The sequence below is a fragment of the Eleutherodactylus coqui genome, chromosome 8 (assembly GCF_035609145.1).
Source record: "Eleutherodactylus coqui strain aEleCoq1 chromosome 8, aEleCoq1.hap1, whole genome shotgun sequence".
In the NCBI taxonomy this organism is placed as follows: domain Eukaryota; kingdom Metazoa; phylum Chordata; class Amphibia; order Anura; family Eleutherodactylidae; genus Eleutherodactylus; species Eleutherodactylus coqui.
Window position 1 is genome coordinate 111771384 of NC_089844.1, and position 237845 is coordinate 112009228.

Genomic DNA, 237845 nt, shown 5'->3' on the forward strand with positions numbered 1-237845 from the left:
TCCTTGCTGCTTAAAGTGTCTGAGATAAGCAGAGGACTATCACTGCTGAGCTCATATAAGTTTGCACATATTATACCTTTTTGGATATGGAACATAGGTAGAGTCCTGCCACATGTAAACTTTGCATATCAAGAGTTCAGCTTGTCTAGAACTGAAAGTTAGAGAAGTCTCTGGTAATTAGTAGGTGACACACTAGAAATTTTTCGTTTTTATTCCAACCATCCTCAGGATACGAAGAGCAATAGTGTAGCGATTTCCAGCTCGGAGTCTTACAAGGGGCCAAAAAATTAAAATGGTAATATTTTGCTTTTATTTGGCACATTTTCTTTCCTTTCCAAGAGTTTAGTTTTTTTTTTGTTTACTTCTGATTGTTTTAACATCCTGGTGAAATGTATTCAGATATAAAGATTCTGATCTCCCAAAAATCCTCTGCAAGTCGGCACATGGCTGCTAATTTGGAAATAAACAAAACAAGTGAAGATTGTTTTAACCCTATTTGTTACTTTGTATCTGTGGATTTTCCATTCATTTCACAAATGAGGCTACATTGTAAGACCAGAGAAAGCTATTGTCCTTCAGTTTCAAATGATTACTCTTGTAGCTGCCGTAATGCATGAAATGGAAATAAATTTTATTATGTCAGCAAAGATCTGGACTTGGTTCTTACTTCAGATTAACTAATCAAACACATGAGTTGGCAGGAAAATTTCTACACCTCCCCATCCACATGGAGTTATAAACTATCTTGTGGTGATTACGGGACATAAAGGGTAGTACAGATCTTGTCCCCCACAAGTCTTGTCACATCTTTTAGATCTTGCTGTATAAATCTCCACTGAATACAGTTTCTTCCCAGACTGCTTGGTGATTAACAGTGATGGGGACTTGTATATACAATATAGCTACAGACTTGGCAGAGTAGCTTGTCATGTTGGTAGTCGCTCCTCTAGTGTTCTCATCATGCACCTATAAATTCTCACTTAAAGCGCCACTCCAGTGACTGTTTCCCCCTTTCATTATGTATCTATCCCCCAGTATACATCCGCTAGTGTTACCTTGGTTCGTTATACCTTTTTATCTTAATCTCCTGGCCCCCTTTTTTTTCCACTTTCCTTCAGATGATCCTGTGATCTCAATTCTGACCAGCTAAGATCTGCTTTGGGTTATGCTGTCTGACACTAGTCAATTTCTTAAGTGTGATGCTGTTACATGGACCCTACAACAGAAACTGCCTAGAGGGCAACATGAGTTCTCCTAGAACAGTTTCTAATGATCAGAGTTATAACCGAGGAGACCACAGCTCATCCTCCTGATTGTATACTTATGTTCTGTAGCTTATTTAGGTGAATATAGAAGGTAGTGATTAAAATGTTCCCCCAGTAAGCAGAAATGGTAGAGCCTCTAGCTAATGCTGTGCTGATGCATCATGGCATGTATGTGAAAGTGAAATCAAAATCGCAGCGTCAAGATGGTGCCTGATAAGCCTCAGACAATGGACTGCACTGCATGGAAGTGGCAGCAATACACAGAGGAGGCCTCCAGAGTGTGACAGGCAATCGGGTGAAGGGAGGGTAGGCATTGTTAAAATTGACTTTCACTGCAGTGCCACTTTAAAGGGGTTGTACAAGTATGGACCATTTTTAAAAATGACTGCAAATATATTTAAACAATAAAATCATTACTCGCCTGTTCATTTCTTTCCTTGACAACCCAGTGTTGTGGTCCTTCCAGTCTTTTTGAATGGATATCGTTCAACTGCTTCAGCTGTCATGTGCCATTCTCCTGGCATAACCGCTCAGATGCGGGGAACCATGATGGCAAGGAACTGCATGTGACCACTGCGATGTATTAACACATGCAGCCATTAAAAAAAATTAAATCCACAATTGCTCAACTCCTTAAATGGGTTCTGTCATTACCTCATCCCCAGTCCCCCGGGTTACCTCCAGACGGCTGATTCTTCAGCTTCCTGTGACAGCATCTTTTCTCAGGTATTCTTCTTCGTGCCCGGCAATGTATGCTGTCACTAGTGTCGTAGCTTTCACAGCCTAGCAGGGAGTGCCGAGCTATTGCAGAGACTGCACATGTGTACTGTCTCTGCAATAGATTAGCATTCCTTCCTAGCCAGTGACGTAGCGTACATTGCCATGCAGGAAGAATGCAAGGAATGCATGCTTCATAAGAGGACGACACGGCTGGCTGGCGGGAGGGGAGGTGACCTGGGGGACTGGAGAAAATCGGCGAGGAGATGAGGTAAGTTAGTCTTACTGGGGAGGAATAGGAGAGTACATAGTCATGTTTTGTGTTTGTTTTTTTTACAAAATCCCTTAAGTATATGTTAACCCTGCCATGGCCTTTTAACAAGCATACCGCATTTAGCTGTGTGGGGGTATGCATTGCTTTACAATAAACATTTTTCCATTATATCATGCTGATTCTTGCATCTATTGCATTGCTAGATCTGTATTTGCAGGGAAAAACCAACCCAGCCACAAATGACATTTGTTGGAGTATATTAGGGTCATTACTGTTTGTTCAGTTATGAGTTTGAAATGTATATGTAACTAGTTACCAATAAGTGCCACTCACCTTAGGCCTTACTGTGTTTTTATTTTTTATTTAATCAGCTCTAATAGAAAGAGCAGTGCTCTGTGACTCAGCCTGTCTACAGGGTGTCTGAGACACCCCCCCCCCCCCCCCCGTCTCCTCATTGGTTCAAGCTGCGGCCCTTCCCCTGTGTAGTGTTGCTTCTTCTGATTGCGTGCTGTGTATAAACACACACCTACTGCATGATTACCAGGAAGTCCTTGCAGCGTAAGAAGGAATGAGTATCAATTACAGATTTACTAAACTGCTTGTAAAGATTGGCTAATGACCGCATAAATACATAACTAAGCCTTAATGGAGTGTTTCTTTAAGTGCTGTTTTACACAATATTATGCGTCTTTATGGCCACCCATACGCGCTGGAAAATCGCATGCATGAAAAATTGCTGTGACAAGTCCCAATCTTTAACCCTTTCCAATCCAATTTGTGTCCTGGTTTTCCTAGGGGGCTTACTCTTTTTCTGCTCTTATACAACGGCACTATCTGCTGGCTAAAGCCAGTACTGCATGAGGTGACAGGTTGGATAAGCTCTGACAGCAGAGAGGCTGGCAATATACAGTAAGATAACCCCAACGGCCGTCTTCCAACATTGGAGCTGTACAGCCTTAAATAATAATGTCTTCAGATGTCTCAGTGGATTGGAAAGGGTTAACCGCATATTATCTGCCATCCACAGCGGCGGTAGGAGTGTATCGGTAAAAAAATACCCTGCAGCGTGGAAATCCCTTGATCGGCAGAAATCCTCGGAATGACTGAATGCTGAAGTAGTCAGCTGTTGTCTTTTACGCAGCTGAACTTCTTTCCCCCGTCCCTTTCTTTTTTTTTTTTTTTGACCCCCAGATCCCATGGAGTCTATGGGAGCTTCCAGCGTTGATTAAATGAGATATATAAACATGGATGTGAAATAAGTAGGACAGATGTGTAATAGTTGAATGAACAGATATATATTCCACAGACACCTAGTAATTTTCCTATGCCTAATAGATGTAGAAGAACAGGATCTAGGTGTAGTTTTCTAGATTAGAGAAGGTGCCTAGCAATTTTCCTGTGCAAGATAGATGTTTTATCAACAGCCTATGGGAGTAGTTCACAGTGGAATGAACAGATATTGCACATAAATGGATGCCTAATAACTGTCCTGTGCAAGATGGACATGGAATGAACAGGATCGATTGTACTGGAATAAAACATCCCACTTGGGGCTTATTCCTACCTGCGTATATTGGCTGGGTTTTCACACCCAACTGATAGACGCTGCCCCTCTCTGCAGGCGGAGGAGGTGGGGTGGGTTGGGAGCAGTGCACTGAGCTCCCACCCCCCTCGCCACTATTTGCAGTGGGAGGGGGCGGGGTGGAACATGGCTCTGCCATCATTCCGGCCCTACCATTGCAAATAGTGGAGAGGGGGCGGCTCTCAACTGCTTCCCAGGGGTCCAGGACAGGTGATCATGTCGTCTTTTTTTTTTTCACTTTAGGCCAGGCCGAGCAGGTGGACAGGGTTTTATTGTAATGAGAAAACCCCTTTAACCCTTTCTAATCCACTGTGACGTCTGAAGACATTATGATTTAAGGCTGTACAGCTCCATTGTTGGAAGACATCCGTCGGGGTTCTCTTACTGTATATTGCCAGCCTCTCTGCTGTCGGAGCCTATCCAACGTGTCACCTCATGCAGTACTGGCTTTAGCCAGCATATAGCGCTGTTGTATAATGGCAGAAAAAGAGTAAGCCCCCTAGGAAAACCAGGGTACAAATTGGATTAGAAAGGGTTAAAAAACAGTGCATGGCACTTGCATACTGTGAGATGTGATATTTCCTATCAAAAACAATGGGAAATGCTCCCGGTCCTCTGAGGTGAGTGAAATGTGTCTGAGAGAGCAATTTCACAGAAGTGATGGGCATAGCTGTGAAAAACGCATGTTGGCAAGCCCAATATTCTGCTCAACCATGTGAATGTAACCTAAGGTCGGCTTCACACGGGTATAGTCACTAAGAAAAATATACATATATAGTGTGTGTTCGTTCCACAATTTGCTCTCTCAGCCCTTCTGAGAGCAGCTTCACCCCTCCCGTTGATAAGAAGGTGAGCTCCAACACCCCCAATGCATTTTTTATTTATAAAGGACCATTTACACTGAAAGATAATTGCTTATAAATCACTCAAACGACAGTTTAACAGTTTTAAGTGATCATCTTTGCATAACTCTAATTAGCTACTAAAGGGTTAATGCAGGTGCAGCGGGATACCGCCGCGATCGCTACGAGAACAATGCTCACAATTCACTTATTTTCAATCTTCTGAGTAATAATTGCTGTGTGCAGTCACACAGCAAGATGATCGCTCAAAGTTCACTCAAACGGCAGTTTGAGTGACAGTTTTAAGCGTTCACTTTGTATAAGCTGTTAAGTAGCTAATTAGCTACTTAGCTTATTAGTGTGTAAATGAAGGCTCCCGCTGTATACAGAAGACAAGCGGGACCGCTATCTTCTGCATACAGCTGTTGTCTTCTCGGAGCACTCAGCTGGTATACAGCTAAGCGCCCCGAGCAGGGTATACAGAAGAGAAGCGCAGCCGCTTGTCTTCTGTATACAGCTGTACTCTTCTCGGAGCGCTCAGCTGTTATACAGCTGAGCGCTCCGAGTGGGGTATGCAGAAGACAAGCATACAGCTGAATGGGGATGGGGAGATTATGATTTATTTATAGTTCTGACTGATTTGTATTCTTTGGGTAGGTATATTATCCCCTTAGTGACCGCCCTATAGTGTTTTTACGTCCTGCCGTTGCAGGACGTGTATGGAGGGAGATGGCGCTGCTATCTCCCTCCACACATTGCGGGTGTCAGCTGTTTTTCTTACAGCTGACACCTGTGGGCAACAGTCCGGATGATCTGGACTGTTAACCCTTAAAATACCCCGAATAATGTTCGGGGGTCCCATATGGCACCCCCGAGATGAGATCTGGGGAACCGTGCGGGTGTCATGGCAGCCGGGAGCCTTCTGAAAGTCCCCATGGCTGTCTTGGCAATTTGCCTATCAAGCAATCCCCGTGGGGTGGCTTGATAGGCTGCCTGTCAGAATGCAGTATGATTTAATGCTATGGCATTACGTCATAGTGCAGGAGCGATAAAAGCAACGCTAGTTGTGGTCCCCCCCTGGGGACCAAAAGAAAATTTTAAAGTAAACACAATAAAGTTTTACTAATTGTTAGAAAAAAAGTAATAAAAGTTAAAAAAAAACACCTTTTGCCATATTTACAATAAAAGAATTTTAACAATAAAGCAAAAATACTTATTTAGTATCGCCACGTCTGTAAAAGTCCGATCTATCAAAGTAAATCATTATTTACCCCGCACGGTGAACGTTGTCCAAATAAAAAAAAAAAATAAAGAATGCCAGAAATGCACTTTTTTGGTCACCCTGTTTCCAAGAAAAAAAATGTAATAAAAAGAGATCAAAAAGTCGTATATGTTCAAAAATGGTACCAACAGAAACGACAGGACGTCCCGAACAAAATGAGCCCTCCCACAACTAGATCGACGGGAAAAAAAAGGTATTGTGCGCAGAAAATGGAGACAAAATAATTTTAATAAATTGTTTTTAAAAATACAAATAGTACAGCAAAAAAAAAAAGCTACATAAGTTTGGTATCGTAGCAATCGTACCGACCCATAGAATAAAGTTATGTCATTTTTGTTGCAGTTTGTGTGCCGTAGAAACAAGACGCACTGAAAGATGGCGGAATGTTGGTTTTTTTTTCCCCATTTCTCTCCATTTGGAATTTTTAAAAATGTTTTTTAATACATTATATGGTACAATAAATAGCACCATTGAAAAATACAGCTCGTCCCGCAAAAAACAGGCCCTCATACAGCGACGGATGAATAAAGGAGTTACCATTTTTTAAGAGGGAGGAGGAAAAAATTAAAATGCAAAAAAAAGCAAAAACCCCACGTCACTAAGGGGTTAAACTTGTATAAATGTGTAGAAATTAAGGGGTTATTGTATTTAAATAAAAATGATCTGATTAGAAAAAAAAGAGACGGTGATGGAAAATACCCCTATTTACCGGTGTAAGGAACGCAGGTACAGTATGGGCGCATAGGTGTGTCTGGGGGCGGTACTACACACTGTATGCATCCACCAGGCAGCTAACAGTGCCATCTAAAGCCTCATGTACTGGCAGAGAGTGGGGCATGTGCTGCCCCTCATGTCCCCGCAGCTGCACCTTCCCGTCACCACGGCTCATTGTCTGACATGCGCCACCTATGGACATTGCGCGTCCCAGCTCTCACAGGCTGAACCTCCCACACATCACTCACTTCCGCTCCAGTCAGCTGTAGTCAGTCACGTGGCATTCTCTGCCCTCTGTAGGTCACGTGGCAGTCTCTTGCGTCAGTCACGTCACGTGGTATTCTCTCGCCTGCGTGTCGGTCATGTCACGTGGCAAGCTCTCCTTGACGTCACTTCCTCAGCGACGCTCTGTGTCGAGCCAGAAATAATAAAGTTTCGCTTGTTGACTGACCTGTGCGCATGCGCAGTGTTCTCTGTAATTCCACGTGTGGACTGCAACATGGCTGAGAACGTGCTGCATGAAGTGGACTGCGAGCAGGTGAGATTAATGATAGCACGGGGCGTAAATGAATGGAGGCGTGCTGCTCCGGTTTTAGCTGGTTTTCCACCTATTATTACGAGGATTACAGAGCTTGTATCACAATTGTAGGCTATGAGCATGGAGCCAAATACACCCTTACTGATGTGTAAAGGGCATAGAGCACCAGAAGTCTCCCTATGCACAGTGTCATGCTGACCTCCAGATGGGTCATCTGTATGAGCTCAATTGGCTGCATCCCGTGCCATGTTACCTCCACAACAGTTGTAGTAGCGGGAGCACCTGGTACTATAATTTGCTAAAGCCTATGACAGTGGTGGCGAACCTATGGCACGTGTGCCAGAGCTGGCACACAGAGCCCTTCCTGCTGGCATGTGCCGCCGTAGGCGGCTCGCACATTAGTGAATACCGTCAGGGGCCGCGGCTCCCCAGCCAGCCGCAGCGCTGCTAGTGGGGTTTGATCCTGACACCCGCTGTAACGTCAGTGTGCAGCCAGGATCATGCCGTGGGGGGGACGTCACTGCGGCCGCCGTGGGGGGGGACGTCACTGCGGCCGCCGTGGGGGGGGGACGTCACTGCGGCCGCCGTGGGGGGGGGGACGTCACTGCGGCCGCCGTGGGGGGGGGACGTCACTGCGGCCGCCGTGGGGGGGGGGAACGTCACTGCGGCCGCCGTGGGGGGGGGGACGTCACTGCGGCCGCCGTGGGGGGGGGGGACGTCACTGCGGCCGCCGTGGGGGGGGGGGACGTCACTGCGGCCGCCGTGGGGGGGGGGGGGACGTCACTGCGGCCGCCGTGGGGGGGGGGGACGTCACTGCGGCCGCCGTGGGGGGGGGACGTCACTGCGGCCGCCGTGGGGGGGGGGGACGTCACTGCGGCCGCCGTGGGGGGGGGGGGGGGACGCCACTGCGGCCGCCGTGGGGGGGGGGGACGTCACTGCGGCCGCCGTGGGGGGGGGACGTCACTGCGGCCGCCGTGGGGGGGGGGAACGTCACTGCGGCCGCCGTGGGGGGGGGGAACGTCACTGCGGCCGCCGTGGGGGGGGGGGACGTCACTGCGGCCGCCGTGGGGGGGGGGGACGTCACTGCGGCCGCCGTGGGGGGGGGGGGACGTCACTGCGGCCGCCGTGGGGGGGGGGGGACGTCACTGCGGCCGCCGTGGGGGGGGGGACGTCACTGCGGCCGCCGTGGGGGGGGGGGACGTCACTGCGGCCGCCGTGGGGGGGGGGGGGGGACGCCACTGCGGCCGCCGTGGGGGGGGGGGGACGTCACTGCGGCCGCCGTGGGGGGGGGGGACGTCACTGCGGCCGCCGTGGGGGGGGGGGGGGACGTCACTGCGGCCGCCGTGGGGGGGGGGGGACGTCACTGCGGCCGCCGTGGGGGGGGGGGACGTCACTGCGGCCGCCGTGGGGGGGGGGGGACGTCACTGCGGCCGCCGTGGGGGGGGGGGGACGTCACTGCGGCCGCCGTGGGGGGGGGGGGGACGTCACTGCGGCCGCCGTGGGGGGGGGGGGACGTCACTGCGGCCGCCGTGGGGGGGGGGGGCGTCACTGCGGCCGCCGTGGGGGGGGGGGCGTCACTGCGGCCGCCGTGGGGGGGGGGGGCGTCACTGCGGCCGCCGTGGGGGGGGGGGCGTCACTGCGGCCGCCGTGGGGGGGGGGGCGTCACTGCGGCCGCCGTGGGGGGGGGGGGCGTCACTGCGGCCGCCGTGGGGGGGGGGGGCGTCACTGCGGCCGCCGTGGGGGGGGGCGTCACTGCGGCCGCCGTGGGCCGCCGTCGGGGGGACATCACTGTTACTGCCGAGGTGTTGGAAATTTGCGTTAAATAAATGTGTTTTGGGTTGCAGTTTGGGCACTTGGTCTCTAAAAGGTTCACAATCGCTGGCCTGCGACCTTGAATTGATTGAAGCTGATCAGTAATACTAGGCGCTGCTGCGACTAACGTTACAGATCTGTGTACTACGGAGTGGCAGAAGCCGTATGGGATTCCTGAACGTCGTTCAAATGCCGTTGTCAGAATTGACAGCGGCATATAAAGGGTTAACCGTCCCGATCTGCCGCTAACACCTGCAATGTATGGAGGGAGATAGCAGCACTATCTCCCTCTATACACGTCCTGCGGTGGCAGAACGTAAAAACACTATAGAGCCATCACTAAGGGCGGGGCGAGTAGTACCTCATGACTTACACCGGACCTGTCAATCACGGTGGGCGGGGCGAGCAGGTCCGAAGTAATCATGAGGCGCTATCTGTAGACGGGTGTTGTGGAAGCTGAGCGCCTCTCGTGAAAGGAGCTGCAGGTTGACTATGTAAATGCAAAAAGAAGTACAGAACATTACCCGTAGGTGGCAGACTGCTGTAATCCGCATGTCCATCACTACTTGATCCTGCTCTCATTGAGGCCAGAATAAAATCCTTGACAGGTTCCCTTCAAATCTAGAATTCAGAATCAACATGGCCGACCTTTCAGACTCCCACTTTATTTTACGCGTTCTACAGTAACCCTAATAGAAGTTCTATTTCCTCACTGGTGGTTCTGTATTATTTCATACCAGGCTACTGCCGTGTTTCCCCATAAATAAGACACCGTCTTATATTAATTTTTTGCCCCAAAAGAGGCGCTCGGTCTTGTCTTCGAGGGGGGGGGGGGGGTTGGTCTTAATACTCACCTCACAGACGGCGTCCTGGTCCCTCTCGCTTTTCTCGGCACCACTTTGGCCTCCTAGCTTCGCTCTCGTACTTCTCCTGGCGAACTTCTCCACTGTCGGCGCTGTCATTTCCTCCCTCCGCTGCATTCCCCCGCTGTCACTGCCCCCGCCGCTCTGCCGTCTCCCATCCCTGCTCCGCCACAGTTGGTCACCCACTGTCAGTCTCCTCGCATAATGGTTACAATATGTGACAGCAGCAAGGAGAGTCGCAGTGCTGGAGCTGGAAGGAGTCAAGGGACAGCGGCGGAGGGGCAAGATACACCAGGCGGGAAGGGAGATAATGGGCACCCATTCTCCGGCCCAGCCAATCAAATTGTGGGTGGTGGTTGTGGGCGTGCAGCTTGTCTCCGCCATTCTTCTGGTGGAGACCAGATACAACAGTACCATACGTTGTTAGTTCCCAGTGGTGCCACCTGTATTATACTACTTGACATGGATCTCTGCTTAAAGCAAGTTTTAATTTTTCCTTCCTACTTTCAGGTTAAGAAGGCGATCAAGGCCCTATTAGCTCATCATAAAAGCAAGAACACCGCAAATTCCTTACTCTTAAATGAACACGACCGGATTTCATTGATGCTCACTGTATGGAAAATTCCAAGTCAGACAAAAACCATTAAAATGTAAGTTTATATTGTAGTTTCCATGCTGTTTTGTTGTATTTCTTCAGAGATAGTTGACAATGAGTTACTGGGACACATCTAGGTCAATATCCAGTATGAAGCCAATTCTTTTACCCAGACATTGGTATGCATTCGAAAAGTCTTCAGCCCCTTTCACCTTTTTTTTTACCTTTTGTTATGTTGTCTTCTTTAACCCCTTAAGGACATGGCCTATTTTGGGCTTAAGCATGCAACGATTTTTGGCGGATTTTCATCTCCATTTTCAAAAGCCATAACTTTTTTACTTTTCCGTTGACGTGGCCGTATGAGGGCTTGTTTTTGGCGTGGCGAACTGTAGTTTTATTGGTGCCATTTTTGGGTACATAGACTATATTATAAAACTTTTATAAATTCTTTTATGATAGCAGGGAGAGAAAACGCATCAATTCTGCCATAGACTTTTTTTTTTTTTTTTCTACAATCACGCAGCATAAATGACACAATATATTTTTCTCTGCGGGTCGGTACGATTATACCAAAATCCTTTTTTTTTTTTTTTTCTCCAGGTTTTTCTTTTTTTCATTATTTTTTCTTAATCGCTGCATTCAAAGTCCTATAACTATATTTTTCCATGGATGGAGCTCTGTGGGGGCTTGTTTTTTGTGACACGAGCTGTAGTTTTTATTGGTACCATTTTGAGGTACATACAGCGTTTTTGATGACTTTTTTAATGCGTTTTGTGGGAGGCAAAATGCTAAAAATTATCATTTTGCCTCAGTTTTTAGTTTGTTTTTTTTTAACGCTTTTTTGCTGTGTAGGATAAAAGGCATGTTCAACTTATTGTACGCGTCGTTACGGATACGACGACACCAAATATGTGGGATTTTAATTTTTTAAAAACAACAACTATACGAATATGAGAAAAAGGGGATTTTTTTACATTTTTCTTTTTTGTACATTAGTTTTCTTTTTTTTTTTTTTTTTTACATATTTCATGTTCCTGTGGGGGACTTTCACCATACCAGCTCTGATATGGCATTGCAGGAATTCTGTCCTGCAATGCCTTATCGCTTGTTACAGCGATCACAGGCACTGGCAATACAGGACTCCGGTATCTGGCGTCCTGTTGCCATGGTAACCTGTGGGGCTCTCCGTGATTATATCTGTGAACCCTTCTCATGCCGCAATCCACATAGATCATGGCAGGGAAAGGGTTAACTGCGGGGGTTGCTGTCCTAATGCACTACCACTGTTGCAGAGAAGGCCAACTTTCTGTGATAGCATGAGATCATAAGAGATCTCACGCTATCCTCAGGGCCTAACTGTACGCCCTGTTGCTCTAAGTACCTCCCTGCCAGGATGTACACTTACACCCTGTGACGGGAAGGGGTTAAATTACAAAAAAATCTGCTTTTTTCCCCCCATCATTCTGCACTCAATACCCTGTAATGATAAAATGAGAACAGAATATTAAAAATCTTTGTAAGTTTTTAAAAAAAATGAAAAATTTACCTTCTGCATTGACAGAAGTTTTCAAATGCTTTGGCATGGCACTTGAAATTTAGATCTGGGGACTTCCCATTTCTGTGGATCATCTTTGAAATGTTTGATTGGAGTCACCTCTGGTAAATTTACTTGATTGGACATAATTTTAAAAGACACCCCCCTGTCTATATAATGTCTGACAGCTCACAATGCATATTAGAGCCACAACCAAGCCATGAGGAGGAAAGAAGTGTCTGCAGGGCTCAGAGACAGGATTGTGTGGTGGTGCTGATCTGGAGATGGCTGCAAAAAATACTTCTGCTGCATTGAATGTACTCAAGAGCACATTGGCCTCCATGATTCTTAAATGGAAGACGTTTGGAACAACCAGAACTCTTGCTAGAGCTGGCTGACTCACCAAACTAAGTAATCGGGGGAGTAGGGCCTTGGCAAGAGAGGTGACCAAGAAACCAGTTTTGACTTGGGCTGAGCTCCAAAGATCCTGTGTGCAGATGGGAGAAACTTCCAGAAGGTCAACCATCACGGCAGCACTATGAGAAAGAAGATTGAACTTTTTGGCCTCATTTCTAAGTGTTTTGTCTGGAGGACACCAGGCGTCGCTCATCACCTACCCAATACAATCCCTACAGTAGAGTAGGGTGGTCGCAACATCATGCTGGGGGGTGTTTTTTAGTGACTGGGACAGGGAGACCGGTCAGGGTTGATAGAAAGCTGAATGGAGCAAATTAAGGGGTATTTAATAAAAACCTGATCCACAGCACAAGAGACCTTGGACTGGGCCGAGGGTTTACCTTCCAACAAGACGATGACCCTAAGCCCACAGCCAAGACAACACAGGAGGGGCTTGGGGACAGTGCCGTGAATGTTTTTGAGTGGCCCAGCCAGAGCCCTGACTTGAACCTAATTGAACATCTCTGGAGAGACCTGAAAACGTCTGTCCACAAATGGCTCCCCCATCCAACCTGACAGAGCTTGAAAGGATTTACAGAGAAGAATGGCAGAAGATCCTCAACCAGGTGTGCAAACCTTGTGGTATCATCATACCCGAGAAGACTGGAGACTAATCACTGCCAAAGGCGCTTCAACTAAGTATGGAGTACAGGGTGTGAAAACTTATGTCAATGTAAGATGGTAGTTTTTTATTTAAAAGAAAAAGTACAAAGATTTCTGACATTCTGTTTTCACTTCGTCATTATGGGGTATTGAGGGTAGAATGGTTGTGAATACTTTTTTAATTTAATTTTTTTAAAATTTGCACGAGTCCACAACATAAAATGTTATACGTAAATGAATGGTATATAACAGCAGCCAAAATGTGGCATTTTATCAACTGTAGACATTGGTGCTTCGCCTCCCAGTTAGCCATTTTATTGTGCACGGGTATGGACATGTATTGCTCTATTTATTGGCTGTCGCCATATTGTTCTGGTTTGTGTGTTGTGGCGCCCAAGAAGTTAAAAGGGTATTTTCCATCGTGACTGCAGCATACATAGAGATATTGTAGCGGGGATGGGAATACCTCTTTAAGTGCTCTTCACCTTAAACCTCTCTCTGCAAGTTAATGCGTGTGGGATCATTTTATAGGAATGCTATTTGGGCCACAATTGCGACTTAATTTCTAGTCTATATGATGTCACTGTTGCCCCTCCAAGACTAGCATGTTCATCAGTAGTACAAACAAGAACCTGTGTGCCGCCTGTAATGGTCGATAGATTTTGAGTTTTGCTAGCATCAAATTTGTGAAAATGTTCCGCCCTTGCATTTCCAATCCAGATGTTATTTCTTTTTCCATTTACTTTTCCCTACCTGCATTAAATGTGTAATATTTTCTTTGTTGCCTGCAGCCCTCTTCCTCATGGGATTCGTCCGGATACATGCGACGTTTGCCTCTTCACTAGAGATGAGCCAAACATGTCCGCTGAACAGACTGAAAAGTTTTACAGGAAATTGCTCAGTAAGCATGGTCTCAAACAGATAACTGAGGTAAATAAGATGTATGATGTAAATAAATTCCACAAAAATGGGAACTTGTCTCATTTTGTATTGTTAGTGTTTGTTTTGAATATTGCCAGCAGGTGGCGCAATTGAACAAAAAGAGTAACTGAATGTTAAAGGGATTGGGGAACACAACAGACGTTGGGTAAAGCTCTTGCCACTAGCAGGCGGACACTAAGCAAAGAACCTCTGCAGTTATGGCACACTTTACATTGCCTTATTACCCCTTTTCCAGAAGAGAAGTCGTTATATTACGACTGACTATATATTAGACATGCTTGCAGTTGCAGCCATCATACTATGAGTCTCGGTGTCTGCTACGACTTCACAGTGGAGCAGAATGGAACAGCCTAAAACCTTTTTCCCTTTGGGGAGAGTAATGTTATTACTGCTAGCCTTCAGCATATATTTGAATATGCAGGGTTACAAATATGAGGCTGTCTCCCTTCCCACCTGCAATAGGAGACATAATATTACTGGCAGACTCCGTATCAGGCGTGGTTACGCAGTGCTTGCAGACTTCAAAATCTTAGGACCTCATTCTGGACAAAACAACAACTTTTCTGCCAAAAATTTAGAAAAAGTACATTTGAAAAAGACTTGGGTATACTAATAGATCATAGACTGAACATGAGTCAATAATGTGATGCAGCAGCCAAAAAGGCAAACACAATTCTGGGATGTATTAAGAGAAGCATAGAGTCTAGATCACGTGAGGTCATTATCCCCCTCTACTCTTCTTAGTCAGACCTCATCTGGAATACTGTGTCCAGTTCTGGGCACTACACTTTAAAAAAAGACATAGACAAACTGGAGCAAGTTCAGAGAAGAGTTACCAAAATGGTGAGCGGTCTGCAAATCATGTCCTATGAGGAACGGTTAAAGGATCTGGGGATGTTTAGCTTGCAATAAAAGAAGGCTGAGAGGAGACTTAATAGCTGTCTACAAATATCTGAAGGGTTGTCACAGTGCAGAGGGATCAGCCGTATTCTCATTTGCACAAGGAAAGACCAGAAGCAATGGGATGAAACTGAAAGAGAGGAGGCAGATTAGATATTAGAAAAAGCCTTCTGACAGGGAGGGTGATCAATGAGTGGAACAGGTTGCCATGGGAGGTGGTGAGTTCTACTTCAATGGAAGTCTTCAAACAAAGGCTGGACAAATATCTGTCTGGGATGATTTAGTGAATCCGGCACTGAGCAGGGGTTTGGACCTGATGATCTTGAAGGTCCCTTCCAACTCTATCTTTCTATGAGATGTCAGGATACGAGTCTCAGCCATCTACATTCTCCTAGACTCTTTTCTGCTGACTCTTGCAAGTATCAGACCTTCTTATTACCCTCTTCCAGGGACAAAATTCTTCTATTTTGCTATGCACTGCATCCAATATAGTTCTTTTTACAAACAGCCTTACGAGCCCTTTGCACATGGCATATCTACAATGTGCAGGGTTATGTAGTGATTGCAACTATTAATTAGTCGCAGTACCCTTTGTTACTGCCGTGTGTTGTAACAAGATCCTATAGCCTTGCTGACTGCCACGCCGATCATACTGGCCATCCGTGGACCGTGGTCCTTTGTTCACTAGATTTACAGACTCTCCAGTCAGCCTAGGCCGGTACATCTTCTATATATGTGTCAATGTTTGTCTGTTTGTTCAAGCGTCATGCACAAACTGTACGACCGATTGACATCAGATTTTGCGCACCGTATAATCTCGACCCGGAGCAGGTTATAGGCTAAAAAAAAAATCAGAATTTTTGTTGTCCCAGCAACCTTATTTGCATTTTTTTGCCTTTCCTAGAGTTTTAATGCAGCAGCCCTAAAATTTGCTTTTACCAATGGATTCTACGTCCCTGATTTAGTATTCCTGGTTATTTCCAACAAGTAATTGAAACAAGTAACCAATTGCAGCTTAGCTTTCGTTTCTTATACTGCAGGGGTAAAATGAAAGCTGCGCTGTGATTGGTTGCTATGGGCAACAGCTTTTTATTTCGGACAGCTTTCATAAGAGTGCGGTGCTTGGCTCATTTTTGTGGCCCACTTTGTATATTCCAGGACTGCTAGTCATAAAATCGCTGAGCACCGCAGGGTATGTACTCTAGTTACTTTATAACCCTGCTGTTGAGGCGTTGGCCATGCTTCTTCCTTACACAGGCGGGTAGTTTTATGATACAGATTTGCCCCTCTGGGCAAGTTGTAAAAGGTTATGAAAGTCTGATCAGTGGGGGTTTCACCCCTGAGACCCCAGCAAATCCTGAGAATGAGGCCCCATGTCCTCCTCTACTGCTCTCTGGAACCTCCCGCAGTGAGGAGGTGCTTGAATGGAGCAACAGTCGCTTAATTCACTTTCAACTGAGACGGCCGAGTACAAGCGCTCAGCAATTTCCGGAAGTCCCATTCAAGCTGCTCCTCACGGAGGGGGATGCAGTGCGGAGGAGAGGGGGTACTGAACCTACGGATCAGACTTTTAGCATCTGTCCCATGGATAGGTGGTAAAAGTCTATCTTGGTAATACCCCTTTAAAGGAAACTTTGTCATGACCTTTGAGTCCCATATACTACATTATGGGGCTCAAAGGTCAGGGAATGCAATGTTCAGGAAGCGTTGTTCTATATTCATGGGGCACCCCGTTCTTGCGCTTTGTTCGCCAGTAGCATAACTCTTTTCAGTTGGCTCTGTGCGCTCTCTCTCCCATTCGTGTCTATGGTAGAGCGGCCTGAAAAGAGTTACGCTGCTGGCGCACATGGACTTTGGGGGAACACACCGCAGGACTTGTTCCATTTTAAAGTAGTTTTACCACCATCAACGTCTAATCAGTGGGAGTGCTACCACTAAGACAGATGGCGGAGTTGGTGTATAACCATAAGTAAAGTTTTCATGTAATGATCAGGCATATAAGAGCTGCTGATAGAGTGGAGCTGTGAAATGTAATCCTTTGATCCAATACATTTTCTCTTTAAATCCTACTGTTTGTTGATAGGTTATTCCACTGAAAAAGATGAAAAAGGAATACAAGCCCTTTGAAGCGAAGCGCCGTTTGCTGAGCAGTTTTGATTTGTTCCTTGCTGATGAAAGAATTCGCCGACTTCTTCCTTCCCTTATTGGAAAACACTTCTATAAAGCAAAGAGGTGAGATGAGAACTGTGTCTTCCACAGTTTAACAGTCATGGTTGTGTCATTGTCAGAGCAGATGTGTAGATTGGAGGGCTCTCCCAATTTGTACACCCCTTTCTCTGCTCTGTTTTCCCCATCCACGGGTGTCCATTTCTTTTACGCTAGTGGGTGTCCTCTACAGCCTTTGCGTCTAGCCCCTCTCCAGGGAAAGGGATCGCTTGCAGAATATTTCTCCTTGGTAATAGCGGCTTGTCAACAGGCCATCTGTTCAGTAAAAAGGGGGAAACCTCTAATATTTGTCCTGCGTTTCACATTGACTCTTCGCTTTTTTAGCACTTTGCTGGTTCATGCCATGAAAGACTTCTAGAAGCTACTTAATGATTGCTACAGACCGTTGCATAAAAAGCTTGCCGGGCTGCGGTGCAGCTTAAATCAGCTGCCTACTTAGGCGCATTTCATTTGCTAAAAAAAAAGTCGCCCAAAAGTAAGCTGATCAAAGTGTCATACTGGTGCGACCTCCTCCCTCCTTCCCCGTTGGTCCATTCTAATCTACAGGGAGATTTTGACCGGAAGTGTTCAATTGCCCTGCGGTGCCACTGGAGAATATCATGCGTTTACATGTTGCCCAATGTAATAAATGAAATGCCATTTCCTCCAGAGCCACGCTCTGCTCTGGTTAATTAAAGGGGTTTTGTCATTTTAAAAAAAAAATCAACACTTACCTATTCCTCCCCCGGCAGTTTTCATACTGCATCTTTTCCTCGCTGAGCTTCTCCAGTTCCCCGGGTCACCTTATTGCAAGCCAGGCGGATCCTTTTCTTGTTATGATGCTTCAGTTCTCAGCATTCCTCTTCCGCAGGTCAGTGTAGGTTACTTCACTAGTGACGCAACATTCACTGCCTAGGAAGGAGTGCCGATCTATTGCCGAGCCTGAGCATGGGCGCTGTCTCGCTACAAGAGTTCAAATACTATTGCAAAGAGACAGTGCGCATGCGCAGTCTCGGCAATAGGTCGGCACTCCCTGCTCGGCTATGAACGCCACGTCACAAGTGACGTAGCATACATTGCCCGGCAGAGAGGAGACTGCAGCTAATAGACGCTTCGTCACAGGACGACGAAGAATTGACCGGCTAGAAGTGAGGTGACCCAGGAACTACAGAAGACGGGAAGATGCTGTAAGAAGACGGACGGGGGAGGAATAGAAAAGTATAGAATTTTTCTTTTCTAATGACAGAACCCCTTTAATGGTTCGCATTCAGGAGCTTGTTGTAACTTATGTGATTTAGCGTGTTGTCTTGTGATTTCATTTTATGTCCTCATGCCGGTGTCATTTTCTGTTTTCCAAATGACCTATGAAAGATCGGTGTTACATTGCAATCTTTTGTGTGCCTACTATATGCAGAGAGCCATTGTCTGTCAAGCTAAAGGGCAAGAATCTCGCCGCTGTACTGAAGCGCAATATCCAGGGAACACTGCTTCATATCACCAACAAAGGATGTTGCTAGTGAGTGTTGGCAGTTAGTCTTTATTAGGTCACAGGTGAAGATTATGAGTTGTACATTGATTAATTTTTTTATTTTGCAGTGATATACGTGTGGGTCACACAGGCATGGAGGTGGGAGACACTGCTGAAAACGTACTTGCTGTTGCTCAAAACATAGCCGAAAAGTTGCCGCAGGTATGTGCGCTCAGCACTCGCACCGTGTATCACTTCAGTGTGGGGTCTGCGGCTTTTTTTTATTTTTTTATTGTAAAGACCCCTCCAAAACCTAGAGACAAGTTAATATGCATGCATATGAATTATATATCCTCACGTGTGCATGTTGTAGTGCACATGGTCATTCAACAGTTTACAAATGACCTTTCCATAATCTCATATCTTTGGAGCCTGGGGTTCTTTGTCATACAGGAACAACAGTTTTTAACCCTCTCTTTTGTCTCAGAAATGGAAAAACGTTAAGGTTCTTCACCTGAAGACCCAATCATCCGTGGCGCTGCCAATCTACACCTCCTCCTTTAACAATCTAAAAGAATTAATTTTGGTAAAGCAGGAAGTAAGTACATATTCAGAATCCTTTTCTAGTTCTCCTCATTCTAAGTTACCCATTGGATAGGAAATAAATTTATGATCGGTGGAGGTCTTACTGCTCCATTCGTGCTTGGAATGTTGATACCCCCTTTTTCAGGATTGTAGGGGTACTGGCAGTTCGGCTTCCACCTCTTATAGTGATCTCCTATTCTGTGGATGGTGGATGATTTTAGTACTATCCTATTAGGCTAACCATACGCTTCAGATGGTGTTTGTCCAAACGCACATTCAGCTGATGGATATTCTTCCCAACCATACATGCTTGGATTGGCAAGGTGTGTGTATATTCTCAATAGGGATAGGTGAATAAGTCGTTGCCAGACTGCATTTACGTTCCTGGTGAGTGGCCCCCTGACCAGATGTCATTATTTCTCACTGCAGAGTACATGTCCAGTACTTAGAGGGATTATCCCATTAAAAGTTTTTATCATCTATCCCCATGATAGGTGATAAATGATCGTTTTCAATCCTAGCAATAAGGAAATTGGTGCTCCCCCAGGCAGTTGGGTGATTGGAGCTGCGATGGTCATGTACGACCACCGCGCCTTTCACTTGTATACAGTGGACAAAGTAAAAAAAAAGAACCCTGCGCTTCTATGCACTTTGGATGGTGTGGATAGTATGAATCTACTCAGACGTGTGACTTACTTGGTTAGCCCTTGGTCAGATGAGCGGTTTTTTGCACGAGTGTGTGTGTGTACTCAAAACAGCGCTGTAAGGATATGCAATAAAACGTGTGACCGAAGCTCCGGGCCCATTGCTTTCAATGGGACCTCCGCTGCTGCTGGCAGCCCATTAAAAGCAGTCGGATGCCAGCAACCCCTGCAGTGATTTTTGGGGAAGGGCTTTAAATATAAGTCTTTCCCTGAAAATCATTCATAGGTGTAGCTAAATAAATAAATAAATAAATAAATTACTCAGCAGCACTTTCCGGGCTCCGGCGCATCTTGTCTCTGCCATCCCCGGCACTATTCTGAAGCACTTTCCCTGGGCGGGGATTTAAAAATCCCTGCTTAGGGAAAGTGCTGGGTCTAATTGGCTGAGACTAATCAGAGGCAGTGCTCAGCTGCCATTCAATGAACACTTAGCCAATCAGACCCAGCACTTTTCCCTGGGCAGGGATTTTTAAATCTCCACCCAGGGCAAGTGCTTCAGAACATTGTCGGGGATGCCAGAGACCAGATGCACCGGAGCTCGGACAGAGCTGCTAGGTGAGTAATTTTTTTTTTTTTTTTTTTTTTTCTACACCTAGTGATGATTTTCTGGGAAGGACTTATAGTTAAAGCCCTTGCCCCCGCAAATCACTGTTGGGGGTTGCCGGCATCCCATTTGTTTCCTTTCACTTTAATGGAACTCGGCGACATAGCTAAGCATATTCTCATTGGTTCGACTTCTAGTGATCAGTGGTTTATCACCAATTCTGTGGATAGGTGCTAAATTATTTTTGTGGTTTAACCCATTTAAAAGTACACTATATCAGCACTTTATAATTAGCATGGCTGCAACTATATGTAACTTTTTAAGTCACTGAAGGCTATACATTTTTTTTCCCATTTAAAGAATGTTACAACTAAGAAGACAAAATCTGCCAAAGAGGGCAAACCAGTAACGCCAGCCTCTGATGGAGCTGAGAATCAGCTTGCAGATACGAAGGATTCAGCCACTTCTCCCAAAAAGAAGCTACTTAAGGAACCGGTCACTTCTCCTAAGAAGAAGCTACTTAAGGAATCGGTCACTTCTCCTAAGAAGAAGCTACTTAAGAAGAAGCTACTTAAGGAATCAGTCACTTCTCCTAAGAAGAAGCTACTTAAGGAATCAGTCACTTCTCCTAAGAAGAAGCTACTTAAGGAATCAGTCACTTCTCCTAAGAAGAAGCTACTTAAGGAATCAGTCACTTCTCCTAAGAAGCTACTTAAGGAATCAGTCACTTCTCCCAAGAAGAAGCTACATAATGAATCAGTCACTCCTCCCAAAAAGAAGAAGCTACATAAAGAATCAGTCACTCCTCCCAAAAAGCAGAAGCTAGATAAGGCAGAGGAAGAAGAGGAAATCCCTCAGCTGGTTCCTATTCAGGAGCCTAGTACTGCAAAGAAGAGCAAGAAAAAGGCAAGTGTTCAGTTTTGCCAAGATGCACATATTTTGTTGTTCTGATGACTTATTTTTGGTTAAAACATTTTACTGGTTCCGGTTACTGTCTATTTCACCAACATTTTGTAAAAGTTTTAATTGGAACGGCTCTTCTCTGTTAGCAAAGAAAGAATTAAAAGAAAAAAAAAAATAGGAAATAATACAAAAAAGCAACTTGGTTTAAAATACATTTCTTGCACATGCATTGAAAAAGTACACAGGTTATTTAGTGGGAAATGGTCTATTAAAAGGGAGCAAAATGATAGAAATGACACAGTAATTTTATATGAACCCACAAACCTCACCAGAAAATACTTTCTTTTCACATAAAACAAGGTCTCATACAGCCACTTCTGTGACAAAAATATAGTTAGGTCCCCTGTCCACGACCGAAGTGGAAAATCGCTAGCGATATTCCGCCGCGGAGGAGAGCTGACAGGTCTCCTCCATGAGCCTATCTAACAGGTTCACCATGAAGAATCGCGGCAATCTCAGCATGCCACAATTTAAATCCCGCGAGCAGGGACAGGCAGCCTTAAGCTTGAAATGCAAAGAGGCCAGAATTAAAACATCAAGGCCTAAACAGGCATGGTCGTCAAGAGGCGGCTTTTTCTTTTCTGTAACTCTCAAACCCCTTTTGTGTTCTACTTCTGCTTTTCGCAGAAGATCTGATGACTTGATTAACGAATATGTTAGAAAACATTTTAATAAATATTGGTTATTTTGACCTAAAGTAACAGTCCTGTTGAAAATGCAGTGCCATCTGTAGGCAGCATGTCTTAGAGCAAAATGAGCAGAGCAGACTGATATATTTTTTGTGAGACAAGTTTCAGCAGAGGTAGTAATTCTCTGCACATTCTGGGCTTAGGCTAATTTCACACAGGCGAGTGAAACTCGGCCTGATATCACGCTCGCCAGTGTATGATTTCCCAGCAGTTGCAAAGCATTCTTGTGTCAAACGCCTCACATAACTTCAGGACAGTAGCGATCCTTTGGCACGGCTGAAAGCTGCATCTTGTGGCTAAGCTATTGGTCCGCAGACCTCGCCTCCAAATCATCTCACAGGCTTTCCCTTTACAAGAACTCGCCTCTTACAAAGTTGGCATTGTCGTAATCTTACTTGCTCGCGGTATGAAGTTATCATGCAGCTTGTGCTGCAGTATGTACGCCATAAAAACAAGACCCTCTCAAAAATGGGGTGTCCTCAAGGGGTTAAACATATAGCGCGACCTCATCTGCCCCATAGCCATATGTTGTCATTCCAGCAGTCACAAAGTACAGCAATAAAACTTCTCCTCCTGTTAGTGTCATTACTACAACTTCATTGATGAAATCCCATTTACACACCCGACTGATCTATTTCGCTGCATCAGTCTATCTTCCCATTTTATCTCAACCACGTGACCAAAAAATGCCAATGGGAGCAGCCCCATAGATTCATTGAGAAACGTTCATTCATAAAATTAAATATTAACACGTGGTAACACTACTTCACTCTTGTTGGACTGATCCACGTAACTCAGAAGGAACTAATGAGCTCTTTAAATATGTATAGTAATCTGCCCGGCTACTTCTCTAGAACACGCGGCCTTCGGATAGATTGCATTCTCAACGTGAAGTTTTGCTCTTTAGGTATATACTATTACTTGGAGGACTTTGAGGAGTCAGAGGGACACTTTACACTTATTTATAATTTTTATGCAATGTTTTATAGAAAAAAGATGTTCAGGAAGAAACCAAAGTGGAAGGAAAAAGCAAAAGTTCTGAGGAAGATGTGCAAGTGTCGCCCACTGAAAAACGTACACTTCTGAAGCGGAAGATGAACAAAAGTGAGAACGCGGTCAAGACACCAGTTAAACTAAAGAAAGAGCTGCCATCTGAAGGAGAAACCAAGGAGCCAGAAAAGCTGGAGACTCCACCCAGGCGCAGCATTCTTAAAAAGACGCCTAAGAAAAAAGATGTTCAGGAAGAACCCAACGTGGAAGGAAAAAGCAAAAGTTCTGAGGAAGATGTACATGTGTCGCCCACTGAAAAACGTACACTTCGGAAGCGGAAGGTGAATGAAAGTGAGAATGCGGTCAAGACACCGGTTAAGAACCAAAAAGATTTGCTATCTGAAGGAAAAACCAAGGAGCCTGAGAAGTTGGAGACTCCACCCAGGCCCAGCATTCTTAAAAAGACTCCTAAGAAAACACCAAGCACAGCTGCCGTGAAACTAACCAGATCTGCTAAAAAAGCTCCTCAAACACCAAAACTGAAGCAGAAAAAGAAAATGAGTGCCCCACCTACTGCATGAGTTTTAGATATGAGAAATGCCTGTATTATTGTACATTTCCAGATTTTTCTTGATGAGCCTTGTTTCTACCAGTATGTCTATTTTCCATCAGTCCTGTTTTTTTATCAAAATGAATATTGAAATGGAAATTGGCCCACACTTATTTCTTAGCACCACTGCACAACCTCTGTATTCGGCATGTGGTATTGGCTTACTGTACAAATGTTGGTCAAATGATAAACCCAATATCAGCCAGTTGTCTCTATGTAATGACCTCATTTTATGCGTTAGTATGTCTTTTTATAATATGGTTCTACATGGGCAGTCTAGATGGGCAGCCCGAATGCCACGCTAATCCTGGTACAACGCTTCCATTGATTTCATTTGGGCCTCCCCGCAGACCTGCGCCCGATGAGCACTGTCTGCTGTATTTTTCTGCTATTTTTTTTTTTACGCACCTCCTCACAATAGTGGGGTACATTTAAAAGTACTGTCAAATGCCGTACCACACGTTCAAAAACGCCGCTTTAAATCACAGTAGAACGTGATTTGTGAGAGTTGCCTTAAAGGGAATTGGTAATTCTATTACAGTTGAGAGAAATACCAATACTCCCTATTGTGTAAGACCGTATGTCATCAGTAGTTGGTCTGTAGTTGCTGTCATTGCTTTTATTTTCTACTATGCAAATACTGATTTGTGTTTGCCCAATAGAAAATTAATACCAAAACGGGGTCAAAAATCAACAAATACTTAAACAAAACAAAAAAAATACGGCCATGTGAACAGATACATTGATTTACATTGGCTCTCTATTATGGTCTAAAAAGCACCAACCAAATGCAAAGTTAGAATACGCTCCTCTGCCCCAATGTGACATGCAAATCTTCTCACAGGATGCCTGGAGGGAAAGGATCTTCTTTTCAAGTATACAAACAGGGCTGAGCTATAGAATCAGTGCAGCCATGTGGAAAGGACAGTGGGATCTTGGCTCTATTGAGAAGGGTTGCGTTGTTCTCCAGCTGAGCGACTGACAAGTCTGTGTCCCTTTTATTTATCCAGCTGGCTTTTACAACCAGTACAAAGAGGCAGCTGGTATATCTGCAGCTATCCAATGTATTAACGTGGGTTCAATGGGAAAGGCTCTCCAGTGGAAACTTAAAGGGGAAATCAAACATAACAGCACCCCACCGCAGGGTGATGGATCTACATCCATAAGCCTGGCGGCGTATATGATTTCTATGAACTTTGTTAATCATGTTAATGTAAAAAAAAATTGATTAAGGGAGAATATACTATAAGAATCCAGTATGCTCAGAAATGCCAATTTGCCAGATTAACCAAAATGCCAGACTATTAGAATTTACTTTTCAACAAGCAATGCGGTCTTCATCGTATCTCTGCTACATCGGGTTTATGCACACACGTGTGTCCAATTTTGGTCCAAGAAACATGGACTGATTTTTAAATCGTATGGATGTTTTGCATCTGTATTTGCTGCATGTGTAAGTTGTTTTTTTCCCCCAGTCGTCTCCATGACAGCACCAATTGAGATTGCCTCCTCCTGATAGGACAGGAACACGCTGAGAGGTTAAAAGCTCCCCCCCCCCCCCCCCCCTTCCCCACTTTCCTCACTGTCTTCCTGTCCTGCCAGGAGGCAGGATCTCTGAGAGGGGCTGGTGGAGAAGCCAGCCGGAAGCCTACTCACGGGCGGATCGGAGGGCAGTGGGTCAGCCTGTCCTCCCTTCCCAGCCAGACGACTCCCGGGACGCCACATAGGGTGGTAACCCCCAGGCCAGGTTCCTCCCGCAGCGGCCCATGGGGGGTACAAAGCGGGAGCCTCAGTCCCCCTCGTCCTCCCTGCAGAAGTTAGAGCGCGGTGCTCCAGGAAGCCCTTCGACGGCGGGGCGCCGCGCCACGTGTTCAGCGCGATGACGTCATCGCGTCTGCATCAGGCACGGAGGGGGCGGGGCTTAGCGCAGGAGCGTGAAAATGTAAAAAAAATAGGAACCTGAGAGAAGCCAGAACAAACCACTACAGGTCGCAGGGTGTCTGCAGCACCGGTATAGTAATGAGTGCTCCAGCCCCAGAGACAGCTGAAACCTCAGCCTCAGCGGCCGTAAGTAGCCAGTGCGGCAAAAAATACAAAATGCAAAATCCAATGTATTATATATGGAAAAATTGCATATTTACCCGCAGAAAAGCTTTATTTGTCGGGGTTGAAAAAAGACATCCCCCCCCCCCCCCCCCCCCCCCCCCCCAGAACAAAACTCAAATTGCGTGGAATGCGGGATAAAACTGCCAGCTACATACCAGAGGCCTCTATGCAAGGCATGCGTAGCTAGGCTAGTTAAAGAGGAATCGGGAGGACGTTAGGAAGCTGGTGAAAGAAGAGGTTAGATCAGCCCTAACGTCACAGCTGGCGCCGCCAGTGAAACGCCAGAAAAGGGCGTATGTTCCCGACGAGCCTTCCGACTCCGAGTTCTATCGGGTCGGAGCAAGAGGAACAGGCGGCCGAGGAGTCCTCAGATTAGGAGGACTACAAAAAATACTTACTCCATCAGGACGACTTAAAGGGGTTGTCCCGAGAAAGCAAGTGGGGGTAAGCACTTCTGTATGGCCATATTAATGCACTTTGTAATATACATCGTGCATTAAATATGAGCCATACAGAAGTTATTTACTTACCTGCTCCGTTGCTGGCGTCCCCGTCTCCATGGTGCCGTCTAATTTCAGCGTCTAATCTCCCGATTAGACGCGCTTGCGCAGAAGGGTCTTCTCCCTTCTCTTGGGTCTCGGCACGAGCTGCGTTCTGGCTCCGCCCCCTTCTACACGTCATCGCGTAGCTCCGCCCCGTCACGTGTGCCGATTCCAGCCAATCAGGAGGCTGGAATTGGCAATGGACCGCACAGAGCCCACGGTGCACCATGGGAGAAGACCCGCGGTGCATTGTGGGTGAAGATCCCGGCGGCCATCTTGGTAAGGTAAGTAAGAAGTCACCGCAGAGCGGGGATTCGGGTAAGTACTAAACTTTTTTTTTTTTTAACCCATCCCTTGTGTTTGTCTCGCGCCGAACGGGGGGCCTATTGAAAAAAAAAAAAGCCGTTTCGGCGCGGGACAACCCCTTTAATGGAATTGATTAAGTCAGTCAGGGCTACACTAAAAATGGAAGAGCCCAGAGAACCACGTACCCTACAAGATGAGATATTTGGGGGACTAGGGGAGAGGCAGGCGCAAGCATACCTTCCCTGTCCACAAGAATATCACCAAAATAATCCAGAAAGAGTGGAGGAAATCAGACGCAAGCTCCTTCTCCACTAGAGGGGTAAAAAGAAGGTACGCATTCGAGGAGGAAGTTTGCGCAAGCTGGGAGGAGGTACCGAAGGTAGACGTCCTAGTGGCCAAAGTAGCCAGGAAAACGTCCCTGCCCTTTGAGAACGCCGCACAGTTAAAAGATCCCATGGATCGCAAAGCTGAGGGCCTTCTAAAGAAATCAGGGGAGGCAGGGGCAAACATACTTAGGCCAGGGATCGCAGCCACTTGTGTGGCGCGAACCCTGGGGGTATGGCTAGAACAGCTACACCTAACCAATAAGACGCCGAGGGAACAGATCCTAAATTCCCTTCCGATCCTGCGTATGGCAACAAATTTCCTAGCGGACGCCGCGGCCGAAACTGTCAAACTCTCAGCGACAGCTACAGCCCGGTCTAACTCAGCCAGAAGAGTGTTATGGCTAAAATCGTGGTCAGGCGACCTAGCCTCAAAAAATAAGCTATGCGCCCTCCCATTCTACGGCCAGTTTTTGTTCGGACCGGACCTTGACAAGATTCTAGAGAAGGCGGCCGACAAAAAGAAGGGATTCCCGGAAGAAAAGCCACAGAGAGGGAAGACCTTCTTCCGGGCCCCAAGGCAACAGCCAGAGGCCTACCGAGGCAAGGGCAAGACAGGCCGCTGGAGTTACCCCAAGGGGGGCAGAGGAAGGAACATCCTCTTTAACCCCCACCAGGGGGAGCCAAAGCAGAGACCCTGACGCCATCCCCATAGGGGCAAGGCTGGGGGGCTTTGTGGATCAAGGGGCCGCGATTTCCGAAGGCCCATGGATCCCAAAGATCTTACAGCAGGGATACCGGATAGAGCTGGTGTCCCTCCCCAGAAAAAAATTCATTATCACGGGAGGCTCCAAACAACAGTTACACCTACTAAGGCAAAGCATTGGGGACCTGCAACAACTAAATGCAATATCCCCCGTACCGCAAAACGAGGAAACCCAGGGCCATTATTCCAGGCTCTTCCTAGTAAGGAAACCCTGCGGGAAACAACGGATGATAGTGAACCTGAAACTTCTGAACACCCGCATCAGATACAGAAAATTCAAGATGGAGTCCATCTCCTCAACGATAAAGTTGATTCCCAAAGGAGCTTACATGGCATCCATCGATTTAAAGGATGCTTATTTCCACGTACCGATCCACGAGGGGTCCCGGAAATACCTAAGGTTCGTAGTGGATATGGGCAAAGGAATAGAGCACCACCAATTTAGATGCCTGCCCTTCGGCATCTCCTCAGCACCCAGAATCTTCACCAAAATTATGGCAGACGTAGCCGCCTACCTGAGGAAGAAGTCGGTCCTAATAATACCCTACCTGGACGATATTTTAATAATAGCAGAGTCCAGAGAACTCCTAACTAAACACCTGAGGATAGTGCTAGAACTTCTCCAATCCTTAGGATGGATCATAAACTGGGAAAAATCCAGCCTAGATCCCGACAAACAGAAAACGTTTCTAGGTATAACGCTCAACTCAGAATCGCAATGCTCCTGCCTACCCGAGGAGAAAATACAAAAAATCCGACGGCTAGTCAAAACCTTTTTATGGAGACGATTATGCACAATTTGGGAAGCCATGTCTCTCCTGGGAAGCTTGACATCATGCATTCCAGGAGTGGCATGGGCCCAGGCTCACACCAGAGCCCTGCAAGCCTCAGTCCTATCCACGTGGGACAAAAGGCAGTCCTCTCTAGGGACAAGAATGTACATCCCAAGCATGGTGAAAACATCCCTGCGTTGGTGGACATCCCCAGAGAACCTGCGGAGAGGGGTGTATTGGCTACAAAACCCAGCCACTCGCATCACAACGGATTAAAGCGCCTGGGGATAGGGAGCGCATGTGGGGAACCAATTCTTTCAGGGCCCATGGCCTCAAAGGACAAAAGAACAGTCCTCAAATTACAGGGAACTACAGGCCGTATGGCAGGTCCTACAGCAGTTAGGGAACTCGCTACGGGACCAGCATATAAAGATACTGTCAGACAATATCACCGCGGTTGCCCATATACGACACCAAGGGGGCACAAGATCTCCCGCCCTGCAAAACATCGCACAGAAAATTTTCCACTGGGCAGAGGGCCGGATCCTCTCGATCACGGCAACCCATTTGAAAGGGACGCTAAACCAAAAAGCGGGCTTTCTCAGCAGGAGGCAAATAGACCCAGGAGAATGGTCTCTCTCCCTGAAAGCATTCAGAATCCTGATCAACCAGGGGGGGACCCCACAATTGCACCTGTTCGCAACCAGGGAAAATGCCAAAGTAAGCAATTTCTTCTCCCTCCGGCCAGGAGATCGTCCGACAGCAGTAGACGCCCTAGGCCAAGACTGGGGAGAGGGACTGGTGTACGCCTTTCCTCCTATACCATTGATCCCCAGAGTCTTACAACATTTCAGAACCCAGGTATGTACACTAATCCTGGTGACCCCCTTCTGGCCCAAAAGAAGCTGGTTCGGTCTCGTAGCAACATTGAGCGTCCAGGACCCAGTCATCTTCCCTACCTGGACAGATCTTCTATCGCAGTGGCCACTGAGCCATCCGAGCCTAGACAAGCGCCACTTAACAGCATGGCTCTTGAGGAATCCTCACTAAAAGAGAAGGGATTCTCAGAGAGAGTAGTAGAAACGTTAATGTCCAGCAGAAAAGAGACTACCCACCTTATCTACCAGAAAGTTTGGAGAAAGGTTTTCCTCATGGAGACAGGGAAGGGATCGCGGGGATTCTATCCCGGACATCCCTCTAATCTTAGAGTTCAATCTTAGAGGGCCTAGAGATGGGCCTCTCTCCAAGCACCCTGAAGGTCCAGGTCGCAGCCCTTAGCGCCATATGTGACACAAAGTTTGCAGACAACAGATGTGTCAACAGGTTCATAGCAGCAGCAACTAGATTGCGGCCTAGACCCATAAATCTTTTTCCAGACTGGAACCTTAATTGGGCCCTAAGGGCCATGACAGCGGTACCATTCGAGCCGATCGAAGCACTACCCATAAAAATGCTTACTATCAAGACCATTTTCTTAGTAGCCATCACCTCCGCAAGGCGGGTTAGCGAGCTGCAGGCCTTGTCCATTCGCCACCCGTTCCTGAAAACCTCGGACACCAAATTAGTATTTAAAACGGACCCTGCCTTCATGCCAAAAGTAGTATCACATTTTCATAGGTCCCAAGACATAATAATCCCCTCATTTTTTAGTAAACCTAAAAACGAGGAAGAAAAAACCCTAAGCTGCCTGGACGTTAGGAGAGCAGTCCTAGGCTACATAGATGTGACAAGCCACTGGAGGCGGGACGACAACCTGTTCATCCAGTTCAGTGGCCCAAATAAAGGGAACAAAGCGGCAAAAAACTCCATAGCCAGGTGGATCCGCCTGGCCATCATAGAGTCCTATAAGGCCCTCGGGAAGGAAATCCCTTTAGCTCTTAAAGCCCATTCTACAAGGGCAGTAGCATCCTCATGGGCCGAACATAGCTCAGCTTTAGTCGAGCAGATATGCAAAGCCGCAGTCTGGAAGAAACCCCACACGTTCGTTAAACACTATAGGGTAAAAGTGCAGCAGGACGAGGACATGGCCTTTGGCCGCAAAGTCCTCTCGGCAGCAATTCCACCCTAGGGAAACTTTAGTTGGTACGTCTCAATTGGTGCTGTCGTGGAGACGACTGGGGAAAAAATAGATACCTACCTGATGATCAGGTTTCCAGGAGTCTCCACGACAGCACGCGTACCTTCCCCCCCTAAATTGATAGAAAAGAAACTATGTAATATAATATAAAAAAACATATATATAATATTTTATTTAAAAAAAAAAAAAACCCCGGTTAAGGGAAAAAATTTAAGTTGAGCCCCTACCCCGGCAATTCGTTAGAATCCACTGAGGAAAGTGGGGAAGGGGGGGAGCTTTTAACCACTCAGTGTGTTCCTGTCCTATCAGGAGGAGGCAATCTCAATTGGTGCTGTCGTGGAGACTCCTGGAAACCTGATTATCAGGTAGATATAATCATTTTTTTTTTTTGTTGTTACTTACACACAAACAGGAGCGCAAATTCTTTTTTTTTTTTTTTTTTACCATTGCCTAACAATGATGTATAAAAAAATTGTACACATGGATGTCATCCGTGAGCAGTCTATTTTTTCTTTTTTTTGCGCACTCATTGATTTGAATAGGTGACTGACGTCCTAGAAATTAGGAAAGCATAGGACATACTATGATTCCCCTCCTCCCCCTGACAATTGCACCCCAGAATGTAAGCAGACCAGAAGTATACTATAAGGCAGGGTTCACACGGGGCGTATTCTCGTCGGAAATCTTGCAGTTTGGCCGCAGCAAAAACCGCGAGATTTCCAACGGGAGGACCGCCGCGGTTTAAGCCGCGGCGGCTTTGAAGCGGCCCGAGCGCTTGCTTTTCCGTTGCGGCCGGCTCTCCCATAGAGGAGAGTGCGGCCGTGACATAAATAAACACAAAAAAAAAGATAAACAGACATGCTGCTTCTTTTGAAACCGCGGCTGCGGCGGTCGCAGCCGCGGTTTCAGCCGGATTTACCGCAGCGGATTAGCCGTCCCGTGTGGACGAGGTTTCTGAGAAACCTCGTCCACATGGCTGGCTAATCCCGAGATTAGCGGCCGCGGGCGGATCTGCTGCAGCAAAACCGTGGCAAATCCGCCATGTGTGAACCCAGCCTTACACTTACAGCCTTACACTTACAGCCGGCACCCGGTGTTCAGGGGGCCCGTACAGCGTCCCACGATGAGATCGCGGGACGCTGTGCGGTTGCTAGGCAGCCGGGGACCTCCTGAAAGGCCCCAGGGCTGCCTATGCAGAGTGCCCAGCAAGCGCACGGCTTGATAGGCGCTCTGCATAGACAGCCCTTGGGCCTTTCAGGAGGTCCCCGGCTGCCTAGCAACCGCGATCTGACCAGACAGCCTTGATAGAAGCTTGTCCAGTCCTTGCACAGTATGATGTAATGCCATAGCATTACATCATACTGTGCAGGACAGATAGTTTGTATCTAGAAAATAGTATGGTACTCGTACTTGTTCCTGGTCCCAATTTTTGGCTGTCCAAGATGGCAACTACAATTTTCTAGCTAATAGACACTGTGCACTGCTCTCTTGATTGGCCACTACTGATCATGTTACCAGTGCTTGCCAGTTAGAGAGCAGGTACAGTGCAGTGGTAGTCTAACACTTCCAATGCACTGTAGGGATTAGTTAGTCTGCAATTCCATCAGCCACCGTGGCTGGCCGTAAATTGGCTGATTAGACAAATAGCAGAGAACAAGTGCAGATAATATATCCTCTGGTTATGAGACAGAACTTTGTCCTGAGACTGGAGGGTTGCTTTAAGTGTCGCATACAATTTTAAGGATGTAGTTTAAATTTGCTTTTCTGAAATTTCCATTTCTTGGTGTCCATAAGCAGCTTGAGAACAACTGGTTTGAGACCCCTAGGTAAAATCAAATATAGATATAAGCAGTAATTAAATCAATCAAGCAATGCCCTTTAAAAGCAAGGCAAGGGACTTGGAGTCCATGTATCATAATTAAGCATTATTAAATTATAACTAACACTTCTCTGATCATCCTACGGCAGCACAAATGGGATTTGTAAAGCAATAAAACTATAGGGGGGGCTAGCGGATGGCGGGTTAGGTAGCAGTTTCAGCGAGCTCCCGCGTCTATCTCCCTACCTGCAGCTTGAGAGGCACCATAAAGCAGCAGAATACGGTCCCCGGACGCCACATGGGCAAGAAGAAACAGCCGAGATCCCTGTCCTGCACGCCGGCCGGCAGAAGGAGCACGCTGGAGAGGTTCCTCGGCAGCGGAGGTGAAGCCGCCGCCGCATCCAAGATGGCGCCGGCTCCCACGAGGCTGCAGACACCGGAGCAGCAGAGGAGCGCGGAGCCGCGGCAGCCGCCCGGAGGGCAACCAGAAGTAATAAGCAGCAGGGACAGAGCGAGCAGAAGCCAATACAGCGAGAAGGGAGGCCTGCAGAGCCAAAACACCGCGGAGCAGGCACCACAGGAGGAGGACCTGGGACATGGAGGAACCGTGAGTAGCTCTGGCAACAGCCCCAGCTCCAAGCATGGCTCCCCTCAACTCACCCTGCAGCCTGTTATAGATGATGGAAGTGACAGCTCCTACCCAAAGTGTGGCTCCCCCCCCCCAATCCATTTTGCAGTCTCCCATAGCTGAGGGGGGTGATAGTCCCTATTCAAAACATGGCTCTCAACAATCTACCCTGCAGTCTCCCACAGCAGATGGAGGTGATAGTCCAGCCTGGCCCCACTCCCCTACAAACAGTGCAGCAAATAGCCCACCGCGTAAGAGACCTAACGGTTCCTCCGCAAGCATAAGCGAAGAGGCTTGGAAGAGCCGTATTATGGCCATACCAACAAAGAATGAACTTGATGAGTTCTTCAAGAGGTTTGAGACATCTAATAAAAAAGCGCTAGAAAATATCCACAATGACATACAGCACCTAGGACACAGAATAGTACAAGTGGAGGAAGTCCAAGAAGGAGCTGCAGCCATCCTAGAAACACATAGACAGGCCATTCAGGCGCAGGCCGACCAAATTTCCGGTATCATCACACATCTCGACGATCTAGAAAACAGAAACCGGCGCAACAATTTGCGAATAAGGGGCCTCCCAGAGGAGATAGAGGGACAGCACCTGGACTCCTGGGCGCAAGCCTTTTTTCAACAGCTACTAAACCGCAAAACAGGGGACACCATCGAGATAGGGGACACCATCGAGATAGATAGGATCCACAGGGCCCTTGGCCCAAAACCGGTAGACCCTAACCGACCGAGAGATGTAATTTGCAGGGTCCATTTCTTTAGAGACAAAGACGCAATACTGAGAAAAGCTAGAGAAAGAGGAGAGCTACAGCACGACGGTAGACCCATAATCCTACTACAGGACCTAGCACGCCATACACTGCGGATGAGAGGCGCCCTAAGACCCCTACTAGCAGCCTTGAAAAACAAAGGAATACCATATAGATGGGGGTTTCCGTTTTCCCTAACAGCCAGGAAAGATGGGAAATCCGCCGTGTTTCGGTCAATTGGAGACCTCCCTAATTTCTTAGGTACCTTCCAGTTACCTATGATAGCATTACCAGACTGGCCCACGGTTCCGACGGTGTTGGCTCCCACAGCACAGGAACAGTGGCAAAGTGTACATCCCAAGACAAGACGGGAGAAGCAAAGGATGACAGGCAGAGACACTTAAACCGCTGCAAGAGCTTTTAACATACCATATGCTAATGTATGGTCTACTATACATGCCCGTTATATTTACAGGACTATGTATCTGACCCACCCGGGAAACAGCACGGGAATTGCCAGACCACCAACTCTTCTCAAGTTTCTGGTGCTGTTGAGGGAGGAGACGAGTCAGACTAGAAACTTTCCCCGGCGTCCAGGGGAGTGGATGGGTTTGCCCCCACGAGAAAGACGCCACTTGAGACTCCAACATGGAGTACCAGACCAACCCATACGAAAACAGAGTTCAAGTTAATAACGTTGTATTTTTCTTTCAGTTAAAAGATGACCGGTGCCTCGAGAGCTTTGGACCAGGGCCCGACAATGGGCTGTAGCACCTTCGTAAAGGTCGCGTTTTGGGGGGAGGCGTGGGAGCTCGGCACCTGTCTTGGCCGGTACCTCCACGTCCCTCTCACAGGGCGACCAGTCACACGTAGTGTGAACCCTGACAGCAAACATGTCAGTAGTTCTCCCTGAAATTCTACGCAGTAGTTCAATACTGCGCAAGGTTCTTCTTGATGAACCTTCTTTCTTTCTTCTTCTCCCAACCCCGCTCTCCCCCTCTCTACCCAACCCACCCCCCTCCCCTCCTCATAACCTGGCTGACCTGCAACCACTAACGAATAGTATTTATCTAGATCTGTAGCGAATATGGCAGACATTACTTTTTGCACTTTTAATGCAAGAGGATTGAACGGGCCTGCCAAGAGGGGACAGATCATGGACCACTTCCACCGGAAGGGGATCATGATTGTTCTCTTCCAAGAGACGCATTTCCAAGATACCAAAATGCCAAAATGCAGATACCGCCACTATACTACGTGGTACCATAGCCCGCACCCGGATAAAAAAGCGGGTGGTACATCAATAGCAATTCATAAAAACCTGCCACATAGACTGATTACCTTGGAAACGGACAAAAATGGAAGGTATGTGTTCCTAAAGATCCAGGTAAACAATGATATAATAACACTTGCAAACATTTATTTTCCCAACCAGGATCAGAAAAGGTTCGGGGTCCGAGTGCTGGGGGACCTGGCAGTCTTCGCGAGCGGCTCCTCCATTATCCTCGGCGGAGATTTCAACCTAACCATGGACCCGGCAAAAGACTCCTCGGGGGGTAAGTCAGGGGTCCCCCCCTCAGCTAGACACAGACTCCGTTTAGAACTAGCAAATCTTAAATTAGTGGACTTGTGGAGAACACTACATCCTAGCGAGAGGGATTATAGTTTCCATTCCCCCGCCCATAACAGCTACCATAGACTAGACTACTTATTTGTTTCCCACGGGCTGCTGGATAGAAGGCCATCGGCGTCTATGGGCCCCTTTTTGTGGTCTGACCATGCTCCGGTTTGGGGGTCCCTCAGTTGGGGACAAGCTGATAGATCAAACCTTACATGGCGACTCAATGACAACTTGCTGGGGGATGGGGCCTGTCTGCAGGACATACAACAGACAATAGACACCTTTACAGATATCCACAAAAACGACCCCACACCTGCACCGACTAAGTGGGAGGCTTTAAAGTGTGTTCTCAGAGGGATTTTTATCTCTCACGGGACACGTTTAAAAAAGACAAGGAATGCAAAGCTAGAGGAACTATTGACACAGCTCAACAGTTTAGAAACATCTAATAAAAACTCGCCCACAGATAACAAAGCAGCAGAAATATCCGCGACCAGAATCAATATCTTACGCATTCTGGATCAGGCATCATTATGTCGCAGGGATAAATACAGGGGACTACACTACGAGCTAGGGAACAAATGCGGTAAAGGGTTAGCAAGGACCCTAAACCCCAGAGAATCACAAACATATGTATTCGAGGTCCACAAACCCGGGAAAGGGATAGTCCACAACAACACAGAAATTTTAGAAAGCTTTCAAACATACTATCAAGAACTCTACAATCTAGCAGGGGATATGGAGGACCCCAACAGAAACCCCGACACAGTAAAAAACACATACGTGTCCGAAAATTCCACCACCCGCATAACGAGCGAGGAAGCAGGGACTCTGGAAGAGGACTTCACTCTCCAGGAATTAAAAGAATCAATTGCCACACTAAAAATAGGAAAGAGCCCGGGACCTGACGGTCTCACCCCTCGCTTTTATAAGATCTGTATGGAGAGACTGGCCCCTCTGATGCTGGAAGCGTTTAATGCAGTATCCAGGACAACTCCCTTCCCGGCGCAGGCCCTACAGGCGATCATCACGGTCCTCCCTAAACCGGGCAAAGACCCGTCATGCTGTGGGAGTTATAGGCCAATATCTTTACTTAATATAGATACCAAACTATTTGCCAAATTAATAGCGAACCGATTAAAACCCCATATTCCCAACCTAATACATGCAGACCAGGTGGGCTTCGTGCCGGGAAGGGAAGCAGGGGATAATACGATTAGGACCTTGGCCCTGATCTCGAGAGCGGTAGAGTATGGTACACCATTATGTTTACTATCTATTGACGCAGAAAAAGCGTTCGATAGGGTTGACTGGGGGTTCTTGGAGATGACCCTAAAGCAAATAGGACTAGGCCCCAGATTTCTGGGGTGGATTAAAGCACTATACAGCAACCCGACAGCGAGAATAAGGGTGAACGGCAGACTCTCACAGCAAGTGCAGATCAGAAACGGCACGAGGCAGGGCTGTCCCCTGTCACCGTACCTATATATTTTGGTAATGGAGACCCTGGCGAATGCACTCAGGGCTAACCCCAGCATCAGAGGGGTACAAGTAGCAAAAAACGAACAAACAGTCGCGCTATATGCGGATGATTTATTAATATACCTCTCGAACCCAAGGGTAGCTCTGCCCTGCATCCTTGACGAATTCCGTAAATTTGGACAAGTGTCCAACTTTAAAGTGAATCTAAACAAATCGGAAATACTAAATATCAATATCCCAGACACCGAAGAGGGGGCACTGAAAGCTTCCTTCCCATTTAGATGGAAAAAAGAAGGAATCAAATACCTAGGCATAAATATTACCCCCAAAACGGAAGACCTGTTTCAAAAAAATTATCAGCCTCTGATAGATAAACTAGAAAAGGACCTGGATAGGTGGCGCAGCACGCCACTATCTTGGTTTGGTAGAATTAGCTCAATCAAGATGAACATCCTCCCCAGATTTTTGTATGTGCTGCAGACAGTGCCTATTCGCCTTCCGGGGACCTACATGAGCAGAATAAGGAAACTGGTGATGAGGTTCATATGGGGAGGCAGGAAACCCAGGCGCAGCTGGAAGGCCCTCACAGGACCAAAAAATAGAGGAGGTATGGGAATCCCAAATATGGCGCTCTATTATAGAGCTACCCTGACCCGGCGTATAATAGAATTGCTAAACAGCAAACCACAAAAACGCTGGGTAATAATGGAACAAGACTCGGCCCCATGCAGAGGTGCAGGCTTTGTGTGGATTCCTGGTAAAGGGAAACACAAGAAATTGGGATTATCACCATTCACAGAGGAGCTGATTTCAGTGTGGTTGGGGGTGGCCTCCGGGATGGGCCTGATCAAGAAACCAGGTCCCCTAACCCCACTAGTGGGCAATGTGGACATACCGACATTTCTCAGGGGTACACCCCTTACAGATATGTTGGCAGAGGACCGCCCCGGAGATATACCCAGAGTGGGGGATATGATCACAGAGGGGAACATAAAAACCTTGAGAGATATCCTAAGGGGCCGGGGGCCCCCAGCCGGAGCATGGTATCAGTACCTGCAATTATGCCATTATGTCAGATCACTGGGAGAGGTCCAGTTGTTGGGGTCAGCACCCACAGCGTTTGAAAAACAATTTATCCTCAACCCTAAAGCAAAAAGTAAAATCGCCAATCTTTATAGTCATATGATGGAGGCAGATACAGGAAGGTGTGGGATAGCACTAGAAAGAGAATGGACAAGGGAGTTGGGCCACTCACCCGCCGAGGAGGATTGGAGGAAAGCCTACATCCTAACGCATAAAATGAATATATCAAGCAAATACCAAGAGCTCAATTATAAGATCCTAACGAGATGGTATAAAACACCAGAGAGGCTGGCCAGAATCTTCCCCCAGTACTCGGACACCTGCTGGAGATGCCAAAAGGAGAGGGGCACATACACTCACATCTGGTGGTCGTGCACAATGATCGGTCCCCTCTGGCAAGAAATAGGAGCCCTGTACTCTTGGATTAGCAGGGAAACTACCCAGCTAACACCAGAAATGGCGTTATTATCAATGATACCGGGGTCGCTGGCGAGGACCAAGAGATCATTGTTAAGGTTCTTTTTATTGGCGACCCGACAAGTGATCCCACTGAAGTGGAGAGAGTCAGTGACTCCCTCCAGGCTGATGTGGATAGAAAAACTAGATGAGATCGGGTACATGGAGGAACTATGTGCCAGAGACGAAATGTGTCTCAACAAATACCTAACGATATGGAGTGCCTGGACCTCGCAACGAAAGACGGTGGAGATCTCCAACTGGGTCCAAAATGGAGTAATCCCCGCCCCCAGGACTAACATACTTCAAGTTAACTAGAGACAAACAGAATAGATTTGAACGGAAGAATTGACAGGTCAGTCAACCCCCCCCCCCCCTCTTTCTCCGACCATTCTTCCCCCCCCCCCCCCCCTCTATACTACTTTCTTTTCTATGTCTTTATTTTATCTTTTCTCTATTTGTTACGCGATTCTAGATTTTATTAGAATATTATTCGATAATTAGACTATTTACTTATATACCAAGTAGTTAACACTAAATGGCTTAAAGATTATTATTAGGTGTATTGTATTGATTGCAAGCAAGAGCCAGATAGATAGCAGTTAATAACAGTTTATTGTCAAAATACAAAATTGATTTGATGTTGTAATATGGCCAGAGTTACTGGCCCCTGATGCTATAATGCCATATTTCTGTTAAAATGAAAAATGAATAAACACATTTTGAACCATAAAAAAAAAAAAAAAAAGAAAAACTATAGGGGGGATAGCGGAAACTTTTTCGTATTCGGGAAAAGAGATCCTTTGCGGATGGAAATCTCCTAATAGTTTCCCTTGATAACAACATGCCAGAGAGAACCTCTTCCGCAGGACCAAGAATGGGAAAATGCTTATGGGAGGAAGAGGATGGAACACACATACTAATTTTCTTCTCTAGCTAAAAGAGTTTGTAACGAGTGGTACTGGGAGTAGAAGTTGGGCGCGCTCGTCCATCACCACAACATCCAACACTGGCCTTCCCATCCTCTCCGCTATCTGTGTAAATGCTTCTGAATTGAGGCTTCCTTTTCTAGGGTGCATGCTCTTGTGGCTGAGATAGTCTATATTGATATTTAAAGACTCTCCTGATCTGAATAGCTGAGATCCTCAATACACCTTTTTCTGCATCGGTATTCTTCATTCATTGGCTATCTGCCGGCTTTTTCTGCCCCCTTACTTTTTGATTGAAGAATAGCTGGGAAGTTGTGGGCCTGTGCCAGAGCATAATTGTGGAGATTAGGCCTCTTTCACACGGGCGATATTGCTGCGTTTTCTTGTGGCAATATCATGATTGTATGTCACACGACTTTGTTGCGCTCTTTTGCTTGAAATACAAGCCCTAGCCTGAAAATAAGCCCTAACAGCTGATGTCTGGTCCACCGCGCATCTCTTCTGCAGCTCCGGCAGACTGGCTTGTAGTTTCAGCTTGTAGTTTCACAACCAGCGCTTTCTGGAGGCGGGGATTTTGAACCCCCAAGCCATGAAGCGCCTGCTGAAAACTACAAGCCAGTCTGCTGGAGCTGAAGAGCAGTCCGGTTGAGCGGACAGCACGTGTTAGGTGATGTGAGCCTTTTTTTTTTTTAAATGCAGCTAGGAATTAGTTTAAGGCTTTTACAGTAGGACTTCAGCATGCCTGAAAACCAAACGGGAAGCCGTTCAGTGCTGAATGACTGCTGCTTACAGTGAATGGAGGTGAGGGGGGAAAGCACTCCCTGGCCGCGCTCTGAGAGATCCAGAGATACTCGCTCCTGTGTAACAGCACAGGGACGAGTGTCGGGCATTGTTTGCCCGGCACTTGTCCCGTGCATTTTTCTTCCACATCCTTTGGACCCAAAAGTAGTCCATATAAGCACCCTAGTCCCAGAAGGCTTCTGGATTTCAATGAGAGCCGTGCCTGCAGTTACAAGCGCTGGCCACTACATCGAGGTTGGCGCGAAGGCTTCCACTCTAACCTCTGTGTATGTGCAGTGCTGACAGCATGCGCCCGCTCAGCTGATTGGTCGGGGCCCTGAGCGATGGACTCTACACGATCAACTATTAATAAACTTTCCTTAGGATAGGTCATCAATAGTATTCTCCCTGGAAAACCCCTTCAAGGGTTCCTGCACTCGTGTTTTTCTTGCGTGCTTTTTTCACACGATTTTGCTGCGTTTTTTTTTAATGCAAAAGTCAATAGGACTTTCTAATGTTAAAAACGCATATTTTCATGTGATGCGATGCATTTTTAACGGAGAGTCCTATTGACTGTTGCAGTAAAAAACGCAGCAAAATCGCATTAAAAATACGCAAGCATGCAGAAGTCCAACGTCCTTACCTTGCTTTATGGGGTAATCTAATTGATTGATTAATCAATTATTTGCTTATTAACTTGTCTCCGTTTGGTCGTACATGGAGGACTTAACCCATTTGGGCTTGTACAGCTGTTGGAAGATCAGGAAATGATTAATTGTTTGTTATGCATTTTCTCTTCAGTACATTGTGAAGCGATGCACAAAGCCATGATGTATGAAAATACACATTTGTATAAAGGCCGGTACATTAAGGAAAGGTATTGAATTACTACAAGCCCTGGGCAGGTGGCAAGGAGCCCATTATCCTCCAGGACACTCCTACACGGCCGACTGCCGGTCCGGAAAATATACAAATATGTTCTACTCCTCTGCGAGCCATCCATTCCACTAGCGATCCGCTCCCTAGAGAAGAAAGGTTGCTAAGGAAAGCTGCAAGACGTGTTGGATGTGTATTACATATAAGGTAATGTAGAGCAACATGAAATATCTTCGGTGCATTAACAACCTGACTATTTTCATGCAGCGGGATCTCTGATTTTAGTTGCAGGTTTGCATAACCAACTTGTTTTGCATGTAAGGACCAAATGTTTTCACTTCTGTTTACCTGAAAATGTATTGCATGAACACAATGAAAGAAAACCGCAAACTTCTATTTATTACCTTTATATTTACAAAATATACACAAGTATCACTGGGAACAGAAGAACAGTGAGTAGGAGCAGGGGTGGAGCTAAAGGCTCATGGGTTCCCCAACTTCTCTTAACTGGAGACGTTCTTATTGAAGGCTGTACAGCTCCGATGTCAGAAGACATCTGGCAGGTTATTCTTACTGTATATTATTGGCTACTCTGTTGTCGGGGGCTTCTCCAGCATGTCCCATACCGCAGTACTGGCTCTAGCCAGCAGATGGCACCATTGTATAATGGCGGAAAGAGAACACCCCCTAGGAAACCCTGAATCCTCAGGGGGGCACCATATTCTCCCTTCTGGAATACACCATGTGATGGGGGATGCCATAATTATTTTCTTGTGGATTCTCACAGTATACACAGGGAAAAAAAACACCTTTGCCTCTGTCAAGTAAGGCTGCATTCAGACGAACGTATATCGGCTCGGTTTTCAGGCCGAGCCGATGTACGTTGTCCTCATGTGCAGGGGGGAGGCAATGAAGAGAGACGGGGTGGGGGCGGGGCTAATTTGTGGCCCTTAGCCCCGCCCCGTCCCACCTCCTCTCATTGAAAATAGTGCAGAGGGGCTGAGAGGGGGCGGGAGCCTCAGTTCCTGCTTCTGGCTCTTCCAGGCTCCCCCCCCCCCCCCCCTGCATACGAGGAGGACGTGTATCGGCTCGGCGTGAAAACCAAGCCGATATACGCTCTTGTGAACGAACCCTAAGAGACACATGGAGATACAGCAGAGGCTATAGACTTCTGTCGGAGACCTATTATGAATTGATTGGCTATGGATCTTTATATGGCCGCTCAACGTTGTCTAGCAGTGGCCCAGGGCATAGGGTTGGCGAGGGTAGGCGACTGCCTAGGGTGCCCCCGCTCCACGGGTTAGGCAGAGGCACAATTTTTGGCGGCAATTCTTATGGCACTAAACTTTCTAAACGAGGATAGCTTACATCAGTGATAAAGACTCTCCTTGCTACCGGAGGACCGGGGAATAATGAACATGGCTTACAGTATTACTACTCGCTCCCTGATCCGCTTCTGCTCCAGACACCAGTTCTGACGTTTAGCGTCTGGACATAGCTCAACATCAGGAGCAGCAGTGGCCATGGTGCCAAAAGTATACACATCTCCGTCCAGGACCAAATGTACTGAAGGCAGCATCTGAGGTTTGAATTCAGGATACTGGGTGGACTAGTCTGTAGCAATTATCAGGTCTAATTGTGGCTGTAGCAATTATAAGCTCCAATCGATGGTCCGTATTAATTACAGGGTGAGATCAGGGGTCAGTAGAAATGAAATGGTCTCATCTGGGGTCTACATTATAGGGGCTGTTCAGCCATGATTGTTTTAATTAAATGCTTAGAATCTTATAAAACTAAAAGAGGACATACTCTCCTTATCCTTCCCAGTTACCCACCAGTGTCTGTACTGTGTAGCAGTGACTTCAATGGTCACAAGTCACAGATATGGTCAGTGATCCCCTGCAGCGGTGACATGTCTGTGTCAGGACGTCATTGCTGAATAAGGAAGTACAAAGGCCAATGAGAAGCTTGGAATGAGAGTGGCAGGGGTTCGGTAAGGTGAGTATGTCTTGGGCCTCTTTCACAGGGGCTACAAAATCGTGAGATTTTGTAGTGATGCAACATCGCTACAAAACATCGCTCATGTGAAAGAACCCATTGGAAACCACAGGCTTCACATGCATGCATTTTGTAGGAATGTCACATCACTACAAAATCTTGCGATTTTGGAGCCCACGTGAAAGAGGCCTTATTATTTTGTAGTTTACAGCCACACTCCTGGCCACAGATGTCTCACCAGTAGAGATGAGCGAGCACCAAAATGCTCGAGTGCTCGTTACTCAAGTCGAACTTTCAGTGATGCTCGAGAGTTCGTTTCGAGTAACGAACCCCATTGAAGTCAATGGGCGACTCGAGCATTTTTGTATATGACTGGTGCTCCGCTAAGGTTTTCATTTGTGAAAATCTTAGCAAATCACCAAAGTCATGTAAAAAACACAGAAATGGATAGGGCAGGCGAGGAGCAACATGCAGGGCTGCATTTCGGGCTCCGAGGTCTCACTATTAAGCCACAATCGTGGCAAGAGTGAGACCCCCCCACACACACACTGTCAGCATAACGATCGTTCTCCTCTGCCACAGCTGTAACAGCTGTGGCAGAGAAGAACGATATTAGCCCATTGAATTCAATGGAGCCGGCAATACAGCCGGCTCCATTGACAGCAATGGGCTGCCGGCGAGCGCGGGATGAATTTTCGGGAAGGGCTTAAATATATAAGCCCTTACCTGAAAAAGAAAGATTTTAGTGTAAAAAAGAATAAAAATGCAGGCATTCTCTTCAATGGAGCCGCTGCTGCTGCCGGCGACTCCATTGAAGACAATGGTCCGCTGGCACACCTGAATTCTTTTCCAGGGAAGGGCTTTACATATAAGCCATTCCCTGGAAATGAATTAAAAGTGATTTAAAAAACAAAAAAAAATACTCACCTCCCTTCAGCTGCCGGGGCACAGCTGAGTCTTCTCCTGCTGTCCCCTGCACTGTGGTGCTGAACTGCTGTCATTCAGCTGAGAGCTGCGCTGAGCCAATCAGAGGCAGCATTCACTCACCCATTCATGAATTCATGAATGGGTGTGAGTGAGATCTGCCTCTGATTGGTCAGGCTGTGACCAATCAGAGGCAGCTCATTCAGTAGGTGGGGATTTTAAATCCCCGGCTGCTGAATACTACTCACAGCTGTTCAGAGCAGTTCAGGAGAACTGCCAGCTGGCCGCAGCTGAACTCCGTCTGCCGGGACCAGGTGAGTATATATATTTTTTTTATTTTTACACATTTCTGGATGAATTGCAGGAAAGGGCTTATATATTTAAGCCCTTCCCGAAAATTCATTGTGCGATCGCCGGCAGCCCATTGCTTTCAATGGAGCCGACTGTAGTGCCTGCTCCATTGAATTCAATGGGCTAACATTGTTCTGCCGGGACAAGGTGAGTATATTTTTTTTTTTACTTTTTACACATTTTAGGATGATTTTCAGGTAAGGGCTTATATTTTTAAGCCCTTCCCGAAAATTCATCCCGCGCTCGCCGGCAGCCCATTGCTTTCAATGGAGTCGGCTGTATTGCCGGCTCCATTGAATTCAATGGTCAGTGCTCGTTTAATCGAGACGAGCACCGCGTGGTGCTCGTCTCGAGTAACGAGCATCTCGAGCACCCTAATACTCGAACGAGCATCAAGCTCGGACGAGTACGCTCGCTCATCTCTACTCGCCAGCAAACGCTACAGTTTTTGGGAGAAATCAACATAGTGGTGTGGGTTGATTGAAGAAGTAAAGTGATCAACTACAGCATCTATGAGTCACTGGAATAAATACATTTTTGTTCTGCCTTTGACTGCATTTAGCAAAATGTGTTTAACTCTCTCTTAGTAGCAAATAAGGTATTTTTGAATTGATTTGACAATTTGTTTAATCTGCCTAGGACACCAAAATACCTTGTCCCAACCCTGAATAGTAGTTAGGGGCTACTGAAATAATACTTTATAGTGTATTTTAAGATTTTACCCAACACAACATAAGATTAACATAAATCCTGTCTCTGCTGCTTGCTCCGATTCTTCCTGCCTATTCTAATGCTATACTAGGCAGACAGTAATGGGACTAATACAGATGACACTACATAAATAATGTTGGCACTGACAGTGCTGCCTGCCTGTTTCTCCCTGCGTGGGAATCCTGTCACATTAAAGGGGTTGTCCAGTTGTAAATTATTGATGGCCTCTCTACAGAACAGGTCATCAAGAGTAGATCAGCAGAAGTTTGCCACAAAGGACCCCCACCATTCATCTATTTGCTGGGCTGATGTGCTCATTCACTGAGCTGTTTTCTGCAGGAAGCGGACATTCTCACTGCAGTGGCCTGGCTTAGTATTACAGTCAAAATTACCATTGAAGTGAATGGAGACACAGCCTGCAATACCAAACCTGGCCACTGCAGTGAGAACAGAGGTGTATTGTTAACTACATGCATGAGCACAATGGCCTTGCAAACAGCTGATCACTGCACCCCTAGCAGTAACCCCAGGAACCCAATACAGAAAATATGGCTGCTGTGCTCAGAAACTGAAGGATTCATACAGTAAACTTATTGATTATATAAAGAAGGTCATTGTATATCAACTTTTGAACTGACAAAATTAAGGTGATCTAGAGTTTTCCATGATAGATTAAATATTCATCATTCTGTCTACTATTTTCTCCCTATGGCAGCATGTCTTTGGTTACAAGTTCTGCTTTATCGGAACAGCCTGTGGCAGAGAACTCCGAGGTCTTGAGAGTCATACCACGAGGAACTTATATGGGGCCTGCTGTTGCGCAGAAGAGTAAATGGTTGTATTACCACAAGCCCATCACTCTGCTCATCATTGGGGCAATCGTTCTTCTCGTAGGAATCCTTTATACCATTTTCTACTTCACCGAATACGTGGATGTGCCGTATGCCTTAGGCCCAGTCCTACTTTCCATTGGATTAATATTCCTTGTAACTGGGTTGGTGTGGTTACCAATTATCGCTCAATCAGTCAGGCGTAAAGGACTATTGAGAACAACGACTGTATCGTATTAGTTTATATATAAGAAGTAAACATGCTCTGTGTCAGATGTTCTATCCGTGATTTACTCTCTGTAATTGGTGATTATTTTCAAGCTAATAAAATATGTTCATTCTTCATTCACATCTAACTTATTAAATAATAGAGTTGTATGAGGCGCTTTTTAGGATGGCGTTTTGGTTTACATTAATTACAGAATTCCCAATGAATGGCTACGATTGATTCATTGAGCACTGACTCTGATTGGTCAAGCTTCACAACGCTCAGCCAATCAGAGACAGCGCTTCCAGGCGGCTGGGATTTTTTTAATCCCCGTCCAGAAGAGATGAAAGTGGGACTTTGTAGCACCACTTACAACATTGTAACGCCACAAAATGAATTTAAAATCCCCGCCTGCTTAAAGGGCTGCCTCTGATTGGTTGAGCACTGTGACCAATCAGAGGAAGCACTCAGCCATTGAATGACAGCTGAGCGCTGCTTGTGATTGGTCCCTGCGCTCAGCCAATCAGAGGCGGCACTCAGCCATTCATTGAATTCAAAACTGAATGAGCACAGTCGCAAGGTGGTTTCTCGCCTGTGGATTACCAACCTCTCTCGGACTGGAAATGGGTGCAGAAAACATTCAGGAGACGTGCACTCTCTTTTAAATCTGGCGCCTGACAGTATTTATTGCACATCATACAGCAATCGTGTACAGCATACAAATATCCGCAATTTAGGGTTCCCAACCCCGAGGGTCCCGTCACTAACACTGCCCCGGGTGTCTGGAAGGCGTCCTCCTCTCTCAGACTGGCATGACGGAGGTCCACACAGGACCTCAAACTAGAAGCCTTTCAGCTCCACTGAGCTACAACTTCCCTTGAGTGTGTCAGAAACCAAGACATTTATGTAGCTTCCTGTCACACCCATAGGCGTTAACCTTTTCACTGCACTACCAGAAGTCCTGTCTGCAGCCCTCTACAGGCCTTTCTGTGTACTGCACTCCCACTAATATATATATATATATATATATATATATATGTACATACATACATATATACCCATCCATGCTCACAAAAATTACTCAGTTGAATTAGGAATAATAGTTGAGTGCAGGACACAGTGGAGTTTGGATGAGACAGTTTCCCCCACCCCCTCCTGCCCGCTTGGTACTGCGCACATTACATTGTACAGTCCTATACAGAGCTCCGGTGTGGGCGCTGACAGAAAGTGTAATAGGTGCTGCTCTCTGTTACACTGGTTAGTGGGTGGCACAGTATCATTCGCCCTCAACCCTCACCCCCGGTCGGAGAGTGCGGACTAAAGAGTCCTCTACAGTACAAACCAGGCCTACACACCATAAGGTCCACAGGCCACATGCAGCCCGACAAAGGACTTCTTGTTGCCCGCGGAACGTAACATGACTATGATGTCAAAAGGCTAGTCGCTAGCCTCTTGACATCATAGTCATGCCATGCTAGCCACTAGCTGCTGGTAGTGATAAAGCCTAAGGCTTGCTGCACACGACCAGGTTGGATTCCGGATGCGGGATCCCTCAGCAGAATCTGACCCTGTGCCTGGCTGGTGATGCCACATACCTGTCTTCTTTTCGTCTCATCTGTGCCTCATATAGTCTGGATGGCTCGCCGTCAGAAAACCACAGTACAGATTTTCCTGCGCCGTCGATGCAGAATCCGCTGCCTGTCCGCAATGTTAATTGCGGATGGGCCGCGGGTCTGACGGCTTCCAATGACTTCAATGGAAACCGTCTGTGCATAAACCACACCAAAATAGAGCATACTGCGATTTTTCCTGCATGAGCGGAAAATCGCAGGAAAAGGCTTTTTTATCCAAAGCATGCTATGGAAAGTATTTGCTACGGAATCCGGAGGTGAACACCCGCTCCAGATTCTGCAATGTAAATATGCCAGTGTGCAGCCGGCCTAAAGTTTACTGTTGACGGCTAACAGCACTAGCGGCTAGCATGACAGGACTGTACACGGTAACGGACCTTCAGTGAATGACAGACATGTGACCAGTCACGCTGCACAGCACACGCAGTCGGTCACACGACTGTCACTTAAGTCAGGGAATGGTCCTGTAGGCCCTCAGTGCAGCGGTGCAGCAGAAATCTTTCAACCTGTCCTACAGTATTGTGGACATTGAGGATAGCAGTCAAGCTGTGATGTTGAAGAAACCTTCTATGAATCCCCTAGACAGCTGGGGTCGCCAACAAAGCTGTCCTGGACCGTATCACCCCAGAGGAGCCCATGGAAGACAAGATCAAAAGACAGGGACTGACTTATTTTCGACACCTGATGAGGGCAAATTCGCTGGTAAAAGAGATGCTACTTGGAATGGTCAGCGGTAAAAGGAAACAGGAAAGACAAAGACACGTTGGCTGGACACCATCAAGAGGGACACGGGAATTGACATCAGGGAATTGAAAGCAGCCGTAGAGAATAGAGAAACATGGAGAGGATTAGCCTACAGAGTACCCAAGAGTTGGGCACAGCTGAATCGTATATATATATATATATATATATATATTCTCTAAGGTGAAAGCCCTCACCGACTGACTAACTGACTGGCCACCAATTCTCTAACTTCCTGGTGTCGTACAAACATGAAATTTGTCACAACCATTCTATAGGTCCTAAATAGGAAAAGTAAAGGGGTTATAGCTCGATTATTTAATGCTAAGTGCAAAAATAAGTGCACCCCTATGTTATGTAACTTCTCGCTGTCGTACAAATATGTAATTTGGCAGACCATTCCTTAGGTCCTAAAAAGGAAAAGTAAAGGTCACAACTTGATTATTCAATTCTATGGGTGAAAAACTGAAAATCCGCGATACATGAGATAGTTCTTTTCTTAGAAAGCATAAATCCTAGGGAGAGAATTTGTATACTGAGAAGAATCTAACAGTCCTCTATGTGTATATACTAAGTAGAATATACAGAAAAGTGAAAATACTCACCTGGTCCTCCGTGATGGTCCGCAGTAAACAGGACCTGCCACAGGCTTCTGTGCATGCGCCGATGTGGCGCACATGCGCAGAAAGCCAGGGAGCCCAGTATATTTAAAATCTACCAGCACCCGGCTGTCAAAGATAGCCGTGTGCAGGGAGATGTGACCGAGGACCGCTGTACGCTGTTCCCAGTCATATGATCAATGTTATCCACTGTTAATGGAAAGTTAAAAAAAGTAAAAATAAAAAATTTAAAAAGTTAAAGTTTCATCTTCCCTTACGGATCGTATCCGTGAGGGGAGATGAAATTACATAACTGAGGTCTCTGGATTTGTCCCACAATGGGATCCTTATCAGCGAACCTTACCCCGGCTTCGGCGTATGCGCTCATCAGCAAAATGGCGGATGCATGCACAAAAGTCGTGGATTGCCCAGGAAATGGCTCCCCTTTCCTGGATACCGAAGGTAGCCGAGAGCCTTGAGATGTCACGGGGGGCTGCAGTGAGTTGTTTCTGGTTACATGATTGCCGTTATCCAATGGATAATGGTGATCACGTAAAAGTAAAAAAAAATAAAGTTTCATCTCCCCTCATCGATGCGATCGGTGAGATGAGATGAAATTTTTTTACCGGAGGCCTCCGTATTTGAACCCCAAAGCGATTCTACTCCGTGGACCTTCCCAGTTTCTGCGCATGTGACCGCCGGCAAAATGCCACACACATTCGTAGGAGCCGGGGAGCCTGGGGAATTTTAAATCTACTTGCTCCCAGCGACTAACGGTCACTGAGAGCCTGGAGCAGTGACAGTGGCCTCGTTGAGCGGTCCCCGGTCATGTGATAAAAAGATAGCCATCAACAATTAGACCGGTCTCATACGACCGGATAGGAATTACGGATTCCGCATGCGTCTGATCCACGGTAATATGCAGATCAATCGCATTGGATTACACAATTCCGCTCACATTAGCGGGTTGGATTTATGTAATCCACTCGCAGAAAGGAGAACGCAGCAGGTTCTATTTTACCGTGGATATCCGCATCATAAAGCCCATTGTGTTCCATGGTCGCGGATATACCCCCAGACCATATGCAACTACATTGTGTACAGGCTGTGGGTACCCGCGTCATCGCTAAGCGACAGCGTGGGAGATACAAACAAAAAACTGTGTACTGCGCATGACCGCCTATGTGAGTACGCAGTCATACGCAGTACATTACGCGGCCATGGCCGGGCTCACAGCTGGGATCCACTAAGGGCCTCCGCAAGCAGATTCCACATACGGTCGTGTGAACCCGGCGTTATTCAAATCGCTACCTGTAATATGTAATTTACAAGAAGCACCACGAACACTCACCTTCCTGCAGTTCCAGGACCAGCTTGTTGAGTCCCTTCTGTGTGAGACCACCGCACCTCAGGGAGCTAATGAAGTCTCACAGAGCGCCACTTTTCACACCCCATCCCTGCCGCTGAGGTCAAGAAATACCCCCCCAAAAAGCATGGAGTAGGATACCCAGTTTAATTGCCACATGTGCCCATCCCAACCAGGCCCCTGTAATTACCCCTGTCTTCGGACATACTATACAGTTTACATTATTACTTTTATCTAAGATTAAAAGAATGCCGAAAAGGGGGGGGTTATGTTTAGGGAGTCAATTTTTATTCTGCATAAGTGAGCAATAGAGCCTGGAATTTATTCAGTTGTACCCTGAAATCCAATGGGTGCTCCTTCCATTATAGGCCTACCATGTGTCCTTTAAGTAGATTAGGGCCACAATGGGTATGTTTCTGAACACGGGACAAACAGGGAGATCCATTTTGGGGTGAAAGCCTTAATTCCTATGTATGCTATACAAAAAAAACCCTGTTTTTAAATTGATACAGTTGCCAAAAAATGAAAATCGCAATTTTTTCCTTCTGCTTTGCGTAGATTAATTCAAATACTGTGGGGTCAAAATATGCAGTACACCCCTAGATGAATTTGTTAAGGGGTCTAGTTTTCAAAATTGGGTCATTTGTGGGGGTTTGCTGTCGTTTTAGCTGCACAAGGGCTCTACAAGTGTGCAATGGGGCCTAAAACGCCTTCATGCAAAATTTCTGTTCTGAAAGCCACTGGCTGCTCCTTTCAGTTTGGGCCCCGTTGTACATCCAGACAGAAGATTAGGGCGACAATGGGTATGTTTCTGAACACAGGACAAACAGGGGTATCCATTTTGGGGTGTAAATCCTCATTTTCATGCGCACTATCGAAAAGAAAACTGCCTTTAAAATGACATATTTGATGACATTTTATTTTTTTCTCCTGCATTAATGCATTAATTCCTGAAATAAATACTCCTGACACCCCTCAGTGAATACATTAAGGGGTGTAGTTTTTAAAATGGGCTCATTTGTGGGGGTATCTATCATTCTGACACCTATGCGCCTTTGCAATCTTGGCTCGGTGTGGGAAAACAAAATGTTCCTCAAAATGTTGATAATCATTGTTAAATTTGTACGTCTCCCAAACGGTTAAAAAAAATTGAAAGTTTTTCAAATGTGCGTCCAGAAAAAAAGTAAACAGATGGAAATATATATCTTATCAAGCGTTTGTACAGTATGTTTGCACATATATGAGATATTGAAACTGAAAATGTGAATTTTGTTGTAATTTTTTCAAAATGTTCCCAATTTTGGCCCTTTTAATAAATATGCATAAATTCTATTTGTCTATTCTTACCACCTAAATGAAGTACATGTGGCGAAAAACAATGTCAGAATCACTGGGAGTTATTCTATGTCAAAGTAACACGTCAGATTTCCAAAACTTGGCTCCGTCACTAAGGGGGTAAGGGTAAAAAGTGAGGAGAGTGGAAGGGTGGCACATTCTGCAGAGGGACATCGGTACATGCAGTTTGGGGAGAATCTAACACTCCTCCATGTGTATATATATTTTATTCCTCGGTTCCTCTGAAGTAACCACGACTTCATAAAATCTTTCGTTCAAACAACAGGTAAAGACCTGTACGAAATTAACTTGGGTGAAGCCGGGCATATCAGCTAGTTGGAATATAAAGGCCTTAGCGTGTCATGTGGTCATCCAACCACAAGATGGCAGTATTTTGTTTAAAAACCAACACAAGACACATATAAAATGCAATATTCTTGTACATATCTGTATTTTGCAAGCCACTTTCCTGGAATGATCTCATTGCCGAACTAACAGCATTGTATTAATGGAATAACTTACTTGGGCAATGCAATTACACATACAGCTAATGTTCACAGAAGCATTTACTTCTGACCAAGGAGACAACAATAAGATAAGCATAATAAGCATACATATAAAAGTGCTATTTCCCTTAGATCAGAACTCCTCTCATGTTGGAGATAAACGTTCATAATACTGCCACATTTGACGGCGCAAGCGGTACACTCAACATGGCCGCCTGGCTTCGCCGAGTGTTGCGCCCCACTTCCTGTCCGACGTGACGCACTTCCTGTCTGGATTTCCTCGTTGCGTGCTGCTGGTAGAGCACGTTTCCTCGGCTTGGGGTGATCGCCGCGTGCTTGACTCGCCTGCAGGTAGGATTGCTGTCTCCCTCTATATTAGTGGCGCAGGGAGGGGTCAGTCACCTGTGTGCCGGGGTCTTAGAACGTGACCTTAAAGGGGCTCTCCGCCAGGGACGTCTATGTGTTGTGGAATGTTTGGTCACGGGGAAGCTTCCTGTTTGGTCCCGGACACACGTCTACAAGGGAGGTGCTGGAGCTGTGTGGTCCCTCTCTAGATGTCTATCGGGACACAGACACACACACTCAGTAGTGGGATGTTCCTACAGAGTCTGCGCAAATCTGTACCCCAATGTCATGTGACCCGTATAAATCGTCGTGCAGTATTTAAAAAATTTTTTTTTAAAATAAAATAACGAGTTCAGTGTTTTGTACAAGTAGTCGCTGATGTCCGGCTGATGATCGCTGTGCGCCGACCCTCCTAACGGTACGCTCACACCAGCGGGTTTGCAGGCTTTTATTTCAATCCTGAAAGATGAGACCGATTGTTAATTTTATCTATTTTATTTTTCTTGCTTTTCTGCGTGTTTCCCCCCCCCCCCCCCTTTTTTTTCACTTGCTTTGCATCTGATTTTTATACACAGAAAAATGATGGCCAAATGATATAATTAAAGGTTCTGCATGTTTTTTTTTTTTTTTTTAATGCTTTCAATAGATATGCTAAAAATAGATATTTGTTTACTCGCAGCTGTTCACTTGCATGGGCGACTAGTATCTAAAAATAGCACCCACCATTGGACCGGCTGCTACGAATCTTTTTGCTCAGACTGTTGGATTAAAAAATCGCACATGTGAAGGAAATGACTTAAAATGGTCTGTTTTATTTCTGGGCAGTTTCTGTCCGAAAATTGGACTGAAAAAAAAAAAAAAAATTCCTGTTCGCATGCCCCTCTGCCTCATGTGTATGCCCCCCGCAGCGTGTTACCGGTGTTTGTAATTGGTGGGTCTGCCTGCAGAGACCGCGTATCACACAGACGTGCGCGGTGTGACTTTTTTTATCCCACGCTCTTTTATAGCGGGGTTGTGTATGAAAGCTCCGCCTCTACACAATGTATTGCATATGGATGGATACCAATATGTAGGGCTCACAGTGCACAGAGGCATAGAGCGTGCTGCCATCTATTTCTCACGCGTATCTACATGTGCACAATCAACGAAAGCCCGACGACTCTCACGGACTCCATTCACCGTGCAACACACGCATAATACGCAGTAAAAAAAAAACGCCCATGGGCGTGAGCCGTGGCCTGGCGAAAGTTTGAGATTTCAATGCCAACTTGGTGCAACACAACACCAGGGTGTCACGGCCTCTGTCCAAATGAAGGCCTCATGTCCATGGCGCGCGCAAAATTCCACATGCCAATTTCCACAGCAGAGGACCCGTATGTCGGTGCACAAATTATTTTTAAATGCTTTGCTGGCGATCGCGAATGCATTTTTTTCTTTTTTTTTGCCCGTGTAGATGTACGTGGAAGATCGTCTGCACTGGGGGAAAAAAAATCACAAAAACCACCAGCCCAAAGTTCCTGCCTTCCCTCTCCCTGCTGGGTCTCCAAGCAACCAGAGAGGTATCTGCCTACAAATCCGCAGATCACTTGCTTCCATAGAGATCAATGGAGCACATCCGTGCGGAATCTGCGGTAAAACGGAGCACGCTGCGAGTTCTTTTCATCACGTGGCATCTGCAGATCAAACCTGCAGGTGTTAATTGAAGTGCGGACGCCCCGTGCTTCCCTGTGGGCGGCTTGAACGGCAAATCGCCCACGCTGGTGTCCCGCAATTCAAATCCGCTCGTGGAGGTTGAGCCGAAGTGGATGAGGACTGAGTTACCAGCTGAGTTTGGAGGAGTGGCTCTTCTAACAGGGTACCCCACTCCTCTATGATGTCCAGACGCCCCAATAGACCATACGGAGCTTCTTATATTACAAGGACCCCTGAAGATGAGCTGACTGTGGGGTCTTGATGCTGAGCCTCCCGCCATTCAGCTGTAAGGCTGTCTTTACGTAGGCTGTAAACGCTGTGACATTTCCACCATATTTACAGTGCAAGTTTTGTACATGAGACTTAGAAAAATCGGTGCCGCGTCCGTTTATGCTGCGGGCTTTGACAGCAGACTTCAGAATCTGTAATGCAAAGGGTGAAGTGTGCGGTTTTCCTTTGAGACACAGACGTGCATTGAGTTACAAATTTGGCTTTGCTACCATGTTCCCCGATAGAAGAACTACATGGGTGCATCTAGAGGGGACTGACTGCAGATTACCCCTCCACCAGTGGGATGTGTACCCTCGGTACTCCTCCTCAGGCCCGTTCACATCATGTTCAAGTCTGTCTCCAGATGGAAACCTGGATGGAGCCGTAGGCGTCCATCACTCGGATGACCTGTAAGCGGGGTTTTATTTGTTTCTGGCGTGTGGGAGAGAATTGCGTAGCCGACTTCTACTATACCTGGCGGGTGCGGCTGTGTGCAACAGCTGACGCTTTCCAGCATCGGGGTGTAGGCGGGCAGCTCCCAGGTCTGCCATCTATTAAAAATATAATTGGTATCACCGTGTCCGTAAAAGTCTGAACTATTAAAGTATCACATTGTTTATCCCAAACAGAGCGTGCCATAAAAAATACAATACCAGAAATGTAGATATTTGGTCATTCAACCTCCCCCTGCCCCCCCAAAAAATCAATACAAAGTGATCAAAAAGCTGTATGTACTTCCAATTTACAAAGTCCACACAGCCTTGTCAGAAAAATTAAAAAAAGTTATGGGCCTTGTTATGGTAGTGCAGCACAGTTTTTTGGTTTTTTTTTTCAACCCACTTTAAAAAACTTTCCAGTGGGCTGTTATATGGTATATTTTTACCTTTTTTTTTTTTTTTTTTACCTGCAGAATCCAAAGCAAGGCACCAACTGTGTGAAGCCACTGATCCACTTTTGGAACTTTGGCAGATAAAAAGTTAAATAATACTGTCAAAAAATGCAACTCTACCCACAAAAAAAACAAGTTATGACACGGCTATGTCAGTGGAAAAATAAAAAAGTTATGACTCTTGAAAAGCGAGGATGAAAAAATCAAGACCCTCGAAAGTGACTGGTCTTCTAAAGGGTTAAATGTATTGTTTTCTTCAAAACCCCAATGATGGAGAATTGCTGGTTTTGAACAATGGGTCCGAGTATCTGATGGCTCTCTCCATTAGTGTGGTCAGCGTACTCTGGGAGCACATGTTAATGCAGCGGTAGATAGACCGCTTAGCCGCAACGTTGAAGGGATTTTCCTGAGGATAGGCCATTGGTAGCTAATCACCAGGGACCCACCGCTCGGCATCCCCGACGATGAGCAGATCGCCTCACCTACATCTTCTATGATGCATGTTGGCTTCACTCCCATCAGCAGGAGGTGAAGCAGCCTGTTATACTTCCGCCTCGGACATCGGGGTCGGACAAGGAGGTGTAATAGCCATTTCAGCTCCCATTGTTTTCACCAGGTGTGAAGGCAGCTTGGGCACTTCCTTTGCCATCTCCTACGACACACGTCCTGCCGGCCGCACTGATAGCGGGCCACGTGAGCACTAGGGATCCCGAGCGGCGGGTTCCTGGCCATTAACTATAGATGACCTATCCTAAGGTCGTATCCTAAAAAGTGAATCTGTACTCCATGTTTTGTGCATGAGAACTTAGAGACTGCTTTGTACCAACAGACTGGTCATAGAAAAACTTTAAAATGCCCTTATTATACTCATGTTTTTTACCCCCAACAGGTTCTGTAATTCTTCATAAGAGACACCATGATGACTGAAAGTAATGAATTCCTGTGCTCCCCACCTAAGAAAACGGTCCGGTTTGGTGGAACAGTGACTGAAGTCCTGTCTAAGTACTCCCAGGTAAACCCATCGGCACCAGATTCATGATATTCTTGATATGACTTGTCCAGTGTGGGCTAGAATATTAATGGGGGGTTTCAACCCATCATGGATTCCAATATAGATATATCATATAAGTGTAGTCATTAGGGTCTGGCAGCTGAGACCCCCAACAGTCCTGAGAAAGAAGAAGCCCCATTGCCTGTTGTCAATGTAGAGCTGACCACATATGAAGTGGGAAGCAAGTAACTCCTTAGATCGCCTCATGTACTGAATGTGATCGGCACTGCAGATCTTTACAAGTACCCGTGTCATGTGTTGATATGTACTGTTTCCCACCAGGATGAGAGCGAGTTACATGGCTGCTGCACCCATGCATGCAAGCAAGAATACCGGGAGGTCTGTTAAAGGCTCTATCCCATCAGAATCACTTATCACCTGTCCATAAATGATTGACCGCTGGAGGTCTGACCCCTGGGAGACTCGGGGATCTTGAGAACAGCATAGTGAATGGAGTAGTGGTGTTTATGCATGACCACCAAATCATTCATTGTGTCTGGAGATGGCCACACTGCTGTAAAATAAAAATCTTATTATTTGCACTCTTATTACGCATCGCGTTCAGGTAATTTATTTATTACCCCCCAGCAAGCTGGGTACTCATTTTACCGACCTCGGAAGGCTGAGCCAACTTGCAACCTTCAGGTCATGAGCGAGAGCTTAGGACTGCATTTCTGCTGCCATAACAGTCCGCACCACACAAGGCTCATTTACCCAGGGGTGTGTGCACTGTTCTCAAGATCCCTGGGTTTCTAGTCGGCGGACCCCCAGCGATCAGTCATTTATCATTAAGATAGGTGATAAATGATTTTGGTGGGATAGCTCCTTTATCATAGTAACTTCCTTCTAGAAGGGGCAGGTGACCTTTAGCAGCACCTGTTGATCTGATCGGTTATGAGTTTTTACATTGCATGATTGTTGGCTGCTAAAGTGTCCCAACAGTCATCCCAGCAGATGTCGCTCCTGTGCTTTCACAGAGGATCGATGATCGCTCAGTGAATGGAGGTAGTGGGTAGAGATGTCTTCCGCTGTCCGCCTCCGTTCACAGATGAATGACTGCTCATTTACACAGGCTGGTTTGGTTTTTATGCCTGCCTAAACTGAACAATAAGCAAACGAATTGGCAGTATTTACACTGAATCCCACAATCCAGTGATACGCCGACTTCACACAACCGGATTTCTACTGTGGAATCCAGAGTCTGCGTCCGCACGGAGGATCTGCAGCAAATAGCATGCATTCCAAGGCATGTAAAATCGCTTTTTCCTTCACACTCACGGAAACGAATTGCGCATTCCACGAGCAGAGGAAAAATCGCAGCGTGATCTATTTTGCTGCAGAATCTCCGCGGACAGCCTTCATTGAAGTCCATGGAAGCCGTCTGATCCGCAGCCCATCCACATGACGCAACATTGCGGGAAAAACAAAAATTAAAAAAAATATATTTACATCTGTACTGTGCCTGACTGACGGCGAGCGTCCGCTGTCATTCAAAGTACAGAAAAGGCAGGTACGCGGGGTCGCCGGCCCGGGATTCTGCTGCGGGAACCTGTATGTGGAATCCAGCTCTGCCGTGTGCAGCCAGCCATAATATGGGCAATATTCATTCTGGGATCAGACCGAGCGTGCATTACCATGCCTGTCTTGACAGACGTATGCAGCCATGTATTTTGGTACCTTGTGATGAGACTGTGTTTAGTTATTTGTACTTTTTTTCCGACTTTAGGGCAACAGGACAGAATTTGAACTATTAAAGCACCAGCTGTCTGATCCAGAAATAAAGGTAGTGTTTACGGCAGATCTTGTGCTACATTATTAATGTGTATGCAGTAGTTCTGGCTAAATAGTAGTAATCCCATTGTAGCTCCCTAATAGTTTATATTGAGAAGATATGAGAACTGTGAAACTATATCCATTAACCTTTTAGTGACTGTCAATGTGCCTTTTTATGGTGGTCACTACTATCATAGTGATCGCAGGGTGCCAGCAGGCTGCCACAGTAGATGGAGGCCTAAGAACTGCCTCACCGTCTGCCGTGCACCGTAGCCAGTTATGTTGTTTACACTGCATATTGAAAGACGTAAAAGAAAACCAAAACAATTCAGAATTGCAGTTTTATTTTTGCTCAACATGCCTCCCCCAAAAGATTGTAAAAAGCAATAAAAAAAATCACTTCTACACCAATACTGTATCATAAAAAAACTAGAGATGAGCGAGCGTACTCGCTAAGGCAAACTACTGGAGCGAGTACTGCCTTATGCGAGTACCTGCCCACTCGCCTCTAAAGATTCGGGTGCCGGCGGGGGAGAGCGGTGAGCTGGGTGAGAGAGTGAGAGAGAGATTCCCCCCCCCCCATCCCCGTTTCTCCCCACTGGCACCCGAATCTTTAGAGACGAGCGGGCAGGTACTCGAATAAGGCACTACTCGCTCCAGTAGTTAGCCTTAGTGAGTACACTCGCTCATCTCTATAGAAAACAAGCTCGTCCTGTTTAAAGACAGACCTTCACACAGCTCTGTCGCTAAAAAGGTAAAAATGTTATGAGTTTTGGAATGCGGTGATAGCAAATCAAATTAAAGCCCCTATCCACGGCACGCGCCGATTCTCCAATTCAGTTTTTCCCATGAGCCCTTAGTGTTTTTATTGTGTTAAAGTAGTAAAACATTTAAACAACCAAGTATATAAATCAGGTGGTGGTATAATGGTATTGGACAGAGAATATCAGCTCCGTTATATCATGTCATATATGCTATACAAACATCTAAAAAGAAACAATGGCGGAAACGTCAGCTCCCCCCTCCAAAAAGAAAATAAATACATTTTATATGTATGTTTATTTTACAATACATTATGTGGGGTTCCCATAAATTCAGACCCTCAGAAGGCAATGTTGACAGAAAAAGTTATGATTCTTGGAATGCTACAATGAAAAAGAACGAAAAAATTACCTGGTCATTAGGGCTCAAAATAAGCCGGTCACTAAGGGGTTAAACATGAGGATCCTGCTGCACCTTCACTGTTGTGTCTTCCTCTTCTACTTAGATGTTAGGGGTTGATGGAAGATGGGAGAGGGCTTGTGAGATCCTGCAGACCCCTTCTGCAGAGGCTGTCAGCGCTGTCACTACTTCCTGTCCAGCCTATTAAGCGCATTAGATTAATTGGACGATGCATCTACGGAGGTGCTGATTATCTCTTGTATTTGGTCATTTGCAGGACGCACAGATTATAAACTGGCTGCGTGAATTCCGGGTTTCGGTTAATTACCTGACAAGTGAATATGAGCAGCTGGTGAACATTGTGCTGGTGAGTAAGTGCTGTGGTCAGTATGGTCTGTGGGCTGCCGCTGTGTACACTGAGGGCTCATTTACACTTTCATATGAAAGTAAGCATTAAATATGCACGCATAGTACTGAACGTAAAATCGGGATCAATACAGATTTGTAATACGCAAGTGTGAATGAGTTCTAAGGGCTCTTCCCCACTGGCGATTGCTTTTCCTGTGATGCGAGAGTGAGTGAAAACGCATGATTTTGAAACCAACTCACTCCAAATTGCAATTAAAAAAAGCTGCGATATCGCCTATTGTTTTTAATAGAGCTGGCGGCTCCGTTGTAATCAATGGGAGAAGATCGCGAAAGAGCTTTGAAATCCCCCTTAGCGAGGAGAAAGAAAGGGGAAGACCTATTGGGGATCTATTGCATATCTCCCCATATTTGGAAAGATAGGGGATGGGGCTAAAGGGCTTTCCCAGGGCTTCCCAAGAGGACGGGGGGGGGGGGGGGGGGGCTAGAGAGGGGGTGAGACTAGAGGGGTTCTTATAGTGGTTCTTCTCTAACCAAGAGAGGGGGTGGAGCTAGAGGGACCCACCCTCTGCCCCCCCCCCTGCTACAGCTCTCAGGGAAGCCCAGGGAAAGCCCTCTAGCCCCACCCCCTGTATCTCTCTAAATATGGGGAGATATGTAATAGTTCCCCTGTAGCTCCATTCCCCCTCTCTCCTCACTATGGGAGATTCCAAAGCTCTTTTGCAATATTCTCCCCTTGTTTTCAACCGGGCCAGCTCTGCTGTTGCTGGCCCCATTGAAAACAATGGGCGATATCGCAGATTTTTTTTAATCACAACTTGGAGTGAGTGAAAATATCGCAAATGAGAATGAAATCATTGAAAATCATTGGTTTCAAAATCATGCGTTTTTACTCACTCTCACATTGCAGGAAAATCTATCGCCAGTGTGGAAGAGCCCTGAGTCAGACTAATTCCCACGGTCACTTTTTTGTCTTGTACCATTACTTTTTCTGCTACCCCCGTTTCCCCTAAAATAAGACAGTGTCGTATATTAAGTTTTGCTAGCAAAGATGCGCTAGGTCTTATTTTCAGGGGATGCCTTATTTTTCCATGAAGAATTCACATTTATTGTTGAACAAAAATGTACATTTATTATATACTGTACAGTAGTTGTCATCATAAACCAACATACCCAGACAAACTATGAATCCTATCAAGAATTTCTTGTTCCTACCATTATTTCCATGTCCACAATGTCTGGAGACTGTAATGATCACACCCTAAAGAATCAAAGTGACACACTGGTTGCCTGATTCACACACAGGGCCACAAAAAATAAGGTCTGTAAAGTACCTGGCACCCACAGTCTGGAGACTGTAACGATCACCCACAGCAGTTCCTGGACCACTTGTACAGCAGGGACGATATTGCAGCTTCTGGCCACCAGGGGGAGCTCATCACAGCAGGACAGAGCTAGGTCTTACTTTCCGGGGGGTGGGGGGTCTTATATTTAGCACTTTCGCAAAACATCCATGTCTTATTTTCGGGGATGTCTTATTTTTTAGGGAACACGGTAGCCGTAAAATAGAATGCAGGCACAGCTCTTTAAACATTGACCATTGAGATTATTATTATTTTGTTTTAATATAGAATATGCAAGGGGTTCGATATACTTTTTCTGTATACAATAGGTCCTGAATCTGGAGTCCATCCTCCTCTTATTTATATATCCACATGATCAGGTGTTTTCACATATTGCTTGTTTTTCAGTGTTCTATTGAATATCATGTCAGCGTTGTTTTAGAAGTCAGTGGAGCCTAAAAAATATATATCCATATGTCATATCTGTATCACTTGCTGTGGATTTGCATTACAGCTACTGCAGATTCACATGCAGACTACCAAATGCGGATTTCATGTCAAGAACTGATATTCCTTTTTTTTTCTTTTTTTCTAAGATGTGGATTTCAAATCTGTGTGCAAAATGGGATATATAGTTGATTCGGATTTGATGTAACCTAAAGTTTCATGAGCTGTAGTGGTCCGATCATCTTTAAAGGGTTTTATCCCACGTATAACTCTTTTGCTGCAGGAAGCAGACAGCCCTGTTTATTGTGCAGTGGCCAGGGTTGGTAGTGCAGATTGAGTCGCATTCACTTCACTAGGACTCAGCCTGCAGTACCAACCTGGGCCACTGTGCAATCTACAGAGCTGTCTGCTGCCTGCAGCAAATCAGCTAGAATTGAGACAACCCCTTCAACATAGAGCCCCAAAGATAGAGAGCAAGGTACCAATACTGCAGCCGTGTCAACTGAAATTGAAAAAAAAAATTTAAAAAAAAATATATATATATTTTTTTTTTATTAGTGTATTTGGTCAATTTGCAGGGATTACAGTGCTTATAAGAAATCCACATGGCCACTGCATAAATGATTGTTTTTTTTTTTTGTATACTTTCCTTAGAAACTACCATGGCTGAAGAGAAGCAAAGAAGTTGTGGAAGAATATTTGGCGTTTTTGGGCAACCTAGTGTCAGCCCAAACTGTCTACTTGCGGCCTTGTCTGAATATGATTGTCAAAAACTTTGTACCAGGTAAAACATAGATTTGCGGTTTTCCTTAAAGGGCCTCTTGCATTTTTGTGGAGACTTCTGCATGTTGGCTATGGCTACTATGGAAATCAGAGTCTAGTCGATGAGTAGCTGTTAACTCCAAAGGACAGTCCGGGATTAGAAGGATGGATCATTTTCTGTCTGTGTGGTATCTGGTATTGCGGTTCATTAGAATGGGGATGAACTGCAATACCAGACAAAGCCCGTAATGAGTGTGAACTATTTCTGGACTATCCAAACCTTACAGCCGTTTTAGCTAGTGACACATGTTTGTTATGCGGTGGTAATATATGTGTTAAATTCTTTATAAGCATTTTCTAAGTAATAGAACACAGCACACAGGTACTAGACATATTGCAGGCTTTGCACATGACAGATCTGTAGCAGATTGCAATACAGGGTGTTTAGATGCGTTTTGAACAAATCTCATCCACATGCTGCAGAGTTTTTCTACATGGAAATTGACCTAAGGTGAAATTTTTTTAAATTGAGGATTTCATGGCAAATTTACAGTAAATTTTTCCTGTGTATTGACCTAGCCTAACAATGGTTTATATCATGTTGGTGCATGAGTTGATAATAGGAGATGGCTGTAATGCCCCTATTACAGAGGCTCGACAGGTCATCCCAGCGATGATCGTTCTTGTGCTTTTACACAGGAATGATCATCACTGAGTGAATGGAAGCGGAGCGAGTCTGAGAACAAGCCAGCCCGCCTGCCACCAATCACAGTAAGCAGGCCCTGCTATATAGGGCAATCATCTTTCAGTTTTTATGCATGCACTGAATGCTAAGAGAACGAAGGTATATGCCTTTAGACTGATCAACAAACGTTCAGATTCTTGCTGGATCACGGGAATCGGAACGATTTATCGGCCCGTGTAAAAGGGCCCGAACACGTAATAGTCCTATCTGTGCCTTGTGCTTATCTCTGAAATCAAGTCTCGATTTCTGGGTAAAGGGCCAACACTCGAGGGAATTGCGTTATACGAGAAATGAAGAGAAAAATAGAAAGAAAAGGAATTTGAAGAGAACAAAGAAGAAAAGAAAATAGGGGGGAAAAGGGGGAGGGGAAAATAATGTGGGAGGTCCAAGGAGGAGCAGTGAGGTTAACTAGGTGGAGCCATGGTCTTGCTTCATAATCTCTTTATATTCTGCGGAGTCCTGAAATTTGACCAAGTGGTACCAAGTTCTATTCAACTTTTCTTCCGTGTTCCGAACTGTCGCCATGAAGCCCTCCATCCAGACCACTACTTGTAATCTAGAAAACCGTTGTCTAATGGATGGTGTTACACAGCAGATATATTGGCACAGGCCATATTGATTAACCCTTCAAAACCAGAGAATTTTCTTTTTTTTTTTTTATCCCCGCTTTCTAAGAGCCATAACTCTTATTTTTCCATTGACATAGCTGTCTGTCTTGAGGGCTTGTTTTTTGCATGACAAGTTACATTTCTCAATAGTTCTATTTAATGTGCTGAAAAACATTTTAAAAAATTAAATAGGGTGAAATGAGGAGAAAAACATGCAATTGGGCCATTTTTGGCGGGGGTGTGGGAGTTAGTTCTTAGGGCCTTCATGGTGCAGAAAAAATGACATATGAACTTTGTTCTCTGGGTGAGTACACTTGTGGTGATACCAAATGTATGTAGCTTTTTTTTTTTTTGTTACAAAAAAAATTTACAGAAACACTTATTTAAAAAAAAAAATTGCTTTCCTTTGGTGTTACCCATAACTAGGATCGCCCTAGTGGGGCTTGTTACGAAATGGTAGTGCTTAAAAGAATTTAGAGGTTCTTTTTTTATCTATGGTCGCACTGACACCCTCCTATCAGGTGGGTCCTGTGTCCCCCAATGAACACGACGAGAAAGAGATTTTACGGTAAGTTCCTTACAAAATCCTTGTTTTCTCGTCCGTATCATTGGAGGACACAGCTTTGACCTTGAGACGTTCAAGAGCAGTACCCAAGGAGTGGGAAAATAGAAGAAGACGCATGTGTAAAGAAGGGTAATCAGCTCTTTAACTGCGACTAGCGTTAATGGGTGCCTAGTAGAGATGAGCGAACGTGTTCGGCTCCGCCCCTTTTCGCCCGAACACCGAACTTTGCGAGCAATTCCGTGCTCGGGCGAAAAAAGTTCGGGGGTCGCCGTGGCAGCGCGGGGGGGTGCGGCGGGGAGTGGGGGGGAGAGGGAGAGAGAGAGGGCTCCCCCCTGTTCCCCGCTGCTGCCGCCCGTGCCGCCGCGCCTCTCCCCGCCCCCCGAATCTTTACGCGCGGACACTGAGGTCCTCGGTAAAGCCGGTGTCCGGGTGCGCAAGTGTTCGTTAAGAACACGTTCGCTCATCTCTAGTGCCTAGGCATCCAGCATGCTCAGAGATAGAAGATCAAGGGGCTTGAGAAAACGGAACCATTCCCCCACTGGGATAAAAGGCTCCCGACGAGCTTCCAACGAGGCACCTGTTGACCAAGAAATATGTGCCGTAACACAGCTTAAACACGTGTGTCTGGCACGGTAACCCTGACCTGCCACAAAGCTGGCCAGTGCGAGGAACACTCCATAGGATCCCAAGGATTCACCTGTGTTTTCAGGAGCACCAGCAGAGAGCCAGGGCAACTGAAGAATGCCACTAGAGAGAGGTAAATTTGTGACTTGTGACTGGCTTGTACCATGGTACTAGACTTCATCAAAGATCAACGTGGGCCAAGATACCACATGCAGTGAGGTAACATGCAGCAGTATGATAATTACCTTCTTTTGGTGACCACTTCTGCCCGTTAGCGCCTCCCACTTAGAAGTGAGACGAGTAGACTGGGTGAGCTGGACATGACCATTAGAAAGGGGGGTGAAACTTAAAAGAGCAGGGGGGCCCCTCTAGCAGGATACCTAGTTGAACGTCACACTTTGCTGGAGTCCAGACTGTAAACACCTGGCTAGGCAGGTTGTCGTAATGACAGCACCGCTGTTGAAGGGCTAGTAGGAAGCATCCCAGGTGAATGCATGGGAGCTACCAGTACCAGAGGGAATGGGAGATAGACACATGGCCCAAAATACCATTAGTATCAGCCTTCTGAGACTGTAACAATGGTCACAGCCTCCACCTTCTGCATGAAGCCCCCGGACCCTGAAGAAGTCTAGGCCTAGGAAAAAAGGCGCCTGAGTTGTCAAGCCAGGGTAGCTCCCTACCAAGATGTCACTGCCACCGCATGACTCTAACCAGGCACCATAAACGTGGAATAAATGCCAAATTACTCCCAGACGTGAGTCCTGCTGGTTCCTTTGTGGAACCCTCCGGAGTTGGGAGGGCGAGTGCTAAGAATTGAAATCGGTATTAGAGTATACTGTTTCACGGTCTCCTGCAAGCAATCCTGCGGGAGGAAATGGCGCTGGAGGATCGCAGCATGCTACTAACTCCATCTAATTAAATGCTTTGTCTCCCCGACGGCTCTTACCTGCGTAGGAAGGCTATGTGGAGAAATGCTGTAGGAGCGAATTCGTAGACCGCTCTGACTACAGAGTACTCCTAACGGCAGCAGTCCTTCTGCCGCCAAAATTTACGGTCCGTGGCGGACTCCGCCTAATCGGGATCATTCATGCCTCACTGATGACTGACCCACGTCCGCATGGACACGGCTGACTGAGCTAGCAGCATAGTCCTCCTAGAAAGAAACAGATGTTGATCTGGTTCTGAGGACGCCTGGAGAAGGATCGGCATGTGGTTCAGCATGTCCGAGCTGCCTGCCACTATACTTGGATAAAACAAGACATCTGCCTCCTTACAGACCCTAAGCTAAAACTGATTAGCTGTGTACCTGCAGAAGGTATATAGCAAGCGGGAGGAGCCAACCTGTTAGTCTGCTTAGTGTTCGCCTCCAGTCAGCAGGTGCTATATAACCAAGGTCAAAGCTGTGTCCCCCAATGATGTAGGCAAGAAATGCATTTTGTTTTTTTTTTGTGTGTTTTTTTTTTTTTTTTTTTTGTAATTGTCTTGATTTTTATAGGAAAAATGGGAAGGTGTTTTTTGTTTTGTTTTTTGATAGTTTATTTTAAAAACTTTTTAAAAGTTTAGGTAAATTTTTTTTTTTCTCTGTACCCACAGGGGACTTGAACTTACGATCATTTTATTGCTTGTACCATATATACCGCAATACTTCAATATTACAGTCGATAGTGACTTTTAATTTTAGCATAGGTAGGACTTCATAGGAGTCTATGCATGGCAGCCCTGGAAGCCTTCACTAGACTCTAGATTACCATACTAACCCACCCCCATAATGTGCACCCTCCACCCCCCCTTCCAGCTGTTTAGATGCTCTTTATGACCGCATAAGGTAAATTTGCGTATTGCGGTTGTGAAGTGGTTAAGATGCTTATATAACTGAGTTAAAGGTGTAAGGCCTCGCTCACGCAGGTGCTTTTTATTTTTACAGCATTTAGAGGCCGTTTGAAATTCCCACTAAAAACACTCTAATGAGCCTCCGTTCATTTCAATGCGGCTTCTCGGGCATTCTTTTTAGAAAAGTGCTTCAAATGTGCAGGTTTAACAAATGCTGCATGTTCTATTTTCGTGCGCTCAACGTGCTTTTGACACAGCGCATCACCTGTTGCAATGATGGGGTGTATTAAAAATGCTGTCAAACGCTGTTCTAAAGCGCAGCTTTGTTTTTTATTTTTTTATTTTTTTTAACAAAGGTCTGTGTTAGAGTGGCCTAACTGCAGGGGAGTCTTCTAAGGGATAGTCCGTAAATTCAGAGGTAATGCGTCTGCTAACTTCCATCCACTAGGTAGCCAACATGGGACATTCCCAGAAGATGTGCAACAGTGTGCTCCGTATCTGATCCACACCTCAAGCGAAGGAGAGACTGAGGGTATGAATGTGTGGTCTAGAACGGGACCCTGTACCATGGGGAGAGGAGCTTGCATCATGCTCAGTATGGGAGAGCCGTGCACAAACGGGTGTCATGCTGTTCAGGTGTGAAGGTGATCTAGAAATCCTCTCATTTTGCAATCTATGGTGGGTGGGGGTCTTCCATAGGGAAGATAAGGATCTGTAAGAGAGTTTGGTTGGCTGATGACTTTTGAAATGCACCATCATTCAACCCCGCAGGAAACGCAGGATTAGGGTAAAGCATGAGGGATGTGAGATGTCGGTGCATGGGAACAATCGACTGGCAGCATAAAAGTGGGATTTTTTTTTTTTTGGGTGCGATGCAGCACAAAGGAAGGCTGTATAGGGAAATATGGGCTACAAAACATCGCAAATCGCAGCTGTATAGAGCATGCCGTGATTTTATTTTTTTTTTTTCTCGCGATGCAGCTGCCTACAAAACACTGCCAATATGAAGGAACCCATTGGACAACATGGGCTTCACATGCAATCTGTAGAACTCTCACATCGCGAGAAGATCATGCGATTTTTGTCGCCCGTGTAAAAGTGGCCTCAAGTTCCAGCAACCTGGGCCAGACTTCTCCACAGCCTTGACAAAGTTTTTTTTTTTTTCCATTAGCCCCAGTTTATGACGTGCTGGAAGCAAAACATTAGCGGGATTAACTGTGATGCTTGTGATAATCATTACTTTCCCCAGGAATTAAAACCTCTCGTTTTGTGGTTTGGAAAGACGTAGGTCTTGAACAAGATCATTCAGTTAGTTTTACCAGCTGGCGTAGTAGGAAGATATACGTGCCTAAAAGCTTTTAATTTTGAAAAATGGTAAAAATATTAAATACCCAATAAAAAAAACTGATGTGGTGGCCATCTTTGACCATCCTCTTGAGGTGGTACAGGATATGGATGACTGAGAGAAATGAGGCTTTAGTGTTGGTCAATGATAGAGGAGTCTCCCAGCGTGGTTGCAATGGCTGTAGGAATGGTACGATACAGGATTGGAAGTGCTGCTATGCCTAGAAATTGTAGCCCCTCGCAACGCAGTTGCCTGTCTTTCTTCAGAGCTTCCCATGTGAGCATCCATGTTGAGATGGTAGGGCTTTAATTGACTCCTGTACTTATGACACTGCCTGTTATATTGGCTGTGGGGAGTGTGCAGACCATTGGAATTATTAGAGAAGCCCAGGCAGGTATATGGAGACTTAGAGCGCAGTTCTGCTGGGAAACCACGGCTGATCATGGGTTCATTTTGTATCCGAGTAGCATAAGCTGCTATGTTAGGCTAATGACAGGTCGCCATATTGTCTGCTCCTGAAGGCGATTCCAGCACCTGGTTACGTAGACATCTGCTGTACATGGTTTTTATAGGGTTTGCCTGTGTGCGGCAGACATCCTCTGCCTTGTTGGCATCACTCAGAAGGCAAGAAAGTTGGGTTATTAGGCTAGGATCATCTGAGTACGCATGGGGCTCTAGAACCTTGCACCTTCAGACCTTTATATGAATGTCACAACCCATATATTATATTCTAATTAGGTAGGCATAATCGGAGCAGGTAGAATAGTATACTGAATTCTGCATAAACCATAGGTGCTGTCCCTTTTTAAGAAAAAGGATTACAACGAAAGCGTGTGGGTATGACCTCAACTTATTAACTTCGCTTAAAGGGGTTGTCTCGCGCCAAAACATTTTTGTTTTTTTTCCCCTTAGGCCCCCCGTTCGGCGCAGGACAACCCCAAAGGATGTGTTAAAAAATTTTTTTTATTACTTACCCGAATCCCCGCTCTGCGACGTCTTCCTTTTTCCTCCTTCTTCCTTCACCAAGATGGCCGCCGGGATCTTCACTCACGATGCACCGCGGGTCTTCTCCCATGGTGCACCGTGGGCTCTGTGCGGTCCATTGCCGATTCCAGCCTCCTGATTGGCTGGAATCGGTGCACGAGCGGCCCCATTCACCAGGAAGAAGACCGCACAGCGCAAGCGCGTCTAAAAAAAGCAAGAAGACATCAGAATTAGACGGATCCATGGCGACGGGGACGCTAGCAACGGAGCAGGTAAGTGAATAACTTCTGTATGGCTCATATTTAATGCACGATGTGCATTAATATGGCCATACAGAAGTGTATGACCCCACTTGCTGCCGCGAGACAACCCCTTTAAGTTTGCGTTGTAGAAGTAGAGTCCGGAAAAACATGAGTCGTGGGCCTTTTAACCCATTAAGGACCAAGCGCTGTAAATTTATGGCGCTTAGTCCTGGGCTTTAATCCCAGCCGATAGTAAAAATACGACGGGGGATTAAGCCCCTGTTTCTCCAACAATCAGAAGCAGGATGAATTGTTAGCTGTCAATGAGTGCTATGTACTAACAAGTGAAAGTGTTTCGTCCACTATTCAAGCTGGCTGTCACGTGACTGCCGGGATCCCCTGGCACAGCAGAGCTGCAGGGTCGTAGCAGATCCTGATCAGCTCTGCCAGTGACTATTGTCACTACAGGGGATGTTTTCCCTGTAGCTGGGGCTCCTACGGATGCCTCAGCTACAGTGGAAAAGTGTGTAACAAGAAAAAAAAAATGTGAATGTCCCCCAGAGGCCGAATATGACGTCATGGGGGACATAGATATAAAAAAAATTATTACATAAGTAAAACAATTATAAAATAAAAATATATATACATAAAAAAACAACCCCAAACCATCGCTGTATGTGTCCTGTAATCCAAAACCACAACTATTATATATCAAAACATCCAAAACAAAATGAACCAATTTCCATACTTTATTTTAGTGTAAATATACTGATTAAAAAAAAAACTATAAATGTTTAAATCACTTTTTTGTTTAACTTTCTACCCCCAATAAAACTAAAAAACAGGGGAAAAAATCAGTGAAAAATATTTTAAAAAAATAGCCCTATATGCCACGGAAAATTAGATTTGGGATTATTTGGTGGGAGTTCCTCTGTCTTTTTGTGAGAGAGGAATGTCCTTTTAACATGAACCTCTCCTGGGTTTCTGAGGACTGCTTATGCTAGGCTCTGGCATGGGGGCAAGAGACTAGGTCGCAGCTACTGCCTCTGCCAATGCAGGCGGAAGCTTCTTTTATACTTCGGCCATATGCAACTGATATTAACTACTCTTAGTATGACCGGTTTTATCCAAGCCTCTTCGTAAATGGCATTATTTATTCATTTCAGCTCGTGTGATTATAAGAGAAGGCGATGTATATATTTCAGACTCTGAAGATGAGGATGAAGAAGGTAAGTGCCATGGTACAGTGCTTAAAATATGGATCAGGGGGATGGGTTGTTATGGAGGAGTGAGTTTAGTTTACTTTCATTGTACCGTAAGTCCCCCAAGATTATTTCCCAACTTTTGTAATTGCAGCCAGGTATAGGCCGGTAACATTCGTAGAACAGAATGACCCCAGTAAGGATAACCATTGAAATATTTTTCCTTTCCTCCATAGATCTTGTCGCTAGATTTAATACCTGTCACAGGGCATTGCAAATGATAGTGCAATATGTTCCTTCGTGAGTATTTTCTTTTATACTAGCGGTCTGTAAACCTTCTCCCTTGTGTTGTAACTTTGCTCACTATTTATTTTAGAGTCTCTGACAAAAACACTTTTCCGTCTCTACTCCCCTCACCTGATTGCTAGTCACACTCTGTATGTCTCCACTTCCAAGTTGCAGCCACATCCATGCTGTGCAGCCCCCTGTCTGATGCTTATCACCCACTATGTTGATTGTGAAATTATTTGATTTCACTTCAATTCCACAATGCATCAGCACAGCATTAGCTGGAGGCTATAGCATTTCTGCTTGCTGGGAGGCAGTTTAATAATTACCTTCACCTAAATAATCAACAGACCATAACTACACAGTCAGGAGGTTGAGCTGATGATCAGTAACTTTGATAGGCGTGCCTGTGTCCCCCTGTAGGTTGTTTCTATGGTAGGTTCTATGTAACAACAGAACACAGACTGAGAACTGTTTCAGACAGCATAAAGTACATCTGAGTTGGTCAGAATTTAGATCACACGACCATCAGAGTTAACCCTTTCCAATTCACTGTCTGACGTCTGAAGACATTATGATTTAAGGCTGTACAGCTCCGATGTTGAAAGACGTCCGTCGGGGTTCTCTTACTGTATATTGCCAGCCTCTCTGCTGTCAAAGCCTATCCAACGTGTCACCTCATGCAGTACTGGCTTTAGCCAGCATATAGCGCCATTGTATAATGGCAGAAAAAGAGTAAGCCCCCTAGGAAAACCAGGACACAAATTGGATTGGAAAGGGTTAAGAGGCCAGGAGTTTTGGATAGGAAAGAATAACTAACAAAGATAATACTAGCCCACTTACATGTGCTGGGGGGAAAACTACATAATGAATAAAAATTCACCGGAGTGGCCCTTTAACATGTAACAAAACTTTGAAAGAACTTTTACGATGTGATAATAACCTGTTTTTGATCAGTGAGATCCCAAGTGCTAAAACCCACACCAATCCTCGAAAATAAAGGGGCAGAATCGCTCAGTCAAGAGCTGTGCCCCTTCACCTGTGATCGACGAGTGATGTACAGACTAAGACGTTTCTTTTGAGTGTGTGCACCATTCTGAGGACAGCCAAAAAGAGCGTATTGGGCACACTCTTGGATGAGCACTTTTACCCTTTTTGTTTTAGGAATTGGTGGAAGTTTTAGCACCCGGGCTGTTACCGATCAAAACTTCCCACAGGTCACAAGTTTTTTTTTTGTTTTTTTTTCTTCTTGAAAGTTTTTAGTTATACCTTTTTAAAGGAGTATGATTATTTCAGCACATAAGGTTCTATTACACGAGACGATTGTTGCGCAAGCGTCCGATAGTCGTCCCAGTAGTTGGGCATTTGCTTTCGCACAAGACTGATGATTGCTCAGTAAACGCAAGTGAAACGGGCCGAAGATAGTTTATGGCTGCTCCCTTCCATTGACTGTAAACAGGTAGTCTCAGTCATAGATAAATGGTTGCCTGTCGTCCTGAACTACTGCACAGTTTTATAATATACATAATTTTGAATATTTTTGTGATTTTTATTCCATGCAGAGCTCCACGTTTCCTAATGCCTATTCTTGTGGATAGATTTCCCTACATCAAAAAATCATCGAGATCCATGGTGAGATTTCCACACTAAATTCTTAACCATCTGGAAAAAAAATTTTCATTAGTTATTGGCTAGAATGAGTTGCTACACACAGTTGTCTGGTCTGATATTTCACCCCGGCCTCATAGTTACTGAGAACATTGGTGAATGTATGTCGGACATTTATAGATTTAGAGGGATTGTCCAAACTGTTGATGGACTGTCCATCAGTAGCAGTTCCAAAATACATTCTTATCACTGTTTTCAAGTGTGATTGTCCTCATATTAACCCCGTTCCGCCACAGGGTATAACTGTACGTCCTGGCAGGGAGGTACTTAGCGCAACAGGACTTAGAGTTACGCTCTGAGGATAGCACAAGATCAGAAGAGATCCTTCACTATCCAGCAGCGGGAGCTGGCGGTCACTGACAGCGGGGGTGCATCAGGACAGCGACCCCCGCTGTTAACACCTTCCCTGTCATGATCTATGTAGATCACGGCATGTAAAGGGTTCACAGAGGGAGCGCACTCCCTCTGTGACGTCATCGGACACTCGCAATATAATCGCGGAGAACCTGACTGGTTGCCATGGCAGCAGAACGCCAGCTACGGGTGTCCTGCTTTGCCGTTGCCTATGACAGAAGTCCTGCAATGGCTTATCATAGGTGCTATGGTGTTTAAAACAAAAAAAACAAAAAAAAAAACGTTTTGTGCTTTTCCCAATGTTAGCATAACATTTTTATTTTTTTATTAAAATCTCACATATTGGGCATCGTTGTATCAGTAACAACGTGTACAATAAGTTAAACACACTTTGTATTCTGCACGGCAAAAAGCCTTAAAAAAAGCAAAAAAAAAACAGGCAAAATGCTAATTTTCTTCATTTTGCCTCCAAAAAAACGCAATAAAAGTATTCAAAGAAGCCGTACGTGCCCCAAAACAGTACCAATTTAAACTAAGCTCATCTTGCAAAAATAAGCCCTCACAGCGCCTCGTCCATTGAAAAATAAAAGTGATAGGACTTTGAAAGCAACAATTTTGAAAAAGAAAATTCTAAAAAAAGTGTTTTATTGTGGAAAAACCTAAAAAAGATACAAGAATTTTAGTATCGTTGTAACCATACCGGCCCACAGAAAAAATTATTTCATTTATGCTGCATGATTAACGCTGGTTAAAAAAAACTAAAATCTATAGCAGAATTGATGCTTTTTCTTTCCCTGATATTGTAATAAAAGTTTTACAATATAGTCAATGCACCCAAAAAACTACAGTTCGCCACACAAAAAGCAAGCCCTTATACGGCCGTGTCGACGGGAAAATAAAAAAGTTATGGCTCTTAAAAAATGGAGATGAAAATCTGCTTATTGCCAGTAATCCAGATGGGCTGTCAGGTAAAGAAATATCTCTGCAGCTTTGAAAAAGAAGTTATAACATTATAGTGCAGAATGATGTCATCACCCTATGAAGCAGATCACTTTCACATTGAATCGCCAGAATGCCCCTTTAAGCTTGCAGGACCCATACCCTCCCATATGTCAAACAGCAGAATGCAGACTATGTATGGGGCAATCAGTCTCTTTCTGACGATGACCTGCTTTATTCCATTCATAGGTATATGTTAGGGAATTACTAGTTAGGCGATCACTTAAAATAGAAGCGTAGATCACCAGTGGTTAGATCCGTATCCATTTTTTAACCATATTAGAAACCTTTGCTATATTGCAAGTGTGATAGTGCCTGTCACATGTTAATGTGTTACCTATGTCTAATTCTCATCATTTTGGTATTTCTTCAAAGTAACATTTTCCTGTCTTTGTTTAGGAATGTTACATCCATAACCTTCTGCGGATCACGGTGTATTTTCCAATGCTCCGACTCGGTATTTTAGAACTTATCATTGAAAAGTTGCTGAAAGTTGATGTAAGTATATTTCCATGTTCAGTTTATTGATCGCAGCACTATTCTATATGCTGATATAGCCCAGAAGTGCAGAATAGTTTTCCATTCTCTGTGCTCATCATGGCAAAACTCATGAGTAATTAAGGAGACAATCTGGAGGCTGCTTGTCATTTAAAAGTATCTAAATTTTGGCTGAGTTTTAAAAACATTAATTATTTTTAGCTAACCTGCACAATTCCATTGAAGAAACCTGGTGGTCACAGTAGCTCTCTGACTGTAATACTAAGAGTCAAGAAAGTTAGATTTAGTACAAAAAAAGCACATTGAAAATGGCATCAATGGGAAAAAAATGTGTATATTAGCCATGGTGAACTTCCAGTGCAGTGAGTGAACGCTGTAGCAAAATACACATGCGAAGCATGGGGATTTCGCGGTGGATTTGAGGCAGAACACGTTCTCGTTCATTTGTATTGCATGTAATTTCAAGTTTTGTGTTTTTTTTTCTTCCTTTCTTTCAGGTGAGTGTATCCCGCCAAGACATTGAGGATGCGGAAGAAAATGCAATTTCTTCTCTTAAGAATATCAGTGCTCCAGAAGAAACCTTATTTAATATGGTAATGTAATCTGCAAAGCAAGAATCTGTTTAGAACTAAAGATCCTGCCAGTTTCTACAGAATTTGCTGATCATGTCTTGAGATGGTGTTGAGATCTACACCCTTCGTAACCTGCCAAAAAAAAAAGATCCAACACGTTTAGCAGTCGGTTTCATGCGCTTTTTTCTGTTGCAATCTTGGTATATATCATAGCACCAAAGAACAGGACCGCCACAAGGATGTTTGCTGTAATTTCCTTTTCATTGTATACTTAAAGATGTCCATTTTTTAGGATGAAGATGAAGACCCACAGCAGATGAGTACAAATACCACCAATGAACTAATGGCTCATCCTGAGGCTCAACGCCTGGATGCATGTCTCTTTCTTGTCTTATCATATATCAAAGACATCTGCTTCCAGCATGGTGAGTTATAATGTTATGTAACTGATGATGATCAACAGAATTAAACTGACCCAGTGTCTCCTTTTATTATATTCCTGAACACTTAACACAATTTGCACAAAAAATATCTCCATACTTTCTCCTCTAGTCTTCTCCTTTCCTTTCATCCAATTCTGCCTCATATTGCAATTAAAACTGATTAATATATAAAGAAATCCTCTCCCAGGAGGTCAGACGTTTCTCGTCCGTGGGCACAGCTACTGCCACTTGGAGGCGGACAGTAAGCAGAAAGTGTTAAGTCCTACGACTACCTATACCCCACCTGCAAACGCCAAGCTAACCAGTTTTTAGCTTGGTGTTTAATGGCATGGCGGTTGAAGCCGTGGTCTTGAGAGCCTATGGCTTTGTGGAAGCTGTCATTCAAACTATGAAGAAGACTAGGAAACTCTCCTCTTGCGCTTGGAAAATGTTTTACCTTGTGATGTGAACAATGCAACTTCCACAATATGCATTTTTCTTTATCCTACAGTAGGGTCTGGATTTGGGCTTGGGCCTTAGTTTCCTAAAGGGTCTGCTATCCGCACCATTCATACTTATCCAACGCCCACTGGCCTCAAAGTCATCCGTCTGTACCTTTCTACAGAGGGTTGCCCATGCCATTCCTCCATATTGTGCTCCTATCCTACCTTGGGACCTTAATCTGGTACTTGATGTGCTACAGTCTCATCGCTTTGAGACGTTGCGTGAAGTTCCATCTCTCCTTTTGGCCTGGAAGCTAACCACCTTGGTAACGGTCACCACCATCCGTCAGGTTTCTAAGATTGCATCTTTTTCAACTAAGCCTCCGTTCCCCATCTCTCATTGGGACAAGGTCCTGTCCCCTCCCTCCTAGCTGTTGGTATTCCACCTCAATAAGGACATCGTCTTGCCTTCATTTTGGTCCTCCACAGTTCACCCAAAAACTGAATCTAGTGTGAGCCTTATGGACCTGCCTCTTTTTTTTAGGAGCTCTGACTCTTTTCATGATCCCTGATGGCCCAAGGCGTGGCCATGTAGCTTCCAAGGTGGTCATCTCTCGCTAGATCTGATCAGCAGTGGAGAAGGCGTACTTTGCCAAGGACAGAGTGCCTCTCTTCTATGTTACCGCATATTCAACTCGGGACAGTGGGTGCCTTGTGAGTGGTACATAATGATGCTTCCGCTACTCAAGAGTGTAAGTCCGCTACATGGACCTTTTTCTACACATTTTAAAAGTTCTCCTGGGTGCATACTTTTGCATCCAAGGACGCCTACCTCCGTCAGTTTTCCAGATGCCCATAAACTGACCATCCTTCTATATGTTTCCTGCCGACAAGAGACTGCGCTGGAATGTTCCATGGTCTTCAGTTGTGTCCCCCAATGACTGGCACGAGAAAACAAGATTTTTGTACGTGACTGTAAAATCTTGCTCGTGATACAACACCCACCCAGTCTGATCTTAGGACTTTCACATATCTTCCTCTTTATTGGAGTGTTCTCTTGAGGCTTATTTCACACGGCGAGTGCTATATTGAGCTGTGAAACTTGGTCCAATACCGCGATCACTGAAGTGCAATGTCCCCACGGATGCGAGGTGTTTTTGTATTAAAAACTCCTCGGATCACTTTAGGGAAGTAGCTATCCTCCACCACGGATAAAAGCTGTGGCAGAGGATTACAGAATGCTGGTTTCAAATGTCTGTCCTTTATACCAATCACTTCAGGAGTTTTGAAAAACTTACATTTCAATGTTTGCCTCTGGTGCTATAGTGTCAGTAGCCACCGTTATGGAATGGACAGGTTCCTTTTAACCCCTGGATGACAGAAGATGCACAGTTATATTCTGTGCGTTTAGGATTTGTATGGAGGCAGATCGGCAGCTGACCCCACACCATACAATGCGGGTGCCGACATCTGACAGCAACAGCCGCGGTTAACTGTTTAAATGCTGCTGTCAGTTTTGACAGTGGCTTTTAATTTCCCCCGTCAAAGTTGAGAGTTCCTGAACACCCATTTTCAGCAATACATTTAGCTATGTAGCAGCAGTACAGTGACTAATGTAACGTGTAATAATAATTGTATCTTGCAGGGATGTTTGACCTTAATACAGCAAAGGATTTATACAAAGATCTGCTGGCCATATTTGACAAGCTGATTTTACCAACTCATGCTTGCTGTCACGTGCAGTATGTCATTTTTTACTTGTGCAGCTTCAAACTGGTACGTATTTTTATTTTTTATTTTCCCTAATACAAATTCTGCAAATGCTGTTCATATATTGTCCAGGTTGTGCTATAGGCCTAACCCCGAACTGTTATAGGGGGCTGTACAGGGGGCATTCAATTTTTGGGTATCTTATTGTAATCATGATAAAGTGAATTTCACTCATATTGTATATGTGATATTGAACGCAGGGCCTCGCAGAAGCGTTTTTGGAACATCTTTGGAAGAAACTGCAAAATCCCACCAACGCTCCCATTATCCGACAGACTGCTGCAGGTTATATGGGCAGTTTCCTGGCTCGAGCCAAGTTTATTCCTGTGGTGTAAGTATTCGTTTTATAACCCAGAAATAGATAAACCTATTTCAATGGGGTTGTCCAAAACCCCAAACCACTCTCTATTCTTATATTTGTGTTACAATTACATCAATGCTTAGCTGTCAGATCCACTGTACTTCTCTTAATGTTACTTAGGGCCCAATGACATCTGAGGTGGAGGCATTGCTCAGAGCCTCCAACGCTAAATCCTGGACGAAATAGTATAACATTGCTATTTCATTTGTTAAAATACTGGAAATCAGTGAGATTCGTTCAGCGGCGTTCAGGTCCCCATTTTCGTTCTTTTGACTCCGAGGACTGAGCCGAATGACAAAAATGCACTGAAACTACAGGGCGCACATGTAAATGTGGACTTACCCATATACCAAGCCATAAAGGGTCTTGGGCTGAGAATATTTTCTGCAGCTACATCACTAGCTATGGGCCACCCTTGCATTTGGATGAACTGTGCATGCGTCAATGTAGACTGGAGAGCATTGGTGCATGCGCAGTTCATCTGAATGCTGCTTGTACAGGCGAGTAAGCAGCAGCTATGCCATTAGCAGTGAGTCTACTTTGTAAACAGATGATCTGTGCATGCATCGATATTTTTTAGTTTACATCTATGCATGTGCAATTCATCTGGATGCAAGGACAGCCCACCGCTAGTGACATTGCTGTGTGCTGTGGATACTGAGCCATGAAAGACTTTAGGCCTCATGTCCACGGGGAAAATCAGATCCGCTGCAGATTCTCCATGTAGAATCTGTAGCGGGTCCCTCCTGCCCCGCGGACATGAGCGCTGAAAATAAGAATTTAAAAGCATTTACCCATCCGTAGCGGGCGGGGAAAGCCTTCTCTTCCTCACGGCCGGATCTTCTTTTCCGGCCGGCGGATGAATTCGTCACGCCGGCGGCACGTCGGCGACGTGCCGCGCGCATGCGCCGGGCACATCCGCCGAGCCGAAGCAAGAAAGATCCGGCCGTGAGGAAGAGAAGGCTTTCCCCGCCCCCTCCAGTTGAGTAATTCTTTTAAATTCCTATTTTAGGTCTCCCGCGGATCCGGACGGCTTCCATAGGCTTCAATAGAAGCCCGCAGGAGCCGTCCCCGCGGGAGACCCGCATGAAAATGGAGCATGGTCCGGATTTTTTCATGCTCCATTTTTTTTTAAATCCCTTTTATTGACCATCCGCGGGTATTTATCTACCCCGCCGGTGGTCAATGCATCCCTATGGGGTGCGGATCCGCGGGCAGAAGAAGAGTTAAAATCCGCTGCGGATTTTAATTCTTATTTTGCCCGTGGACATGAGCCCTTAGGGTTGTGGCTGTTATGTGAGTCGAAGTTCAGCGGAGTGGCTGACCTTGGTCGAAACTTGTGAAATGGAACATATTTATGATCGGAAGTATAATCCCCAAAAAATAGTCGTCCTAAGATAAATTGAGGAATGACGAGTGTCTGACAACATCTTAAACTGTAAGATCTGTATTAGGCTGGTCTCACATGACCAGATTTTAATTGCAGATTCCTCGACCGCCGTCCGCACAGACAATACGTGGGCATTGAAAGACACAGACTTTTGTCTGTTTGTTCAGACGTGCGGGTAGGAATTGCGGATTCCACAAGCGGAAGAAAACTCGCAGCATGCTCTATTTCAGTGCGGATTCCACACCTATGGGGTCCATTATTCTCTATGTATTCATGCGATCCGCATACTCATCGAGAGAGAGAGAATCTCACAACAGTCGTCTGAATGATGTTCACCTACTTTCGGATGTCATTCCCTTCTTGCGATCTTTCTTCCACGCAGATGATACGCTGTCCATCCGCGTCGAAAACCACACGCATACGTGACCATTCACAATTCGTTTCAGCGATCCCTTGCAGGTCTTTCTGCTGCAGATATCCGCAATAGAAATCTGACCTGTTCGTGTGCAGCTGTGCATTTTCCTCTACTTTATTTTTTTGGCTAACATTTGCCCTTTTTATTGCATTTCTGCCAAGTACAGTGATTTATTCTGTTACCTACATTTTAGTTGTGTGATTAAAAGACCGCCGCTGTTCTCTGTACGCAGCTATTCCAGGCTGGGTGGCAGGCTTATAGTAAAGTCTACAGAGATGTGCCATTATTGGCATAAAACAGTATACGACTCTAAAGGCCCTTGTACCAGAGCCAGCAATCGTTTAGGCGCCTGCACGAGCGCTGATGTCACCGCTAAGGTCGCCAGCGCTCGTGCAGAGCATTGAAATACAAAAGACTTAGCAGCCAATTGCTGACTTCTTGTCAGCTTCTCGCTCAGTGCCTCCCCCTGCTGTGGAGGAGAGCGCCGAGCGAGCCTTTACATAGAACAACAAGGTTTTTTAAATTGACTGAAAAGTCAGCTTAAACAACCGCAAACGACAAGTGAGCGAATTTTGCATTCACAGTGAACGATTATCGCTCAAATTCATTAGTTTGAACGAATTTCGAGCGATAATTGTTATGTGTAAATGGGCCTCAAAGACTTAGGGGTCATGCCCACAGTTAACCAGTTTCTACGTGTTTTACAGGACCATAAAGGCTTGTCTGGATCTCCTTGTGAACTGGCTCCATGGCTACATCGATAATCAGGATGCTGGGAGCAGGGCTTTCTGTGACATTACTTTCCACGGACCCTTCTATGCTGCTTGCCAGGCGGTTTTTTATACACTCATTTTCCGCCATAAACAGCTTTTAGATGGCAACTTGCGCAAAGGTTCGTGACCACTTATAATGTATGGACTTTACATGTAACAAGTTTCATACTATATGGGCTTCCGCAGACGTATTGTGCACGTAAAATATACGTGTGCAATACACAGAGAATAGGACTAATTGACCACAATACTGTGCACGTGAAAAGAAATCTGCTCTATCTCTCTGCATATTAGAAGTCTATGGGAGGTACGCAATATATAGCACAAGTCCATGAAAAATAGAACATATCTAGGCCTCATTAGGCTAAATCGCCTTTTAAAACGGAGGAGGGGTGTCGTGTGCAAAGAATACAGTTTTACGTGCCAATACGCGTGCAACTCAGTATCGTTCATTGCGCAATTGAGTTGCGCTGAGGCAAGCATATTTGTGCATACACTCGTCTAAAGAAGCCCTAAATGTATGTGTTAGCTTGGGCTGTATGGGAGAATCTGTTGCATTCACACATGGAGCTTTATTGAACCAAACAAAGAATTGGAAGAAGAGACATTAAAGTTTTTGTTGATACTTTTTTCCTTCCTTCTGGATCCCCTTCTCACTTTTCAACTGCATGTACTCAAATGAACGGCATTTTGCTGCAGTTCCTGTAGATTACTGGATTGGAAATGGCACCAGCTGCGCTTTACCTACCAATAACTCCTTTATTCTAAGCTTTGGTAGGGAGCCCAAGTGGTTGGATCTTCCCCCACAAACATTGATCGCTTAGTTTATCAATGTCTGGTGGGAAAACCTCCTTTATGGCCGCCTGCAGACAGCCAGGTCAAATCGCAGCGTGATGTGGCCCCGTGCCCCTGTAGAGGCCTGCAGCTCACCCGCTCCCGGCGTCTTCTGTCTCTGCTATGCACCGGCTGCCGACCAGCCGGTGCAGAGCGGAACCGGCCCGTCCTACTGACATTTGTGTGCGGTCCTCTGAGAGACCTGCAAACAGAACATGCCGCAATTTGTTTTCCCCCGTGTGTTTTCACGCAGACAAATCGCGGCTGTGTGCATAGGATTGCATTTTGCAATGCAATCCTATGCAGGTGGACACGGGCGGAAATTCTCCCGGAAATCCCGTTGCAGAATTTCCGCCCATGTGCAGTGGGCCTGAGGCATTCATTCTGCACTTTTTTTTTATGCCCAAGGTTTCTATGAGGAGGAATTGGGACGAAAACCTTGAATGTAATATATATTTAACAGATGCACTTCATGGCATCCATCACCTGTTGGTTGCCATTGTCGAAAAAACCTTTTTTTTTTTTTTTTTTCCGGCCCTTGCGCTGTTTCATGAGTCAAAAAGCATAAATCATCCAAATGTCGGCCAAATTAACCTCCGGGTAAATGGGGAAAGTTATCTATGTTTCAGTTTACTGTATGTGCTGGGAGCTTTCCGTATGCGTACAGTAAAAGTACTCTGCAAATGCAGTGTGAACGTAGTCTTAGATGGCCCAGCTGATTATCTTACAAAAATAGACCATTGTCTAGTATTGTAAACTTTGTCATTTAATAACTCCATTGCTAAGCTGCATGTATAATACCATATTGTTTGTGCTTTGCTAGGTCTGACCTACTTGCAAGGTCTAAATTTTGAAAGGGTTGTGATGTGTCAGCTTAATCCTCTGAAGATCTGTCTACCTTCAGTGGTTAACTTCTTTGCTGCAATAACCCGGTAAGTGCAGACATCGGAGTAGATATTTGCATTGTTTCTGCAAGGGTCTTTAAGAAGGTTTACAGGAGAATTGTTCTTTCTCGCTCGTGTCATTGGGGTACACAGCAAAGACCGTGGGATATAGCTTCTGCCACTAGGAGGCGACACTAAGTGCAAAAAAGTTAGCTCCGCCCTCTGGCTATATCCCTCCTGCCGACAGCAGGCTAATCAGTTTTTAGCTTAGTGTCTCGTAGGAGGACGGTCGTGCCCGTTAGGGCTGCTTTAAGGGCCAGGGTTAGACGGAGAGGCAGGACGCTCCCCATCAAACCCGAACGGAGAGGAGGATGAACAACCTCGGGTTTGTCCAGGTTGCTTCTTGCCCGGCCCGCCTCAGAAGAAAAGGTGGCACATCCGGATCATATATATCTGCATGTGGCCCGCCAGCGAGAGCCCCCCCATGTTTGGTGCAGAGGTCCGCATCCCCTTCCCACGGGCAGGCGATGTTATAGGGGTAGGCTGCTGGAACTGGGGAGCCGCTTTTTCTTCCAGCAAGGACGCAGGAGGTAAGTATGCGCTTGCAACATTCCCCCCCCCCCCCCCCTCTCCCTCCCCCCTTCCTGGCTCTCCCAGTATGTCGCTTTTTGCACGCGTACCTTGTGGGCTGCAGCGAGGCGCAGGGATTGGCGCAGGCGGACAGACTCCTTTTCATCGGGAGTAGTATACGCTATGCATGGCTGCGGCAGCGAAGGGCATTATTTGCTGGGGCATTCCTGCATTCGGCTCCCCTTGAGCTTGCAGGCGGGGTGGGGGTGGGCAGGTGAGTTCACCGTGGAGGTATGGGCTCACCTGATATTCAGGGCGCTGGTTCCAGGCACAAGCCGGCGGTGGGGGCGTGGCCTCGCGGGCATGGTACTTCAGGGCAACAGCTTTCAGTATGCCCTGGCCTTCTGGCTCCCTGCAGGGGCTCCCAGCAGGAGTTCCTGCGATGTGGGGGCTCAATGGAGAGGGCTGCACTGCAGCTCCGGGCGCGGCAACGGCGGAATTGGAGGGGGCGTGGCCTCGCCGTGTGGCCACACCCCCACGTGACGCGAGGGGCGTGGCTTAGCGGCAATACCTCTGTGGATGGGTGTGGCCACGCCCCCCGCCCTCAATGACTCCGTGCAGGGGGCGTGGACTCATCGGCAATGCACGCCGCCCCTGCCCCCTCCCCCCTTCCTCCCTCAGCACAGGTGAAGGGGGGATGACATCAGAGAAGCAGCCTATTGGGGACCGCCCTGCTGCTCCACTCCTTGCTGCCCTTTTCTGCTCAGCTTATACGCTGTACAGCTCAAGCTCCAGGAAAGAAAGCCCTTCAGCACCTGCAGTCTCCCAACCCAGCGGCTCCCCGGACCTCTTCGGACCTCGGCAAGGACTTGGGTAAGCTCTGCCTGGCGGCTAGCTGCCCTCTTTCACTGCGTATCCCTCCTGCCGGCGGTTGGCATAGCAGAGGATAGCTCGCACTGTTCTTTGCCCAGTGAAATCCCAGCACCATGTCCGACCCCAGAGCCCTGGAGGCTGGACCAGGGACAGCAAGAGTAACGCACTTTGCTTGCTCACGCTGTAACCTAAAGTTCGCATGCGGACAGGCTGAGCCCTTTTCTAGAGATTGTCCCCCTGCGAAACAGGCGGCTGTGCAGGGCACCCATCCCCCCCGCGGTTCAGCCCCCAGCTGTGGCGAGCCGGAGTGGGCCCGCTCCTTGTGACTGGCCGTGTCTGACCTCTCTCGGGCATCTGGCGCAATTTTGGAAAGATTAGCGCAGAACGCCTCCAGTCCGCGTGAGGAGCGCGGCCGTAGACGAAAACGGGTCAGGCCTTCGGACTCCCGGCGGCCCTCCCGGTCACCATCCTCCTCCTCACTTTTGCGCTCTTCTGGTACTAGGTCACGGCGCCTGTTGGCAGAAGTTGGTTCGGACGAGGAATGGTCTGAATCCTCCTCAGGCTCTGTCGTGGAGGAGGATCAGGTCCCAAAAATTTCGGCAATGGTGGAGAGCTTAGTGGTTGCGGTGCGTGACACTTTTCAGCTCACGGAACAGGAACCACAGGCATCTGGGATATCGTTTTCTTTCAGGCAGCCTAGACGCTCTCCAAAAACCTTTCCTCCTCATGAGGACTTTGAGAAGGTCCTATCTAAGGAGTGGAAGGCACCGAATAAGCGTCTTTCCAAGATGGGTTACTTGGACGGGAAGTGGTCGGTCCCACCGCTAGTGGATCCGCCCATTTCGCGCCTGGCTAAGCATACCGTGCTACCCACGGCAGAGTCCTCCTCCCTCAGCGATCCCAAGGATTGAGGAGTCGAGGCCTTCGCAAAGACCGTTTTTGAGGCGGCAGGGTCAGCTTTTAGGCCTGTGTTTGCCTCGTCCTGGGTCAGTAAGGCTGTTACTGACTGGGCAAAACGGTTACGGGAAGGAATCGTCGAAGGGGCGTCAACCGAGGATCTGGTGGGCATTACACGCCAGATTGAACAAGCAGGCATGTTTCTCTGTGAGGCCTCTATGGATACAGCCAGGCTGGCGGCCCGAGCCTCTGCGGCATCGGTGGCGACTCGCCGGTCCCTATGGTTAAAATCGTGGGATGCGGATGCTTCCTCCAAGGGGTCGTTAATCAGTATGCCCTTTGTAGGATCTCGTCTTTTCGGCGCCAAGCTAGACGAGCTCATCTCAGACACCTGGGTACAGGAGGTCGTGTCCGGGGGCTACGCGATGGAGTTCCACTCACAACCGCATGACCGCTTCTTTCGGTCCAGAACCCCCCCCCCCCCCCCCCCCCCAAAAAAAAAAAAAAAAAAAAAGACGGCTCCGTCCGTCCGATTCTGGACCTAAAGAAGCTGATGGTATTGTCTTTCGAGGCAATTCCTTCTGCCCTGTTCCACTCCCGCCCCTTGCAGTGGGCGATACTCTCAAGGTGGGACAGGTTAGCGCGATCCCTCGAGGGGAAGATAAGGTTTCCACCAGGAGTTCAGCTGTCACTCCAGTGGTGGTTGGACTCGCCACGCATCCAGCAGGGCAGGTCGTTCCTGCCCCTGCAGTGGTAGGTGCTGGCTACAGTCGCCAGCATGACGGGCTGGGGGTGCACCAATTCCTTTCTTTCCTCGGATGCTCAGGAGGATCAGGAAGGAAGGGCTACCAATGATTCTCATAGCCCAGAGTGGCCGCGAAGAACGCGGAACTCTGAGCTCATGGACATGTTAGCAGACGCGCCCTGGCGATTACCCCTACGAGAGGATCTACTCTCTCAGGGGAGCCATTAGCGAAACTACTGTGGCGCTTGCTGTCCTGGAAGGTCGCTTTCCTGGTGGCGGTTACCTCCCTTCGTAGGGTTTCGGAGATTGCGGTGCTGTCGGCAAAACCACCTTTTACGTTTTTTTCACCAGAATAAGGTGGTGTTGCGACCAGTGCTGTCTTTTTCCTAAATTTTATCAAATACATACGTTCGCGTCAGCCGACGCTTCGCTGGGTCGAAAGGTTTTACAGACGGCTGTAAACTGACCGCATGCGTTTTGATTTATTTGTACCCACCCTCGGGGAAGGCTGTGGGACGTCCCACGGTCTTTGCTGTGTACCCCAATGACACGAGCGAGAAAAGAGGATTTTTTACTCACCGTAAAATCTCTTTCTCGTCTCGTCATTGGGGGACACAGCACCCACCCCTCTTTCTGTATATGACACGGTGGTGGTCCTGGTCGGACTCCGGATTCTGTAAGTCGCACATAGTGCTGCGTGTTTTTCATTACAGTGAAATTTTTTGTTAACGTGTCATATGACTAACTATTGTTGTCTCTCTGTTCCTGCATGGCTATTCCAACTGCTGGCATGACAAACTAATTAGCCTGCTGTCGGCAGGAGGGATATAGCCAGAGGGCGGAGCTAACTTTTTTGCACTTAGTGTCGCCTCCTAGTGGCAGAAGCTATATCCCACGGTCTTTGCTGTGTCCCCCAATGACGAGACGAGAAAGAGATTTTACGGTGAGTAAAAAATCCTCTTTTCTGCTTATCCTGTTAAGAAATATTCCATACAGTTGACAACTAGAGATGAGCGAGCGCGCTCGGTTAAGGCAGTTACTCGAGCGAGCATCGCTCTCCTCGAGTAACTGCATACTCATTCGGGGGGTAAGGGGGGGAGCGAGGGGTAGCGGGGTGGGGAGAGAGACTTCTCTCACCCCCCCCCCCCTGAATCTGCTCGGACCAGTATGCAGTTACTAGAGAAGAGTGATGCTCGCTCGAGTAACTGCCTTAACCGAGCGCGCTCGCTTATGTCTACTGACAACGCATACGTATAGGGTCTAGGCAGTCTATAGACAAGATTCGGGCAGTTGGATGTTTTTAGGTCTAGGTTTCTGGGAAGGGTTTGAGTTTTGTTTGGCTCCAGAAGCAGCACAAGAGATAATGACGGTCTGCCACCTCTATATTTTTGTATATTAAAAGGCTATTCTGGTAAAATGACATTGACCCTTGTCTGATCAGTGGGGCTCTGACCACTGGGACCCCCATCAATCCCAAGAACAGGGATCACCTGTACCCCTGAAAGAATGGCATTGTGGCTGCGCATGTGTATAACCACTCCATTTAATTTGGAATGTCAGAAATAGCTGGTCACTTGAACTAGGCTATCTATGGTTCTCTTATTGAAAGCAATGGAGTAGCGGCACGCATATTCAGCCATCGCTCTATTCATTCGGGGGTGTATGGGACCCCCATTCTTTGGATCGATGGGAGTTTCAGTAATTGATCTTGAGGATAGAGGGTTATTTATTTTTACCGGAATACCCCTTTAACATCTGCCTGACCTTTTTGATTATTGTGTTAACAGAACTTTGTTCTAATGTCTCTTCTGTGTTCTGCAGGAAATATCAGTTGGTGTTTTGTTACACCATCATTGAGCGCAACAACCGACAGATGATTCCCATCATTAGAAGCAGCAATGGAGGGGACACTGCCCAGCCCTGCTCGAATCCACTAGACAGCTTCTTTCCCTTTGACTCCTGTGTTTTAAAGAGGTTTGTTTTGCATATCTGGTTATAGTAGCTTCATATTAGAGCATCATAGTACATAAAAGGGGTTTCTGTAAAGGAAATACACTTTCAGTGTTTTCTATAAAACAAAATAATATTGATATAACCCAAATACTTACATGATGATTTACTGTATGGGTAAATTTGTATGACTAGGTTACAAATGTTCTATATGTGAGTCTTTTCAAAAACACAATCCACTTGTTCCTCGACTACAGGGTTCTCCTAGAACTTTTCCTTTTGCATAAAGGACCAGTTCTTGCTTTATGTATGTACATGTGATGCTGACATCACAAAAAGCTACAGTTGCAAACACTTTCATCTCTGCTCTGTTACTATGCATATTGTGTACCTATTGGTACATATTGTGTACCTATCTTAACGATTTTGGATCTATAGAACATCGAAAGTGTCAAATTCTTGTGTAGTAACTGTATTTTAAATACTACTTTTAATTAAAGGGTTTTTTTTTTGTTTTTGTTTTTTTTTTCTTTTTTCCCTTGGCAAAAATACTATTGGTTATGTATCCTCAGGATAGGTCATCAATACTTGATCAGCTGGGGTCTGTCGCTCAGGATCTTGGCCGATCAGCAGAGCGGGTGCCCGCTGTCAGCACACTATACACTGGGGTCAGATTGGAAGTTGCTGCTGCTGCAACAGTTGTGTAGTGGCCAGTGCATGTAATTACAGCTCCAATTGATTTCAGTGACAGCTGTGACTGCAGTGAAAGCACCAGACACTACACTGGTCGGTGCAGCACATTCTGCTCTGACCCTCGTATGTAGCAGTGCTGACAGCAGGCACCCACTCAACTGACTGGCTGGGATCCCGAGCAATGGACCCTCGCCAATAAACTATTGATGACCTATACTGAGGAAACGTCATCAATAGTATTTTTGCCTGGAAAAAATAAAAGAATTTTGCCAAGATTGAAAGCTGTCCCTGTGGATAACTATCTGAATAGTGGGGATCTGACAGCTGGGACGCCACCATTCATGAGAACAGGGGGCCCAAAGGCCCTCAAATGAATGGAGTCGGCAATCAAGCAAGCACACTGTCATCCATTTCTTTTTTATGGGGCTGCTAGAACACTTGTCGATTGGCATTCTCATGCCCCCTGTATCATTCTCATGATCAGTGGGTGGGGCGTCCCAGCTATCGGACCCCCACCGATCAGTTATCACCTATCATGTGGGTAGGGTATAACTTTCAATTTTGGCACAACCCCTTTAAAAGGGTTGTCAAGAGTTAAAACCTTTTTATGTGAAAAGGAATCCCCCATGCTTATGTTTCCTTGTCAGCCTGTGACATCCCATATACCTGCTGCTGCAGCCAATTAGGGCTGAGCGATCATCATTATGCTAAGTTTGAAAGTCTGAGCTTTTTATTATGCTTTTCACACAGGGGACCCCTTTTCACATAAAACCTGTAACTCAGACAACTTTAAGAATTGGAGTTGAGAAATGCTGCTATGCAGTATATAAGGCCACCGTGACGGCTATCCACAGATCAGGGCATATTCTCTCACAATGTCATTTCATTTTAGTGTGGAATATTGGTTAATATTGGAGACCACTGTTGAACCCACTTCTCGACCCCCTTCGTGCACAAACATTGGTAACCATTATTAATGGGTTTATAAAACTGCTCACATTGATGTCTTGTTTTTTTACTGCATTTACCATTACCTGTTCTTCCTTTTTGTTTCCAGGTGTAAGACCCTCATAGATCCAATTTATCAGCCTTGGGAAGAGGCGAATGTTGAGGAATTGAAAGGACCCCATAAGCCAGTTAAGGTATATGATTCAACAAGTGATGCCAGTAGTAGTTACTTTTATGTGCTAATAATTTAGAAGTAGAACGTGGGTGTGTACATATATATTATACCAAAATCTGCAACGCTTTCAAGGTATTATAGTTTATGTGCCCGCTGACTGCAGTTTCTGTATTACCTTGGAAGTGCTACAGATTTTCTTAAATTATTTACTTGAACTTGAGAGTGGGGTTTTTATTCGCTGGTTCATCGATATTTAAATATATCTTACCAAAAGTCTTTGGGTACCCTTATCAGTAGAATGGGTGTGGAGGACGCCTGGAGAATGCCATTTGCCTGTGTGTGTTGTGCCGACAGTTAAGCACAATGGAGGCTCCGTTGGGGGTCTCTGTATGTTTTACAGGGCATGGTCTTGGTCCGTTGGTTGTAGTGGCAAGAACCATGAGCATGGAGGTGTATCTTGACATCGTAGACAATAATGTGCTGCCAACAATGTGGTAATACTCTGTGAATGGTCAGCAATGCTTCCAACAAGACAACGTGTCTTGTCACAAATCCAATGCTATTTTACGTTGGTATGAGGATATGGATGTTCCTTGATTAGACTGGCTGCACAGAGCCCCAGCCTAATGAACCTCTTTGGAATGAACTGAAACGTCGGGTCAGTAAATATGAACAGCATTTATCATCTTTGAGTGAACTCTCCAGATATTTGCAGGAGGAATGGAGGGAAATATCAGCTAAAGTGTATCAGATGTTGGTAGAAAGTATGTCACGGAGAATATCCCATGTCATTAGAGCCAAAGGAGCCCCACTGAGTATCAATATATGGAAATAAATATACTTTTGATTTTTGCTTAGGTGTCCGTTACTTTTGGTAAGATAGTGTAGTTGTGGTAAAGAATCATTCAGTGACTATAAATTGCAGATAATTGACATATAATCATGTTTTATACCAGCCTGGTGCCACTCCAGATGATGAAGATGATTTTCTCAAAGGCGACACACCTCAGAATGACAGCATGGTTGCCGAGATGACACCGGGTTCCCTCGAACTGTACCAGAGGAGCCCAGCAAGCAGTGTGGGGTCACCACCTCACAAGTTCCTTCAGCGACCATTCTGAACTCAACAAGTACTGGAGTTCAGAAGCACTCCATACCTCAAGGCATATCGCTCCTGTAATGGTGTCAGAAGGAGTCCTAAGCTGTGCCATACCCAGGAAAGGCTGGCACAGGTGTTTTTTGAGCAGCCATAGTTGTAAGCCCTTATGGTTCTGCAAGTTAAAAGTGTCTGTGAGTCTTAAAAGGCTTTTCCAAACCTGGTGGTCTAATTGCAAAGTGGATATGAATATGATGGTTTGAAATCTAACCCACCTGATAGCTGTCAGCCATCCAGGTGGCATTATGTGAAGGTCCTACAGGCTACAGAGAGATGAAATCATCTAATTCTACACTTAGCTCAGTGGTGCAATAATAACGTGTATGATGATGTCATTATTATCTACAGGGTGGCCGGTATGTGTAAGCATGCTAGCAAGGTTTTCTGACTATTCCAATATACGCATCTTGTGTCAAAGCTAGATAACCAACTGTTAGGGATTCTAGATTGTACCCGCCAAACCCCGGCTGGCAAGACTGTAATTGTGCGTAGCTGCTTATACCCATAGAGCAGTGGATAATGGATATAGACATCATAATTTCTGTGCAGTTTAACTCCCACAGAAGCTAGCTACACTTGCCAGCCGTAATTAAAATCCATCTGACGTTGTAAACAGCTGTGTCATCTGATGGATCCATGATCTTGTGCCCACGGCTGCATGGGACAGGAGACATTGTCATCGGCGCAGGGTTAAACCTGTCGTTAATTGGTGGTGCACCTATTAGAGGACATCTACTAACGTTTAATCATGCTTCTGCTGGAAATGCACTTAAACATGGTGTACGTTGCAGAAGACTATATTAATGATGTCCTTTCTCTTATCAACATGAGTGGAGATCATCATGTGTTGGTACAATTTATTGATGTTCACTTCCCCATGTTCAGAATGAACTAATGATATGTATGTGTTTGACCCCAGCCTCTGTGAATGGTCCTGGGTCTAGTGGTTTTATGATTTTTATTTTTTTTTTTAAAGTGTGCTCTTAATTGTCGTGTTGCTCAAGTGTCTGATTTCCGACAGTTTGTGTATCATCAAAACGAGAAATTATGTTTAGTGCATGCTTTTGGTTATTTAAAATAAAGCACTTTATGAGTATGGATTTGCACATATGTTGTAATAAAAGTATCTGATAAGCTTTTTCTTACTACTGTGTGTTTTGTTTCATTGGTATAGATCTTTTATTTCTGCAAGTGAGCACATTTTTTAAAGGGGTATTCTGGGCTTTTACAACTGATGACCTATCCACTGTATGGGTCATCAGTTGATCGAAGGGGTCTGCCACTCGGGATCCTTGCAATCAGCTAATCGTCCGGCCCGCTGTCCATGCAGCAGGCTGGATGTCGTCCTCACTTTTCTTCTATTACACTTCCTGCTCCTCAGGAGGGCCAGGACTGATCCTGTCCATAACGAGGAACAGGCAATGTAATAGGAGTAGAGATGAGCAAGCATACTCGCTAAGGATAATTGCTCGATCGAGCATTGTCCTTAGCGAGTATCTCCCCGCTCGGAAGAAAAGTTTCGGCTGCCGGCACGGGTGACAGGTGAGTTGCGGCAGTGAGCAGGGGGGAGAGAGGGAGAGAGATCTCCCCTCCGTTCCTCTCCGCTCTCCCCAGCCGCTCCCCGCCCACCACCGGCAGCCGAACCTTTTCTCTCGAGCGGGCAGGTACTCGCTAAGGGCAATGCTCGATCGAGTAATTGCCTTTAGCGAGTATGCTCGCTCATCTCTACATAGGAGGCATTGCTCCCATTGATTTCAATTCGAGTGATGACTACTAGTACAGTTCCTCCCTGACTGATGATGATTATTAGAGATGAGCGAACACCAAAATGTTCGGGTGTTCGTTATTCGGAACGAACTTCCCGCGATGTTCGAGGGTTCGTTTCGAACAACGAACCCCATTGAAGTCAATGGGCGACCAGAGCATTTTTGTATTTCGCCGATGCTCGCTAAGGTTTTCATGTGTGAAAATCTGGGCAATTCAAGAAAGTGATGGGAATGACACAGAAACGGATAGGGCAGGCGAGGGGCTACATGTTGGGCTGCATCTCAAGTTCACAGGTCCCACTATTAAGCCACAATACCGGCAAGAGTGGGCCCCCCCCCCCCTCCCAACAACTTTTACTTCTGAAAAGCCCTCATTAGCATGGCATACCTTTGCTAAGCACCACACTAGCTACAACAAAGCACAATCACTGCCTGGATGACACTCCGCTGCCACTTCTCCTGGGTTACATGCTGACCAACCGCCCCCCCTCCCCCCCACAGCGCACACCAAAGTGTCCCTGCGCAGCCTTCAGCTGCCCTCATGCCACGCCACACTCATGTCTATTTAGAAGTGCGTCTGCCATGAGTAGGAACCGCAGGCACACACTGCAGAGGGTTGGCATGGCTAGGCAGCGGCCCTCTTTAAAAGGGGCGGGGCGATAGCCCACAATGCTGTACAGAAGCAATGAGAAATAGAATCCTGTGCCACCGCCATCAGGAGCTGCACACATGGGCATAGCAATGGGGAACCTATGTGCCACACACTATTCATTCTGTCAAGGTGTCTGCATGCCCCAGTCAGACTGGTAATATGTACCTTAACAGTAACCGCGTTGGTGGTAATGTGGTGGTGACTGCGGACCTAGTAGCACGGTTGTATTTTGTTGGTTTTCGGAATGCGGCCAGGATTAAGTGGGCCGTGGCGGGGGGATGGTGTGGGGGCTCTCGTTGTGTCGGTAAAGGTGAAATTCTTGGACTGCCACCAGACGAACCAATGCAAAGGCATTTGCCAAGAATGTTTTCCCTGTTGGAGGAGGAGGGGGATGTTTTTGAGGCACTATGTGTCCTCTCCACGTGTCCGTGGTTATATGCACCTTAACAGTAACCGCGTTGGTCGGAAATGGCCTCGCCGCCATCATGTCTTTGGGAAGCCTCTGTTTCCACACCCCAGAGACATACCATTAGCAGCGGTATAGGCAGAGCCCAGAATTCGTAACATTTCAGCCGTAGCATTAGGACAGGCCCCACTAACATATCACTAGCAGCATTATAGGAGGAGCGCAGTCTTCGCTCCATGTCAGCAATAGTAGCACTCAAGACAGGCCCCAGTAACAATTCCGAAGCAGCAGTATAGCGGGAGCGCAGTCTTCGTTCCATGTCAGCAATAGTAGCACTCAAGACAGGCCCCAGTAACAATTCCGAAGCAGCAGTATAGCGGGAGCGCATTTTTTGTTCCATGTCAGCAATAGTAGCACTCAAGACAGGCCCCAGTAACAATTCCGAAGCAGCAGTATAGCGGGAGCGCAGTCTTCGTTCCATGTCAGCAATAGTAGCACTCAAGACAGGCCCCAGTAACAATTCCGAAGCAGCAGTATAGCGGGAGCGCAGTCTTAGTTCCATTTCAGTAGCCTTAGTATAGCCAAGGCCCAAGTTACATTTATGTAGCTAAAGTGTAGGCCGCCAGAAGTACCCGATTTAAATATAAACTCTCCAATAAACCCTCTAGGATGATGCCTATTATACCGAACATAAGATTTCCACCAAGTATGGACTTAATCCATTTTCAGTGGTGGAAGACAAATGAACTGACAAATCTTAACCACTTTTTAATGGGCTCCCAGATAATAACACTAAGCCAACTCCAAGCTAACTACAATCTCCCAACAGCAGAAAACTTCCGAGCCAACCAAATATTCCACTTCCTACATTCACTGGACTTACCTAGGGTGATCCCTGAAATGACAACACTTGAAAGATTATGTAAAAACAACCCCTTGAGGAAAGGAACTTTATCTTTACTATACAAAATGTTAAACGAGCCTGATACAGAAAGCAAACTTCCGTTTATGCGAAAGTGGGAAACGGAACTACAAATCCACATGTCAGTGGAAAGATGGCAACATTGTTGTGAAACTATCACTAGAGGTAGCCACCAAGTCTCCTTAATGGAAACGTCCATTAAAATCTTACACCGCACTCACCTAGTCCCAGTAAGAATAAATAAATTTTTTCCCTTGACTTCACCACTCTGCTTTAGGGGATGTACAGAAGTAGGATCCCAAGCCCACATATGGTGGAGTTGCCCGGTGGTAGCCAGACTATGGTCTCAGATACACAGACTATTGCAAAGACTATTTATTGGTCCACTCCCAAAATCTCCAACAATATTCCTACTAGGAGATCGTCCGCCAGGAATAAAATACCAAGCACATAAATTGATCCAGCACATATGCATGGCAACTAGAATACATATAGCAGCGAGGTGGAAACAGCCAACCCTCTCATATAATGAAGTCCAAAACCGGATCTCCCAGATTGCCCTGTATGAGAGAATACATGCTATACAAACTGACACTCTAACAAAATACAGTGAATTATGGAGACCTTGGATTGAAATGATGGACATCCCAGGCCTTAGACATAACTTGCTCTCAACCTAAATCCCCCCCTGATATCCACACAAATCCTAAAAGAGCTAAGCAAAAGAATTACCCAAAGTCGGTAGCGAATGGAAAAAAAAAAGTGTGAAGACCTACTTTTCCATGTTCTTTCATGTTTTTATGTTTCCTTTATAATTTTGTAATTGCTGAAGCCTGAATATCTAGAATTCACCGAAAAGGCCAGAAACAGGCGATATAGTAGAATTCAGCTAGTTAAAAGAAAGGTTATGTAAGAAATGTACAAAAATGTCTGAAAATAAACCTTTGTCATTCCTTCTATTAATCTCACCGCCCCCTGCGTGGGGAAATAAGAAAGCATGAATGACTACTGTTTTAACTCTGAACTTTAATAAAATCTGTTGAAACTAAAGTGTAGGCCGCCAACCCCACACACCTTTCTGTACCATGAGTGCAGGCGAAGAACATACAAATTGCTATGATTACACTGTAGGTGAGGGCCCCAAAAATTTGGTGTACCAACAGTACTAATGTACCTCAGTAAAAATTGGCCATGCCCAACCAAGATGGCAGGTGAATCGCTTTGGTTAATGTGGCTTAAGTGGTAACTAGGCCTGGAGGCAGCCCAGTGTAACGAAAAATTGGTTCAAGTTAAAGTTCCAACGCTTTTAAGCGCATTGAAACTTATAAAAATTGTTCAGAAAAATTATTTGAGTGAGCCTTGTGGCCCTAAGAAAAATTGCCCGTTCAGCGTGATTACGTGAGGTTTCAGGAGGAGGAGCAGGAGGAGGAGGAGGAATATTAGACACAGATTGATGAAGCAGAAATGTCCCCGTTTTGGATGGTGAGAGAGAACGTAGCTTCCATCCGCGGGTGCAGCCTACGTATTGCTTACGTATCGCTGCTGTCCGCTGGTGGAGAACAGAAGTCTGGGGAAATCCAGCCTTTGTTCATCTTGATGAGTGTTAGCCTGTCGGCACTGTCGGTTGACAAGCGGCTACGCTTATCTGTGATGATTCCCCCAGCCGCACTAAACACCCTCTCCGACAAGACGCTAGCCGCAGGACAAGCAAGCACCTCCAGGGCATACAGCGCTAGTTCAGGCCACGTGTCCAGCTTCGACACCCAGTAGTTGTAGGGGGCAGAGGCGTCACCGAGGATGGTCGTGCGATCGGCTACGTACTCCCTCACCATCCCTTTACAGTGCTCCCGCCGACTCAGCCTTGACTGGGGAGCGGTGACACAGTCTTGGTGGGGAGCCATAAAGCTGGCCAGGCCCTTAAAGACTGTTGCACTGCCTGGGATGTACATGCTGCTAGATCTACGCACATCCCCTGCTACCTTGCCCTCGGTACTGCGCCTTCTGCCACTAGCGCTGTCGGCTGGGAATTTTACCATCAGCTTGTCCGCAAGGGTCCTGTGGTATAGCAACACTCTCGAACCCCTTTCCTCTTCGGGAATCAGAGTGGGCAGGTTCTCCTTATAGCGTGGGTCGAGCAGTGTGTACACCCAGTAATCCGTTGTGGCCAGAATGCGTGCAACGCGAGGGTCACGAGAAAGGCATCCTAACATGAAGTCAGCCATGTGTGCCAGGGTACCTGTACGTAACACATGGCTGTCTTCACTAGGAAGATCACTTTCAGGATCCTCCTCCTCCTCCTCCTCCTCCTCCTCCTCCTCCTCCTCAGGCCATACACGCTGAAAGGATGACAGGCAATCAGCTGGTGTACCGTCAGCAGCGGCCCAAGCTGTCTCTTCCCCCTCCTCCTCATGCTCCTCCTCCTCCTCCTGTACGTGCTGAGAAATAGACAGGAGGGTGCCCTGACTATCCAGCGGCATACTGTCTTCCCCCGCCCCCGTTTCCGAGCGCAAAGCAGCTGCCTTTATGGTTTGCAGGGAATTTCTCAAGATGCATAGCAGAGGAATGGTGACGCTAATGATTGTAGCATCGCCGCTCACCACCTGGGTAGACTCCTCAAAATTACCAAGGACATGGCAGATGTCTGCCAACCAGGCCCACTCTTCTGAAAGGAATTGAGGAGGCTGACTCCCACTGCGCCGCCCATGTTGGAGTTGGTATTCGACTATAGCTCTACGCTGTTCATAGAGCCTGGCCAACATGTGGAGCGTAGAGTTCCACCGTGTGGGCACGTCGCACAGCAGTCGGTGCACTGGCAGCTTAAAGTGATGTTGCAGGGTGGCAGCGTCCGTGTGGGACTTGCGGAAATGTGCGCAGAGCCGGCGCGCCTTTACGAGCAGGTCTGACAAGCGTGGGTAGCTTTTCAGAAAGCGCTGAACCACCAAATTAAAGACATGGGCCAGGCATGGCACGTGCGTGAGGCTGCCGAGCTGCAGAGCCGCCACCAGGTTACGGCCGTTGTCACACACGACCATGCCCGGTTGGAGGCTCAGCGGCGCAAGCCAGCGGTCGGTCTGCTGTGTCAGACCCTGCAGCAGTTCGTGGGCCGTGTGCCTCTTATCACCTAAGCTGAGTAGTTTCAGCACGGCCTGCTGACGCTTGCCCACCGCTGTGCTGCCACACCGCGCGACACCGACTGCTGGCGACATGCTGCTGCTAACACATCTTGATTGCGAGACGGAGGAGGAGGAGGAGGAGGAGGAGGAGGGTGCTTTAGTGGAGGAAGCATACACCTCTGCAGATACCACCACCGAGCTGGGGCCCGCAATTCTGGGGGTGGGTCCCAGGCTCTGACTCTGTCCCAGCCTCCACTAAATTCACCCAATGTGCCGTCAGGGAGATGTAGTGGCCCTGCCCGCCTGTGCTTGTCCACGTGTCCGTTGTTAAGTGGACCGTGGCAGTAACCGCGTTGGTGAGGGCGCGTACAATGTTGCGGGAGACGTGGTCGTGCAGGGCTGGGACGGCACATCGGGAAAAGAAGTGGCGACTGGGAACTGAGTAGCGCGGGGCCGCCGCCTCCATGATACTTTTGAAGGACTCCGTTTCCACAACCCTATACGGCAGCATCTCAAGGCTGATGAATTTTGCTATGCGGACGGTTAACGTTTGAGCGTGCGGGTGCGTGGCGGCGTACTTGCGCTTGCGCTCCAACAGTTGCGCAAGCGACGGCTGGACGGTGCGCTGAACTACACTGCTGGATGGGGCCGAGGACAGCGGAGGTGAGGGTGTGGGTGCAGGCCAGGAGACGGTAGTGCCTGTGTCCTGAGAGGGGGGTTGCATCTCAGTGGCAGGTTGGGGCACAGGGGGAGAGGCAGGGGTGCAAACCGGAGGCGCTGAACGGCCTTCGTCCCACCTTGTGGGGTGCTTGGCCATCATATGTCTGCGCATGGTGGTGGTGGTGAGGCTGTTGGTGTTGGCTCCCCGGCTGAGCTTTGCGCGACAAAGGTTGCACACCACTGTTCGTCGGTCGTCAGGCGTCTCTGTGAAAAACTGCCAGACCTTAGAGCACCTCGGCCTCTGCAGGGTGGCATGGCGCGAGGGGGCGCTTTGGGAAACAGTTGGTGGATTATTCGGTCTGGCCCTGCCTCTACCCCTGGCCACCGCACTGCCTCTTGCAACCTGCCCTGCTGATGCCCTTGACTCCCCCTCTGAAGACCTGTCCTCCTGAGTAAGCGTTGCACACCAGGTGGGGTCAGTCACCTCATCGTCCTGCTGCTCTTCCTCCGAATCCTCTGTGCGCTGCTCCCTCGGACTTACTGCCCTTACTACTACCTCACTGCAAGACAACTGTGTCTGATCGTCATCGTCCTCCTCACCCACAGAAAGTTGTTGAGACAGTTGGCGGAAGTCCCCAGCCTCTTCCCCCGGACCCCGGGCACTTTCGAATGGTTGGGCATCAGTGACGATAAACTCCTCTGGTGGGAGAGGAACCGCTGCTGCCCAATCTAAGCAGGGGCCCGAGAACAGTTCCTGGGAGTGTTCCCGCTCCTGAGCAGGTGTCATTGTAGTGGAGTGAGGAGGCTGGGAGGAAGGAGGAGCAGCAGACAGAGGATTCGGATTTGCAGCAGTGGACGGCGCAGAACTGCGTGTTGACGATAGGTTGCTCGAAGCACTTTCTGCCATCCAGGACAGGACCTGCTCACACTGCTCATTTTCTAATAACCGTCTCCCGCGTGGACCCATTAATTGGGCGATGAATGTGGGGACGCCAGAAACGTGCCTCTCTCCTAATCGCGCAGCAGTCGGCTGCGACACACCTGGATCAGGAGCTCGGCCTGTGCCCACACCCTGACTTGGCCCTCCGCGTCCTCGGCCGCGTCCACGTCCTCTAGGCCTACCCCTACCCCTCAGCATGCTGTATTACCAGTGATTTGATTTCACAGGCAGGAAATAAATTGGCGCAAGACTGCAGGCCAAATATAATTTTTTCCCTTTTTTGAAAACGAAAGGCCCCACTGCCTCTAGTGAATGAATAATCTAAGTTTAATAACTGTGCTGTGTCCCTGCTAATGTGTCACAGAACGTGAGGGTAGCAGAGTTATTAACTCTGGCAGAGCAGGTATTTTTTTTCCCAATTAAGGAAAGCAAATGGCGAAGCCAGGAGTAAAACGTAGCTGGGTGCGTCTGATTTTTAAACGTTGCACACGCAGCCGACACGTGTCCACCGCCCTTAGGACGGACAGAGGCAGGACAAATAGAATTATTTTCAGTTTTTTTCCACCAAAAGGCAGCACTGCGTATATTCAATGAACATGAGAAGTTTAATAACTGTGCTGTGTCCCTGCTAATGTGTCACAGAACGTGAGGGTAGCAGAGTTATTAACTCTGGCAGAGCAGGTATTTTTTTTCCCAATTAAGGAAAGCAAATGGCGAAGCCAGGAGTAAAACGTAGCTGGGTGCGTCTGATTTTTAAACGTTGCACACGCAGCCGACACGTGTCCACCGCCCTTAGGACGGACAGAGGCAGGACAAATAGAATTATTTTCAGTTTTTTTCCACCAAAAGGCAGCACTGCGTATATTCAATGAACATGAGAAGTTTAATAACTGTGCTGTGTCCCTGCTAATGTGTCACAGAACGTGAGGGTAGCAGAGTTATTAACTCTGGCAGAGCAGGTATTTTTTTTCCCAATTAAGGAAAGCAAATGGCGAAGCCAGGAGTAAAACGTAGCTGGGTGCGTCTGATTTTTAAACGTTGCACACGCAGCCGACACGTGTCCACCGCCCTTAGGACGGACAGAGGCAGGACAAATAGAATTATTTTCAGTTTTTTTCCACCAAAAGGCAGCACTGCGTATGTTCAATGAATAATAACTGTGTTGTGGCCCTGCCTACACAATTCTTTCCCTGCAGTATCAATGGAGGGTGCAATGCTCTGCAGAGGCGATTTTGAGAAGAAAAAAAAAATGCAGCACAGCTAACAGCAGCCAGCACAGTACTGCACACGGTTAAATATGGCCCTAGAAAGGACCGTTGAGGTTCTTGAAGGCTACACTCACTCCTAACACTCTCCCTGCCTATGCAGCACTTCTGTCCCTAATGCCGGGTGCAACGCTCTGCAGAGGCGATTTTGAGAAAAAAAATAATTGCCACTGCTAACAGCAGCCAACACACAGCTATCAGTGGCCCTAATAAGGACATTTGGGGGGTCTTGAAGCCTACACTAACTACCAATTCTTTCCCTACAGCAGCTCCGGTACAAACAGCACTGTCCCTCATCTAACTCACACGGCATCTGAGGCGAGCCGCGGGAGGGGCCGACTTTTATATTCGGCGGACACCTGATCTCCCCAGCCACTCACTGCAGGGGGGTGGTATAGGGCTTGAACGACGCAGGGGGAAGTTGTAATGCCTTCCCTGTCTTTCAATTGGCCAGAAAAGCGCGCTAACGTCTCAGGGAAGGAAGTGAAAGTAACCAGAACACCGCATGGTGTTCGTTACGAATAACGAACATCCCGAACACCCTAATATTCGCACGATTATCAAGCTCGGACGAACACGTTCGCTCATCTCTAATGATTATGTCCAGCCCCCTCTGCAGGTGGCACAGATGATTAGTGAGATCCCAAGTGGTGGATCCCTGATGATCAACTGATGACCTGGCCAGAGTCGTGCTATCAAGATAGCTGACTCAACTGCAATGTAATATATGGCAAGCCTAAGGTTTACATCCACAAACGCAAATGCTACAGATTTTCTGCCCAGGTTTGTGGGCAGAATATCCGTATCCGCTTATAGTTGCGGCATGGACATGGTGTGGGTTTTAAATTTCCAGCTTGTCAATTCTTTCTGCATGGGGTGAATTCCACTACAAATCTACTGCTAAATCTGCATGTGAAAAGTGCACATTTTCCTATGGCATTTGCAGCGAAATTGGCAATGGTTTCTTTTACTTTCTTGTGGATGTACACTGAGGGCATTGCCAACATGTTTCGCCTTGAAGAGGATGTGCTATAGTAGAACAACACATCCAACACCACCACTCCTGTCTGCTAAGAACAGGAACCTGAGTCTACAGGGGTGTGGGACCACCAAAACTGTCTGAACATAAGGAAACCTCACTTGCGCTGATGGATCTGGCATTTGCCACAAACTACGTTTTCGCTGTTATGGTTACATAGTTAAGACTAGTTTTTGAAATGTTCGCACCACAATCGTTGTATATTCTATCTAGACATATCAAGCAAGAGTGCCCGTTTGGCATACATGTGGCTGTTTGTGTAACTACTGTGAAGCTTGCGTGTTGAGGGCCATCTCTGCATTTTTCCGGCATATATACTGACTATACGCAAGTGTAAATGGAGCCTTAGTACTTTAACCCTTTAATGACCGAACATACGTCTTTCGATGGCAGCCATTAAGGGGCTTTATTCTGCAGCTCCATCTCTTGACGGTGCTGCACATTAAAGCTCGGCGTGGGTCTCCCGTGCTGGGGAGAGCGGGTGCTCGGCTATTGGATGACAGTCAGGCACTTGCTCTAACATCGGGGACCTAAGAAACCTTGGATCCCTGGTGTTTAACCCTTTTATACCGTGGCATGAAGAAAGGTTAACAGAGGGACGGGGCTCCCTCTGTTATCCAGTGGACACCTGCGATGTAATTGCCGGGTCTCAATGGGTTGCTATGGCATCCAGAGGCTTGAAAATAGCCTCGGGGTCTGCCAGCTACTGTGACCCATGAGGCTTTGCCTCTGGCTTCGCTTCATAGGCTTTCTAATGCACTGCTATACTGCAATATATATGAAAAATGATAAAATGTGCTAATCCAGTCCTCTAGTGAACCAAAAATAAAAGTTCAAGGATTAAAAAAAATAAAAAGGTCAAAACCCCAAACCCTTAAAAAAAAATCACATATGTGGAATCGCTGCATTCGTTATGACAAAGGGAAAAAGTTGGTACATTATTTAACCTGCACAGTACAAGTCATGCAAAAAAAAAAAACATGGTGAAAATAGAAAATAAATAAAATCTCTCCTTACGTAAAACAAGGGTCAACATGTTTCATGGATCAGCACATAATACTATTAAAAAGTGCAACTTATGCTGCAAAAAAACCCTCACAGCACTTAAATAGCAAAATGCTAGGGCTCTTTGCATGTGGCAATAAACAAAATAAATATATTTTTTTTATATAAAGGTGAAAAAGCTGCAGAAAAACCCAATAACCTATAAATTTGGTATTGACATAATTATGCTGGCCTGCAAAATGAATATAACATAATTTACACTGCATGGTGAACGCTGTTAAAAATTAAAAAAAACATGCCAGAAGTGCAGATTGTTTGCCTTTTATTCAAATTTTTTTTTAGAAGCAAGGCTATCCAAATGTTTTATGTTCCGAAAAATTGGATCAATGTTTTTACCGCAAAAAAACAAGCCCTCAGAGCTCCGTCAATATTGAAATAGAATGCAGTGACAAAAAAAGCAAATTTTTTTTAAAGTTTTTTTTCTGTGTACAAAAATAGCAAAACATGAAGAATAACTGTAAAAATCTTGGTATTGCCTTATTTACTTTGCAGGCTGAACGTCGTAAAAAATGAAATCCTAGAAACAAATAGCAGAATTTTTTCCCCCCATTCCCCCTTAATGTATTGTATAACTTATTACATTTTTTATGTAAACAAAAATGATGCCATTTAAAAAATACAACTTGTTCCGTGAAAAACAAGCCCTCATATGGCCGTGTCGACAGAAAAATTAAAAAGTTGTGGCTCCTGAAAAAAAAAAAATGGAAATATTAGTTGATCATTAAGCTGCAAGCTGGCTTTGTCACTAAGGGTGTAACATGGTTTTTGGTTGCATCTAGCATGTGAGCTGGGAAAACTCCTAACCTACTCATTAACTGTGTCCAAAGCGCTTCATTAGACGTTCCCCAGTAGAGATGAGCGAGCGTACTCGGAAAAGCACTACTCGCTCGAGTAATTTGCTTTATCCGAGTATCGCTGTGCTCGGGTCTGAAGATTCGGGTGCCGGCACGGAGCGGGGAGCTGCAGGGGAGAGCGGGGAGGAACGGAGGTAAGATCTTTCTCTCCCTCTCTCCCGCCCGCTCTCCCCTGCTCCCCGCTGCGACTCACCTGTCAGCCGCAGCGGCACCCGAATCTTCAGGGACGAGCACAGCGATACTCGGATAAAGCAAATTACTCGAGCGAGTAGTGCTTTTCCGAGTACACTCGCTCATCTCTATTCCCCAGTAAGTGTCTTTTTGACCTTCATCTTCCAGATATTTGTTAGTTCACTGCAGAGGATGGGGAAAAAAATGGAATAGTGAAGTAGATCCCATTGCAGTGCCAGCTAGCAACGGACCCATCCTATGACAGAAGCAAACTATGTAATTTGCCGAAACGCGTTGCATATTTGAATAAAGAAGAACTATATGGACCGCAGAGTCTATTACTAATCCTTGGGATCCAGGAGCGCGGGGATTTTTTCAATTTTATGTCTGCTACCATGACAGAAGCAAAGTTATTCAAGAACTCATGGTGGACATGTTAAACAGATGCCATTGTAGTCTATGGGTGGCTGATGCCACTCTTAGCCATCACAACCTGAAGGTTGCAGGTTCAATCCCCGCCCTGGTGTTAAGCTGTCGCACTGCCATACTGCGCTACTGCAGTGCGGATTATAATTTGAGCTTTCTGACCATCCACAGCTGCTTTTGATCAGCAGATCAGTTTTTTGTGTACAAAAATAACAGCATGAAGAAAAAAACTGGATAAATAGTTATAATTTTTTGTAAATAGGGCGAAGAAACTGAAAATGAAGACAAAACTAAGGGCTGCATCCTTAAAGGAGTTGTCCCGCCGTGACAAGTGTATGTATGCAGTTCTGTATGGCTATTACAAAGCACTTTGTAAATCAGCCATACAGAAGATATATACTTACCTACAGGAGTGCCCCTCCCCCCTGTGTTGACGATCCCATCGTCTCTGGTTGCGACAAATTCTTGCTTCATTCTTCTCTGGTCGGCCCGGGAATGCGCATATTGTTTGCGTATGCTCAGCAGTGTTTGACAGGCCATGTTGCACGTCTGTTTCTTCACTCGTGCAGTAGCGCTTGCCGTCTCGGGAATGCGTGGCAGATTCTTCGCACATGCGCAGTTCACGCTGAAGCTAATCCGGACAGGGGCGTCCACCGGGGTCCTCAGCTGAAGGGTATTACTACTAGGGCTGTGTGTGTGTGAGAGTGAGTGATGCTGCTGGGGCTACTATTGTGGGGGCATTATTGCTCTTACTGCTACTGTTGGGGAAGGGGGGGGGGACTATTGCTCTTGCTGCTACTATAGCGGGGGCACTAATGCTGCTGGGGCTACTATTGTGGGGGCACTATTGTTCTTTCTGCTACTGTTGGGGGTGGACTATTGCTCTTGCTGCTACTATTGTGGGGGCACTGATGCTGCTGGGGCTGCTATTGTGGGTGCGCTGATGCTGCTGGGGCTGCTATTGTGGGTGTGCTGATGCTGGGGCTGCTATTGTGGGTGTGCTGATGCTGGGGCTGCTATTGTGGGTGTGCTGATGCTGCTGGGGCTGCTATTGTGGGGGTGCTGATGCTGCTGGGGCTGCTATTGTGGGGGCGCTGATGCTGCTGGGGCTGCTATTGTGGGGGCGCTGATGCTGCTGGGGCTGCTATTGTCAGGGGCACTGATACTACTGTGGTTACTATTGTGGGGGTCACTATTGTTCTTTCTGCTACTGTTGGGGGTGGACCATTGCTCTTGCTGCTACTATTGTGGGGCACTGTTATGTGGGGACACTGTATGTGGGCACTGTTATCTGGGGGCACTATTATGTGGGAGCACTGTAGAGAGCACTGTGTGGGGACATGTGGGGTTACTTTTAATTACTTTCAATGGGAGAGCAAAGCAGTAGCAGGAGATTGCAATCCTCTGCCATTGCAAGTAATGCTATAGATCACGATCTCCTGCTAGAGCAGTGACAGCTGTAGCAGGAGATTCCTTCATCTCCCCAGCATGTCCCTCAAAACTGGGCACTGGAACAGTGCTGTCACAGTGTCCAATGATGAGGGGACATGCCGGGGAGATGAAGGAATCTCCTGCTACAGCTGTCACAGCAGTAGCAGTAGATCACAATGCTCTCCCACTATTTTGAATGGGGCCATCGCGGCTTCTGCTGCCCCATTGAAGCAGTGAGATGAAGGGATTCCCCGCAAGGATGTGAGGCTGTTTTCACATGAAACCCCTCGTATATAGGGGAATCACATGGGTGGAGAGAGCTATATCGGGCTGTCACAGCCATAAGAGCGTGCACCTCTCATAATGACGTCAGTCTTCCAGTCATGTGACCGGCGTTGTCGGGAGCACGCACGCTGTCAAGGAAAGAAAGCAGTCCATTATAGGAACTACCCCACCGGCGCCATCTTTGAAAGTTTGTATAGGTCAGCTTTACAAGGAGAAGATAATGAATAAAAAGGTGAGCAGAATATCGATTTCTATGTATAATGCTGTATTGTTTGATGCTTTTACTCTACGGGGCAGTAATGCAGAAAAAAAATTCACTTTGGGCGGCAGGACAACCCCTTAGTGACCACCCTATAGTGTTTTTACGTCCTGCAGCTACAGGACGTGTATGGCGGGAGATCGCTCTGTGATCCCCCTCCATACCTCGCAGGTGTCAGCTGTTTATTACAGCTGAATCCCGCGGGCAACCGCTCCAATGAGCCACGCAGTCAATCGGAGCTGTTAACCCTTTAAATGCCACTGTCAATTCTGACAGCGGCATTTAAATCCCCTGAACAATGTTCGCGAGTCCCGTACACCACCACCTTCCCTTCCCCCACGATGAGATCACAGGGAGCTGTGTGGGTGTTATGGCTTTAACTTTTTGAAAACGATTTTCTTTTTTTTTCATGTTTTTTTTTTTTTTTTTAAAAACCATACTTTTTTAATAACAGGAGAATTGTTCTTTTTAATAACAGGAGAATTGTTAAAAGTTTGTCAATTGTTGATGTTCCTCGGTTTTTAAAACCTATACATTTTCTAGAAGGAGAAGTGCGTTGTACAGTATACAGTACATCAGCCTACAGAAAAATTGTAAAAAAAAACCAAAAACCCAAAGTGTATATTTTTTACGGCCCACAATAACACAGTCCGCTACGCAACATTGTATTGCAAAATAAAGTGAAGCGGAGATTTGTAAGCCATAACGGACCGTATATCGTACGTTCGCCTACGGTTTTCCTATAAGACTCTGTGGACGTAAAATGATGCGGTTGTATAACAACGTGTGTGTTTAGTATGCGCCGTGTGAACACCGCCTGTTATGGAAGGCTGTAGCCTGCTTGTACAATACGGACAGCTCTGGGATATGTTCAGTGCACATAGATAACAGCTGTATAGCATAGACGTCCCTCACTGACAGTCCCGCTTTTATCCTGACTGACTGGAGAGCCGCACACTGCACGTGCAGGGATGCTGGGATTTGTAGTCCCGCCTCCAGTAATCTCCTTCTGTCTCCTCCCACCTGTGAACTACAGCTCCCATACTCCACCGCGCGGCTGCCTTGGCTTGACAGGGGCTGTGAGGAGGAAGTTTGGCAGCAGTCATTTGGAGTTTGCAGCCATGCCTCTGCTCATTGACAGCCGGAGGGTCGATGTCAGCCTGCCCGTCGGCCGGATCCTGCAGACGTCTCCTCAGCTGGAGGTGAGAGCCGCCCCGTCTGTGAGGAGTGACGCTGCTCTCCCCCATTGTTAGTACATAGGGAGAGTCCTGCTGTTTGCACGCCCTATATCTGGGGGATTTAATGCATGTGCCTCCATGGCAGAACGGTGCAGCCTGCTGGGGGGATTCTACTCCCAAAAACCTGATTATCTTCTAATTGAAGCCCATGGAGCTGGCGGTCGGGTCGCTGGCATGTATAATGTAGTGGGATGTTGCTTGGGCCAGCAGTCCATTCTGCCGCCTGCACCCTGGCATTACTTTTAGGGTACGCTGGCGTGTAGCGGATACGCCGCAGGTTGCAGAATACGGGCAATGTGTTACATTAGGAGGAGATGTAAGAAGATCTCGTCCGCACGTTGTGTAAACCGCGCGGCGGATTGGAAATCTACAACATCTCTGCGGATTTTCATTGCGACTTTCATTAAAATGCATGGCGGATCGGGAGGAAAGTCTGCAGCAAAGCTTGCAGATGTCGCCATGGATACAATGTAGCAAAATCCCGATAGTAGTTTTTGTTGTTGTGGACATCTGTTCCATGTGGGCGCCCTTATGACGGGTGAGGGGTAATTAGTGTAGGGTGTGATGCCAGCTGTATTCTCTGCTTTATAATCCGCTATATGCAGTAATCTGTAATCCGCAGGTTAGCAGGATTAGAGGGGAGAATTGTTGGAAGACTTTCTGTGACTGTCCACCATAGATCGCTGTCGGCCAGCAGTTATTACACCTACCCCCACCCCCCTCTCCCCATACATGTCATCTCATAGGGTAGAGGGGAATAATCCGCCACCAGACTCCACTGACAGCAGTTAACCCCTTATGAGCCAAAAAGGGTCGAATCTGTAGAGATGCAGTAGCTCCACCACTTCTAATCGGAGGGCGGTAGTCAGAACACCCCTATACGTGTTACGTGGTTCCAAGTCCGGCTGCCCTACGTCTAATGTGTGCAACTAATTGTGTATGGGGATTGCAGAAGTCTAGGCGCCTCCACAAGAACAATGCCATTCAGATTAGGGCTGCCTACACCCAGGGGAGCGCCATATTGGCCCGCCAGCGTGCGCCTTCATGTCGATTCAAGGTGTTTTCCTTGCAAAAACGCCTCCCATCACTTCTTCTGTGAAGTAGCGCTCCTCCGGCCCGGCTTTCAGTGTTACCAATTGTTTTCAATGGTAAACCTCACATCGCGCTCGTGTGTACGTGGCACGCCGTGCGGCATGTCTTACTGTCCCATTGAAAACAATGGGCGATGCGTTCCGAGGAATATAGGACATGCAGCGAGCTTTTTTTTTTTTTTTTTTTTCCTCGGTGCGGTGCAGAAAGATATTGCTTGTGTATATGCCTCCAAAAGAATGCACTTCATATTTCTACGTTTGCGAATTTGTCAGCCATGTGAAACTAGATTCACACAAGTATTTGCGTGCGCATAAGCGCAGGTTTTTAGTGGAGCAAGTGGGGTTTTTTTTTTACACGCGGATCAACGTATTTTACTGTAATTTTTTTGCATGCTAAGCATATACATTAGCGCGCTGCTGAAAAATACACACAAATTAAAATCAATTTGTCTGAGTTCCAGATGTGTTTCACATCTCCTGCGTATTTTGCGCCTCCCCATCGCCTTCTATGAGGACTTTGTGTGCACAAATAGAGCATGCTACGTTTTTTGGGGGGGGCAACTGAAATGCACAGGAAAAATATTCTCATGGGAACAAATCCATTGAAATCCATGGGTTAAATTCTCTGCAACTCCGGCCGTGTAAATCTGGGCCAATGGAATTAATTTTCAGTCGCAGAAATTTCTGCGCCAAATCTGCTGCATGTGAGTTCCTCCTAAGGCCTCATGTCCACGGCATAAATTGTTCTTCAAAATCCACATGGGTCTCCTGCGCGTGCGATCTGCGCCCATAGGCAATCATTGGGCACCCACAGGTAATTAAATACCTGCGGATGTTATTTTCCCCTGGCGTGTGGATTGCACATGCAGGAAAACAACCGCAGCATGCTCCATTTTTTTAATGCAAAATTTTTTATTTTTTTTTCCTGCACGGACATCTCCTGCGGCTTCCATTGAAGCCATTGGAAGCCGTCCAGATCCGTGGCACATCCGCAGCTGTCACTGCGTCCGTGCCGCAGACCACAGAATAGCAGGAGTTTAAAAAAAAAAAGGCATGGCGCACGTGTGCAGCACACCGCCGGCATCCCGAGCGCATCCGCCGTGCAAAAGAAAGAAGATCCGTCTGCAACGTAGGAGAGCCCCACAGCATCTGGACAGGTGAGTATAATGTGTTGTTTTTTTTTTTTTTTAGCCTAATATCTGCGGGGTTCTGCACGGAGAAACCGCGCGGGCCCATTCACACTGCGCAGATACGCTGCAGGTTTTGCGTCCGGCTTCTGTGTGGGTGCATCCTATCAGGTTATTACATTGTTTTCGACAATTGTTGTTTGTGCACTTCTGGAATATATTGTGTAAAGTGGCTACTAACTGATGCATTACTCCTAGGGCAGCTTGTGGGCGCTGCTTGTGCCCCGTCCGTCTCGCACTTGTAAGGATGTGCCAAGGAATAGTTGGTGCTTGTACGGTGCCTTGTAGCTGGCACCGCTCCCAGAGTCAGGAGATACTGTCAGATTGCAGCACTTAATATTTCGTCAGACGAGGAGATGTCTGGCGCTCACATTCTCGTGATGCTGTGCCAACCACTACTAGGCTGGGGTCATACTGGGCAATGCACTCATTGACAAAACCTAATGCAGCAAGGAGTTGTTGGAGTTGAACAAAACTTGGTGTGACAGTAATGGGGTTTACGGGTTCGTCAGTCGCCAACCTGTGACGCACGGCACCCAGGGGCAGACCACAGGGTTGACTTTTTTTCAGCTCCCCGAATCCGGCACTTGTGCAAGATGGAGCCCGAATGGCACCCTGCATGGCCAATACATTTAACTGCCCTCACTGACAGGTAGGTTAGCTACCTTGGTTTCTACCCGCCAAGACACAAATAACATACTTGAAGGTTATGGATCACTTAAAGTGTTAGAGGACGACTAATAAAGTTTAAAGGGTTAACAGTGCTTAGCTAAAAATATACAAAACATATGTACAAAAGGGTAAGGAGCATACAAATATATACAAAACAGTATAACAATAACAAGGAAGAAAGGAATAGAAAATATCAGTTTGGTAAAGTCCCCTGGTCAATCACCGAGTCATGACTGACTACCTGGGTGACATCACAACATGGCGATTTTTCTGCAGACTGTTTTTGAGGGATGGTTTGCCATTGTCTTCCCCAGTCATCTTTTACCCCCAGCAAGCTGGGTACTCATTTTACCGATCTCGGAAGGATGGAAGGCTGAGTCAACCTTGAGCCAGCTACCTCAAGTGAGGATTGAACCCACAACCTTCAGGTCGTGGGCGAGAGCATTACTGCTGCTTTAACACTCTGTGCCACATGAGGCCAGTTTATGAAGTTTCAAATGGTCCTGGGGTGAGGAGCATGTGGAAAGGTGGACAGACCAGCATTTAGATGCAGCACCTGGGACTGACAATGTAGGCGGATCCACCTTTAGTTTTAAAGTCCCTCTGGGTCCCACCTCTACCGTCCTCCTTATGACATCACTGAAGGCTGGCTAAGTAGATGTTCCAGAGGGAGACCCAGTTTAACATTTTGACCATATTTCCCTATGAGGCACTCCAATAGGGAAGCTATGGCTCCCGTGTTTTAGATCATGGCTTTACCTACAAGTGGATATGAAACATGATTGCAGGTATGCTATTCTGTTGGTTTCGCACAGGGACAGAGTAAATGCACTGCGTTCATGGTACACCGCTTCAAAAGTATAATTGCTGTTGAGCTGGGACCTTTGAATGATTCATAGTCCCCATTAATTTTTTCTATGTCCCATCTCGGTGATGGTAAATCGCAGTCAGCAAGTCTGGGGGATGCGTATTGGAGGGGCAAGGAGACAATGGAAACTCTTGTAAATAGTTTATTTCTTTACCACTACAAAAAATAAGTTCCTTGTTTTCAAAAGGAGCAAATTGGATCAAGAGCCCCTCTGGAAGAGGTATGAAGGGCAGTTGAATGAAGATTGATGAACTCTGCTTAGCAGGAGATGCACTTTAACAGCTGACTAAATCCACTTTTCCTAGACCTGAAAGGTGGTAGATTTTTACCCACCTTTGGATGTGACAAGCTGGCTGAGACATTCCTCTTACGACTATTATGGGTGACTGACTATCTTAAGTGATGGCCCCCAGACCATCACACCAACAGGGGGCAGTGTGTCTCTCCACAGGCAGGATTGAAGCTCTCACCCCAAGGCTTCCATACTCCAACATGACTGGCATCACCTCCCAGACAGAACCTGGGAAGACGATACGTTCCAGTCTGTAGCAGTCCTGGCTTCCTGTTCATGACACCATTGCAAATGAAGGTGACAGTCTTTGGGTGTTAGTGGCAGCGGAAGAGTGAGCGGCCAGGCCGCTTCAAAACCCGCGGCACTTTGAAGCAGCGCTTCTCCCGGCGGAAATCTCGCGGTTTTTCGCTGCGGCCAAACTGCGAGATTTCCGCCGGGATTCCGTTGTGTTTGTGAACACAGACTTAGGTTTTACTGCTGGAAGCTAGCGTGACATGACTACGATGTCAAGAGGCTAGCCACTAGCCTCTTTATACCATAGTCATGCCACAGTCTGTTGGCCCCCAGAAATCCTCTGTTGGGCCATATGTTATGTTGGCCTGGCTTAGGTGGTGGACAACTTGTTGAAACAACCTGCTTCTCTCATTCTAGTAATGCCCCTCCTCTGAAAATCTATTAGCTGGGTAAAATGTCTTTGAGCATGTCTAGTGGTCAACGATCTCCCAACAAGAGGTCCACGACACAAACGAAGCCCTTTAGAGCCTTTTTATAGGACAACGGGGAAAACTCTTTTACAGCCTCTGTTGATAAGACCTCGTGTCCAATCGGTCCACAACTGTGATCATTTGCATGAGACAGAACTGCAGGATGAGTTTTGCAGCCATTCAAACATTTTCTATCGGAGAGCATTATTTTATTTTATATATATTTTGTCAGAGTGTACTTTTACATAGTGATTTCGATGTTTAATAATCTCACATTATGGGGTTAAATGGGTTTTCTCTGCAGGGACATTGCTGCCATATCCCTCGGGTATTCAGTCATTGGGGTCCAAACACCGGCACCCCCACTGATTTTTAGGAAAAAGAGGCCATAGTGCTAAATGCAGAATCAGATATTCTCTTACACCGTTCCTGGTCAGGTACTAGGGGGTAGAGAATTGCTGTATAATACTGCTGCAGCAACCAGTGTGGAGTTAGGCTAGATTCACGCAGGCAAGGGCGATATCAGACCGTGATTCACGGCCCAATATCGCACTTTTTCGCCATGTGAACCCCCCATGGAGAATCCCTTCATCCTATTGCTTTCAATTGGGCGGCAGCAGCACTGGCCCCATTGAAAGCAATGGGAGAACTCCGTTAACCTCTGACAATAGCGGCAGGGGATTCCTTCATCCCCGCAGGGATGCCACTGCTGTCACAGAGGAGCGTGGAGTTCTCCCATTGCTTTCAATAGGATATTGCTGGAAGCATATTAACTTTTTCCTCCCCACTTCTGCTCTATTCAGCAATTCCAGCAACCTGATTGGTTGTTTGGTGAATCAGTCAACCCAAACAACCAATCGGATTGCTGAAATTGCTGATTAGGGCAGAAGTGGGGAAGAAAAAGTTAATATGCCCGCTGGAAGATAGAACATGTTGCGATGTTTCTCACATAGCATTGCATCGTGGTGCCATGTGGGAAAACATTGCCCAGGTGTATGGCCCCATTCAAACGAATGGGGTTTATGTTTGTGTTTCTTGCAACGCACGATTTTATCGCCTGTGTGAAACCGGCCCTAGTCATGGAGTCAGAATCCCATTTAGGTGGAGTCGGAATTGGTAAAAATGTGCAGACTCTGGCTCTAAAAAATTATATACATATTTCCTTTCGTAGTAATTTAGGAAAGTTTTGAAATGTACTATAAATGCTCTACTCATCTACGCCCCTGTGTAGTAAAACATTTATAACTCGATGTGGCCTTTATTTTATCATTCTGGTGATGGAAAGCCTGATGTCACCATTTTTATACAGTGAATTTAAAACTTATAAAACATGAGTCATATATGAGGGCGTCCGAGTCTGGGGAAAACTGCGGAGTCTGAGATTTGGCTTACTGACTCCACAGCCCGGCAGTACCAAATCCTGAAAATTCATGCTAGGGCTTATTTTCGGGGTAGGTCTTATTTTCAGGCACGCATAAAAACTGAACGATTGGTCCGTGAAAACAGGCAGTCGTTCACCTATCTGTTTACTGTGAATGGAGGCAGGCAGGCGGGATCGATCTCCAGTCCGCTCCACCTCCAATCACTGAGTGATGATCATTCCTGTATAAAAGCACGGGAATAATCCTTGCGGGGACTGCCTGTTGTGCATCTGCACCTGACAGGTCGTCTTTTGTTAAAGGGCCCTTAGTTGCAGTACCAGGTACAACCACACTTGTTTGTATGGCACTGTACTTTATGTATTCAATGAAGAGGATGTGACGCAGTCCTTTGATTCTACTTATCAGCAGGGGTCAGTGCTAAGTAGTTTTCAAAAACTATTTTAATATCTTCTACTGCACCATTACCGCTGTGTGTGTATATTCAGAATCCGATAATCCACTGATGGTCATGAATCGGAAGACGAATCCCAGTTATAGATGTTAATCGCAAACAGTTGACCAAAGTTTCATATTTCCGCTAATGTACGTATTCTCTTTCTGTCTCTTTTTCATGTATAACCGTTAGGAAAGAGCCAGAAATTTAACAAGCCAACCCACTCAGGTTGTCGGGGCTAGCGGATTTCTGTATGTGCAACAACGGGAGCTGGCTGCAACAACTCCAGGTGACAGTATGTATCATTCTTTATATCCTCCTGCCCTACTTGTTCATGTGTAATAAGTGTTCTCTGCCCCATCCTAATGGATGATATGAACGGTTTATAATCTGTTATGAATGCAGCCGTCATAGGGGTCTCATAAGTCCAAACTATTGGCACGCCTACGTCATGTCTACAGTATACGCCACTGAAATAACATTGATTGTCTTGTACAGTGGCAGCTGTCAAGGGGTGGGATATATTAGGCAGTTGATGTGTCGAAAGCAAGAAAATTAGGCAAGTGCAAGTAGGTGAGCAACTTTAACAAGTGCCAAATTGTGATGGCTAGACAAATGAGTCAGAGCATCTACAAAAAGGCAGGTCTTGTGGGGTGTTCATGGCATGCCGTGGTCAATATTTACCAGAAGTGGTCCAACTACTGACAGTCATGGATGCTCATTAATGCTTGTGGGGAATGAAGGCTAGTCTGTCTTGTTGCACCAAAGAGCTACTGTAGCACAGATTGCTGAAAAGATTATTGCTGGCTATGTTAGATCATACAGTACATCACAGCTTGCTGTGTAATTTGAGCAGTCAGAGTGACTATGCTGACCCCTGTCATGTGCCTACAATGGGCACACGAGCAACAGAACTAGACCACAGAGTGATGGAGGGAGGCGGCGCGGTCTGGTGAGTGATGGAGGGAGGCGGCGCGGTCTGGTGAGTGATGGAGGGAGGCGGCGCGGTCTGGTGAGTGATGGAGGGAGGCGGCGCGGTCTGGTGAGTGATGGAGGGAGGCGGCGCGGTCTGGTGAGTGATGGAGGGAGGCGGCGCGGTCTGGTGAGTGATGGAGGGAGGCGGCGCGGTCTGGTGAGTGATGGAGGGAGGCGGCGCGGTCTGGTGAGTGATGGAGGGAGGCGGCGCGGTCTGGTGAGTGATGGAGGGAGGCGGCGCGGTCTGGTGAGTGATGGAGGGAGGCGGCGCGGTCTGCTGAGTGATGGAGGGAGGCGGCGCGGTCTGCTGAGTGATGGAGGGAGGCGGCGCGGTCTGCTGAGTGATGGAGGGAGGCGGCGCGGTCTGCTGAGTGATGGAGGGAGGCGGCGCGGTCTGCTGAGTGATGGAGGGAGGCGGCGCGGTCTGCTGAGTGATGGAGGGAGGCGGCGCGGTCTGGTGAATCCCGTCACCTTTGATGGCCGTATGTGTGCATTTTTTACCACCTAGATGTGCTATGGGAAGAAGACAAGCTTGCGGAAGCAGTGTGATGATCTGGGAAACCTTGACATTCATGTGGATATCACTTGGTCATCTACCTACACATTGTACAGACCAAGTACACCCCTTCCTAGTAGCAATATTCCCTAATGGCAGTGTCTTCTTTCAGCAGGATAATGCACCCTGCCCCCACTCTTAAGGCCGCCTGTGTCTGGCCAGTGTCTGCGCAGAATTTGTTGTACTGCATATGGTCCGCCGGAAATGCGCAGTACTGATTTATTTTAAATAAATCGCTACTTTTCCTGTGTTATTGCTAGGCAATAATGCAGAATCTGCTGCCTTTCCACAATGTCACTGCGGAAGGACTGCGGATCAGACTGCTTCCATTGACTTTGTTGAGTCCGCACAGAATCACAGTATGCTCTATTTCTGCTCGTGGAGATGAAATCCCGATTTGCCATAGCATGCTGTGGGCTGTATTTGTTGCGGAATCTGGAGGCGGACACCCACTCTGGATTCTGCAATGTGAATATGCCCGTGTACAGGGGGCCTAAATATCATTCAGGGATGGTTGGAGGAACATGACAGTTGGTAGTGTTGACTTGGATAAAAGGAGCAACTTTGAGTTATTACAATGTAGTGGAATAGTCTGGTTAAAGGGGTTGTACTAGAATACAACAGGATAGGTGATAAAAGTCTAATTGGTGGGGATCTCGACGCTTCTGATAATGGGGGTCCTGGAATCCCCTCTTGGGAATGGAGCAGTGGTTGCACACGTGAGACAGTGTTTCATTAATGTCAGTGGGGCTGACGGAAATGTCACGGTACAAGTGCTTAGCCATCTCCTGCAGGGGGTGCAGTGGTCTTGCAATGAGGAGGAACATGCAACTCATTTTCGTGGTGTAGGTGGGAGTCTCTGCTATGATAGGCTCACTGATCAGACTTTTATCATCCATTCCCTATGGATAGGTGATAAAGACCTTGTACCAAAATAGACTTTTAACATTCATCTAATGTAGAGTCCTGGTATATAGAGAACAAGTCCCCTGAGAAAACTCTGCAGACACACTGAACCAACAGGGAATGCATGGAGATTTCAGCTTTGAAGCTTGTAGAATTGTGAATGCAGCCCTGGACCAGTATACACACTGTGAACTGAGGGTTAGTTCAGGGCTATTAGTGTAATATATGTGAAAAAATACCACCTTGAAGTAGTAGTATATTGATAGGAGACCCCTGTTCTTAAGATTGGTGGGGGTTTCCTAGGTGTAACCCCTACCAAGTCAGCAAGTAATCCCCTATAGTATGGATGAGGTAGAACTTATTATTCTGGTACAAGCCCTTTAATGTTCTATGTAAAGTGTCATCTGAATATGTGCGACCATCCGGTATTGGAGACAACGGGGGACATTCCACTATTGAAATAGCATGTCGGACCTTAAACAGGTCTCTAAATTTAAAGGGAAGCCTCCTCTCTCTGTAGAATGTGCAGTATTTATATATTTGCCATCTCCCAGTATAAACTTCTGTAGACGTCGGGGCTGAACGCTACGAGGAATCACTTTACACTATAAAGATAAAGTTTCTTTCTGCAGGAAACAGTGTGAATGTTTTTTTTAGTCTTCAGCATGTTACAAGCTGTAAACTTAATCCTCCGCTATTCTGATAGTGGGGCAGATATGGGCCACATAGCTGACGGGGTTTATTGTCCGGGGGGCTGACAACTGTGACCTGTAATTCTTCGCACCGTGACTAGGGGGCAGCTCTTTGGAGTCGAGGTTACTTCGTGCTACGATTGCCTTGTAAATACGGTTTATGAGCTGTTTACAAGGCGGTTGGATATTAAAAATGGGTTAGCAGAGCTTCTGCTGCCTCGTGGCATGTTCACACTTGGCCGTAATAATGCAGTAAGTAATCACACACTATTCTAATGCCAAAATAGCATTGGGTTTTACTGGAATGGTGCATATGTTTTGACTTAAAGGCCCCACAAAGGGGAGCTAAGTGCATATGGGTTCATACAGCTGCTATTGGGTTCAATGCATGCTGTATTAATCTGTATGCAATGAATCAACCTTAACCCTTTCCAATCCAATTTGTATCCTGGTTTTCCTAGGGGGCTTACTCTGTTTCTGCCGTTATACAATGGCGCTATATGCTGGCTAAAGCCAGTACTGCATGAGGTGACACGTTGGATAGGCTCCGACAGCAGAGAGGCTGGCAATATACAGTAAGAGAACCCCGACGGACGTCTTCCAACATCGGAGCTGTACAGCCTTAAATGATAATGTCTTCACAGGTCAGACAGTGGATTGGAAAGAGTTAATATTGGCTGCATGTAGATGCCATGATGGTCACCAGTTGTGGGAAGCAATTGTAGGGCTGGCATCTTCCCATAGCAGTTGCGGGCGCCGTGTGTATGCTAGGTATACCACTGTGGGTCAGATGCCTCCATTGTGCAGAATTCACGGTAAAATAGAGCATTCTCGGACGCCGAACAGAGGAGTAGCGGGATGAAAATGGACATTGTTTGAGTGGACTCGTTAGCACCTCATGATCACATAGCAAGGGGGTGATGGCTGGCAGAGGGAGCTCCCGCCCTTTGAAACTACTTAGATACCATGGTCGCTATGGGCCATGGCATTCAGGGAGTTAAATGGCCTGCATCAGAGGTCTTACTGATGCTGGCTGTTAGGTGCTCGACTAGGATGCTATTCTGATTCTCTTGGCATGAGGTGCCCACATATGTGCAACACTTGGGGCCCTTTTACACGGACAACTGTCGGGCACTTAAAGGCAGTCATCCCAACGATTATTGCTACCGTGCTTTCAGACAGGAGCGATTAATTGTTCACTAAATGAAGGTGAAGTGTGTGTCTCCATTTGGAGTAAACAGGCAGTCCTAAATCTATGAACAACTGCCTGTTTACACGGGTCAGTCATCGTTTGATTCTTATGCCTGCCTATGGAATGATGATTGCTAAAGAACTCATCATTCAGTTGCTGACAGTGTTTACACTGAATGATTATCATTCACTTCCAGCAATAAACTGAATGATAATCATTTCACGTAAGAGGGCCCTTATACTAATCCTTTTAGTGACTGCATATTGATGGTCACTGCGGGGTTTAATATATTTTCATATAGTGTTATTGGGCTTTGCTGTTTTACAATAGACTTCCAAATCCCCACCATAGGCATACATGAAAAAGCTGAAGCTTTGGTTAGCTGCAGCTGCCACTAGAGGGAGCTTAGGAGCTTACTGCATACTGTGAATAGTATGTAGTAAGCTCCCATACTCCCTCTGGTGGTGGCTGCAAGCAACTAGCATGTTTACTTGCAGATCTCTGTCCAAGCACGGAATATGAAGGTCTGTATATGGAGCTCTAACCGTGATGAAGATCTCTTAAGACTTTGATCAGCACAGAATTTCGAGCCTGAAAAACAATTCAATGACGAAAGGCGTATATTTACTTGAAGGGCTCTAGGGATTTGTCCAGCCCTGACTATTATCACAGTCTTCATCCACATGTTGCTGTGATCAGTCGAAGATCAATAAGTTGTATTGGCAGTATAAAACAACTTGTAGTTATAAAACTGAGGCAATCCAATGAGCGAAATTCTAATTTTCAGAGTTCTCGTTTGATGAGCATACTGTAAGGGACTGCGCGACGGAGACCGTCAAATGTGTCCTTTTTGTGGCGCATTAGCGTTTAAAAGAGCATCTAACATGAAAAGTAGCTGTGGAGCTTTGGCGCTCACGGATAAGCATTGCTTTGATGTTTATTTTAGCAATATGTAAAATTGCTAAACTATTAAACTAGGATCTATTCCTGCGTGGCGGTGGTGGTCGCCCTGCTCCTCGCTGGCTGTAATTAATATTGTATAACCCTTCTTTCAGTGTATGCAGATTTTTTTTTTTAATACTTTTGTATTGAGCTTTTTAAAGCAGACTATGCAGAAAAGGTCTAAACTGGTCCAAACGTCTGTGCTGATTAACTTTTTTTTCGCGCAAGCCATCATTAATTCACATTGGATGTACTTGGGTTTAGTATGGAGCAGGTTAGGTAAATTGTAAGTGCCACATAACATAGTGGCCGGGATAAGGGAGAGCTCTGATCCTGGCAGTTCACAGTTTGGATATCACCAGGGGTGCCCTGTCTATGAGGTGAGTTGTGCACTTTGCCTTAGTTGGTGCTCTTTACCTACTGTAGGCGGGGGGGGGGGGGGGGGGGTTTGCAGCTGTGTTGTTGGCTGCAGTGCTTGTGATGTACCATAAAGCGGGCGGGACTGCAGCCTGTAAACAAACACAGGCACAGAGGACACAGTGGGAACGGGAAGAGGTGATTATATTGACTCTTTGATACCGAAGGGGGCGGTGTGGTTTGTAGTCACTGTATGGTCTGTAGAACAATGATGGGTAGTAGTATTCTTGATTGTGAACTGACAACTCCCATCATACTTTACCTTTTTTGAGGTCGTATTAGGAAGTACAAGCTTAACTAGCAGAGGCTGACATGATTTTACCATCTATCCCTTCTATTGAGCTTGGTTCTGGTGCTGTATGTATGCACTGAGCTTGGTTCTGGTGCTGTATTTATGTATTGAACTGTTCTATTATTAATGAGTATACTAATATATTTGATGAATTGTAATGGTTTTATTGGATAGATTAGGGATCATTATCTAGATATATAGGTGTGTGTATATGGCTTTTTTAATGTGTAGATGCCATTTCACTATTCTCCCTAGGCAGCAGAAAGGCTAGAGGCACCCCTGGGTACTGCACAGTCAGCACTGACCACTGAATTTAATTGACTTGGTAGAGGGAGTTCATTTTGTTCCCTGAACAGCTCCCCCTTGAGGAGACCTTGATGTGGTATTTGGTTGCCATGGCAGTCTGAGGCCTTGTGAAGGCTCCCTGACCTGCCATGGATTTTGGCCATGACAGGCTAAAAGTATTGCAGTATATTTTACAAGCGATCAAAGCCATCAAATGGTTACAAGTTCAAGTCCCCTATTGGGGACTAAAGGGGACATTCTGAGCATGCTCTGAGTGCACAACACATGCTGTGGCTCTCCATCAATGCGAGGAGCATGACTTGAGCATGTGCTCCAGCTCTTCATTATTACTGGAGTACACCCCACAGAGCATGATGGGATTGTGCTGGCTGTGCTCCATCCAGAAGTGGGATTAAAAGCTGACCAAGTTGGCAGTGCCCAGCGCAAACACTCTTATGCATAGAAGTGGATGCCAAAACTGCAAGGATGTAGCTGTCAAGTAAGTATGAAGCCAGTTCTCGTGTGATTATGATATTGTGGTTTGCACTGAACAGGCAGAATGGAGAGGGGTGGAGGAGAACGTCCTCTACAGGCTGATCATGAGCGCTGAGCACTCCAGCCGGTCACATGATTCACTCTATGATGTCACAGAGTGCTCTGGGAGTAACCCAACAACGTAAAAATGACTCTTAAAAGAAAATCTGTCTTTGTTGCCTATAACAACCAATCAAATAAAAGCTGCACTGTGATTGGTTGCTAGGGGCAACAAAGACAGATTTTCTTTTAAACCGCTTTCAGAAGAGTGTGGTGCCGGTCTGCTTCTCCGTGGCCCCCCTGTAGCTGCCCTGAAGGGGTCTCTGGATACTTAGATGCAATAGTAAATCTGCCCCTATCTACTGTGTTTTGTGAGTTTTGAGCTGTTAATCGTACAAGAATGTAATGTGAGTTTTCTCCTTTTATCTAGGTTTAATTTCCATTCTGGGATCAGAAGATGCGACCACTTGTCACATCCTTGTTCTGAGACACACAGGTACAGAACGAGCGGCGAGGAAGCATACAAGTAGGCCACTGGTGGAACAGACGCCACAACCATGCTGACTGACCCTATGTCTTATAACGGGTGCTGTCAGCCTCCACCGAGCTGCCCGCCCTCTAGTGCTGCATGCTGCGCTACTATTCAACATACTTGACAGAAAAATCTGTGCGACACCTGTGAACGGAGCCTTCAGAGCGGGCGCAGCACTCCTAGAGCGTAATTATACAGCCCTGTGCAGATCAAAAATATAGGGGGAGATTTACTAAGCCTGGTATTTCCTGCACGGTGCGCTAAGAGGCGCAGGCCTCTTCATGTTCTCAGCCCACCTCCATGTGCCTTGACAGAAATGTACGCCAGCTCTGACCTGATGTATATTTCGGCTATAACTTACGACGGTTGCTGGCATACATAGTACATAAATCTGTTAGTCCTGGACCACGCCCCCTCACGACCGGTCCTGCCGACTTCTCAAAAAAGTGTCGGATCGGCACAGAAAGAAGAAAAGTCACAAATATACGCTTGCGCACATATTTCCAACAACTTTATGCCAAAAAACAGATGGAAACCTATCAGAAGTGTGCCCCGTAGTCTCTATATGAGGAGCATACCTGAGCCTGTCCTCTTTACATACATCAGGATGATACAGGATTTAGGTTACCGAGACAAAAATCCCAATATAGACTTCAGTTACGATCATATAATTAAAGGAGTTGTCTGGGATCCCTTAAGAGTAGTGTCCCACCGCGTATCGCCATAGGCAGGAAACATACGGTAACCTAAAGCTTCACCTACCATTGCTTATAATACTGGTTTAACCTTCTGTTGGGCTGCAAGATCGGTAGTGACTCTCTCTGCACTCTATCGCTACACCACCACTATAGACCGTCCTTTGGGTGGGGAGCGGTCAGCCCACTATGGTTGGGATGACAGCCTTGATGTAAGCAAGATCAGTCTCACAATGAATATATGCCAAATGATGTAATGAAACGCTACATTCTCTATACTAGCCGGATCTCAGTACCTTATAAGAGGCGCTTCGATGGCGTCACGCCCGGCCAACCAGAACCCTAGTTTATACTGATGAAGAGCAAAAGCTACGAAACAGCATGGTCTACACATTGGTGTCTCCCGTTTGGCTGGTATCCTTGAACATGTTTTTAAAGCCCTATTGTGGGGTAGCTACCTCTAGATGGTGCTAGAGAGACAGTTTTGTCTGGAGAATTAATTTGCATACTTTTCTGGAGGGATTTCCTGCACCAGCTGGATCTCCACAAGGTGAAATCAATACCTTCCAGAAAACATGAAAAACATAACTTTTCATGTATGGTCCCCCCCCCCCCCCCCCCCACACTTGTATACAACTTATCATATATGTTCCCAGTGTTACATACATATTAACCAGATGTGTTTGTGCTTTTAGGAAGTGGGGCCACTTGTTTAGCGCACTGCGATGGATCAGATTCTGAAAGTGAGATTGCAGCCATTATGCAGGCTGTGAAGTCCCTAACAAAGACCACTGAAGGAAGGTGGGCTGTTACTCTTATTTACACGGAGCAGCAATGTTCCTGTTCCATTACATATTTGGGGCCATTTCACATTAGTGTTTTTTACTTTCCGTCTAGCTGTTCCATCACAGGAACAGCTAAACACAAAGAAGATGTTTTTTTGCCCTTAAGGCCCATTTACACACAATGATTATCACTTCGTTCAAACAATGTCTTTTAAACGATAATTGTTGCATGTAAATGCTACTATCGTTGGCTTTTCGGCCAAACGATGATTTTTAGTTCAGCATAAAAACCATCAATTGGCCGGCCAGCTGATAGCAGGGACTGCATGCTGTGATTCTCCCCGGGAGCGCTGATAACATTGTTTTCAGCTGCTGTCCTGCAGGAGAACACAGAGTTGTATGCAGATAACAGACAACCTGCTGTTATCTGCATACAGCTCGGGGAGCCTCATTTAAATGCAAATGACACTAATAGGCATTAGTGCCCATTAGTAGCTATGCAAAATGATCGCTCAAAACTGTCACTCAAACTGTGTAAATGGGGCTTTAGAAATGCATTGAAATGAAAGATCTTCAGTTTTAATCCGTTTCTTAAATTTTCATCTCCATTCCACTTTTTTACACAGAAAAAAAAATAGAGACTGCTGCGCTTTTGTTTCCCAGTTAAAAAACAGATTCTTTTTGTTTACATTTTAGTTAGGGAGAAACTTAAGAGGGGAAAGCAATCCATTTTTGTCAGTTTTTTGTTTTTTTTTTGGCTCAGGTTTTATTCCTGAGCGTGCTACTAGAGTAAGGCAGCTTTCACACGGCTATGAAAATCACAAAATTTGTACATTGTGAGACGCATGACTGTGAACCACGTTCTGTTTCCACGGAACGCATCGCTCATTGTCTTCAATGGGACAGGGAGATGCATTGCGTAGTGTGCAATGTGAGATTTTCCATTGCTAACACTGGCTGATCCTCCTCCCCAGAGGATCACAGCTGTACTGAAGTGATGGGAGGCGTTCTTGACACAATAACGCCTTGCATCCGCAGGCTGTGTTTCAGGGCCCAGTATTGCGCTCGGCCATGTTTACGAAGCCTAAGAGACATACGAAAATAATGGGAGGGAAAAAGAGATAAACAAGCCAATGAGTACAAAAAAGGCATGTATTTAATGCTTGAAAAACGGAAATGTACAGAAATCAAAGTTTGTTTTATAAGAATGCATTTGATCTGCCAAAAAAGGAATGAATGCTTTCCCTCTTCACTTACATTTTGTAGTGTGTTTTTTTTTTTTTGTTTTTTTTTGTAAAACTGGATCCACCGAAAAAGCCCTAGTTTGATCTCCGCTTAGATTTGTTCAAAAGCAATGCTGGGATTTGTAGTTTTCCTGCAGCTGTAGAGCCACAGTTTAGGAATGTCTGCTGTGATTGACTTCTGTGCTCCTTCACATTGTCTCTGCGATAACACATACAATGTAAGGGCTCATGTCCACGGGGAAAAGAAGAATTAAAATCCGCAGCGGATTTTAACTCTTCTCCCGCGCGCGGATCCGCACCCCATAGGGATGCATTGACCACCCGCGGGTAGATAAATACCTGCGGATCGTCAATAAAAGTGATTTTTAAAAAAATGGAGCATGAAAAAAATCTGGACCATGCTCCATTTTCATGCGGGTCTCCCGCGGGGACGGCTCCCGCGGGCTTCTATTGAAGCCTATGGAAGCCGTCCGGATCCGCGGGACACAAAAATCACATTTTACTTACCCGCTCCGGTTCTTCTCTTCGGCGCCGCGCCATCCTCTCTCAGCCGCGGCCGGATCATTTTGCTTCGGCGCGGCGCATGCGCGGGGCACGTCACCGACGTCATCGTGCACATCCGCCGAGCCGAAGAATGAAGATCCGGCCGCGACGAGAGAAGATGACGCCGCCGCGAAGAGAAGAAACGGAGCGGATGGGAGGTGAGTTTATTGTCATTTATTCTTATTTTCAGCGCTCATGTCCGCGGGGCAGGAGGGACCCGCTGCAGATTCTACATGTAGAATCCGTAGCGGGCCCGATTTTCCCCGTGGACATGAGGCCTTAGTGATACAATAACCTTGTCCCTTCTATATAACAGGCTAGAACTGCACATGGTTGGAGGATTCAACGACCAACGGCAGTTATCACTGAAACTGTCACGTCAGCTTCTTAGTAAGTTCACTCATTGTAAGTAGTCTAGAATTGATGATGATGGCTGCTTTCCTGTATTCTTCTGATCACAGCTATTAAGTATGCAGAGTCCCTGAAGTACTTCAGTACCTCGCTACATGCAGCATTGCCGTTACCAACGTGTACAAACTGGAACATTATAATCAGTGGTGTAGCAGGGCCACAAGTATAACGTCATCCACAATATATATATAGTCAGTGACCATTTGAACGTCAGCTATGACTAGTTTTAGTGTAATTATACTCCTTGTATAAAGGCCCATTTAGACACGATTATCGCTGAAACTTTGCTCAAAAGCCGTCTTTTGAGCGATAATCGTTCAGTGTAACTGCACTGACATCTTGCATTTTTCGTTATGCCATGCTGAAAGACAACAACAAGCCTTATCAGGATTCACAGAGGGATACTATTGTTTCAGCTGTATCCCGCTCCCTGATGACAGGCGGGGTATGAAGAACAGAACGGTCCAGCTGTGTTCTCCATACCCGGCATGGAGCGCTCGGCTGTATAACAGCCGGGCGCTCCGTGCAGAAAACATCTGGATGCAGAAGACAAGTGGGGACACCCAGCTTATCTTCTGCATCCTCCACTCGGAGCGCAAGGTGATCGCTCATCTTGCGCTGTAAATCACAGAACAATGATCACTCAAGTCGCTTGAGCGACATCTTTTGAGCGATTATCGTTGTCTCAATGGGCCTTTAGTGAATACTGGTAATGGTGGTACAATAAAATAACAATAGGCTATTACACATTGTAAGTGATTATACAAACAGCATTAAAGGGGTTTTATCAAAGAAAAATCAATACTTGCCTATTCCTTCCCCGGCAGTCTTCTTACTGCATCTTCTACTCACCCATCTTCTCCTGGCTCCTCCACTTCCCTGGGTCACCTCACCTCCTGGGGTACTAAAGAAAATTTAGTCTGGGTTCACACGGGATGGAATTGCCGCGGAATTGCCATGCGGCAATTCCGCCCGCGGCTTCTAATCCCTTGATTAGCCAGCAGAGTGGACGAGATTTTGCCAAAATCATGTCCACCTGTTGTGGCCAATCCGTTTCAGCCAAGCTGCACGAAAACTAACATGCGGCGCGGAATTCAATTCCGCAGCATGTGAATTCTTTTCTCTTTTCCGCAGTGGCCTCTCTCCTCTCTATGGGGCAAAACCGCTACAAACCCCGTGGCTAAAGGCCATAGGTTTTGAAGCTGCACTTTTCCAGCGACCTTCTTGTGCTTTTTCACTGTGGCCATTCTGTGAGAATTCCGCTGAAAATCTGTCCCGTGTGACCCCAGCCTTTCTAGTTCAATACGACAAAGGTTTTTTTTGTTTGGTTTTGGTCCATTTTTTTATTTTTTATTTTTTTTGGAATTGTTTGGTTAGATCACTTAGGCCATTCTCACACAAGCGCCTGTAAAAACCCTGCGTTTATGTACACATTTGCCTAAATCTTTTGTTCAGTTAAAATGCAGGCAACGTAAGCTGACTTCACCGCTTTTACCCCTCTCGTTGGCATAGTAAGCAGCGTTAAAAATGCTGTAAAATACCGTGAAACTGTGTCTTACAGCGTTTTCTAACGCACCCCATTCATTTCAGTGGGTGATGTACGGCCCTGCAACGCTGGTAAATAGAACATACAGCGTTCAATTTAGTGCGTGCAAAAAATGCTGTGCTAAAACGTTCGTGTCCGAGGCCCCATTGGAATGAAAGGAGGATTGAAAACGCCTGCTAAACGCTGTGGGGAAAAAAATGCCTGTGAGAGAGACCGCTGGCCCCTTCTTAAAATTTTTATTCCTTCTATGATATACAAAATTCCACCGCTACAGAATTAACACACGATGTAGTGATTAGAAGGACAATTGTTATATAGTTTTTGATACAGTTTCTTAGACATGGGACCTTTTTAATATGTTATCTTTATGGGTTTTCAATGTCTAAAGGGTCTTTTCAGACATATTTTTAGGTATATCTACATCGTATTGATATATTTGTAAACAACCGCATGCTTCCGGCCCTCGAATGTGCGATTTGTGTATAGATTTATAGGACTTTTCAAAACTTTCGGAAATTCCTGTAAAGGAAAATATGCAAGAAATTCTGCATTGAGTAATATATAATTTTTATATATATATTAGATTTTTTTTTTTTCTCTAATCTTGTTCTTGGTGCATTTCCACCAACTCTGACTCTACCAAAATGCGACTGACTCCATAGCACTGTCCCATGGTGCATCCTGGCGCCATCTCTTCCCTGGGTACGTGATGAACCTGCTGTCAACATGATGTAAAAGACCATGTGATTTATCAAACAGGAAACCATCCATTTGCTCTATGGCCCGGTTTTGATGCTCACATGCCCATTGTAGGCATTTTCGATGTTTGGCATGAGCATTCTGACTGACTGGAGGGCATCTGAGCCTTTGGTGCTCATGAGCCGCCTTGCCCTTTCACCAGTTTTCCTTCCTGGGACCACTTTTGATAGGTGCTAACGAATGCATACCAGGAGCATCCCAGAAGACCTTTTAGTAAATGCTCTGACCCAGTCATCTAGTAATCACCATTTGGCATTTGTCAAAGTCACTCAATGTTTTTTTTTTGTGTGTGTGCGTTCCCAGCAGGAAAGCAGAAAACTGTACATTCCCATTCTAAAAATTGTGGCGGGTCCAGTGAGTCTGACCCTCATTGATCTGTCAGTTATGCCACTTTCATATCAATATACTATAATTGTCTATAGTGGGAAAACCTATTTTAAATAGTTTGTAACTAATGTGTAATTCTCAAAAACTGTTTTGTAGAAGCGTTCCATAAACAAGTGGAGGACGTACATCTGGTCACATTTTGCGTCACAGGTACGTGACTTTATATTGTTTTCTATTTACTGGTTTAATAGATTATATTTGGGTTGTAGAGCAAAATACAAGATGACTGTGCGTTCCCTTTCTGTCTTCCTTTCCTCTCTTCCTAATACTCGGGGGGAGACTAGACCATAGACTTAGATTCACCTGTGAAGTTATAGGGGTATTCCCAAATTAGCTAATCATGACTGAGATGAGAATACACGTCTGGTATGTCTGTTGGCCAGCATTACGGAAACTGATTAATTGACTGTTGTATGCTTTTTTCCACGACTCTCATAGAAGGGAATGGAAGTTATGAAAGCCTCGTAGCACAGGGAGCTCTGCTGTTCCTATAACCTCTGAGTTGCAGTTAGAGCTCTTGTTGAACTCCAGTAATACATCTTGTCATCTTTTATATTTCTTAGGGTGGTTTCACATCTGTGTCGGAATCTCTGGCCAGGGGTTCCGTCAGAGATGCAGTTGCATATACTGGAAGGAAAAGCGTTGCATGCAAAGCTAGGCGGACCCCATTATAGTCCACAGACGGAACCGTTCATCCATTGGGTATTCCCCTTCCCTGCTCCTCGAATGGAGCAGGAAAGCGGAATCCCCCAGTGCAGGTGTAAAAGCAGCCTTAACTCCCCCTTGTGTTGGCTGCAGCCAGTCAGAATTTTATCATTTCACACTATCGGCTTTATGTAGGGAAACAAGAGATTTGGGCCTCTGTAACAGGAGTACAAAGCTCAGACGTCTGTAAAGAATTTTGGACCTAAAAATAGTTGAAAGTGTAATTTATTAATAATGCTTCAATGGGAGTCATGTTCTAGTTACAATTTCTAATAAATTGGGGATGCCCACAACTCTAACAATGTATCTGGATATATGGAAACATATTACATAGGGATAAGATGGCCTGATGTAACTTCCATTTATTACAGATATAAATAACAAGAAGGAGAACGGCATTCATCTTCCCATTATTTATGGAATAGGTAAGCGCTAGTCACATGAGCATTCCTATGTGTACAGCCGTGTACCCGGGGTTTTGTAAAGAGGGGGGTTCAGCACCATGAACATATGTATGTGTGTACATCTACTCTAACCCTTACTGGTTATTTTTCATTCAGCCGTAAATGTTAAGACAGGAGAAATTTCCAAAGCAAAATTCCCGGACCGCCAGCCGGATGAGGACCTGCGCTCTGCATACATTCTTACAGGAGGAAGTGTAAGTGTATTTACTATCTGTATAATCATGTTGGCAACTTCACTCAATATCTATAGACTGTGCTTAGATTTCAGAGATCGTATGATATTGGATGTAACAACATGTATGGCACGATCTATCCCAGTCCATAGATCTAGATACATTTACTAATTAGCTTTTGTAGTAAAGACGACGTACATTTATTAAAAGGCTGTTGCAGTTCCAGCCAATAAAGCTTATTCTTTGTAGAATGAAAAGCTTTATAGCTTTCCAATATACATTTTGTATCAATTCTTCACATTTTTCAAGATCGAAGCTTGCTGTCATTTAAAAGGGAACGTTCACATTTTGCTTCCAGTGAGAATTGGTCCTGGTCACTGATGGACACACTGGTGCATGTCTCCTTAGGGCCGGCTTTTACTATGTGTTACCTGTGTGGTTGCATGGGGTGCTGTCCGCCAGCTGCTGAGGCATAGGGCGACAGCAGTGGGCTGAATCCCCTCAATAAGGAAGATGTATAGCAGTGCACTGCCATTTGAACTCCCACAATGCACTGCGTTCTGGCAACAAGAAGCCTGCAGACTTCTAACCAAGCTTTATGTTACCTGGAATATCATCTTGTTCTAGAGGACTAACAGCAGTGTTGGTGTCTTGTCTTAGATGGTGAATATTTATGATGCAGAGAAGGAGCAGTTAAACATCGGTCCTTATTCCTGGCTTCCTTTCCCAAACATTGATTTTTGGCTGATTCAGGACGACAAGCAAATACTGGATGTGAGTATACAGGGGTCTGGCTTGGCTAATGTGATTATGGCTTGGGGTTGGATCTGGACATTGGGGCATGGTACAAGTCATTTGAAACAAAGGATGGCCCCTATCTACTGCTCCATTCATGAAGTGTGAGCACATTTTATAAACTGACCTATTTAGGCAGCCAACAGACCTGAGACTCTTGTGTTAGTGCCTGTGCCTGCATAAAGATCACCTGTTCCCAATGGCTTCAGTATTAGCTGTGTAACTTATACACTGACCAACACACATTTTCATGCCTTAAAGGTAAACCTATTCTTGTATATTTGGTGCATAAATTCCAAAAGCTGCATGTATTTTGCCCTGTTAACTCAAGCTTTGGAAATACAGAATATCTACATTAGAGGCTAGTCCTTCAAAACTTGCAACAAACATACAATATTTAAAACAAATACATAATCCTAAGGCCCGATGTCCACATGCAGACTTTAATTATAAATCCCACCGCGTGGGAGATCCGCAGCTCTAGGAGCCCATAGGGATGCATTAGTATCTGCAGGGCAAGTAAATGTATGCGGATGTGTGTTTTTTTTGTCCCCATCCCCCCCATGGCATGTGGATTGCACGCGCGGGAAGAAATCGCAGCAAACTCCATTTTTCTGCGACTCTCCCGCTGCTTCCATTGAAGTAAATAGAAGCTGTCCGGCCCCACGGCACACCTGCAGCTATAATCGAATGTCTGCGTGCTGCCTGTGATTGGCTAAGCATTGTGACCATTCACGTTCAGCTGTCATTCATTGAATAGCTGAGTCCTGCCTGTGACTGGCTGAGGGTTCAGCCAATCAGATACAGCTCTTTCAGCAGGTGGGGATTTTAAATCCCCGCCCAATGAAAGAACTTCAGAGTAGTGCAGGGAGAAAACACACTACATGCAGCTTAGCCCCGGCTGCAGCGGAGATGGGAGTATAAATATATAATTTTTTTTTTCTACACATGCTATGGATGATTTTCAGGAAAGGGCTTATATCTAAAGCCCTTCTTCGAAAATCACTGCAGGGTTTCCTGTATACCCCATTTGGAGTGCTTAGCTGTACACCAGCTAAGCGCTTGGAGAAGAAAACAGCTGTATACAGAAGATAGCGGTCCCACTTTCCTTCTGCATATAGTGTGAGCCTTCATTTACACACTTATGCAAAGTGAACAAACAGCCGTTTGAGCGATCACCTTGCCGTGTAAATGCGCACAATTATCGCTCAAAAGAGGTCTTTTGAGTGGTAATCATTGTGTCTAAATTAGGCATAAGCTAAACTTTTAATTCCTGAGATAAAATTGGAAATCAGACCACACGTCTGTAATTGTCTTTTAAGGTACAATTTGGCCTTTTTGAAACCACTGTAAAAAAAAATCTTGAGACAACCACCTAAATAACTTTCCTTTTTTTTTTTTTTTTTTTTTTTTGAGGGGGCGGTCAGCTCAAAGTAAAGAACCAGTATACATAGTGACATGGATAAAAGGGCCATAGTACTTTCTATGACTGGTTTGGGGTAGACTTTATGCTGCTCACTACTTTTCTCTTATTTTGCAGAGTTTTTCCACATCTCCACAGGCAGAACCACCAGATTTTGCCCAACATATGAAATCTTCACTCAAGTATCTGAAAGACAATCCCCATCCTGAAGTATCTGTATTTCCTAAAGGAAAACCCCGCTCCTATAAGAAAAAAGCTGATGGACAATGGGAAAGGATCAAAAACTGATTAAAAGGGTTTAAATAGGGTCTGCTTTAAAAAACCAAGCAGCATCCATGAGCCGTATTTGGTATTGCAGCTCCGCTCTGTTTGCCAGAGTGGCTTTCTCGCTAAGGAAGTAAGACCCTTTTTTCTAATCTTGGACAGCCTCCTTAATGTTTCCTGGATATAAAATATCCCCTCTATTGTAAATGGACCATTGTACTTTGTCTATGCAACTTTTTTTATTTCCAATGCAAGAAAAATGGAAAAAACAAACTGCCTGATTGTACATTTCTTAAGCAACCTTTTTCATTTGATTTTCAGCAGAACTGATGGTAATTTTTTGTTAACAGTATTTTGCGGATTAAATTCCTCAACTGCTCAGTTATCGGTTACATCTCTTTCACAACCTTTTCAAGATTTGAAAAGTTCGGTTAGATTAGTTTCAACAATTTGGAACACAACTTTGTGAAAGTCAGTGAACTTTACCAATACCCTTAACTGGTTTATAAAACCAAGAGCCATAAATGATCCCTCTCCGGGGTTAGCTGTTGTCCTAGGTCCAAATCTGACCAAGGACAACATCTCCATGGACTTCGGGTGGGTTTCCACAGATATCCATGGAGATGTTGTCTTGGATCAGACTTGAACCGAGGACCCCAGTGCTGCAAGGCAACAGAGCGAACACAGGAGGAATTTCAGTGGCTTCAGCTGAGAATAGCTGCCCAACGTCAGGGTTTGTGCCAAAGAGAACATTTTGTCCAAGTTTGACGGTTTCAGCTTTTTTGAACATTACTTAAGATCACCTATAGATAAAGGTGAGTATACATTATCTTGATGCTGAGTTAGTATATTAGGGGGAATGCAATATTGTTTGTAGCCTAAGTGAAACAAAATAGTGTAGAAAGGATACCTTCACATGTGGACGAATCTCACGCGTCGAGACGCATAAAACTCATGTGACTATGAACTTCATTGTTTTGAATGGAGTCATACACATGAGCAATTTTTTATTCCTCCCTTATTTTCTGCATTCCTCAGCACCCAATGGGACAGTAATAACACATTGCCTGCCGTGCAATGTATGGTTTCCCATTGAAATCAATGGGAAATCCTTGCTGATGCGGTGTGTGTAAAAACAAGTGCTGGAAGATTGTAATTTCACTGAAGCAAAGTGTTTTTACAGGGAAAAAAAACCCCCTCACATCTGCAGGTAAAATGCTCAATATCGCGCACGCTCGTGTGAATTAAACTTCACTGCCAGCAATCACATTTTTATTCTCCTGGCTAACTCTCTACCAAACTTGCAATGCCTAATTATATGCACTTTTTTGTATTGCTGTAGCAAGTGGCTATTCACACCATGTTTACAGTGTTGTGCTGGGATATATACCACAATGTATACCAGGGCATAGCCATACTAGCATACAATTTCCATAGGCGCACATGTCTGTATATAATAAAGTTTGGTACAGTGTTAGCCAGTAGAGCAACATGTGATTTGTTCTCAGAAAAACCATGTAATCTAACAAATACCCTTTTCTAGGTTCTTCTTCAGGCTTATGGAATAAATCTAAAGAAACCTGCATTTATATATACATTCATATGACAAGGCACAGACATGGGGTGATTAATTTGCACAAAAAAAAAACAGAACAGAATGAGTAAATTCTTCATTAGCCCACTGATGAGGGATGTGAAAGTGTTATGGTCTCTGAATTGGTGTTGGGGATCACCAGGCGCGTGTGTGTTATCTCTGTTATAGATTTCTCATACATCCCAGCCCCGCATGAATCCTCTTGAAAAATATATATATATAACGAATAGCCTGAGGAATATTGTGCTATTCCATGCGGCTGAAGAAAACTGCTGTTTTAAACCAGCCCAATCGATGACAAAGTGACACCCTTGGCATCTTTTGGGTGGTTGGGACATATGTACACGCATGGAGCTTCCTGGTACATATAGCAAACTGATACTGTGGACGCAGAGTGAATTCAGCTTAATACAGTGTGGCCGGTAGGTCATAACTTGAATGTATTGTAATCCGCAGCATTTCTACCTAACAAGCATGCTCCGATTCCTGGGTAGGACTTTTGCAGTACATGTGGATGGGGTTTTGAAAACGAAGGATGAGTCCTTGTTGGATACACATGACTGAGCCGATGGGGAACTATGAAGCACGATCCAGAGAGCTCAGCACAAGGAAAGTCTCCCACAGATGAAAATCTTGACTTTATTCAAACATTAAGCATACACAGTTGTAATCCAAGAAAAAGGTAAACTGTAGTCCACAATCTTATATATATTTATAAAAACAGTAAAAATTTATTGTATTTTACAGACTGAAATTTATCCCTCGCTAGAAGGAAAATTTATCGTAGACTTCATTGCACCAGGAGACAGTAAAATAAGGAGGAGGAAGACTTCACTGTATTAGCACTTAATTAAGAAAACTGCAGCTAGCAAGACTTCCCAGCAGGTGCTTTTACACAATGATTAGGGGTCAAAAAAAAAATGGGCGAGCGGTCGAATTTGAAGGATAATTCAGTGTAAAAACAGAAAGTGATTAATTTGTTCGCTTATCGTTCATTTCATGCAAGCATGAAAATCATTGGCTCATTCAGTTTAAACAAAGATCGTTCATTTGATTGTATCTGTGTTTAAACTGACCACCTCAGCGAACTGTAACCGTTGGCTCTGGTTAACGATTATCGTTGCGTGTAAAAGTACCTATAGCTTTACTGAAGACTTTAAGGGGTTGTCAAACTAAAAAAAACAAACAAAAAAACTTTACTCCTGTTTGGAGAACGCAGCAGGATCTGCAACACTTTAGGGCTCTGTTGACAGCAGAAGTCACGTGACTGCTGCAGCAATCGGAGGCTAGAGTGGCACTGGCATCATGGTGCACAGGATGCGATTCACTGCAGCAGTTACATAACTTCTGCCATCAGATACCTAGAGTATTGTGGGACCTGCTACAGTGGCTACCACGGGAAAGGGGACAAGAAAGTATGGTTTATTTTGTAACACTGCCACTTGTTTTGAAAAAAAAAAAATTCTAGTTAAACCTTCTAAGGGTGTTTCTCTCTCTCTCTCTCTCCCTCCCCCCCCACCCCCAGGGCTTTAATATGGATAGCATAACATCTGATTGGTGGGGATCTAATCCGCTGAATGAAGGGACTTTGGCATTTAGGCGAGTGCTGCAGCCTCTTCATGCTTTACCACCAGGCATAGCTCTGTGCACCATGAAATGGCTGTGCCTAGTACTGCAGCTTATTCACATTGAAGTGAATGGAGGGAGCTGAAGTGCTAGACACAGCCATCAAACGTTATACCTGGTCCATAATGAAGAACCCACCCGAGACCACAGCCCCTTCAATCAGCAAATAGGAAGGAGGTGCCAGGAGTTGGATCCCTACCTATCTCATTTTAATGGCTGGTCCTAAGGATACGCCATCAATATGAAGCCCAGGCACACCCTTATAAACCGCTAGATAGAGATGAGTGAGAAAGAACATTCACACAGCCTGTATAATGCGAGTATGAATGTAATCAGTAGCTGAGTTATATAAAGCAGCAGTAGTAGAAGCTCATAAGGGATTATGAGATTAGAACAAAAAGGTGCTGATTTTTGTTTTCTCTCCTGCAGGAACAGTGCAGCAGGCCATAGGATGTGTAGGATAGTACAGCTCAGTCCTATTCAAGTGGATGAAGACTAGCTGCAATACCACACACAGTGCACAGCCAAGGGTGGCGCCATTTCTGGAAAGAAATCAGATCTTTCTCAGACAACCCCTTTAAAGCGAAGCTCTATTTTGGAGCCTTAAAGATTAGGAATTTGCTGGATACAAATGTAAAGTTACTAATATCCCTTCTTGTATATGGGCTGAATTGGCAGATGCCTTTAGCAGAATAGAAGTGCTGTTTATGGGAGTCTGGTATAAGCAACAAGCTAGAGCGATCCTGGTCAGTACATTACTATAGCTCCTTGCATTCGAGGAGTATATACGATCAGAGGGCCAAATTCACATGGGGGACAAGACACAGGCAACTGTTAATTAACTAAGCTCTTCCAAACACCGGAATCCTCTAGTTAAAAGAAGAGCAAAGACCAATACGCTGTATCTGTTAAACCTATAGACCATGAGCTTTTCACAACCTCTACGTTAAATAAATGAAATAGTAGCCTTTGGGTGACAGCTGCCACACAGCCTTTGTTTAACCCTTTCCAATCCACTGTCTGACTACTTCCTACATTCTGATTGAAGCTTGTACAGCTCCAAAATCAGAAGACAGCCGCTAGGGTATTCATATTGTCTATTGCCAGCCACTCTGTCGGAGCCTCTCTGGCGCGCACACACAAACAGGCTTTAGCCAGTAGATGGCACTGTTGTATAACAGCAAAAAGAGAAAGCCTTTTAGGAAACCCTGCATCCAAGATTGGATTGGAAAGGGTTAACAGACTAGAAAAAGCTCTTTATATACTAAACTCATAGGGGAAAAAAAAAATCTAAGGTGCCACTTAGGCCTCCTTCAAAAGAGATTGTTCCAGAATTAACACTATCACCTAGCCATAAAGACAGGTGCTAAAAGTCTGAATGGTAGGGGGGGAGAGGGGGAGTCACACTGCTGAGACCCCCCATCTGTAATGACCTCACATTAAATGGGGAGAGGGCCGAGCATGCATAGCTGCTGCTCCTCCATTTATTTCAGAGGGGCTGACAGAAATAAAAGAGCTCTTATACTCAGCTATCTCCTCCAGTCTCACTGAAAATGAATGGAGCGCCACGGTGCATATGTGCTCCATTCCATCTCCTCCTCAGTGTGGGTGCTGTGGTAAGCCTGGGGAGGGAGGACATGGGACCCCTGTTCTTGGGATCAGTGACATCCTCACTGAGCAGACTTATGTGTACTGTGCATTGGTGATAAAAGTTAATTCTTGGCACAAACCCCTTTAAAGACAGGTACAGAAAATGGATTTCTTCACGGTCTTGCCCTGGCTGGATTGCACTGCTGCTTGTAATAGACATGTCAGAAAACTGCTGATAATGCAATTTCCAGTTATGAGTTTGAGGACGTAACTTCACTTCGAGGTTTAGAGGGCAAAGCTGTTACTAATAAATCCAAGAACAATCCGCTTACAAGCAATGCATGTATTAAGTGCAAATAACATATCTGGAAACTAAAACTGATGCCCTGACTGTGCTGCCAGTGTATAATATGCATGGTGGGATGCTATCTAGTTACAGACATGTGCATATGGTGGAAAGCCCTACAGGCCATATATATGACAGTCCTGTGTGTATCATACGGGGTGCTCAGCTCTCTGCATTACATTATACTTGTAGTCAGTAGAATACGTGCCTTTATTTAGCAGTATACATATATTGTGTGGTCAAGCTGACCGCTCGCGCCAACCTGTACATATACGGGCATGCTGCAAGTAAGATCTGGACGGGTACCTGCAGTCTGACTCTGCTAGTGCATCTTCTCCATACCGTACTTGCCGATTAACTAGAACAAATAGTTCCTGGAAAAACGTGTTAACGATGGATCCGGTTGCTTAGCATCAGAACGGGCACTTTCTGTGGGTAAAGGTTCTTACAGTAAAATATTCAGAAGTTGATCCTTGAGAGCCAATGAGGTTGTGGATTTAGCGCTCTCTATAAGCATACATATCAATGTACACAGCTCATCAGGGATCCAATTCATAAGCCTTACATCGAGGCTAGGCTAAAGCCGGCCATACACATAAGAGAAGTCAACTGAACTTGCTGCAGGACACCCAGAGGTCAGAAATCACTGCAGAACTCTCCTAACTAAGATGTACGTCATCTAAAGGCGCTATTACACGGCCGAGAATTGGGAATTAACATTTATCAGACTATTGGCACATGGAAAGCTGCACCCAACCAGCCGACAAACAAGCAAACACTTGCGCAGTGGCTGATCACATCTTGAAAATCACTTTGACGGTCCCTGCTAATGGGGTTTTCCAGAAAGAATATCAAGGAACTATCCTTAAGATAGTTCTTAAGAATCAATATCAGATAAGTGGGGGCCAACTCCTGCAAATCAACTGTTTGAAGAGGCCAAGGCATTCAGAGGAGCACTATACACAAAGCCCAGTGCCATACATCTTGTAACTGCAGTGCCTGGTATTGCAGCTCAATCCTATTCACTTGAATGGTGCTGTTCTGTACATAGGCAATGTGACCAATGGATGTAAGATCACAGGCATGAGAAGAGGAGGCTGCACCACTCACCCAAATGCTTTGGCCTTTGCAATCTGATGCTCGGCAGGGGGGAATTGATGACCCATCATGAGGATAGGGCCTTAGAATTTTAGTTACAGAAAATCCCTTTAAAAGTTTTGATTACTCAACAGAGCAAAAAATAATTAATACAAAAAGTCTAGATAAAAGCACTAGCCTTAAAAAGATAGTCCAAAAGTTTAAAGTGACCCTTAACTGCAGGAAATGTTATTTCCTAACCCCTTGGAAACCCCCTTCAAGCAAACTTCTTTAAATTTTTCATTGTATGAAACCAGGATTTGAAACTGATCTATAATATATATGTATATAATTTTTTTTTTTGAATGCCGCCATCTCTGGATGAACTCCTAGTACCGACCTTACAGTTCAAACAGCACAATCCTTCCTCAAAGATACACTGACTGTGCAAATAGCAAGCCTCAGAAGGCAAGGTGCAGAGCCGTTAAGGTTCATTAGCTGATGGTACTTCTAATTCGTCATGTAAACATCTAGGGGTGAGATGTCCATTTACAGTTAGAGGACTTTATTTTAAGACAAACCATAAGGACAAACACAACAACTAAAGAGATTATAAAATAATAGGCTTGATTATAAAATCGAACTCTTGAAATTACAAGTAGTGCAGTAAACTCAAGTTACCATCGGTAAAAATAGTAGTTTTAGAACGGTGACCTCTCCCTACTGAGAAACAAAAAGCTTTATAGTTTTAATTTAGATTATTTGTGCAGACCGGTTAATAATTTAGTGCAGTATCTCTACTGTAAGATTGCGTGGCACTGTTCACATTTGAAATCAGTTAACACTCTTACATCTACGAAGAGTTCATGTTGGGTTGAGTGTTAATAATCGAACACTCGCCTTTATCTTAGACTCTCAGACTCCACTGTCTTAATGTCTAGCTCCTGGGCCTCAGGGGACGGCTCGCTTGGAGACTCCGGAGATGGGGCGGGTGCTTCAGTGGGGTTGCAGGGCTGGGATTCGGGTGTCGGAGCAGCCTCAAGGTTTTCCACTTCCTCCAGGTGACTTATTGAACTCGTCTCACTCATCGCGTCAGAATTTCTGGACAGTCTTTTGAACAACTTTTGACCTGTTCAAGCCAAAAGAATGGGCAGATAGATTTAGTCTCTACAATACAGATATGGAATCATTCCCACCTTCTACATCTGGCTAATTGCACCATTACCATATATACATTGCTGAAGGTAAAATCCCCTGGGACAAGCACCAAGTCATGACGGACTCCAAGGGTGACGTCACATTGTGACGTTTTCTTGGCAGACTGTTTTTGCCATTGTCTTTCCCAGTCATCTATACATTAGGCTTGACTAAACAATAATACAACGGCAATTATTTAGCTTTTCATGAGTTACTTCATTTTTAACATTGGACAACATCTACACCACTGGAGCGCCTCTCGGTGCCAGAAGAGTCACTGTAAAGAGTGGCACAACTGGCCAGTGTAATACGCAGACACCCATTTATCTGAATGGGCATTGTAGATACGTGACTCCGGTTGGAAGAATTCTAGTTACATTATGTTGGGAAGACAGGCACACCGGTTACATAACAGGACAGCACATAAGTGAAGATGCATCGCTACGCGGTACCTGGATGTCTCCTTGCATTCACCATGGTTGGAGTTGGGGGAGGAGTTGTTCCAGTCACCTGTGCCTTGGACACATAAGTTGGTTCTGTTGATTCTAATGATCCTAAAGAGCAAAAAGATAAAACATGTTAGTTAAGTCTTTGGGTACATTTACATGTAGCGGAATAGTTTTGGCTTTTGCACAGTGGAAAATCTGCAGTAATAACCAAGTCAAAATCCGCACTAAGGCCGGTTTCACACAATGCGCTAAATCTTGTGTGTTTTGTGCTTTGCGAGACGTGTGAGAAGTGTATTCCCTCGGAACACCTTGCCCATTGATTGCAGTGGGATCTTAAATAGATCACATGGCTCTTACATGCGGTGCGATGTGAGGTTTCCCATTGAAAGCAATCGGAAACACCTGTGATCCTCTAACACACGTGAAACTCATGCAAAAGGCTTGGAATGTCACAGAAGCGATGCGAGGAGATTCTGCCTGAAAAATCGCCTCACATCCATGGGTAAGCCTCGCGCTGCTGAACGCGACATCGGGCAGAGTTTCTTGGACTGACAGCTTGCTCGCCCGTGTTGAGCCTAATGCTGCATTTTCTTATGTAGTTTTGACCAAGACTTTCTGCAGTGGAAAATCTGCACCATCTTCAGTAAATGTAAAATGTTACAGTGTTAACGAGGTCTGTGATGCGGCAGATTATAAGTGTTGTCATCCTAGAGACCTTACAGAAGGCTTTACTACATTTTGGTAGTAATCGCCGACCTATCACATTATCACGCCTGCCCACTACAGTGCAACTGAAATAAATGACACTTCAGGTGAAAGTGCACTATTAGAGACTCCAAGTTGGGTTGCTCTAATTAAAGCCAGGATCACATGACCATATTTTGGCTCCATGTTTGTGTCCATAACAGGGACGTGCGTCCTGGCTTGACCTGAACTCTTGAGCATTATAGCATCACTATGACGCTTTGAGTTCGGGTCAGGCCGGGACACGTGTCCGTATTACAGATGCAAACACAGTTGTGTGTTCCCGGGCTGATAGTTGTCTTGTGTGTCACTTGCCATTTTGCGCTGAACCGTCATCTTCTCAGGAATGACCAAGTTATAAATTGTCGGTTTGTTGTCTGTTGCTGTGGAACAATTCCTAGATTCGGGTCGTGTGGCATAATCTTAGTGAATAGTGGCATAATCCTAAACAAGACACTACAAGCCTGGATTGAGATGCGTTATTAATAGAGATGAGCGAGCGTACTCGGTTCGGGTGTTTTTGCACTCGAGCACCGCTTTTTCCGAGTAACTGACTACTCGGACGAAAAGATTTGGGGGGCGGCGTGGTGGAGCTGGGGGTAGCAGTGGGGAACAAGGGGGAGCTCTCCTGCCCCCTCCACTGCAACCCCCCGCTCACTCCCGGCGCCCCCCGAATCTATTCGTCTGAGTAGTCAGTTACTCGGAAAAAGCGGTGCTCGAGTGCAAAAACACCCGAACCGAGTACGTTTGCTTATCTCTAGTTATTAAGAACCATAATATTCTGGAAATGTATCTCAGCGACTGTGAGGTATGGAGAAAAGCCGCCTCATTATCTCACCTGCTGTCAAGTTGAATGTTCTTCCCTTCGGCGTTGCTTGAACCGGAGAAAGCCAGTTGAGAACAGAACCAACTAGAGGGATCTGCCGAAAGACTCCCTGCAAACAACAAAGCATGCGGCAGAGGTCACTTGTGCGCGCCGTGCGAGGAAACAACTGATCTGCTGGAGCAGTCGCGGCCATTCATCTCACCTCCTCTAACAGCCGCTCTTCGTTGGCCTTCAGCAGTTGTTCTTCAGCTTCTAGAATCCCCTTCCTGACTACTTCAGTCATGTTCTCAAGGAGCTACACAAGGGAATGCCAAGTAACAGGAGTGAAAATGATGCCTTCACACAGTAATGTTTAATGGTTCTGTTCTCTTGCAGACAGATCCCGGGAAGGAATCAGTGGGATTTTTAAAATACCACTTTTGCGTGTGAACTTTGTATACATCTGCGTCAGGACCATCCGGCACACATCTACTAAAACCTCCCAGACAACATAGTGGAATATGTTTTGTCCAGAAAAATGCTATACTGGTTAAAAGTGAAAAAGCAGCATCCTAAAGGTGCCTTTAGCCGTAACAATTATCATTCAAAAATCCATTATGTCTAAAACCACCTTTAAGATGCTGCTTTTTGAGACCTCCACTTCATCTCAGCGATGTGCCAGGTGATACCATGCTGGGGTTATCACGTTACCTTGAAACCCTCTATAGCATAGACATCTCTGTTTCTCATGGACTGCTGTATTTCCCAGTCCTGCGGTCAGTAACAAAGTAATTTCGTCTTGTGGGATTCCTTGACACCCGCACTCTTACTGCCCTGGGTCCAGAACAAGACTGTCAAGCGGTCATTACATTTTCTGTCATGTCCAAGTAAGTCTAAAGTTATATGGTTGCTGAAATGCTATGGAATGGGTAAGTTGCAGAATTAACCCTTTAATGGGTACTCCAGGACTTCAACTATTGATGACCTATCGTCAAGATAGGTCATCAATCATTGATCGCCAGAGGTCTGCCATTTGTGATCCTCAATGATCAGCTGATCTCCGGGTCCACTGTCAGTGTGGTCAGCGCTGGAAGCACATAGTGCAACATTGCAGCAGTCCAGTTTGGTACTACAGGCAGAACTCCCATTGAATTTAATAGAAGCACTACATGTTGTGCCAAACCAGGCCGATGCAATGTTGATTGCGCTATGTGCTTCCAGTGCTGAACACACTGACAGTGGACCTGGAGATCAGCTGGTCATAGAGGATCCTGCCAACAAACAGAGAGAGGATCTTCTGACTGCAGAACTTAAGGGGTTAAACCTGCAAGAGTAAAGGAAACTCCGTTGCAGCAGGATGCATAATACAGCTAGCGTTCACTGTGGTTGGCATGGATATGCTCCTATGTCCTGGGCATCTAGTAGAGGTTTCACTATGCCCTATTGTGGTTAGAACATGGCAATTAGGATGTAATAGTACGAACATTTACCCTAAGAGGTTAATACTATGTTCATACCCTTGAGTTTTCTTCAATATCTCGGCCCATGACTGCAATGGTTTCTACCAGCTCGGAGACATCCAAGTCTTCCGCCGCCATTCCAATGTAAATACAGTTTTTCTCAGCTCCAAACTCAGGACCTGCAACCAAAAGGAGGCATAACATTATAATACAGCAATAAACCCTATATTAATATATATTATATAATATATATATACACACACACACACACACACACGATTTTCAGTAATAATCAAGTGTCCTAGGTAAAAGAATGGTATGCTACTGCTGAGATCTACTGCCTCTCAAGACCTTCTACTGGCGAGGCTACAGGAAAATAAGTGAATCCAACCCACCACATATTCTGCTTTACAGAGACATTGTTAGGCTACAATGGGTTAAAATGTATACAATACTTGCAGTTATTAAAGTGGTTGTCCACATCCCAACTGCTGATTACCTATCCTTTTCCCATGGAGTTCAATGGGCACAGTGCGCGCAATACCAACCCAAAAACGAACTACACAGCGCCATTAGCTGCAGGCTCCATACACACCGACATGGCAAACAGCTGATCACAAGGGGTCCCGAGGAGAAGACCCTGTTAATTAAGTACTGATGAATTTTCCTGAGGATAGCTCCGGCGAAAGGCAGCCAAGTATCCCACTGTATAGGCATTCAATGAGATATGTCGTAGTATAGACCCCGGCCCTACTCCAGCTCCACTCTCCAGCTGGATAAGTACATTGAAGAGCAACTTCCTTTTCCTGGACATTTATGTCATTGAACTTTCCCAGGAGCAGGAGAGTCCGCTAAGTGGAGTGAAGGGGAGAACCTGCAGGGGGCGATAGTGGGGTAAAAATGCGAGCCGCCATATTCCACAACACTATTTCACTTACAGATTTTTGCAGAACATGGACATATACCAGGCAGATGGGCTAAAAGGACATGCTTAGCCTCCGGCCGACTAATGCAGGCCTATGGACATGTTTAGTGTTTACGTCGGGAGCTTTCCCAATATACATGCTAAACATAGAAAAAAAACATGGTATGAAAATTTTTGAACCAACAACAGGGTCTCGTCAGGTTTCTGGTATTTTTGATGCCACCAATAGCTGGCTGACAAAACCCCACCAATGTATGAATAGGACACGTTTGACTAACTTGAAAAGACGGGAAATCTTTTCACTTTTTATTGCAGCATTTTAGTAACTGCAGCTGGAAAACACTGGTTTAACGTAACAAGGCAAGGGAAGGCAAACACACTAAATTCTATACAAAGACATCTAATCAATACCGGAAGAGAAGGGGAGATCGGACTCCAATTCATTTAGCTTCTTCAGTAGCGATGCATTAATCTTTTCAAGTTCTGCTTCTCGTTTGCTGACGTCCACCTCCTCGCTTACATGCTCATACCTGGGGAGTGGGGAGAAGGAATGAAAATTATCTTCTATTCAATCCACTGACTGAACAAAAGAGAGAAACGGCTGCAGTCCAACTGGGCTGCTACAGCTCAATGGATGCAATCTGAATGGCTGTCTCCAGTGGTATTAGGCTCAACTGGTAAATATTCAATATTTGAGTGGATATCGTCCAAAAAAGGGTAATTGCAGCTGATGGTAAAACCTGTTGAAAAAAATGACCAAGTATGGGATTGACAAGGCAACTGTTAGAGGGATTCACAACTGGCTGAGTGATCGTACTCAAAGAGGGGTCATAAATGGCTGCACATCCAAGTGGAAGAATGTATCAAGTGGGGTACTACAAGACTCTGTCCTAGGCCCAGTGTTCAACAATTTTATAAATGATCTGGCAGAGAGAATTGATGGGAAACTGATCAAATTTGCCAACGACAAAAGCTAGGAGGGATAGCTAACACTAGAGAAAAGAGAGAGAGTATTCAAAAAGATCTAGAAAAGCTTGAACAGTAAGCCGTGACTAACAGAATGGTATTTAACAAGGAGAAATGCAAAGCCCTACAGCTGGGCAAGAAAAATGAAAAAGCACATACAGAATGGGAGGAATTGGGCTAAGCAGCAGCACATATGGAAAGGACTTGGGTATACTAATAGATCATAGACTGAACACGAGTCAACAATGTGATGCAGCAGCCAAAAAGGCAAACAACTCTGGGATGTATTAAGAGAAGCATATAGTCTAGATCACATGAGGTAATTATCCCCATCTACTCTTCCTTAGTCAGACCTCATCAGGAATACTGTGTCCAGTTTTGGGCACCCCACATTAAAAAAGACATAGACAAACTGTTGTTCAGAGAAGAGTTACCAAGATGGTGAGCGGTCTGCAAATCATGTCCTTTGAGAACAGTTATAGGGTCTGGGAATGTTTAGCTTGCAAAAAAGAAGGCTGAGAGGAGACTTAATAGCAGTCTACAAATATCTGAAGGGCTGTCACAGTGCAGAGGGATCAGCCCTATACTCATTTGCACAAGGAAAGACTAGAAGCAATAGGATGAAACTGAAAGGGAGGAGACACAGATTAGATATTAGAAAAAAAACTTTCCGACAGTGAGGGGGATCAATGAGTGGAACAGGTTACCACAGGAGGTGGTGAGTTCTCCTTTAATGGAAGTATTCAAACAAAGGCTGGACAAATATCTGTCTGGGATGATTTAGTGAATCCTGCACTGAGCAGGGGGTTGGACCCGATGACCCTGGAGGTCCCTTCCAACTCTACCATTCTATAATTCCAATCAAGGACAACATCTGCAGGAAGTTTGTATGTCTGTGAGGATTTTCACCTGGTACTCCGGTTTCCTCGCACACTCCAAAAACATTCTAATAGGTGAATTTTTGAAGTTACATTTTGAGCCCCAATGGGGGAAGGGCTGTTAGTGATGGCATTCTCTGTACAGGGAGTAGAATAGAACATGTTGGTGCTATATAAGGGATTTAAATAAATAAGAGGTGCGTCCGGGTAAATACCTTATGACACCCAGTCCAGCCCAGCTGTAGTCAACAACGTAGGACAGTCCAGCAATTCTTTCTACCTCTAGTCTGAACTCTTCTTTCAGCTGCAGGGTGTTGAGAATAACAGGGATCTTCATCTTTATACATTCCACCAGCTGATCGATATCTGCAGTTATCGTACCTAGAACTATTAGACATACACAGTGTTAGAATCTAGCTGTAGTATATGTAGCACTGACATTACCAGCCCTGTCACAGAAAGGTGCACCTGTATCCTTCAGCCCTATATTAATCAGTATTGTTAATGTCCTGCCATTTCTGTAAGTCACGGTGACCTGCGGTTTGTTCATCTGCCAGCATGCTGGTGTGGAAATGTTTGAACAACATCTTGAGAAGGTCAAACTATTGAGAACGTCCATGAACAAGATTGAGAGTGCAGCGACTATGCCGTGTCGCAGTGACATTCCAGGCAGTGAGTTTTGACTTTTATAGAAGATTTACTAGGATACTGGATTTAAAAAGTCAAAATCAATCAGTGTATTATATAAGCAATCAAGTGATTGCACGGTAATGTCCCCCAGAGGGGAGAAAAGGCTTAAAGGCCTTGTACCAGAATCTCAAGTTATCCCCTATCCACATGATAAGGAACAACATGCTGGTCAGTGCGGGGCTCAGTGCCAAGACCCCTGCTGATCTCAAAAACGGTGGTCCCGTCTCCCCTACACAGTGAGCACTGAATGAAGCGCTGATCACACAAGCACACCATTTACTTTCAATGGAGCAGCGTCCGCTCTGGCATTCCGTCAGACCCATTGAAAATAAGAGAGCGTTGATCACACATGTGCAGCAGCGCTCCATTTAGAATAACATCATTGCGGGGAAAGAAACGACTCAAGCAGGGACAGGAAAGCAGGACACGAGAGACCTGTTCTCAAGATCATCAGCGAGACCCCCCACTAATCAGCAGGTTATTCCCTAACTTGTGGATAAGGAATAACTTGAAACTCTGGTACAACCCCTGTAATAACATTTTCAAAAATTATTAAAAATCCCATTTATTACATAAAAATAAACATAACTGGTATCACCACATCTGTACAAGTCCGAACTATTGAAATATCACAGGATCATATAATGGGGTTAGGGCATGTTGTGCCATTTCAATCAGGAATTAATGCCGGCCATGTGCCGGAGGCTTAGGAAGGAGCAGCCAGTGAATACGTGAACAGGGCCTAACTTTGTGAACATATTGCATTACGTATCCTGAGCTACAGATGTTTTATACTTCGGAGCTGCTGCACAATTCTCTAGGCTTTACACTGCAAATCTCTCAATATCTCCCAAGGTTAACTGAGAATTTGCTCAAGGTCATTCATATCAGGCATTGTGCAAGCAGCAGGGAAAAACCAACTGTCCCTTTACATTATAAGAGCTCAGCTTGTTTCCAGTAGTAACCAGCAGAACTGTGAATACAGCTCTGAATTACATAGCAAGATAAACTAAGCAATGTATTTAGCAAGTTTATCCCCTTTATATGCAAGTTATATCCATATTTGAATTGTAAAATTGAAGTAAAACACAAACTGTAACTTTAAAAACTGCACACTTCTTGCTCAAATGCATTGAAGATTTGCATAAAAGATATTTCCCATCCCAACAGCTAAGTGCCAAAGTGATACATAGTATAAAAGCATAAAACAGCTGAATCATTAACCTACCCGCTGAAGTCATCAATGGGTTGAAGCGCACGCATGTTCCTTCATCCTCCAGTTCTACTACGTCCACACCACAAGACGGAATAAGGACGGCCAGCTGTTCTCCCAGCTGAAGAGAACCACGGGGAAGGTCAGGTCACAAACAGCACAAGAAGCAATACTAAGCTCATGTACTACCGAAAACATGGGCCTCTACCTGAATTTAAAGACGACGAACTATGGCAACTGAAAAAATGGCCAAATTCAAATCAAAATGAGATTATAGAATGCGTGGGAGACTTCATCCTCCTTGGCTCAAAAATTGACCAGGGTGGAGAAGCTATGCCAGAGATAAAACGTAGGATAGCATTGGGGTGAAGTGCGATACTAAACTTGTACAATAACTGGAAAAGTAGGAATATCAGCATAGCAACTAAATGCAGGATAGTGCCAATCACCGATTCCCCATAGCCATGTATGGATGTGAAAGCTGGCCTCAAAGAAAGCTGATAGTAGGAGGACTGATGCGTTGGAGTTGTGGTGCTGGCGAGTCCTGAATCGTATAAGACCCGATATATCACTGGAGGGCAAGATGGCCCCGTTCAGACTCACGGATTGTGGCCATATATTCTGAGCAGAGTCGCTAGAAAAATCTATAATGCTTGGACAAATCAGTGGCAAAAGAAGACCGGGCTGACAAAGGACACGATGGCTGATAGTGTCAGAGCTGATACTGGCATGGATATCACACAACTGAAAGAAGCAGTGCAAAACCCAAAAACATGGAGGAGGGAGCCTTTAGAGTCGCTGAAGGTCGTGTATGACTAAACGGCTAAAAACAACAACTAATGAAGTTTGTGAAGAGCACCCTACAGTACAAGTATACAGAAGTGTGTCTTACCCACTGATTCATCGCATCACTTTCCCTTTCAATGGTGTTCAAGTTCAATGTGGAATCTACAAGGACAAAAACATTTAGTTGTTACGACCGTCACTGTGATTAGGAATACATATAGCTGGCAAAATCAACATAAAAATATATACTTTTTTTTTTCTTTACAAGGTCAATATCTTCAAACACAGTGAGATGCATGCATCAATGTGTAACTTGTGCAGGTTGCTAGTTTAACCCATTCCCGCTGCAGGGCGTAAGTTTACGTCCTGGGAGCGGGGTACTTCCCGCAACAGGGCGTAAACTTACGTCCTGGAGATAGCGCGGGATCACATATGATCCAGCGCTATCCCGCAGCGGGAGCCGGCTGTCAGTCACAGCCGGCGTCTCGCTGCAGCAGCGGGGGGGCATCGGAGATGCGCCCGCCACTGTTAACCCCTTCCCTGCCGCGATCTAAGTAGATCGCGGCAGGGAAAGAGTTCACAGCGGGAGTGCGGCTCCCTCTGTGTCTCCGGCCGGAACTCGCGATATCATCGCGAGAGCCCGGCCTGTCACCATGGCAACAGGACGCCAGACACTGGCGTCCTGTATTGCCTATGCCTAGGATCGCTGTATGAGCGATAAGGCATGGGAGAGCAGTAGCTCTGCCATGCCTTATGACAGCGATCATCAGGGCAGTGATTAAAGTCCCTCAGAGGGACACAAACAGTGTAAAAAAAAGAAAGATTTAAAAAATGAATTAAAAAAAATGTAAAAAAAAAGAGTAAAAAAACCATTTTTTATGCTTTTTCTCAGATTAGCATAAAAAAAGGTAAAAAAAAAATAAAACCCCATATATTTGGTATTGTCGCGTCCGTAACGATGCGTACAATAAGTTGCACATGCTTTTGACTGTGCACCGAAAAAACCGCTAAAAAAAAAAAGCTAAAAAACTGAGGCAAAATGCTCATTTTTAGCATTTTGCCTCACTAAAAACGCAATAAAAGTGATCAAAAAAGTCGTATGTACGCCAAAATGGTACCAATAAAATCTACAGCTCGTCTCGCAAAAAATAAGCCCTCATAGAGCTCTGTACATCAAAAAATAAAAAAGTTACGTGACTTTGAATGCAGCAATTTAGAATAGAAAAAAGATTTAAAAAAAAAAAGGGTTTTTATTGCAGAAAAGTGGGAAAACCTAAAAAAAATGTTAGAATTTTGGTATCGTTGTAACCGTACCGGTCTGCAGAAAAAATGGAAAGTCTCATTTATGCTGCATGATTAACGGTGTAAAAAGAAAATAAAAAAATCTATGGCAGAATTGATGCGTTTTCTCTCTCAGCTATCATTAAAAAAAAAATAAAAAATTTTACAATATAGTCTATGTACCCAAAATTGGCATCGATAAAAACTACAGTTCGCCACGCAAAAAACAAGCCCTTATACGGCCGCGTCGACGGAAAAATAAAAAAGTTATGGCTTTTGAAAAATGGAGATGGAAAAATACCAAAAAATCGCTTGGTCCTCAACGCCAAAATAGGCCATGTCATGAAGGGGTTAAAGGGGGTTTCCTGCTATCCACATATACATAGGATAAATGTAAGATTACTGGGGGCCCCACCACTGGGACTCACACATCACTAACACAGGGCCCCGAGTCCTCTGCCCCTCCGCCCCAGTGAACCCATGGGCAGGAGGAGTTTTATAAAGCAGAACTCAACTATGAATACATCAGTCAACTATAATAAATCAACATATCACGCTACTTCCACGCTAATTTGCCTATTTATACTACCATTAGCTATAGGAGTTACAAACCTGATCCGGAGCCTTCATAATAGAATCGGAATACAACTACTGGAGAGTTTCCATCATGTTCAACCTAAAATACAAAACGTATATTATAATATACATTGTCACAATTCACACATGTAATTAAGAGATTACAGGCAGGGAACAAATGTATGAAGTGTTCAAGCACATACAAGAGGGGGACAGACAAGTCTGGACATACAGAAGCAGACTGGATACGGATGAGACACAGCAAGTCCATCTACATACACAAGATGTATATACAGTTACTTCCAGCAACAAAGCAATTCATCCACATTATGGGATAGTTGGCAGAGACTACGAAATCATTCCTTTCCGCCACTTATGGTCATATACCATAATTGGCACAACGGCCTTTTTAGCCTTCTTCAGAAAGGTATATGGAAGCCCTGTATATACACATCAGCAGGTATAGCGCACACATCAATGCAACAAGGGAGAATATACTATACCGAAGTTTTGATGGAAGCCAAGTCCTTCAGATTGTCCAGCAGCCTTTGGCTCTGGTAAAAGAAAGGTTTGCTGTATTAGTATATATAACCGAAGAGGTCATAGACTACAGTTTACTGGATTTAGGAGCAGTCTGAAGTTAGTAAGACTCAGCCATAATGTTCAATGTTTAGCGGATGCCTAAATGGTGTCCATACACACCCCAGAGCTGTCGGATGAACGTTTACTTGGCCAACAGCGCTCTCCCAACGCCTGCATATACAGAAGTGCTTGGTTTGGACAAGTGTTCATGGGTTTTCCATTGGAACAGTGGAAAAAGTCTTACTCCCATACCTCCGGGGATGGCTTATCTTGGGAGTTGATATTTAACCTAGTCTACTCTGACATCAGCTGTTGAGGAAAGTTGCGAGGATCCCACACAGATCCAACAGTTGCCGAAAACTGCAGGTTCGGACAGCTTTTGTGTAATCGGTATGGAGACCTTTAAATATTATAGGTAACAGTCAATGAGGAATCCAAAAACAACCAATATGGACATTTTTGTGTTAGAAACAACTTTGAATTAGTTCCACATAAACATGCTATACAACACCAGTGTGCTTCATATTAGAACATTAAACGGTCTTGGTTACACCCATGATTGATTGGCCGGTTTGCGCTGTAGGATTAGGCTTGTACATATCTACTGTAAATGAGTAGACCGGAACAAGTGATGCGCTTGTTTTAGCTAAAGCTTTATAATCCTGGAGAACCCTATTAAGCCATGACCAATGCTGTACAAAAAAGTGACTGACACACTGCTCTTGACAGCAGCCTTCTCCGAGATACACCAATAGGGCACAGATCAGCCTTCCTGCCAGTGGTGGAAGCCACACTGTACCCAGTCTCAGCAAAATCCACCTGTCCTTCAAGATATTATGACAAGAGCAAACGGACTTTGTTCTTTGTGTCCATGTGCTGCACAACTTCATGTGACTCGGCAAACCGCGACCGTTTCATTCTCTGTTAGTTGAGGAGATGACTTTGGCCCAGGCTTCTTTGTTGAATTCTCTTGATGCCATTACATCAGAAATGGTTGAGACAGGTAATGAATGCAAATGATAACTCTGCAGCTTGAGCTGTGCACAACCAAATATGTCCATGCGTTACAAGGGGGCCACAGACTCCCCTGCTGCTGCCAGTCCAATCCAGTCAAGTAAGCCCTAGACCAAAGAATAGCTAGAGGGTGGCAGGTAGGGTATACCAACACCTCTAGCTTGGATACAAGATGTGATATGGGCGGGCATGGAGGCTCTAATACCCTATTGTGCCGCCTCTAGCTTGGATACAAGATGTTATACAGGTGGGCATGGAATCTGTTGTACCGCCTCAAGCTTGGATACAAGATGTGATACAGGCATACATGGAGGCTCTAGTACCCTGTTGTACCGCCTCTAGCTTGGATACAAGATGCGATACAGGCGGGCATGGAGGCTCTAGCCTGTTGTACCACTTCTAGCTTGGATACAAGATGCGATACAGGCGGGCATGGAGGCTCTAATACCCTGCTGTGCTGCGTCTAGCTTGGATACAAGATATGATATAGGCGGGCATGGAGGTTCTTGCCTGTTGTACCGCCTCAAGCTTGGATACAAGCTGTGATACAGGTGGGCATGGAGGCTCTTGCCTGTTGTACCGCCTCAAGCTTGGATACAAGATGTGATACAGGTGGGCATGGAGGCTCTTGCCTGTTGTACCGCCTCAAGCTTGGATACAAGATGTGATACGGGTAGGCATGGAGGCTCTAGTACCCTGTTGTACCGCCTCTAGCTTGGATACAAGATGTGATATGGGTGGGCATTGAGGCATTCAGGTTCCTTATGTATCTTGCGACATATCACTCCACGTTTGCTGTAACTGAGCCTCTGGATCATGCAAACGCATAGGCTGGAGAAGTTGATGTCTGAAATGGTCCTGTTCATGTTCTATTGGTGATAAATCTGATGAACTGGGCAGGCAAGTGTAGTAATGCTGTGGAGACATACCTGTGACACCCTTACTGTGTGCGCCAAGCATTATCCTGTATATTTGCCTGAGATGTGACTGCATGCAGAGTTTTGCAGCAAAACGACAACTTCTTCTAGCTGCTGGATTACTTTTTGACACCAAGTCTATATATCTACAGCTGGTGGGCCTGAAAAGTTACGCTTTAAAGGCCGCGTGTGAAGTTATTTGCAGCGACTCCATCCACTGTGACTAAATGACAAAGCAATGAACAGCTCACACAAGGGGCACCTTGAGGCTGGCATCTATTTATATACACCGGAATCCCATCCAGAAGGTCAGTTCTTGCCTACTGTCACTGACTGAAGACTTGCTTTTCTATGAAGATGAATAGGTTGGCAAGAGGTTTACAGCAAAAAACTATTTTATATTACAAAGTCAAGAAAAATCAATGAACTCCCTCCCTGAGGAATGCAATAGTATTTCTCCATTCTTCATACAAGTGACCGGCTATCACTATATTGAGAAATCATGAAGTGGGAGTTCAGACAGGGACTTCTTTCGAAAAGCAGCCACTGGAGCAATCGGCTGAGCGTTCAGTGTTCCCATCCGCGTTTACCTTAGAAAGCTGCGGCCAGCCAGGGATTTCCTCTGCAGCAGCCACTACTGGACAAATGTAGTATTACATGGTGGCCATTTAGATGAATGACCATCCTTGAGATACAAGGACAGCTCATGTCCTCCAGAATAGAAGCAGCTCGCAGAGTATGCTCTATGATGTCCACATGTCCTAACAGCATGGGATAATACCTTTAACCCTTTCCAATCCCGTGTGACGTCTTAAGACATTTTGATTTAAGGCTGTACAGCTCCGATGGTGGAAGATGTTAGGGTTCTCTTACTGTATATTGCCAGCCTCTCTGCTGTCTGAGCCTATCCAATGTGTCACCTCATGCAGTACTGGCTTTAGCCAGCATATAGCGCTGTTGTATAACGGCAGAAAAAGAGTAAGCCCCCTAGGAAAACCAGGATACTAAATGGATTGGAAAGGGTTAATCAGGTAAGTGGCTGGTGCCTCCTCTGTTTTCTGAAGAACCAAAGAATGAATGCCGTAAAATGCAACATGCCCAGTCAAACTTTACTCTCATCAGCCAATCAGACTCCCTTCACACGGCACCCCTGCCTCCGCTCTCCCGTCTGGGATTCAGTCTCACATGCCAAAAACACCACTGAGATGGAAACATGGATCAAACCATAGGCTCTATGCAGAGACTGAAGAAGGGACAGAAACCTATTAAAAACTGTCTCCGTTTCACACATTAAAGGCTCTGGATCGACCCAGGTTTCCACCTTTATATCAATTTTCGACTTGCAAGATGGAACCCTGAGATGGAGAGCAGGGGCAGAGGTAAAACGCGGCGTGAAAAGAACCCAAGAAAGAATATTGTTTGGGGATGGAATTTGGAGGGGAGAGGATTCTGATAACCTCTATCCAAGGTGCATGGCCAGCTGGAGTTACGTGCTCTCTGGAGTAAGAAGCTGCACAAGAACTGGAGATAGGAATTCTGTGTGATGACGCTCATCTAGGTCAACAAATGCGCCAAAAGCAGATATGAGCTATTGGTGTCACAAACATCAACATATGAACATTTCTACAAACTTTAGAAGTATGTGAGAAGTAATTCTATACCTACCAGTTGAGATGCATGTTTAATCCGCTCAACAATCCCATTGTGGCCGAGATACTGTAGAGACAGCCATAGTGGCAGAGCCCGCAGCTTTTCCACAGGCTGGCTTGTTGTAAGGCCGGCAGCAAGGGACTAGTAAGAAACCATGAGACGACGCAATGTGTTATTAGAAGTGATCAGTAACAGACTAACTATTGTACAATTAGAAAAAGGAGCAAAAACTGCTTTTGTGGATGGCCTCATAGGCTATAATAGAGCTGTGTGCTGCCTGTGGAATACATAGACACAGAATACGCCCATCTGAATGAGACTTTGGAGAAGAAATATACTGAACCCTGCTCTTTACATGATCCTCAAAAATAACAAACCGCGTGTAACATGTATAGTAAAGGGGACATTACAGAAGGTTAGTAAGCATATGCCATTGGTATCTTACCAAAGAGGGATCCTCATGTCGGTAGAGGGTAACAGCAGGGACGGCTGGAAGGCCAAGCCATGCTCCGAGGGTCAATGTCATACTGTCACACTTAGTTGCAGCCTGGTATATACATAATAAAAGAAAACAATTAACTAATCAAACCCTCGCTTCAATTAGAATATAGAAATGTAATTGACCAGAGTGATCAGAGCGTGTCATTTAAGATACCTGTCCCCGTGGCCATGAAATATCTTTAGTTGTGGTAATAAAGAGGACCTGGAAGCTCTCCTGACATGTCAGTTTCGGTAAAGGCTTGTATTAATAATGATCTTTATTTGTATAACGCCAACTTATTCCGCAGCGCTTATTCTCCATGAATTAACGTATCTGCAGCATCTTCTCTTAGAATTTTGTACTGTGCTGTTCCTCTGTAACTGTCCCTGGAATAGTATGAATAAACTATTTCCATGTTAATAGTGGAACCTCTACATTGTGCAGGGACATGCCCGATTGACTAGGAGGATGGTAACACCCAGTTCTTTTAGTCCTACAATTCCAGGAGGAATAAAAGAGGAACAACACAATATAGAGTTTTAAGAAATGACGCTCCAGAATCCTTATTTGATAGCGAATGTAAGTTTTTTTTTTTGTTTTTGGTTTACAGAAACCAACATGTTAGGAGAGCCAACCAGTTCTTCTTTAAAGGGGTAGTTCAGTAAAACCTTTCCTTAAGACATACCATAGATAGTAGAGCAATGGCAGTCTGCAGCTCAGGCCTCCTGCTAATCAGCTGGGAGAGTGCATTCATGCACGGAGCAATTTCTGAAGGAAGCAGAAAGCTCCATTCTCTCTGCAGTGGCCAGTCTTGGTATTACACACATTTATTTCAATGGGAACTTGGCCTGCAATAACCAAGCCTGGCCAATGTAGAGAGAATGGAATGGTTTGCTTCTGCAGAAATAAGTTCAGTGCACAAGCTCACCAGCCCAGAGAACAGCTTATCTGTGGGGGTCCCAGGAAGCAGACCCCCCCAAAGATCTACTATAGATGTTCTAACCTAGGGATTGGCCATCAATAGTTTGCAACTGGAGAACCCCTTTAATAAAGATAGTTTCAAAATAAAGACAGTCTTCACATGCCCATAAAATGTTTGCCCTCTCTAGAGCGGCCACCGCCACAATGCACCATAGTGTGACTTGGTGGACTTGGGGCAGTTCTATCCGACAGCGCCAACTACAACACTCTGAACAGGCAGAAGACTTGTATATAAGTCTACAGAATATTGTGCTCTTCCTCATTACATATACATTTGTGTCACCGGTCAAGATCCTTATGGGAACGGAAGAACTTACCATCACAGAAGCGCTGACATAACCCAACGCCAATGTTGCCAAATTTACTCTGCAAAGAAAAGTAAAATATAGATTAAATATTCATGGCTTCCTACCAGCCAGACTCTAATCTAATATTTACTTTTGATAGTAAATATTTCATGACTATTGCGTCAAGTGAAGCGTTTGCTTTTTTCATATTAAACTGAAGGAATCGGTCAACGCTCCATAGTCCGCTTGTTATGGTGCACTTCCAACATCAGGCAAACCACTGGAAAACCAAAGCCTGCAGCATATCACTGCATACAGTCATTCTGCCATCAGCGGTTGTGTTTTCAGGGATGTTTCATGCTGCCAGGTAATCTCCATGCTGACAAGGTGAGCCGCTACCTGTATATGATTAGAAGATTACTCTGCCATAACAGCTACTATAAAGCCCATTTAGACAACAATTATCACTCAAAATCTGCTCAAAAGCCGTCTTTTGAGCGATAATCGTTGGGGTCTAGCTGCACTGACATCGTGCAGTTTTTGTTAAGCAGTCGCTGATCGTTGTCTTACAGCATTCTGAAAGACAATGATGAGCCTTATTAGGGATTCACAGCGGATGCCTATTGTTTCAGCTGTATCCCGCTCCCTGAAGACAGGCGGGGTATGAAGAACACAGCTGTCCCGCTAGTCTTCTGCATCTCCCGCTCGGAGCGCTCGGCTGTATAACAGCTGGGTGCTCCAAGCAAAGAACAGCTGGATGCAGAAGACAAGCAGACCCGCTTGTCTACTGTATACCCCGCTCAGAGCGCAAAGTGATCAGTCAACGTTTGAACGATCACCTTGCGCTGTAAATGCACACAACGATTATCGCTCAAAAGACATCTTTTGAGGCTAAACCAGGCTTAATACATTCTAATGTAGGAGATTTTGCACCTACTGTAAATGATTGGCCCATTTTTCATTTAAAACATATATGGTTTGCATTAAAATTTTGAAAAACCTATTTTTAAAAGCTAAAAAGGGGTTTTCCAGTGAAATACTAATGATGACCTATCATCAGGATAGGTCATCAATAGTTGATCGGCCGGGGTCCGTGGCTCGGGATCCCAACCCATCAGCTGAGCGGGTACATGCCGTCAGCCCCGTAAATGCACAGAGGTCGGAGCGGAAGCCTCTGTGCCGACCTCCGTATAGTGGCCAAGGCTTGTAACTGCAGGCACGGCTCCCATTGATTTCAATGAGAGCCGTGCCAACAGTTGCAAGCACCAGCCACTATACGGAGGTCGGCACAGAGGCTTCCGCTCTGACCTCTGTATTATTGCGGCGCTGACAGCATGCGCCCGCTCAGCTGATGGGTTGGGATCCCGAGCCACGGACCCAGGCCGATCAACTATTGATGACCTATCCTGATGATAGGTCATCATTAGTACTTCACTGGAAAACCCCTTTAAGGTAATGTTGAGTTACCAGTGCCTGAAGATACAGGGCAGAAGACGGAGGCTGCTGTGTTCTAGGGATCTTATGAGAACTGCTCCTTTCATGTTATGCTCTTGTTCAATATTCGAAGGGTCAATTCATACTGCGTTTGCAGGCTTTCATGACCCAAAACGGTGATGGATGCCTTCTAAGTATGCCACTACATACAGTGGCATACATAACCCAAAAGCTTCTATGTTAAAGACGGTATACCATGCAGTACGCGCTTTTTTTGGTAGATTACCTTTGTATGAAATTGCAGACCAGACTGCAGAAAAAGGTCTACCGATTTATACCAGCTTGATGGAGGTCAAATGCTACCCTTTTGGCTTCCATCGAATGTATGGTGGCATCTGAATATGGTTGGCGTACGTACCAAAAACTTTCCTGGTGTGTATGACAAGTGGACACTGCAAATGCAATGTGAATTGCCTACTATGTGTGGACATTGGGGTAAATGGTAATTTGCATCCACAATTACTAAGACTGGTATTAATTATATCAGCTTCGTTAAGGAGGCAGTTGGAGTGATCTACACCAAAGTTGAACTATCTTAGGCTATGTGCACACTTGTGTTACAGACAGACACTGTTCTAGGTCTGCAAACCATTTTTTCATACGTGTGCAGTTCTGTGTGGCCCCCATATTCGGTCTGTGTGTCTGTCGCCTAAGACAATCACACTCACTTTTCAAAAATATTACCACTAAAAACGTCACACCGCTAATTGTCAATGTCTCTATAACAAAAGTGAACTCTGAACTGCGAACAGTAGTGTCACCATCAGAGCACAGCGCCTCAAGACATAAAATCACTCAGCATAGAACTTAAAAAAAAATCAAAAAAATCAAAAATAACTTTTTACATATTTTATGTAAAGCAAAGGGCCATTCAGGTTTTATTTCAGGCCGTTCTTGAAAAGGTCACTGACAGAACGGACCAGACTCAGGATGTGACCTACCCTTCCACATGCAGCCAAATGTTATATTGGTCACACAACTCCTTCAGTCTTCCCAGTTTGTCAGTGTGCCCTGCACCGGGGGTTCCTGCAAAAGACAAAGATTTAAAAAGTGTGAATATTATATATTAAAGGGGTATTTACCTCTCAGGTAATCAGGACTTTGATAGGAAAACTCCTCTGTATGTGGTAGCCCAAAGTATGGAAACAGCCAAGCGGCCTGACTTGTCTCTGTAACTGAATAGGAGTTATGGGAACAGTATAGCACAGCAAGCTACACCACTTCCATAACTTAGAAGCCACGGAAACAGCATAGTTCACTGGGAGACGCTGTTCCTGGAACTCCCTTTTACCTCCAATGTAGTTATCGAAACAATGCAGTGCAGCCCGCTCAACTGTTTCCGTAAAACATCCACCATAGCCCACCACATATAGGCTGGGGAGGACAGAACGCAAGGTAGGTGTAGGTCCCAGAGGTGGATATGCCATAAAAGCCCGAGATGGGAGCAAACTTTTAAAGTGACACTGTTGTACTAAACAAACAAAGATGGCCGCACTTCTCCGATTACCTGCACACTGTGCGTTACTATGCATTGGTAGTCTAAGGGTCAGAAACGCTCTTTTCTCCTTAGGGAGAGCAACTATATACTATAAACTAAGTGAGGAGACTCAAATGGCCATGCACACTCCTCTGGGTAATATGCAAATAAGGGAGATGGAATAATAAGGCTTGTATAAAAAGTCCCACTTTGACTCGAAGGAATGCTGCCTTTCAATAGGTGGCGCTGTGGAGGATTTATTCCATCTCCCTTATTTGGTAGTCTAAGACATGCGTATTTACTACCTATTTAGGCAATCCCATAGACTTCAATGCTCAATTTCAGTCCGTAATCCAGAGCAAAACAAGACACGCTGCGATTTATTTCACACACATGAAAAACGCACATCTGAATACCAATGGCGTCTATGCTTCTAATATTACGCTCTTAATATGGACTGCAAATAAGCTTGTGTGATTGAGTCCTTTATCTAATGATGCATACTAATGCACAGTGTGTGTCCGGTGGTCCGAGAAGCGGTTTGGTGATCTTTGTTTGTCTGGGGATTGTCCAAGTTAAGGAAGGGTCCCTCAAGCATTAAAATAGTAAATCAGCGGTTATTGGCCTCCCACCACCTCCGATCTCCACTGTCTTTTTTTACATGCCGCAGTGACAGCCCATAAACCTACTGTAGCAGCCAATGAAAGCACCCAGCCATGATTGCCGAGCGCCGTCATTGGCTGCTGCAGCTTGTTTGTAGATGGGCTGGGGTTGACTGCAGCTTGTAAAGAGACCGGAGCTGGTGATAGGAAACGAGCGGGGTAGAGAAAATAATTGCTTATTCGTTATTTTAATGCATGGGGGAACCGATGGCTGGGTTTCCTTAACTCGGTCAACCCCTTTAAGCCCTTAATGACACGGCCTATTTTGGCGTTGAGGACCAAGCGATTTTTTGGTATTTTTCCATCTCCATTTTTCAAAAGCCATAACTTTTTAATTTTTCCGTGGACGCGGCCGTATAAGGGCTTGTTTTTTGCGTGGCGATCTGTAGTTTTTATCGGTGCCACTTTTGGCTATATAGACAATATCGTAACATTTTTTTTAATTTTATTTTTATGATAACAGGGAGAGAAAACGCATCAATTCTGCCATAGATTTTTTTTTTTTTTTTACAGCGTTAATCATGCAGCATAAATGACACACTAAATGTTTTCTGCGGGTCGGTATGGTAACAACGATACCAAAATTGTTATATTTTTTTTAGGTTTTTACACTTTTTTGCAATAAAACCCCCTTTTTTTGGAAATCTTTTTTTTTTCTCTAGAGCTGCATTCAAAGTCATGTAACTTTTTTATTTTTCTATGTATGGAGCTCTATAAGGGCTTATTTTTTGCAAGACGAGCTGTAGTTTTTATTGGTACCATTTTGGGAAATGTACGGCTTTTTTGATCACTTATTGCATTTTTTGTGAGGCAAAATGCAAAAAATTAGCATTTTGCCTCTGTTTTTTAGCGTTTTTTTTTACGCTTTTTGTCGTACAAAATGAAAAGCGTGTTCAACTTTTTGTACACGTCGTTACGGACGCGTCAATACCCAATATGTGGGGTTTTAGTTTTTTTTCCTTTTTTTATGCTAATATTAGAAAAAGCATAAAAAAGGTTTTTTTTTACATTTTTCTTTTTTTTTTTTATACTATTTGAGTCCCTCTGAGGGACTTACATCACTGTGCCTATGATCGCTGTCATAAGGCATGGCAGAGCTACTGCTCTGCCATGCCTTATCGCTTGTACAGCGATTATAGGCACAGGCAATACAGGACGCCAGTGTCTGGCGTCCTGTTGCCATGGTGACAGGCCGGGCTCTCGCGATAACATCGCGAGTTCCGGCCGGAGACACACAGGGATCACGATCCCTCTGTGAACTCTTTCCCTGCCGCGATCTACTTAGATCGCGGCAGGGAAGGGGTTAACAGCGGCGGGCGCATCTCCGATGTCCCCCCGCTGTTGGAGCGGGACGCCGGCTGTGACTGACAGCCGGCTCCCGCTGCGGGATAGCGCGGGATCTTATGTGATCCCGTGCTATCTCCAGGACGTACCGGTACGTCCTTTTGCGGGAAGTACCAGGCTCCCGGGACGTAACGGTACGTCCTGGAGCGGGAAGGGGTTAAAGAATACTAATATGTAACAATACACAATCCTAAACGGGAGACCAAGACCTCGTGTAGGTCAACATACCTGCATTGGCCACCAACAGGAGAGGTAACTTTCCAGACTGAATGTCATCTTTCAAAAGCCGATCCAACAATGCCACGTCCTAGAGTCATGGACAAAAACAATAATCAATGCCTACAAATAATACGCTTTTGCTTTGACATTTCAACTTTTCCTTTCTTTCTGCTTTTTCTCTCCAGCTGTTACCATCTGGTAGATGCACATACATATAATCCCAGTGTATACTTGTATATGGAGTTAGTGTGAGGATGAACTTTTTGTATTATTTCATGTCATTAGGTTTTGAGACCAGAGCTAATCCATGATGTAGCCAGCAGTAATCTGAGACTTCACATAGTCGAGCAGAACTGCTTTCTGCTCCTTCATCGCAGCAAAAGTCAAGCGGTAAGAGTAACATCCATCATATTCGGTCAGCCAGTCAGGATCTTGGGTTGGAAGCCTGTATGGTGGACCATAACCAGGACTGTAAGGTCACATCCTGACGGTCTACAAGTATATTCTGCTGTTCACATGGTGGCTCTTGTCAAAATCCATGACTATAGTATGCAGGAGTATGGGATTCACCCCATTTCTGTGCTAAAGAAGTCATTATTCACCCATCTCGCAGCTTTCCCAATATTAGAGACTTTCAAAAAGAAGAATGTTGTGAGGTTTTATAGATTAACCCTTTCCAATCCACTGTCTGACGTCTAAAGACATTATGATTTAAGGCTGTACACATCCGATGTTGGAAGATGTCCATCGGGGTTCTCTTACTGTATATTGCCAGCCTATCTGCTGTCGGAGCCTATCCAACGTGTCACCTCATGCAGTACTGGCTTTAACCAGCATATAGCGCCGTTGTATAACAGCAGAAAAAGAGTAAGCCCCCTAGGAAAACCGGGATACAAATTGGATTGGAAGGGGTTTAATAACCTAAGGGACAAAACAAATAATTTATTACAAAATTACCATCTGATGCTGGGATCCAAACATTGTATTACAAGGCACACGACACAAACATGACAGGGGAAGTCCAAGCTGCAAAGAAGAAAAAATGAAATTAAGTACTAACTAATCAATAGTTTGTGTGTTGCCCATAGAATTACATCTACGTCAGCAATATAAAATGCTTTAGTATCCGGTAGTCACAGAAGCCCTTCATATTGATCAAAGATCCTTTGTTTCTCTACTGACAAAGGTCTCTGAAAATGTTGAGTTTCTGATTTTTCTACTACATAGTAGTAAGTTAGTAAAGTTGCTCTAAAGTTGAATTTAAACACAAAGAGTATCGATCAAAAGATGGCTTTTGAGCAATCATTTTGCATAAAACTACTACTTGGTACTAATGCCTATTAGTACCAATTAGCAGCGTGTGAGCCGCCGGGAGATGTAGTCAGGGAACAGACCCGCTGTTCCTTGATTACATTCCCTTTGTTCTGCCATGTGGCTGACAGCTGAGATAATGTAATCAGCTGTAATCAGCGCTCCCCGGGCAGAACACAGCAACACAGCATGCGGTCCTGCTTATCAGCTGTTCTGCCTAAGGATGGATTTCATGCCAAACTGAAAGCCATGGTTTGGCAGAAAAGTGAAAGACAGGCACATGTACACTCAACGATTATAGCTCAAAAGACGGCTTTTGAGTAATAATCATTGTGTCTAAATAGGCCTTAACTTAACTTAATTAGGACTTGCTTTTCCCCTTAAAATAACAAAGCAGTCTCTGTAGAGACTCTAATACTGGATGCTGGGAGAGAGCAGATGAAAGAACGGTGAATGCATCTATATATGGGCACTTCCTATAGGCAAGCCATATCTACAGACATATCCTCCTACCTGGTTACAGAGATACTGGCCGAGTCCCGGTCTTGAAGCAGCACTCATATAGATAACAGGCTGTTTGTTATAGAGGACATTGAATCCCTCTGTAGTGTAGTCTTCATAGCGCGAGTGGATGACGAGTCTACACACTTTAAGCAGACCCTCGCGATCATCCTCATGATAATAGGCGGAGCCATTTTCATACCTGCAAACAGAATATAAAACAGATGACTGATCCAATATGAATTATCTACATTAATGGGTTTTCTGGGACATAAAAAAAGTTATACAGCCTTAAAATAAGAGAACACTCACCGATCTCAGCAGCTCCACGTCCAAAGCTGCAGCCGCAATGGTTGTCACACAGAACCAGGAAGAAGCGATAGGTGGTCACAAGCCGTTCATTGTGCACATGACTGCTCAGACTTAAGCGGTGAACCTTCTATGGCCACTGAAGCCTTTGAGTGGCTGAGCAGTCACGTCACGTGACCACCTGCAGGTTTGCCCAAGTTCCATGTGGCGGGCACTGGGGGCGTTGGGATAAAAGAGGATTCAATTTTCTTTATTTTAAGGCCATAAAACCTATTTGTTACGTCCCGGAAACACCTATTTAGATTACCTACACACAGACGAGAACAATATCGGCTGTGATATTGGTCCCGATATCGCGCTTGTGAACGTGAGATTTGCCCGTGGATGTGAGCAGTTTTTCAGCCAAAAAACACCTTGCATCACATCTGTGACGCTCCGATCTTCTAGCAAGAGTTTCACATACGATAGAGGATCGGAAGCATTTCACATTGATTTCAATGGGAAACCTTACATCGCACGGAAGGCAAGAGCCATGCGAGGCATTAAAAGGTCCGACTGAAATCAAAGGGTGGAAGTTAGAGCATGGCACAATACATTGCTCGTGTATATGACTCCATTCAAAAGAATGGGGTTCATATTCACACGAGATTTGTGCGTCTCACAAAGCACAAACCTCGCACGATTTTCTCGGCCGTTTGAAACCGGCCTCACCTGGAGGTGATTAATCTGATCTGATTAATTTTATATACTTTATGTAATGTGCAAAAACAAGTTAGGAATGTGCTCTCAGATCTGCTCTTTCTTTTGGATGGCCAAAACAGATCAATTAGAGCTCCCCAAGGCAGATAGAAAAGGGTTCACAAATTAAGGCTACATGGCGACTGTTACGAAGCCTACGAGTTTGTCCATTAAATATGCTGAAGTGAGGCGCCTTCTGTTAGAAAAAACAGCCAATTCACAAGTTATCAGATCAGCTGCCATACTCACTTAAATGATACTATAGTGGTGCAGCAAGGTAACAGCTTTGTAAATGCAGGGCATCAATTACAAATCACTGCTATTTAACCCTTATGTAGACAATGCCTAAATATTAGACATCCACATTAAATACATTTTGGCCGGGCGCTCGATCAACCAAGAGCTCTCTCTCCTGATCCATCCGTACACACTTTGTATGTCCAAGCCTGCAATAGGGGAGGCAAGAAATCTTTGCTGTGTACATGTATGTCATTGGTCATTGAAGGGGCCGTCCAGCTATAAACTACTGATGGCCTATCATCAGGATAGGCCATCAATAGTAGACCAGAAAACCCATCGTTCAGCTTATTCACTTAAATGAAAACTTAGCATGTAATACCAAGCCTGGCCACTGCAGTGAGAACAGATCTATCTGCTTCCTGCACAACTCCGTTCAGTGCATGAACACATCGGCCTGAACAGCTTATCAGCAGGGCCTTATACACTGGACCCCCGCTGACCTACTATTGATGCCTATATGTTGACAATAGGCCAACAATAGTTTACAATTAGACAAGCCCTTTAAAGGGAATCTGTCACCTCCCAAACTAAGTTTTGGTGTTAGGGGAGTTGACGGGGACCCGGGAGATGTATTTTCCATACTCACCCACTCGGTCAACCATTGAAGTTCGCGCTTGGCACAAGACTACTATGGGAGAGCATGTACACAGCAAGCTGAAGAGTCACATTTTTGTGTCATGTGCCAACAAGTGACAGCGCCAAATCGGGAAAGTAGGGGACTTAAAAAAAAAAAAAAAGATACAGCCCCAGCTTTCCATCACCTCGCTTAACAGCACCATAACTTACTTTTTGGCGTATTGGGAGAGGACAGGTTCCCTTTAAAGGATTAAAGTCAATACTATCCTTCAAGATTCCCAGATACCTGAAAACAAATCCAGCAGCCCCTATGACTCCATTATAAATAAGAGCCATGGAAGAAATGTGCACAGAGCTCTATATCAGCCTGGCTCAGGAATAGCGCAACCGTGCGTCACGCTGATAGTGTGGTGTGATAAATCAAGGTATTAATTAGTCATAAAACGACCTAAGCAGTAAGAGTACCTGAATAGCCTACAGAGCCACAGAGTAGTGTCCGAAAGAATTCTTGTGGTCAGCTTTCTGAGCCGGTCTTTGTCCAGCACGGAGATATACGCGGCCAGGCTGTGTCCCAGCAGCGCCATGTGGCCTTGTTCCCCAACATTCTGAATTCTTCTAAAATATATAACCAGAAGCAGAGATATTATTTTAGGAGCTTTTCAAATACATCAAACTGAGGCATAAAGTTAGCGAAGCAAACTAGTCAAAAGCCCCCACGGGTGAGCGACAATTTCATCCCCGGCGGATGCAGTAACAATACAGCCGATAAGAGCATAAGTCGGTGAGTCACTGACTCTGCCCTAATGACTGACACGTCTGAGCTCCGGCAAATAGATCATTACTACTTGACCTATTACAGGCCAGCCGGGACTGGAGTGGTGTGTAAGCTCTGTAAATCTGACACATAAATCTAATAATGGATGGGATTACAGAGCACTTTCATGCCATCTGACGGATAACAGGAAGAACCGGACGTGCGCTCTCCTAAGCCGGCGCTCATTCATCTTATTGGGAGGAATATTAATTCCGTGTGATTTCTCTGCAGACATCAGGTCCGCATTACATAACCAAGAGAGAAGTCAGCGCCACGATAAACAGAATGGGGTGCTGCTATTGTGGCAATATAGAACAGGAAGAAAAGGGAAAAAGTGACAACACGTAAAAAGCACAGACCCAAAAAGGAAAAAAAAATATTATGAACTTTATTGATAAACGAATTGAAAAACAAGCATAAAAATGTTTAAAAACAAAAAATAATATGGGGCAGAATAGTCTGTGCAACCAACAAGCAATTGTGGATCAACATATAGCCCATACAATATATAAAAAGTATCTGTAATGTAAGCTGAGAAAAAAAATAACAAAGATGAAATTTCACCAACAAAGAATTGGTATCAACATATATCCCATAAAGAATACAAAAAATATATAGATTAGAAGATGAAGTGCAAACAAATATGTAAATAACAAAAAGACAATTCAGTGACACAACATGACAAGCTTGATAAGGGCTGCCAGGGAGAAAAAAGAAATATAGCCCAAATAAGCAAACAAAAGGGCGTTTTTAAAAAGTTTCATTACTTATTAAAAAAATAAAAAGGTCCTAAAAAGTTTTTTTTTTAAATACTTAGATTAAAAAAAACATTTGGTATCGCCACATCCATAAAAGTCTGATCTATTAACCCCTTGAGTGGCAGGTTTCCTACCACCCTGTTGTGCCCACCAGGGCAGGTTTTTTAAAATGGTCTAATCATTGAATTTCAACTAGTTTTGCAGTTGCGTCTCAAGAGCCATAACTTTTTCATTTTTCCATTGACATGGCCATATAAGGGCTTGTTTTTTGCGGGACAAGTTGTGATTTTTTAAACAGGGGGGAGGGAAAAAAGAAATGGGGAAAAAAGAACAAAAGGGGCCATGTCATTAAGGGGTTAAATAATGTATTAACTTCCTTCTCTGGGTCATTATGACGCACATGGATACCACATGTGTGATTGTATTTTTGATTTTTTACAAAGTAAAGGGAGACAAGTGTTTTTTTTATTTTTTTAATAATTTTTTTCCTTTTTTTTTTTTAAATTTTTTAAAATTTTTTTATTTTTTTTTGTCCCTTTAGGGGACTTCCACAGGGACTCATCAGGACCCCTGATCACATTCCAGGGGTCTGATGGTGACAGCCCTTTACATGCTGCAGTGACAGCCCTTTACATGCTGCAGTCACATAGACTGCAGCATGTAAAGGGTTAACCCAGCAGAGATCGGAGGTTTTCTCTGATCTCTGCTGTAAGAGCTGGTACCTAGCTGTCCTCTGACAGCTAACAACCAGCTCTCCCTGCCACAGAGACCATCAGCTTGCTTCTGACAAGCCGATGGTCTCTATGGCAACCTGTAAACAAAGCAGGACATTGCCGACATGTCGGCAATATCTTCTGCTGGTTTTTCAAAGTCCTGCACTGCTCTGTGTGGGTCTGTGCAGGCAGAGCACAGTGTCACAGCTTGTGGCATTGTGCTCTGCAGCTCCCATAGTGATACATAGCCCGGAAATCTTCCGGGCTATGTCACTATGAGCAGTGGAGCTCGTCACGGAACTTTTCCGGGCGTGCCACTCAAGGGGTTAAGGGAAGGCTTTATTGACTCCGTACAATGTAAATCGCCGGAAACAAAAAAAACAATGCCAGAATTGCGCTTTTTTTGTCACCCCGTGAAAAAAACATGTAATAAAAATTAAATTGTATTACTGAAAAATACAACTTGTCCTGCGAAAAACAAGCCCTCATACATCTATGTCAATGGGTAAATATTGAAAAGGAAAAAAAAGAAAGAAAAAAAAAGGGGTCATGATTTTTTTTAAAAGTGGGGAGTAAAAAATGAAGATGGGAGAAAAAAAAAATGTCTACATCCTTAGGGCGCATTCAGACAACCATATATTGGCTGGGTTTTCGCGCTCAGCCGACATACGGCATTCCTCTCTGCAACGGGAGGGGGCGGGGGTGGAGCCAAGTTCACGGGTGTAGCTCCCCCCCACTCCCCCAGTGCACTGCTCCCAGCTCTTCCAGCTTCCACCCCCTGCAGAGAGGGACGCCGCATATCGGCTGGGCGTGAGAACCCAGCTGATATAAGGTCGTCTGAATGCACCCTTAAGGGGTTAAATGTTTTTATGCTGGTTTTTCAGTGTGTTTTTTTCAGTTTGGGTATGTGCTTTTTACGTATGGTGTCCCTTTCCCCTGTTCTATATCTTGTCCGCATCAGTCTTGTTCTGAATGACACCGGAGGTGCGAAAATCTGCTGTTCTATCGTGGCATATGACCAGGAACAAATAAGTCATGTTGGCATTTGCTCAAAAGGAAACTTTGTGAGAGAAGAGCGAAGCAGCTGTAGATGAGAGGGCCGCACCTATATCCACACGTGCCAAGGGAAAACCAATGCAGCCATGGTATTAGATTGCCTACAGCAAGTGCCCACAAGACACTGACCAGATGGCACCCTATACCACACAACGCACAATTCACCCAACTATATGGACAAAAGAGAGGGATAGATGGGGCCCTCTGGCTCCGCTGTGGGCAGCCAATTGTGTGAATGGCCACACGTACGAATACATAAGTATTATCAGAAATCTATATCATACAGCACTGCACAGAAGGCTTGCTCACACTCGTGCTTTTTAAGTTACATCCTGCAGCAGATTCGAGGTGTGTATGGTGGGGGATTGCCAGTGGATCCTGCTCCATACAATGCGGGTGCCTGCTGTTTCTTACAGCCGACAGCCGCCTGCAACAGCTTATCAGAGCTGTTAACCCTTAATCCCCCAACCGATGTTCCAAGGTTCTATACAACACCCCGATATGAGATCGCGGGTTGCTGTGCGATTGTCATGGCAGCCAGGGGGCCTTCTGAAAGTAGCAGAATGCTTATCAAGCCATGCCCGTGGCTGTCAGATCGCAGATAATGTAATGCCTTTCTTTCAATTACATTATACTGCAGGAGTGATCAAAGCATTGCATGTTCATGTCCCCTATTGGGACTACAAAAAAAAAAAAAAGTAAGACCAAGTTTAATAAAGTTTTTCTAATTTAAATCCCCCCCCCCAAAAAAAAAGGTAATGAAAGTTTAAAAAAAAACAACAAAAAAAAACAAAACCTTTTGCCATATTTATAATAAAAGAATCAAAATAATAAAACACACACATATATGGTATCGCTGCATCCATAAAAGTCTGATCTATCAAGAGAACGCATTATTTGCCCTGCACTAATGAATGTCATCAGAAAAAAATAAAAGAATGCCAGAATTGCGCTTATTTTGGTCTCCAAGAAAAAAATGAAATAAAAAGTCATCAAAAAGTTGCACCAAAAAATGGTACCAACGGAAACTACAGGACGTCCCGCACAAAATCAGACCTCGCACAACTATGTTGACGGAGAAATAAAAATGTTATTGCGGTCAGAAAAGGGCGACAGAAAATAATTAAAAAAAATAAAATGGCTTGGAAAAAAATAAAAATAAATGTAGTACAGCAAAAAAAAAAAAAAAAAAAAAAAAACCTATATAAAATTTGGCATCGTAGTAATCGTACTGACCTGTATGATAATGTTATTAGGTCATTTCTGTTGCAGCATGTAAGCCATAAAAACAACACACACAAAGACAGCGAAATTTCGTTTGTTTTTTCATTTCATTCCACGTAGAATTTTAAAAAAAAAGTTTCAGTACATTACAGACTACCATTGAAAAATACAACTCGTTCCGCAAAAAACAAGCCCTCATACAGCGACGTCGATGGATGAATAAAGGAGTTACGATTTTTTTAAAAGGGTTAAAAGACATTTGTAAACAGAGGCAAATAGAAAAAAAATTTTTTAGTAGCTTTCCCTTTTTTTTTTTTAAACGGGCCTGTCTACCGAATCGGTTAAAAAATGGTTTCTTTTGTAATCTGTTTTGTTATCCATTCCATTAAAAATTAAAAAAAATTATATTTAAAAATGGAAGTCAAAATGCTATTCGTTACAGGGGTTGTCCAGCATTAGAATGGCATGGCTGCTTTTTTCTAAACACAGCGCCACCCTTGTCCATAGGGTTGTGTGCGGTATTGCATCTCGACTCCATTGTAATGAAAAGGGAACTGAGCTGCAATACCAGACAAAATCAGCGGAGGAAAGCAGCCATGTTTTCTAACTCTGGACACCCCTTTAACAATATATTCTTGCAAAAAGTATATAAAATTAGGTTTTTTATAACAAACTCCAGCTAAGTAAAAAAAAAAAAAAAAAAGAGACATTGTAGGGAAGGGACTGAAGGGACACAATGTCCATCTAGTTCAGCCTGTTTTCACCCCCCTTGTTGATCCAGAGAAAGGCAAAAAAAAGAGGCAGAAGCCAATTAAGCCCATTTGAGGGGAAATTTCTGACTCCGTAATGGCAGTTAGAATAATCCCTGGATCAACATTTGAGTTCCTACCCGACTCCAAGACCCGGATCAACAACCCCGCTGGTCACCTAATGTCTATAGCCTGTCTTAATCAGCATTCTGTCCAACATTCAGTTCTAATGATAGAACAAGCCCAATACTGTATTATAGACATGAAACCAGCGCTCTAGCCACAGAATTCTCAGTTACAACATAGTGATGCTTACCGAAAAGATTGTGACTCCTCATCGTCATCTTCATTCATAAGGGTCTGCACCAGCTGGAGGATGCTCACCATGTTTTGGCCACTGAAATGGGTTAAAAATAAAGAAATGTAGTCTACATGAGGTGACATCAGCGGGTGAATAGTAAGCTTTTAATATTCATTGCTGAACAATTTCTTTAAATGGTCATGAGTCGGTGGTGATGGGGTAATGTTTCTTCATCTGTAGGAAGTCTTATGTAGACCATGCAATGCTGCTTGGGAAAAAACTTTGCTAATCAGGGATGTAATAATTGCTCCACAGCACCACCTACTGGAAGGGGGCTTTTAAAGTCTGGATATTGACTTTAAAAGCCTTCCAATTGGTGGTCCATTTTTCAGATGCAGACCTTCATATTCTCTACAGAGAGCTATATAAAACTGCCTGCAGCCACCATTAGGGAGCGCTCAGGAGCAGGTTTTATCCTTAGGTTATATAAAGGTTGCAGAGTCCAATCTACATGTGGATTTTGCTGTGAATCTTACTGTATACACAGAAACGATGAAATAGTCGGGATATATTAAAAAGCTGCTGTATGCCCATTTTTTCATGTGGATTTTTTCAGTTTTTAAAATACCCTCCACATATATTGTAAGGTGAAACGCTGCAGCTCTGCGGTGCGGAATCCTCACAGTAAATCCTGAACTGCACTTTTCAAACAACTTGTGCCCATATGATAACCAGTGTAGTCTGCTGCCTGGTGGTAAGTGAAGTTCTGTCTATTAACAGAGACTGCATTATGGTAGAGCAGGAAGTTGGGGGCAAGGGTGGAGTTATTCTGCTTGTTAAAATCTATAGAAAGCAGAGAGGAGGGGGAGGGACAGACGCAGAGACTCACACAGACCTGCTGTAGGAGGTAATGGGGAGTTATTTACAGCATTTATTCACATCTACACTGCACAGCACTGCTGTTCACGGTCTTACTTGATGATGTTATGTCTGTGTGTGTTACAGATAGAGCAGAATCTGCAGATCTGTGTGTGCTGTATCTATACATATATAATCATGCACTGGGAACAGCAACAGGCTTCTCCCACCCATCAGTCCTGAGATACATGGGAATCAGATATACACCCATATATATGGAATACGTTAAGGTGTGGAGCTCCCCCGGTGGCAGCGGCTATAAAAGCCAGTACTTTTCACTTGCAAATGCATGTCTGTATAGGGGAGTTGGAGGTCTGTGTCAGAAGAATGGAGTTCAAATCACTATAATAGGTATTCTCAACATATCAGTTTGGACGTATTTTGGGTCTTAAGGGTAGCCATTCACTTGATGTGTAATACAATGAATGACAATAGATTGGATATGGTGTTACTGTGCCCAGTGGAGAGATGTCACTCTTGTGTGACTTCAAACCGACTACTATGGATCACAGACCCTATATCTAATCCCATTCATCAAACCAAATGACAAAGCCCCGTATATGTCCGGAGGTAGATTATTCCCAGCTTCTGATATCCAATATCTTGCACTTTCTGTAGACATTACACAAGGACACGTCTCCTAGGGAAAGCCATTCACTTCTCATCTTGACTTATAATACCTCAAACAATAGGAAACCATTGATCCCTTTCAAATGACCCGACTTTTGTTGGCTCGAGGGCTTTGATGCCAGAACACAATCAGATAGTAGCAGTGGTAACTGTATTATCACATTTCTTTAACCCTTACTACTCCTCGGGGCCATCTTCTCATAGGAGGGTACAATGTAGCACTTGTGTTTCCAATGTATCTAATCCCCCAGGGCACAATTAGGAGAACTTCTGTGACTTGGACTACTTTCACATTGTACTTCATATCTCTGTGGAGTTTTCTACATAGAAGACGAAAACCAGAGACGCTGGAAGTAAAAAGTAATCTAAATGGTAGGAACTGGCCAAAGAAAATTACTTTAGTATTCTTTAATAAGTATTATTTATAGTACAACATTTTTAATAATTAACCCCTTCCTGACGTGTGCTATACAGGTAAGGTGCACGTTGGCCGTCACAATTGTGCCTACTATCACACTGCGAGCATGGACTAGCGGTGCCACTAACCGATCTGACTTAGGACCACTCCTGAGGACAGCACCTAGGAGTTCCCCGATTATCAATCCCTCCAAGACAGATCTAGACACAGTTGCAGGGGTTCCCGGAGGGACAGGAAGAGTCATAGTCGAAATAACAGGCCATGGTCAGGTCAGGAGAAGTCCTTGCATAAAAGGATGGACAGACAGGTGGTGAGGGCAGGCAGCAGTCACGCGAAAAATGGTCAAATAACTAGCCGAAGTAAGGACAGGAGAAGACGGGAAAGCTGGTTGAACAGGCATGGGTCAAAACCAGGGATCAACAGCATCTTTGCAGGAACAAACAGAACCTACTGCTCAGAAACCCTCCAGCCGGAGAAGAGGTCTTAAATAACCAGTGGGGATGATGACCAGATTGATTGGGGATGGAAAAGCTGCGTATATGTGCTGGCCCTTTAAAAGATGTGTAGGGCAAGTGTGAACCCTATGGGTGGCACTGACAACAGCAAAGACAGTGCAGTGCCTGTTGCACAGAAGATGAAGGGGGGCACTGTTGGCCATGACCAGCAGATGCAGGAGGTGGGGAAAGTTGCCAGTGGGCAAAAACAAGATTTGGTAAGAACTTACCGTAAAATCTCTTTCTCGTCTTGTTCATTGGGGGACACAGCTCTGACCTTGGGTATAGCTTCTGCCACTAGGAGGCGACACTAAGCACAAAATTGTTAACTCCTCCCACTAGCTATACCCCTCCTGCAAGCAGCATGCTAGCTCAGTTTTTAGCTTAGTGTCTAGGAGGCAGGACTGTCTCTCCCGCTGAGACTATTTTTTTTATTTTTATCATTTTTTTCTCCGAAAGGCCAGGGCATAACGGGGAGGCAGGACTCTCCCCGTTAACCCACCGAGGGCGGCGAACAGAGGTGATATGTAGCCCTCTGTTGTCTGCCGGGCCCCCTCAGAGGAAAAGGAGGCACACTTGGCCACCAAACTGAGTGTGACCCGCCAGCCATAGAGCCCCCCTTATTTATGGTCTGGCAGGCGATGATGGGGAGAAGCTCTGCTGGAGCCCGGGAGCCACCCTACCTCAGTCAAGAGGTAAGTATGTGGGTTTGTTTTGTTATTGCCACCCAATGTGCGTTGCGCTGCTTGCTATGCCGCCTGCTGCGCTACTCGTTTCCCGTTGCGCTGCTTGTCAGCTGCGCTGCTAGTTATGCCGCCTGCTGCGCTATTACAGGGCGGCTGCGGCTTATGCACCCGCAGCACCGATGTTTATGCTGCGCCCGCGGCTGTCTTGGTGGGCGCCCGCGGCTGTCTTGGTGGGCGCCCGCGGCTTATGTGCCGCGGCGCTATGGTGGGCGGCCCTTTTAAATTTGGCACAGTTGTGACCGCGACTGATGTGCTGTCGGCGGCCGCCCGCTTCCAGGGCGGCTGCGGCTAAGGCGCTACCGGCCGGACTCGGCCGTGGCCATTTTGCTGAGGCCGTCCGCGGGTGCTGTGTTGGGCGGCCGCGGCTGATGTGCCACTGGGCCGCCTGTACTGTCTGCTGTGCTGCCGGCCGCCCGCGTCTACTTGTTGGGCGGCCGCAGCTGATGTGCCACTGGCCGCCCGCGCCTGTTGATGACGGCTGCGGCTTGCGCTGCCGGCCGCCCGCGGCTGAGGTTGCCGCGGTCCCGGCGCGTGCCTGCTGCTTGTTTCGTGCAGGGGCTCCTCGCACCGTCGGCCGGGCATGCAGACGCCAGCGGGCGTTTGACTTTCCCCGCCAAGCGGGCGTTTGACTTTCCCCGCCAAGCGGGCGTTTGACTTTCCCCGCCAAGCGGGCGTTTGACTTTCCCCGCCAAGCGGGCGTTTGACTTTCCCCGCCAAGCGGGCGTTTGACTTTTTTTCCCCGCCAAGCGGGCGTTTGACTTTTTTTCCCCGCCAAGCGGGCGCATGTATTTTACCCGCCTAGCGGGCGCATGTATTTTACCCGCCTAGCGGGCGTTGGAATTTTCCTGCCGAGCGGGCGACTACCCTGTGGCGCCCCGCGTCCCTCTTTCCGTAGCGCCGCACAGCCGGTTTGCCGGCCCCACTCCACGTGTCGGCGCAGGGACATTTTAAAATCACCTCCAAGCCGCCACGCTCTCGGCGCCACGTGCAGCAGAACAGGCCACGCGATTTTTAGAGGTTGTGCACCAGCATCGCCCCCTACAGCAGCGTTGGTCACGTTTCCTGCGTGCGTTGCCGCCGGTCAGGACGGGTGGTAGATAACCGTGTCGCACGGCCACCATTGCCTTGCTGCTGAACAGATTGCGTAGCTCGCGACGTTCGGGCGTTCGATTGCCATAGGCTGGCGTATAATGCTACTGTGCGACCCGCTTTGCCCGCAGGCAGCAGCTGACCACACCTTACGCAATCCTCTCAGTGAAACTGAGGTCGCTGGGACCCTTTCCGTACTACACACAGACTATCGGTGGCTCCCTGGTCGCTGATAGCGCCCCTATTACCCCTTCCATAACAGAAGGAGTACCACACAGCTACCCATATCCCATATCTGCTCCGAACCGGGTTGAGCGTTGCCTGACGGAAGCTCCCCCATTGCCCCCCTGCAGTTCCCTGCAGCCAGCAGTACCGCGGTGTCTAAGTCCAGGATGACAGGCAGACAGGGCGGCCAGAGCCACATGCCAGATGCGCTCTCGCTACAGCTCTATATATACTGACAACAGTGTGCAAACTCTTGTCAGCATTACTCTGGGCTCGCTGACTGGATTCATCCTTCCCCATGTCGGCTCCGCACCGGGTTGAGCCTTACATGTCGGCAGCTCCCCTGTGGTTCCCTCCACGGTCACATGTACCATAGTGTCCGCGTCCAGGAGGACATGCTGGCGGGGCGCCCAGAGCCACATACCAAGTGCGCCCGCGCTGTAGTTCGAGATTAAGCAGAGAGAATCTCGTCTTACAGATAACAGTATGCGATCTCTTGTCAGTAATCACACAGGGAGTCTCTGGACTCATTTTTCCTCACGTCTGTCCTGAATCCGGTTGAACTCCTCTACAGACAATCGCACCACAGTGTCCGTGTCCAGGAGGACACGATGACAGCGGCCGGCAAGGGTCACATACTGTGTGCACGCTCGTTAAGGAACGAGACTGCATCCAGCTGAAGAATATCTTGCCCTACGTACAACAGGGTTCAAGGTGCTTGTCGGCAGCACCCCAGGCGGCTGAGACCGGTGGTACTTCCATGCCCGAAGCAGCGCATACACTGGTTTGAGCAGGAGTCAGCTTCGTCCCCTCAGTAGTTTCCTGCACCCTGAGTCGCAGTTCGGGACCAAGCCGCATATGAAGTGCGCGCTCTGCTGCCGTACTGGTCTACAAGCGGATTATCAGCGGTACCCCAGCCTTGATGTTAGGCCTGACCGGGTTGCCCTGGCTTTACAGCTAGCCCCCCGCTTTTTCCTGCAGGCAACCAGACCACTAGGTCCGATGCCAGGATAGCAAGCAGACAGGGCCCGGCTAGTACCACATCGGTATGGGGTCTCGCTATTGTACGAGAGTTGCATTCCCCCAAAAATTAGTCACCTTATGGACAACATGTATTGGGCCTTGTGTGGAGCAAGCTGTTAAGGCAGCAGTATGCAGGCCAAAACCCTTAAGGAAGTCAAACAGCCGTTGGGCTTCTTTCGGTCTGGCTAAGTCCTTCTGAGGAATATACTATTCTCAGGAATTCTGTGAACACGTCGTATTCGCCTCCACCCCACAGAAGCTTACGCTCCAGACGTTTTTCATAACGGCTATCCTCCCTGAAGTGACCACCTGCAACTTCTTACAGGCAGCTTAGGGCGATCTACGATGACAGAAGAGCCGCATACTTTTTAGGCCCCCACCACAGACAGAAGTGACGCTGGGCGTCCCTCCCTTCGGCGTTTTGTAATGCCGAGTTCGTTTCTTTCAGGGGTTCTCTGAACTACAAGGCATGTGTACTCTCTAGGAATCATGGACTGCTAGTTCTACAGCCGTGTCAGTAGGACGTGGATAGCTCTCTGCAGGAGACAGCTCCTGCGGACCCTAGTGGGGTGCAGAACAGGCCACGTTTCTCCCATTCGGGATGGGGAGACTGGCCGTAGGAGTGCTCGGTATTCTAAACGGTCACTAGTGTCGGTTCAGGTGTAGAGCGCTGATCGTCAGCAAACTAGGCCCTCCTAGTCGCTTGCGAGACTGATTGTGTATAGGAAGGTAAAACGTCCAATGGGGTTAAGACTGACAGATCCAGCGACTCGCTGCGACTCTCCTGCATTGTTCTCCCTGCATTATGACTTGCAGGACAGCGTAAGACAGTCCATACTTGTACTGTCTGCAATTTTAGGGTTCCTCCATCCCTACTGTGGAGGTTTCCTCAAAGGGATCAGTGAGTCTCGGACCAGTGTACCCTTGCTGCCTTGTGCGGTCAATTTTTCTGTACCCAGTGGAGTCACACGGTTACATTGCATCCCAGCACGGGGCCAGCCCTAGTTGATCACGAAATGAGCAGAAGTCCTCGCTAGCCCATGGGGCCATGCAGAGGCGGACGCCGTGGGCATTGTTGCAGAATCATGGAATTAAACTTTTTCCTCTCACGACCCTTTTTCAAGTTACAGCTAATCAGACAGCCGATGCCATGGACGGAGGCTGTCAGCATATACAGCATCAAGGTCATACGGCAGGCCTTCCAACCGTGGGCAACACAGGACTCCAGCATGAGACGGTTGCATATCTCAACAGGTCGTTTCTCCACTGGCGTCTGGAGTCGAATGTCCCTTCATCACGGAGGGACGGTGTAGGTGAGATTGAATACCGGGAGGTATACGGGACCTGACTTACAACTAAGTCACCTGGTAGAAGGTCCACAACCCTGATGTTTCGGTGCCTATGGCTCCACAGTTTCATCTTCGGATGCCTATTGGGTACGGATGGTACAGGAAACGGTCGTTATCTACCCGCTGTATGGCCTACCGCCGGTATCAGGATCCACTTCGGTGAGGTATCGGTGGGCACCTTCTCGGTAGTTCCAAGGAACGCTCCAGGGCAGGTTTCTCGGTTGACTACGCCAGAGTACCTCGTGCAGGTAGCATGCTTCAGTCACGCTGGCGCGCTGCCGGTAATTCCGGCAACTCCGACTGGATCCCTGCTTTTCCAGAGTGGACTCCTTACAATGACTCTGCCTTGCAGCAATTCAGGGTTACTATGCCAGCAAGGTCATATTCTCAGGCCGTATTATTTGGAAGCCGTGTGCCTCGTCGGAAGCTCCTTGTCTGGGTTTTGTTTTTTTTCTTCCCTCAGAGGGTGGATGGGGCTGTTATTTAGGCCCCTTTAGGCTCTGTCTGAGCATGTGGGATACCTAGCCATCCATTAACGCTGGTCGCAGTTGAAGGACAGATTGCGTCCTTACATATGCAACGCCTTATATTTTCCCGCCCCCTTGGGTACTGCTCTAGAACGTCCCAAGGTCAGAGCTGTGTCCCCCAATGATAACAGACGAGAAAACAAGATTTGGTAAGAACTTACCGTAAAATCTCTTTCTCGTCTTGTTCATTGGGGGACACAGCACCCACCCAGTCTGGTATTGGAACTGTGACGTATACTCCCTAGGGGAGGGTCCTCGGTGCAGTCGCACACGGTGTTGGAATGAGTTACAGTTCGTGAGTATTGTTGTTTATTATCTATGTTGTATCCTACTGGCTGCTCCTACTGCTTGCCTCCTAGTGGCAGAAGCTATACCCAAGGTCAGTGCTGTGTCCCCCAATGATAACAGACGAGAAACATCAATTTGCAAAGTTGTTTCATTTTAGATGCTCTTGAACAGTAAGAGAAAGTGACTGCAAAGGTGGACATAGCCTTTAAGGGGAACCGGTTAGCTCTACTGATATACTTGGTGAGTAAAATATTCACATTACCCTTTAAATGTTAATTCTGGGTATTAGAAACTTTATTCCTCCTAGACATTTATGAATAAGTTGACAACTGGGTGACACAATATCTCTTGTCAAAGGGGTGTGTCCTTACACAGTCAGCACTGATTGGATAATAATACAGTGTACAGGAACAAACCGCCAACTGGTAACACGCAACTATCAATTTATTTATAAATTTCCAGGAGGAATAACAGAAGAACACAACACAGAATTCTAAGAAACAAAATGCTCCAGAATTGTTATTTCATGGAGAATCTAATTCTTTACAAGGCAGTCATGTCAGGGAACTCGCAGATCTCCTTACGTTCACCAGCGTTAAACTTCTGAAAGATTTTACGTATTGCTATTCTTTGGCCGTCACAAATATATCATAAAAGCCACAAAAAAGTGGTATCACTTAAATTCAATCAATTTCATCTTTTCTCTATTGCCTCTTCCAAGTAAACATTTGGATGCTGCTTTTCCGTTTCATAACTATGCCCTCTGGGTCTGAACGGTCACATGAGATTAGTGTTACATAACGGCTTGCAGCAATGACTTATCTGAACCTCGTCATTAGATATTAGTAGTAGGATGCAATTTTTAGGAATTTATTTAAATCATCAGCTTGGCTGAAGGAAATCCGACTATATGGAAATACATTATTTATAGAATTAATATATAGACCTTAGTACAAAAATATATATTTCACTTGATTTTCCCCGGTGTTCGAAACTTTATTACAAGTCCTATGAGAATAATTCAAAATAGGGTGTAAAGTTGGCACTTCTAATTACAGTTCCAATCATGCCATGTGGATGGCAGGTCAAAACAGGCTCCTACTTGCTCACTTCCTTACTTTCAACCAATAGAGAAGAGGAGGACATTACGAATTAATTATTATTCTAGCGCTGGCAATACAATCACAATACACTGCAGTACTTATGGGACAGGTCTGATCACTGGAGATGCAAGTGCCTCTTTTCTGGAATATAAGCAAATTGGCAACATGATGCAGGAAGCCAATCATCAGCGACACCATGTAGTAGTAGCGGTATGACCATCTGACAACCCCAGTACCAAAAAGTGGCTTTTAGCTTGACAATGTGAGGGCATACCCATGTTACTCAATATCTGCCATGTGTGATGTTCACTGCAAGAGTTGGGAAAGATAATTGGCATGCAAATGCTTGTTTTATCTTAAGCCTCAACTATGTTTTTCAGCTTGATGGGCTATGCCATGGGTTATCACGGATGCCTTGTCTGGCATGTATTCATTAATTAGACAAGACCAGTATTTTTGTGAAACCAGCCTTGGGAAGGGGGGGGCATTGTTTCTCCTTGTGGGGAGTACCAAGATGGTGTAAGGAGTCTTATAAGCCATGCAATGCTCCTGGGAAAAGGGGTATGCAAATTGGATGGAAATGTCAAACGTCTTACAGTAATAGGCCTTGCAAAATAAGATAGCATATTTTTTCCCAGGAGGCATTGCATAGTATATTAGACCCCAAAAGTCATCTTGGCAGTTTTCACAAAAATAAACTCTACTCTTACACCCATATCAGAGGAGTTTTAGTCAGCCAAAGACTACTCTACTCTGCACGGATGAGGGGCAAGAACCCCCAGACAACGCTCTGTATATTGTGCCTCTATTCCTTATGGTGTGGCTTACATTCATAGTCATGTTACAAGGTGTGTTAAAAAGGTCAGACACAGCCCTATAAGGAAGCTGCCTTCCAATAGGTGGCGCTACAGAAGCATTTGGCCCATCTCCCATTTATACAGCCTTGTTATGGTAATTAATGTTTGAGTTTTTTTTATTAGTCATGTTCTACCAAGAAATCTTTCAATAGCATGAAAATCTGAAAAGGGCCAGCTGACACCGAAAGCACAGTTGTCGAGAAGGAGAGGAAACAGATGTGGAAAGAAAAGACTGAAAGTTTCATGATGACGGGTATGTAGGTTTACATGGAGAGAAAACCTATGCCAGTAAAAAGTAGTTGGGATTGAACTATCTGAAACCACTAGTGACTATGGTCGGGAATACACATCACTACCCACCTTCCCTGAAGCGGGCCAGGTATATCTTTCCTGGTGTATTTCTTGGCATCTTTATCTTCTTCTGCCGACCTATTGATAACATGATAGAATGCATTAGACACCTAGAGCAAACAGAGTAGGCGAGCCTGCAGGATGTGGTAGACCACTCTCCTTACATAAGACGACTCATACTAACAACTTCCCAAATTAATGACTTCATAATAGTACCTGACCTAAATACCTTCACAAGAAATGTGCTCAGGTAGACCGGTTCAGGGAATGGCATGTATAGAGGACGTTAAGAGGAACCTGTGGAGTAAGTGGAGACAGACACTATATATGTAAATAGGGAATACATTAGGAAGGTTGGGTTGTGAGCCAGCCAATAACCATCTGGCGGGTCGGTGGCTGCAGGCGTGGGTGTTGGGATCCGTGTCACCATCCTCAACCTGTATGCAGGATACAACTCCATGAGAAGCCAGTATGACTTGGGGCTTATGTACACGGACGTATTTGTGTGCAGAGAATACGCAGAGAATGGAACCCATTGATTTCAGTGGGTTGGTTCACATGCACATATTTTGTGTGCGCAACAAAATAAACAGCTTGTTCTATCTACAGGAAAATAGAAAAGAGCCACAGCACTCACACAACCCCCACAGAAAGGACTTCTTTAGGAGGAAGGGGGAGACCAAATTCAAAGACCTCCAGTGGTCAAAAAATGCCAAGCCAACTTCGGGGCTATGGACCTATGCTCCTTCAAAATTACAATAAAAGGCAGCAAAGAAGTGGCAGCATAAGATGAACATGGATACCATACCTTGTTTCATCTGTAAATTGCTTGAAAAAGACCTTGATTAGGTCGAAATGTTGCCTATTTTTAACTACGAAACAATAAAAATGTTCTTTTACCTGAAGAGTTTTTTCTGCATCATCTTATGCTGCCACTTCTTTGCTACCTTTTATTATACAGGAAAATAGAACATACCAACTAATTAGGTTAATTAGCCATTTCAATGCATGGAACCGTGGCTTGCAAAAAGTACAGTTAAAAAAAAAAAAAAAGTTGTGCGCGTAAATGTGCAACACCCAAAACATAAAACTGTGAGACAACGTGTGCAAATATGAATACAGTACGTGGGAATCCGGCCTTAGGCCTCCTTCCCACGAACGGATTTCCGGATTTCAGCGTGTACACCTGCGGCAAATAGAGCATGCCGCGGGTGAGGACGGGAGATTTCACGGTGCGGAATTCCGCGGCGCAAATCCGCTGCGTTGCCCGCAGCTATTAGGTTCTATTGAACCTAATAGCTCAGGGCACACAGTGCGGAATTCCACCGCGGAATTTCGCACCGTGAAATCTCCCGTCCTCACCCGCGGCATGCTCTATTTGCCGCAGGTGTACGCGCTGACGGCTTCCATTGCAGTCAATGGAAGCCGTCCGTTCACGCTATCTCCCGCTGTAACACAGCGGAAGATAGCGTGAAAACGCTTTCCCGCCTACCGCCGCCGCGTCATATGACGCGGCCGGCCGCGTCATGTAACGCGGTGGGCGTCACATGACACGGCCGGCCGCGTCATGTAACGCGGTGGGCGGGGAAGCGTCATGCGGGAGCGAAAACGCCGGATCCACTGCTAAGTATGGGGTCTTTGGGGGGCGCCGTGACGGGCTTCACCGCGGAATATTCCGCAGCGGAGCCCGTCACGCTCGTGTGCAGCTGGCCTTAGTAGACAGCAATAGAGAAAGAAAAAAGATTGGACACTCATTACCAGCTGTCCTGCCAAGAGGTGGCAGTGCCCAGGGAGGCAGAGCTGGTGCATACAGGCGGCGTAGTAAAATGTACCATCTTCAGACCGCTGAGGAAGAGGACATATATAGTCCTCAAGCTCTGGCCTGTGGACATCATACTATTAGGGTACGCTCCGTGTAGCTGCTTTCTGTGCATCTTTGGAAGGTTTTATTGCGTCAACAGAATTTTAAATCGAATGGGTGAAATCTGCTGTGGATCCGCATCATTTCGAGTGGATTTAACGCAGATTTTAGGGCGGATTTGCTGCAAATTTTTCGAGCTGCAAAAAATGTGTGGCTGGACCCTTAAAGGGGTTTTCCCACACAAACTACTTTGGATGACCTATCCTCGAGATAAGTCATTAATAATTGATCTGCTGAGGCCCCCTGCCCTGCATCCCAGCAATCAGGCGCATACTGTCAGCACAGCTACACACAGGAGTATGAGCGGATGCTGCTGCTCTGATCCCGGTGTAGTGGCCAGTGTTTGTAACTGCAGGCGCAGCTCTCACTGAAATCAATGGGAGCTGCATGTGTAGTTACAAGCACCGGCCACTACAAAGGGGTCATAGAAGCAGCTTCCACTTCTGACTCCTATGAATCGCGATGCTGAGAGTAGGCACCTAATCAGCAGGGGTCCTAAACGGCAGACCCTGGCCGATCAGCTACTGATGACCTTATGTGGTATACATGATGCCCCTAAAAAGTTCAAACAGCAGGCCTTCACAGTACTTGCAGCGCTGCCCCCAAAGCTGGAGTTCAAGGGGTGCTATACTCTCTGGATGGTGCAGCAGTACAAGAGCCCCATCAGTACTGCGGCTCCAGTCATGCCAACCGGCTGCTAGAACTACATTAGCTCAATGCAATATTAATAAGCTGCTTTACCTGTCAGCATTGGCGGTGTAACACAAATACGACACAAAGTCGGTTTCATACAGGTGAAGTATTCCCACCCCTCAAAGATTTAATTACCCGAACGACCAGCATTATTATCTCATTACACATGTGAAACTGGCCTTACAAATTATATACTGTTGGATATTTATACCCACTTTTGCCCATCTTCCAGCATCTTCATTGCTTCATTAAGATTCTTCCCCATTTCTGCCAAGGTTGGGTCCACCATCTACAAAATGATAAAAACCACAAAATTAGTAAAAGATCATTTGTAAAAAATGGTTTTGCCTGTACTAGTTTTTACATGAGACCCGCAGAGTCTCTTATCCAGAAAATCAAGCACTTAGATAAGAACCATCAATATATTCAATGAATGTATTCTAGAAAGTAAGACTCCAATCCAGATGACCTGGAGAAAAGAGGCCTTAAAGGTACATTACTTTAAAAAGCACTTTTCAGTTCTAAACCAATATTCCTCCGGATGGGACTCAGTGTATTCGTTATATATCCGGAAGCCCTCTCGTTTACTAATCGCGGTCACAAACTCTACGCCCCACTAGTGTCATGTTTTTAAACGATTTCTATGCCCCTGGATTTTTACCATGTTTCTCGGCAAAATGTGTTGAAAAGCCACGGTCCATCTTTCCTTTTTCTAATATTAGAACAATGCTCCGCTATTCGAGCCTCTTATTTTCTGCAGATTCTGCCTTCATTTTATTTAAGCCGCAAGGACATTCTAAAGTCTCATTTACACGCAACAATTATCCCTCAAAATTCGTTCAAACAATAGCTTTTGAGCAATAATCGTTGAGTGTAAACCCTTTCATCTTTCACTCTTCGGCTGAGCAATGATTTTTAGGTGAGCATAAAATCCATCGTTCAGCCAGAGAGAGATAGCAGGATGTGTTTTCCATGGAAGCACCTGATTACATTGTATTCAGCTGACAGCCCAGTTATGCTTAGTTGTACCTGTTGGTCTGAGAAGAAGAAAGTATTTTTAATAACCCCTTTTTCATGTAAACTATTGATGTACAAAGATTTATTGATGACGTCATTGTTATTTGGAATGGTGATGCTGTGGAATTAGAAAATTTTCTTAGGTATATGAGAACAGTAAGAGAAAAATGCGATAAATTTCTTCTTAGTGTTGAGTTTTTAGATCTTACGATTTTTAAAGAAGCGAGTAAATTAAGAACAGAAACCTTTTTTTGTAAATAAAACTGACTGCAATAGTTCCATCCATTATGGTAGTTGCCACTTTAAACCATGGTTGGATAATTTGCCAAAAGGGACATTTAAAGAATCTGTAGAGACTGTACAAATAGGACAGACTTCCTTTCACAATCAAAAATTGTGGAGAAAAGATGACAAGAAAACCGATCTATGAGAGTAATCTAATAGATGCCGCCTGTAAGGACGTAATCAGGGAAGGTGATGAGGATGAAGATGGCCGTACAGCTTACTGAAAAGGACGTTCTTATTAATGCGCTTTTTATTATGTAACTTAAGACTCGTATTGTATGAGGATTATTATTTTAAAAAACTGGCATATACTAAAACATGACCCCATAACAGGCGAGTACCTCCCAGAAAAGCCACAAATTGTACATTGCAGGTGGGGTACTATTAGAGATAAGTGGGCCCATAGCTATAATAAGACATACAAATATAGCCGCTACTAAAAATAAAGGGCATGCCAAAAACATAATTAGAGGGACGGTTGATGTTTTTTATGGTGTGTGTAGCAATAATCCTTATTATATGGAGGATTTTATGACCTGCGATAATACTGGGATAGTATATGTGGTAGAATGTCCTTGCAGCTTTAAATATGTAGGTAGAACCTGCAGAAAATTAAAAACGCAAAAAGCAGATAATCTTAGAAAAGAATGAAGTTTGATATGTAAATGCTGATTAGTTGTAAATGATCATGTGATCAGATTTTTAGAAATGAAGATTGGTGTGAAGAAGATCATTGGTCAAAAATGATGATCCTCAATTTAAGGGCTTATTCAGATGATCGTATATCGGCCGGGTATTCCACGCCCGGCCGATATAAGTCGTCTCTCTCTGCAGGGGGAGGAGGCTGGAAGAGCCAGGAGCAGTGCACTGAGCTCCCACCCCCTCTCCACCCCTTGGGACTGTTTGCAATAGGAGGGGCGGGATGGGGCGGAGCTAAGTCTAGGAACTTAGCTCCGCCGCGCCTCCTCCCATCACTGGGATCCAATTAGAACAATTAGTCCATTTACATATAGGACAATGTTTAGTAAATTAGGAGAACAGGTCCATAAAAATTCACAAAATTACATCCATATCACTCAACTATAAAGGGCTTTCCCTTATAATACACATTTGGAAAATAATCCACGAGAACACACAACATACATTATTACAAGACTTGTGAACCTTCATGTATACACAAGTGATAATGTATGCAATTATGTAAATGAATTATGTAATACATTAATAATGACGCGTCTTCCCCCAGGCAGAGCCATTATTAATATATTACGTAAGTGATGATATCATACGTGATTCTGCAAATGATATATGTATGGGTTAAGCATAGGTGGAGGCATTTGGGTCACAGTGTGCAAGCTGTAAAACCAGGCTCATACGGGCGTGTCGGTGCTGCATGTTCCGCACACGTAATGCACTGTACCAATCTGCCAGGCGGCCATGTTGCCACTCCCAATACTTCTGCGAAATACGTGCACAAGGAAAATCGCAGCATGTTCTATCTTGGCGCATGTTATGTGCGCATACACACCAAGAAAGTACATGGCAATGGGCGACATGCAGCCAATATGTAATGTCATTGCGTACTGGCTGCGTGCCGCGAGCGTCTATCTCGCGACCTGCTTGTACGAGTCCGGTCTAACTGTCATTTTGTTAAGATTTCTGTTTGATGTGTTGTCAGAAGAATGAATGTACAACAAAGGCCTTGCATTATTATGGTGCAATCACGCCGAGGGTGGTTTGATAGTGGTTTAAAAAAAAAATAAAAAAATAAGTCGCATGAAAACCGCATCAGAAAAAGTGTACATTTTCGCCAAATTTGCTGCAAAAAAAAGCTGAATTCACATTACCATATTTGCACATGTGATCGAGCGTGCAATACACAGTGAATAGAACCCATTGAGTAGGTTCATTCCCAAGCATGTATTTGCATGCGCAATTCCATCGTGCAAAAAAAAATACGCAGCATGTTCCATTTTCCTTTGCATTTGCACAGATAAAGAATTGGCCGTTTCAATGACTGACAGCATCGTTGCGTGTTGTTTTGCGCACACAGTACAGTCAAAAACACAATTGTGAGCGAAAATATGCAACCCCGATGTACAAAATTGCGCACCAATGCGCAAAAGCTCATGTGAATCCAGCCTTAGGATGTCATTTGAAACAATAGGATATCCAGCTGCAGCCCGACAATTCGAAACAATTAGAAACAATCCACACGAGGCTACTACAGATAGTCTGCAGCATGTATGGGCAGATTATACAACGGGAATTCACCGTGCACTTGGCCACAGATTCCACGGATTTGTAGAATGCTATGAAAATTCATGCCATAGTGTGCAGTTTTTGAAATTCGCGCTGAGAAAAAAAAAAAAAAAAAAAGAGAAACACCCTCTTCCCCCTCCTCCACCCACCCCCCCAAAAAACTGACATGTCAATTCTTGACATGCTTTGTACGTGAAATCTGCATCAGCCGGCCGCACGCAGGTCTGCCCCATTTGACTGCAGCCAAATTCACGTATGACCTCTGAGGCTCAACAGAAAAATCTGTAATAACTCAAGAGTATTTAGTTAGAGTGAACAACGCTTTCATGTATGGTCACAGGGGACGCACTCAAATAAGGGGGCCTAATTCACACTAAAATCCAAACCCTTAGGAGGGGTTTTCCACAGCACAAAAATCTGTAGAGAACCCTCCCTGTGTGAACATATCCTTAGTGTTTAAGCACTTGGGCGAATAGGACTGCCAAGGAAGTCTATGAAGTCTGTACTGCACTTCTGTAGGTTTCCAATTTCATCTTGGGGTTTCCATTTGCCAAATTCCGTACGAATCAGCCAAGAGAAGTTGTGACATACCCCATCAGACATATTCTGTCCTAGAAGCGTTACTTCTAAGGTAGAACGCCTCCGAAAATAGGAAATTCAAAAAGGACCCTGTATGGGCGTGTATGGAGGCAGTACAGTACTGTGCAGGGGGGCTGTTAGGCTGCATGCATGGGGCTCTAATTATGTGGCTTGGGTCGGTTCATTCTGTGTAATAATACACAGATTTTGCGGTGGATTTCATCAATCACATTACAATTTCACTTCATTGCATGTGAATAATGGATGACAGGCATGCCCGATATCAAGCTGGTCACTTCTTATGAGTGAAAATAGTAAAAGGCCATCCCTTTCTTGTAAAAGCACCAAGTGTCACCTTCAGGGTGCAGAGTTGCACCTGGACCTTGAGGGGATCAAGAGGTCCCTCTGCCCCATAGGAGAAGACCAGTACTACAAGCGATGTGATAGTTGGAGATGGTTACAGATTTTGCATTGGGTCCAAGCAGCTTTGAGTTCTTCCTCTGGCCCCCCTGCTCTTCTACAAGAAATTGCACAGCGTAGGAGGGGGCAGATATGAATGAATCCTGAGACGGCAGATGCTCTGGAGTGAGCCAAGAAGTTGATTTTTGACCCAGCCGCGACTATGTAAACTCCCGATCCTAGAAGATGGCAGGAACATTTGTTTTTATCTTGTTTTAACAATGACTCAGAGACTTTCAGGCCGATCTAAAAATATTCATTTTATTAATTAACTTGATAAACTCGCTGGATGAATAGAAACCGGCATAAACTAAGCAAACACCATCACACCTTGTCTATTTTCTGACTGCACTTCTCAGGTTTCCTATTAAGGAACTGCAGACAAATATCCACTTCTCTCTAACACCTGAGCTCTCATTTTACACAGACAGCTTCAACAAGCCACAGTATGCGTACAAATACACGTACACGGCATCCAGAACCATGTACAATCAATACTATATAACATTGAAGGGATAGTCACAGTTTATAGGGCTCTCACATGAGCGGATACTACCACGTATTACGTGGTACCAATATTTACATTGCTGATAAGTGGATGGTTAGGACTCATGCTGCACATAGACGTCTATGAGGAGCGGAGAATAGAAGAGGGAGGAGAGGCTGAGACTCACACTATGGCTGCTGGAGTTAACAGTAAGTATCCGTTTACACCAAATTAGCGAATTAGGTCAGAGTTTGTTCAGATAGCCCGTTTGTACAAGCAGATACGTCGTTGACTCGGTCACACGAGACATTGTTTAATTGTTCACAATGTGAATAAGAACGACTATACGAGCGCTATTTGAGCAGAACGATAAGTGAATGAACCAACAGTGATGTCTAACGATAAGTGAATGAACCAACAGTGATGTCTAACGATAAGTGAATGAACCAACAGTGATGTCTTTGTCTGTATAAAATGAATGACGAATGAAAAGTCAACGATTTACAGTTCAGCGCTCACTCATTGACTGCCTTTAGACTGAACGATATCGTTCACTTTTGCTTGTTTGAACTTTTTTTTTTGAACGACAATCGTTCCATGTAAAAAGGCCTTTAGTGATTTAATGTGTTACAACTACTAAAACATATTTACACTGCCCAGTAAGTGTCCTTCATGATGATGTCATTTTGGTGTGTGCTACAGAGAGCTTTAGAAAGCAGCATCTGCTGTTTTGTCTATGTTCAGTATATAAAAACCATCATAGCAGCTAGTCTCCTCCAACCAGTTCAGAGAAAACTGAGAATGAGAGATACAGATGGCAGAGGGGGAAACAACTGATAAATACAGGACACCAAGTGCCAGACTCATCCCCAATCAGAAGTTTCCCAGAAGCGTAAATGTCTTCTCCGGATATTGGGAGAATTTCCTTACCCACAATTGCCAGACATAGCCAAACAGAAGTGCTGAACCTCCCAAATGGGGCATGCCATCACACGCAGCCAGGGAGAATCTCTCTCGCTCAACTGAAAGAGTGTCACTGGAACCACTTTAACAGAAGTCTGCTGCTAGAAGTGCATCTGATGTCTGACAGAACACCACTGGGCGCATGAGGACAAAAAATTGAGGGATGGGGAAGTCCAGCCACCACCTACCAGCCAGGAGTGTGTACAGCCCATTTACATTGTGTGCACTATGCTGGTTGGAGGAAGAACTCCAGAAGACTTCCTAGAGTAAAACTTGTGGAGTGTGCAAGGGCCTGCATATACAATAATCAGCTACTCTACCCCAAAAAGGTATTTGCACGCATGCTTCAGTTTGTAATCGGTTCACATTCAGTTAAAAACTTTTTGTAAAAGCAGTGCTGGTTCCATCCTCGATTCCGTCCGCCATGCATAAAATTTAATGGAACGAAAACCAAGATGGAACCACAGGGAAGGATTGTGAGATGGAGACATCTTTTATCCGTCTCGTACAGTTTTTGTCCCTGTTAGTATTTTACACTGGATAGAAAAATACTGAGCACTTGTTGGTGATGTCTAGGGTCCGTACCCATGTAGTTTCCAGCTTGGAGGACAGAAACCATGACGGACCCAGTGCCGATTTCACAGAACATTGTGTGATACCAGCCTTCACCCAATTCGGACCCAGTGCCTAATATGTATATTGGGTTTAGAATTCCTGCAATCCAGAGCCATGTAGTGAATAGAGGAAGCAGCAGTGTAGTTTCCTCTACTGGACCCTGCGATCACATGATTGCCAGCCAACTCTTCCTGGGCCTTAGCAGGCCCAGATCAGCTTTGCCACTAATAAACATAGGTGAATGACTTCACCTGCAAATGGGGCTCATGTGGATGCCCCAGTTACAGTGGAAAAGTGCAAAAAAAAAAAAAAAGACATTGGATGTCCCCCAGAGGTCTTATATAACGTCATGAGGGACATATTAGCAAATAACAAATGCAGTAATCAAATAAGCGCCCATGCCGAGCTAAAATATCAACATGTCCCCCCATTAATTCAAAACTATACAAGTTATATATGAAAGCAACCTAAACAAAATGGGGAACCCTTTCCAATACTTTAGTGCAAATGTACTCATTTTAAAAATAAGGAACTATAGACTGTACAATATAGGTTTCTTTTTGTACACATAATCCCTAATGAAATGAAAAAGAAGATTTCAGTGAAAAAGGGTATTAAAAAATAGCCCTACATGTTACGAGAGGGTAAAAAAACAAACAAACAAAAAAAACAAAAAACAGCAAAATAATTTCGGTCACCCAAGAAAGAAGAAAATAAAAAAAATAAAAAAAAAAACTATTAAACTACCACCACATGCATTAAAAAAAAAAAAAAAAAAAAAAAGAAAGTGCTAAAAAGTGACTGGCGATTTAGGACTGAAACACACTGGTCATTAACCTCTTGAGTGGCAGGTTTCCTACCGCCCTGTCGTGCCCACCAGGGCAGGTTTTTTAAAATGGTCTAATCATTGAATTTCAACTAATTTTGCAGTTGCGTCTCAAGAGCCATAACTTTTTCATTTTTCCATTGACATGGCCATATAAGGGCTTGTTTTTTGCGGGACAAGTTGTGATTTTTTAAACAGGGGGGAGGAAAAAAAGAGGCCATGTCATTAAGGGGTTAAATAATGCATTAACTTCCTTCTCTGGGTCATTACGACGCATGGATACCACATGTGTGATTGTATTTTTGATTTTTTTTACAAAGTAAAGGGAGACAAGTGTTTTTATTATTTTTTTTTATAATTTTTTAACTTTTTAAAAAATTTTTTTTTGTCCCTTTAGGGGACTTCCACAGGGACCCATCAGGACCCCTGATCACATTCCGGGGGTCCGATGGTGACAGCCCTTTACATGCTGCAGTGACAGCCCTTTACATGCTGCAGTCACATAGACTGCAGCATGTAAGGGGTTAACAGCAGAGATCGGAGGTTTTCTCTGATCTCTGCTGTAAGAGCTGGTACCTAGCTGTCCTCTGACAGCCAAGCACCAAGCTCTCCCTGCCACAGAGACCATCGGCTTGCTTCTGACAAGCCGATGGTCTCTATGGCAACCTGTAAACAAAGCAGGAGGTTGCCGGCAGATTGGCAATATCTTCTGCTGGTTTTTCAAAGCCCTTGGTTTGTTCTCTGTGGGTCTGTGCAGGCAGAGCACAATGTCACAGCTTGTGGCATTGTGCTCTGCAGCTTCCATAGTGATACATGGGCTATGTCGCTATGAGCAGTGGAGCTTCTCCCGGAAAATTTCCGTGCGTGCCACTCAAGGGGTTAAAGGTAATCCGTTAGCTAGAATTTGCTACACAAACTGCATGCACATTCAGCGCCGAACAGTCCAATGGGAGGTCCAATCTGTGACTGACAGCTGTGTGTGACTGTACATACAGGGGTAGCTGTCAAACACTGATAGGACCGCCCATTGGACTGTTCAGCTCAGAATGTGCAAAGGTTTAAAGGAAATCTGTCAGCTCTAGCATGCTGTCCAAACTGCAGGCATCATGTTATAGAGCAGAAGGAGCTGAGCAGATTGGTATATAGTGTTAGGCCGCCTGCAAACAGCCGGGTCGGATCCGGCAGCGAGAATTCTCGCAGTCGGACCCGACCTGAGCGCCTGCAGAGAGCAGTGCGGAACTCACCCACTCCCGCACCTCCGGCTCTTTCATGTGCCCGCACATGCGCAGAGCGGAGCCGGCGGCCGGGGAGTGACGTTTCTGTGCGGGGCTCGCAATAGAGCATGCCGCGGTTTGTTTTCTGCGCGTGATTTCACGCAGACAAACCGCGGCCGTCTGCACAGGATTGCGTATTGTAACGCAATCCTATGCAGGCATGTACGGATGGAAATCCTGCGGGAAATCCTGCCGCGGAATTTTCGCCCGTCTGCAGGCGGCCTTATGGGGAAAGATTCAGTAGAACTTGTGGTTTATACATTTATATCTCTACTCATTCCCAGTTGAACAGTCCAGTGGGCGGTCATATCAGTGATTGAGAACTACCCCTATATGTACAGTCATACACAGGTAGCTGTCAATCACTGATAGCTCCGCCCATTGGACTGTTCAACTCAGAATGAGCAGAGATATAAAATCTATAAAAACACAATTTATACGGTACCGAATCTTTCCCCATAAAACTGTATATCAATCTGCTCAGCTCCTCGTGCTCTATAACAACATGAGGCCTGAGTGTAGACAGCAAGTTCAAGCGGATAGGATCCTTTTAAGGGGCTAATGGTTCAAATTTACAAAAAAAAAAAAAAAGAAAATAAATTTTCTTTAATAAGAATGAATTTGTGTTTTGTATCATTGCAAGATAAACACCCAACATTATTGTACGTAAACCTGCCAGCAAAGGAGATACAAGCACGTAACCTGTTACATGTAAAGTTAAGCGAATAAACATATTTTTGAAACAAAAAGAATGAATTTGTGGCAAATGTCAGCAGTATGAATATCTGAATATGAAGTTGCAGATTCTTCTAATCTTTGGGTGCTCTTTTTCACTGCTCCTTATGGCTTTCCTTCTGCGTCACAGATGAGGATGTGCAGATCTGCCCTTCCCAGCGGCACTGTACTCCATCACATGGCACTGGACAAGGAAGTCATACGTAGGAGGTCACAAACCATCTCCTCTCCTAGCCAGTGCTGTTGTACACACCTTCAGTAAACAGACAGTATTTGCCCGCCATCTGATTACACAACACCATCCCTCCGGCTGAAGCTGCTATGTAATACTGTATACTGTGCGGCTTTAGCAACTTAAAAAATTATTACATTCGTTTTCTAACGTATCGGTCCCCCACCCCTCCCCCAAAGAAATAGCTACCAAAATGCCATAAACAAAAATGCAATGTTTGTGGTGCATTTCATAATATTTCAGTTTTTTTTGCGGCCTCATATGCAGCGATATATGAATATGCCATTTACAATTTTAGCACTGCGATTCTATAACGGACCAGAAAAATACCGGGAAATGCTCTAAGAAATTACGGTACAATATGAAGCTGAGCCGTAATATGAAATTTAATAAAATATGACATTTACTCCCACTTCCAAGATAAGCAAATATTGCCTTGTATACATGTATAATGAAACACAGCACTTGTTAACCCCCTAGTGACCAAGCCTGTTTACGCCTTCATGAGCAACTCTTTTGTTTTCTTTTTTTTTTATTGCACTCCAGGAGCCATAACTTTTTAAGTTTTCCATTGACACAATATTTTTTGTGGGACAAGTTGTATTTTTTTAATGGCATCATTTTTGGGTACATATAATGTACTGTATAACTTCATTTTTAACCCACTGAACGCTTTAATTTGGCGTTCAGTGCGCAAAATGAATGATGCAATAACATTCTCTGGGTCAGCCCGTTCCACAATACCAAGTTGTAAGAATTTTTTTCTGCAAAAAAAAAACAAAACACTAAAAAGGATCTGTTTTTGTGTCGCCACATTAAAAAAAAAAAAAAGAGCCATTGCAATGTTATTTTTCCATCAACGGAGCTCTATGAGGGCTTGTTTTTTTTTTGGGGGGGGGGGGGGGGGGGATGAACTCCAGTGTTTACTTATCCAATTTTTGGGAACATGTAACATTTTGATTACTTTTCATTCCATATTTTGCTAGAGGCAAGACTAACAAAATCTGCAATTCTAGCATGGTTTTTATTTTTAACGGCGTTCACTGTGCAGTGTAAACAATATGCTATATTGATTCTGCAGGCCAGTACGATTAGGTCAATACCAGATTGATATATTTTAAATTTTTTTTGTGACATTTTGATTACGTTCTATTTCATTTTTTGTAAGGCGAGACAGGCAAAATGACCCATTTTTGCCATTTTTTTGTGTTTTTCTTTTCATGACGTGCACTGTGCGGGTTAAATAATGTACTAACTTTTTCTCTAGGTCATTACAAACAGAGAAAAACTGTATTTCCCCCAAGTTATTAAAAAAAAAAGTTATAATTGTTGACTAGTGTAATCTGGCAGTAAAAAAGGCCTTAAGCCCTAATGCACACGGGTGTAACATCTGCACTGCAGGATGCAGACCTCCGGATCCTGCAGCAAATACAGCCCATAAGACATGCATTAAAAAATGCATTTCCAAGCCCATAAGCGGAAATAAACTGCGATATTCCGCTCGCGGGGTGGAAATAGCAGCATGTCCTATTTCAGTGCGAGCCTCGCAGAGGCTCACACTATCCACGTCATCACCGGTGCTACACTGCACATGTGCGGCGGTGCACCAGCCAGCGTATCCATGGAGCAGAGAGAAGATGCCGGACAGGTAAGCCGGCAGTCACTGCAGGGGCACAGGGTCGCATCCGCTGCAAGGATCTCACAGTCGGAATCCGATCAGGCCGTCTGCATTCGGCCTAACACAAGCATCTAAGGAAGGGACATTATCTGTAATTCTGGTGTACTCTGCCCCCGCACACCCAGAAGAACAGGAAACACTGGCTTGTGCTTTATATAGAAGGTGTTATCCACTGCCAACACCTTGACACTTGACAGGTAAAGAGAAAAGGTAAATCAGCTTTCTATGACCTTAAAGAGGTTGTCTGACGTTATTTTCTTATATAGCTTAGTGTGTCCAAAACTATATAAATGCGATCTACCTACCACTGCGCCGGAGCGACATTTTGGTGTTATGGCATCTGACAAGTGACGTCACCGGGTCTTCTGGCCTAGTGACGTCATATAAACCTGTCATGTGGGCTTCTAATGTAGCACCAGTAGGTTTACAGGTTGTCACTGATTACTTCCCCGTTGGGGCATCCTATTGGCTGCCACGGTCACATGGGTAAACAGCCACTGGAAGACCGGATCTAGCGGCTGAGAGGCAAGTATTGGTGTGTTCAGGTTTTTTTTTATGTGAGATTCATCCCAATTGTCATCAATGTACTCAGAAAACCCTTTTAATGTGGAATTTGTCTTTATACATATCAGCCAATCCAAACAGCCAGTGCTGTAGTGTAAAGCATGGGGAGAGACACAGCATCCGCCTGAGCCTCAGAGACAAGAGTTTCCCCGATCATCGGCCAATGGGAACATAGACCCGATCAGCTGGTGATCAACAAACACCCGTCACCAGGTGATCGTGTCTTATATACAGGCATACCACCTTTAGCAGTGCATATGGGCCGGTACAAAAGGGAAGACAGATCAGTCAATGCCCCCTCAGGCCAGCCATGGATTACAATGTTGCTTGTGTAACTCAAGGCTGCATGACGTTGCCCTTCGTAAGATGTGCAGGGTACATACGGTGGGCTTTTATATGATCTGGCTTTTTAGTAAACCAGCCCAACACACCAGGCAACATACTGCTCCAAAAGATTAAAGGGAACTCATCACGCCTGCCAAGCACCATAAACTAAACTGTGGTGCCCATAGGACAGGGAACGTGCAGTGTGGCGGTGCCCGGCTCCCCTATAAGTTGGTGCTTGGTCTGTGAGCAGGACTCTGTTGTTCACTCAGTGCACACACGTTCTCTATGCTGTGGATTTTGTCATGGATATTGGTACAGATCTGCAGCAAATTTTCACCCCTTCAATTGAAATAAAAGGATGAAATCTGCTGCAGACCCAAATCTGCACCAATTCAGCTACACGGGAACATGCTCCAAGAGAGACTCAAGAAGTAAAAGAATGGCCCGCAAGTTATCCTAATGTTATACGTTATAGCAATCTAATACAAAGAAGGTTTTCTTCTGGTTCCCTGGAGGAATCCATCATGTGCGAAGAACAAAGAAGTTTGTTCCGAAAATGCATACTTATAAGTGTAGTAGGAACCATACAAAAGACCACCCCACCACGACGAAGGGTGGTTACAGGACGTACCCAACGGAGGCAAACCTTCAGCCATGGTTTTCTTCATAGGCGTTACTGGTTCCCAATGAAGAAACAAATCATTTCAGTAATTTCATTCTTTACAGCAGTATTGTTTGTGCATTCTATGTAAGGACACATCAGAATGAGTTGCAGAGAACACACTCGGCTCTGCTACACCCATACTTAGACTGTTCAATACGTCCCCACAACACTGCTTCATAGGTATTTTACCAAGCAGAAAGTACAGTGACCTACATACAGATGAGGAAAAATATGAATAATTCAGGTAAAAAGGCAGATTATGGAAACCGCGGTACATGGAGCAAAACGGATCCGGGAAGGAAGACTTAAAGAGGGCAGGTGTTTCTCCTATTTTATAGGTCTACAGTGTGTACAAAGGGTTACGGTACTGAGAGGACACATATTGTGAGATGTAGAGGACCCGCAAGCTGCTGACAACTTTATGGCAGACTGTGTCCAAATGCCAAGACAGTTACGCCGGGACGGACCTGGAGCATGTTCAAGTTTAACTGGGAAAATATTGTCTCACTGCCAGGGTGTGTGCCCTCCTTATGTGCTTCATGTGGGCATATGCCAGGAAGGAAAGAATTACCATACCTACATTAGGCATCCAGTATGGATAGGCATGTGATATGTCTGGTTGGCACTGCTGTACCTCTACGGCACAAATACCCAACTTACCCACGTACTAGACCGTAACACTCGAGTAAGCCATACGAATTATAACACTGTCCAGCAAATGAGAACGTCTGAATGAGCGGTATTATTTAAACCGAACGAATAGCGAACGAGCCAAAGATGATGTTCATGCTTGCACGAAATGAGCCATAAGCGCATGAATCATCATCAAGAGCCCAAACCATTTACAGCTTACAATTGCCTACAACAGGCTGAACTAGATGGACATGGTCTTCATTCAGCCTAACATACAATGTTACAAGGAAGGGCATACTTTTGGAGCTCAAGTGGAGTCTCGGGCAGTTGAAGGCGAAAAGCGTGAAGCCAAAATCAGGAAACGTAATCCATCAACATTTCACTACAGCAGCATCACTTGTAGCATTAATTCTCATCTAGGAGGACATGTGAGTGAAGGACGACCAGAGATCATCCGAGCCTACTGAACCTGAATTAGTTCTCAGAGTGCAACAGATGAAATATATGGCTGCTTCACTTTTAGTCCTCATTTGGTGGAATTTCGCTTTGGATTTGGGCAGCGGTGCCACACCCAAATCCACCGGGAAATCCCCACCATTTGAGCATTTTATTGAATGCTATGCAAATCGATGCTGTAGTTCAAAAGTAGTAGAAAGTAAGAACAGACATGTCCATTCTTGGTGCAGAAACCTTGTTGAGTAGTCGCTACATCCGCATGCAAATCCACACCAGAACTCCAAGGTTGAGCCTCACAGTTCTGTAATGGATTGAGCTGTCAAATCCACGTTATTAAAAGTTATAGTGGATCAGACCATAAAAGCCCCTGTGAACACACCCCAAGCATGCATCCCCAAGGGGTGAACACGCCCCAAGCATGCATCCCCAAGGAGTGAACACGCCCCAAGCATGCATCCCCAAGGAGTGAACACGCCCCAAGCTTCCATCCCCAAGGGGTGAACACGCCCCAAGCTTCCATCCCCAAGGGGTGAACACGCCCCAAGCTTCCATCCCCAAGGGGTGAACACGCCCCAAGCTTCCATCCCCAAGGGGTGAACACGCCCCAAGCTTCCATCCCCAAGGGGTGAACACGCCCCAAGCTTCCATCCCCAAGGGGTGAACACGCCCCAAGCATGCATCCCCAAGGGGTGAACACGCCCCAAGCATGCTTCCCCAAGGGGTGAACACGCCCCAAGCATGCTTCCCCAAGGGGTGAACACGCCCCAAGCATGCTTCCCCAAGGGGTGAACACGCCCCAAGCATGCTTCCCCAAGGGGTGAACACGCCCCAAGCATGCTTCCCCAAGGGGTGAACACGCCCCAAGCATGCTTCCCCAAGGGGTGAACACGCCCCAAGCATGCTTCCCCAAGGGGTGAACACGCCCCAAGCATGCTTCCCCAAGGGGTGAACACGCCCCAAGCATGCTTCCCCAAGGGGTGAACACGCCCCAAGCATGCTTCCCCAAGGGGTGAACACGCCCCAAGCATGCATCCCCAAGGGGTGAACACGCCCCAAGCATGCATCCCCAAGGGGTGAACACGCCCCAAGCATGCATCCCCAAGGGGTGAACACGCCCCAAGCATGCATCCCCAAGGGGTGAACACGCCCCAAGCATGCATCCCCAAGGGGTGAACACGCCCCAAGCATGCATCCCCAAGGGGTGAACACGCCCCAAGCATGCATCCCCAAGGGGTGAACACGCCCCAAGCATGCATCCCCAAGGGGTGAACACGCCCCAAGCATGCATCCCCAAGGGGTGAACACGCCCCAAGCATGCATCCCCAAGGGGTGAACACGCCCCAAGCATGCATCCCCAAGAGGTGAACACGCCCCAAGCATGCATCCCCAAGAGGTGAACACGCCCCAAGCATGCATCCCCAAGAGGTGAACACGCCCCAAGCATCCATCCCCAAGGGGTGAACACGCCCCAAGCTTCCAACCCCAACGGGTGAACACGCCCCAAGCTTCCAACCCCAACGGGTGAACACGCCCCAAGCATGCATCCCCAAGAGGTAAACACTGCCGTAAATCTGCACCAAATCCTCAGAAATATTTGCATGTGTACATTTAGAAATCTGCACTGCAGGTGAATTCCCGCTGTAACCAGATGTTAAAGCCTATACTGAAGATTTAAACAGGGGGCGCTATTGTAACAGTCCTGGAAATTCTTTTTAGAAGTGTGAATACAAAAAATGTTTACAATTAGGATCTGGATTTACCTTGGTGGGACAACTACTTTAACTTTATTACATCCATTCACACACACTGCACCATGGATCATTGCAGATTTTTGGTGGGGAATCCAAACAAAAAATCTGCTCGAAGTAGTCAGGGTGTCTTGGAACTATAACTTTAGTGCCCTCTGGGGACAGTCAATCGGTTAGAAGAAATGCATATATTAATATAGATGCCAAACCATGGTGTCTGAAGCAAGATCCCAGGGACGGAGACCAAGGCCGCCAGCTGTGAGGAACTGCTGATGAGTTTCAAAGGTTCTAGATTAGTTTAGATCCAGAACTTCTACCATATTGATGGAAAAACAGCAAACAATTACCTTTGAAGCTCTGCTCCTGGTGTTCATGGCAAACAAAGACAGGCTGACAGAGGACACGAGATAACTGCTGGCCAGACAATGGCTTGGTCCAACTATCTTCCACCAACTCCATAAAAAAAGAGATACCCATTTGTGTCAGTCCCCACTTATCTCTGGGTACACATTAATAGTAGATAAAACAGGATCTGTAAGTTCCCAGATGGCCTGCTAGTCACTACTGACTGTCATATACGGGTTATCCAGCTAAAAAAACAAACAAACAAAAAAACCCAAAAACTTACAAGTGTGATCCCAGTTGTGAGATGCCCACCATTCAGCAGGTTACCCCCTAACCTCTAGATGGGGTATAACTTGTGATACTGGTACAACCCTACTAACTTATACAAATGGAAATAAACTGGTTTTTGCCAGATCAGTTTATATCAGCTAGGCATCGGTTTTCTTTTTGTTTTGAGAAGATGAAGACAAATCTGTTAATTTTGGATAAAAAGTTGTGAACCAAGCATAACCCCTTTACGATCTGGTCTATAATGCGAGAGTCTATTCTCATCAACATAAACAGGACTTGTGGCCCAACTAAAAAAACATTTTTGCTGTCAAATATACCAGAACCCAGACAGAATCCATTAAAGTCACGGTGATCCAGTGCTCTGCATCTACTTGAAAATGAATCCGGAACGGTTGTCCTGGCTCTGTTATGCATGATGGAAACTGGGACTCATCTGAATCTCTTCTGCCTATCTATTAAACCAGGTTATATTTTTCGGCCTATCACATCACAGCTCCTTACCTATAACAAGTCAAGAAGGCGGCTGCATCAGACAACAGTAATATTAGAGGAGAACAGGTTTGGCTAAAAGATTTGGCATTCCTAAACATTACAATCAACAGCTCGGGTGTTCCAGATCTACAAGGAGGAGTGATATAAGGAAGGCAGTTATAGCTTCACAGTCATTAAGACTAATTAAAAGGTTAAGGTACCTTTACATAGAGAGATTATCACCCAAATTATTACTGGAAACAGGGAATTTGGGCGATCATGGTTCCATGTACAAGCGGCCACCAACAGGGCACTGAGTGAGAACTCGCTCACTTGTCGGAGTAACTTGGTTTTTAGCAGAACTAAAAAGCAGGCGACTGTCAGCCCCTATGAACAGGTAGTCTTTCAATTAAGTATGATAGCCTGTTTACTGTAAATGGAGGCGGGCGGCTGGAAGGATCTCCGGTCCGCTTCGCCTCCATTCACAGAATGACTATGGGTCCTGTGTAAAGCAAAGGAGCGATAGTTGGGTGGTAGGCCGTAGGACAGCTGTTGAGCGCATCTAAGCTTATTTACGTGGATGTTTAAAATCCTCTATCATATATATTAAAAAAAAAAAAAGCTACAGTTCAAAGAAAGAACGACCTAAAAACTGATATTTAAACAGAAATCTACATATAAAATGACCCAACAGATGCTAATGAATCTTTATGGTTTAAGACAGAAGGGGAAGATTTACAAATCCTAAAAGGTAAAGGCAAATCAATTTTTTCTTTTTAACCAAACCATTGATATTTGGTTTTGGCAATCAATCCAGTAAATACTGGAGACACGCTCCCCAGAAAACCACTTACTGACTCTACTAATACACTTAACAGATATACTCAATTTTATCAGGATCTATATTCGTCCCGTGCCACATAAGTCTTTGAGTCTATAAGACAATTTTCCTTAAACTTTCTACAGAACTTTTTTAGATTCTCCCATTACTCAGGAGAAAATAGAAGACACTATCTTCTATGGCCAAAAATGAATCCCCCGGTCCAGATAGCCTTCCACTAGAGCTTTATATACAATCCAGTAGCATCCTACTCCCAAGATTACCTTTACTTTTCACCAAATTAGAGATGAGCGAACCTACTCGTTTCCAGTAATTACTCGATCGAGCACTGCGATTTTCGAGTACTTCAGTACTCGGGTGCAAAGATTCGGGGGGCGCCGTGACGGAGCGGGGGGTAGCAGCTGGGAACAGGGGGGAGCCCTCTCTCTCTCCTTCTCCCCCCCACTCCCCGCTGCAACCCCCCACTCACCCACGGGACCCCCCGAATCTTTTCGCCCGAGTACGGAAGTACTCGAAAATCGCGGTACTCGGGCGAAAAAGGGGCGTGGTCGAGTAGGCTCGCTCATCTCTAGTAAGTGTCCAGATTTATTTAAGGAGGCAAATATTGTAATTTTACTAAAACCTGATAAGCCCCCCCCCCCCCCCCCCCCAAGAATATGGATCTTACAGACCCATATCTCTCCTAAATACAGACTATAAAGTTATTACTAAATTATTAGTAAATGGGTCATCCATGATCTTATCCACTCTGACCAGACAGGATTCATACCTGGCAAATCACCATCAGATAATATCAGACAGGTAACACAAATAGGTTGGAAACAAGTACAAAACTGGGCGTTAGCTTCCTTAGACACAGCAAAGGCATGTGACTCAATTGAATGGCCCTATCCATTAGACATACTGCAATATTTTGAATTTGGCAAGACCTTTACCTAATGGATATCTATTATATATAAAGCATCTAAAACTAGAATACTCATGAACGGACAACTTTCCCCGATTTTAACCTTAATAGAGGCACATGGCAAGGGTGCTCATTTTCACCTCTTTTATTCGCCATAGCTGTTGAACTCCTAGTATTGTTAATTCTACAAGACCCAAATACCCAAGGCACAATTGGACCTCGAGAAGACCGCATAGGATTATATGCTGATGACATATTTCTTTATAACCCAAGTCTTGGGTTACAAATCTTCTCAGGCCTACTTATTAACTGGCAAAAAGCTTTGTTTTATGCCTCTCAAGGTAAAGGGATGGACAATAGGTGAAGACATTTGTCATCTCAAAAATGTCACACAGTTTATATACCTAGGAATATGTATTTCCAGAGATAACCAATAATCATATGACCTTAATATTAATTAATATCGACTTTCTTTCCTTAACCCTTTCCAATCCAATTTGTATCCTGGTTTTCCTAGGGGGCTTACTCTTTTTCTGCCATTATACAACGGTGCTATATGCTGGCTAAAGCCAGTACTGCATGAGGTGACACGTTGGATAGGCTCCGACAGCAGAGAGGCTGGCAATATACAGTAAGAGAACCCCGACGGACGTCTTTCAACATCAGAGCTGTACAGCCTTAAATCATAATGTCTTAACATGTCAGACAGTGGATTGGAAACGGTTAAAAACAATTTTACAATATGGAGTTCTCCTCATTTATCTGAGGCCGGCAGAATACATCTCATTAGGAGGATAATTCTACGAAAACTTCTATATAGTATAGAACATACTGATGTTATAACACCTCAAATTTTTTTTTAATATAGTAAGCTCCCTTTTGTCATCTTTTACATGCGGAAATTCTAGACATAGAATTAGTATTGAAACGTTACAACGACCTTAAGATTTATGGGGTATGGCTTTACCAGGCTTTATAAAATATATTACAGCAGGATAACTACGTTATTTAAGATACTGGGTATCAAGTGACCCCCTACCTAATGCTGAACATCATTTGATATACTATTTCTCTTTCTCTCTAGGTCATTTGAATATGGGAATTAGCCGAACAAATGACAGGCTATCAAGAGATTCCATCTGAAACTCCCTTATAGAATAACAGAGGACTTCCTCGTCATTTTACATTTTTCCGACTATTTATTGGGCCTAACATGGTGTAAAGTCATCATAGCATTTATATATACACAAGGATTCTTTGAACACATACCACAAGTGTATGATATGCCCATATCAGATTTCCCCAAACTTCTCCAACTACGCTTTGCAGTGCAATATCCGGCACCTTGTCCATCCACTTCCTTTTGTACTTTAATCGGGATGCAGCATGTACCAGGACATAAAGGATTCATTTCCCATTTCTACATTCACTTAATAATTCTCAACTATGTGATTGAAAATAGAAGATAAATGGAGAGTCTATATACCCTCATTAACAAACAAATGGTCAGAGGCTATGGAATCCCACTTGTTAACGGAGAGCCTATATACCCTCATTAACAAACAAATGGTCAGAGGCTATGGAATCCCACTTGTTAACGGAGAGCCTATATACCCTCATTAACAAACAAATGGTCAGAGGCTATGGAATCCCACTTGTTAACGGAGAGCCTATATACCCTCATTAACAAACAAATGGTCAGAGGCTATGGAATCCCACTTGTTAATGGAGAGCCTATATACCCTCATTAACAAACAAATGGTCAGAGGCTATGGAATCCCACTTGTTAACGGAGAGCCTATATACCCTCATTAACAAACAAATGGTCAGAGGCTATGGAATCCCACTTGTTAATGGAGAGCCTATATACCCTCATTAACAAACAAATGGTCAGAGGCTATGGAATCCCACTTGTTAACGGAGAGCCTATATACCCTCATCTGCAAACAAATGGTCAGAGGCTATGGAATCCCACTTGTTAATGGAGAGCCTATATACCCTCATTAACAAACAAATGGTCAGAGGCTATGGAATCCCACTTGTTAACGGAGAGCCTATATACCCTCATTAACAAACAAATGGTCAGAAGCTATGGAATCCCACTTGTTAGTATCTACAGCCACTAATAACAAACATATTCAACTTTACATAACTCATCAACGTTACTTAACTCCAACTAAATTATTTCACACGGGGAGATGACCCACTTCTCAATGTAATAGATGTCAACTGATGCCGATTTCTTTCATTTATTCTGCTATCGCAATGAGATTCAGACCTTTTGATTCACTTAGTCAATTAGTTGGACTCCCTTTTCCGAAAACTCCAGAAGTCTCTTTAGTAGGCCTCCTAGATGTTAAACAACGGCATCACTATATGCGAATATTACTTCATGAAACACTTTTTACTACACGCAAGACAACAGTGATGAATGGTTTGGACTGGTGACCTTCAATGGTGGCTCAATGGCAAAAGATGGTAAATACGGCCATCTTCTATTAAAAAAATGGTTTATAAAAACAGAAAATGTTCGGAAAAGTTCCACAAAGTATGGGATGGTTCCTTAAATGCTGTTTTCACTCAAAATGCTCATCGATTCTTACTAGACCAATTAACAGTCTCATAATACTAACAAATAAGATAAACTATCCCAACTATATTACTAAATCAATATATTGATATACACACAAAAAAAATGTTCGATATTTTAAGACTGTAGTCATTCTAATAGATACATTTAATCATTTTAAATATATTCAGTATATTATATGTTTTGAAACCCTAATACATTTAACTGTATTTGTTTATATAAGTGGGATATGTAATTCTTCAATAAAACGAGTTTACAAAAGAAATAACCATCTGACATGCCATCACTTTTCGACAGGTGGCAGTCTGAGCTCTAAGACCTCCACCGAACCTGAGAATGGAGGAGACCAAACGGTGGTTCAGTGCCGCTTTCCCTTCACAGTAGCACCCGGCCATCTACTGTGAATGGAACTACTTAACTGTGGTGACCGCAGTTCCCTGCACAGCCAGGCGACTGGGAGCGCCGCTGTGCAGGAGCACTTAGATGGGGTCTCGGTGCTATATCAGTCATCATAAGTGACTCGCGAATCTTAGCGATTTGCCATCATTTTCTAGCGTGATTTCAGGGATTTAATGGGGCTTGTACAAAGATTGTAAGTTATCCCCTTTCGACAGGATCGGTGGGGCTAAAGGACCATTTACACGTAACGATTATCACTCAAAATTTGTTCAAATGACCGAAAATGAGCGATAATCGTTACGTGCAAACACTGCCATCGCGCACTTTTTGTCTAAATGTGATATTAAGGTGAACTTAAAATCCATCGTTCAGCTGCAGAGAGAAAAAGTGTCTCTGCGGGAGCCGGGAGATTACATTGTATTCTACCAGGAGCCTCGTGAAGAACAATGCAACTGTGCGCACAACAGGGTGTGTGATTAGTCACACACTGGGCTCTGCAAACAGCTCCTGGAGGCCCATTTACATGCAAATAAAGATGATAAAGTGTTAATGGGCATTACTAGCCATTAACACATTACGCAAAAAGATCGCTAAAACTTGCAATCGTTTGAAAGATTATCTTTGCGTGTAAATGGGCCTTAGGGCACCAGTCAATCTCAAGAACGGGAGTCCCATATCCACCTGTCACTGCGGGGCTGCTTCTCCCCCTGCAGTGATGTCAGGATGAATGGAGTGCTAGGTGAACATGCACAACCACTGCTCCATTCTTTTCAATGAAGCCAACAAAAACACCCAAGCACTTGCTGCTCAGCTATCTCCGCAATCCCACCGAAAGTGAATTGAGCATCAGTAACCAGCACTCCATTCAGTCTCCTCCTCACTGCAGGGGGTACAGTAACCCCGCAGTGAGGAGGATGGGGGACACGGGACCCCCGTTCACGTTCAGTGGTGGAATCAGTGGTGAGACCCCAGTGATCAGCAAGTTATCCCCGGTCCTATGGCTAAGGGGAGCCCTTGTCAACTTGGTTTAACCCCTTTAAAAAGAATCTGTCATATCCTGATATCAGCGGGACTGCATGCAGCTCTCTACAGCCGCGGCCCCGCCAACTCCATTGTCATCTTTCTTAGATTCGGCTCTTGCGGCTGTGAATGTGTTCAGTGGGCAGTCCCCAATACTCACTGTCAATCAAGTCTGACATCACCCATTGACAGTGAGCAGTAGGGACGGCCCACTTGACACATGCCAAGGACAGAATCTAAGAAGAGCCTGTATGGGGGAACAGTGATGTGTATAAACAAAAGAAAGGCCGCGACGGTCAGCAGGGTCAGAGTGGCAAAACAATGCAGCCGGCCCAGCCGCCATGAGAGGTCCTCTTTAACCTTTCTAGCAGAAGTTAACTGTACTTCGTTCCATGCCGAGACAGCATGTAAGCTGAAAGATGGTGCATTCATAATCACAGGACCTTACAAGTCGGGTCACGGAAGTGGTTTCCTTCATATAAGGCCGTTAATGAGTTACATTTCAGGAGTCTGTGGACACACAATGCTGTCAGATAAGATTCTAATCAGACAGTTACACTTAACAGAGAGAGCGCCATTACTCTACATCATAAACCTTTACGACCGGTGACAGAGTGCGTACAACCAAGTATGAACTGTATGAAGCAAGCGCCCATTCTCCCAGGGTTGGCGGGAGTGCCTTGGTCTGCAGGGCTGTATCCCATCTTAACACTAAGAGCGGCTTCACACGGACGTATTTATGCCACGCATTGCTCACATGGCCGTAGCGCACGCAAAACGCAGAGAATAGAACCTATTGATGTCGATGGGCTCACTCTCATGAACGATTTAAGTGCATGCACAATTAAAAATTGGACCCGCTCTATCTTTTAGACATTTGCCCACCAAAGGCTATGGGAGGTGAGCAATACGCAAGTGGATGCGTGAAACCTTGCGCAAAACTTTGGAGAAAAGAACGGACCTCATTAAGCTAAATAGACTTTCAATTCAGGGCAAGGGGTGTTGGGGGCGCATGTGAACAAGCCCTGTATGAGCAAAAAAGTACAGTGTTTTTACGGCATATTTTGTGTAGCAACAACACAGGCAAAGCAAGCTGATGACGCCACCATTTTTTCCCCTCCCGGTGGCATAGTGAGCAGCATTAACCCTTTGCAATCCAATTTTGAATTCATGGTTTCCTAGGAGGTTTTCTCTTTCTGCCATTATACAATGGCTCCACCTGCTGGCTAGAGCCAGTACTGCGGTATGGGACATGCTGGAGAGGCCTCCAACAACAGGGCAGCCAGTAATATACAGTAAGTATACCCTGCCGGACGTCTTCGGACATCAGAAGCTGTACAGCCTTCAATCAGTATGTCTTTAGATGTCACAGTGGATTGGAAAGGGTTAAGAGCGCTGTAAAATGCTGTACACTGTGTTTTACATGCAGTTTATGAGGCACTCCATTCATTTCAATGGGCGATGCAGGGCGTCAAAAACAGGCTGCGACGCTAAAAATAGAACATACAATGTTTTATTTTAGCGCGCATTATAATCCACAACAGAAGTGTATTAGCGGAGTTTGGTACGGTTTTTATGTTCTCCATTGAGCTCTATGACAAAACTCCGCGCGTTTCCGTGCAGTTTCCCCAACATAAATAGACATGTTGCGGATTCGTAATCCGTGGCATTTTTAAAATTTCCGCGATTTGAGAAAGCGATTCGTAAAACCTCATGCACTTGGCTCGCACTGTAAACGCTGTGGAATGTCCGCAGTAATTGCGCAAGCAGATATTCGGCAGTAGATCCTGTATGTGTAAAGGCGGCCAAAATATACGGCTTCCGCGTGGGAAGGGATAACAGCCTGACAAGTTCTGCTGAACTCCTTGAGTGCGGAGAGCTTCTCGGGAGAATACACGGTCGTAAATATGAAGATGAATGGAGAACGTCACATATTTTGACCAAAATTGAAAAAAAATAAAATAAACACAAACATATCTGTTTGGAATTCCGTGTTTCTGTTGCTCTATAAGATTCAAGCTATGACCGATCCATCACGAGACAAACACGACCAACACCTGACAGTCGGCACTGACCAAGACTACTGTCACATCTACGTTACCCCAATACTGTGTTATAGTTCATATATCAGACGCAGCTTATTACATGCTTGATATATACAGCCAAGCCCAACTTCCTCCAGAAGACCCTGCAGTAATCTGCTGATCACCGGCCGGTGAGATAACTCATGAGAAGGAAGCGCTCAGGACAGCAAGAACCGCAGACAACTTCCTGTTCTCCTGCCAAAAACATGGTATTTTGGTAACAGAACATTTGGTCATTTATAAGGCCCTTTTACACGGAATACTCATCTGATGATCGCAGGCGTCTGATCAATAATCATTCAGTGTAAACGCCACCAGCGACTGAACGACGCATGATAATTTATTTGCTTATTGTTCAGTTTCTGCAGGCACAAAAATTAAATGATGATGGTGCCGTGTGAACAGGCAGGCATTCATCTGTGAGCCACTGCCTGTTCACTGTGAACCGAGGAGGGAGGAGGTGATCCTCGTCCGCTCCGCCTCCATGTGAAGGCACAGCAGTGATTATAGCCGAGGCGACTCTTGGGCGTTTAATGGGGATTCTGTCACCTACTTTTAGCCTATAAACTAAGCTTCTGGGCTGACAGTAGGTGACCCCCTGAGTCCGGGGATGTAAGTGTTCTACTTACCTCCGCCGTCGTTCTCCCGGTGTCAGCGCTAGGTGGCCTACTTAGCAGTTCTGCTCAATACATTAAGTAGTGGCTTCGAGCGCTGACCCCAGGGTAACAACGGGGGAGGTAAGTACAACATATCTCTGACTCAGCGGGTCACCTACCTGTACCCAGAAGCTTAGAGGTAGGTCTAAGGGTAGGTGACGGAGTCTCTTTAAGCACCCAACAATCATCCCGTGTCGCTACTCCTTTACAGACCCTACAGAAGTAATATAGACACTGCTGGCAGCTATACGCCCCTCCGCGGTACCCCAAAGACCGCCAGTGGCAGCGGCTGCTGTTTATGGCAATCTGTACTCTGACAGCAGATGACTGGCGCCGATCATCCGATGGGAATGTGAGACGTGCCGCCGCCCTCTACGCCCTGTTCTATTAACACAATCTACATGGATTGCCATTTAAAAGGACTTTCCAGATCATACCTATTATTGAGCTATCCTCAGGACAGGTCATCAACAGACTGGTGGGGGTCCGCCGCTGAGGATGCCCACCGATCAGCTGATTCCCAGCAGCACCGTCACCATGGACAGCCCAGGAAGTAGATCTCGCCGACCATAGCGCAGCGGCACGGGTTTCGCAGTCGCGGCTCCCAGTGAACTCAATGGAAGCTGTGCCTGCGGTACCAAACTGGGCTGCCACACTGCGGTCAGCGAGATCTCCGTCCTGTGCTGTCCATAGTGACAGCGCTGCCAGGAATCAGCTGATCGGTGGGCATTCTGAGCGGCAGACCCCCAGCGATCATCTATTCATGACTTGTCCTGAGGATGGGTCATCAATAAATAATAAGTCCCAAGTGGTGGACAGCCCCTTTAAGCAGCAGTGTCTGCGATGCTGACTCATCATGTGGTCAGATACAAGTCAGACTACTTCCATCCCAGCCAACAATCCGTACACAGCGCTGCGGCATATGTAGGCGCCATACACAGGAGTACTAATGATCAGTGTCCGGTGCGGAGCAGGGGCATACATGGGCAGCACACCCCACCACCACCCACACAGTGCTAGGGGCAGCAGGTGGCACACAGCACTAACCTGGGGGAAGGCTCTCCGGCTCTGCATGGTGTCTGCTGCTCGCGGCCGCTGTGCTTCTAGCTCCTCCGTGCAGGATCTCCTGTCAGCACTTCCGCCTTCCTTCCTTCCTTCCCTGCTCCGGTCAGTCCCGTCTCCACGCTGGCAGCGCTGACGTTACCAAGCAGCGCCTCTGCGCGTCCACAGCGCCTACTACTGGGGGCACATGAACGCGCAGAATAGGCGAATTTGGACTCTAGCGGCCACCGTACTGGAGCTGTCATCTGAAAGCCGGAACATCAGGGACGGGTGGATGACGTCACTTAACTGTTTCATGTCTAGAGTCAGAAAGAGGAGCTGGTGTCAGGAGATCTATCTATCTATATACCTACTTACCTACCTATATCTATCTATCATCTATCTTTCTCTCTATTATCTATCATCTATCTTATATCTATTATCTATCATCTGTCTATCTCATATCTATCTCTAATATTTATTTATCATATCTATATCATATCTATCTATCTATCTATCTATCTATCTATCTAATTCATATCTACCTATCTCTCTAATATCGATCTATCTAGCTAATTTCTGTCTGTCTACAGCATCTAATATCTATATTTCATATCTATTTATCAACAGTGTATATGTCTATCATATGCATCTATCTAATACTGTATCTATCTACATCTAATATCTATAGCTCATTTCTATCTATCTTCTATCCATCTACAGCATCTATCAATCTATCTAATATCTATCATTTCATATCTAATATCTATCTATCTCATATCTGTCTATCTATTTTCTATCAATCATCTATCTTCCACCTATGTAGCTATTTTCTATCTATCTATATGTAAAAGCCCTCACTGACTGACTCGCCCCTAATTCTCTAACTTCCCGATCTCGTAGAAACATGAAATTTGCACGACCTTTGTTCAGGTTATAAATAATAAAAGTAAAGGGGTTGCCACTTAAATATTCAATTCTAAGCGTGAAAAACTGTGCGAAAATCCGCGATAGATGAGATAGTTATTTAATCAGAAACCATAAAGCCTAGGGAAATGATTGTATACTGAGAGGAATCTACCTCACCCCTACGTGTCTATACTAAGAGGAATCTACCTCACCTCTACGTGTCTATACTGAGGGGAATCCTCCTCACCCCTACGTGTATATACTGAGGGGAATCCGCCTCACCCCTACGTGTGTATACTGAGAGCAATCTACCTCACCCCTACGTGTCTATACTGAGGGCAATCTACCTCACCCCTACGTGTCTATACTGAGGGGAATCCGCCTCACCCCTACGTGTCTATACTGAGGGGAATCCGCCTCACCCCTACGTGTCTATACTGAGGGGAATCCGCCTCACCCCTACGTGTCTATACTGAGGGGAATCCGCCTCACCCCTACGTGTATATACTGAGGGGAATCCGCCTCACCCCTACGTGTCTATACGGAGGGCAATCCGCCTCACCCCTACGTGTCTATACGGAGGGCAATCCACCTCACCCCTACGTGTCTATACGGAGGGAAATCCACCTCACCCCTACGTTTCTATACGGAGAGGAATCTACCTCACCCCTACGTGTCTATACGGAGAGGAATCTACCTCACTCCTACGTGTCTATACTGAGGGGAATCTACCTCGCCCCTACGTGCCTATAGGGAAAGGAATCTACCTCGCCCCTACGTGTCTATACGGAGGGGAATCTACCTCGCCCCTACGTGTCTATACTGAGGGGTATCCACCTCACCCCTACGTGTCTATACTGAGGGGAATCCACCTCACCCCTACGTGTCTATACGGAGAGGAATCTACCTCACGCCTACGTGTCTATACGGAGGGGAATCTACCTCGCCCCTGAGTGTCTATACGGAGGGGAATCTACCTCGCCCCTACGTGTCTATACGGAGAGGAATCTACCTCGCCCCTGAGTGTCTATACGGAGGGGAATCTACCTCGCCCCTACGTGTCTATACGGAGAGGAATCTACCTCGCCCCTACGTGTCTATACTGAGGGCAATCTACCTCACCCCTACGTGTCTATACTGAGGGGAATCCACCTCACCCCTACGTGTCTATACGGAGGGCAATCTACCTCACCCCTACGTGTCTATATTGAGGGCAATCAACCTCACCCCTACGTGTCTATACTGAGGGCAATCTACCTCACCCCTACGTGTCTATACTGAGGGCAATCTACCTCACCCCTACGTGTCTATACTGAGGGCAATCTACCTCACCCCTACGTGTCTATACTGAGGGCAATCTACCTCACCCCTACGTGTCTATACTGAGGGCAATCTACCTCACCCCTACGTGTCTATACTGAGGGCAATCTACCTCACCCCTACGTGTCTATACTGAGGGCAATCTACCTCACCCCTACGTGTCTATACTGAGGGCAATCTACCTCACCCCTACGTGTCTATACTGAGGGGAATCTACCTCACCCCTACGTGTCTATACTGAGCGGAATCTACCTCACCCCTACGTGTCTATACTGAGCGGAATCTACCTCACCTCTACGTGTCTATACTGAGGAGAATCCACCTCACCCCTACGTGTATATACTGAGGGGAATCTACCTCACCCCTACGTGTCTATACTGAGGGGAATCTACCTCATCCCTCCGTGTATATACTGAGGGGAATCTACCTCATCCCTACGTGTATATACTGAGGGGAATCTACCTCACCCCTACGTGTATATACTGAGGGGAATCCACCTCCCCTCTACGTGTATATACTGAGGGGAATCCACCTCACCCCTACGTGTATATACTGAGGGGAATCTACCTCACCCCTACGTGTATATACTGAGGGGAATCCACTTCACTCCTACGTGTATATACTGAGGGGAATCCACCTCACCCCTACGTGTATATACTGAGGGGAATCTACCTCACCCCTACGTGTATATACTGAGGGAAATCCACTTCACCCCTACGTGTATATACTGAGGGGAACCTACCTCAACGCTATGTGTATATACTGAGGGGAATCTACCTCACCCCTACGTGTATATACTGAGGGGAATCCGCCTCACCCCTACGTGTATATACTGAGGGGAATCTGCCTCACCCCTACGTGCACATACAGAGGAGAATGTACCTCACCTCTGTGTGTATATACTGAGGAAAATCTACCTCATCTCTATGTGCAAATACTGAGGAAAATCTACCTCACCTGTGTGCATATACTGAGGAGAATCTACCTCATCTCTATATGTATATACTGAGGAAAATCTACCTCACTTCTATGTGTATATACTGAGGAGAATCTACCTCACCTCTATGTGTATATACTGAGGAGAATCTACCTCACCTCTATGTGTATATACTGAGGAGAATCTACCTCACCTCTATGTGTATATACTGAGGAGAATATAACTGACCTCTGTGTGTATATATTGGGTAGAAACTAACTGACTTCTATATGCATATACTGAAGAAAACCTAATGCTCCTCTATGTGTATATGAAAAGCTGTTAAGTACACAAGGAAGCAGCCATGGGCTGCAGGGATGGAGCATGCCTTTAAGGCTAAGAAGGGGCTACAGCCTCCGCTCTGGGGGTTAATTTGAATAAAAGGGTTATTACCTTTAAGGGTAAAAAGTGAGAAGAGTGTGAGGGGTGGCACATTCTGTGGAGGGACATCGGTACATACAGTCTGAATCTAATTCTCCTCTATGTATATACATATTTTATTCCTTGGTTTCTCTGAAATAACCATGACTTCATAAATTTTTTAGTGCGAACAACAGTTAAACACCTGTACCAAATTAACTCGGACAATGCCGGATATATCAGCTAGTCGCATATCTATCTATCTATCTATCTATCTATCTATCTATCTATCTATCTATCTATCTATCTATCTATCTATCTATCTATCTATCTATCTATCTAACCTCTATATTTATCATTATCTCTCTCTCATCCATGTACATACGGGGTTATTACAAATGATCTTCCCAATGTGACCCCCTCATAACTTATGTTTACTAACACTCGGATACATAAATTTGATATCAATCGAAACAGAAACTCAGAATGTATTGTTGCACAACATCAGCAATGTTTTGCACATCAGAAGTGTTCAGAGTGAGGCCTCTTTGTCACTGGACTCATCAAGCCTGTAGTCAAGTTCCTGCCATACACATTGTAACGTATCACGGTTGACTGATGCATGCTGGGTGGTAAGGGTGCATACTTACCAAGTGTCCCTCTTTTGGAGGGTCAGTTCCTATTTTTGACCTGATCTGTATTGTTCATAACTGCTGCTGAGACTGCAATTTGCATGTTATTACATCGTATAACATTTGTATTGTAAAAAATTGTATATTCCTTTGATTTTTGTGCTAATATTTAAATTAAAAGCTTTGAAGTGTATACATATGGATGGGAAAATATATCTGTCACACAATTAAACATAAGCATCCCTCTTTGATCATCCAGAAAGTTGGGAGGTATGATATGTAGGCTCTCTTTAACTCTTCCACTAAAGAAAAAAATCTCAAGGAATAAGGTTCCAGGAACACGGAGGCCAAGAAAGAAGTTCACTATCGTCACCACTTGCATGGCTAATCCATCTGTTTGGCAGTCAACCTATAGAGATAAATTCTAACTTCATTGTTAAAATCGAAGGTGGCCCGTCCTGTTGTAATATGAACCTGGGATTAACTGTTCCAGCTGCGGCATAAGCCATATCTGTAGCGTCTGGGTACGAAATTCCTGCGATTGCTTCGTCATGGAGAAATAAGGGGCCGTACACTATACTACAGGTTATAGCGCAAAACTCATTCACCTTGGGGGAGTCTCGCAGATTCTGACATTAGCTTTGTTAACTCTGCCCGAAAGGTGAAAGGCGGCTTCATCACTAAAGACTGAAGATACCATGAAACCATCGCTTTCCATTATAGTTTGCATACTCTCGCTTGGATCTTGACTTCCTACTGTAAGAAATATTACTTTCCGCGTAAGAACCAGCAAAGGTTGCCCATCATATTCGGATTGTACTTCTCTTTGTAACGGTCTTCAATGACTGAGATGTCTTGTGGGCGTAATACGCAGTGAATAGAACCCATTGATTTCAATGAGCATATTTTTTCACACGATGTTCAATTGTGTGAAAAAATACGCAGCATGACCTTGCTGGGGCATATTACACACTGCAATAAGCCATTGAAACAAATGGGCGGGCACAAATATGCAGTGAGTTTGCAGGAAACTTGCTTATTTGCACACCATTTCAATGAGTCTGTCTACGTACTTTTTCGCATGTACAAATAGGCAGTATATTTGTGCACTTAACACACCAGAGCAGGCAAAAAAATGCAGGCATAAGCGATTTTTGCTCATGCAAATATATATTGCATTTGCACGACTGAAATGCACTTACGTCCATGGGAATGAGCCCCAATAGTGACCCCTAAAGGTAGCCTCAGTAGTAATAGTGACCGCCATAGTGGCCACAGTAGTAAGTGACTCCCATAGTGGCCACAGTAGTAACAGGCTCCCCTATATTGGCCCAGAGTAGTAATAGTGACTCCCAAAGTGGCCCCAGTAGTAACTGTATCCTCTATATTGGCCCGGGTAGTAATAGTGACCACCATAGTGGTCCCAGGGATGCTGCTCGGCCAATAGCAACCTTCCCATTGGATTAGGTAATCTGCGGCGATGAGGCACAGGTTTTATTGCAGAAAGTAAATCTGGATACAGAATTGTATCTTTCTGTTTACTGGGGAGACCTTTGGTATTTGTCATACAGAAATAACAGTCAGTATGGTGGTCTCTTTGTTCTCGCCATACCATCAGAATGGCGACTGGCATTCTACTCTTGCCTTTCAGCCACTGTGTGAGATGAGTGTTACATGACACACAGATGATGGTGGTGCCACTTCTTATCTTGGTCACCAAGCTTTATTCCCAAATACTTGTGATCGGTGCACTTTACCAAGGATGTTATATTCCTCCGCTCTGTCTTTGTTGTGAACTGTCTGCAGACATAGCAGCAATAGCCATCAATGCATCGCTAGTATAACCCCCATCCAGGAGGAAAAGGCAAAGTGCATGTTACAAATAGTGCAGAGAGTTTTAAATACCTATTAATGGTATAAGGCTCCCCAGGGTTCCGACATAATGTGGGGACTAGACCCCTGACGCACGTTTCCGACAACCTCCTTCAGTGGGCTCCCTTTTTCCGCCACTACATAAATTAAAATCCAACTCTGTCTGATCCCTAAAAATCTGGTCCAACTTAGAGGACCAGGACTCATCTCGAGCTTTTACGTCCATATGTTGCAAATGACCTGCAAAAACTCTGGGAAAAAAAACACAGATAAATATAAGTGGTTTAACAAAAGCTGCAGGGCATCATAAATCACATATCAGGGGTAGAGAATATCTGTTTCATACAACCCATATAAAGTCCCTCCCATAATACATAGCAAACAGAAAAAAATCAAACTGGAGTGCAAGACTTATGAAAAAAATAATTTAAAAAAATAGATAATATATGGCGCTCCGTACTCCTATGTGTTGTGGCGCTGACAACAGCTGCCCAAACAGCTGATTGTCCGGAGTCCTGAGCGGTGGACCCCAGCTAAATAACTGTTGACCTATCTTAAGGATAGATCCTCAGTAGTATTTGCCTGGAAAAGCCATTTAAAATTTTGTGCTGATAAAGTGCTGGCCATTAGGGGTCAAGTGAAGTCTGTTGGTAGAGACAGAGAGAAGACGAAAAACAGGAAGTGGGGGGTGGTTCATGCTGCCTATAGAAGTTTATGGGCAGGGAAGGGGGATAAAGGAGTAAGGAGACGAAGCAGAGAGACTCACAAAGACATACTCCTATAGCTAATAGTGTTTTCTGTCTTATGGCTGCTGAAGTCACATCTACACTGCTCAGTACTTCTCTATATAGTGTCCTCCAGGATAATGATGTTTATGGGGGTGTGCTGCAGAGAGATGGAGAAAATTTCTTGCTTTCCCAGGGACGACTGGGATTTCGAGATACAGACAGCTGTAGGGAAAACTGGTGAAAGTTATATATAATGTTCAGACATCCACGGTAATCAGCCATATTGTTATTAAATTTTGAAAAATACTCCCAGTTTAACCACTGATCTGTAAAAACATAGTTCATTAATTACAGCTTACTGGTGGATGATCCACAGCGTTTCCGCCACATGGAAATATACCCTATATGTTACTTAAACCAACCCTTATAGTATTCAGTCAGTGCGCAGTGTGTAACAGTGATTGTGAAATAGTTGCGCAATCACTTTTGTTATTCTTTTCATTGAGCAAGGTTAATAGCGAGCCGATTGGACTAATTGTGTAGGCATATTTCCAAAAAATAAAGAACAACAACAATTAGATTACATTATTCCCCATAACTGGAAAACCTTATGTGGCAGAAATAAACGGCTATTATACTGGAATTCAGCGCACTAAAGTTATTATAAGCCACTTATCTGCTTATCTGTTACAAAAATGGTGTTGCACAGTGTAATCGGCCCGTGCAAACAAGCAATCATTCATCCCTATGAATGACTGCCTATTTACTGTGAATGAAGGCGGGCGGGCGGAAGAGATCTCTGGCATGCACCGCCTCCGTTCAGTGAGAGATTATTGTTCTTGTGTTGAAAGCACAGGGGCAATAATCTTTGGGACAGCTGTTGGTACATTTACGTACCCGACAATCGTCCCTTGTAGAAAGGACCCTTAGCCCTAGTGGAACTGTATTTGCATCTCCTAGAATAGGTTCTAATGACCATAGCTATTGTATTTGCATTGCAAGGGTTAGGTGCAGAATGATCTTTGGCTCATCCAGTATAATCTATAAGATGGTAGAGGTACACTTTAAATCTAAAAACAGCAAATCCAGCGTGTAATAAATAATGAAGCATATTTAATTATTAAGTATATTCAATAATGCACCAAGTTAATGTAACACTGAAGCATTTACACCAGGAACACTATTAATAACTGCATTCGGAAAAGAAAATGTCATAAAAAAAACCTGACCCTACATATAAGAGGCCCCGGATCAAATGGTCAACCAAGTATCATGGGGTATTCCCGTAAGTATAACTCAATATCATTGTATATTACTGTCAGCGTGTGAAGCGTAGAATGAACTAAAGATGGGCTGTGCAAAACAAGGAAGTAATGCATGGTTTATACCCTTTCTTCGCTCAGTCATCGATATAATGTCACTGGATCTGAATTATACGGTATGACTGATTGAAGAAGAGCTAGCCAGTAAAAGACCAATTCTAAATACCAGTACTGAAATGGGGTACGTGGGGTCTCAACAGAGAAAAAGACTAACAAATAGGCAAAATGCCCATAAAGATCCGCCTGTGGATCAGTGTGCAGTAGGTTTCTGGCTGGGCTAGTGAGAAGCTTATGACGTGGGTCGGGAAAACAGCTGTATGTGTATGGTTTTCTGGCTTGGTTTTCATTTTCCAATTATTGTTTTAAAGACTTGTTTAAAGGGTCTGACATTGATTTTCAGTAATGCTGCCAATAGGTGGCACTGCAGAGGTATTGTTCCATCTTCCTTATTTGCATATATTTCCCAGAGGAGCATGCATGGCCTTATAAGTCTCCTCACTCACTTCCTACGTGTCTCCTCACTCACCTTCTAGGTGCTCTCCTTAAGAAGTGATGATACCCTTCCTGACCCACATCATAGGCGTCTTACTAGCCAAGCCAGAAACGTACTGCACACTGATGAGTGTCGAAAACCCTGAAACAGCTGTCTATGTATGGATTCTGGCTTGGTTTTCAATTCCTAGTAATTGTTTTAAATACTTGTTTAAAGGGTCGGACATTGATTTGCAGAAATACTGTTATCTAATAGGTGGCGCTGCAGAGGTATTATTCCATCATCCTTATTTGCATGTGTTTCCCAGAGGAGCATGCATGGCCTTATAAGCTGCCTCCACTCACCTTAAGGAGAGATGATACCCTTCCTGACTCTTTGGGGGGCAAACATTTGTCTCCTAATATCTGATTTAGTTGGTGTGAAGGTCAGACAAATGGATGCTAATTAGAGATGAGTGAGCGTACTCGCTAAGGCAAACTACTCAAGCGAGTAGTGCCTTATTCGAGTACCTACTCGCTCGGAGTAGTTTGCCTTAGTGAGTATGCTCGCTCATCTCTAATGCTAATCTCTTTCATCCGCACTTATTATCTGGGAGACATTGATTTTTATAAAAGAATCCTTAAAGGGGTTGTCCCGCGGCAGCAAGTGGGGTTCAGCACTTCTGTATGGCCATATTAATGCACTTTGTAATATACATCGTGCATTAAATATGAGCCATACAGAAGATATTCACTTACCTGCTCCGTTGCTAGCGTCCTCGTCTCCATGGTTCCGTCTAAATTCGCTGGCAGCTTGCTTTTTTAGACGCGCTTGCGCAGTCCGTTCTTCTCCTTTCAGCACGAGCCGCTTCAGTGTGCTCCCCGCTACAGCTCTTCTGCGCATTCGCAGACCAGCTGTCACTGCTCGGGAGCACGCTGGAGCGGCCATTCTGTACCATCCTCTGTTAGAGGAAGGTGCAGAGCCGCCCAGCTGTCCCGAGAAGCCGCCCAGCTGTCCCGCCGTCCAGCTGTCCCGCCGTCCTGGTAAGTGATGGGCCGGGGGGCTGCCGCTGCGATGGGGGGGCTGCCGCTGCGCCGGGGGGGGGGGCTGCGCCGGGGGGCTGTCGCTGCGATGGGGGGGCTGTCGCTGCGATGGGGGGGGGCTGCCGCTGTGATGGGGGGGGGGCTGTCTCTGCGATGGGGGGGCTGTCGCTGCGATGGGGGGGGGCTGCCGCTGCGATGGGGGGCTGCCGCTGCGATGGGGGGGCTGTCGCTGCGATGGGGGGGGGGCTGCCGCTGCGATGGGGGGGGCTGTCGCTGCGATGGGGGGGGGCTGCCGCTGTGATGGGGGGGCTGCCGCTGTGCCGGGGGGGGGGGGCTGCGCCGGTTACCTGCTGCCTGGCGGTGGGTGACTGGTCAGCCGTGTTCACTCCAGGGGTCCGGTCGGCGGCTGCGGGGCGTCTGGTTGTCAGGGAGACACAGCTGGTAGCGTCTCGGGAGCGCGCACGTCGGGCTACAGCAAGTGACGGGAAAAGAGTCGGCGGCCATCTTGGGAAAATTTTTATAAGTTGCTGAAACGCTGGAACTGTAAGTACAAACCAGCTAGAAAAGTCATTTACATGGGTGATTAGTAATGTATGCTTAATTAGGGGGACTGGGCAATAAAAAAAAATCCACTCCTGCCTCGAGACATCTCCTTTAAGTATGTGTTCACACATTGTGGAAACACTGCAGTTCCACAGTAAAAGTTCTGCAGCGGAAACGCAAAAGAAAGCGCAGGTTACAGTTACAGCACAAGATCCGCAGTAGTTTCTTTCCTCTACATGTGAGCAGGATTTGTTTTAATCCCATTCACATTAATAGTAAACATTTTCACTGAGGAAAAACTGCAATATTTTTGCAACATATGAATGCACCCTAAAAGGGTATTCCAATCTTGGGAATCCGATTTCAGTTTGTTCGAAAGCGCAAAACAATACACTCACCCATAAGATAGTTTCAAAATGCTCTGTTCTCCAGACATTGCAGCTATTGATTCCTTTATCCTCTGGTTATTTACTGCTTGTCGGCACGCCACCCCTTCTATATAAAGAAATCGCAGAGCACAGCTGTAGATGGTGGTCGGGCCAAAAGCAAGTGCGCATGTGCTCCTGAGATCTCAGCCATCAAATTTAGATTGAAGAAGTGCTGGTCTCATCAGGTATTTCTTTCCATAGCAGAGGTGGTTTGTTTCTCTGAATCAGGAATTCCCTGAAGAGGAATCAAAATTTGCAATATCTGGAGAATGGAGCATTTTGGAAGTAAGCATCTTATGAGTAAATGCATTGTTTTGCCATTTTGAACACATTAAAATAGGATTCCAAGGTGGGAATACCCCTTAAAGCTCTATTCACACTGTCTTTTCTGTGCATCTGAGGATTTATAACAGAAACCAAATGTATATGCTTAACAGATGCCATATTGTGGAATCCATCACCCATAGGATGGTAGGCAATTTCTTTAGGTGCCTCAACATGGAATAGTGCAGTATCCTGCATTATAACATGCAGTAAAAACAGTATCCATGATTGAAACCACTTGGACTTAGGTCATCGTGTGAGATACGGGATCACCCAACTATGCTCTATGGTGACACCTGCCCTTTCATAATTGGAGCTTCCATGTATGTAAATTAGACACGTGATCCCGGAGTGCAGGATAAAATCAAGTGAGCAAGTTTTCCATGGCTCAATTACAGTGTGAATGCAGATTAAAAAAGGAGAAAATCGAGAGATTTGAGGAACTTCAAGAAAGGCCTGCTAGACTAGCTGGGGCCAGTCTTTCAAAAATCGCCAGTCTTGTGGGGCTTTCTCCCACACAAGTATTGAGTGGTATGATCAAGGAAAAACATGCAGCAAAAGCAGATCCTGTGGACAAGAACAACCTGTTAATGAAAGGGGTAAGAAGAGGATGTCAAGAATTGTTCTGATGAACAGGTGGTACACAGTCAAGCAAATTCTAAACAAATTTCTCCAGCTAATATGTCCAAACCCACAACTTGCTGCTGAGAATGAATGTGATATAACAGTAGTAAAGCAGTTCCAGCACCATTGCTGGATGGCTACATGCACATGTTAGAACCTCGTGTGAGTCTTGTACTTTGCGAGACACACAAAACTTGCACGAAAATGAGCTCCATTCTTTTGAGCAATGCATGTCCTATTATTTGCCGTTCTCTTGGAACGCTTCGCCCGTTGTTTTCAATAAGACCTTTAAAGACATTGCATGCCGTGCAACGTGCATACCAGTGTGATGTGATATTTCCCACTGAAAACCATAGGAAATGCTTGCGATCCTCTGTCGACCGTGAAACACGTGCCTGAGGATCACAATTTCACAGAAGTGATGCAAGGCGTTTTTTCTTCAGTAATTTGGCCATTCAGCATAAATAAAGAGTGGATAGTGCCACAAAGGTTTGCATCAATATTACTTGGTGTGGTTCTTTATGTTAAATAAGTGGGGATTAACTATTTGCATTCCTTATAATTTTGAAGCTACTCCCTGCAGCTATCTAAAACATATTTGTATAGGCATAGTAACATCTACAACACATATAATTCATAGGGACTGATAGTTTATTAGTAAATTAACCCCAAAAGGATTAAAATCAAGTCATTAGTCTTACATGGAATTGTTTTCAGTATGTGAAACGCTGGTCTAAGCAAATAATCCCCGATATGTTACTGCTTGTCTGAAAATAGTCTCAGCTGTTCGGATTTCCTAATCTTGATCAGAAAGGCCTAGCTTCATATATTTGGAAATATATATATAATATCAGAGCAAAGCTGGTTTATGGGTAAATACTGCATAGGATTCAAACTAGGATTATTTACTAATGCCTAAAAACCGCGTTGTTAGTGTACATTAGGATTACGGTGCTAAAGATAAAGCTGACATTTGACACCATAAAGCTTAACATGACACAGTGTTCCCCTGCCTGGGAAAAAGTTAGTGCTTGAAATACCGTGAAGATTAACTAGTGTGTGTGTAACATGTATTCTAAACCGGACAACCTCTTTAAGCCAATGTTATTGCAAATACTTCTATTAAACCACGTACAGTGGAATAATTAGAGTACAAGGGTCCAACTCAAAATTTAAAAAAAGGTTTGGTACCGTGTTAGCCAGTAGAGTAAAATGTGATTGTTCTCAGTAAGAGAAACCAGAAAAAGTATCATATCTACAAGATTACCTGGTTCTCTTACTGAGAACAATCACAATTGAAATGGGGCGCTGCGCCAATAAAGTAGGGTCTATCATGGAGTTCTTTCTCATCCTTTGCAAAAGAGTATGGCTGCAGGACCCTTAGAGCTTATTCACTGGAACCCATGTGCACAAAATGTTCCTGTGCAATACCCGGAGAATAGAACCCACTGATTTTTATGGGTTTGTTCACATGAGCAATTCTCAGCACAAGGAGATACTTATCCAACCCAATATATATCGAAGAAGGTTTAAAAACTGGGTATAAGGTGCAACCTGGGGATATATATGAACACATAACGGTGGTATTGCTTAACTTCTCTGTTTAGTTTAAAACCAGCACATATACGTGTTCCGAGGCCATGAAAGCAGTATTTTCATGGGCCACACTAAACAAAAACCAATATGATGGAAAGTGATAGATATATGATAGGCGGTGCAATAGCAAAACAGGTGAGATTTAGAAGAATAAGTAAAAACAGAACAAAAAAGCATTCAATTAATAATATAAGCCCCTCCCTGAAAATTATGCCTAGCTTGTGTAAAAAAAATAAGCACTCAGCTAATCAGATGCAGCCTTTTCAGGAGGCGGGGATTTAAAATCCCCACCTGCTGAAAGAGCTTCAGTACAGTGTCGGGGAACAAGTGGCTAGACGTGCCGAGTCCCGACAGCAACGGAGAGTATTATATTTAAAGCCCTTCCCCGAAAATCATTGCAATGGTTGATGGCATTGCATTGCTTTCAATGAGAGGTTCCAGGAGCACCGGCGGCTCCATTGAAAGCAATGGGAGAACATTGCGATCCTCTGCCACAGCTGTGGCAGGGAATTCTTTACTCCCCACGGGGAGTCCCCTCATCACTAAACACTAATCACAAATAGTCAATTTGTCACAGCACATGCTTCACCTTAGCTTGTAAGGAAGGATAACATTACATAAGTGGTGCACGCTCGTCACGATCCTGGATCCCTGGATCAGAAATATGTCAATCCAATGAAGAAGAGAAGAGCAGCACTCCAGGGAGTAAAATCACATTGGTATCTTTATTGTGCCCATAAGACATGAACAACGTTTCGACCCTGCTTTGACAAAGACCCTTTGAAGCAGGGTCGAAAGGTTGTTCATGTCTTATGGGCACAATAAAGATACCAATGTGATTTTACTCCCTGGAGTGCTGCTCTTCTCTTCTTCATTGGATCATCACTAAACACTGTCACACACAGCAGGGATCTTCCCGGCATGCGGAAGTCCTATCTTTTGCAGGTGCGCGAATTTACATGCTTCTAAAAGATGGACATGTGAAGTCACCATTGGAAACCAATGGCTCTAATAGATGAGTGGTTATGTGCACAGATACACGCACACAAAGGCATGCTTTGCTGCAGGGCTCCTTTACACTGCGAGAGCTATATCCCCCCTCACAATCCATGTGGAAATCCCTGCATGTGAGGCGTTTTCACATGGAAACAGCCTCTCATCCGTATGGGGCTGAAGGAATTCCCTGGCGTGGTGTCACAGCTGCGGCAGGGGATCGCAATGTTAATGGACTGTTTTCAATGGGGCGGGCGCAACACTGTGCCAAGCAGGGAAATATCACAAATGTGTATAAACCCATTTTATGCTCACATAGCGTCAATCTATAATGAAATCTAATAATAGGACAGATGCCACCACCTTTGATGTTAGCCTACGTCTGTCATTATGAAAGGGGGGGGGGGAGGGACCAAATAAAGTGGCACCTGGTAATAACATAAGAAACAACCAGTAAAAGAAAAGGAACCAAAAGGGGTAAGGAGAAGGGAAGAATAAGAATGACAGAAGAATAAAAGTATGAGGACAGAAAAAATAGAATAAAAGAGAAAGTATGGTGTACCTATTGGAGGCAATCCATAAAGAACACTCAGCTGCATTAGTTCATTTATTATTCAGCTGTTTACTTATTTATTTATTCAGTATTAAACGTTCTATTCTTGTATGTGTTTTCTTCTATATAATGTATGGTTTAAAAAAAAAAATAAAAAGTCCATACTTGTATAAAAGAATATATGCTTATGCTGTTCAGATGTATCAGGCACATCTTTCCTAACAAAAATGTTTATCGAATAATGAACTGCTTACATTTTTTAGAGGGGGAAAATAGGGCAAAAATAATTTTAATTCACCCAGGGACATTGCAGAGGATAGTGCCGGGCGACGGAGCAGAAGGTGCAGCAGAGGTCTGAAATACTGGAGTTCTGTGTCACATCGACGCTTGTTCGGTAGGAGAAGGGAATAAGTCGATTGGTGGAGGCAGGGATGCAGCAGCAGTTCCTGCCAGCGGTCACCACCAATCAGCAGCAAGTATAGGCAGCAATGTGGAGGAGAGAGAACCAGTAACTGATTGCACATTTGTTTGCACGACTGTGATTTAGTTAGTGCGATAACGCGTCAAAACTCGATTGCTCTAATGGTGATGTGATGAACTTGAGCACGTTCACTTTATAAGACGCAGCGCCTTTTCCCTCCACTTTGGGGAGAAGAAAAGTGCGTCTTATAAGCGAAAAATATGGTGTGTGTATATATATATATATATATATATATATATATATATATATATATATATATATATATATATATATATATCAAAACAGGTGAGATATAGAAGAATAGGTACAGGATACAAACAGAACAAAACAGCATTGGGCACATTTTTCCTGGCAAAAATTCTTATCTAATAATGAGCTGCTTAGACTTGTCTGATCATTTATTTATCTATATATAAATAGAAGTTTTGTTTTTTCATGCTGAAAATGGAGGAGTCTCAGAAACCAAAACTCTGCTATATTATGCGATTAATTTTGCTACTGTCGCTATCCCTCTAACTTATATACCTTATACGTACACCTGGAATGGTCGTATAACACTACTATATATATATATATATATATATATATATATATATATATATACACATACATACACACATATACACATATACATATACATACACACACATACATATACACATATACACACACACACACACATATACATATACATACACACATATACATATACACATATACACACACACACACATATGTACATATACATACACACATATACATATACACATATACACACACATATACATATACATACACACATATACATATACACATATACACACACACACACATTTGTACATATACATACACACATATACATATACACATATACACACACACACATATACATATACACACACACACACATTTGTACATATACATACACACATATACATATACACATATACACACACACACATATACATATACACACACACACACATTTGTACATATACATACACACATATACATATACACATATACACACACACACATATACATATACACACACACACACATATACATATACATACACACATATACATATACACATATACACACACACACACATATGTACATATACATACACACATATACATATACACATATACACACACATATACATATACATACACACATATACATATACACATATACACACACACACACACATTTGTACATATACATACACACATATACATATACACATATACACACACACACACATATACATATACACACACACACACCTCTGAACCTCCCTTTTTAAAATACAAATACAGAATATAAAAGTTTGTTTTTAAGCAGCTACAGTAAACTAATGGAGAATTATGTGGCTTGCCTCACTTTGTTTAATCATCTTTTAGCACTGTGCAGGGGCTATACTTATGCAAACAAAGAATACGTTTTATTTAATATTTATTCTTTGGTTGTCGGATACGAATTTTATCATGCCACCTTTATGAATTTAATGCTCTTTCGTTCTGTTTTTATCCTGTACTTATTCTTCTATATCTCACCCGTTTTGCTATTGCACCACCTATCATATATCTGCTACTTTCCACTATGTTGCTTTATGTTTAGTGTGAACCCCGCAAACACTGAAAAAGAGCCTTTTATGGCCTCGAAACGCGTATATGTGCTGGTTTTAAAATAAATAAAGAAGTTATACATGTCCCCATGTTGCACTTTATACCCAGTTTTAAACCTTCTATGGCACCCACCCCATTTGCCCAACCTGGCTCCGTCTGACTACTATCTGTTCCACAATCTCAAAAAACAACTAAAGGGACAACGCTTTGGGAGGGCTTTGGAAACATCTAATGCTGAAAAGTCTATTTGCAGGGACTTAAAAAGCTGCAGGAGAGATGTTGCAAGTGAATAGGGCAGCAGTTTCAGCTTTGTAGCTCAATATTTCCGGGTAAGGCTCCATACTACTCCACAACCCCTCATATTGTATACACGTCTACTCGAGAGGTTGAGATGGTCAGTTATGGTTGGCTGCACCTGTTACACAGAAAATGGCCCCTCATCAAGGACTATTTTTACACACTCTTCTAGAGGATATAGCCCTACACTCTTTCATTTGCATTGCCCCACCTTCCTTTTTCCCATATTCTCAACTTTTCCAACCCAGACACTTCCAACTGAAATTATAGTCAAATATGCCTCTGCCTGTAACAAATACAGGTTCATCTACTAAATTAATTTAGAATTACATACTATTCCAAGATGTGCTTCTCACCTAAAACCTAAAGTTATTTTATTGTCCAATGAAAAAAGCAACTTATTTCTAGACATCCCCTTTAATGAGCACCAGTCAGCTCCTCTAACATGTCTATTTCCATATATACTTTAGGTTCCCATGAAATAACAATTCTGACGCATCTTTTGTAATAACTTTATTGTGATCTTCCTCTTCCTGGAAACATGAATTAATTGGAAACTGGGCATCACAATTTCCCCTGGTCAATAGGGTGTGCCTGTACACAATCTCAGGCTGCATTCACACGAACGTATATCGGCTCAGTTTTCACGCCAAGCTGATATAGGTCGTGCTCCTCTACAGGTGAGGGGGGGGGGGGGAGGATGGAAGAGCCAGGAGCAGGAACTGAGCTCCCGCCCCCTCTCTGCCTCCTCTCCACCCCCTCTCTGCCCCTCTGCACTATTTGCAATGAGGAGAGGCAGGATGGGGGCGGGGCTAAGTTTCGAGAATTAGCCCCGCCCTGTCCCACCTCTCCCCATTGCAAATAGTGCAGAGGGGTGGAGAGGAGGCAGAGAGGGGGCGGGAGCTCAGTTCCAGCTCCTGGCTCTTCCATCCTCCCTCCCCCCCTGCAGATGAGGACGATGTATATCGGCTCGGCGTGAAAACTGAGCCGATATACGTTCGTGTGAATGCAGCCTTACATTGTCACTACTAATTTGACAGCATCAGACTATGTTGGCACATATCATTCCCATGTCAATGTGTTAACACCCACTTGCCAATTTATTCATTAATTTCCAGGAAGAACAACAGGTGGACTACCCACCAGTTCTAAGAAAAGCAGAATTAATAATTTATGGGGAATACAAGTGTTTCCTAAAATAGACATGTCAGGAGAGCTGACTGGTCATCTCCAAGTAACCAAAGAAATTGAAGGGGTTTTCCATGCAAATATTAAAATACTATTGATGACCTCTTTTCTGGATAGGTCATTAAAGGGCTTTTGTCATTAGAAAAAAAAATCAATACCTACCTATTCTTCTCCAGGTAGCCTTCTTACCGTATTTTCTACTGGCCTTTCTTCTCCTGGCTTCTCCAGTTCCTCGGGTCACCTCACCCCTAGCCGTTTGGATCCTCTTCTTCCTATTTTGGGGCATCCATTAGCTGCAGTTCACTTCCTACAGGGCAGTGAATACTACAAGTGAAACATGGGCAGCCTGCTTTAGCGCACGTGCATGATATCTTGAAGCTAGTGTTTCATATAGTATAGTATATGAAACACTGGCAGCAAGACATTGCACATGTACAGCAGGCTGCAAAGTTTTCTGCGATCCCTGCTAGGCGGTGAAGGCTACGTCAATAGTGACTGGATACACTGGTACCTGCAAGAAGCAGAATGCCGGCAATGTACGCTTCGTCACAGGAAGAAGAGGATCCGGCCGGCTGTAGGTGAAGTGACCCGGGGTGATCCTGGAGGAACCAGGAAAAGATTGGTGAGGTGAAGATCTGGTAAGGAGACTGCTGGGGAAAAATAGGTAAGTAGAGAATTTTTTTCTTTTACATGACAGAACTCCTTTAAGTTGGAGTCCCATCATCACTGTCACAGTGTTCAGTGATGATGGGACTCCCCCCGCAGGGATGAAAGAATTCCTTGCCACAGCTGTGGCAGAGGATCATGATTTTCTCCCATTGCTTTGAATAGGGCCAGCGTTGCAGCCACCCCATTAAAAGCAATGGGATGCAGGCAACCCCCACAGTGACTTTCGGGAAGGGTTTTAAATATTAGCCCTTCCTTGAAAATCATCACTAGGTGTAAAAAAAACAAACAAAAAACATTACTCACCTTGCAGCGCTGTCCAGGCTATGGCGCGTCTTCTCTCTTGCATGCAGTCACTGATCTAAAGCACTTTCTTCACTTTAAAAATCCTTGCCTCTTGAAATTGCTGGTCTGATTGGCTGAGCGCTCAGCAAATCACAGGCAGCACAAAGCCATTCATTCAATGACACCTAAATGCTGCCTGTGATTGGTCACAGCGGTCAGCCAATCAGAGGCAGCGTTCAGCCATTCATTGAATTCAATGAATGGCTGAGCGCTGCCTCTGATGGGCTGAGCACTGTAACCAATCACAGGCAGTGCTCAGCCGTCATTCGCTGAATGGCTGAGCGCTGCCTGTGATTGGCTGAGCGCTCAGGACTCTAGGGCAGGACTCTAGAGTATAGACGTGAAAACAACTAAGATGGATCTATAACTTCCAAGTGATTAACCACATTTTTGAGATTGGAACTGTTACTGCCTTCATTTGTCCTGCACTGTACTGGAGAGTACTTTGCTAGCTGTATGGGGTACCCAAACCACTAAAAGAGGCTACATTATTAGACTCTATATATTGAGGGGGCTTGGATTTGTCCACATTGTTGACGATGATATAAATGGACTGATTAAAGAGAGCATAGATTGTCCTGCTTGAGCAGTGTACTGTTTAGTTATAATTACTAGAGGGTAGTGTATGTCAACATTTAGGACAAATTTTGGTTGTGACAACCATCAGGCTTAATAACTCACAGTTAAATCGCACTGATTATATTCTGTCAAAATCTCTTTGTTTCAAATCTACTTGATGCAGATAGAAACAAGCCTGGTGCCAGCAGCATAATCCAGAGCACTTTAGTAGTAAGGCAAATGCATAGTCACCTGCAGCCAGAATACATGGATCCAATCTAGAATCATAGATTGAAGACATGGCAGTATTTAAGGTGCAACATTTAACACTTTATGCATCCATCGACCTAGCAGCAGCAACATTTCGAGCAGAAGGTTTTTATACACATACATAAAAGGGTCTCATATATAGTCATTCAAGAATGTCATGTAAGCCCCTCGCTAGAGCAAATCCAACACATTTACATCATCATTGATCAGCGTTCACCACAGCATGCAAATCCAACGCGATCCGTATCATTCAGCATCAAGCCATTTTAACTGCACAACCGCAGGAATATAAATCACCAAATACTATAAGACAACGTTTGCAAAGCGTTGTATTTGTGTGTCAAACGATCACACCCAACCTCCATATGTGCAAATTCACAAAATAAAATAGTGCATGTCAATCCATTACTCCCAATATGGCAATTTACATATGTATATAGAAATCTGTCAATCAAATCCCAACAAGGACATTGTAATGGAGACCTAACAAAACTGATCCAGACATTCACTGATATAAAGAAATATAAATAGTAGTGAATATATCATCTAAACCAGGGGTCCCCAACCACCGGTCTGCGGACCGGGGCCGGGCCGTTAGGTGTTTAGCGCCAGTCCGCGGCACCGCCGGGAACTTTTCTTCTAAACACAAGGCCTGCTGCCTCGTGTTATGTGCCTCGCGGCATGCCGACGCCGCTCACCACTGAAGCGATTACCAGCGGGGGCGCCGCAGCTCCCCGCTGGTAATCACGCTGATCCTGGTGCACACTGACGTCAGTGTGCAGCTAGGATCCTCCTCCTCGAGTCCCCTGCTCATTAGTTCTGCAGAAGAGGACTCGGGGAGGAAGCGTGCCGGGCTGCACACGGACGTCAGGGCAAGCAGAGAGAGAGAGCGACGCTGACAGCAGGGAGGAGGCAAATATATGGGTTGGGGGGGGTGCTTATTACTAGGGGGGGCTGTTTATTTCTGGGGGGGCTGCCTATTACTGAGGGGTGGGGGCTGCCTGTTACTGGGGGGGGCTGCTTACTACTGGGGAGGGGGGGATGCTTATTACTGGTGGGGAGCCTGCTTATTACTGGGGGAGGGGCTGCTTATTACTGGGGGAGGGGCTACTTATTACTGGGGGAGGGGCTACTTATTACTGGGGGAGGGGCTACTTATTACTGGGGGGCTGCTTATTACTGGGGGGGCTGCTTATTACTGGGGGGGGGGCTGCTTATTACTGGGGGGGATGAATTATATGCTGCCCTATGTGTGTGCTGGGGGGGGGAGATAAATTATATGCTGCCCTATGTGTGTGCTGGGGGGGGGGAGATAAATTATATGCTGCCCTATGTGTGTGCTGGGGGGGGGGATAAATTACATGCTGCCCTATGTGTGTGCTGGGGAGGGGGCGGGGGGGGGATAGATTATATACTGCCCTATGTGTGTACTGCCAGGGCATTCTAAATGTCATAATTAAATATGAAATATAAAGCGATGGCAGCATACACGGTGATTTCAAAATGGTTTTTCCTTTTATTTCCTTCACAGATGGTGATACAACGTTTCGACTTGCGTCTTTTTCAAGTATGCTTGAAAAAGACGCAAGTCGAAACGTTGTATCACCATCTGTGAAGGAAATAAAAGGAAAAACCATTTTGAAATCACCGTGTATGCTGCCATCGCTTTATATTTCACCTTGGAACTTTTGGATCTGATCGGGTCAGGATCTGTAAGGTGGCTCTTGCATTTGTGTGTCCATCCCTTGCGGGTGTTTAAAAGTGTGCTGCTGACATCCATTTACATACTTGTCATAATTAAATAAGTATGCACTAAACTCCAACCCCCTTCATAACCCCGCCCCATATAACCAAAGCCCCGCCCATGTCCCGCCCAACCCTACCAAGCCTTGTAAAAATGATCTTGCTTGAAGCTGGTCCCTGGTGCCAAAAAGGTTGGGGACCACTCATCTAAACCCCTTACTGATAAACAGATATGATTGCTATCTAGAGCTTTGTCCTGTTGCTCAGTTCCTCACGTTGATTGGTTCCAACTTGACCTTGATTTGCATAACTTCTTTAGAAGACTCTAAGATTGAGGACTTTCTAGGTTTATATCTCTAGTGGTGCCACCACAGAAAACGCTGTAGAAATTCATAGCTGCCATTGCGATCAGTTTGAGACAGTATTTTAGTAGTTTTTTCTTGGTGATTAAAGGAGTTGTTCGTAATATTTTTTTAAATTCTATTAGCACCCAGCCCGCAACCCTATTGAAATATACTTACCTGTCCAAAGATGGTTCTTTTCTTAGTTCCAGCAGTGTGTTACATGGCCTGTAATGTCATTGCCAGCTCCTGGACCATTGACCATCCCATATACATTGCTAGGAGCGAACTCCAAGCCCTGCAAATGGGACGTCACTGATGATTGGCTGTAGTGGTAACGTGTGTATGAAGCAGGTGGATGGTAGAGTGATGATGGACAGGGGCGGAGGCAGTACATTTTAATAAAAAATAAATTTTACTGAACATCAACAGCATAAAACATTATTTTGCTCCATAGTTGGGTCTGTATACTTAAATTAGAATTCTTGCCATCATTCTCTTAAAGCGACAGTAGTCAGATATTTACTGCGACCCAGAACGTCTTATACATTATCTCATTCATCTCCTCAAGGTGGCAGCAGCAAAGCACATGCATAATGGGCCTTCTCTAACCATTGCGTGATACCTGCTTTACTATCTCCACCCCTCACTCTCACCCTCTGTAGGAGTTACATCCTTACCATACAGGATGCCTCGACATCATAGATGTCATTAGCACTAGGGTCTCCCACAAAACAAACATGTGGCATTACCATCATGTCACATATGACTTTAAATGTGCTCTCCTCATCAGGTGCTTTACTGCACCATGACAATCTTCACACTAAAAAGTTTTCCTGATTTCATACACATTACATACAACATACATTATCCTAATAACTAAATATGCAAGGCCTTGCATACCCTTGGCACCATATTCAACTATGCTCGCTCGCATTATTCCTGATAGGATAGTCCCATGAAGTCCACAGTCCCCACCCTGGCCAGGGATTTCACATAGCAAAGTCCGGTAGGAAGAAGTACCCTTTCAACTGTGTGGCATTGGCTTTGCCAAGTATCGGCCTCCCCATGGCACTTCAACCTAGGTCCCACCCTGATGTTCCATTCGCATTTTATTTTTGACACTGACGGCTCGGTGTCAGGAATTGCAGGAAGGGAGATTCGCTCTACTACAACTCACTGTGGTGTGCTTTACTCCACTGTTCTGGCTGCTCCTACTTCCCCAGTAGCCAGATCCCCCTGGTCATTCTCTGAGCCAACGTAGCTGCTGCTTAAATAACATGGCCTCCGCCACTTTAACTGGTGCTGGTCTCTGGCTGCAGCTGCGTCGCACACTCTCTCTGTGGGGCACTGGACTGCGTAACATTCAATTCTTGTGTAACTCTTAGACATTTTACAGGGCATCTGAAGCACCTAGAAAATTCTTCCCCATTTTGGGGCTGGGGCTTCAGTCCTACACACTATGCCTGCAGACATATACACATTTTCTTGCATCACCACTGATGTGAGGAGGGGCAGAGACTCACAGTGCCTTCTTACCCCCTCAGGATAGGTTATCAATATCCAGCCTGCTGTCAATCAATGGAAAGTGAAGCGAAAAAGAAGAAAAGGGTACGGAGGGAAAAAGAAGAGGAAGAAAGAAGCTTCTGTCACAACCAAAGATCCCATGATGAGATCTATTAAAGGGGTATTGCAGGACATTTTTATTTGTTATTGATGACCGGCAGGTCATTAATAGATGATCGTTGGGGATCTGCCACTCAGATCCTCACTGATTGGCTGATTCCTAGTACTGCTGTTGCTATGATCAGTGAAGGAAGCAAAAACTGTTGACCATGAAAACAGCAGCACTGGGAATCTGCTGATCGGCAGGGATCTGAGCAGCGAGTCCCTGTCAGTTATCAATAGCAAAACTTAAAAATATCCCAGAATACCTCTTTAAGAGGCCTTGCCTCTTATCCACGGTTCCCAATCCCACCCCCTAAAGGGTTGGCCCCTACATAACACTTATCATCAATCCAAAGAATTGATGATAAATATATGATCCCTGGATCTGCTTGTTGCGATCTCCATGAATCACGGGAATGGGAGTCCTGAGCCCCCTATGCGAGTGGAGCGATGGTCACGCAAGCGCACTACTGCTCCAATTACTGTCTATGGGACTTGATGGAGATTGCGGAGTTCTGTAGTTTGCCATCTCAGAGAAGATTTGTCCAATCATCATTCTCCATGAGCACTAGCAAGTCTCACCGCTAGTAGCAAAAAAAGTGAATTCGTAATTAAGTTCTAACCTTAACGATGAGCAACTGAAATTAAAATTTAGCTTGTTCTGTTCTATTCCCTCCATGCTGATGATTTACAATAGTAATAAATTTGGAATAATTCATTCTTACTCATCCCAGAAGGCTTTTTCCGTTCATTTGCAAATGTTTTAATGAATTGGTCACTATAAATGGATACTTTAATGAGCGAAAAACCGTAAGATGTATTCTTTATATTCTCTGAATATCTGACAATACACCCAGAATTACCCTATACCCTGCACATTCATCATGTCGCTGCTTCAGGGCTACTGAAATTCATTGCTATTTCATGCAAAAAAAGTCTTCTAAAGAAACGGAGGATAAAATGAAATATTGTCTAGAACCACCTGCCGCACTGCCATCAGCAAGGTAACTGTACATAAAAATTACTACTTGCTTGTTTAGTATGGCAGCACAGCAGAAAATACACTTGTCTGGAAAGCATGCGGAAAGGTTCACAGCTGTGGAACTTTGTGATACCTGTCACCTTTAACAGAACTCATAAATCATCCCACAGAATGGAAATGATCAGGTCTTGAGAGTAACCGAATGCATAATGATTTCATTTATACAGAAGACGTGCATCTCAATAACAGACAGAAGCGGGAGTCCTTTGTTGCTCTCCCTGCAGGAATTAGGTAAAGATAACGGAAAATAATTTGCATATCTTTCCTGCGGCTAGATTGGGCCATGTTTAATGAGGTTCTTTCTCTGTGAGTTCAGCGCTGACTAGAAATATATAGAAATTAAGAAGTATTTCAGAGAATGGCACTTGGGATGCAGCTTCATTCATTCATATCTGTATTTGCAGATTCATGTCTTGCTTTGCTGTAGGCCTTTTACTCTTAGAACCGAAACTAGCTATGTCAGCCCGTCAAAGATTTTCAAGATGAATTACAAATGCAGGGAAATGACAACTATATCATTTTGTGCCAACTGATTAACTCCTTGAGTAATTTACAGCAAGTAAGCAATGTCCTAAATCTTTTTTAACTGGGACTATGCACACTGATTTTTTTTCATTTGTCACCATATGGTATACTTAATAACTTTTGAGCAATTTTGTTATACATAAGCTTCAAAGTTCCTCCAGGATCGAGGATGAGGGCTAGCTTCAACTGGTGGCTTTACCTAGGGTTCAGCAGATACTACCATGGGTGGAGATGGGCTCCTCTCCTTCAATGGCATGGGTTCAGGCACAACTATGCGAGTCTGACAGCATGGGCTATAGCTAGTGTAGTAGGCCCATTCCTAGACTTCCCAAGTATTCCCCAATAGCTTGATTCTCCCGCACTGGACTTTACCAACTGGATATCGGCCAGCACAGAAAGGGACATGGCACAGCTGGTAGCCAAATACTCTTCTTCACCCAGCTGCTGGCGAGGACTATGTCTGGTGCATATGCTTTTAATTGAGCATGTAGACAACAACAACACAGTAGGACAAAATGAACAGAAACAAAAAAATTAATGAATGATCGCTAGAAGTTAGCATCATATAACATGGCTGTTGCTTCTTCCCAATAATACGATTCTTATAATACCCCTTACATTGGCAGCACCTGTGGGGAACCTCCAAGTGGGATTTGGTCTTCACTAGAGATGAGCGAGCGTACTCGGATAAGCGGTACTCGCTCGAGTAATTGGCTTTATCCGAGTACCGCTGTGCTCGGGGCTAAAGATTCGGGTGCCGCTGCGGCTGACAGGTGAGTCGCAGCGGGGAGCAGGGGAGAGTGGGCGGGAGAGAAGGAGAGAAAGATCTTACCTCCGTTCCTCCCCGCTCTCCCCTGCAGCTCCCCGCTCTGTGCCGGCACCCGAATCTTTAGCCCCGAGCACAGCGGTACTCGGATAAAGCCAATTACTCGAGCGAGTACCGCTTATCCGAGTACGCTCGCTCATCTCTAGTCTTCACAGAAATAGTCTCAGTACTCAGTGTGCAGTAGGTTTCTGGTTTGGCTAGGAAGAGGCCTATGACATGGGTAGTAAGGAAGGGGTTATGGTCTCTTCTTAAGGAGAGAAGATGTGTGGAGACACCTAGGAGGTGAGTGAGGAGACTTATAAGGCCATGCATGCTCCTCTGGGTAATATATGCAAATAAGGAAAATGGAACAATTCCCCTGCAGCGCCACCTATTGGATGGCAGCATTTCTTCAAATCAATGGCAGAAAGGTGTGAAAACACAGATGTAATTCAAAAACAAGCTGAGGTTGGGGCAGGCAGCATAAACTTCAACACAATATAACAGACGATGGGTCAAGGCAGGCAGCAAACAATAGCGTGGTCCTGAAACATGGCTGTGGTCAGTAATACAAAGGTCAGAATAGTCAGACTTAGGCCAGGAATCAGAAACCAGAGAGAATGATAACTAGGGTTTTGTCACAAGAGGGATGGAACCCTCTTGGATTGAAGGGGGAAACTGTTTGAGGAATGTGCACAGGCAATTTGAGCCAGGGGACAGGAGCACTCACAAACGCTATGGGCCAAAGCTAGATGCTGTGCAGCAGAGAGAATTCAGCATGGGAGTGAGAATGGCAACCAACCGTTTAACTCCTTAGATACCACCATTAATATATTGTAATTAGCTGACTGGAAAGCGGCCCCTCTGGTGCCCCCCTGGTCCCCACCTGATGTGATCGAGGGTGACCGTGAGTTTACATGGCAGCCTGAGGCCTAGTGAAAGCTTCCAGGGCTGCCATATAGTTCCACTATTAAGCCCTGCCTGTATTAGACCTTAATAGACTACTAGTAAAAGTACAATATACTGCAATAAAGATGTATTTCAGTATATTGTACAAGTGATCAGAAAATTACCAGTTCAAGTCTTCTATTAAGACAAAAAAAAGGAAAAATAAGTTTAATAAAGTTTTTTAAGCAGTAAAAAATTACAAGTAAAAAGAACCTTTTTCCAGTATATGCATAAAAAAAATCAGAGCAAAAAAACCAAAAACCCACATAATTGGTAATGTCGGGTCCATAAAAATCGGAACTATTGGATTATTGCATTATCCCTACCGCATGGTGTAAAAAAAGTACACAATGCAAGAACTGCATTTCTTGAGCAACCCATCGCTCTAAAAAAAATGTATAAAAAGTTATCAAAAAGTTGCATGTACTAAGGGACCAATAAAATCTACAGCTCGCCCCACAAAAAAGGAGCCCTCACACAGCCCCATCATTGGAAAAATAAAAAAGTTGTAGGGCTCAGAATATGGTGCCATAAAAACAATTCTTTATAAGTAGTTTTTTTTATTTTTTAGAACTAGCAAAACATTACAAAAAATATACAATTGGTATTGCTGTAATCGGGTGAAGCAACAGTATAAAGGGAAGATGTTTTGTTTACTTCACCATGCATGCAATAAAAAAAAACAAAAACAACATTATGTGTGTGATTGTAACGCTGATCCAAGTAATTGATTACGATATCAGAGTGAAAGTATAATTTATTGCGGAAAACTGAACCTTTGAAGGGAGGCTCTAGTACCCTACCATGACAGGCAACACATGTGGCTGTAGGATGTCCGGAGCATATCGCTGATCCGTCATTGTCCCTCGTCCCACAACTATGGATGACCAACTGTTGAATGTGATGCCCCTCCCCCACCCCCCAAACAATCACACCAGCAGTGGGAGCAGTGTGCCGCTTCACAGCGAATATATAAGGAACTGGTATGTCAGCGCAAAACTCCAGAGTAACATTGAGAGGCAACAGGATAAAATATCCGACTTCTTTTATTCTGGTATATTAAAAGCAGCAGTACATATGCATTTCAGAGTGAACCCCTTCATCAATCGTGCTTAGGGTCCTGACAGGCCAGAAGGTTGGTGAAGTGATTATAGCCATAACTTGTAGCGGAAGGGTAGTATATAACAAGAAAGTAGGGTAGTGGCGCCAGGAGCAGGGAGACTTAAGATGGTGACATCAGGAAGAAAAGATGGATGACCTCCACAGCAAAGGCAGGATTGAGGCGCTCACCCCTAGGTCTCCAGACACTAACACGTCTGTCGTCAGTGTCTGAACTAAACATGGATTAATCAGTGAAACCAACTTAGTTCCACTCCGTAGCAGTCCAGTTTCGTCGTTCATGACACCACTGCAAATGGAGGCGAAGGTGGATGGGTGTCAAAGGCTATACACGTATTGAGCGCTGTATGACTAATTGTCTTTCAGCCAAGTGCCTGGAAATGGTTCACATGGGGCTGTAACAATGGTGCCACCTGTCTCTAGATGGAGGACTATGAAACAGTTGGAGCTGCTCGTGCTTGTTGGACAATCAGACAATCTTCTCTACTAGTAGTCTGTTAAAGATATCCTGAGCCCGGACAACTCTAATCATTTGCATATCTGTGGAGTTGTAAAGCCCCATTTACACAGGACGAATGTCAGACAAACAATGCCCAACACTCATGCCTATGTGTACTTGCTCCTATGCTGTCACACAGGAGCGAGTATCGCTGGGTCTCTGACAGAGCGACCAGCAGCGGGCAGGGACAGCTGGAGGAGATTTCTCTCCTCGCTCTCCCCCGCCCCTCTCCACTCACTTAGCACAGCGGCCGTTCAGTACTTAATGGCTGCTGTTTACACTCATCGTTCAGGATTTTATACAGCCTAAATGATGAACGATGATCCTGAACGATGATCGTTCAGTATAAACAGCAGCTGTTCAGTACTGAACAGCCACTGTGTTAGTGAATAGAGAGGGGCGGGGGAGAGCGAGAAGTGAAATATCCTCCAGCCGCCCCGCTGCAAGCCAATGATACTCGCTCCTGTGCAACAGCACAGGAGCGAGTACATGCGGGGACGAGTGTCAGGCATCG

The 237845-nt window shown here is 45.1% G+C and overlaps 4 protein-coding genes across 9 annotated transcripts; 3 read left to right on the top strand and 1 right to left on the bottom strand.

The window, feature by feature from the left end:
* Positions 1-7108: 7108 nt before the first annotated feature.
* Positions 7109-23882, top strand: RSL1D1 (ribosomal L1 domain containing 1). Of its 5 annotated transcripts, none has more exons than XM_066576215.1 (10): positions 7109-7214; positions 10400-10539; positions 13869-14007; positions 17003-17151; positions 18539-18640; positions 18721-18814; positions 19080-19190; positions 20786-21094; positions 21128-21331; positions 23067-23882. In XM_066576215.1, the coding sequence occupies exons 1-10, from the start codon at positions 7176-7178 to the stop codon at positions 23646-23648; spliced, it is 1869 nt and encodes a 622-aa protein (XP_066432312.1). In that variant the 5' UTR covers positions 7109-7175; the 3' UTR covers positions 23649-23882. The 5 variants fall into 5 exon arrangements, with proteins under 5 accessions (XP_066432312.1, XP_066432314.1, XP_066432313.1 ...); XM_066576217.1 differs by having other exon boundaries at positions 20786-21022; XM_066576216.1 differs by having other exon boundaries at positions 20786-20930; positions 20982-21331.
* Positions 23883-52475: 28593 nt separating this feature from the next.
* On the top strand, positions 52476-91272 carry RRN3 (RRN3 homolog, RNA polymerase I transcription factor). 2 transcript variants are annotated; one of them, XR_010786400.1, is made up of 19 exons: positions 52476-52556; positions 56291-56413; positions 58179-58235; positions 59664-59753; positions 62197-62326; positions 70414-70476; positions 70686-70749; positions 72300-72369; positions 74158-74256; positions 74754-74849; positions 75121-75253; positions 77339-77469; positions 77664-77794; positions 80337-80521; positions 82060-82168; positions 87027-87179; positions 88741-88811; positions 88906-88990; positions 89928-90065. XR_010786400.1 is itself a non-coding variant. In XM_066576218.1 (18 exons), exons 2-18 carry the CDS (start codon positions 56318-56320, stop codon positions 90090-90092), a joined length of 1857 nt encoding a protein of 618 aa, XP_066432315.1. In that variant the 5' UTR covers positions 52476-52556; positions 56291-56317; the 3' UTR covers positions 90093-91272. The 2 variants fall into 2 exon arrangements, 1 of the variants encoding a protein (XP_066432315.1); XM_066576218.1 differs by lacking the exon at positions 88741-88811 and having other exon boundaries at positions 89928-91272.
* Positions 91273-106439: 15167 nt separating this feature from the next.
* On the top strand, positions 106440-131038 carry NTAN1 (N-terminal asparagine amidase). The gene is made up of 10 exons (XM_066576220.1): positions 106440-106583; positions 113441-113543; positions 120470-120535; positions 121962-122067; positions 124155-124228; positions 127038-127091; positions 128018-128071; positions 128207-128304; positions 128944-129057; positions 130619-131038. Exons 1-10 carry the CDS (start codon positions 106503-106505, stop codon positions 130787-130789), a joined length of 921 nt encoding a protein of 306 aa, XP_066432317.1. The 5' UTR covers positions 106440-106502; the 3' UTR covers positions 130790-131038.
* A 1942-nt stretch (positions 131039-132980) lies between these two features.
* On the bottom strand, positions 132981-208674 carry PDXDC1 (pyridoxal dependent decarboxylase domain containing 1). The gene is made up of 23 exons (XM_066576221.1): positions 208514-208674; positions 182274-182347; positions 179454-179522; positions 169442-169522; positions 164277-164426; positions 161901-162090; positions 161034-161102; positions 160086-160164; positions 157316-157400; positions 154911-154959; positions 153577-153678; positions 153147-153272; positions 149472-149522; positions 149005-149068; positions 147218-147273; positions 146341-146446; positions 144638-144809; positions 142990-143108; positions 141711-141832; positions 140417-140509; positions 140227-140323; positions 138648-138749; positions 132981-138127 (listed from the first exon to the last, which is right to left on the bottom strand). The coding sequence occupies exons 1-23, from the start codon at positions 208538-208540 to the stop codon at positions 137901-137903; spliced, it is 2310 nt and encodes a 769-aa protein (XP_066432318.1). The 5' UTR covers positions 208541-208674; the 3' UTR covers positions 132981-137900.
* Between the last annotated feature and the right edge of the window lie 29171 nt (positions 208675-237845).

What these genes read in the sequence shown, in the direction of transcription:
- PDXDC1 (XM_066576221.1), bottom strand. Translation starts at nt 208,540, where the DNA reads ATGCAGAGCCGGAGAGCCTTCCCCCAG. An exon ending in ATGTCAGCGCTTCTGTGATG is followed by an intron (nt 153,679 to 154,910) that starts GTAAGTTCTTCC and finishes TGTATATACCAG; the next exon opens with GCTGCAACTAAGTGTGACAG. An exon ending in TTAAACATGCATCTCAACTG is followed by an intron (nt 149,523 to 153,146) that starts GTAGGTATAGAA and finishes TTCTTTTACCAG; the next exon opens with AGCCAAAGGCTGCTGGACAA.
- RRN3 (XM_066576218.1), top strand. Translation starts at nt 56,318, where the DNA reads ATGATGACTGAAAGTAATGAATTCCTGTGCTCCCCACCTAAGAAAACG. An exon ending in TGTCTGATCCAGAAATAAAG is followed by an intron (nt 58,236 to 59,663) that starts GTAGTGTTTACG and finishes GGTCATTTGCAG; the next exon opens with GACGCACAGATTATAAACTG. An exon ending in ATAGTGCAATATGTTCCTTC is followed by an intron (nt 70,750 to 72,299) that starts GTGAGTATTTTC and finishes TATTCCATGCAG; the next exon opens with AGCTCCACGTTTCCTAATGC.
- NTAN1 (XM_066576220.1), top strand. Translation starts at nt 106,503, where the DNA reads ATGCCTCTGCTCATTGACAGCCGGAGGGTCGATGTCAGCCTGCCCGTC. An exon ending in ACAAAGACCACTGAAGGAAG is followed by an intron (nt 122,068 to 124,154) that starts GTGGGCTGTTAC and finishes TCTATATAACAG; the next exon opens with GCTAGAACTGCACATGGTTG. An exon ending in ACGACAAGCAAATACTGGAT is followed by an intron (nt 129,058 to 130,618) that starts GTGAGTATACAG and finishes CTTATTTTGCAG; the next exon opens with AGTTTTTCCACATCTCCACA.
- RSL1D1 (XM_066576213.1), top strand. Translation starts at nt 7,176, where the DNA reads ATGGCTGAGAACGTGCTGCATGAAGTGGACTGCGAGCAG. An exon ending in CAGACAAAAACCATTAAAAT is followed by an intron (nt 10,540 to 13,868) that starts GTAAGTTTATAT and finishes TGTTGCCTGCAG; the next exon opens with CCCTCTTCCTCATGGGATTC. An exon ending in CACTTCTATAAAGCAAAGAG is followed by an intron (nt 17,152 to 18,538) that starts GTGAGATGAGAA and finishes TACTATATGCAG; the next exon opens with AGAGCCATTGTCTGTCAAGC.